Below are 243793 nucleotides of genomic sequence, written 5' to 3'. Positions count from 1 at the left end.
CAATCTTACAGGATGGTTTATTGCCAGCACAAAACTATAGACACTGTGCTGCTAGGTAGGAAGGAGGAATTAAAATCAGTGGTGTGCAGTGTGAGTTATTGAACACTGCTGCAGAACTCTGAATTAAATGCAAGCTGAATTCAACATTTGCTGCGCATTTAACATCATTCAAATGCGCAGCTGCATACTCAATTCAATAAAGCAAAACCCAGAATGTATCATAAATATTTTATAACTTTATTAAATTCAAGACATGACAATATTCAAAATACAAAGTGAATTTTTTTATTCAATACTGTACACAATGCAGAAATATCAGTGCATTTCTATAGCATGTATTTCACCTTCATTTAGTTTGTACTAAAACAAATAAAAATTAAGCTTTAAAATAGCTCAAACACCTCATTCAGCAGTTTAAACTGTAAACAGCTTGTTTATTTCTGTGGAGGAACACATTCATCTTCTGCACCTCCGTTAAGGAGCACCCTGTCTCTTGTGCTTATCTGCAAGAGGATAAAGGTAATCAAAATGAGCACGAGAAACTGCCAATGCACAAATGTGGCACCTCAAGGAACTATGGATTGCTGAGGCACGATGAGGAAAAACTGAACAGCAAGAAGCAGCATCTGAAGCAGCGAGAGATGGGACTGACACTGTTCATAAATGGAATCATGTTTTTCCCTCATACTCTCCTCCTCCCTTAAAATACTGAACAGAAAACAAACCACAAGACCAGCTTGTGCTGTGTTTCTGTAGTTAATACAGTCAGAATTCCAGACTCTAGGTAAGCATGTTGTTGTTGCTGCCTACCTAATAGCAGCTGTAGAGCTGCTCGTATCCTCTGCCACTTTCAGGCCACTTCCACACATTTTTAGGATCCAGCAGGAAAAGAGCAGCAGTAGAGGCTTAGCAATAGCTGGTCCAAGTCTCCTAGGAAAAACTGCAAAATTGAGCCAAGTGTTGCCTAGCAACTGAAAGAATCCACAAAACCTAACTCACTTTAAAAGTCTTAGTGTCAAATCAAGTTGTAAAATAGGTTAATCTTTCGAAATGCACTTCCAATATGCTTGCCAAGTCTTGAAGTGGATATCAGATCTTGCAGCTACCTTCTTACCAGGTTGGCGTATCCTAGTCAAAGAGGACAGAGTCTGTTCTCAGCAGAGTTAACTGTGTGAAAGAACTTTTGGAAATGCCTGGTACAAAACCTGTACTGCATTATCTGCCCTGTTGTAGCTTTGTAAGTGACTCATAAGAAAAGCTAGATTGATTTTTTTTTTTAATTCTTTAATACCATGACTACCAAATACGTTCATCTAGGTAGCATATAACTGGCCAACTGTGACTACTCCCCCTCCATATGTTTCTATGGAATCTCTGTAGATTTTCAGCTATACAGACCAAGACAAAAAACAGTCTTAAGAAACATATCAGAGATATGCAGCATAGGAGGACTTTACCATCCGCTTTCCAGTTCTCGGAGGACAAACTGGTCCTACTTCATTATCTGAGAACCCGAAGAACTTTGTAACATGATAAAGTTGAGCTCCATCCTGAACAACTGAGCTGAGACTGTGCTCCCAGAGGCTATGGAGAAACCACGTAAGACAGATGTTTTCGTTTCAGATGACCAGCTATGTCCACCCTAGGTTTTGAGTCCAGTTTTGCTGGGGCTGTAGTGGCTGTGCAGTCATCAGACCACGACTGAACCTCTGCGGTAGAACTACTTTCTTCTGCCTCTCTGAAGAATTTCTCATACTTGTCCAAATAGGGAGGCCTCTCAGGCAGCAGGTAGTAGTGCGTTGAACTGGCCTTCTTACCATTTTCAATGATCGGAAGAATGCAGGGGACCCTGTTGGAAGATCCTTCACTATTTTGTCTTTGTAGAGCTTTGCTGCTGACATACTTAGGATCAGGTGCAAAACTCTGGGTGGGGGGCATAACCCCATTGAGGTATGATGGCAAGCTTTTGGGACTTGGCGTACGGGAATTGCTGCGTGACAAAGGTTCTCTGGGGGGCACTTTTGGAGGCCTGTCTTCATCACTATATGCACTAGAAGCAACTTCTGCTGACCACCTTCTGTAATCCGGTTTGAGAGCCCTTGGAGGTATGGGAACCCTTGGTGGAATCTCTGGTTTATCTTCATCAGAGTTTGGAGAAGACCTGGTTAAGTGTCCAGATAGTCTTACTACTGGTTTATTAAGAGATCCAGCTGGCCCAGAATGGGACCTTCGCAAACGTCGATGCAGCTGCTGTGGAGGAGGATAAATACTGGATATATATCCACTTAGGCTTTGTGTGGGGTTGGCATCTTCTGGTTTTGGTCCCGTTGGAGTATCAAAGTATGCATAGTTGATTTGTCCGCAGCCCCTAAAGCTCCGCCGGCTTGGAGCACTGGATTTAAAAGGAGGAAGTTCATAATCTTCTAACAAAAAGTCAGTATCTGAGCTAGTGAGGAATTCCACCTCCTTGTCAACCTCATCTGGAGTAAGGTCTTCAGAAATAGGCAGAGGGGGCAGTGGCCTGGAGCTCCGGTCGTTGGAAGATGCAGACAGAAATTGAATTGGCCCATTTTTTATTGGCATGTGAGGAGGTGTTTCTTCAGAAACACAGCCCATGGTTAATGACAGTTTACTAAAGCCAGGAACGAGATGGTCTTCGTATGTTGAAATGGGCTCTTCAGTTTTGGGACTTAAAGGAGGTGGGCTGCATTTCTGAGATGGGACTTGGGTGCAAGTTTCAGCAAAGCTGTGGTCATTTGCAGAAGAATGGTTGGAAGAGTGCCCTAAAAAAGTGAAAGAGTCTTTAGAAGCACTTTTCAAAGTAATACTCTAGCGCATGACTTTGCCACTGCATAGTTAACATATGATTCCTTCTAATGCAACAATAAGTAATGTCTGCTTAATGCTCCGGTAGTAAAAAGTAGCTATTATGGATCTTTTCTGGTTGTGGATCTGTGTATTTAGTTAAGAGAGCAGCTGATTACCTTATTTTAAGCCAGTCCTCCAGTTAAATGACGTAGTTCAAGAGGCCCCAAACATAAGCAATAGTACAGTTACAGCTACAAAGATCCCAGCAAAGGACTACAACAGAACAACTGCTATTTTACTGAATGGCTTTTCTGTCAGAAGTGTAACAGCAACTCGGAGGCCTCTAAGGACAAGGAAAAGGGTGGTTTTGTTTCTTTTAACTTGACCATGTTATTTAAAACGTTTGGGGTTTTTTGCTGGGCTTGAATAGCAACATTTTCTTGCATCCTGTCACCAGAGGGCAGCCTTATATCCAGAATGAGAAAGCATTTAGTGTCTTGGTGAAGACTTGAGGATTTACCTTCTTTGTTCCAAGACAAATCCAGTAGACTAAGTAAATACAAATGTGTTAAGTCTTTATACTTACCAATGGATGGTAAATGTTGCTCTGTTGATGGATTCAAGTTATACGCCACTGCTATAGGGTCCACATTAAAGAAAGTACTGAAAAGAAAAAAAAGCCTTCACTGTAAATAAACCATTGGTCAGCACTGGTACAAGTACTCTTAATGCTCATCGCATCTATTTGAAGATGCAATAGATCAAGTTTTAGCCTCACTCACTTTTCAAATCCACTGTGGCTACCCCAGCAGGTCTTCAGACTCCCCATGCCTTGACTAGTGTGAAGAAATCCTGTTTTTAACGGGACTCTCATCTCCTGAGCAGCAACTCCTGCAGTTGACATTGTGCACTACTCTCTGGTGAGGTCTCACAACCCTAGAAATTCAGTCCTTGACAGGTTTCCTGAAGTTTTCCTTCCCTTCAAAAGAGAGGAGGACATAAATATCAGAAACGTAAACTTGATGAGTTCATCTCTCAACTGAAATTCAGTGTTTTGAGGAATTAAATAGCTCTCTGGAAAGGCCTTGTGTCCTAGGACTTGCCAATAGGAAAACTTTGCCAAACTACTAAAGTACAAAACAGGTAACTTCTCTTACAGAATTCAACTGCATAGAAAAAAGAAAACCATGTTCAGTAAAGCTATTGATATGACAACTGTGCATCAACAACTTCGGTTCTTGTACATACACTGCTAGTTATTTAGGCAAAATCTGCCTTCCAGAAAAATCTCTTGAACTTTCTAGTAGCCATCTGTCTTTAGTTGTGTCTTCTTGCTAGTGTGAGTTTATGGTTTCCAGTGTAGCCACCATCTAACAGCCTAGGCTGGCTTTAAGTATTACCTTCAATAGCCTAACAAATGGCCTTTGTTCCAATAAACAGAATTACTGACTACTTAAATCAGAATCCAAAACTTCTTTTATATAAAGCAGTCACTATTAATAAACTTTAGCACCGAGATCCTTTAGATCATCCCCACGCCTTCTAGCCATTTCAAACAAACTGGAAATCTATTTTCTATTCTAATCTATCTATTATTTGAAAGAATCTCATCTTAAACTCTCCTGCTGTATTCACATTTATCTGGCCCATTTATGACAGAAAATGTGTGGGCAATTGCTTTATATTGAACAAGTAATCATAGTCTAAGGAACAAGTTGACTCACAGGGCTTGCTTTGGGAAATTCAGAATGAATTAGGAGAAGGGGGGAGTGTAAAAGTAGTCAACATGCTTAAGACAGGGGACATTAAGGCCGAGACTATAAGCAAAGATGTTCTCTGGGCCTGTGCTTCATCTACCCAAATATCCTAAATTCAGCAAGTACAATACAGTGTTACATGGCTGCTTAAAAAACCCAAAACACCACACAAAACCCCAACCCACCCAAACCAGTTTAATTTTTATCTGTCGAGAATCATTTTCTTTTTAACATGAGCTTCCTTCCACCTACCCCCTGAAAGAAGAAATTCCACCTAAACAGAAGTCAGTCAAAAACTGAGGCCTACGTCAGTGCAGTATTTGTGTCAAGAAAACCCCTTCAAAGTGTGGTACTGCCTGAAAATGGGGTGCAGAAAATAAATAGCTTATGGTAAATCTGTTCAATACCAGGCATTCTGTGGTGGATGTGTAATCTTCCTTTCCTTTAAGAGGAAGGATCCATTATACTTATTTGCAACATGAGGGATAGGCAGACTCCTAAGCAGGGCTGTAAACCAGGTGCCCCAGGATTTAATTTGCAGTCTGACACCACTATTTGCCTTTTATAAACAATTGTTTGAGAAAGAACAATTCTGCTGTGCTTTCCCAAGTGTGAACTGTGCCCGGGATTGATCATTCAAGCAAACCAGCTTCTGACTCTAAGAATGGCATAATGTGCAAGAACTAACCACATTCTGTGAGTCTGATGGTTTTCTTGATCCTGGCTTGATCCTGTGATTGCTCTTGTGTCAATGGAAGTGGGATTATACAGAGTATTTTAGCCAGGCATTTAAGAACTCTAGACAGGAGGCTGTTAACTTTAATAGAAGCGAACAAAGGCCAAACCAGTGTTCTGTCTGCTACAGCAGACTATGAGAGTTTTAGTCCTACTTACTTCAGCCTTCCTGATTTTAGGAAAGACTATGTTCTTCCTTTTCAGACAATCTCCTTAGAAGCTAGCTTAGCCTTGGAAATTTTCATGTTACCCAGTCAAGTTGGACCCTTCCCAGAAACAGGAATTGCAGATTTTCATAGTAAAATGAAATACAAACATACAGCCCCAATAAGCAATACCATAGTTCTGATTAGCAAAGAAGATCAAAATCTCTAGCAGTCCTCTAACAGCAGTACTCCCTTCCCATTCTGTAAGGGCAAGCAGAAGCCTTGTCGGGGGGGGCACCAATTTTAAAATGACTTCCTATCAGGTTAACACAGCTCACAAATAAAACATCCCTCACATCAGCTCACACTGCACTGAGCAGTGATTTTTTTGTGCCTCACAGATCCCACCCTATTAGCAATGAATCTGCAAAAGAAATGAAGGAGAATGAATTAGTGAACTTCAGGCTAGTGCCTGTGAAGGAGTTTGTGCTTCCATTTCAGTGTATTTTTTCATGTCAAATGCAAGTCACAAGTTGAAAAATCACCGATACAGAACACTGATCAGTCAGCAAATGATAGCACCTCACATCAATATCTTGTAAGATATTGAAATCAGCAAGACATTGATTATGATATTAAAAAATGAGATGGGGGGGTGGTGTGGTGGCACTGCCACACTCTCTCAGTTTAAGAGCACATGTAATGTGCTTGCTATGATAACATACAACCTTTGCAGGGCATGTCCTCCATCAGATCCCACACCAAAACCACTGCTAGTAATTACTGTGTCAGCTTTCTGAATGCTTTCTAAATCTCAGCTCTCGAGACCGACAGTTGCACAATTGTGCCTCTGAAATCCGTCTGGAATGCTAAGCTCGACTTCTGAAATGGACTTAAATATTGACTTACTCCAGGAAAAGGTCATTTTCACTTGTTTCAGTCAACTCTGTATTTTTTAAAAATAGTGCAAATTTTGCAGCCATAAAACTTGCTGCCTTCTAACAATACCCTCTTTGTGAATCCACAGAAGGTGACTTGCCTCCTGAGTGGACAGTTATGAAACTGTCCTCCATGCCTTAAGCTAGGAGTATCAGAGAGGTAAGGCACGTGCTCTTTCACTAAATCATCTAGTTACTTTTGCAGTGGGGTCTAGAGAGTTGGTGCTTATATTTTAAAACATGCATAAGCTTGTTTGAAGAAGCAGTATCTTACGAGGGAGCCATGAGGACATGTAATCAAGGAGTACAAACGCTATTTTATAGTGTGCTCTTGCTAAAGCTAAGCAGTACATCCTTCAGAAGCTGCTGTTTTCTAGTAATTGGCTTAAAATTTTTTCTACAGGCAGTCATGAAGATAAAGACCAACAGTTTTCACTCTAACTGTTGGTCCAGCCCTGCCTCCTTAAAGACTTAAGGATCTAAGCTTAACCAGAACTCAAATCAAACCATGTTTGCTAAAGAAAGGACACTGTGCAGTAATTGAAGGATTCAGGATCTCACGCTTGTTTGCCACTCATTTGCACAAAATGGGTTTCCGGTTCCTCTGCCTGTTGGCCCAGCTATGCACAGAGTGTGGCACTTAGAAAGATCGAAGCACTTGGAGCGCTTTTGAAGATGTTACAGCTCAGTGTTATTCAAGAGAAACTGAGTTAGTTCAATCTATAGTTAGTAATTACTACAGGGCAGCTACAAGCCAGGGCAATTCAAAGGTTTGTCGGTGCGTTAGGAAGCTATCAACACCATCCACTGTGAGGCAAGGTATGTGCAAAGGAGACTCTTCTTAATCATTCATGCCTGTTCACATTAACACATATGAATTATATTCTAAATACTGGAGATGAGATTGATCTCTTTAATAAGGCCAAATACATCTTCAGACTTGAACTGATGAGTGACGAATAATAGGATGGATATGTCTAAGCTGAAAATGGTCGAATGTATCCATAAACAGTAGGGTATCTACATAGTGAGGAATGTATATGGGAATATATGGGAAAATATTTGTGAGACAAAATTTAGTTATAAAACATCACAAATATAGAGTTTTCATATGGATATGTATCACTAAGTACCTGTGTTATAGCAACAGTAACCCTCTGTTTAGAACCTCAGAAGCATTTAATATATTTTAGCTCAATGCCTATCACTGATCACACAGAGACTCTTACTCTGTTCCCTGCTCTTCCAGCCCCAGTGCAACCAAATATTTGAGGTGAGTCAGGTTTGTAATAAAGAAAACCTTTCTGGTATGCACAGTAGACCAAAGCATGCTCTAGAATGTTTCACTTAATGGCTATAGAACACAGCAATTTGCTGTACAGAATTCTGAATGCCTGCACAAGTTTTGGACAGCTTTTAGACCTCTTGTAAGAAATGGGAAAGAGAAAAGGGGGGGGAAGTAAGACCCACGTACCATTTTTGGGAGGGGAAGAAACATGGCTATCTTAAATCCACCACCTATTTTTGCTCACCTTGCCACCACATATCTTTAACAAATCTCAGAAGCAATTCACAGGAGGAGGGGCACATTTTTGCACTACAAGTCATCCACTCCAGCTAGCTGTTCCTTATTTGACAATGTGATGTAATTTCCTTTTTTCTTTTGACTTTCTATTTAACGTAAGCACCTGAGATAGAGCCACCTCTTTTAATATTGAAGTATTTCAGACTTCTAATTGGACTTTACAAAGCCTAAGAGCTGTTAGTGTAACTTTCAGGAACTCCATATGCTTAAAATACATCTTATTTACTGCGCACCAAACCTCCACAGTGCAGTTCAGTATCCATCAGAGTCACTAAACTAATCATGTTCAAATACAGACCTTGGGAGATTTTCTCATGTATAGGAAATATAGTTGTTATAAATAAGGCATAATCTTAGCTTTGAGAGATTTTTCTACATGTTCTGCCAACCAGAAATGGACCACTCTGTGGTGTAAAGTTTAAGACTATGATCGCTTAGTAAAGATGGATAAAAATGCTTCTCAAATCATAGGAGGTTGCAAATAAAATTAATTCTACAGGTATACCCCAGGTGATGATGGGCATAAATTTAAACAGACAAATGAACTGAACAGCAGACAATTTATTTAGATTACAATAGCTATTCTTGAATATATTCGAAGAACTGCAGTTTATCAGGGAGTTTAACTTCAGTTAATATTTGGGCTGCCATTTCACGGTCCTACACAGCAACTGGGAGGAACCTGTAAATTGCCAGTAGAAAACTAATAATTAAATAGCAAGACAATTGCCTTGCCTCTGCTTGTCAGATTTCAGATGCATGCTTAAGGTATGGTACTTCACCCTCCTGAAAATTTTAATGTGAATATATCCAGCTTACATTCAGGAAATAAAAATTCCTGTATAGCTGACTCAGTCATAACCATAGCGTTAGCCACGCTGTGATAAGTTTTAATTCTGTTTTCCACTACAGAGAAGTGGAATTGTTTTCCTCTGAAATAATTCCTGTATTTCAGAGGATGGCAGACAAGAACATATGCCCCCTCAAAAGATGGGTTTCTATTAACAAAACCCAACCAAAAGACTGTCCCGTATAGGTACAGTGCTAAGGAAAGAAAACTAGCTCTCTAGGGCTGAATATGAGCAGTTAAGTTTCTTCCTCTTAAAAGTGTGACCAGCTTATAAATGCAATTCACAACTGTTTGTGAGGTAGAAGCATCATTCACCTGTCATTCTAGTATGACAAAGATTCAGGTATCCCCAAACTGAACAAAGAGACCTTGCCCCCAGAGCCTTTCCCACCCAGTTTATCAAGGTATAGTTAAGTATTGTTTATCTTTAGATCAAGCCTAGCAAGTGTTTTGCTTATTGCTTCAACACAGGGTCCTTAGTTTGTGCACTAGTGGCATGAGGCCACCAAAGCCTCGGAGTCGCTCTGGAGTGCTCTGTGTAACCAACATGGGGACTGTCTGCATCAGGCACACATGCTCAAGAGATGCACTGTAAATACTTGAAGGGTACAGTGCTGTCTCCAGATTTAAACACCACAGACTGGCTATTTTAGAAAATCGAGTATATGTACGTACTGTGGGGTATTAGGTCATGAAGAAATGTTTATTCTAAATTAAGCCATCCTAAATTAGAGTGCAAAGCACAGAGCCTGAGCCCGCAATGCGGTCTCTGTTTACTCACAGGAGCAGGAGGAGCAGCTCCGAGGCGAGAGAGACGGAACAGTGATACTGTTTCGGGTCTGGCAGAAAACGCGTGGCATGCCACGTTGATTTCCAGGAATGTGGCTCCGGGCGCCCCTGACCGCGGGTCCCACCCGAAGGGGCTTCTGCCGTGCAGGCGCGCTCCCCGCCGCGGCGACCGGAGACGCGACCCCGCAGGTAAGCGGCGCAGCGGCGGGTCTGGGGGCCCGGTGCTTCCCTTCCCCAACCCTCTCGACAGCGCAAGGGCACAAACCGCGCTCCCGCTCCTTCTCAGCGCTCCTCCCGGGCCGCGGCCCGTCGCCATCCCCTGCGCCCGCTGGCGTGGGCCGCGCCGGGACCGCGGCTCCGTGCCAGGGGGCCGGCCAGCCCTGGCGCTGCGGCCCGGGCGACCCCCAGGTGCTGCCGGGGGTCGCCCGCTCCGTCGCCTTCGGCACCCGCTCCTCTCCCCGGTGGCGGGAGCCCGGCGCGGCAGGTACGGGGCGGCCCCGGGCCGCGGCCGAGCGATACCGGGCGGCTCAGGTGTGCGGCGGGCGGGAGAGGGCTCGGCAGGTCGCGATAGCGAGGGGGCACCGCGCCGCCATGGCAACGAGCGGTGCGGCGGGAGGCGCCGCCGCGGGGGCCATCACTTACCGGGACAGTGTCGCGCAGCTCCGCATGTCCCTGCGCGGCCGCCGGCGCGACACGCATGCGCCGAGCCCCGACAGCGCCCGGTCACTGCCGCGGCGCGCGCGGACCGCGGCTCTTATACCGGGGGGCGGAGCCGCGGCGGAGCCCCGCCCCGCCCGGCCGCGCCCACCGAGCGCCGAGCTCCTGTCGCGGGCAGCCCTTAAAGGGGCGATGGCCGCGCGTGGGCGGTCGAGGTGCGGTGCCGGGAGGGTGCGGGACTCGCCGGACACGGGCGGGGAGCGGGGGCTGCACCGGGCCCTGGCGGCGCTATCCACTCCTCCGGGCCCGGCTGTGGGAACGGCCGCCGGTGCGCCTTCCGGGCAGCGCTGCCGGCGCGGTACCACCCCCGCCTCGGCGCCCTCCGCCCCGGCCTGCGGGGCCGCCAGCCTCCGGGCTGAGCGCGTTCGCCCAGTGGGGGTGACCAGGGTGAGGGGCAGGCCTGGGAGCTGTCGCCCGTGGCTTGGCCCAGCGGGGCGAGTGAGGAGCCGCTGGGGGCTGCGGGCAGCGCGGAGGCGGCGCGGCACTGCGGGAAATTGCGCGGGCCGGCCCGGCAGAGGCTGCGGGGCAGCGCTGGTGAAGCCCTGCCGGCGCCCAGCTTTTCCCGCGGTGGCCGGCTTCACCGAGCACACGCCCGGTTCCCCAGCGCTCGGCGTCTTTTCTTGCCCCGGCCATCTGCCTGTCTTTGCGCGGCCGGTGCGCTAAGCGTTCCGCGGAGCTGCCCGCCGCCCCTCGCTTCCGTGTCCCGGTGGCGGTTACTCGCTCCGCTGCTCCCTTCCCTCAGCTCAGGAGCCGCTCCACGCCGCCCGCCAGGGGGCGCTCGTTCTCCCGCCCCGCGGGCCCCGGGGCGGTGGGGAAATGGCGGCGGGGGCGCCTGTGGTAAGAGCGGCCTCGTCCCTCGCGTTCGGTTGTCCGGGTGTGTTAGAGACACAAATACTCACAAATAGTGTTTTGTCCTTCGACATTTCTAGAAGGAAAACACCACCAACGCTTTTCACCCTTCGCTACTATGAATGTGCTTTTTCCTGAACTTTGAGTTGAAATAAATCCCTCTTCAATTGTATGTGGGTTATCAAAGATTTGCAGTGAATCTTGTGTCTAGACTTAACATTCGTGATGGTAAAACACAGTGGTAAAGCAGTAGATTCTCAGCGAAAGCTGCTGTGTAAAGGCTTGTGAGCATTTGCAGATGATACTGTTTATTTACAGCATAAGCAATGTGAATTGATTCTGGTCAGTTTTGCTGTAGAATATAATAACTTCTTTGTTGGACAAAGGAATGTTAATTGGGGCTTTAAAACTCCCAGCACTGGGAGTTGCTAACAATAGGATTGACAAAATGTGTCTGCTATGTACACTTTGAGCTGGAATAGTTAATACTGCTAAGGAAGAATGCTTGATTTCATTGAGTGATGTCCTGCAGGTGACTTCTGCTTTCCCTTTTGGGGTTTCTATTGACCTCTGGTGAAAGTCCCCCATCTGCCCTGGTTCTTGGGGACTGTAAGCTCTCCTACTGCATGTTTGTCTCATAAGAACTGCTGTATTGCTGTAAAAACAAAGGTGATGTGAGAAGAAAGGGAAGGACCACAAACTAGGAGAGATTTTTAGTGTGTTTTTTCCTTGGATGTGGGAAATGATGAAGGGGTCTTCTAAAGTTGACTGAACATGTTACGCATGAGAGATGAGAGAAAGTAAAAAGAATATAAGAGAGGGTAGAAGCTGCCAAAAGAAGGGCAGAGAGCAGGCAAGTGAGGCTCGTGGGCTGGATGAATTCGGGCACATCATCTTAATGGTAACACTGAACTAGTGGCGATGGCTTGAACTGTACGTGTGCAGACTCATTCCAAATGCTTTGCTGTATTTCTGTTGCTCTGGACCTGAAGACTGCAGCTGATTGTTTCTGTGGACGCCCTGCACGTGCAGCATGAGTTACTTCAAGTTAAGATTTTCCTGGTTGCATATATGTGTTGAGGAGAAAGTAGCATGTTGGGGTTTTTGGTGGTGGTTTGGTTTGGGGGGGGTCTTCTGTTTGCTTTAAATTCTGGTGTGTTGATGTGCTCGCTGATGGTGCAAATACCCTGAATGTTGTTAAGAATGGATACAAAGGACAAACTTTTGTTTTCAGAGTGTTGACATGACTTCAGTAGGATAAACTCCTGCTGTGCCTCCACAGTGGAACGTGAGCAAGAATAGATTTTTGGGTTTGACTTATCTGTGTCTGAGAATCTTTGGTCCAGGAAAAGGCCATTCCGGCTTTCCCCGCAGTTGTTACCCTATGGCCTCTCTATTTCCATCAGCAGGCCTGGTTTTACTCAATTAGAGAACTTAGGAGTTGGTTCACGTGCATGTAATGCTATGGAATTTTTGTCTTTTACTGTTAAATGACTTTACCTATGGCTTTTGGTCACTAAAACCCCACTGCCTTAAATTTCTGATTGTTCTACTGAATAAAAATCTTTAGTAATTGTGTCACTTGTAATAATTTCTGTATTGACTAGTGCACAGAGGCAGCTGAATTCTGTACCAACAGTTACATTCTCATTTCTCTCCCTTCTTTGCAATGTGAAGTTATTTCAGGACTCTTAAACCAACTCACAGTTCTGTAGGCATGTGTAAACCACTCTGCTAATTGCCCTAAAGACTAACTCCTAAGTAATCTTGGACATCCAGGTTGGTTAATACTAGTTAATAACAAGTCTGCTGGAATAAAAAGCACAACAGCTCAAGTAGTATTACAGTATCTTTTGTACCCTCTTTTGTCTGTATTTAATAAATGAAACATCTGAATTTCTTGAAAAAAAAAATACAATTATGGATTTTCATTCATGATATTCCTTTTCAGTCAAAGATTCCCTTTGCAGAGGAAATCCTTGTGATAATGGATATCCTTTGATCAGAGCTGTCCTATTTCTAGGTTGTTTTGCAGCATATGCCTTTCAATGATCCCAGTTCCCTTGATACTTCCCATTTTTAACACTTAAAGTTTTCAGTTGCTATTTCTGCTTGCCTTGAGAGAGACCAGGCACAAGTGTCAGCAGCAGTTGGAGAAGTGAAAGGCAAAATCTCTTCAGGAAGCTAGAAATTTATTAAAGTAAAATTTCATACTGAAAGACTAACATGGAAAGTACTAGATACATATTTTTAATACACAATGTCAGATACTGCTCTTGCACAGTCCTTCTTTAGAGTGTCATGATTGTTTTGGTGAGCCAGCTTCTATAAATATTAACTTTGTTTTACAGTAGCTGTTGCTGTATTATTGCTTAATCCTGTTTATCTGCAGCAGCTGCTCTTGAGCAGCAAGCTTGGGGTTTTTCCATGTTTTCTGGTAAGCGTGCCTCCGCTCTGGTTACCTGAAAGAGAGGGAGTGAGTAGCTTAGATACTCTTCTGCCTTGTTAATGACTAAAAAAGGTAATTGTGGTAAGTCATTAGAGAGGAAAAGCTTTTCTGAAGAGAGGTAAAAGTGTAAGTTGGATGCTGTGGTGGTAGTTTTTGCATGACTAGTTATGTGAATGAGGGTGGTGTAGATAACGCTTCTGCAGCACCTCCAGAGGTGCTTCTGCAGAGCAGTGGCCATCTGTTACATTAGTTATTTCAGATGTAGCCTTTATGAACCCTTGAGTAAGGGGTTGCTTGGGAAAAGCAAACCTAGCAAAAAGCAATGCAGAGAGTGGTCTATGAATAGATCTTTCCATCATGAGAATTCCTGAATTCTATAATTATTCGATAGCTTAAAATTCCACGCGTTGGCCTTGGCTTGGATACTGACTTCCAAAATGAATGAGTTGGCATGACCCTCTTCCCTCTTTCTTAAAAATCACAGCCTTTACCTCAAGCAGAATCGAGATGCACACAGCAGAAGTTAAACGGTGAGTGAGTGTTAAAGTAGTTGCGTTTCATAGGTTTTATAGAGGTTCTTATCTTCTGTTTTGTGGTAGTCTGGCAGTGGCTCTACATCTGGATATTGAGGTTAAGGAGGCTCTGTGGTACTCTCACTCTGGTACTTGCGTGCTTTGTGACAATGTACACAAAGTACACAGATAATGAAATTCTTGGTTACCTGAGTTTTGAACATCTCTTGCCCTGAAGTGAGGGAAAGCAACTTGATTCAAGGGAGAAAACAATACATACAAGACACAAAGGAATTGCTATAGTTTCACTGAACTGATAGCAAATCAGAGACTGTGGTGCAGTGATGTCAAACTCATGTGCTTGTACATGAATGGAGAAAGCATGTTGCCCAAATTACAAACAGTTAAACTTTGTCCTTCTATTCTTACTATACAGCGGATGTTGTATGCTGTACTGTGGCACGTATTGTGGGATAGAGAAAGATGTGTAGGTGTGCAAGGAAGGGGCAGAGACAATGAGTCTGAATGTAAGGCGTAGCCATAGATTAGCAGTGCAGACTCTCATTGCAAGGGTAACAATATACTACTGCGCAGATCGGTTGCTGAAATTCAGCCTTGTACGAGGGCCATTACTCAGGCTTTGTGCAAATTCACTGTATACAAGACTTTAAAGCAATTGGATAACACTAAATTGCCTCTTAAGTCATCATAGAAACTGACACAGATAGCAAATCTTTTATGCTTCAGGCATATGGAAGTGGTTTGTGATGCAAACATACTATCTAAACGGAAGTACAGCATGGCTTTTGGGAGCTCTCATCTGTGTACCTTGATTACATCTCTGTCTGAATGCTGCAAATGCCCAGAACTTCTGCACAGCTTCAAAAACCAGGTGTAGAGAACCTGGTGAAAGAAAAACCCATTCAGGCTGTAGAGAAAGCGCCTTGTATCAGACTGCTGGGAATCGGAAGGACATTGCCCACTGCCCTAAGCATTTCACTTCCTCTTTCCCACATGCTAAAGCAGTATTGGGTTAAGTGGACCTTGGGATTTGAGGCAGTACAACTGCAGTTAGGATACACATGTATTTTGCTCTCCCTTTCATATTTCAATCATACTCTTCCATTGTTTCTTGTCTGTGTAATTCGGTACACAGTGATTCAGTTCTACTTACAAGATTCAGCTCGGGTCTTGTGTCCTGAATCCTTCTAGGAAAGGACTCCACTGTTCTTTGAATTTGGAGGCAGCAAAGAAGGGAACAGGATTAGGAGAATGCCACAGAACTTTTTCAGTGTAAGGATTCATTGTTGCTGTGAATGAGGAACATGTGCTCGCTTCACTGGTCAGATTTGTATGAATGCAGTTACACCAGGCAGGTATAGGGCAGAATGAGTGTGTTGCATTTCCAGTTTAGCCAGAAGACCCACAAAAGGGAGGAAACTCATGGGTCAGTAAAGGAGGGCTAAATTAGAGGTTAGCATATTCAAGTGTCTAGACAGCAAATACAGACATACTGCAAAAGTCAGTCTGTCAGGGAGTGGAGAGTCTAGATTAAAAAGCCATTTCAAAGGCATGTTGCCTGCATGGGGTAATCATGTGTTCAGACTTTTTCAGTACATAAGCATAAGTTGAGTGAGGGAAGAGATCAAAAAAGGACACAAAGATTGACACAGATTCTGTGGCAGCTTAGACAGGAATGGAACTTGATAAATTAAAAATAGCTGGTTGTTCACACTTGTGTTTCCCAGAAATGGCCACAGCCACATCTGTTTCTTACCATCCATTCTGTAATAGTTGAATGCCTCACACAAGTATTACATCCATCCTCCTGCTGTAGGGACATTGTTATACAGTCCTCCCAGGCTGAGTTCATTCTTGCTCTCAGGCGATGTAACCTGGTCATCAGGAAGCTGAGCTCTGGTCTGGTGAAATACCCAGAGCTCACTTAATCCGTTATATTGGATGCTTTTAGAGCAGTGTTGGGAGCCGTTCCACTGCAGGATGCTGGGCTGGTCGATAGAAACAGAGGAGCTGACTCAAATCCCAGTCTAACTGCCCTGTTGCATCCCATCTCCTTCCGTACAGAGCCAGAGGGCTTGCTGTCAGCTGACTGGCTCCCCTGTTTTTATGCCCTTTAGGCACAGTGTTTCTAGCAAGTGCAGTGTTGTGCATAATGACAGTTTGGGGGAAGTTCCTGGAATCTCCCTACATGCAGCGTTAGGGTCTGCAGCACTGCTTAAGTTCCTTCTCACCCTCCCCGAGAACAGGTCATACTCGGTTACCTTTGTCTGTTATGCTGTTTCTTTCTCAGTATGCTTTTTCTGCATCTCACTGATGAGATGCAGAAATGGTCATCTCACTACACAGATGTTGTCCTTGTGGTGAAGCTAAATGACCAGAGAATGGTAGGATGTACTCACACAATATTTTGCAGGTGTCTGTGGTGTCTGTTCTTCAAAGCAACTAGAAGCTATGCGAGTAGTGGCACAGTGCTCAGCTTGAGCTGTTATACCCTACCTGGTAAGCTGGCTTTGATAAACAGCCAAAGTGTTCTTGCATCTGAAAGCTGCAAAACACCCTCTGTGTGTGTAGTGTTTGTTATCTCTGCCAGGGAAGGATTTATGTCTCTTTGCTTCATGAAATCTCAAAGGGTTTGCTCACTGCAAGGAGCTTATCTGATGCAGGGGCCTCTGAACTGGTCCTTGCAGGAGGTGAAGGTTATATATTACTCTGTCAAAGACACCAAGGTAAGGGACATGAATGAGATCAGGTAGTTTGTCTGTGGAAGGAGCCAGTCCCGGGTGATGTGGGGCACTGCAGCCACTGAGATGATCTCAGCCACGTTGTATTGCTCAGTGTGAGACTCATCAATTGCTGTGGCCAGACCCTTGTTTGTCCGGACCAACCAGGAACTCTTGAAAAATAACTAAGTATTATCAGCACCTATAGCTGTTGGGTATTTTATATTGGCAGATCTAGAAGTCATCAATATTTTACAGTCATAATTGGGCAGTGTAGGCTCCACTGAATTTAGAAAGAATGGTAGCAGTCAGCTCTTCGCTTTCTTTGTGCCTTTTTCTGTGGCTTGTTCTACCCTTTTTACCTATTAAAAGCAATGCCATAATTCTTTTGATAAAATAGTTTATGTATAGAGTATCATCAATTGTTGTGGCTTATGATCCCTACAAAATAAATAGTAAGCAAACTGACAGCCTAGAAATATAGCATGCCACTAAAAACATAACCCAGGGAAGCTTGGGATGCCTTATGTATCAGGTGAGTATTTGCAAGACCTGAAAGCAGGGGAAGGAGATTTCACACACTTTACAAGATTTGCAAGTGGAACAGTGTGTAGCTTCAGTGAGCTGGGGAGGTAAGAGCAGATTGAACAGGAGGGACAGTGAGGGTAAAGCTCAGCTGGTTCTCACTCTGAACCAGTAATTTCAGTTGAAAGGCTTTATATATAGAAATGGTATTTGGAAACAGTTGTAAGTGTATCATTGTAGAAATTAATAGTTTGGTAACTTGATTCCCAAATCGTATAAAGTTAATTTTATTCATATTTGAGATTCTGCCTGTATAGGGCATGTGGAAGGGGACACAACAGTCTGCTGAGCATTTATATTTTGAGATGTGTACTTGTATTTGCGCTACTAATGCCTCGCTACAGACATCCCCAGCAAAGTGACACTGTGCTGCTGAACTTGCTTCTGGTTTTTTTGTCATGTCCAAATCTGACATGTGTTTTTAATGTCTATTTATGAATGACATCTTTAATCCAGGCCTAATGCTTACATACCTGAGTGCATCTTTGTGCCTACTAATAAACCACAGGTTTTCTGAGAAGCTGAGCAGGACAGGACCTAATGATTTTGCTGGAAAAAAGATTAGTCAACATCTCTACATTTCAGCTCTTCCTTGTGTCTACACATGGAACTAAACAGCTGATATTTAGAAGTGGTTTTAAATTTTGCTGTCTCTGGTGCCCTGTCTCTAGTTCAGGTTATTATATGTGTGTTCTAAATAACCTTTGTAAGGTTCAGAGAAAAAAGCCAAGGTCATGCCTTTAAGATCAGCTTCCTAAAAACATTTTAAATTGGCCATCTCAAAAAATGAGGCGTGAGAGTAGCTGTTTCTCTTAAACATATATGTCATATGAATGTGTACATATATATACACACAGACGTGTGTACAAGACAGGTTTTAACTGCACTTGTGCATAGCAGCATTGGCTGAAAACAGATAAGAAGGGGGAAAAGCTGGTGTGATTGTATTAAATTAAGCTACTTGATTACTTACATTCTTATAAAAGCACATTTCTACGTGATGTGCAGGTGGTATTTTTTGTGTATTGGCTCTACTGTGAAGTCGAGGAGGGGAAGAAAGGATTCCAAGGTGAGACAGAATTTATTACTGCTGTAGGAGTAATAATCTGCTTTAGGAGTGAGAAACATGAGCTTTCGAGGGTCTTGTTCTGCCATTCACTCTCTTCATACATCACATCAACTTGGATAGATTTATAAAAGTACAAATTAAGGGAATAATGTGATTCTGTGTTTCCAGCCCCCCAAAAAACCCAACCGCCCTAAAAAACTGTTTTGTCCTCCTTTAATATACAGCACTGAAATATATGGAGCACTGTTTCAAATGCTCAATTGAATTCCCTTCTGTGTTCAAATCTAAGAAATTCACAAGGAATAATGAATTTAATCAATTTCTTGGACTTACATTGCAGAAAATTGATGTGACATATTTCACACTTGATTTGAGAGATGAATCTAAGTGATGGTGGAGGTTTTTTGAGCAGCTAAATAGCTTGATTTTAGCACATCTTCGATTTGAGCTACTTAAGTTATATCATGTTTGTGCTGTTATAAGCATCACCTAACTGTTAATCAAAACCACAGCCAAATATGTAACCTTTGGTCAGTTCGGAGGCATGTGAGTTTTACATTTTTAGTGTAGATTTGTGGTAGTGAGATGGAGCTGTTGAAAGTAGATGTGAAGAGTAAAGTATGATCAAACTGAATTTGCTGTTGAGCTTAAAATATGAGGAGGAAAAAAGTATTCCCATTGCATGGCTCGAAGTGGCTTTGCAGCGAGAGCAGTGGGGCTGCACCTGCATGGCCTGTGGCATGGCCAAAACCAGCATCCACGAGTCCAGAAGTCCCTGTCATCTTGAGACCAGACTTTGCTGGGCAGGGGCTGGGAGGTGGAGGTGGCCTTGTAATGGCAACTCCTCTGCTGCCCTGTTTTGTTCTCCCTCTGTTGCCTGGGCTTCCTCCTTTTCTGTTCCTACGTGCTCATGAACATAGGAAGAACAATTTTCTTTGTAATTCAGGAGCTGGGAATCCTATCCCAGATAAACTTTAACATTTCCAGGAAGTCATAGATGCTTCTCTTTAAAACGTAATGAGTTTGTCTTTGTTTTCTCCTTCTCTAATTGGCACTTTCCATTCTAATAAACCAACACCCACAAACTGTGCAGCCACATGATCTTTTCAGTTAATACAAATCGTCATTTCCAGTCCAATAGACTCAGTTAATTGTGTAAACCTGCAACACACCCATAAAGTGGCTATCTAGTTTGTTATGCAATGATGAATCATGAAGGAAATGTGCAGTGTAATTAAATACAGTGATGCAAAGATAGTAGTATGAAGCCAAAATCAAAGTATAAGTGATAATCATCTGTATTAAATGTTTGTTTCTGCATATTGTTTTTAGAAATTACTTAAATTATAAGTTATCTGCCTGCTGCACACATGCCTGGCCTATGTTTTGACAAGTTAAAAAATTACCTGCAAACCTGTAAATAAGCTGAACCAAGTCTGCTATCAAAATAGTCTTTTGAGGAAGGAAAGGTACGTGGTTCCATCTCAGACTTGGCACGAAGGCGCTTTCTAATTCTGGTGTGATCTCCTGAGTTTTCTGGTCTCACTGGAAGCAGTAGTTTCAAAGTAAAGATTTCATGAAGTTCCTGCTGAGAAATGTTTTCTAGTGATACAGGCCTTATCTCCAGGTTACTTTAGTGCAGGGAAAGATGCTGTCTGATATTGATGGACAGCTTGGGCTTACACAGAGGACGTGGTGATGGGTTAATAATTTACCTTTTTATAACTTTGAAAATAAGCTTTCCATACAGCAATGTACACATGCAGAGGAGTGGCTGCACAACACTCTGCAAATCATGGTATTTTGCCCTTTCCTAAGCTGCTCACTCTATATGAACACATTTGCTTATTTGCTTGTCTTCCACACAGAGCAAACACTGGTGATAACCTCTGGCACATTGGTGGTAAACACCTTAAGAACTGTTTTCCTTGTCTGTCTTCCAGGGCAGCAGCTGACAGCAGCAGTTCAGCAGCGTTGTCTCCTGAAGTCAGCTGGCTGGCTCTCAAAAGATAGCTCCTATTCGAATGGAAAAGAGATAATCCAGAAGTATGTGTAATGAAAGCAACATCCGTTCAGGATCTCGTGTGTGTGAGTATCGAGACAGTACACAAACTGAAGTTCTGAATTTGGATCTTCTGTTTGGGCTGTGGATCCAACTAAAGCTGGCAGATTTGTGTGTGGGAATAAGAATAACATGAGAATTCACGTAATGGGTCAGACCAGAAGTCTATTTAGGTGGTCAGACTCCTATGGGAGCAATAGGAAAGGCTACTTTGGGGAAAGCTTGCAAGCCTAGACACTTGCAGTCCGGTCCTCCCGCACTCCTTCAGAAGCCACAGCTGTTGTAGCCGGGTTCATCCCTGCCTGCTCCTGTATTTTCTGGTTACAGATCAGTTTTTCCATGCATTTTATCTGGTCTCATTTTGAACCTGCTGAGTGTGAGTGCCTCCACAGGAATTCCTCTGAGAAATGGCACCAGCCATTGCTTGTTGTGATTATTGTGTTACTGGTTGGAGGGAAGGAAGATTAGCTTATTTACTTTTTTATTCAGCTCCTTCAAGCATTTTCAGAGTGAAAAGAGATTGCTGAGGGATCAAAGTGTAGTGGGAGCAGCCAGGTAGTTAGTTTGGAGTACAGTAGGTCTGCATGCTGTGCAGTACCACCGCTATTCGAGTGCTAAGTGGGAACACGGCTGGCAGATGGCATGGCAGCTGCTTTCAGGCTTTTTAGTTTACTTTCTGGGTGTTTGTTCAGGGTTGTTGGAGGATATGTGTTACGTTTTAAGGCTTGGAGGTGTTTAAATCAGTCTATAGCATGAGTTGGTTATGGGTTAATTTAAAACAAACACACAGTGTAAGGAACGGGTGGCTTTAAGGAGCCTGTGTTCCAGTATAGTCACTAGTAAAGGTGCCACATTGACTGAGGTGGTATGTGTCATGTAAAACAAATTTACAGTAGAGCATTAGAACACATTGCCCGGTTGTGATAAAATGGTTCTTGACTAAGTAACTCCACCATAGGGTGCTCAAGGAGAAGGGTATTAGCAAATACCCCAGAGACAGTGCCTTTCTGCTTGCTGAGTAATTGGTGTGTGATACCTGACACACTGCCTAGTGCCCTTCAATACATGCTTTGAGATTGCCATTGATTGTAGGATAGATTAGGCTCATCTTAGATAAGAGAGGTTATTTTAAGCTTTCTCTTTCCTTTTGAGGTTGCATGAATTGCCAAAGTCTCCATCTGTATCTGTAAGGCTGGACTGGTCTGTAATTCACTTCAGCACCAGATGGCTGGGCCAGACTAGGTAGCAGGGCTTTGTTATCCCACCTCAAAGCTCCAGGATACTTTTGCTATATGGCCTTTTCAGAGGCCACTTTGCTTCTTTTACAATGGAGATGTCTAAGAATATTCTATGCCATAAAAAGTTATGTTAAGTGTATTTAATCACTTGGATTTACAGTTTCTAGGAAATTACTTCAATGTGCCACTGCTATCTGTACCTGATAGCAGCTGGAGCAGTTGCTTGTACATCAGGTTCGAGTAGCTGGTGTTTATTTTGTCAAGAAGTTATCAACAATGTTCTTTGGCAAGCAAGTGAACAGGAAGAAATGTCACGAGAGTCATTATTTCTTGGTGTCAAAGTGAAAGGGTTGGCTTGATAATTTGTCCTGATAGCTGAGTAACCCTGAGTCACCTCAAGTAAGGCTTGCTGGCTGAAGTCACATTGAAGGTGGCTGGGATATCCCAGTCTGTAATGGCTTTGTTGTTGTTGTAAAGTTGAAATCCTTTTCCCCTTGGGTGGGGGTGGGGAAGCAGTCTGTCAGCATTTTCCATCTATTACTGTGAATTCACCTGGAATTCCTTCAGGGGTGGCTTGCACAGCTGGGCTCCATCTCTCATCTGCCCCACGGTCTGTAGAAGTTAGCACATTCCTTGGGAGTCACGATAGCATTGGCCCACTGGAGAAGTTGTGGCTTCACCTGCGCTGCCCTGTCCAGTAGTCTCTAGGGCAGGAGCTGAAAACAAGGTAGTTGCTGTTCACATTGTCTGCTTATGAGAGACTTTTTGTGACACCCTGAGGAGTGCTGTGGAGGAGAGGAAGGAGAGACTCCAGTGCTGCTTTGGAGTGCAGTTACCTGCAGAGTGGAAAAGTCCTGGGCATCCTTCGTCTTGCACAGGGGAATTGAAGCAGAAGAGGTGACATGGGTTCTTCCTTTGCAGGGACCTGCAGAAGTTAGACCTGAGGAATTAAATGTGTTAATTTAAGGGATTTTTCTGTGGTGAGTAAAGCCCTCTTGCAATTTCATAACAAATCATCTTTCCCAATGAGGAGCTAAGGTCAGAAACTCCTGAACAGCTTCTGTGTGTAAAGACAATGAGTTTCACAACTGCCAGATCCAGCTGATGATGATATGTCCCAGGAATTTGCTTGAACGCTTAATTTAACTGGGTTTTTTTGTCAGCTAGCTGTGGCATGGCTAAAGAAATGTTTATAAACATTTCCCATGGAGTTGCAGGGTTCTCTGTCGGAAAGTAAGACTGTGCAAAGAACCTGGGTTTTGTGTGTGTTTGAGCCTGCAGACCCTTACTTGGACCAAATAGTAAGACGGAAAAGGACGTTGCCCACTTGGCTGTTCATTGAGGTTGAGTCAGGAGGGGTGGAAGAGAGTTGGGGATGCTGCCGAGCCCGCCCCCCCAGACACCGATTGGAGGCACTTGGTGCAGCAGCCTCTGGCCCTGGGGACACTGGAGAGGCCAAATGCATTCTAGATGCAGCCTGGCACTTGACGCAGTTTGAAAGGGTCTGTGCAGATTGCAGTGCTGCACAGCAGTGCATTAGGCATGCTCGATTGGAAAGAGAAATAAAAAGCTGTGTTGGAAATAGTCTTTGTTGCTAAGATGCTAAAATATCTGAAATGCATTCTGGCAATGTGGGAGGGAAAAGGTTAAGCAAAGGTACTGCAGGTAGTGTCACAGTTGCAGCCTCACCTGGGCCTCTGGCCAACAAAGCCAGTATTTCAGGTTGGATAGGATTCGGAAGAGGCTAGCCCTCCTCTTAAGTATGTTAGATCTGGCTGCTGTCTCTGAAGAAACTAGACTGGAAGACAGAAGGGAGAGAAAAGCTGAGTCTAAGTGTCACCTTCAGTGCTGCTTTTCTGTGGAAACAGGGAAAATGTAGTTGTTCTTCATCTGTGTATAACCCAGTGACAAAGATCACGCTACACACATTCCTCAAGGCTGCTGCAGACTTGGCTGGAGTGGATTCCAGGGCACTGCCACCCTCACTGGCTCCTGGGAGCCACCAGTTGTGTTGGAGGGACAGTCCAGGAGGGCTTTGTGTTGTTAGCAGCACTGAGTAGTCTGCCCACAGCCCTCTGCAGAGGGTGGCTTCAGCCCCAGAAAGGCTACCTGTGACCAGCAATTCTTGCTTTTGTTTGGCTAGGCTCTTGCAGTGCTGTGTGTTTAAAGCACCATTATAACTAGTCAGCAGAGTTCCCAGAGAAATTGCCTTGTGTATAGGAGGGCAGCTTGCTGAGCCTTATTCAGTCCCACTGTATCTTACCTGCAATTGAGAGGCTGTTGTCTAAAGTACTGTTTCTTCCATCTATGATCAATCCTGTCTCACTGGTGTTCCCCTCTTCTGGTCACCTGCTGATTGTCCTTGCTGAAGGATTAATTTTCCTCAATTGTGAAACTACCAGCTCAGACGTTAGCCAAGGTTATGAAGTGGGAACTGGTGTAAGTCTGTTGGTGGTGATTTTCCACATCAGAGAGAGGCGTTGGAGCCAGAAGGATCACTTGGAGTGCAGTGGGTATTGTAGGCCTTTTGGCTCAAAGTGATGGGGCATGGCACAAAGCAAACTCGATAACCAGGTTAGCTCTTTGTGAGGAAAGCTCTTACCTGTAGGGCTTTTTTTACATCCTGCTTTAAGGAAGTTGGTATTGGCACCTCCCTTAGGCAAAACACAGAATTAGATGAATCCTTTTTTTCTGTCCAGAATATCTACTCCTTTATTGCTACTAGCAATGGAGAGAGTACCTCATTCTATGCTTATGCAATGACTGCAATTACTCATTGTGGTGCTGTTAGGAAGTTAGAGCAGTTATTTGCGTTGGGCTCCACACACAACTCCAGAGCAGGCAGCTCAAGCTGCTTTGCAGCTTCCCCTTGCTCTGACAAATGCCTTAACTTCGGAAATGTCCTCGCCTCGTGGCCTCTGCTGTAGTTAAGTCTTTCATAGAACCAGGAAAGCGATTTCCATCGCTCCAGCCTCTGCTCACCTAACCCAGCTGTTTCTTAAGCAATACCAATATGTGCAGTCTTTGCCGTATGTAAACTTACGTATGTGTGTATACATATGTATGTAAGTATGTATACATACTTACATATGTATGTGTGTGTGAATCAGAGGAAAATGAAAAAACCCTTTGTGGTAGATTCCTCTGCTTGGAATGCTGAGAGGGAAAGCTGGAATGCTTCCTGAGCCACCAGTGGTTCTGGGGACAAACCATTTCTACTTCCTACTGACCAAAGAGACTAAAGGAATGGAGAAGTTCTGTAAGGAATAGTTAGTGTGAGGTTAATGTCATCGTTGTTTTCTTGGAAGTTGGCAAGGCAAGGTGTGTTTTTAATATTTGCCTCCTCCAGCCCTCTCTAAAATGCTCTCATGCCCATGAAGGACCCGCAGTGCAAAAGTCCTGATCAGATTTGTATGAAGATGAAACACTGTCAGTTGTAGTAATTAGAAGTTAAAATCTCTTCATATTTTGTATGGAGAAGAAAAGCGAAGTGGAGCATTCTTGGGACCAGAGAAGGCTTTTCTGGTTTTGTCAGACTTACCATGACTTGCAGCAGCAAAATGATGATTCCCAGTTTTAAAGTGCAAGGGGGAATTCACTGGCCCTTTGCAACATCCCTTGGATTCCTACATTCAGTGTGGAGCTGGGCCTGGGTGGGAAGAATAGTTGGAAAGAAAGAAGACAGGGACAGAATTAACAGTTCTTTTCTAACTTGGTGTGTTTCTGAAGGAGTGGTAGAAGCAGCTTCAGCTTCTGCTTTCACAGTAAAGGTTCTCTAAATATCCTTTAGGAAATGGCATTTCAGTTCTTTTATTCCTGCATGGAATAACACATTGTCCATTTCTGCTTTCACTGTCCTATGCCTCTTCCATGAATGATTACAAGGCAATGCATGAACCCAGTTACTGTAAATAAAGTACAGTTAGTATTGTTGGTGCAAGAGAGCAGCTGTAGTTTCTAGACACAGGGATGGACGTTCCCTCTGCAGTGCATCCAGGTACATTGCAATGTCACAAAGTGTAATGGGAAATTCTTTCAGAATGCCAACAGCTACCATGGATTTGGGAGAAAACAGGGGAGTTTGTTCTGCAAAGAACCAGCTGTTTGAATTGCAGATCACACAGCCAAGGCTTCTGCTGGCCTCGATGACACACTTCATGTTCTTTTCTGTTCTGCTTTTTTCACAAGAGCTTTTTGCACAGTTACCTTGCATAAACTTGCCTGCTGAGAGTGTTGTGGGGATCACTGCAGGCTCAGTCTTCTTGTTGGTATGGTGATCTATGCAGAGTAACACAGCATCCGAAAACCAGGAAGGGTGGTAAACTTTTGCCTTTGTGTTTTGTATATAGAGAGGAAGTTTTCTTTAATTAATTGTCATTTTAAAAGCTGTAAATTCTTATGTGTGTTCATTGAGTACTGCTATCTGTAGTGACTAAGACAAATAACCAACTTGAAGAATGCTGCATTGGCAGGAAGTGAGCATCTGTCCTAGCTGCCATTCTTTGTCTGGTTTGGAGATGCTCATGCTCAACTCCTGAACCAGTCACCAGACAAACTGACCCCACGTTTTCAGACCTTACTACCAGGGATACAGTCATCTAAACACTGACTGAAGCTATTTTAGTCTGCAGTTAAATACAACGGGTGATCCTGCCTTTGTTTCTTAAAACTATTCATGTTGTGTAACTGTAGCATACATCCTGCATTTCTAGAGGCCTTGCCTTCCTAGACACTGGCACATGTCTCTAGCTGTATTTAGTGCTTAAGTGAATTACAAACTTTCAAACAGTTTTAGTTGGCAATTCCTGCAGGGAAAGACCTGTAGGAGACAATTTGGTGGATGTTTGGCCTTGACAAATATCCAGACACTTTGAGTAGGCCTGGTGTTAATCTGTGGTGCATACTGCTTCAAAGAGAAGCTTTCCACAACATCTCCCAAGATGCTAGGGTTTGAATTTTGCTTTGAACTTAAAGACTGAAAAAGCCAGTGAAGGCTGCATCATTGGGAAAGTGCTGTTTGTAATTGGGCAGATCTATTGAGAGGCTGGAAGTGAATTCTATTGATGCAGAACACCTACAGGAAGCATAAGACTAGACTGCTTAACTTAGGCACTCAAATTGAGACACTCAGATTAGCTGAATAAAGATCCAATGCAGAAATGCATCTATTCTACTGGATGGATGGATGTAAACAGAGGAGCAGAGATGATGGAGCACTGGTTGATGGGGCACACTTGGATGAGTCACTGACAGGATGTAGTGGGGATGTAGCCAGCATCACAGATGTGCTCATACTATGTGCCCAGTTTGGGAAACATTGGCTTGGAGTGGAAGAACATGAGGAGGAGGGTTACACAAAGCTGTAAAGAGGTGCCAAGTCTCCTGTGTCCATGACTCACAAAGGCAGTGGCAGCTTGTACTTGCTGCTCCCTGACTAATGCAGGGGTCATTCCCGAGTGTTCAAAGAATATTGGAGGTTACTAGTTCAGAATTTTTATGCATTGCATCATTTAGCTGCAATAACTCACACATTGTGTCAGTTTATTTAGCAAGTAAACAGTGGTGAGGGAACAGTGTATACCTGCATTGGCTCAGCTGTCAGTACAGGTTGATCCCTGTTCTAATGAATTCTTGGTAGGATTTAACTCTTTCCCTGAAAGCAGAGCACAGCAGTCCCTGGAGGCTGTCTGAGTCTTAAACAGAAACCCAGTTGGTGTGTGTGTGTGGGTTTTTTTTTTTTTTTTTGTGGATTTAAACAAAAAAACCCCCACCATTATTTCCTGAAATCTCTTTTTACATGGCTTTGTGTGCAGGAAGCAGCATCTTTTATCTGTAAAGCAGCATGCTGTAGGCTGTGTAGAAAAGGAAAAGGCCAACCTCAAAGAACCAGGCTTAGGTGTAACACACACACTCTGAGGCATATTTGTCCTTAAATAGCTCAGGTTTTTTTCTGAGGGCATTGCCTAACAACAGTTAAAGCAGTTCTAAAGTTGTCTTTCCCCCTCGCTGCTTAAGTCTTTCATGAGTCTGTCAGTCACTAGCATCAGGAGCAGAACATTGCCTGTAGTAGCTCGGAACACTTGAATCATCAGGAAAACAATAACCAGGATGTATATTTGCTAAGAGATAGGATTCTCATATGGGAAGGCATGCCTGAGAAAGTATGAGAATGATACTCAGTTGTATTCCTCCAAATCTTTTAATTTATAAGAATATTCACTTGTTGCATATTCTAGTTAGGTACCATCCGAGTTCTACAGATTTTCAGTAAGACTTTGAAAGAAATATTATACAATGCAGAGTGCTTTTCTTGCCTTGGCCAGAACTCTTCATGTAGCATATCGGCCCCAGGTTGTGTGAGTTTGTCCTGCATCAACACATAGGTGACAGCAGATTCTAGACACAGTTAAAACCTTGTTAAAAGGATATTTATCTATTTAAAAGCTTGCCCATGACGATACTACCAGCACTTGAGTTTGCTGATGCAAGCTGGCAGATCTCAAAGGGTTCAAGACTCAGGACAGATAAAGGTCTTCCATACACCATAATGTGTTAAATCATGAGGAATACTGCTATTCTAAAGCAAAAAGAAACTACCTTCCTTTTAGTTTCACCAGGACATAATTGAGTTTGATCTCAGCATGTAAAAATGTTCCATGTTCTCATGTCACTTTTGTTGTCATCTTGTCATGAGGTTATGGATGCTTTCAGCATCATGCAGCAGAAAGTTGCAATCTAGAAGGATTTGCAAATAGAGAACCATGGATCCGTCACCTGGAGGAATAATGCCAGTGGAGTTAGGCCTTTGTGAAAAGAAAGGGTAGAGAGAAGATTGACAATGTGGGGTATGTCTGTGGGTTGCCTGTACTAGTGAAAAATGAGGCAAGGTAAGCTTCCTCCAGAAGGAATGTGATGTTAGAACTATTTTAGCATGGACTAGAGGAACTGATTTGGTTGGAATTGGTGCTACCAAGATGCTGTTAAGGAGCTGAAAGATCATGGGCTTTTAGAGGGCTCATCTCTTCCTGCCCCAGGACCCACCATGCCTTTTGTTGTGTGAGCTAAGAAGACTAAGTTATGGACTTAGTCTTGATTTGCAGTCCCTCAGTTGAGAAAGTGATTTAAGAAGCTAGTTCCCTGCCTGATTCTAGCTCTTGTCAGGCACAGGATCTTTCTCCTGATGTGGAGAGAAATACTGTTACAACTGGAGCCCAAGGCACTGCTGATTCATGTACGTTATCTGTCTCTTGCAGTCTGAAATCACTCAGCACAAGCAAGATTCTCCTGCAGCCTCCTGCCCCACCCCAGCAAGGCCTTCTAGAAAATATCCTCTTGTAAAGAAAAAAGTAGCCTTTGCCTTCTGATTCCTGTAGTGGTACAGAGGAGCCGACAGCTTATTGCTGAAGGATTTGAACATAGGTAGTGTTTCCTTCGGGAGAGCCCTCCCAGCAGCAGGACTTGTGACAAAATGACTACCATGTTTTGAGGGAGGAATATTGAAGCTTCTGCAGACAATATTGAACAACTGAAAGCTAGCAGAAACATACAAATCCTGCCTCCCTGGTAGCAACCAACTTTTAATACTCCATGTTTACCTAAAGAGAAAAGCTGTGTGCTGTTTTTTCAATATGATGTGAGAACATCTTAAAGTCTTCACTGAAACCTCTTCCAAATGAATGGAAGCTTTCTCTGAGTCCAGTGGTGGTGGGGTGTTGGTGTTTGTTGTCCTGTCCCCCCCTTCCTTTGTGAGTTGTGTGAATACTTATGCCATAACCTTTATGGTTAAGAACACTAAATCTTGGCTTTCTAGTTTTCTCTTGTTCAAGATTGTCAGGAACTGTGGGGAACAGTAGAAACGTGCTGATTACTTAGGTTGTAGAGATGTCAGTGAGAGTAGGCAAACACAAATCGTAGGGAGGAAGGGAGCAGTGCAGAGAAGCATCCCTGTTTGATGATCATCAGAGATCAGATGCTGTGTTCAGATTAAGGAGCAGACACTTCAAGATCCAGCTTCCGCAGTCATCCAGGTCAGCTACCTAGAGTGTGCTCTGTCTACCTCCTAGTGTGTGTATTCCTTTGCTGTCTGTGGAAACAAAGCAGGGATGGAAAATGAATTGCTAGCACATGCCCAACTCTTACTTCAGTGTAGAGTCAAACCGTGGCTGGACCAAACACACATTGAGACTTAGAATCATAGAATCAATCGTAGAATCAACGAGGTCGGAAAAGACCTTTAAGATCATCAAGTCCAACCATTCCCAGCACTGCCAAGGCCACCACTAACCCATGGCACTAAGGGCCTTGTCTACATGGTGTGTGAACACTTCCAGGGATGGTGACTCCAGCATTGCCCTGGGCAGCCTGTTCCAATGCCTGAGCACCCTTTGGGAAAGAAATTATTCCTAGTATCCAACCTTGAAAAAGTTTTTGTGAATGTTTTTATATCTATTCTTGCTTTTATTGCCTAAAAGTCTGTGCAGGAAGAGAGAACTCACTGTTACCTGTCATTATGATAGGGGATAGTGCATAGCTGTGGCGATCAGGGAACAATTTGTGACCTTTTCAGTTGTTTGTAGTGTCTGGTTTTAACATGTAATGCCTGTATCATCTGCTTTCTCCTTTAAGGGACCATTGAGCTTTTTCTTCCATCAGCTAAGTGATTACTAGTGAAGAGGAGTGTAGGTAATTCCCTTTCAGCAAAGGATGGCCTAATAGATTAAGTGACTGTTAAGCACCCACTCAGCTTGAAGAGTGGGAAGCAAAAATTAAGAGCTTGGTTTTCATTTTATTCATTCTCTGAGTTTACTCCCAAGCTTGTTTTGTGGAGCCATGCTCCCAGCAGCTCTGCGCCTGGCCAGACACCGTGACGTGGACGTGGGCACTGCTGCTTCCACACTGCGAGGTTTGATGAACAAATACTTCTTCTGAGAATAAAAAAGCATAACCTAAACATGAAGCATTTTGTTACCAATTTTGCAGTAGGCTTTTGTCCCTAGTACAGGAAGTGCCTGAGGGGTAGACAAGGCTTCTCCTGGACTTTCCTGTTTGTGCTTCCTGTGGTCAACTTAAAATACAGTGCTAAGTGATGTTTAGAAGGTTTTTAAAGAGGCAAGATTAGCAAGAAATTACTTTGAACTTCACGTAGATAATTGAGAATCAGCCTCTACATTTTTGTGTTACTGCTGCTTCAGTGAAGCTCCTGGCTTCAGTGTAAAGAGCAAACTGATAACCATTACTAGTGGGCAGAGCCTAAAAGCTTTGATTCAAGGCTGTAGCTAGGTAGGCACGAGCTGTACTCTCTAAACTAGATAAAACAGGCAGTACTCCCACCCCTTCTGCCAATGTGGTGTTAGTGTGGCATGGCTGTGACCTGGTGGCTTGGAGAGCTGTGTGAGTGCATGGGAGAAGAGCAGTGATACGGCAGAGTTTGTGTCATCGTGTACCACGTCCTCATGGTTCTTTCCCTTGGATTTCTGCAGATGGCCTGAGGCTGTTTATTGCACTTACGTAGGGGTGCAGAGTTTGCAAGATGGGCAGCACAGAGCAAAGCATCGTATGTGTTCCTTGAGTAAAGGAGAAGGCGGTGTGGGTGAATAGGCACTGCTCTAGTCTTGACTGCAAGTGCTGCACAGTCATCTGGAAGGGAAGGGCAAGCCAGTCTCGGTCTCTAGCACCGCACAGTGGTGTGCAGAACTCGCTAAGCACTGTCTTTCCTGCTCGTTCATTGTGAGCCTGATGCTTTGGGCTATTGGTTGCTGCAAACCACAAATGCTAAGACAGCTTTTCTAGAATCTGTGTCTGAGGAGCTGATCGACAACCTGGTCGGTATTTTCTATGTCACAATTTGTACTCTAACTCACATTGCTGGTTTCCAGTTCGGTTTGCCTTCAGCTGCAAACATGCCTATGAGGATATGAAGCTATGTTTCAAAGGCATTGCTTATCTCTCGTATGTAGCTGTAATTTTAGCAACTACTTTTCAAAACAGTCATTCTCTGGCAATTCATGCCAAAAAGTGTAACCAGACTTGGCTGATATTGTTAAACACGGAGTTTTATTAAGAGCATGACAGTTTACTGCCATCATGCTGTGGTTACTAAAGATGAGTAAAAGTGTGCTATGTGAGTATTAGTGTTGCCACATGAACCTAGATCCCACAAACATCAGAATTTGGAGCATTACATTCTTCCTCTGTGGTTCATAACCATCTTTTTACAATCTGAAAAATTCATTCATGAGTAGTTTTGCTCTGATTTCATTGTAACAGGAGCCAATACCCATTGGTGGTTTCTGACAGATGGATAAAGCTTCCTCTTCCTGATGATAAGGAATAATCCCCACATGAAAACTACTAGAAAGTCTGTTTTGTAGTTGTGCCCATGTCCATGTGGCCTCCTGTGGGAATGCATGAATAATGTGATGAACTCAGCACACAGCATAGCCATGACTGAGGAAGAGCCTTTCGTCTCCAGATTCCACCTACATACTATCATGAAACACTTACTGTAAAGAACATGCAGTAAGAGACTGAACAGGAATAAAGCTCTGGGAAACATGAGGTTTACTTTTAGCTTGCTAGAGTGTGCATTGCAGAAAATGACTGTAGCATATGTCTATGAATTATATACCATTTGGATGATGTTTGATCTATAGCAGTACTCCAGTACTTCCAGAAGGAAGTTTAATACTGATATGCCTTTATTAGTACTCAGCTAAGTTTCTGAGGGGAGAAAAGAACCCAAATGAAAAACCCAAGCAGTACCAAGTAGTGTTTTAAAATATTTTGCAATATTCATTCCTTGGTGTTACCAACTGGTAGATAATGTTAATCATTGTAATCAATAATTGTCAGTGTTTATGCTTATAAGCATAACTGTGAGGGGTTTATTTACTATCATAACATCAGCAAACTGATATTTGCAGTCAGTTGTGTGGTAATAAATTCATAATGTATGCATAGAAGAAATATGGGCAGTGGAACAGCATGTGTGTTTGTCCTCAGTACCCTGAGCCTTACCTCTCTCCTCCTTACAGTGTCCCTTTAATCAGCTGACCACAGAGCTTGTGTCACAAAGCAGTCAGTCTTGTGGGAATCCTGCTGAAAGACTGTGAGGGCCACAGAGATGGTCTGGAATACGAGTCACTTCCTAGTGACTCACCCCCCCCAGATGAACAATTTTATGACTTCTAAATAACTGCCTATGAATCATCTGGAGGGCTGTAAAGGAAGATGTGTGGCACTTTTCTCTGCCACAGGTTAGTAGTGAATCATAGTCAAGGGAGAAGAGCACTTCCATGAACAACTGAGACCTCACAGAGAGTAGAAGGGGCACAAAATGTGAAATTTCTTTGCCTTATTGTTAAAATTTTTAGCTTTGTGGTTACCTTTTCACATAAGTATTTCTTTTCTTGACTCGTTGGCCTGTTACGTATGTCTTGATGATTACATTCTGTCCATGATTTTACTTTTTCTTACCTTTCATAGCTTTAAGCTTGTACACATCTTAACAGCAGTCTTCTCAGCACAGCAGAGACAAGGTTACACACGTGTGCTGGATTAAATTAGGCTTTGGATCACAGCCTGAAGTGCTACGCTGAGAGTTACAGAGGGCAAGAAGGAAGTTTCCACGCTACACTCTGTTTTAATGTGATCTGCACCATAAGATGAGCACGAGATCTCTGTGCTCTACAGAGGTGGGGTTTCTTCAGGCTCTTCACAAAGTATATTTGGTATCTGTGCTGTTCTGCTGCTGCTCATGCTCTCCAATTTCCCTTCTGAGAAGGTTCAAAAGATGAGGGGCAGTGTCCTAATGAAGCACAGCTCACTTCTATCACTGACTTTTGCTCTCGTTTGCATGAGAGCACGAGTCATTAGAGTTTACTTGGTGTCATAGAGCTGTAATGATTCAGCTCTGAAAAGCTGTATTTACAGTCAGCCGAATGAAACCCACAAGTACACCTAAGTATCTAAAGCAGAAGGCTTGTCCTGGTTCTTAGAACAAAATACAGTAGTATGTTCTAAAAACCACTGTGGATGTTCTTATTCAAATTCTGTGTTAGCTGAGAGCCTGAGATACATGTAATTCTTGAGTAACGTGGCAGATGTCCAGTGTTCCAAGAAATCTTGCTGACAAATATTTTACTGTGTCACGGTCTTTTCTGAGTCATTTTGAAGAAAAAGGAAATACCTTTCATGTTGTACGTGAGCTTAGCTGACATGAGCAAAATGTAGATTTAAACCCACTTGCATTATTTCTATGACAAGAGGTCAGTACTTATGCACTACGAAATTACAAATGCAGTGCAGTGACAGTGGTTTTGCATCTCAGTTTCCTATTCTATAAAAGGGAGTGGCTTGGTAGAGGTAGAATAGAATACAGTTATGTTGTTAAAGCACTGTATTGTATTACCCATTTGTGAGTGGTGTGTTGGTCTCCAAACATAGCTTAAAATGCTACTTGAATAGCATAGTGTGGGATATAAGGTTGTAAAGGGAAATGTTTTCTTTGCTCATGTAATAGTATTGACTTGGGAATGAAAATCCTGCTGACTTGTCAGAATATACCCAAGGTCATATGGGAACTTGAAGATTATTTGAAGACTTCTGACCGTTTTGAAGCGAAGAGCCTGGTCTGGCTGATCAGGTCTGATCTGTAAAGAACCGATCCTTGCCTCCTGACCTAGGGGAGTCAGGAGTCTATTGGCATAGGTTGCTGTGAATGACCAAGCTCATATCCAGTGATGGGAAGAGTACTTGTGGCCAGAATAGCTGGCCCGGGAATGTTCCCGTCAGCTTTGTGAGGAAGAGTTTTGAGTCGTGTCCAGGGATTTTCTGTGCGTCACCGAGTTATGTGGCTGACTGTTTATAGACTGGACAGTCCTCAAGAAATCTGCGCTTTTCCAGGCAGATGCGTAATCCTGCTGCCGCCTTGAGTCAGTGCTGGAATTTTCAGCCTGTTTAATGAGGCCGGGAGTTGGATACATGCTCGCTCTTTCAGAAGAGCGCACAGATTGCTTTCCAGTTTGAATGGGGCTCCCATGCTTTTAACCGGCTGCAGAACAAGTACACACTTTATGTGTAATCAGCTTAGAAGGGGGAAGGTTAATACATGTCTGCTCAGTCAGCCACGGTGGGGATTTCCTGTTTAGTGGGGTGGTTTTAGGTTTTTACTTCCCCCTTCCCCTCCAGATTTGGGATTCCCCTTGGAAAAAGTCTGACTTTGTGGTTTTGAGGTTATGGTCTTTGAGGAAGATGAAATTTCCCAGACTCTGCAAGCACACCAGCCTCTTCAGGTCCTAGAGTTAATCCATGAACTGCTTGCTGTGTTCCAGGAAGAGACAGAGCAGGAAGGATATTCCTGTCCAAATAGAGAGTCCTGCTTTGGAGCTGGTTTCCTCGGCAGGCGCTGGGGAGAAGCAGGTGTTGCTGGCTGTGACTCACCCCATCCAGGGCCGTGTCCCAGTGGCTGTCTGGCCGCTCAGACCATCAGAAGCAATGCGGTCAGAGTTTCAACAGAGCAGGACTCATTCATGCCAGGACTAAATATTCCACGTTTTCTTCGCAAGCTCAGAGCATGTCAGCAATTAGCTGAAAATTGCATGATGTTTATTTGACCCATGTATATTCCTCTTGAAAATAATGGCTTGATTACTACTGTGATAGGTTGTCATTGGCTAAACTCAGTGGGGTTTTCCCCTCATGTTAATTGCGCAGAGGAAGAAAACACGTACAGGTTAAGAAAGTTTTTGGCTATTTTTAAGGGAGTACACGGGTAAGCGGCTCTATGAGTGAATTCACTGACTGAGAGGAAACCTGCAGGTTATCCATTCACAACAAGCCAAGAATAACAGTCTCATTCCTATTAAATGGTTGTTCTTATTTTACTGTCATGCTGCCAAATGTAACTTCTGAAGGGCTCTGAATTTGAGTCGGGTCTTCACCGTTGCAAGGGGAGAGAAGTTTTGTGTCGCAGGAAGCTTTGCACACTTAGGGCTCTATCTTTGCTATAGCTCTCATTGTTTAAGTGTGCCAAAAAGGCTGGTCTTCAAGGGTAGTCTCAAGAGATTAATCTTTCTCCATTAACCAGTCTTGGTGAACAAATCCTGGCAATATTCCTCGTTCGGGATCTTAGTAGAATACTCTGAGACTTCTAATGTTTCTTCTAGGGTTTGTAACTAGACAGAAGAATTGCTGGAGTGTTAATTTACTACCTGGTGTCGGTCTCCTGGAGGAAGAGGAAAAAAACTGGAAAGCAGTAGTCTCCCACTGGAATCTTGGCTTGAGGTGAATAGATGAATGACAACATCTCTGCTCTGCAGTGGGGCCTCTCTGACCTTTTGCTTCCTGTTGAGTTGTGAAACAACAAAGTAAATATTTAACTGAATGTGGCAGCCTGAGACAATTGGCCCTATTGTAGAAGGAACACAAGTCCCTTCTCTCTCTGCATAAATTCTCTTTGCTGGCAATGCTAATAGAGCTGCAGTGGAGCCAAGCCAGGCCTTTCATTGGGCAAGACCCAAGTTTAAAGCAGCAGTGTGTGGTTTGGTCCCTGAAGTGTCCTGGATGCAGCAGAGCTGCTGAGGATTGCCCACAGGCAGAGCCCTTTTAAAGCTATTTTTGTTTATAGCATAGGAAGTAGATTTGAGATACCAACGTCTTCAAACATCTGCCATGGAGGGAGCTGGGAGTGGTTGGATGTGGCATGATTTTTGTTACTGATATAACCATTCCAGAATGGAATTGCTGAGATGTGTTCCTTGTACAAAGAGGAGTCATTCTTCAAACACGTTTCCTTGCTCTCACAGCACTGCCATCACTCTGTGTTCCTAGTGGAGGTAGGCTTCTCAGTGGGAATGCAACCACGAGTCCTAAAACACTATAAATGTACCTGAACTTCTTGTTCATTCAGCTCAGATGTAAGTAGTCCATTCCCTTCTTCCAGGCTCACCAGTTCATGCCAGTCTTCAGCTGTGCTTTGTGATGATCTGTCATAATGTTGGTGCCTGCATAACTGACTGACTTCCTGTAATTAATTTGATAGTTAGACTGAATCAAATCTACATTTGGAATACTGCTGCATTCAAAGAATATTGGTCTTGTGCAAAAAAAGCAGTGTATCACCTGCATGAAGGTCTGCCTTATATCCATCCCTGGGTCCCCAGAGAGCTTTTCTTCTCTATGGCACCTGTATATTCTCAGTCTGTTCAGTCTTGTGGGTATTTTAGTTTGCTTTTATTAGTGTTTTCATATCAAGCGGAAAAATGATACTTGAAATGGTGTTCATATAGGTGAGGGGCACTTAAGTATTATCTGCAGGTTTTCTGCTTGCTTTAGTTCTCAATTCATTTTGTGCACATATCTAAAATTAGATGCTGGTAATCTCTCTGCAGATGTTTCTGCCAGTGTATCTTTGCAATAACATTTCTTAGTGAAATAAATCTGTACAGACAATCTTTATCTTAAAAGTTAAGGGGGTTGGAAACCAGTGGTGCGTATTGTGCCATCTCTCCCATTGAGCTCTAGCTACAGACAAGCTGGTCTTTGAAATTCATTACTTCCGTCATGTTTGCAGGGTTAGAATATTTCAGGGAAGATGTCAAAAAATCAACAAATAGGTGGTATATACACAGCTGACCACTGAGACCTGCCAGTTTGTGAATGGGAAAGCATTAGTCGTTTTGGACTCCTTGTATCTCTGAGACTGTGTTCCTGATGGTTTTCACAAGCATGTCTGTCCCAAGCTGTTTTCTAGGGGAACTTTTCAATGTCATGCACTTCTATCTGCCAGGTCCTCAGCCTGGCCAGGCAAGCCTGCCACTTCTCTCTGAGAAAAAGGAAGGGCTTCAAAACTGCCACTTCCTCAGTTTTTCAAGCATATTGCTCCTCTCTTTATCCTTCCAGCACCACCCAATGTAAATGAGTTGCCGTTAGTCACAAAAGAATTTATAAGCCAGTATGCAGTGATTTATTCTCAGTCCGGTGTTCATTAAATGGTTGTACCTCCATCTTCGTATCATTGTACATCAGTTCTTTGTCAAATGGGCACCTATAAGCTCCTAGGACATGTCTTGTACATCTCTTCAAATTCTTGTGACTTAGACCTACCAAAGTTCTCACGTCTTCTGTTTTGTGAGGCTCCATTTGAATGAGGATGAACTTCAAGAGCTGCAGTTCAGACAGTAGCCTGAAATTACTAAGCTCTCATGGAAATTCATTATTTTCAAGGTTCATTGCTTTCTCACACTCTCCACGACGATCGCTGCTGTGCTGAGCACTCCTAGTAATTTATTGCTGCCTGCTAGTGAATCTTTTAGATGGGCTTGTTGGATTGTAGCTCGGTGGGGTTTTGATAGGTATGTTACAAGTGGACTGTGCAAATATAGTGTAGTGTGCACAGATCATACTACCTGTTACTTCTGCTCTGTGACTTAAAATGGATCACTATGTTGTTTAAAGAGGAAAGGAGTTTAAACAGCTGAACTGCTTGAGCCATCCGACTCAAAGCAGTGAATGTTACAGCCTAAGGCTGGCTTCGCTGGAAGCTCAGACAGGACAAAGCCATTCCTGCATGTTTTTCTTCTTTGTAGCAAACAGATTAATTCCTGAAGTAGAATTCAGGCTGGGCATGGAATTCCTATCTTGTCTTTGCTTGTGTGGAAGAAGGATCATGAGAGGAGCTGGTAGTGCCAATAGAATGCCACATCCTGATTGATGCTTCTTCCATTCTAGTCACTTAAAATTTTTCAGGTTTATGCAAATGAGCTGCTGTGCCCTCTTGGTTTTACCACATGTGAAATAAAGAGTGAATGGACTTCAGGGGCTAGAATGTAAGAGAGGAGTTGTCTCACATGGAGATAGTGAAAAAAGTGGTGCCTTTTTGTGCCTTCAGGAACACAGGCGCTTTGCTGCTCATACTAAGTGTTACCCGAATGCTGTGTGGGATTGTCCATCAGCATGTGGTGACCCTTCTGTGTGTGTGCAGTCATGTTGAGTGGGTCTGCTCACGTGTTCTTTCCCTGTTTGTTCCAGAGAGACACTCTGTGCTTTAGTTTTTCATCTCCAAAAGATTATTTAACTTCTCAAAAAGAGGTTAAAAAAACTATTGTTCAGCTCCTTCCCTCTTGGGAAGGTTTATTGGTGTTCTCTTGGCAAGCAAACACAGCTCTTTTTTCCACAAGCAAAATTTATGATTCTTCCTGTCTGTTTAAATTCACTCAGTCCTTCTGGAGTTCAGCCAGCCCGAAGTTTTCAGGCTTGAAACAAAACGCCAGCACTGGTTTGTTTAGACCTATCTCAAGCAGGAGAGTTTTAAAGCTGATACTCTAACAGCAATTTTCTGTTTCTTTATTTAAAGAGCTTCGTGGGACTGACTCCAGGTACTTTTTTGGATACACCACAGCGTTCCTGCTGAACTTTTGCATTGTCTTCTCCAGGAAAACTACATGTAAACTGTCAGGATCAAAGATGAAAATACATATATATTTTTATATATATGTATACACACACACACAAAAATGAAAAACCAACAAAAAACCTATAAGCCTTTCCTTGAAGAAAAGTATACGATTTGCTAGTTCTAGGTATTTGAAAAGTGAAGAGGATTTGTCACTAGTGCTTCTTATTCTGTCATTTGAAATTTCTGAACACTGTCTGGGCTTCTCCCTGAGGATTTCATCCAGCTCACACTCACTCTTTGCCTTCAGAATTGACTGTGTAAAGCTTTAGGTCTCTGTGGTGTCAGATCACTGCCGAGTATCACACTGGTCTTCTCCAGATTTAAATTCTAAGAAATTTCCTTTTCAAGATCCACCTGTCAGACAAGTTTTGTTACTCACAGAAGTCAGCTCTGTGGAAGTTTGGAGCATGTGTTGCTTTTAAAGTGAAATTGCAGAAACCTTTTGGAATCTAAAGGCATTAAGGCAGGTCAAGAGACAGGTAAAAGTCTTGGCTGCACAAGAACCTCCCAGGAGTACAGAGCTGCTGGAGAGAAAGGGTGGGTATTAGGACACGGGAGGGGGTTTGGATGGTAGGACTGTGGAGAGGAGGGGAGGCAATGAAAGACAGGGACTGTCCTCTCCTGCAGCTCTTCCCCTGGAGAGGAGAGAGGGTATGCTTTTCAGCTTGAGAAGTTTAATGCTTATTTTTACTCCTGCCTTTTCCCCAGTCTCAGCAATGCAGTCGTCTGTATGTATATCCTGCTCCTCACCAGAAACAGCTGCTCTGTGCTGCCCCAAGGATCTCTACTTTGCTTTTTGTGGAAGTTCTGTGTCCCGCAGCTCTAGAAAAGCAGTTTAAACGTGCTACAGAAGGTTTTGTGCAAGCCTAAAATATGCCTTATGGACAAGAGTGTTGTGCTGTTATTTCTTCAGATGTCTTTACTGTTGTGAACTTTTCACAGCAGCTGCAGGCATATAGGCTTAGGATGGATGGTATCTCTCATACAGGCTGTAAAAGACTTAAAACTGAGATATAGACTGCCAGATCCAAAACTGTAACTTAGGCTTTAAGAGTAACATTGAATTTTGGGGAGTGGGCTTTTACACAAGTCTTTTACCCTCCAAAGGTAGAGGGTAGGTAGTACTCTCCAAAGGCGGAGGACAGGAAGAGATGTCAATGCTTCCTGAGTTTTCATGAAATGAAATGATAATATACCAAGGGAGGAAGAGGAGTATGTTAGTTTCTATTTTCTGTTGCTAACAGGGAGATTATTTTTGCTGGAAATGAGAACTCGGGTTGTGTGAGGTAAATTTCTTCTTTTCTCAATAAATAGTATTCCTTTGAATTCAAAGTCCTGAGTTTTCAGATCACCTATTTAATATTTTTATATGTCCTAATATTTGCCTTCAATTAAATTGAAATATTAGCAATTAGGGAGTAATGCTTTAGTTGTATTTCATTTCTGCATTGTGAGCATTACTTGGGAAATAGAATTAATGACAAAGCAAGAGATACTGAACATCAGAATTTCAGGTTTCTTGCTCCTTAAAATTGCTTTTTAGGTGGGCATTTGAGGAGGTGAGGATGAGTACAGTCCCACTTATGACAATTTCTAGCAAATTGAGAAGAAATGTAGTCTAAGATAGAATTATTTTCATACACATTTTGGAAACAGGGAGCTCTTCTGCAGCTACTCTGATTTAAACATTGTCAAGTTTGTCTTTCCACGCTTCTTGTCAGCTGTTTTCACCGTGCAAGTGCAGCAGCTGGTGTGTTATTTCACAGGAGCCTTGTGACAGGAAGAAGAAGAGAATTTTATCAGCATGAGTTGAGGACAGCAGAGAACTGTAAATCAAGCAGGAGCTGCAAAATCCATTTAAACCTGGCTTCTGCTACTTCTGCTGCTCACAGAGCTGCTTGCTTTGATAGGGCAGTAAACTCTGTTCTCCACTAAAATAGCGACATAACAAGCTGCACAGTATGTGTTCGATATTTCCTTGGTGGTCAAAAGAACATCCTTTACCTGTGAGGGCAGGCCAGGTAGAAGTCAGTTAACAAAATCAAACTGACACAAGTGCAGCATCAGCAGAACAAAACTGGGTGGTCAGGAGAGATGCCCAATCTTAACAGCCAGTTCTAGTACATGCCTCTCTGCAGCAAACCGTATGTGTTGGAAATGCCTTGCACTTAATGTGCTTTAGGAGCTCAGTTTGCAAATACACACATGCACAGAGGTAATAGGATTTTGTCTCAAAGTCACTTCCAGTTGTGTCAGTTGGAATGTCATTCATTCACAGTGATTCCAATGGCTCCAAATAATACCACTTCATTCATATCCATCCTAAATGAGAAATTTTGGGACATACAAAATACCCACATTACTTCCATATTAAGTGACACAAATGTCCTTAAGAGTGCTGCACTGCAGTTAGCAGATCACTTCTCATTGCTGCCCCAGCATTCCAGCGTCAGCATTCTTACTGGCTATACTGTGTGTCTTAATCAGCATTAGCTTTTTGAAATATGTACAAGAAATAGTGTCCCCGACCAGAAGAAACACAACTTGTTGCTCAGAAAATCAGTAATCAAATATGTAATTATTTTTGTGTAGGATAAATAGTCTGTTACTAGGATTATATGCTCATGCTTCTACAAAGGTACAGATTTAATCTACTTTATGATGAAAGATTAAAAAACAAATCCTGTTTATTAGTGGATCTCCAGCAATAAGTAGCTGTGTCGTTTTATGGCTAATATCCAACATGAGAGTTAATAGTAAGGACACTTTTGTACGTGTTCCACAGTGAAGACTAACTTGAGTATTGCCTGTAAGACAGGAATCAAACACTTGCTTATATGTGGAGAACATGGCTAAACGTTCCAATGACAGCACTTAGTCTTGGAATGGATAAATTATTTTACACTAATTTTGCTAATTATTATCTGCTTAATTTCAGAAGAGATCTCTTCAGACAAATTAAAATGTCCCTGTAAAATGTTTTATTGTCAGTTCCCGACGATCAATCCTGGTTCCTTTACGCTCCAGTATTTGTTTGTTACAAATAAGATGTGCATTTGAAAAGCATTTGTCCATTTGTCCAGTACATTTATTTACTGGCTGACACAGTTTCGGTAATCTATCTGTTGGGTATTACACAAATGGGGCAGAGGGAGAAGCATGGAGGTGCTCTAAACTTTTAAGCAACATGGTAGAAATCAAAGTGACTGAATAAAAACCCTGTTATCCAACTTGTGAAAGCATGAATTAGATGGGGCTTGAAAGAGGATTTGTTGCTGTTGGAATATTCTCTTCTCCAGTGAGCATCATGCATTCTCTCCAGGTTGTTCATAGTTTAGGAGGCAGCAGTGGTAGAGCCTGGAATTTTTGTGAGAGTTTTCCATGAATTTGTAGTGTTAGCAGTAAGTTTATTTATAATATGTTCTGCTCATAACAGTGTCACTGATTTGGAGCCATATTTGATGGTTTTCTAATACTTGGAAGTAGAAACACAATATTAGTTTAACATGCCCCAAAACACAAAACCTTCTGCACAAAACCAGAAAAACCACTTTAGTATGAAACATTAATGCTATGATCTTAGCATGAAAATACAACAAAATAGTTTCCACATTTGCTGATATATAAGAAAGATAGCAATAGCAATAGATGAATAGCTTCTTATGAAGCTATTAGGAGTTAGTCTTAAATTTATCAGTTGCTAGCCTTTCCCCTTCAGTTTTTTCTTGTGGGTTTCCTCTGGGAAGGGTGGGAAGGGGGGCACAGGGCTGTCTGTCTGTATGTCTTACAAGCAGGTTCATAGAATCATGGAATGGTTTGTGTTGGAAAGGACCTTAAAGCTCATCCATTTCCAACCCCTGCCACGGGCAGGGACATCTTCCACTAGAGCAGGTTGCTCCAAGCCCCTGTGTCCAACCTGGCCTTGAACACTTCCTTTTATTCTTCTAGAAAATTCAGTAATACAAACTCTACTGATTGGGTTTAAGTTGACATAGGGTTTTCAGAGCAAGAGAAAAATACACGTGTAGTCTGGATTCAGTCCAAAGCATCTTTACCTCCGAACTGGTTTAGGCCAGAGAGACAGGATGTTCCACAGAGCAAAAAACCAGGTGATTAAAGAGCATGAACAAACACAGAGTATATTATTAACAAAACATCAGACTGCATTTCATGTTGGGTTTTCTGGCTGGTGACCCAGGGAGTTGACTCAAAACGTTAACAGACAAAGGTCCAGTCTGTTCTAACTAATAATCACAAAAGCCTCCCTGAAGCTGTTCACAGTGGTACAAATACACCACAGGGAGACTCTGTGCTCAGGACCATGTGCTGAGAGAATGTTATGGTATCTGCTGTGGAGGGGTTTTATCTTGATTCACCATTCTGTACGTGTCTAGCAATTAGGCTCCCTATTACCTCCAGGCTCCTCATGCTGTTGACAACATCTTTCATTTCTCCCTTGTGTTCTGACTCACAGGTCTGTCAGTGCCATTCTGTCTGTCCCACCTTGTAGCTCCATCCATTTTCAGGATGTGGCTGATACCTCCACATCCTCATCAGCAGCTGTCTTGGCCATGATCTCTATGGGCAGACTATGAATCACTCTGCTTTGTGGCGAGGATCCATGAAGTTGAGGCAGGAGGTGAAGTGTATATGATGTTTGGAGACTTGTGGAGTACTTGACTAGCAGCTGACAAGAAATTCTGGTCATAAGCAGGTATCATCATAAGATGAAGTAGCCTTGGCTGGGCTTGTGCAAGAAAGAGAATTGGGGGAAAAAATGAACCTTTTTGTGGCATTAGGAGATTTTGCTTCTGGGAATTTGCATGCCTTTGACTCCAAAAAGCCTGATGAGATCCGTGAACCTTCACCATGTAAAAGCTTCTTCAGGAAATTCAATCAAAAAGTGTTAGAACTGCTGTGTCCCATCTTGTCCATGTGTGTGTCTTTTCCTGCACTTCTGCTCTCCTCCTCTGTTAGCAGAGGGCTGAGGTGCCAGTGAACATGTGAGAGTCCTGGCGTCTTACAGAAAGTGCTTCCTGCTCTGTGGGCAGTGTGTGGGGATCTCTGGAATCAGGCATATTTGCGTTTAGTTTTTACTGAAGGTTGCTTTGTTACAAATGGACTTACAAATTCTGGGTTTTCCTTCTAAGGGCTTCAAAAATGCCATCAGTTTTACCATTTGTGCGTGACACTTTCAGCTGTAGTTTAACTCCTCTTTAGCATTGCAGGCTCATCGTATTTAACATGCGTTTTAGCCAGGAGGGAGCAGAGCGTTTGGTGCTGTGGAAGCAGTGGGTGTCCATCCCTGGCAGGAAACGTGTTGCTCTTGAAGATGACAGATTTTCCTGTACTGCCCACAGCATCACTCAGGAACATGTCTCCTCCCTCACAGAGATGCTAGCTGCCTTCCCTTCCTGTCCCGTTCCTGCTGTTAGTCAGCAGATACACTCCACTCCTCCGGATCCAAAGTAGAAGCTGCTTTTGCTAACGCTTCCTCTTCCTCGCTCTTCTTTGTTAACAAACTCTCCTTTGTTATTGCCGAACCTGAGATTTCCCGAGGCGCCGGGCACGGGGCTGCTCCGAATGCAGAGGGAGGTGCTGTGGAGCAGCACGTACCGGCGCTGCCAGCGGGGGCCCTGGGGCGCTGCCCGGAGCCGGGGGCGCAGCGTGAGTCACAGCCCGCGGAACCGGGCGGGCCGGGGCGGCAGCGCCCTTGGCCTGCGCCACTCCCCGCAGCGGGCGCACGGCTGCGGCCTGGGGAACGCTCCGGCTCGCCAGCCCGTTCCAAAAGCGAACATCTGCATTTCATCAGCATCTTGCATTGTCTCTCTGAGAAATGGCATTCAGTTGCAGGTAATTGGTAGTGCTTCGGTTTCCTGTGGCTTTTCACCTATTCATTTGTGTTGGGTCAGCTCAGCTGCTTTATAAACATGGAAATGTGCTTGAAATCTGATGAGCTGGCAGCACAAAAGCAAACCTACAGTGCAATTAGATCTCAAACGCCAGAACTGGTGGGCTTTCTAGCAAGCTCCAGTTCAGGTTTGCGTGTAATGGTGAGATTAAAATGACACTTCTTTCAGGCTCAGTTGGAGAAATCATTCCTAGGTACTGCAGACAGTTAAAACACCACATTATTCACTGCTTGGGTTGTTCAAAAGAGACAAATACATGGGAATCCTGTAGTAGTTGAGAGGAAACTGTGGTACCAATGAAGTCAGCTGGCCTAGAAACTGTTTGGTTGTGTCCTTGGTGTGAAAAGGCACTGAAGTTTCGCAACAAAATGGCAAACAAGGTAGTACTGTGACCTGTTTTCTAACCCAGGGACAAGATTAAGTTTGAACTGGTGATGGGTATCAGAATATTTGCCTAAGCAAACACGGTAAAAGTTGTGTTAAGCCTTTTGGAATGTTCACCCACTTCTGCATGATTTGCATGATAAAATCTCAAAGAATGGAATAGAAACACTTTTCATATGTAAAGTAACAATCATCAGGTTCTTCCAGATGGTTCTATCTTCATACTGAAATTTTCTGCAGATTTTTTCTCTAAGTTAGGTGGAGTAATAAGGCAAACTTACCATCTCAAATGTGGTTTTCTGATTGTGTCCCAAATGCATTAAGCTACGATTATGTTTCCTTAATCCAAAAGTTTTGAAATTAAAATTGCTTTTACGTGGGGTTCTGTCACTATTGATGTCACAGCTTTTTATTTACTAGCAGAGAAGTTGTAATCAAAGGCCGTAAGTCACAGGGTTTTGTCTCTTCATGTGCCCTTGCAAGATCTCCCAAGTTCTTCATGACACTTACTTCTATTTTTTAGTAAACAGTTTTCCGTGGGCAGACTTAGAGGTATTTTAGCTGTTTCCTGGCTATTGTCTCCAAATACTTGAGAGATTATTTTGTCCCAGTACCCTACTGCACTGTTTTATAGCCCAGCCTTGTTTTATAGCCTTGTTTTATAGCCCAGCGTCCTCCAGCTCCGTGTTCATCCGTGAACAAAACTCTGCCACCTTTGACATAGGTGCTCTGTGGAGCATCTTTGACCCAATGCAGAACCCTGAGCAGTTCTTACTAAGGCATTCAGTGAAAACGTTGGTGCCTGAGGCTTCCCGAGCAGCTGAGCAGTGTGGTGAGGGTGTGATGGGTGGTCTGCCAGGTCGTGCCTACGTGGCAGCTGCTTGCTTTTGGAATGCCCTCCTCCCACAAAAAGGCAGTTCCTTCTCCCACTGTTGGGCTGGTAGTGAGCTCTTACTCCTGGATTATCCCGTTTATACTTCTAGAGATCAGCTTTCTCTCTGACCTACAGAGCTTACTTATTTTTCCATGACTTGCAGAAACTTGGTGTCAGCCATCAGATCTTCAGACATCGTGTAGGGCTCTAGGGTGCTATTTAAATATCAGTCTAAGTTGTTTGGTTTAAGCTATGATATGATATGCATTGTCTTGCAGTCCAGAGCAGAAATAGCTATGAGAAATACCTACCTTTTCTGTATTACTGTTGGCAGATTTTACCCTATGAATGCAGTAATAATCCGATTATTACAGATGTTTTATATTTGTTTTTATCCTAATGGATTTAAACACTTCTGATTGTCTTTCTGGAAGGTGGTTTTTGGTTTGGGGGTTTTTTTCCCCCCTTCCTCACTGCCTCTTCCTTCCGTTATCTGTTTCCCAAGCTGGTTATGTACAGTTGCTGCTATTTTTAGCTCCTTTCTGGCTTCCATTAATCTTGAATTTTCAAGATTGGCGATACCACATTTTGGCCAAGTGTTTTCTAATGAAATTCCCCTGTTTTGAACTGCCCTGATTTATAGGATTCAACCAAGAACTTCTGATTGCCAGAGATGCACCTTTTCCTGCCACAAGTAGAGTTGGCAGCCCAAGGTTTCGCTACAAACCTACTTTGTTTCTTGTTTTTCAGGTCAAAGTAACATCCAGTCAGACTTTGCATGGCATGAGGCAGAAACAGGATTTTCTAGCATGGTGAGTACTTGCAGAATCAAGAGGCTGATGATTTATAATGACCAAGAATTCAGGAGACACTGCATCCTAAATAAAAGCAAAAAGGGGTCAGTAATCGCTGACCAGATTCTGTTCCACCTCTGTTTTATAGGTGGCTTCAGGGAGGAATTTAGGAAAGGAGCATGACTTAATGTGAGAGCTCATGATGGTCACAAGGAGCACTACCATGGGGAAGTTCATAAATGGAGTTTTGAAGGAACTGTTTAAAATTCTAATATAGGTAAGGACTTAAAGATGGCATTCATGAGAAGATCTTAAATAGAGATCACATAGCAAAGGATGTCTTTTCCTTTAACACTCATTGTCTTTGACTTCAACTGGAAACTCTTTTGTCACTTTGCTAGATGTAGACTTTTCAAACCTTCCTTGTCTTTTTTTGCTTCCACAGCTGTACACAGACCAGAAGTGTCTCCTCTACCAGTTTTTAGTTTGCTGCTTTTCCAGGCCATTTGTATTGCATGGTTCCAGGAAAAGCTAGGAAAGACCTTGCAAGGTCACAGATTTCCTCTATTTCATCTCCTTGGCCCAAGGCAGGATCTAACAACCCTAACCTGCTCTCAAGCATCCCAGCAGATGATCTTAAAAGCCTCCAATGATAGAGACTCTCCCTAAGCAATTAAAAATTCTTTTTAATAATTTTTTTTGCCTTCTGTCTAACTTGTAAACAAGAAATAAATAAAATAACACAATTTAATTAATTGTACAGGAGCACTCAAGCTTTGACATGGGCAGCAGACGGAGAGTGCTGTGAACTTGACTGGAGCTTCATTTTGAGTTCGATGCACCCCACCAGATGAAAGAGGGCACGGTTAAGGTATGTGTAGTTTGCTGCAGTAATGCCCCCACCCCTGCTCACCTCTTGGCCTCTTGATTTGCTTTAAGGTTCTGTACCCTGAAGAGTTCTCATTTATTCTGACATGTTTTTCTGATCTTTGCTCGCGTTGGCTTAATGAATGAAAATGTATTTCCTGTCTCCAGTCAGGATTGTTGGTAAAACTGGTGTTACAAAAATACAGATGGGAAGAGACAGGAAAGGAGCTAAATTAGACCCAGACAATACACAGATATGTGATGTGCAGATTAGGGTCATATTTCACAGCACGGTTACCATACAGTAATGATGTGCCTTGGAAGGAATAATGCCTTAAAAGACACACAGAGAAAGTGTATTTACTAATATTGTTTAAGCCCCAAAGGCAGCAACTTGAGTTGGAAGCCCTTGGTTGGATCAGCTGTTTCAGCAGCCCTTGCTGTGTATCTTATTCAGGAATTCAACAGTGAAAGCCAATTATTTTGTCCAAATTCTGAGTATCTGTCCATTTGGTGCTTTTTCTTTCAGTGTAGCCTGGGATCAGTGTGATCCAAAAATAGGAGTCTGGGAAAGCCACTGTCCAGAAAAAGCTTTAAGTCACTTTCAAGCTGTGAGGGAAAGAAGGCAAGTGCCAGTACCCATGTGGAGGAAGGGATGAGTGAATCAGGTTTTCTGGTCATGGACTGGATCAGTGGTGGTGAATTTGTGGGTGGGCAGAGGCAGGCACTCTGGTGTAGAGTGCAGGGCAAGAACCATTTAGAACTGAACTGCGTCTCTCACATTCATTCAGGGCCAGGCCCTTCCTACATGGTAGCCAGCCTCTTACAAATACAGATTTCTCTGGTAGCCACATGTTCTTTGATTTCTTTGAATGCTATGATACAACTAGTTTCGTGTGATGTAGGTGCCTGAAGTACACTCAAGAGTTGCTTCTGCAGCAGAAGTAATTACTTTCTCATTAAGTCTAAACAATTAGTTATAAAGTCCATCAAGTTGTGCCTACCTACAGGTGATGTTCATTGCAACTGAACCCCTCTGTGCTATGGTCTATTGATGCACAAGAGTCACATCCACAGGCTCACAGTCAACCGCACTTTCCCCCAGGATGATCAGCAAATGCCACTTTAATAGCATCTTTTCCACTTGCTTCTTGGCTAAAGGAAAGCAATACTATAATGTTCAGTGATGCAGCAGATACTTCAGAGTCCTTATCAATGAGGAGATTATCCTGTTACCTAAATTAGGCATACTGTGGAACTTTAGAATTACAAAAAGAAATGTATGAGGTGAGTTTGAATGGGCTAAGAAAGTTTTGGGATTAAACCATGTAGGGGAGGCCTCCTATGATACTGGCTTTTGACCAGAGTTTTATGGTCTTTTATCTATCTGATTCCTGTTCTGTTCCTAAAAGACTAGTGCAAGGAGCAGATCAGAAGAGAAAATACAATTGGACGATGTATTTGATTTGCTGTAGAGGCATCATTTACCTTTGCATCGCCTGCTTGCCTCCTGCCTTCTGATTTACCGTGACCTGCAAGGGAACATTCTTCTACCACAGCCAAGGCATTCAGGTGGAGCTAATTGAGCAATTAAATTATCAGGTGATGGAAGTAAAAATCTCATCCACACAGTGGAGGGATTTAGCAATCGGACTCCTTTTAGTTATGACTTACTGTTATGTAATGTGTGTGTTGCTACATAGATGCACACTGTGCAAAACAAAGGTAAGCAGCTCTTCTGATGTACGCTTTGGTTGATGTGGGGGTCACGACTCCTGTCAACTGACCACAGAAGAAGGGGACAGTTGGGGTTTATGAGAACAAACTGTAAATGTGGACAGTCCATGTAATAGAACTTCCCAATTCCTCCTTTCTTGGAAGTCTCCTGTCAGGAGTTTTTAGCTCTGGCTGAGCTGAAAAACACATGAAAACCCCTTTGTTTCGAGTCAGGTGCGTTTCACCTCTAAGTATCCATGAAGCAGTGTGCAAAGCTGGGGAGTGTCTCAAGTGCTGGTGTGTAGGATCCTTTCTGGAAGAAAACGGACATGTTTGTATGGAAACGGAGTAGGCCTGGTGCAAGTCTGACGATAGTCACATATCAACACTGGTGGGTTTACACAGAGTTGCAAAGGGAAGCAGATTCCATTTTGGTGAAGAACAACAAACATGGCAGTGATCTGGCTGAAGATCCATTTGGTGTGGTAGGTGTTTTCTGAGAATATCCTGGAGATGTGACTTTTCTCTATGCCAGTGGTCCAACGGCAATTCTGGGAATGATGGATGTAGTAAAAGCACATCAGAATTCTAGCTCCCTCTTCCTGTGCAGAACTACTACTACACAAATTGTTGGTTTAGCTGCAAGGTCAGTAATGATAAAAAACACACCTGTCCACAGCAATGCTGTCATCACTGAACAGGTAGAGGACGGGGCATCAGAAATGCTATTGCAACACAAAATACAGGGAAAACTGAAACCCTAGAATGGAGACTGAAAAGGAGGCAGCATGATCACCAGGACAAACTTACACAGTGAAGTTAGACCAGGGTGTAATGGATAAAATGCTGCTGCTGGCTCTGTCTGCTTTGCTCCCATGGCAGGAGTTGTGTGTGTTGGTCTGATCACATAACCTCAGACCGTATTAGAACAGAAGAGTGGAAAGAGAAAGGGTGTGTCTCCTTTGGCTTGGTAGAAAGGTGTGATTTTAAATTAAAGGGACATTGCAAAAGGTCATGAACATTGACACTGCAGGTTAAAATAGGCTCTTCCCTTCCCTTTTATTGGCAATACAGAATCTTAAAGGAGTGTACATCTTTCTGCCCTATTGAAATCCTCAAGGGAAGGTAATTCTGGGGGGATGTCCAGGCTGAGTGTGGTCCAGTATTCCTTAAAGCTGAGGGAGAGACTAGCCCTGGTCATCAGTTCTGTTGGGAAGAATGTATAGTATGTATGAAGTTCCCAGGATCAGTATTATAATAAGACTATGTGCTCCTGTATCTGTGAGTTGGATGTCCAGGCTTTGTTGTTACTATTATTCATGGAAAGTAAAGGGCAAGGCCTGTCTGAGGTTCATGGATTAGATTTGGTGGCAGGAGAATATGGTCTGTTTGAATAAATTGGTTCGAGGTTATCATGTCCTTCTCTTTGACCATAAGACTTAAGAAGGAGGCTTTTTTGACTTTGCAAGAGATGGTAAATTGATTTAGTGTGGAGCGGATGTGATCTAGCTCTATCTCTACTGTCTTTGAGAAGAGATGGGTTAGGTGCAAAACTCTCTTCCTTATGGCTGTGAAGGCCCATTAATCTTGTGGAGTGAGCTCTCATATAGCAAAACCACCTTCCACCCATGTCCTCTCTTCCTTCAGTGATCTCTCGTTGACTAATGCATGTGTTCCACAGGACCATGCATGCCTGCTGATTCCCTTGGTACTTTATTGCAATTGTTGATCTCTTCTGACTCTGAAAAACATCTATTGTACTTGTAATTTGAGTTTGTTTAACTTCAGTTTGCAGCCCTTGGTTGGACCAGCTACTTTAGAAGCCTTTGCTCTGTGTCTTATTCAGGAATTCATCAGCTATCATTCTTTAATTAGGTTATTGCAAAATGTTTCCCAGCTTGTAAATAATTTCTGCTATTCTTCACCCCAAGTTTTTCAACACTACCTTTCAGTTGGGAACCCCAGAGCTACACTCAAGCTCCAGTGTCATTTTCATCTGTACCAGACCTAGAAGGAAAAATACTCCCCGTTGCTTTAGGTATTCCAGGGCTGTGGTCAGACCTCTGTGTGCCTCAGCCTCAGCAGACAGGAACCAGTTACTCATTTTCTGATTCCTACATGTTTGGTCTTCAGACCTAAAGCTGACCTAGAAGTTGCACTCAACTTTCACATAGAATCAAATCTATGGATTCTTGGCAAGCTTTGCTAGTCCTACACCTGGAGAGCTGATAACATTACTGAGAAACTGACTGTTGTACTTGCAGAAATTACTTATTTCCCATGGGACTAAAACATAGAGAAGTCAAACTAACAGCAAGTCTGGTTTATTTCTACCAGGCAGGAGATAGATTAGATTATTTTGAGGCCTGACCTCCAATTTTGTATCCAAAGGTCATGGCTGCTCTTGGAGAGATCAATTAATATATCAGTGTATTGGGCTCAATGCAGAAATGCCATCCAGTGTACAGGGAATCTTTGCGTACTGTGTATTTGCCCTAGCAGATAGTTAATCTGAGTTACTGTTTACTACCTGTTCCATTCCTCTTGCTCAAGAGCATTAGCAAATGTTTATTTGACAGAATGTTCTGTTCCTCTCCCCCCTTCCCTCCCTCTTTTTTAACTTTTTTTCCCTCCTCTCCCCTGAGAAAATGCAGGCTAATCCCAGAGCAACTCCAGGCTGCAAACATCATGGTGCAGGCTGGACTCTGCTCACAGGAGTTTCTTTACTGCTGGTGGGGGAGAGTAGAAAACGTCTTGAGAATGATCTGCCAAAAAGGGAAAAGGCCTTTAATCAGAGAGTAATAAATCAGAAGAAAGGAGATTCTTACAGCACTTCGACTTACCTGAAAACACTCAACAGACTGAGTACCAAGGCAAATGCTCTATTTAGAAATGTAGAAGCAAAAAGCAGGCTTGTGAATAGCAACAACCAAGTGTCCATGAATAGCCCCTGTTGGAAGCAGGACTGCTATCTGATCTGGTATGGCTGCCTTCCTGTTGGTTTAGTGGGAGGCTGTGTTTGAAAGATGCCACTAAAAGATCTCCAAAGACCTTCATGCTAGTCCCGCAGGCATTGCTTTCCAGTATAACAGTTAATCAATTTTCTTCAAATGCTATTCAGACACTGCATTGAAAGTGTAGAGCACTATACAAGTCAGGATACACAGCCCCTGCTTGTTCCAGCACTCTGTGGAAGGCTTATTATGGCTGTATTCTGGTGCTTTGGGGGTTGCTTTGGTGTTTTAGGTCCTGAAAGAGACTGCCAAGCTCCGAGAGTGGCTTCGGGTGTCCTTTTACTTCATCTCTGCCCTTTCCTCTGCTTCAGTGGATGCAAGAGGCAAGCAAGGCTGTCAGAGTGGCTTTGGGGCCATCCAGGAATATTAAAGCACTTGTCTGTATCTGTGTACCAAGTGGCTGTACCACACCCCAGCATCTGTCTGTCTCCAGAAGGTAACTGATTGTTTGGGGTGGCACGTAGACATGCCTATAGTCTCTGCCTTGTTGCTAGACACTTTCAGGCAGAAAGGGGATGACAGCCCCTGCCTCTCCTGTCTGACAGGCACTCTGTATGGATGGAAGAGGCTAAATTAAAAACAGCAGAAGCAGACTTTCTGGTTTTTCTTGGTAACTGATATAAAGGAGAGAAGGGAGCAGTCTGTGCCATGCAATTAACATCGAGTGCTATTGCAACTCATTCTGTAATGCGATATAGATACAATCTCAGCAGAAAATTGAATGCTGCACTGAGTCAGAAACATAGAGCAATGCTGGATTTTGAAGAAAGTAATTAGCCCCAGGGACCTGGTGGTTTCTCATTTCCCCTGTGGTAAACACAGGGAAGTGGAGCAGTACTTCCCATAGGCTTCCAAAGTCAATTTAGACAAGGTACGGAGCCAATTAATAAACCAAAGTTTTAATGAATGCTTAGCAAGAGGCAGGTGCACCTCCAGTCTTCCTGTCAGTGCCCACCATGCACCACTCAGTGCCATGCTGCTTTTCTTTCCTGAGCTCCAAGTACCCTGTCTCTGACCACTGCTGAGCCAGCCTGAGCCCCTGCCAGTGCAGCACCTCTTTGGTACCCTTCACCACCTCTCCCGCCAAGGGTGATGCTATGTGACAGCCCTCACCATCACCATGCTTGCAGGGTACCTCACCCAACCTCCTCTTCATCAGCCCTTGGTACAGCAGTTGCCTGGCCCTTCCTTGTGCTGCCCTGCACTTGGCCTTCACAAAAGTAGTGATTTGAGGTTTCCCAGCTCTCACTAATCACTCGTTCTGCTTTCCTTCCCCAGTAGAAGATCAGAAGTATACTGAATCACATCAAAAAAGACACCTGGTAGACAAGAAAACTTTGATCTTACTAATGACAGGACCTACTGGCTGGAATCTGCAGCTCACAGTTATTATGAGAAGCAAGGAATTGAGCTATTCAGGTAACACAGCAGGGATGACAGTAGTGTCTATTTATGCTCTATCTTTAAATGAAAATTGACTTCAGTTCTAAAATATACATAGCCCGTGCCTGCTCTGGGTGACCACAAGTTCCTGCACCCAGGATTCTCGCTCCTGCTTGCCCGATATGCCACTTGTCATCTTTCTGTGGCTTGTCAGATCCAGAAAAAGCCCTGCAGGGTCTTTGGGGCATAATCATGTCCTTGTCTCTTGTGAAATGCATAGTCCACTTGAGGCATCACAGTGAACTGAAATACTGTACTTCAGTGAGTTTGACATGCTGCTTTGTGTGTTCCTGCACCAGTATCTTGCATGGTAAATATCACATGTCTGCAGTTAACATCTTTGTTCAGCATTTGTCCAGAAGTGCATGATCAATGTACCTTAGCACACATGTTGTCTCAGAGGAGAGATTTTCCTCAGCCTTCTTTCATTCAGTTACTGGAAAATAGAAGATTATAAAGATCTTCTGAAATATAATTATTTCACTGGTTCTGTACCCTAAAGTGCTGATTGCAGGAGCTGGTTAGGAAATAAATGCAAAACTTGCCATTTAGACTCTTTTAAACTGTTTGTAGGACTGTAGCATTCCGATTCCAAGTGCGTTCTGTCTGCTGGATTGTGTCAGTGCCCTCTAGTGACTAATTCCCTGAACTGTGTTGGGTTTTCACTGGAGAGAGACATCGAAGGGGTGGTTGTCTGCTGAGAGCCGGAGACAGGTAAATCTCCTCATATTATTTTTAGGGCAGCACTAGTTTGTCCTGCAGAAGCAAAAAGAAACGCTCACTGAGCATTTCTGAATGCATGCACACTGCTACTGTGGAAATAGCACGTCTGAAACAAAGCACGAGTCAAATCAAGTGCAAACCAGTGGAACTAAAACTACTGGGCTGTCGCTGCGCAACACTTGAATGGTTTCAGTGAAGTGTGGAATTAGTGACATTTTGCTGAATAATTATCCTCTGAGGCTTGAGAAGGGGTCACAGGATTCTGGTTTTCATCTGATACAGCAGCTGTAGGCTGGGCTGATAGATTACTGACATTTCTTCTGTATGGTGACAGCATGCCAGGTTTTAGAAAACCAAATTGGTTCTTTCCTAAAGACTTTTCTTGTTTAGTAGTGGGAGCATTTCTGTCTTTTCCTATTATTAGAGCTTTACACACAGTGTTGTGCACTGTAGTTGCTGGCACACTTGTCAGGGGGCATCCTGAAGATAACTCTTGATGGATTGTTTCAGGAGCATGGCCTCACCTTTACCTGAAAGGAATACGGTAGATTTGCTCTGTTCCTGGAAAGGATGGGAGCAGAGACAAACTCCTTTTGTACTTTTCGTTACAATCACACAAGTGCAGAGTTAGGAAGTGCAGAGGCAGTTGTCAGTTGTCAGTTGTCAGTTCTTAAAAGGAACGTACTTGTTCCTTTTAAAATTCATGTTCTTGTATAGTAGTTCACTATATTAAATTTCTCAATGAATTGACAACTCAATGCAAATAGATCAGTGCTGTTACCATTGCTGTTCATTCTGCTGCAAAATACTGTGGTTTGTTTCTGCTGGTGGTTTTGGGGGGAAGAGGGTGTTTGCCTGTGTTTTTCCTTCTTTCAAGTAAAAATTCAAGTGCCCTTTTAAATGTTTAATTGCATCCATTAATATAGCCAGCGTAGGAGTTTGGTGAATCCAGGCTCAGGAACTGATTTATCTGGACTATTAAAATCGTATGACAGGTATGCTAAGGGCCAGATACGGAGGTGGTGTGCAAACTGGCATATATGAGACTTCTTTATGTTCTTACATTGTATTAGCTTCCCACCGGCTTCCCTGCACCTACTCAGTTGGCATATAAGGGATGCTAGGGCGGTGTAATTTACGCGGTAAGCTCTTCTTACCATATAAGCATTAAGAACGTATAATTGAAATGCATATCACCTTGTTTGAACTCACTTCCTTTTTTCTGTCTTACTTTGTATTTGCACTGACAATACCATAGGACATAGACCTTACTGGCATGAATAGCATTTACAGAAATATAAATGTACTTCTTCAACTGATATCTGTCCTGGTTTTGGCTAGGATAGAGTTGATTTTCTTCCTAGTAGCTGGTGCAGTGCTGTGTTTTGGCTTTAGTCTGAGAATGTTGATTACACACCAGTGTTTCAGTTATTGCTGAATAGTGCTTACCCCAATTAAGGACTTTTCAGCCTCTCACGCTCTGCCAGTGAGGAGGGGCACAAGAAGCCAGGAGGCAGCACAGCCAGGATAGCTGACCCGAGCTAGCCAAAGGGGTATTCCATACCACAGAACATCACTGAGCGTATATTAATCTTTGCTGCAGGATTCATGTGGCCTTTGCAGCAGCCTCTGAGCACAAAACAACTTTCACAGCGTGTCTGTCTGGTACAGACTTTGATTCTCCCCCAGAAAGAATTAAGTCATGCTTGGAAAAAAAAGCTGCCAGTTCCAGGTGGATCAGTGAAGGACATTGCAGAGCCACTGAACCAAACTGAGAGATGTTTACATTGATTTCAAGATGAAAAAAGAAAAAGGAATACCCAGCATCACACAAACGAAACCCTGTTCAAGAGACAGAACAACATCCTCTCTGTTGGTAGCTTGCACAGAGTTTCACTCAACTGGAGCTAATGTTTACCTCAGAGAAAAGGATTATAAGGGGATAGAAGAGAGGTTTCCAAGAAACAGAATGGTCCTGACCTGAGTGAGGCGAATAATAAGTTCTGCTGGCAAATGAAACAGTGAGCCTAACACGAAGCTGTAAACAAGCAGAGAGATAAATATGCTGTCAGAAGCTGCTGCGTGGAACGACTTAACAAGAGAGTTCAATGAATGAAAAACCTCTGCAGCCAGAGCAGCTAGTAGGGAACAGTGCAGATTCATAGCAGTAGGTATTCATCACCAAAACTTGCTCTTTTGAATGCTCTTGAGTTAAATTAGTGCCAAGTAAATTAGTATCTTTACATTTCAACTGCAATTTATGTGTAAGCTCACAGGGGAGAGGAGATTTTTGATTTCTGTTTTGTCTAAAGCCCAAAGGATGCTGATAGATGAATGCACAGCAGGAATTGCTTCCGTTCTCTACTTTGCTGTCACCCTGGGAAGGAGTGCCTTGTCCCACTGTCCCAAGTGGGCAAACTGTGCTAAAACGTGTACGAGTTAATCTTTGTAAATTCTAAGCAGACAATTTTATTTAATTGAATATCGAGTAAACATGAGTTTAATGTCTCAAACATGTTCACAGGAAAAATCATTGTATATGATGGCTACAACTGCCTGACAGCATTAATAATGTAACCCACTGTCCATGCCCAGGTGGAGCACAAAGTCATCCTCAATGACAAGGAATGGGACTCTTCGATGTTCATCTGCTCAGTGTTTGCAGAACTCTCTTAACACATGGATGGTGGGTGAGACCGAGGCTGCTACAATAAATTCTACAAGAGCTAAATAAAAGAACTAAGGATTCATGCAGTGTTACAACCTCTGGAGATAAAGTTAAGCATCCTTAATGCTTAATGCCCAAAGTCTGAAGTTTTGAAAGAATATACAGAGCAGACTGCACTACATAATGACATCTATCTTTGCAAACCATGAGGAAATTTGGCACACGAGCACAAACTATGGCACCATAAACCAAAATTGCCAAATCACTTTACCTAAGGAACGGGAAAACTGTTAAGTGGAAGAGAGAAAAGTGCAGTGTCATCTACAGCATCTACTCCACTAGTGTACCAAAAATATCGCCGCTCCAGCCAAAAACCCTCCTACCCCAATCCGCTTCCCCTGCAATTCCAGTGCCAATATGGGATACGTCTTTGGAAAAGAGGGAATGGTGACCTGCACCTTCCTGGGGCGAGCGTCGCTACCGCAGGCAGGCGCTTTGCGGTAAGAGCGGCTCCTAACGTCGCCTCGGCCGTGCGGGCTGCCCCGGGGCCCGGCCGCGCTCCGCTGAGCGGGGGGCGGTGCGGGGGGCGGCCGCTTCCGCCGCTCCGGGTCCGACCGCCGCCGTGCGGGACGACGTCACCGGGGCTGGGCCGGCGCGGCGCAGTGCGGGGCCGGGCCGGGCGCCGCTGTGGTGAGGCCGCCGGGCGGGGCAGGGCCTGCGGTAGGTGCCGGTGGCGACGGGCGTGAGGGTCGCTCCGTGCGCGCCGAACGGGGGCCTGGGCGGGGGGCGGCGGCGGCGCGTTCTCGGCTGACAGGAGCGTTTGGGAGGCGCGGCCGTCGCCCCGGTCCGGTCCCGCTGAGGGCCGACCCTTCCCCGCATCGCTGGTGGCTGCGGCGTGTTTGGTACCACCGCAGGAAAACCGGGACCAGGTTCTGCCACAGGAGAAACTCCTTCCCGGTGTAGGAGGTGCCCCGGAGGAGCAGTGATGGCCGGGCCCTGTCTGCCACGTACGTTTGGCTGCAGATACCAGGCGGCAGAGCCAGTGTCACCAAGGCCCTGCAGATTGGGATGCGCAGTTGTTGGTGTAACAAGCATCAAGTGCCAAAAATCACAGATAACAGCCACATAATCGCTTTCCACACTGCGGGAGAGGTTTCCTGCTTTGAAGCTGTTGCGATCACTGGGTAATTGCATCTGAGGACAGGCTTGAGTCCTTTGAAGATGTCCCCTGGTGAACAGTTCCTAAGCTGAGAGGAATGGGCAGTCAGGAATATTAGGGTCAGCTCATAGTTTTAGGCTGACTTGCTGCTGGATTGGTGATGTGATATGCTGTCAATAGTAACCTTTTGTTCAAGGTAGTTGCAGATCACCATGTGTATTTTTGAACCATTCTTCTGTCACTAAAACGTTGCCGCTTACAACTTGTGATGCAGTCTCTTTGCAATGAGACAGGAAAATAAAGGCGGATCCAATAGGAAGTGAAACTGATAGGTGATTGTAGGGAGATCAACACCCTGGGTGCAAATGGCAAGGTGAAGGGGGGTGCTGGCACAGCTGTCTGTGTCTCTGTGCAAGTGTCGTTAGAGCATCCGTCATGACTCTGATTGGGTTTTCATTATGTTTCAGGTATCTCTCTCCTAATTTTTAACAAATTCTCATTGTGAGCGAATTACTTTGACCTGAAAGCTGATAAAAATACTCCTGCAAAGTAAGTACTCTGCTTATGAAAGACATGGGTCATGTGAAATTCTCAGTAATTTGTGAAATCAGTAAGGGTAAGCTTTGGTTACTCTGTTCCTATATTTAAAAACTAGCAAAAGAGGATCAGTGTATCCATTTATGTCCCTATGAAAAAAAGGGGACCACCAGTGCGGGCATCTTTACTGTCTGCATCCACTTCTCCTTCTGGTCGCCTCTCTGGGGGACTTTGTGTCTAATGAGCTTTCCCAAGAAAATGCCTTGTGAGATGGGCATTGTCGAGGCGTGTAGTTAGAGTTATGAATTGCTTGTTCTTCTCTCTTACATGGTATGCATCTTGGTCTGAAGAGGAGCAGTCTTGAGGAAACCTGTGGTACAATGTTAGCAATACTTCAGTAGATGTCTTCTCACTCCCACCCTTCCTTCTTCCAGTCAGGCCTCAAATACAGTTAAAGTTACCCCAACTGCAGTCTCTGTGAGGTGCTTGGCATTCAGTTTTTCATTGTGCATTTACTCTCTTTGGACACTTGCATGGAGCTGGGGTTTGTTCTGTGTAGGGCATCATCCCACAGCTGTGCTGAAGCACACTGAAATGTGATGGTAAACACAGGTTTATGGAATTCTGCTTTTGATCACAGTGGGAGACATGCAGTGAAGAATGGCATTGCATGGACTAAGTGGTACAGGAAGACTGGTGCATGAAATGTGCTGGAGAAAGTGGCAGAAAATGAGAAATTTGGGGATTCTGTACAGCCAAAGTAGCAGGACAGCTAGGAGCTTTTTCCCCAGGGGAAAAAAAGTAAGACATTTGTTTTGTTTACTAGTGTGTAGCTGTGAGGGTTTTCCTGAAGAGGTATGGGGTGATGTGGAGCCATTCTCGTGCAGCAGCAGCCTTTGGTCCGAGGGCAAGAAAGAGTAAAGAAAACATTAGACTTCACTTACGAGCTATTTCTATTTCTGGCAACGAGAGGCAGGACATCACATGTGGTCCATTAATTCAGCAGATCTCTTGGGATCTATCCTGCTATTTGGAGCATTTGGCTGGTTTACTTACCACAGTATGCGTACCTTGGCTACAGGATTGATTCCAGTGAGACCCAAGGAGGCTGTTCAGCACTTGAATGGCATCAATCTCTGAGAGGGGAGTAGTCATGCAGAGGGCAGCTTGTGGGGTATGTATCTTCTTCTCTGGAATTACTTGGAAACTTCAATTCCTGCATTGAAATGGTATCAGCTTCTGGTTCCAAGCACATTTGTCATCAGCTGACCTCATCCAAGTGTTCAGCTTGTGTAGTCTGAACTTCAAAACCACATTCTGTGGGTGCTTCAGTAAAGTCTTGTGGAAATAGAACCGCAAGAAGCAGAGGATGAGACCCTGTCCTTGCAACATAGTGTCTCTGCTGGATTCAGGAATGTGAATAGGAAGAAAATCAAATTCAGTCATTGCGAAAAAAGTTTTGCATTAAGCCTTGGCCTCAAGCAGAGGCAGCAGGAATGGTAGAATCAGTACCGGAAGGTGATTTCACATCGCAGCGGGGGTCTGGATCTGCAGCCAAGCCACAGCTTTGCTTTATTGTCAACTTAGACTGAGGTCATGATTCATCTTGATTTAGCTCGAGTGAATTGCAGATAAATGTAAACCCACTGCTCTTCTGGGAACTCCTGGGAAGTGTGACATGACTGACTGCTAATTATGTTGAATATTTCAGTCTCAAACCCCAGCGATGGTAGGCAATGCCCAGGTAACCAAGGTAGGCTCTCTGGTGTCTCATTTGTGCAAAGACAGAGGAGATGTACCCATAAAACATATACGCCTCGTGTCAAGAGATGCAGAAAAAAGGTTGTAACTAATACGAAGGCCGCACTCGGTATGTGAAATGTTGACAAATGGCTTGAACTTCAGTAAATGGAATTAAGCAAAGTTTTTCTTACTCGACCATGTTATTCTGAGCTATTTTTCTTCCAGACGCCTACCTGTGATGATTCCACCATCTGCAACAACCCCTGTCAGTGATGCTGCACTCTTGCCAAATGTGGCTTCTCAGGAAATCTGGAGGTCACAAGTTCCAGGCTATTCTGGATCGGTCACACGGCACATAAGTCATCGGGCCAACAACTTCAAGAGACATCCAAAGAGGAGAAAATACATCCGCCCTTCGCCGCCACCACCACCAAATACTCCATGTCCTATTGATTTGATTGACTTTGGGGATCTTCAGCCTCAGAGGTCTTTCCTAGAACTCCTCTTTAATGGGTGCATTCTCTTTGGGCTCGAGTTCAGCTATGCCATAGAAACAGCCTATGTGACTCCTGTGCTGCTTCAGATGGGGCTTCCAGACCAACTGTATGGAATGGTGTGGTTCATCAGCCCTATATTAGGTAACTTTTCACTATTTCTTCCCTCTTGTTTTTTTCCACTACACAAGGTATATGTTCTTGTTTTCTCCACTTCAACTGTTCATACAGTATATTCTGTGTGCTCTCAAGGTTAAGAAGCACTAGCCATAATTTTAGACAACCAAATGGAGAATAATTCTTGCTGTGTCTTGCCTGAAATGGGCCCGGTGTGATCAAAAGGTCAGTTCTTTTAATGGCTTGTGAACCTCTTACATTTTGTGAGAGAGTAAGCTTTGGTTACTCTGTTCCTATATTTAAAAACTAGCAAAAGAGGATCAGTGTATCCATTTATGTCCCTATGAAAAAAAGCATACAGAGACACTTCCCTGGGATGTGTGAAAAAAGCAGGGTGGTATTGCCTTCTGCTGTTCAACTCTCTGTAGCAAAGCGTTCTGATTATGGAAGGCCAGTAGCCACTACCGTTACAGGCCTTAGCATGGAGGCAGGGGTGGGAGCATATCTGTTACTACGGGAAGAACCATAGAATGGGCTTTTACCACTTGGAAACTTTGTTTTGCCTGTTGCTGTGCTTGTGGGATGTGCTTCAGAAGAAGAAAGTAGATAGGCCCCTATCCACAGGCTGGCCCAGAGTAATGCAGGCACCTTTCTGACTTGCCTGTTTGCTTCCTGCTATCTTCCAAGCTAATTCTTCAGAGGATCTCCCATCTAAGACAGGGTAGATGAAATAGTGTGTAAGGAACTGCCATGGCAATGAGCAGTGGCACATTGTGTTATTCAGTCCCTGACCTGGGCAGTGCCTGTGTGTACACCTGGGTGACTACTACTGGCTGGGGATATTGCTGTGCCATGGTGTCCTTGCCTTAACTGCCTTTTAAGCTACTTAGCTTAACTCCCCTGTGAAACAGGCTCATAGAAAAATGCTACTTATTGGTGATTCCTTTTTACTAGGGTTCTTGCTACAGCCTTTGCTGGGAGCCTGGAGTGACAGATGCACATCAAGATTCGGGAGGAGGCGACCTTTCATTCTGGTCTTAGCAATAGGTGCGTCTTTTAGAAACGATGGGCATAACACTTGGAATGTAGAAACATCACACATCTCTCTTTGGGACATCCCCTGTGGCACTGAACAAAATGTCTTTGAAACATTGGATATTGTGGATCTGAAGAAGGTGGCGAGTGGCAGGAAGGTGGTGCTTTGGCAGCTGGAGATCCACACATAAAACCTGCTCTTGTCAGAGTCTGAAGAGGTGGTGTTTTGAGGGTCAAGGATGTTTTTCTTTAACCAAAACCAACCTCAGACATTTGTTAAGCTTGAACAGTGGAAAAGGGTTATGTATATCCTATAAGCCACGCTCATTCCCCAGACTGTGCTGGTCTGAACAAGGGCAATTGTGCTTGCTGCAAGGCTGTGCAGGTAGTGTAATGCTTTTAGAGCGTGGAGCGGTGCAGGTTTCTTTACTTACAAGCAGTCAATTGATTGATTTTGATTTGGTTTTATTCCCAGGAGCGTTGCTTGGGCTCTCGCTTATGCTCAATGGCAAAGATATAGGGAGCACCTTGTCTGACACTGCGAGTAACCACAAATGGGGTATCATTCTTACGGTCTGTGGTGTTGTCCTCATGGACTTCAGCGCAGATTCAGCAGACAATCCCAGTCATGCCTACATGATGGATGTATGCAGCCCAGTGGATCAAGACAGGGGCCTCAACATGCACGCTTTGTTAGCAGGTATGCTTTCTTGGTGCTTCCTGGGTGATGTGAGACCTAAGTAAACAAGCCCTCTGTGAGAAAGCAGAGTGTAAATCACTGGTCTTTTCCTGTATAAGCCTAATAACCAAATACGTGGAGAGGTCGCACTAATTAACTTTGAAAACAAACTTATGCTTACTGTAAAAGGCTTTTGTAACTACCAGAAGTCACACAAAGCACAGCCTTGGGTTGTTCATCTGAAGGTCCCTCAGCATCATTTATAGCACCTATGGAAACAAAATTATCCCTTGAGGGAGGAGGTTCAGCTTCCTGCAGGTGTGGAAAATGCCTTTTTCAGTTGCTGTATTGGAGGGGAAAGCACGTACTGGGCACTGTGATCCCTCACGGCTGTCATCTTCAGTTGCTGTGCTGTCCTAGTCTAGTTTTCCGCACCATCAGGAGACTGTTTCACACTTCAATGTGGTCTTAAGAAAGAAAGGATAGTGTCATAGGGCTTTCTCCATCTTAATGGAGTGAGAGTGGTATCCGGTACCCTCAGAACTTCCATGTTCATTGGTAGTAAATGCAGTGGCGGTTTTGTACGCTGTCAACATGTTGAGTAATGAGCTTGCTACACTTCTGAAGTGATTCAGTCTGTCTTGGACACAGTTAGATCTGTGTTCCTCTAACTGAGTGAGGAAAATGGATTTTCACTTACTTTCAGGAAAACAGTCTTAGCTGACTGGTTGCAGAGCCTTGCCACGAGGCTGGTGGACACTTCTGTTTTACGGACTGAAATAGCTGAAGGTAAAGTGGTTTGTTCATGGCAAAGAAAGAACTATAATTTTTAATTATTTGTATCATCACTTTTACAGCACTGACCTTCTCCCTCTTTCTGTACTGTGTTTGTACATCAGACTGTCCTTGTGGCGTGGATAACTGTGTTTATTGCTGCATTTGAATTGAAAAGGGGTTGAATAGTAAACCAGAAGTAACACGATGGATTCTACTCACGAATCATTAGACAAATGGTGCTGTTACTGACATCCAGGATTGGCTAGGGAAGATAATCTTGGCTCTGTTTTTCCACCAGGTCTTGGAGGTGGCTTTGGTTATGTTGTTGGAGGAATACACTGGGATAAAACCAGTTTTGGAAAAGCTGTGGGAGGGCAACTTCGTGTCATCTATGTCTTCACCTCAGTTACACTGACTATCACTACTGTGCTGACTCTAATTAGCATTCCAGAAAGACCCTTAAGGTCCTTTGTCAGGAAGAAAAAGGTGATGAAGAGTCCAAGTCTTCCTCTCCCTCCTTCTCCACCTTTCTTCTTTGAGGAGGGTGTAAATGAAAACTTTGCTTCTCATAACTCAGCTCACTTACATGCAAGTTTTTCGAGTCCCGTTTCCCCCCTCAGCCCACTCACACCCAAATATGGCAGTTTTATCAGCAGAGACAATTCCTTGACAGGAATTAATGAGTTTGCATCATCATTTGGGACTTCAAATATTGACAGTGTGCTTATAGACTGTTTTACAGGCGGGCACAATAGTTACGTAGCACTTCCAGCTAGCCTGCCCAGGCAGCCTGTCAGCGTCAGCTTTCCTCGGGTGCCTGATGGCTGTTACCAAGGACAAAATGGAGTTCTGGAGCAAGGGGAGAGCAGCGTAACACCGGGGCCTGACAGCGAGGTGCTGAGGGTGGGCTCACTGGATACGATAAAGCCACGGTCGTCAGGGATCCTGAAAAGGCCTCAGACCTTGGCCATTCCAGATATCGTAACAGAACACTGTCCAGAAAATAGCAGAAGAAGAAATGTAACCTTCAGCCAACAGGTAAGGGCAGAAAATCAATGATATGACCATGTAAACCTGAGCATTCGTTTAATCTTTTCTGTAGTTTTAAGTGTGTGATGCACAAATTCATCGTTTCAGACTGCTCATGACAGTTTGCTCATGCAAGTCATGGGAGCAGCATACCTGCTATGACCTTATCGGTAAAAGAGGGGGTAGGATGTGAGTTCTGGCTGGCAGTCTGTCAGCTGCCTTTGTTAAGACAGCAGAAATGAGAGCATTCCGCTCTCACTGCTCCATGTGTGAAAGTTAGGTTGGTATATTTAGCCCTGGTTCATCACCCAGGGAGCTACCACACAAGAGCAGAAAAAGACACATCTTTATTGAGCCTGTATCTTCCCTTTTCACAGAAATACCTGCAAGATAGGGCCAGGGATAGGATTCTCCCATGAGCTTCTCCTTATGGCAGTCATGCCATCTGATTCCAGCAGGGAGGTGAGGTTTCCCTTGCCCAGGCATAAGACTCTGACCTCACCTCCCACTGTTGGTGATAACTTGGAATGTCTGAGACCTCTGTATGCTGGCCCATTTTTTTATGATCCAGGATGAGGTAAATTGTCCTCTGTTGGGTTTGGGGTTGGTTTTTTTTGGGGGGGTTGGGTGTGGGTTTGTTTGTTTGTTGCTGTTACTGTCCTTAGACCAAGTTTGTGAGAGCAGACTTCCTTAGGGCCAGGATTCTACACACTGTGCACATAGAGATTGGGCATCAAGGTTAGCAAGCAATGTGTTTCAGTTAAAACCAGCTTCTTCCTTGATGTCTCCAAAATTCAGGAACCAAATTCACCTGACTGTGGGTACAGCCTTCCCTACGCTAGCATCTGGAAGCGGTTGCCAAATACCCTAGGGAGGTGAAGAGTACTGTTTGAAGTATACCGAACGCTGTAGTGCAGTGCTGCCATTTAAGACTTGTTCCAAGGCTGAATTTACAGTTTAGCTAAATACACTGTTCTTAATCTCCAAGTCAATGTACTGCAGCAGCAGAGTTTAACTTTCAGATGATCAGATAGGTGTGTAATATTGCATAAGTTTGCTCAAAGGATGTTTGTGTTTTTCTTACTGTGTGTGTTGACCTGGGAGTTCTTATGGTGCAGGTTGCTAATATCTTGCTGAATGGTGTAAAGTATGAGAGCGAGCTGAATGGATCAGGCGAGACCACCGAGCAGCCACTCTCCATGAAACTTCTATGTTCAACCATCTGCCAGATGCCCAAGGCTCTCCGCAACCTCTGCATCAACCACTTCCTAGGTATTCAGAAAGGGCCATCTCGCTTTCCCTGTGAAGTGCTCTACCTCGGGTGAATGTTTTTAAATGTTTTATTTATTGCTGCAGTGGCTGCTAACTTGAGGGGACATGATTTGTTCCGTCTACACTCACCAGTAAGGTACTTCCTGGTATTCAGTTCCTTAGAGAGAAAGAAAAGAAAAAACCCAAACTGAGAAGGAAAGAAAAAACCCAAACAACAAATCAGTAAAGCCTACATTCCTGTATTTATGGGGGTTTTAAACTACTCTGAAGCTGGCACTACCAAGCAGAAAGATGAGATTAGTTCTATTTCCCTGCTTACACTTCCCTCCCTTTGACAGCATGTGTATAGGCGTCCTAGAACAGGCCATGAGGGGGTGCAGGAGTGCTCGTAACCTGTGCACTGTTCCCTTTACTCTTACCAGTGTGTGACTGATGCCTACGAAGGGCTTGCAAGCAATCCAGTTTACACAAAATTGGGCAAAAGGTAACAGGTAGTTAACACATGTTGGCTGTGGAAGGAATCAAGAGATTGCCTGCATCACTGGATGTGATGCTTGTTTGCTCTAGACACTGCAACCATGACATATGAAGCACTCCTTCCAGTTCTGTGTGGGAGGACAACAGCAACCTGAAACAACTACACGATGAGCCACTCTGTGAAACTGAGCGTTGTCCTGTCAAAACCTGAAGGCAGCTCAGACTGCTGTCATCTAGTTTTCTGTCTTGCTAAACCAGTATTCCGTGGCCTTCAGTCAGCCTCTAGGATTCTGCTTAGGAATTCAAAGGATAAACTTTGGTCTTTAAAATCCTGATTGTCTTTGACAAACATTGTGGCATAATGCACAGGGAACAGCAGTCTCAGATCAGTGTGGTTGAACCTTAGGTAATACTCGCGTTGCACAACCTATCTTCAGTTGTGATTTGTAATATAGCCAATAGCATCCATGTGAGCTTACAAGGGGAAACATACTCTGCAATCCTAACAGGTTACTTCTGGCTTCTTTCAGGATGGCTTTCATTTGAGGGGATGTTACTCTTCTACACTGACTTCATGGGAGAAGTAGTGTTTCAAGGGAATCCAAAAGCACCTCACAACTCAGATGAGTATCAGAAGTACAACGCTGGGGTCACCATGGGCTGCTGGGGAATGTGCATCTATGCATTCAGTGCTGCTTTCTATTCAGGTACTTGGTACAGCCATCTTAGCCACTGCTGCGAGAAGGGTGCCCCCACTCCCTTAGTAGTGTTTCTGCAACAAGTAGTCTGGCATTTACGTTGCACATAGCCTATCACATGGCATGAGTGCTGAAGCAGACTGTTCTTGTTCACCGTGTATCTCAGCTAGTTAGCTTGGCCTGCACTGACAGCAAATGAGGTCAGCAGTCCAGTGAAGACACCTCTCTGTTAGTGTATAGTTCCTTTCACAAGTGGCATTTTAAATGTACATTGAATCCAGAAATACATGCAGCCACCACAGGCACAGTTCTGGCACAGCAGCACTCAGTGCCTATGTGCCCCTGGCAGAGCACCCCAGTGTCATGCACCACTGGAGTACCGTGTTGTGTGTGTCATGCATCTGCCTGCCCTGCCCCCTGCCTTGGGAGGGAGTTCCCATTTACTCCTCTGGGACAGAGGCACTGCCAGGCTTCAGCTCTGCCATGTCCTCCACACAGGTAGGGCAGCAAGGCTGCATCATTGCAGTGGGATTTGGAAGGGGTCCTTAGTGTTCACATGCAAGCCACTAGTTACTCAAAGACATAACAGTTCCTGCTGAGACGTGGCTATCTAACAGCTCTGCTGGGGGGCCCAAAGGTGCACCCTTTGGGTTCACTGACAGGCTAGTGGCAGGGAGGGCTGCAGTTCACCCCAAATGCCATGCCATTGTCTTGCAGCTGCGCTGGAGAAGCTGGAGGAGCGGTTCAGCACAAGGACACTGTACTTTGTGGCATATTTGTCCTTTGGGCTCGGCACGGGTCTGGCCACGCTCTCCAGAAACGTCTATGTGGTGCTGTCACTGTGTGCTACCTACGGCATCCTCTTTGCCACGCTCTGCACGCTGCCCTACTCCCTGCTCTGCGACTACTACCAGAGCCATGAGGTGAGCCCTGGGCCAGGTAGGGGAGAGGGGCTCTTGCAGCACCGCCAGCCCCCTTATAGCGTGTCCCTCACAGTTTGTAGGCTCGCAGGCGGAGGGCACGCGGCGTGGGATGGGCGTTGACATCTCCCTGCTGAGCTGCCAGTACTTCCTGGCACAGATCCTCGTGTCCCTGGCCATGGGACCACTGACAGCAGCTGTGGGCAGCGCCAGCGGCGCCATGTATTTCGCCAGCCTGATGTCCTTCCTAGGCTGTCTCTTCTCCTCCCTCTGTGTCACCTACGAGCTGCCGCCCTCTGAGGAGCTGCCTCCCGCTGAAGAGCAGCGCCCGCTCTTGCCCCGTGCGCGGAACGAATAAATGGGAGAAGCCGCCACAGCCTCTGCTGCCTCTTTGTGTCACCCTCAGCCTCCCCACCGTGCCGTGTTAGGCTCTTGTGCCCCCATTCCGGCAGCAGTGGGCATGGCAAACAGCAAGAAGGTCTGCACTGGCTTTGCCAAGCTTTCCCATGCTCGTGGGAGGGCAAAGGGCAAGTCGGCAGCACGTGGCACCGCTCGTCCTTCCCTTGAGGTGGCAAAGGCCTGTCTGTGCCCCCATTCCCTCCAGCTGTGCCATGGTGCCATCATTCCAGGGGGACAAGTGGCGGTGTCCAGCCTGAGGGAGGGGATCTGGAGGTCTAGTGCCCAGGCAGGGTGACCACGATGCCTCAGGCAGCAGCAAGCTGCAGGGCCACATGTGCCACTGAGGGCACCGCCACTGCAGGAGCGCTGGGGCCACGGCGCTCTGCCAGCTTCATGGGCAGAAGGTGCCATCACACGGCCAGGCAGAGCAGCCCAGTCCTCGGTCACTGAGGGCAGCAGTGGCTCCGTGAGGCCTTAGGGAGCGATGCAGCCAACCTGTGGGTCCTGGCCTCTGCCCGTGGTAGGCCTGGCTCTGGAAGATGCTTTTCAAAACTTTGGAAAGGCTGAGAGTGACTGGTCCTGCCCGGGTGGTGTGAGCACCGCCAAGTGCTGTGTGCTCCTGAGTGCGCAGAGCTCGCACCAGCAGAACTGCTCCAAGAAGCTGCTGTGGGGTGAAACTTCAGCAGCCTGACTCCCAAACCCTGCTCTGTAAGTTCTGGCTGCGGCCCATGGTGATGGTTGCATATTTCTTTCCACGTTAGACTTTTTAACTAAGACTACAAGGGCTTGTGATGACTTAGCAGGAAGATGGGCAGTTGTTTGTAACCCAGCTTTGGGGAGAAGAGTTTTTGCATCAATTTCCCCTGGGTAGAAGCTTACTCTCAAAGTTAAGTTGATAATTTAAGAAAAATTATTTGTGTGAAAGCCTGCAAAACACCATCCTTGTTTTTTCGTACAGTTGTACCTTGTGACATTCTAAAATCTGCATGGGGATCGGTGATCAAGTACTTGTCAGCTAGAGCTGCATCTTCTGTATGTCCTTGAAACTAGTAAAATGGCTTTGGGTTCCAGTATCTGTGAAAATTCTTCATTATTCTGATTTTGGTGGTAAATGCGTGAGATCTCTTACCAGTTAAGCCCAAGAGTCTGTTAAGTCTTGAGAGCAAAGGTGAAAATGGAAATAAAGTTAAAATTATTTTTAGGGTCCCAGTCAGCCTGCCTCTCTATTTGGGTAGGCAGCCAAAGGTTACCAAGGCTCATGGGCATTTTGGTACTACATGTGCTGTGCATGGCTCCCTGTAGAGGTTATTTTAGGTCCAGAAGAGGGTTTTCTCTGGAGTTCTACTTGACTGTTCACTTAAGTTCATTCTGATGCTTGATCTATGATGCTAAAATGAAATAACTTGTATAATCTGTAGCTATTGTGGCTTACTACACTCCAGTGCTGACAGCATAATGCACAACTCCTAAGAACCTCTCGATTGTATCATCTGCCCCTGGGCATTACTTTTCTTATTTTAGAAGCAAGTTTCATGCTACTCAGCATTTACTTAAATGGAGGAACACCACTGAAGTTACAAAGTCAAGAACTCGGAGGTAAAGGACGGTCAGATTGATGAGTCTATTCATCTTCCTTTTTTCTTTCTTTGGGCTTATGTATTGTCATATCTACAGGCATATCTGTGACGTGCCATTTCCTTGATTATGGGACAGCTGTATCCAAGACTGTTCAGGATGAAGCTGGAAAAAACTAGCATAAGAAACTGCACATTTGGCACTTCTGATTTCTGACTATCTAAAGACTTGACTTTGGAAAATTGCTTTCTCGTTGCTGTGCCCTGTAACCTTAATTTCTCTTCCTTATCTTACTGAACTTTTAAACTAAAAAATGTATTTTTCTTTTGGTCCAGTGTTAAAATGTGTTAAGTTTTGTAGCCAGCATTATTGCACTAAATGGATCATGAGCACTTTCCTTTTCCAGGCAGCTCAAGTTGCAGATCATTTTGTTGCAAGCGAGGATCTTCGAAAGATTCATAGAATTGATGAAATCAATGTCTTTGATGGTAACGTTTGTCTTTGCTTCCATCTATAAATAATATTATGAAATACTTTTATATAGTGACATAACTATTGCTATGCCCATATGCATTGCCCAATAGAATACACATTACATTTTCTATTTTATGTGATACAGACTTTATTTAGCATATGTATTTATGTCGTGTTTATATACATACTACTTTTAGGTCATCAACATCAGTGTGTGCTAATTTGGGACTTCGGGCAATATTGGTGATGCCTGGGAAAAAATCCAGAGCCTGCCACCATCATGCAGATGTGGAAATCCAAATCCAATCCAGTTCTATGGTACCAAATCCATAGAACTAACTTTAATAAGAGGCACTGCTTATTTACTTGATTATTTTCTTCCCTTTAATACTTTGTGTTTTACAGACATGACTGTGTGTGGTCACTGTTGAGCTGTGAGTGCAAAGTGATATTTACTTTTGGGAATGAAAATGCTTCAAATGCTCTGTCTAAATCTGTGAGCTGCTGTTTGAGAAGACAGACACATGAGTTGAGGCAGGAAAGTGATTTTATGCTGTGCTGTAGTTGAATCTCTTCAGCAGTGCCTAAAGGTTAATTTTGATGAAGTCCTTATCATTAAAGATTGCTTGATGGCAATTATTTGTGGATGTTCATAAATGGATGTAGAACACATGTATAGAAGTAAACAGGGAAACAGGGAGAGGAACAGAGAAAGCATGTAATCAGTTGTCTCATGTTTGTAATGAAGCAGCATGTGTCTGCAGTTCACTTGGCCTCTGCCATGTCTCTCAAAAAAGACAACCTAATGATGTTGGAACTTCTGCTCTATCTTTGAATGGAAGAAAATGAGTCTTTTCAAGAACCAAATCAAAATTGCATGACTGTATATATATAGAAAGAAAAGCTATATTGGGAACTAGTTGTAGAGAGTTGTCTAGACAATTTATTTTCTACTAAGGAGTAGTCACTCATCTTGTACTCTATAGGAGATGCATTTTATTTACTGAAAAAAGAACTTGTCTTCTGGTAAAAGGTGGCTTTCTTAATGTCTCTTGTCCGTCCCTCAGACTGGAAGACAGGGAGAGACGTTTAGATGCCATTAACATAACACCCAATGGGTTGTATTAAGTACAATAAACATCTTGTGAATTCAGTGACTACTGGAGCACTTGCTCTCTCCCCGTGCAGAAATGGCAAACGTGGAATAATCAGTATTTTTAGTGTATGCAGCTTGGCTAATTCCAGTGTTTTATGTGAGATCTGACAGGCAACAGCATAGTCCAATATTCTGGGAGCAGGCAGAAAGGCAATGAGTAATGTTAATCAGGTGAATTCAAGTGCAAAATATGCAGGGAGTAGCAGGCTACAGACAGAGAAGTCTGCAATGGGGATGATGCAGTATTTGCCATGTACATAAGCTCTTGCTTGTTTGTTTTGCCATTTGTAGGATCCAGCAATACCTTTCTTGAACAAAGAATACCAAATCTTGTTGCAATAGCCATGGATTGGCCAGCAGAGGAAATCACAGCATCAGAGCAGAAATGAGGATTTTTGGATTCCAGTGCTAACCAAGCTTATGAGAACTACTTAAGAAATGGGGAATTTAACAGTATTGCTGTCAACTGCTATGAAGAATTACTACACTAGAGGTTCAGTTTTCATCTGTAGCTTTCTTCAAGCCCAGCTTTTGCTCTGCATCAGTGATGCTCCTCATCAGTGATAACTCTACTCTGCTTCTGGCTTATGCTCACTCCTTGTGTGCAGTTGTTGGGTTTTTTAGCCCACACATCATCTGGGGGAACAGGGGAAGGTGACAATCTAGCTGAGTAAGTTCAATAGCTTCTTCCTACCAGGGAAGTTAAGTTCTTGCTCCTTTTGCACTAGCCCTTGCTCTAGGGAGAGTATTTAGTGCAGTGTCTACAGTAACACATGCACCCTTGAACCTGGCAGGGGACTTAACAGGCAGGGCAAGAAAAAATATGAGAAGACCCACTGTGGAAAGCACAACTCAGCACCAGCAGACTCTCCTCTTGGTATTTCTTTCATTTACCTGGTGTTATTACTGTGTCTTGGAACAGTACTGTCTGATGCTAATAGTCACTCACCCTATTGCATTCCAGAGCACCCCCATAGCACTTCAGGATTCAAAAGGACATGAAAGCAACTCCTTTACTGCCTTGTGTATGATTGTGGGATGCTTTATTTAATAACAAATTCTTTTCCTTTTTTTTAACAGGAAGAAAAGCCAGACCTCCAAAACTGTCACAAAAGAAACCTCGCACATCTACCTTCTTGTGTTGGAAGCAGAAAGCTCCTTTTCTGGAAAGCTGTGTGGTACCTTTAGATTATGATAGAAGGAATAGTGCAGATGCAGACTTTACCTTTGAAGAAAGGAAATCTAGAGTAAGCTAGAGAGGAACTTCCTAGAACCCCTGTACCAGAGTGTAGTCACTGTTTTATAGAAAATGTGACTCTTTAACATCAACTATATGGAAGAAGGGGGGAGAGAGTATTAGAAAAGCAATACCACCTCTCACAGCCTTACCCAACGAATAGTTTTTAAATCATCATATCTTTCATCCATAAGTAGAAATAAAGCCATTCTCAGAATTGTGATGTTGTTGAAAGCAAGCCAGCCCCTTTCTTTAGAGTGTTTTTTCTACTCTGCCTCTCTCAGGGCAGTTACACTGCAAACCTCATTGGGATGCAAAACTGAAAACTTGTCTTTGCCTGACCTTTGTAGTCGTGTAAATTACACCAAAGGAAACTCCAAAAACCAAGAGGTGCATCTAAGGTGAGAGAGGCTACAGTGTTTTTCAGGTAGGATCAAATATGTGATGCAAGTAGTAAGTCTTTATATCTTGCTTCATGCAAACCTAGCTCCCTCTATACCCAAGATGGAAATCTTTCCCTTTTGCTTGCAAATGAAGAAATAGGCCCAGAAACTCTCTGGAGAAACTAAACAGAAATGCAGCTACAGCACCATCTGCATGTGTGTCAGGCCTCTCCTGGACCACTGGACTGTCATGTAATAGTAAGTCACAGCCAGGAGTCAAAACACTTGATGAGTGCAGCAGGCAAATGGAAGTAATTGTGCCATTGCTGCAGAAAGTGAGATGTTAGAACTAATAATGTGCCTTTAGGAAAAGCCATCAATGTTCTGGAATGGTTCTGTACCTACATGGTAGTAGGAAAACCCCTTTTATGCTGCACCAAGTTCTGCAACAACAGTGAACTTTTCAGAGCAGAGTCTGGAGAGAGCAGTACAGGCAGTACAGAGCGTGCAAATGACACTTTAATGCAGCCGGAGGTGCTGACGGGGCAGGACACATTCCCGCTCGGCAGAGCCCTCAGCCGGGGCGCCTCTCACTGTGCATCGCCGGGCCCAGGCGAGCCATCGGCAGGCTGCGCGGCAGCCTCCTGCGCTCGCCGTCGCCGCAGCCTCTCGGCGCCGGTCACCGTCATGGGGTGGAGCGGCAGGAACCCCGCCAGACCTGCAAGGAGAGGCGGTGAGCCGCGGCGACCCGCAGCGGGCCCGCACCCCGGGCCCCCCCCGGGCTTACCCAGGAGCTTCTCAGCGGGCCGGGAGAGCTGCGCGCCGCAGCCCAGCCAGTGCCGCAGCCGCTCCAGGTTGAGCCCCGCCACCTTCTCGCCGTGGGAGTTGGGCAGCGGGTCAAGGCAGCCGAGCTGCTCCAGGTACTTCCCATCGCGGGCGCGCCGGCTGTGCGCCGCCACGATGCGGTAGAAGGGGCGGTTGGTGCAGCCGCCGAGGGCGAAGCGGATCACGACGTGGCCGCCGCGGTAGCCCTTCAGGAGGCGGCTACCTGCGGAGAGAGCGCGGCGGTGACGGGCCGGGCCGCGCCGGGCCCCGCGGGCCGCGCCCCGGGCACTTACCGAGCTGCACCATGGCGGCGGCAGGGCCCTCTCTGCGGCGCGGAGTGATGACGTCCGGCAGGCCGGGCGCTGATTGGCTGGAGGGGGACCGCCCGGCGCTGGAAACCGGCGGGACCGGGGAGGTTCCCGCCTGTGCCGGGGGAAGCGGGCAGCGGGGGCACCGCGATGGGCTCTGCCCGTCCCTGAGTGAGCCGGGGCCTGCCGGGGAGCAGGAGGAGCTGGGCTGGGGGCGGGCTGCGTCTGCCCCGTGTCGTTCTGCTGCCGGAGATGAGCTGCGAGGGACCCTGAGCAGCAGGGTTAAAAGGTCTGGACTGCTTGGACGAATGACCTGGAAAAGTAACTCATTTTATTGGTGAGAAGGCAGTTAAAAGGGCGGATGGGTGTCTTTACTCTTTAACAAAATACTCCACTTGGAACATACAGGGTGGGGAAATCTTGGCTATAATTAGGCTTGATAAAATATAGGCAGCTATCTCCGTTGTCTGCATGTATATAGGCCAGTGAGTTCCTTTTTCCTAAGGTACTTGTAGTATGAACTTTAATATAAAGAATGTGTCCAATCTCTTTGTCTTGTTTCTTTTGTGTTAATAAATATTTAAACATAATACTCAAAATAATGTCTGTTGTGGAGAATGTGAAGCCCATGATGGGGGGGGGGGAGGGTTGCCCCGAAAAAAATGGGGGTGGGGTGGGGGGTGTAACAGCTTAATTTGGGGCCAATTCTCCCAAAAAAGGACTTTTCATGACAGAATGCTGCCATCCAGTGGCCAAAACTAGGTACTGCATCGGGGAGGAGGAGGGTCTGCTGTGTGTCGACATTTACCTTTAAATGCTGCCATCCAGTGGCCAAAACTCGGTACTGCATGGGGGGGGGGTTCTGTGTGTCGACATTTTTCCTATAAATGCTGCCATCCAGTGGCCAAAACTCGGTACTGCAGGTGGGGGGCGCTCTTGTTCGATATTTACCTTTAAATGGTGCCATCCAGTGGCCAAAACTCGGTACTGCAGGTGGGGGGCGCTGTGTGTGTCGACATTTACCTTTAAATGGTGCCATCCAGTGGCCAAAACTTGGTACTGCATGGGGGCGCTGTGTGTCGACATTTTCCTATAAATGCTGCCATTCAGTGGCCAAAACTCGGTACTGCAGGTGAGGGGGCGCTGTGTGTCGACATTTACCTTTAAATGCTGCCATCCAGTGGTCAAAACTCGGTACTGCAGGTGGGGGGGGCGCTGTTTGTGTCCATATTTGCCCTTTAAATGGTGCCATCCAGTGGCCAAAACTTGGTACTGCATGGGGGGCGCTGTGTGTCGACATTTACCTTTAAATGCTGCCATCCAGTGGCCAAAACTCGGTACTGCAGGTGAGGGGGCGCTGTGTGTCGACATTTACCTTTAAATGCTGCCATCCAGTGGGCAAAACTCGGTACTGCAGGGGGGGGTTGCTGTGTGTGTCAACATTTGCTTTAAATGCTGTCATCTAGTGGCCAAAACTCGGTACTGCGGGGGGGGGTTGCTCTGTGTGTGTCAACATTTGCTTTAAATGCTGTCATCTAGTGGCCAAAACTCGGTACTGCAGGGGGGGCGCTGTTGTTCGATATTTGCCTTTAAATGCTGCCATCCAGTGGCCAAAACTAGGTACTGCAGGTGGGGGGGAGCTGTGTGTCGGCATTTACCTTTAAATGGTGCCATCCAGTGGCCAAAACTTGGTACTGCAGGTGGGGGGCGCTGTGTGTGTCGATATTTGCCTTTAAATGCTGCCATCCAGTGGCCAAAACTTGGTACTGCATGGGGGGGCGCTGTGTGTCGACATTTTCCTATAAATGCTGCCATCCAGTGGCCAAAACTTGGTACTGCATGAGGGGGGCCCGCTGTGTGGCGCCCGGCACTGCTCTCTTCTGCCATCCTGTGTCCAGACTCTGGTACTGCAGCCCAAGCTCTGCGCATGCGCGATGGCGCTCTTATGGTCCGCTCTGCGGTTCTCCGGAAGCGGAAACGCGATCCTGCGGTGCTACCGGGCCGGTGCCGAGAGCTAGCTGCCTCTTCCCGGTAAGGGAACGCCGCTGCTGCCGCCGCCGCTCCACGTTCGCGGTGCCGGCCGGCGCGCCGGGTGCTCGCGGGCGTTGCTGTCCCATGGCTTCAGCCCGGCGTTCGCGCTCCGGCTTTTTGGCCCTTCTGGCGCGCCGTAGTCATGCCGCGCATGCGCAGTGCCCGGAAGCAGCATGGCGGCGCCCATGGCGTGGGTTCCGGCAGCGGCGGCCGCGGCAGGCGAGGGCCGGGGCCCGCGGGGAGGCGAGGCCGGGGCGAGCGCGCCCGTTCGCGGGTGCAGGGGTGTCTCCTGCCCGCTGGCTCCCGGCGGTGCGGGCACGGGAAGTTTCAAACCGCCTCGTGCAGCAGCAGCTCCCGGTCAGTTGGAGGCGAGGCAGGGCAGCCCCGGGGAGTACCCCCGAGCTGGCGGGAGGGAAGAGGGGAAGGAGGCGGGCACCCCCCAGGGCTCCCCCTGAGCCTGCCCTGGCCCTGCTCACCCCGCGCTGCTCCCCCCCCCCCCCCCGCCCCGGGAGCCTTTTATGCCCCAGGCCTCCCCCAGTCCCTGCGGTGACAGCAGCGAGCTGGACCTCGAATGTGTCTCCAGAGGCCCCAGAGGTAGGAGGGTCTCGGGGCAGGGGTGATCTACGCTAATAATGGTCACTGCTGCTTTCCCTCTCCCAGAGGCCACGCTGAGGATGTGGGTGTCCGTTCTGGGATGTTGCTGGCTGCACCCGCCACAGGCTCATGTGGGCAATCACTTCCCGGCCTTGCTCTGCTCGTGGTGTGGGGGCAGAGGGAGCACTCGCTGGCTGTGGACGGGAGCTGTTGGGGCTGAAGCTGGAGAGACCAAAAAAAGGTAAAGAAACCAGACACCATCAATCCAGCAGCACCTTCCTGCTGCAGGCAGGGGAGAACCTGCGTCTCCGGGTGTGGAAGGATCCCTCTTCATAGTTCAAAGCAGGCCAAAGCGCTGAAGTGCACTGAGGGGTGTGTATGTGTTACCTACGGCCATGCAGGACATGTGCAAGCAAGGCTGCGTGTCTGGAAGCCTCATCTTGCAAGAGCTGTGAGACACCCGTGCACCCTCTTAGGTGGAGGACAGCCCAGCGACACGAGCTATAGAAGAGCTTTGAGAGCTGCTGCTAAAAGCTCACCCTTTAGAAACACGCTCCATTGGTGAAACAGTCTGCAAGTGATTCTGATTTGTTTCCCACCCTTTCCAGAATGGCTCCCTACACTATTGCTGACTGAAATCAAGAGACTTGTGATCCTGACAGGAAGCATGTGCAGTAAGAACTCATTCAGGAGTGCCATGCATTATTTAGGAACTTTGCTTGTGTGAATGATGAGGTGCAGACTCTTCAGCTGCTGGGAATCAAAGATTATGCCATATGTGAACACAAAATATCCCTTTTCCTAGGCTTCTATGACACTTGGGGTCTGATTTCTGACCTTGTAATCATAACTATATAATTAATTACCATGTTAACTCAGTAGTTTGATTTCTGGTGACATGTTGAAGTTTGCAATTTTCAGTGTGTGATGTTTGACAGAATGTGCACAAATTTCCTGCTGTATTTTATGAAAGGAAACAAATATAAGAGATGGAAGGTCACAATCCCCTGAGGTTCATCAGAAGCTTTTTAGCTATGAATTTTGATGACGTAAAATACTACTTACAGGGAACTGTCTGGGAGGAACACCAAATGAGTTCCTTCTGGCTGATGGCCAGTCTGCTGCCATAGGCTGTGTAAGTAGCGCTGCTGACCTTGGTTAGAAAGTTCACCTTTTGTGCTTGAACCTTTTGAGCTCAATTAAAAAGTTCAATGAAGGACTTTGCAGCACCCCATAGACGCTAGAGGGCACTTCTGCAGCTTTTACAGCAGCTGTTCCCTGCATTCTGGGATTTAGTGCTCCCTGCTCCCTTCTGTGCAGGCTTTGGAACAGGGTGTGTAGGAGCAGCACCAAATGCACCTCCTGCCACTACCTGTGTCACAGGCTTGCTTGGATACCCCTGGGGGCAGAGGGACAGCTGCTTCTGTCCTCAAGTGACACACCACAGTGTATGAAATCCCAGAATGGTTTGTGTTGGAAGGGACCTTAAAGCTCCTCCAGTTCCAACCCCCTGCCACGGGCAGGGACACCTTCCACTAGAGCAGGTTGCTCCAAGCCCCTGTGTCCAACCTGGCCTTGAACACTGCCAGGGATGGGGCAGCCAAGTTCTCTGGGCACCCTGTTGTTGTGAACATATCTGATGGATAGTGGAAAAAGTAATGGGAGTGCAGAATGTATCAAGGAAGTTTTGCACTAGAAATAGTTTATTAATGTAAAAGTTAGGAGTAGCACTGAAATATGTAGCCTCAGGTTGCTGTAGTGTTTCTACCATTAGCGAACCTAAAGAACTGTTTTGGTAGAGGTCTGATAGATGTGACATGGATAAAATTGATCCTGCCTTGGGGCAGAGGAATGTATGACTTGTTGAGGTATCACCAAATCCTATTTTCCTGTGGTTAGGAGTTGTTTAGTAGTAGACTTAAAAGCATTCTGTTGCTGACCTGGTTGCTGAGATGTTTTCTGGGTAACTAACATGCTGTTTCACAACAGGTGAATACTTAAGAGACAAAACAGGAAATGAAGGAGTTATTTGGGATCAGCCATGCTTATGGGGAGTCTTTGAAGGCTAGTGGGGAACACTGCCAGAACTGGAGATGCTGGAAGGTTTGTCCTCCAGCAGTAAAGCAAGAAATCAGCAAACAGGAAACTAAGATGTGTCTTAAAGAAGAAAAGAAAACACAGTCTTTAAAAAGAAAACATTATCTTTAAGGAAAAGATAGTTACCTGATGGAAGGAGGTGGAGACATAGGGCTGGTAGGAGATGGCAATATGCATGGATGTTATTTTGGTTGATATTTTGATATTATTTTATATATATATATATAGCTGCCTGACCGCAGAATTGGGAAAATCTGTGAATGAAGAGGGAAGGTAAATTGGCGCCTAAGTGTAGCTGGTTAGTAATCATGAGACATGAACATGCTTCTTTCTGGTACTTTTTCTAGAGCAAATGTCTCAAGGAAAGGATGGGTTTCACTGGGGTCCACAGTCACTCTAAGCCTCTGCCTGAGGTGGTAGGACCAGTAATTTCACTCTGTAAAGCTATTGTAAGCAGGTGCTTACAATAGTGCAAGCTATTGTAAATGCAGGTGCAGATCTCTTGAGTGTGCTATTCTTTGATCTGAAAAATTACCTTCCTTTTTTCTATGAAGAAAAGGATCATTTAACTCTAGTGCAGGCTGTTCTTTTAATACAAGCTGTTTGGTAGGTATGTTTCCTTTTGTGCAAAGGAAAAGGATATCTTCATCACCCTTCTGTGGCTTTCTATGAACTAGAACAAAGGTTCTGAATGGGAAGGTTTTCAAATGCATCTGTGATCTGAGCATCTGCAAAATACAAGGGAGCTGAATACATGAAAGGGAGAATGTTAATAATGGGTATAGAGAATTCTGATGCAAATGAAGCAGCAGTTGGCACAGACAAGTGTCTCTTCATTTCTGTTTTTGACAGTTAGAAGGGTGTGATGTAAGGCTTATATTCAGAATTAATGCTATCATACATTGAAGCTTTTGGACTCCAGAGTGGTTTCCTCTGCATTTGTGTTGTACTGATCACGTGAGCTGTTTTTATGAGTTTCTGCATTCAGGAATATACTTAAGTTTTCCTTTTGCATAGATTTTTTCAAGCATTAATTCTGTCTCTTCGAGTCCAGGTTGTGTTGGCATCAGCCTTAGTCTGGCTCACCTCTGGTGACATGACCTTCATCAGCAAATCAGCATCCAGACATTTTGTTTTGAAGCTCTTCTATCAAGATTTTAGGTTTATCAACACACAAAAAACCCCCTCAAAAATCCCAAATAACCCAACAACCAAAAAACAAGTGTCATGGTCATGGTGATACCAAGTCACTTCCTTGTGCTATTAGATAATTCCTAGGACAGCACAAACCTAAAGGTCAGAGGAACCAAGAGCCTCAATTACAAGAAAAAAATAACAGAGGAAGAGTAACTTTTTAATCCAGGGAGTGATTTCTGTTGTTTTGGTTTTAAGTGTTTAATACAAGAGTACACTGTCTGATAAGCCAACCATTGCAAAGGAGTGCTGACTTCCAGGGACTTTAGAACCACATAGTAAGACGATGTCAGTGACTTTGCTGATGGTGGACAAGAAAGCTCTTGGACTTAGAACTGGGCTGGAAAGACATTTTTTCTTCATGACCAAGCTGCACATTGCCTCCCTCCTGATTTTCAGAGCAGAAATGTGGTAACTCATGATGAGTTAATAAGCAGCATCTGCATTGCAGTCATGATTATGTGTGTTTGCACACATATCATCATATGACTACTTGGTGCTTACTGCAGTCACCTGGGATGTGATAAGGTTTTGTTGTGGTAACCTAGGTAGAAGAATGAGTTTTCCATCTACGTTGGAACAAGAGCGTGGTATATTTCATACCTGTACAGCACTTAAGCAAGAAAAGCCTGCAGTGATAATTCTTTCACTTGCTAACTCTTGCTAGTGAAAAGAACAGGGTTTGGCCATTTTGCTTTTCATGTCATTTGCTGAACTTGTGCTTCTTGCTATTTAAAATCATTCTATGGCTGCATAACAGTCTCTAGATGTCAATGTGATTGATAACACATGATAACAAACAGGAATCAAATGTAAAGGAACCATCTTACTGTTTCTTTGCTGCTGCTCATCAGGCTGCTTCCAAAGTTTGGGCAGTTCTGAAAGCTTGTGACCCAACTTCCCCCTTTATTGCAAGAGGGTGTTCATGTTACTCGTTTGACTTGGGTGGCTTCTGGTAAGTAAAGGACTAGGAACAACCAGCTCCCCCACTCTCAAGAGCCAACTAGCAGCTAAAGTTGCAATTTCAGTATCTTTTAACTGTTTGTTATGGTGATGGGGTGTGTTCCTATGTTAGTCTAGGGGATACAAATAAGCCAGATTCCTTGAAACACTGAGAGAACTAGAATTCCATAAGGCTGGATTCTGACATCTTTCCTATATTCCTGTCATAAATCATAGAATCGTAGAATAGTTAGGGTTGGAAAGGACCTCAAGATCATCTAGTTCCAACCCCCCTGCCATGGGCAGGGAACCCCGCATATGTTCCAGTGTTGGAACATAAATGATGGACAGTGCTGCAGCAGCGTGCTTGCCTAGCAAACACCTTATTCTGTTTCCTCTGGATTAACTAGAAGCTTTTAAATGTTCCAATTCATCAAGCTGCTTTCTTAAAAAGAATCAACATCCCCTGTCAATCAAGGTCTTCCCTAAAAAGAATCACCAGGTTTCCTGTGAACAGTAAAATGGTGTAATAAGTAGACCTGGTTTTTAATTCTTATTTGTATTAGAGTAGCAACTGGAAATCCATAAAGTAAGGACTAAGTGCTCCTCAGGTGTGTGCAAAGAGGCATTTCCTGTTGTCAGTCAGATCACAGTATTGACAAGATTGATACAGAGGGAAGTAATTAATTTTATCTGTTTTGAAGGCAGATAAACAGAATCCATTAGTCATGCAAGGAGAGACAGCAATACCTCCCAAAACACGCCGAGGTGTATCCCAAGCTATTCTCCATAGGTCTGTCTCTTCTCTGAATTCTGCTATGGGATACGAGGTAAGTCCTGGCTGCTACTCCTTGATACAAACCCTTGGTACTACTCTTCACATGTTAGATTTCTCCAGAATCTTCCCACTCCCTATTACCTAAGTTTTCTTTACTGGCTTCCAACAGCTTTCAATCCTCTTCTGACATTATCAAAGATCTATATTGTCAAGTGGATTGAGTGTGGGGCTACATGCCAACATTCCTGATGGCTTATCTCAGCTGTGCCCAGCACAGATTCCTTAACCCTTGTGCAAGTCAATTAATCCGGTTCAGTCTTTAAAATTGGGATAATGATATTTATGTAACGATTGGAGGTGTTTGTAATCAGCCTGAATAATGAATGCAATGCTGCAGCATACATTTCTCTGCCTTTATGTCAGTGGCTTTGTAGTTTGTGGCCACTGATAAATAACTCATTTGTCACACTCATGTGCCACCATTTTTACCAGAACTTAACCTTTGTGGTCCATTTTTACTTCTTGTGATTCCTTGGGAATTCTGAGTCAGCAGAGACTGAAAGGAAGTTTGAGAGGTAAGAACTATGTTCTTCAACCTTCTTAGGTGTTAATAGAGACAATTTGTTAATTGTTTCCTGTTCAATGGAAATACCTCCTGCTGAATAGGCAACAGCATTTTTTATAATTATCTTTTTTAATTAATCTAAAGCCAGTCAAATTATATTTCACAGAACTGAGAGCCTTAGTAGAAAAAAGCAGTGTGTTTTTATGCTTATTTCTCAATGTTTCTGCCAACATTTCTTTTTATTTTCCCCCAGTGTCTCCCCTGCAAGAAAGGAAGCACAACCTGGGATAGAGTGCTGAGCTACACTGTTCTGATCATGCTGTTAGGGAGGACATGCTCAAAAGCAATGGAAGACTCCTCTCTTTCTCATGGCACTTCAGTTTGTGGAGGAGAGAAGAGGTGTTATCAGTCTGCCTGTGATATTCATCCAGACCAGCAAACAGAACTTCCAAGGTCGCTGCTGAACCTGGACAGTTCTGATCTGCTAACTGTAGCTCTTTTATAAATAGGGTAGGCTCAGCTGATTAGTAGCCTTATCTCCACCGATTAATGAGGATAAGTGTTCATTATGTCACAGTTCATGCCTCTTGCAAAAATGTTGAGCGACTGCATGAAGTTTCTGTGCATGGGAGAAAACCCTCCCATCTGGAAATGTTAATATTTTAACAGCCAATATATATTCTTCAGGAAAATGGCCCTAGTGGTGATTTATCACTTTCATCTTAATGAATTTGGAAAAATCCATCCCAAGAGCCAACTCAAATGAAAATTTACTCTTTGGTTAGCTTTTGTAGTCAGTAATTGGGTGTGGAGAGTTAACAAAGGCACTGTGTTCCTCTTTGCTGGAACATGTTGTTTTACTGCAGCTCTTAACATACGTGCTTTGATTCTGTAGACTTTACTGCTATAGTCCTTCCTCATGTCATGTTGTCCCTTTATGGTGTGAATATCACTTTCAGCACCTGAAAGACACTTGAGTCTCCAGGATATCATTAACTGCAAAAACGTGTATTGTTTCCTTAATTCCTTGCAGACTGGGCTTTTACCATTGTCTGGAAGGAGGATTAAAGATGAATTGTGACTCAAGATACTGCACTTTTTAGAAAGTGATGTAGCATTGCCTGTGGTATTTCCCCACATGTAGCAACTGCTTCCTCTTTTTCAAGTTTGTCTCATCATTTATTGACTGTCACTTCTTGGCAGCTGCCCAGTTTCCTGAAAACATGAATTTCTGCATAAAGAAGGAAAAAAAATCCCACATTGCCACATTCTCAAATGGTGTAACTTATTCTCGCTTTGTGGGTTTATCTTGATCTACAATCCAGTGAGCTACATACATATGATCTCTTTCAAGTAATATTGGTTGAAAATGCAATTGAGAAATTAGAAAAGCTGACTGGATTTGATACCTGTGCAGGATGGTTTTCCTGTTGGCATCTATATAGGGCCCTCAACCTACCTCTGTTGAAGTTTGTGACAAAGTTCTTGATGATCTCGAGATCCAGCGCACACTTGGCCTTGGGTGTGTTTGAGGCAGATGTAGCCGCTTCTCCTCAGCGGGACCACCGTGTTATGGTGCATTTTGTGGTGGATATTGAGGGGTTTTGCCCTTTTCTTCGCGTTTCTTGCTCCTTTATTGCGACTTTCTGTTGGGCTCCAATTCTAGCCCCAGATAATTTATAATTAAAAGCAAAAAGAGAGAGGAAAGGAGAAATCACCACACACAAACCGCCTCTCCAGACGCATGCGCACCGGCGGCCCGCCAGCTCGGGAGCGGCGCTGTGGCGCATGCGCACTGCCCCGCCCGCGGCACCGACGCTGCCGAGGAGGCGGGGAGAGGACGATGGAGGCGCGCAGGGTCCGCCGGCCCCGCTCACTGCCCGCGAGCCGCCGCGGCCGCCGCCACAACCACGGTCGGGGCCGACTCGCCGGCCTCTGAGGGGGCAGCGGGCGGGACGCTCCGCCGGGCCGGGCAGCAGCCGAGGGCGCGGTGAGTCCGAAGCGCTGGGCAGGGTGTTGCGCTGAAGGGGAAGCCCCCGAAGAAGCTCGGCCGGGCCAAGCGGCCTCCAGCAGGGGGTTGGCCGCTGCGTGTCCCCAGTGCGTGTCCCCGGTTCGTGTCCCCGCGGGGGGCGGCGCGGCAGCGGCCGGTCCCTGGAGTCAGCGCGGGGCGGGAGGGAGCTGTGGCGGGTCCTGTGGCCGGCGACGACCGGCGGTAGCCGGAGAACTGCGGCTGTCGGTGCCTCGCTTGCAACCTCGGGAGGAGGCTGCAACGGGAGTGCACCCTCGGTGCCCCGGTACCGTGAGCGGCGAGCAGCCCTGAGCTGGGACACCTTCCCGAAAGGGTAAGGAGTCAAACCGCGTAATCTGCCCCGCGGTCTGTGGTCGCACATGAGGTGTGCGCGGTCCGGCTCCTCGCCTGTTTAACACACACGTTGCTGACTAAAGGGTGAGATTTGGGTTATTAATATTTGTTCTTTAGTATTGTAGGTGCGTGTGTTGGTGTTTGAAGCAGTAGGGTTAACAAATGGGCTTGTTTTCCCTGGGTATTGAACATGTGATGGTCATACTGCCCGGTTTTTGGTAGAAATAGCACTGGAGTATGTCATCAAAAACCACGCTGCTGAATTTCAGCTGCTTTCAGACCGCTACATTTCAATAGGGAGCGTTAGTTTGCTGTTTTTCCTACAGGCACACTAAAATACGAAGTTCTAAACTACATCGAAAAGGAAGTTTTGCCTACCCGCTGCAGTTGTTTCTTCTTTTGGGGGGAAAAGGGGGGGGTTAGGGCCTTAGGGGTGGAGTTATGGGCGTGTAACCTCTATTGGAGTTCTTTCTGCAGCAGAATACAATAATAAAAAAACCTCTCCACGGGATTAAGCAAACAGGGATCTGTAGCAATGGGGCAAGTGGTTTCATTTCTGGATATAACAGTGTTCTCTTATGCCCTAACACAAGGTTGATAATAATTTACGAAAGGAGGGATTCTGAATGGTTGATATAATTTTTAAGAAATTAGTAGAAATGCTGCAGTCCTGAAGATGTGTAAGAAGTGGTGTGAGTATCAAACAGCAGAGAAGATGGGGTTTTGAGGTGGGAGCACACATACCTCTTACCACCTGCATGTGGATTATGTGTACATGGAAGCTTAGCAGAATTGTTTCAGACTTCCTTTGTACTTAACACTCTTGCAGTCGACCTGGAGAGTGATTCCTTAATGACAGTTGAACAGTGAAGTAAAGCTTGGGGGATGGTACAGTGTCGTATCCTTCTACATAAAGATGGTTTGATGAAACCTCTGTGAAGTTCTGGTTCATTTGTAATGACAGAGAAGTTGAAGGTGGGACACTGCAGTGAAAGGTTGGATATCTGGCTACTTTGTGTCACCATCACAGGCATTTAATATTAAATATTAACAGTTTCTCAATTATCCTTTGTCCTGTAATGCTGAATGTCTAAATACTTTTATTTTTTTCTTTAGATTTTGGACATGATTTAGACCAGAGCAGCCTTTTTGCTAGTTTGTTGACACGTGCTTAAAGTTTTTGGATCCAATCCTGGAAGCTGTTCAGTAATAGCTTTGTCCTTATGTCAAGTCTGCTTATTTAATAAAGGTCTTTTGAGGGAATGTTAATTAAACAATTGTAGTTAAAACATCCTGAATTGGAAAGTATTACATAGAAGGAATATCAAGTTCTTAGGCTGTATTTAGTAGGTCTGTACACCTCCTTACTTCCAGTTTTCTGCTAATCTGATTTTCTTTACTGGCAGCATGTGTCAGATGAAGATACTTCAAAGTCACCTGGAAACACACCTTATTTATTGCTAACTATATAAATTATTGTTCTCTGCACCTGTTAGTTAAGGGTGATGCTGTGGAATACGACACACATGTATCAACTGTGAAGTTACTGAGAACCAATTCTGCATAAACTGCATTCACAGATGTTGTAGTTCCATGCACTTGGTTAATGGTGGTTGTAATTTTTATTTTCCTAGGCCCAGATCAAGCTCTCAGTGTTTGGATAAAAAGGAATGGGGAGTTTATAAGCTGTGTGGTGGGAAAGCAAAGGAAAATTATGTAGTATTAATTACCTGGACTTGCAAATTTTTGTGTGTGCCTATTTTGCAGCGCAGATTTTAAAGAAATAATTACTTGTAATTCTGACTTTAGTGAGTGGATGCATAGTGTGGACATGTGTATGTGAATATATGAATGTCTTTGAGAAACGTGCAGTTTGGGATAGGTGTGAGAAGATGAGAGACTGCTCACTACTGATTGTCACCCTTGATACTTCTGAAATACTTCAGCAGCAGTCTGTCTTTAGAGCTGAGTCAATAGATAAACCCAACTGTTCCGTACAATTTCCTAGGATAGTTCTGTGAGGACAGGGTTTCTTTTGGAAATACCTGGTTTCTAAGTCTCGTTCAAGTCTGTTTGGGATCTGTGAAGTAAAAACAGTGGGCTAATTTAGATTATGATTTAAAGAACAAACAAGGTAAGAACTTTCTTCATAAGCACACAGATGCTGAAAGACCCTCTCCCTTCAGAGATACTGAGTATCTCATTTTAAAGTGACTTCTTTTCTGAAGCTCAGTTATCTAAACAACTTGCGTTCTGTAGCTGGTTCAGAAACAACCAGCCAGAGATGCATTCCTGAAGCTTGAGGAGGTTGTGATAAAATGTAATTTGCATTAAAATCTATTAAAAATAACTTATGTTGTTTGAGAAAACAGAGTTAAGTCTGTTTTACATATGTGCTTCCATCATTAGGGTAATTATGTGCATAAATCAACTAACTGGCACAAAATTCAGATTGAGCTTAAAGTTGTCTAAAAATGGATTACATTTTTCGAATTTTAGTTATTAAAAAAATTATCAATGTGTTGAAACTGCTGTTTCCCAAATAATGAGCACAAGTGATACTAAGCAATGAGTAACCAACAACTACACATTGATATTATTACAAGTGCAGGATCTTACAAATTATTAATGGCTGCTGGTAATTGTACCTCTTTGTAGTGATGGTCTCTTAGGGTAAATGTAATCGACAGCAGGAGCAAAAGTATTTTCTAATTTGGTTAGGTGGAGGTTCTGTCTGATTTAGTAATGAGTCAGTGCTCATTCTGAAATTACAGCTTCACTTCATTGATGCTTTTGTTATCTGGAAGTTGGGATGCTGTGAAACATAATACTGGTAAAATTGAGGACATTATCATCCTCTGGTACTTTACAGCCAAATATCTTTTGGGGGATGGTTAGTTAAAGTTTGGGGTTTGGGGTTTTTGTATGTTGCAAAATTGCTGCCTAGCCAGCTGTTTATCTTTTATTTGTGCTGCTTATTCATGGAAGTGAAATACTTCACATTTGTCCTTCTTTCACTTTATTTGTTTTGGACCATCTCCCCAGTTTGTCCCAAATGATGTCAGAACTTTGGTGTCATTCTCCAACTTGTTTTTTTTCTCTTCTCAGCATGGAAATAACTAATTTTTCTGAAGAACTAAAGTTTATTAAGGTTATCTCTATTGCATTATTTTTTGCTTACTTTGACAGGGGGTTTTCTGCTATAGCTTAGGGTATTGTAGTTTTATTTGTTCAAGATAGATGTCATGTAATAGGAGACTTTAGCTTTTCCTGAGTCTTAATTCCTTGGCTAATATTTAAAATCGCTTTTCTTCCTCTTCAGTATCTAAAAGTAAATATATATTATCCCATTTATAACTGGAGATGTGAATCTGTGCTGGTCTTGAAACAACTTTGTCTTGAGCCTCTTATAAATCTGAGAACATTGTTTTAATTCTGGTTGCTTCAGATTACCTTGAAGAACTTCTTAATTGCCCAGATCCTTTCAAGAAGTTTTTATCAAAGTGTGTAAACTCAGTGTTTAATACTTACTCTATTAGTTTTGCTAATACTGAGGTTTTTCTTCTCTTTTCTCCCTATCCCCTCTCTCCTGGTGTTTTTCCACAGGAATTGAATTTGTCTCTCACTGAGGTTCTTTCACTTCCAGTATGGAGAGGAATCGAGAAAAACTGTGTACCAGTAAGGCTGATGTGAGCTCAGAGTCTGCTTATCATTGCTCAACGTGTCACGATGATGAGGAGTGGAGCAACATGAGCAGGGGACGAGCTAAGTCACGAAGTTTGTCTGCTTCACCAGCCCTAGGAAGCACCAAAGAATTCCGGTATGGCTCTTGGCTCTTTCTCGTTGCTACCTTTAAGAAAAATGGCAAAACAGCTCTAGTCTGGCAGCTGTAACAAGTGATAATGAAATAAAAATAGTGTTTTGTTGTAATAAATAAAGAGGGAGATGATCAGTGAACTGTCCCATTGTGGGCCTTGCTGTGAAAAGAACTTGATTTTCTGTAGTAGTAGCCATGTAGGTGCTCAGCTCTAAACTGATATTCATGTAAATAGGGTCTGGCTGGTTCTGGCCTGTTTTCTGTTACAGTGTTTCTTGGGAGATCTTAAATTGCTTTTCCTAAATATTTCAGCTACATTCTCCATGTGCATATACAGCTTCAGCAAGACAGCGCGTTACTGATTTGCTTTGTATATGCCATTTAAATGTTGTCTGAGCCTGGATTCAATAAAGTGTTTGCATTTAGAAATGGTTATGTGAAATGTAATAGATCTTTTTGTTTTGAAGACAAACTGTACATAAAACTGTTATTTGTAGTGTCAGGTATTGAAAGCATTTCTTAGTAAGAAGGTTAGTTAAGAAAGTATGGGTATATGCTAGGGGAAGTTCTTAAAGTTTAAAAGCTTAGAAAGTTACTGTTTATAAGCAGATAAACACAAAATACTAATTTTCAAATTTGAGGAACCCACTGTGCCCAAGTACTTCCGGGGTTTGGGTGTAGATTTGAACTTTAAATACCATGATATTTGTCATATTTCAACCTTGCTTCAGAAGTTTTAAGTACCTTCCAGAAAGAAAATACAAATGCATCTGTATTGAGCTATGTTAACTCATAGGTTGATAGTAGCTCAGGTCACAAGAAAGGAACAGTTTTGTCCTTTGTTCCAGATCTTTAATTAGTAGGCAGCACTTTACCACTTGCTCAACAAGTTGCTTTTAAGGGATTCTTAAAATGCACTTCAGAAGGTTGTTAGTCCAAAATGAAGGCAGGAAATTAATGGTGGGGGGGTAGACGAAGAGCAGACCTGTAATCAAAATGCCATGGCTGTCAAAAGAGGTATCTGTGGAGTTCATAGCCTCAAAAAAGAATCAGTCAACAGGAGAGATGCTTCTGCAGACTTTTAGTAATGCTCTAGCAACGTGTATTAAAAACCTATATGAGTATTTGGGTTATATGATAACGTGAGGCAGCACAAAGTAAGTTTGAGCTCGCAGATTGTTTCACAGCAGAGAGAAATGTCCTTTTTTACTTTGAGCCAAATTTCTAATCTATTTGCAAGGCTGTTGTCATGTGGACAGCTTGGATGGAACTCCTGATTTTGTGGTCTTTGGACCTATTGCAAATATTGAATAACATGCTGTGGTAGCAGCCTGTTGTGATCTGTTGGGAAGTGTTAGCAGAATTTTACCTTACTTACAGTAAGGTCAGAATTTACGGACAAAATCATGGAGAAGTTACTCAACAGATGAAATTCCCGTCCAGAGTTACTGCTTTGCCGGTAGGAATGCTCTTGCAAGGCAGAGCATACATGGGGGAGGCTGAAGATCCCAGGAGAAAGCTTTATGGTGAAGGAGGCGTTAAAAAAGCCTATATCTGAAGAGGCTAAAAGGTTAGGAAAATACTTGCATTGCATATGAGGTTCAGAAAGTCAGTGTGCTCGAATGCTTTTGGAAATGTTCATAGAGGACTGTGCTCTGACTGTATTGTTCTAGCTACTACTATGTTGTGTGCCATAGTCAATATGTAAAGCTTTAGGTTGAAAGTGTGCTGTAAAACTAGTGATTTTTTTCCTAATCAAACCTTTAAGAATGTAGACTTCAGTCAACCTGTGTAAAAAATTTAGCCCACATGGCCTTTGATGTATTATTATCTTCTACCTAAATAGCTGCTTTTTCTTTTTTCACACTAGAAGTGATCTTTGTAGATCATACCCATTGTGGGTTTCAATAAGGGTTATTGTTTACAAGGTTATTTTCTTTTTCCGTTAAGATGCTGTGCATTCATTCACTGGCTGCCTTCAATTTAGTGCAGAATTCTCACAAGACATTTTGCAGAATGTCAGAAAATGCGCTCAGGCTGGCTGGGTAGTATTCAGATTGAAGTAGTTGCCTGTCTGCTTTCAACTGACATATATATTTACCTAAAAGATGTGTAAGTTCCAGTGCATTGCTGCTTATTCTGAGCAAAGGCAGTCTTATAACAAATAACTTTAAATCCTGTTCGCTCAAACATTTTGCCTTCTGTTGATTGAATAGTGCATAAATTGAGTACTAATAAAACCAGCTAAAATCTCAATGAAAATATATGCCACTTATTAATTAGAGCTTGCAGAGAAAGCTTTGTTTGAATGTCATGACTGTCATATGTGCATTTTTAATGCCTCTTGTTGGAACAGAGTTTAGCCACTTACTGGGAGTGGCATGGAATTACAAACTGTTGGAAGAAGAGAAAAAGACAGTTGTCTGGGAGACGTTTGAGTGGAGCAAGAGGTGGGAGGTGATGTTGCCAAGGTGTTTAACTATCCTGATTTCAGTGTAGTTGTTCACAAGCAGATAGAGACTTACTATTCCTTTACACATACTGGTACACACATTAATCTCTAATTATGTCAGTCTTTGCTTATTTTTCTGTTGAAATATCAATAAGGTAAACATCAAAAAACACTTAGTAACAATCTGACCTGACTGGATTAGTCAGGATTGGACTTAAAAATGGAAAAAAAAATATATGTGAAAAATATCCCTTCTATGTGTTAGATATAGGAAATTAGATACTTATTTTCATTACTAGAATTCAAATTGTATGCATATTTTGTTAGACATGGAACAAATAAGATGTTGCTGTTGTTAATTATATTTTTTTAATCTGTCATCTGGTTTTGATGTTTATTAGATTTCTGAGGGTTTTTTTAGTACTAAGAGTGAATCATCAGGCTGGTCTGAGCTACTTTATAATATACACAATAGAAGGCAGTGGAGGAATGATTTGTTACTGCCAAGCAATAGGTTAGTTACCAGTTCCTGTGTTAATTGAATTAAGCACAGGAAAGGCATATTTCCTCCTTCCTTTTAATGGAATAATTCTAATAGCATTTACATAATGTTTCAACAGTTCCATGACTTGAGTAAGTTTTACTCCCGTTTACGGATTTGCTGGAGGAGGTGGGAGGAAAGTAAGGCAGAACAGTTCTGACTTGCTCCAGATAATCTCATCCTAGGGCTCAGAGTAATCCTGTGTTCTGGCTGGGATTTAAGTTTGAGGATAGACGACATTTCAGAGCTCCTGTTTATTTGAAGACAAAGATGGTGTTAGATAAATGAAAAAAGTTAGCATTTTTTTTCTACCTATTCAAAACTAAGTCCTGGTACCACAGATACATATCTCCATATATCTTAGAATTGAAGGATTTGCATTTTATTAAGTGCAAAGATTTAAACAACCCAAAAAAGCATTTAGATGATCGGGACATCATTACTGTGACTTGACTGTGGCGAAATTATCTGAAGGAGTTGTTTTGCTTTTGGAGATTGTAAATGCTTGGCAAGACTTACACTGGGAAACCTCATGTATCTACACATTTTTGTGGTCTCTGAGAGATGCATGTACTGTTCTGTACTGAGTCTCCAGAAGAGTTGAGACTAAATAGAACCTTGACATGAATTTGCAGAATCAACTTGAGAAAATTTAACCATATCTTCTGAAGCTATGAAGCTTCCTTTGTGCTAAATGAAGATGAAGTGAATACAAGAATATGCCTGGCACTAATATTTAGGAAGTGATTACTCACTCTGTGGAGGGGATATAAACTGTGGGGCTTCAATTAAATTTGCTCTCAAGGAGTAGGTATGGGAAGTAAATGTTAGATTTGAAATGTGTGAGTTATTATGTGTAAAAGTACCTTGGCTGGTCGACCACAAATGTAGTTTTAAGACATGTTCTTAGCCCTATATTGCTTAGTGTGGCTTTTCTTAAAGAGGTTGGTGATTTGGGGATTTGGTTTGGTGATTGGTAAGGTAATTATACCCAGTTTGTCATCACATTTCTTTTACTTATTGATTATCTTTTTACATATGTATCTTTAGGAGAACACGTTCCTTGCACGGACCATGCCCAGTGACCACATTTGGACCAAAGGCCTGTATGCTGCAAAATCCTAAAACGATTATGTAAGTAATCAAATGAATGGCATTGTGCTTATTCTGTGCGAAAGAGAAAAGCTTGCTTTTCTGCTGTTCACCCCCTAACCAGGACTGTTTGTATTTTACCTGATATTTAGAGATTTTCATGTTGCTTGATTGCCAGCTGGAGTTCTGCATTGCCAAAATTGGCAATTTATCACACATTGACCCTCTAATGAATCAGTCTGAGAGCAGAATGGATAGCACTGCTAACTGTACTCTCAAGTAAAACCCTGTTAGATGTGCATTAGCTTGATCTGCAGGCTGAAAAGTATAATACAGGTTTGAATGTCATGGGGTATTTTTCCTCCCAAGGGATGACAGGACATAAGCAGTGTTTCTCTGTATTGATTTGTAGTGGTTTTGCCAGCTGGAATATTTCCTGCAGGGTAACAGACATAAAAGGAAATGAATTTTGCTGGTTTTACATTATTAATTCATGTGGTGTTCTTATGCCTACTGTTCTACCTGAACAGTATATCTATTCAGTATATCTATTTTGGAAGAAAAAATAATAACCATTTCACATATAAGCTCTGCAGGGCATGTGAATAGTGCCGGTAGTTTGAATTTGTGTATTTGATCTATGGCACTTTTGCCATATGAATATCATCCAGGTAAGTTTGCTTTTAGACTGCTGATAAATTTAATGTGACAATAAGGGTTGCTTTCTGCTTAGCAGGCATAGAAACATTTTAATCTTGTAGGTAGGTGGTATAAAAGTGTTGCTTTTTACACCATGTATTTATACTTAATAAATGGTGTATTGGTCAGACGAGGGATGTCGGGGTTCTACAGATTAACCAAGTTGGTGGTTCTTGCTAGAGGGATGTATTTCATTGTTCTTCCAGTTAAATATAAGGTATTTAAGTATCTATTTGCCTAAGTCTTTACCTAAATAGTAGCAGTCTTCCTCCAAACAGGTTAGTGGTAGCCCAACTTTTCCTCCAAAGGTGTGGCAGAAATCATGCAGTGTGCAGTAACTCTGGGCTTCCTCGTTCTTTCCGTCTGTTCTGAAGTCAGGGCTTGGAGAGCTGCAGTTCATCTGAAACCCCAGCTTGCCTCACGTGTTTACCCATCTGATTCCATGCGAGTGCTCCTCCCCACAGGGTGGGTCAGTGTGGTACAATAAAATGATAGTGTTAAGATCAGTTGAGCAAAGAGGCTGCGGGCAGTACTCATGCACACTACCTGCCAAGGAAAGGACTACTTAAGCAGCGTTCAGAAGCTTAAGCTGGGCAGTAGAGGATGATCTCCTGTCGCCGAAGGAAAGAACTGCTTGAAGTCCAAGCTGTGAATTATTCTTACTACAGCTAAGGGCTCTTTTTTTTTTGTGGCTTCTGAAAGGAAGCCAAAGCTTTTTGTTTGGGTTTTTATTCTCTACAGATAGTAATGTTATTAAACTCTCTTCACTGGAGAGATTTTTTTAATGGAAGGTTTTAGGTTTTATGTACAGGCATAAGTTAGTAAAGGTCTTGGTGTTTCTTTTAAGGTCTTGATGATTGTAGTGAAAAACCTGCTTTCAGAAGACTGTTCTGTAGGATGATCAGGTGAATTGAATGACTAAGCAGCAGAAACAGAATCAAGTGCTTGTGTTGTTGAGGAGGGGAGAGGTCAAATACCTGTTTTCAAATTCTTCCTGGAAACGGAATTTTTCTTATGAAATCTTGCCTCTGAAGATCTGTGATAAACATTTTATACAGGATTTTCCTGTAAAGCCTCACAACTTTTTATTGGGAATGATTGAAATATTTAACTGGGAAGAAGAAAGACTTTCAGAGAAAATTGTTTCCTTCTGAGGTAGCACTTTATTAATAAGTGATAAAAGCCTCGACCCTTTATCTTTTTTTTCTTGGAGCTGTTACATTTGCCTGACTCCTGGAAGGAAGCATGAAGATCTTAAAGCATGTTATGAATAATCTTTCATTTAGTAGAACTAGAGGGAATTGGTGAGTACAGTTGAAGTAGGCAGTGTGTTCTGTTTGAACAGAGAGATAGCGTTGTTTGATACTAAACGTTATTGGTAATAACTACTTCATTAACCTACAGTTTCTGCTGTATTTCTATAGGAGTTTTGGAAAGTAAAATAAACTGGTTATTCCATCTCTGGCATCATCATCTGTTTTATTTTAACCCTTGCAGTGCAAAATCCAAATCTCTTTGTAAATTTGGCTTGTTCAGCGTTTATACTAATGTGCTTTGCTTTTATGGGCTATATCTGCACTGTGTGGAAAAGGGTGGGATGTTTGTTATATGCGAGATACAACTGTGAAATTTTGTAGCTTAGAAGTAGATACAAAAAAAAAATAAAATAAGGATAATACAGCTGGATGTTCCTGAAGCAACTAAGTGTGTTATAGAGCAACATGAGGGTGCTGTTACTGAACTCTCTTGAAAGCTGCAAAATTACTTGTTTAGCTCTTGAGGTTCTCAAGCCTTAGAATGCTGTCCTGCAATAGGCAGACAGTAGCATTAAAATACTTTTTAAAGTTAATTATTTATTTTTTAAAACATTTAAAGTAGTTGTATGACTTTAAGCAGATAAACTCCTTCTGGGAGCAGTACTAAAATCTTATTTGCCCTTCTGTGATAGTGGTGTTTAGTGTTAGTAGAAAAACTGTAGAATTTGTGTCTACATGTACAGGCTTCAAAATGTATTGAGAAAACTGTGAAGATGTCGGCTCAAGAACTTGATCCAAGAGCTTTTGTAGTGCTTCTGTTAACAGCCCTCTTTGCATGTGTCATTAATATGGCAGCAGTTACCAGAATGGACACCTTAATATTGTGTTACCGTCTTGATATAATAAAGCATTGATTGGTTTCATGGGGGAAGAAGCAACATTACAATACAAACTATTGCATTCTTCTTCCTGTCCTAGGACTGCAATTAGACTGAAGGACGTATTTTTAACAGACCAGAATGTTGTCAGAGCAAACTGTAGTAACATTGTCTTTATTTTTCTGTTCTCTAGGCACATTCAGGATCCAGCAAGCCAGCGGTTGACATGGAACAAACCTCCCAAGAGTGTCCTTGTTATTAAAAAGATCCGTGATGCCAGTCTGCTTCAGCCTTTTAAAGAGCTTTGTGTGTATCTTACTGAGGTAATGAAATGTAAATTCCATTTTTTTGTTGTTCTTTAAGCTGGTTTCAGTTACTGATTTTGTTGAATATGGAATGAACAGAATTGCATAGCTCAAACAAATCTTTATACTCATTCCCCCTGGATGTAGTAAAACTTGTTTCAGAGCTTACTTAAAGTACCTAAGTACTTTAAGTAAAGAGCTTAAAAGAAAAAAAAAAGTAAAGTAAAAACTTTCCTTCATTCTATTTTCAGTTCTGAATTGCAGGGAATGAGATATAAAAAGCTTAATCCTTTAAGCCCTGAACAAACATAGCAACGTTACTGTATTGTGTAATCTGTGTTCCAAAGTTTAGTTTAATTAGATGATCTGTGTGCTACAAAACTCTCATCAGAATTGACCACACATTAAAAATAAACCCCTCAACCAGCAGGTGCAGACCACATCTGTAAAATATTATTTATATGTTTGAAACTAATGCAAATTATGGAGCAAGTCAAAATATTTTGTCATTTTAAGAGGTTATTAACACACTTATTTTACTTCTATTAAGGAGAACAATATGATAGTGTATGTAGAAAAAAAAGTATTGGAAGACCCCGCTATAGCTAATGATGAGAATTTTGGACCAGTGAAGAAGAAATTTTGCACCTTCAGAGAAGGTATAGTAATGACTTCTTGAAAGTAAAGCTGAAGTATACTGCTTATTTGTCTTTATTTCCTTAGTGGTTGGGTTAAGTTAGTTAAACTAAAGTGTCTTCGCAAACAGCTGTTACTAGTTTCAATTGTGTGTTTTTTATACTTGAGTGAATGTTGGTATGCTGCACTTAATTTACGATAGGAAATTAAGACTGTTGATAAAATGTAATTAAGAACTTGGATTTCAATGTTGCTTCTAGATTATGATGATATCTCCAATCAGATAGACTTTATCATATGCCTGGGAGGAGATGGGACCTTGCTTTATGCTTCTTCGCTTTTCCAGGTTGGTCTTTATGGGAAATAGACTTAAAGATCTCTTTTCTTCTTCAAGCATTTGAAAGTTGTTGGGGTTTTTTGAGGTTTTTTTTGAGTTCAGCATTTGTTCCTTGCTGTTCATTTTTTATTTTAACCAAGCCTGTTTTACCCTATACCTTCTGAAAATTATGTATGTACTGTGTTGTTTTTATTATGCACAGTTGAAGTTGCATCAATAGTCAAAATATTAACAGGCAATTAGTTGAAGTATGAAATGCTTTTATTCAGTAGCTTTTAAATTCTTTTCTTTATTGATAGGGTAGTGTACCTCCAGTTATGGCTTTTCATCTGGGATCCCTTGGATTTCTTACTCCATTTAATTTTGAGAATTTTCAGTCCCAAGTCACTCAGGTTATAGAAGGTAAATTCAAGGGGACAAGTTGTGGTGTGTGTTTGTTACATTTTCTGTAGCTTTTTCCAAGAGTAGTAAATTTTCTTAACCCACTCATTTAGGTTGTCCCATAAGACTGAATTTCAAGAAATATATATTAAACTAACAGAAATATTGCATTGCATTGACCCATCCAGTGCTGCTTTCCATACTATTTTGTAAAGGAAAATGGCTAAGAAATAACTTTGTGGAATGAATTAGTATAAGATGATGCAGAACTTACGTTAAATGGCAGTTAAACATACAAATAGAGAATAACTATGAAGTCTGTGATAGTCTTTTTCTCTAAAGAGGGCACTGATTAAATATTGAGAACTGGGGCAAATAAGATAGTTGAGAAAAAAAAAAATCCTTTATTGCTTCAGTACGGAGTTGAATCCGAACTAGATTCCTGAAAATATGTATAAAATTCTCACGTTGCTAGAATGCCGTCTTTTAATAGGTATTGCTAATGCATTTTCTTTAAGCTTTGCTTTTGTCTTAGTGAATATCATGTGAGCTTAAGTGTTTCCCATTCTTGGGTCGTGCCACATAAAACTTACATGAGGAAAGGGAAGAAAGACTGGGTTCAAATTTGACTTTAATTCTGTTCATTAATACTAAAAATTAGTTTTGAGCTTCAACCAAGTGTAGACAATTATCTTGTGAATGAAATCGGGAATATTGGGCAATAGATGAAGGCATTTCGTACAGTTTGCTAGTCATTACAGGGTTATATTTACTCTACCAGCATATTATTTTTGTGTATTTTCTCCTCTATTTCACTTCTAGGCAATGCAGCCCTTGTTCTACGAAGCAGGCTGAAAGTGAAAGTAGTTAAAGAGCACAGAGAGAAAATGACAGTACAAAATGGTATAGAAGAAAATGGAGTAGTGTCTACAAATATAGAGAAAGAAGTGGGCAAGCAAGTTATGCAATATCAGGTCAGAGGGGAAAATAAGCAAAAGAACTAATGAAGTGTTTGTAAATTGCTTTGTACTTGTTTTATTACGACTTTCCCCCTTCCTTTAGTTTACTTACATTAGCTCAGTGGTGTAGGACTGATCCATAATGCTCCGGTTCAAAATATGGGCACTAAATAATGAGGAAGTGGTGTACATTGCTACTTTCTGCAATCCTAAGTTCTAATATTGTATTTTCCTTCTATTTTGAAAATGAAGTAGTAGTTCTAAAATGGGATATCCCAAAGATTTGTATAAGTGAAAAGAAAAAACCTGCGCATTGTTAGTAAACAGCTTCTGGAAATAAATCTTAACATCTCAAAACTTCAGCTGGCACTTGATAAGGCAGAAGTGTAAAGAGAGTGTAATTTGGCAAGTACTAAATCAGCATGACTCTTTCAAAGATTTGGAAAGTGTGTTTCAGCTTGTAATTTATTATATTGCCAAGTCAGCAATAGTGGACTGGTGTAATGTTTGATGTCATGGCAGGTCCTAAATGAAGTTGTAGTGGATCGTGGTCCTTCTTCTTACCTTTCCAACGTAGATGTCTTTCTAGATGGACACCTGATAACAACAGTGCAAGGAGATGGTGAGTCTGCTTCTTGAGTTAAATTGCTTATTGGTTCATGTGTATTGTTGGTATTTTACTAGAGGATTTTCTCACATGGAAACAAAATCTCAACCTTCAGTTCTCTAGTGACAGAAAACATCAGTGTGCAAAGAATAGGTGTGTGTATTCACTGGTAGCACTCCACAGTGAAGTATGAAAGTGTTGTAAGCTTTTTTTTATGGACTTGTGAAGGCAAGCAGCAGTTTCATGAAATACAAAAGCTGATCTTTTAAAGCTCTTACCCTTAAAAAAAAATGAGTGCCACTGATACAAAGTTACGTAACCTGAGATCTAGAAGTTTGTGCAACTTACATGAAGCCATAGAACCAACCTGCTGTGTCAGGATTAGAGGGGAGCTGCTGACTTCTTGTGTATTAGACTGCAATTCTCCTGTGGAATACAAGTTGATATATTTTCTGCTTCGTTTTCATAACAGTGCTATTTCTTAGTTGTCTTCCAAAATAACACATTGATTGTAATGCTAATGTAAGTGAATTTTTTGCTCCTTTCACAGGAGTCATTGTCTCCACGCCGACTGGTAGCACTGCCTATGCAGCTGCAGCAGGAGCTTCTATGATTCATCCCAATGTTCCTGCAATAATGATCACCCCAATCTGCCCTCACTCATTGTCTTTCAGACCTATTGTTGTTCCTGCTGGAGTGGAACTCAAGGTTAGCTTCTGTTATGTTATGTCTCTTTCTAAGTTAAAAACTTCTGTAACAACCATGTGAACCAGACCAAAGCAGAAGAGGTCAGGAAATACCATGTATCTCCCGCATTCTTTCATTTGTAGGAGGATCAGATCAAGTCTGGTTGAAGAATGCATCTTTGTTTAAAATAATATACCCACTAGCAGAATACTTCACACTGCTTCCTACTGGATTGTAGTTGTGTAACATTCTGCAAAATGGGAATGCATACATTTGCATTCTGACTTAAAATTTTATGTCATTTCAGCTAAAGTGCATGTAAATCAGTGTTTAAGGGAATGAAGAATTCTACTTTTGTGGCTAAAACAACAAATATTGCAGATTTTGAGTATATTGGTAGAGTTACCTGTAATTCACTAATTATATTTAATGCTGTCTTGCAGAAAAAAAGGCATGTAATACCTGAATATGAAATGGACTTAGTTAATGTGTGTTTTTTAACAAATACCCATGCGTAAGGAAGAAACCTTTTCTGCTGCTTGTATCTGTTACAAGCCTTCAGTCTATTTAAGTTGGAAGAGAGTTAGTGTGCTTAAAAGCGCTCCTCTAGGGATGTTAGAAGATTAGCATTAAGAAATAAGTGTGCACTGGGGTTTTTACAACATAAATCGATTGTTTATTCATGGCACTGCTCTCAGTCTGCAGTTACTTTCTTGTCAGTGGGTGTTACTGGCCAATACTAATCAATTCTTTCTCTTGCTAGGAGGGTATATTAAATATGAGCAAAACTTCCTAAATTTGGCAGCTTTGAGTTCACTATGTATTAAAATGTATTTTTCTGGATTAACTTTATTATTTTTCTTGAAAGAGATGCGAAGTCAGTTCATGTAACTGAATTAAAGTGTGCACTGGCTGTAACTGGAAGGTTTTTTCTGGTTATGACCTTGTGCTTGTAAAAGGGTGTTTATCGCATGTGGAAAATTTATGTATGTATATACACCAAACACAAAATGAAGATTTGAAACTTGTGTGGCATGTTACTGTACTGTTGTTATGGACAGATTACAAATATCAGTGCAGCTGTAATGTTATGGAGAGTCAATTCTCCACTCAAGAAGGAGGATGGAGGAGCTGTTTGTTCCTTGCTCTTGAAAAATAGGGTTTGGATCTGAAGTTTAGTTCTTTTCTCGTTTTCAGATTATGCTCTCCCCAGATGCCAGGAATACAGCATGGGTTTCATTTGATGGAAGGAAGAGACAGGAAATATGCCATGGAGACAGGTCAAGCCTTTTTTTTTTTTGATTGTAGCATTTCTCTATAAGTATAGAAAATACTGATTCATGCACTTTCTTTAACATCTGTCAAAAGGGTTGCTGACAGTGAAGAAATAAGCTTTTATAAACCCTAATACCTCTTACAGCACAAACTGCACTAAAAGTATTTAATTTCTAACAAGTTTTTTAGATCTCCCTATGAAAGCAAGTGAAATGTTAAGACAAAACCCTGTAAACATCACATGCTTGGCAAGAAAGATGACATGTCTTTAGAAAATTCTGTGAATTTAACTTAAAGAAGGTGTAAACCAACCCGAGTTGCATGTAAGCAGTGGCTCTGAATAATGCCACACGGCTTAAACTGTGTGAACTTAGTGAATGGTTGTGGTCACTTGTGGTGCTATTGCCTTGAGTGAGCAGAATGCAGTGTGTGAAGTTTCCTCAGTTTTTATGTGCAGAATGTGGTGGCTTATCCAAATAGGAGGTGATGTGAGGCAACTCTGAGATATACGAGCAGTAGACTTGCTGTTCAGGATGACTTTTTATTCTTGGCCCATGTAAGTTGCTATTCCTAGCAAAACGTATAGCCAGCATGACACTCCATCTTGAACTGTTTGTATTTCCTCTGAGGTCTATAAATCGGGAGACTAGAAAGGATTTAAACACAAGCTCTGTCCCTTCGTTAGGTGTTAAGACTTAGTGCTGTTGCTTGTAGTTGAAACTTAAAGGCCAAGGTCGTGACAAACGTTTTCCTTTGTGCCTGTGTTGTTTGTGTGAAGACCAGCAAGAGACTGCAGGATGTCATGGAGTGGGTTAAGTAATCACTGTCCACAGTGCATCTGTTAACCATTTTAAGCCCTGTGTTCACTCTTCAGATGAGGCTGCAGGCTTAGTTATTGCTTGATTTTGGAAACTTGCTGCTTTACCAAGTTGGCTGAGCCTAGCACTGTGTTAGCTAGTGACTTGAAGATTATTTTTTGAACAAATGCTGTTGATTGCCCTTGACTGACTGGGGTATTCCTGTGTTGTTGCAGTATTAGCATCACTACCTCTTGCTATCCCCTTCCTTCGATCTGTTTCCGAGATCCTGTGAGCGACTGGTTTGAAAGCTTGGCTGAGTGTTTACACTGGAATGTTCGGAAGAAGCAAAATAACTTTGCTGTTGAAGAAGAAGAATTTTAAGTGTCTACATCTAACAAGACTCATGGGAATGGAAAGTGGCAGTATCCCTTCTATATGCTTGGATTTTAAAGTTTTTGGCTAACAAGTGTGGTCACCATCTCAGACATATATAGTGATTATAGTTTTTATCTGTCTGATCTGCTGATGGCTGGAAATTATTGTGCTACTCCTGTCCACCAAGAGTAGGAATGGAAGAAATTAGGCTCTGGTTGTTGTAATCCAGTGTGAATTTCCTTCAAATGAGCAATCTGAAGACTGATTCTTTCTGGTTGATATTGACAACTGCATCTGTAGATTTGATTGTAACCTATAACTTACCAGTAACATGGTAGGCTGAATGTAGATACATAATAGAAAAGTGGCAGTAGAAAAGTGGCATTAAAATATTATGTTTCATTTGGTACATTTGTAATTCCATTTAAAACTGCTATGCATATAAAGGCTCTAAGAAATTTTCTTGAAGAGAAAAAGAAGCTCCTCTTTGTTAGCTTAAATACATCTTGCCCAGAACAGCTCCCCATCAAGACAGCGCTTAAAATACTTTCTCCTTACCTGCAAATGTGACACACTGTGAAGAAACACCCTTGAAGAATGTTTTTTTTATTGATAGATGAATAAGTTAAGTAAAAAAAAGTATATTTTTTTTTAATATATATACATATATGTTTCTTATGCCCATTTGAACAGTGTTTGACCCTGGGCTGCCCACAAATAGCATGGAAGAGCATTAGCGTGGACTGAGTTCATTATTACAATGGTTTCCATTTTCGTAGCTGAGCTAGCTTATAGCTCTGCAGTTCCTGTTGGTGGGAATCATCAATGTGTTGGTTTTTCTTACTATTGTTGTTCAATTCTCTGGAATACATAGTAGCATTAGAGACTATAAAGTCACAAAAACCCAATTCTCCGAATGTTCAAGAAGAATCTGAACTTCAATTACTACAATATTGTCTAGTTCCACTACTCTCTTGAAGAGTATCCTATACTAGGCCCCGAATGCCCTCAACTTCCATAGGTACCTTCCAGCTCTTGGTGCTGAGTAATACAGAAAGGGATGCTGCATTGGTAGGCAGGTAGATAAATGAGAGGACACATTCCCAGTAGAGTAGCAACGGTGCCTTCAGCACACTCAAGATATTCTAAGTCTCGTATTTACTTTTTTAAGATGCTTTCAAATGTTTCTAACTTCTCTATGTACATATTTTATTGTATGTGCTTTTATGAAAGAAAAAACCCAACAGAAAATCTAGTTGGGAATAAAGGGTTTGTACTGTACTGTAGCTGAAAAACATCAAACCCAACTATAATGTTTACATTTATGTTCTCTGTGGTGCAGTCTTATGATCATACTATTCAAACTTCAGCATTTTCAAAGTCTTGCTGCATTGGTCATTAAAGGAATGGACATTATCTGTTAAATCTAAGCTTATGGCATAATACTGTGGAGGAATTAATTTCTGATTAAGGTGGGATTTCCTTGAGAGTGGAGTGAGAACCTTTCATGATTGTCTTACGTTGTTTATGTGGTCCAAAGTGGTAATGGGAAATGTATTCATTTCCAAACTCTGCCTAACCTGCTGTCCTCTGATGGTTTAAGTAATGTCTCTTCCATTTTGGATACTGCCCCAGTCTGTCTGATTTTACTAAATCCAGGTGAGAGCACTTTTCCATAAAAGAGAAGCAAACTCTTCATTAATGATACGAATCACAATGAAAAACATGTTAATATAAATTAATACTCAGTTTGTAAATTTTGTAAAATAGAATTTTGGTTTGATTTGGTCTAAATAGATGAATTTTGTGCTATCTTGGAGAATATCCAGATAGCTTTTGGGATTTCTCTTTCACTTGAATCTGCAGTAATTGTTTTATCACTGTTTTGAAGCTGCTTACGGGTTTCCTAGGTGGAGTATTCAGTTATTTAATAACTGTTTACTTTTTGAACTATAGAAGTGTCAGACTTTTTGCTTTGAAACTATTTTATTTAAACACGCAATAATTGAGAAAAGGAACAGGGTATGGTGGCTAGGTAAAGTTATTGTTAAGTGGAAAACAAGTGGGATAGCAGGCACGCTAGGAAGTGGAAATCATTTTGCGGAGGTGAGGCGAAATGGTTAATGAGCCTTATCTAGTATTTTTTTAAAGATTAAACTATATTCAGCACTTTTTATTTATGCTTTTTATAATAGTAAAGCTATTATTGACTAAATTGCCGAACTTTGATTTTCAGAGTGCATAGTTCATGAAATCTGTAATCACAATTTACCTAACTACTTTCTCTAGATTAGATCTAGATTAGGAGTTGTCTTTAAATTTATCACATACTGCAATTGCATCACTGGCTTTGAGGCTTCTGCAGTTTTGCTTGTACAACTATTCCTGCTTGATAACAACGTTATTTGGATCACTGATCCGCCAAGTAGAGAGCTACAGTTGCCCATTAAAGGAAAGAAAGTCACACGATGACTTTTGTCTTTGCTTTTTCTTCAAAAAGCTGTGTTGATTATAATTGTACTAGCTGCTTTATATCAAAACACAATCCAAATTGTGTTAATACATTACGAATTTATCTAACTAACTGTACAAAGTCCCTTTTTGAGGCCTTTAATCTGCAAACCAGCAGCTCACAAGCAGGCTAGTGGGGTTTAAACAGCACCCAAGTTTTGCATATTTAACTGCTTCATGTGTGAGTAATGTCTGTGCAAACCACAGCTGAACATGAAAAAAAAGCTGTAATGCGGACTTGGTTATATTGGCAATAAAAACTCATTTTGCAGATGTAGCTTACTCAAAATAACTTGTTTAAACTGTACTGGTAACGTAGGGGTTTGCTGATTAAGAGCTGTGTTTCTAAGGGTTTGTAAATGTCACTGTACCTGCAAATCCTTTCCAGTCTACAAAGGGTCAAAATAGAAGCTTGGAAATTAATTTGGGGTTTTTTCCCTTTAAAAAGTTATTCTCTATTAGAGAGTTTCAGAAGTTATTAACAACTGATGTAGTGTGGAATAAAGCAGTGTACTGAATTTTTAAAAGAGGTAAAAATCCTGTTACATATTGTTAATGCTTTGAAAACTTGTTTTAAATATTGTTGAAAACAAATATTTTTCAATCCTTTCAATAAAATCTTTTTGTAAAGTTGGATTTGTAAAGCAGCACTTTGACTGTTGGGAATATAAAATGAGGTAATTACTTGTTTGGAAGGGAAATGTCCAGCGTGGGGGTTTGATACGTTGTCTCATGGGACAGTAGCTTCTGTTTTCTAGGAATTACACCTAAGGCTTTTTGAACGTACGTGTCCGATACCAGTCTTTTCTCCAAAGTTTCAAAATAAAAGCTGGATTTGCTGTGCAAGCTGAAACAAATCATCTGTACAACCAGCTGGGCTATGCTAACTGCTCGTTTGAACACCAAAGAGTAGAAAAAAGAGGAAAGAGGTAAGGGCAATAATCTGTAATTATCTTGGATAATTTGGATGCCCAGTATTTTAAGATTGAAAACATAGTTTAAATGCCTGTTGTATCCTTGCCTTTGCACGCTGTGACCAAGTTCTAGACACTTCTTCCACGAAACTTCTGGCTAATGATTATGATTGAGTCTTCTGATTGTCTTAATAGAAAATGTGAAGTTGGTTGTCTGAACCAGTTGGTTTAATGACAGTCTACATCCAGGATTAGAGTGGCTGAACAAAAAACAAAGTGCTTTAATTTAGAGTAGGCCAAAGATACTTTCTGCAGGTTATGACAGGGTTGTGTATTAGGAAGCTTTCACAGATTGAGCCTAGCAGCTCTTATCTACAGAAGCGTTAACTTAAGGACCTTGTGAAAAGAATAGGCAGATTTCCACAGGAACTTAATAAAACTTTAGTCAGGAATAAGAACACTTTTCTGTGAAAATATAAAGGTTAATTCTTCAGGATGTAACAATCCATTTCTGCTTTTGGGGAGATAAGTGTTTGAACATAATCACAACCTTTTTCCTTCTAATGATACAATTGTTTCTGCCATCTCTTTACTATGAAGATAAAAAGCCTAGCACAGCCTTGCTTTCTTCAGCTCATTTTGGCCAAGTACAAGTCTGCTGCAAGATCAGAGTGTTCCCTTACTGGTCCTGCTCTAGGCAAGACATGTTTGCTTGTTTTGGAAAAGGACTGAATATACTTTTAATTGTGTTCCTTCGTTTCAGTAACAATTCATAGTCACATTTTGACTTGTGGAATGAAGTCACAGTCATCAGCTGGTGCTCTGGTGCTTTCTCTTGAGGTCAGCAGTGTGCAGCCTAATCACAGACATTTAACCTCTTCACACCTCCACTGTGCTATCTATAAAGTAGATCTGTTTCAGGTCTAGAAGACTAGGATGAGAAAAATACTTTTTTAATAGAAGTTTTGAGATCATCCTTGTAAATTTCCCTTATAAACTGCAATCAACTATTTGAACTACTTTTTGCAGTGTACAGATATCTGCAAATTACACATGTATCCGAAGAGGAATGTGATGGCAATGTTCAATGTGAATCGGTATTCCAGCCTCTTCCACACCCAGTTTGTAAACAGGCTTCCCACTGATCTCATGCTGTTGATATGAGAAATAATTATCCATGTGCAAACTGTGCTTATACTTTATTAAAAAATAGCCAGTAAGTAGCTAAAGGTTCAAATCAATAGAATACCAAACTTTTAAATTACAATATTAAAGGCTTATATTAACAGTCACAGTGGTGAATGAAATGGCACGTTGGTTAGATACACTGTAGGGTGGCATGAGATTACATTGTGTAGTTTTCAGGTGTAGCTGGGATTTCAGAAAATAAATAAGTGAAATATTCTGAAGTCAGATGAGGAAGAAGAGCCTCAGCCATTCTGTTGGGGTTAAGCCATCACACAACTGTGGAGTCAGGGAATACAGCTGCCAGCAAAGCAGCTTTGGGGCTTGACCTCTGCTCAGCAACAGATCTGACATGAGAAATGATGGTAGGGCAATCCACTTCTAGACTCAGGTCTGTAAGATGGTGTACAAATTATTTTCATTATGTTTGTATATACCCAGAAAATGGCATTTATATTAACAACATTCTCTACTCACATGCATGTTGTGAACCTCCTGTGGTTACAAAGCAACATCAGGAAAACAAGGAGTGAAAGATGCATTGTCCTGTCAGCAAAACTCGCTGAATTGAGAGGATTACTGTTAATTTCCCGAGAGCACTTTGCTTTTTAAACTTAAGTTACCAGCTGCACTGTTAAAGTTCCCTAGCACAATATGAACCAAGAAATGTATAGTCATTTTTCTGGGCAACTTCCTCTATCTCTGTGAAAGAGACCCATTGTCTTACATCCCAAATGCAAGTACTTGATCAGACCTTCCCCTGCGATTTCACTCTGTAAGAGCTGCAGATAGGACACAAGGTGGGTGGCTCAGGAGTCGATCCTTCCATAGGAAGAAAACACTGTGGGAAGAAAGAAGATCAATCAACAACCAGTGCCTAGCAGTATATATGTCCTTCATGTAAAAGGAGGTTTGTGTAGTTTAAGATTAGTGGCTCTCTAGGTCCCTTTACTATCTCTCTTTTCATTAGTATAAAGCAGTTAATTTTACAGCGTGATAAAGAAGAAAAATTACATATATCTTGTATAGAAGAGATTTTTCCACACAGGTTGTCTTTCCTGGTTATCAGCAATTCTTGCAAAGGTTGACTAATACCTGTTTTCTTCAGGAAGAAATCACATATATTCTATCTAAGCTTCTGAACTTTGTCACACCAGTAAATTTTAAGGCTGCACTAGTGACTGATATTATTAGGGATCTGCCTTGTACCGTGATTATCCCTATTTTCTTGGCTCAACAAGCTCTACTTAATCTTCATAGTGAAGTTAAACTTCTTAAGTACTTACTTCTTTCTCTCAGCCCCTGCCCAAAGCTGCGGTAGACATGAATCAGTGCCCAAAACAAAACAGATTTTATTGCAATAGAAATGAAAGAGCCGGTAATGAAAGCAGCTTCTAGGGTGTAAGAATTCCCTTTGCCCCACTCTCTTATCACCTGCAGGAAAACAGACATACAGCAATCAACACCTAATGCCACAAAACCCTGAAGCCATAAAATGCAATCAACCACTAAATCTGTGAAAGGAGTCACTAGATAGTATGTGGGGGGGGGGAAACCCGTTCACTTTCAAACCATCTTACTTTCCTGATGACATGTTTCCCTGGCTGCAAACCGACAAGCTAAATACCTTCTGATTTCTGCATCACTGAAGTGATATAAAACAGTATTGTGCCCAGATTGAACAAGCAATTAAGCTGGAGGTAAGGAAACCAGACTCCATCTTACATCTCAGTTTGTTTCTGCTGTAAAATACAGAATGAAGTTATGTTCCCTGACTGTCATTGTACTGTTATTGTCATGTGTGTCTGGGGGACAGCTTCATGATCCCATTTTCATTCCTGGCTGGCCTGCTCACTGTGCTTATGACATTAGTAATTGCCTCACCTGTGCTCTTTTGAGGGATCTGACACAGAGAAAATGGCAAATTTTAATTAAAAGCAACAATATTTATATCCTGCGGCTATCTACTGCATTGAAGAAGAATCACTGCCCCAACAGGGTTAGTGTGATTATCAGGATGAGATTTTAAAAAAGCCCAGTTCTGACTCCTTTGATTTGTTAGCAAACCCCCAATGGTGTGTATCCCAAATCAAGATGCTAAAATAACTGGTTTTGGAGAAGTGACTATATTACAGATCTAGCACAGAGAAGTATTGCATTGTATGTCCATGTCCTCATTTGCTGGTCACTCTTGTGTGTTCATTGTTACCATGCAAAAAAGGAAGGAGACTGAGCTACTTTCAAGTTGTTATGTTACTCATGTCAGAAGCACCCCCTGTACTTTTCTTCCTAACTGCAGTATAACTATAGCCACCAAAGACTGCGTGTCTGCTTTGCCAGATCAAATAGGCCTGTGAGTAATTGGAAGAGCATCCTTTAATAAATAAAACCCCAAGGACTTGGATGGACTTTTATCAGTATCTGGAGATTATTCATGTGAAATATGAAAAACACTGGCTGCTCTCAGCATTCAAGCCCTTGCCATGATGGCTTTTGCCCTCATAAATATCAAAATAATCTGCTTTGCCCTTGCCCTTCTTCCTTTCCTCCTTTCATATGTGCTGTGGGAGGTGCTGGGGTGTCCTAGTGATAAGTGCTTTATCACTATTACAATGCCAAAAAAATGCCTAACGCTCGAGTTTGTTGGAGCTTTACACTGTCTCTTGTTTTGGCTGCAATCAGGATTGAGAGCTGGAGGTGCTGCCTAAGACATTCTTTCAAATATAATGACTTGAGGCCATTCAGATGGTCTGGCACCACTTCAGACCTCTTGTGAAGGAGAGGAGGCATTTTTGAGGAGCTATGTATCTTGTACTGGAAGATTTTGTGGTGATTTCCCTTATAATTCTGAACACTTTGCCAGTTGCAGAGACTTCCAGAGAGAGCCTCTCCCTCTGACTAATCAGTTCAACAGCACTTTGACCTGGTTCCTGTCTTGAAAAGTTGATCCTGAAGAGGTAGAACATGCAATAATGAAGAGGCCTCCAGCCTCGCTCCCCATTATTGAGTAAGTAAGTTGGATGAATTACCGTGTAAAGCAGGTAGATGAGAAAAGCTACTTCAGGTATGTTCTGAGTCAGAAAAATCCACACTAGAGGCTTCAGTTCTTTTAAAATCTGTAAAATAAGATGAGATATGTACAGGTTTATAACTTGCTGTATACTCTATAAAGGCTATATATAGTTGATTTTTCATTGGTGTTTGAAGTGTTGGTGTAGCTGAGCTCTCAGTTACAACTTTGCTCTCCACTTGCCTTCTCTACCCACATTTTTAGCAGGAAATGTGGTCTCTGTTTTCCACTGATGTACTTTTTATTTGGGTACACTCAGACTTTAACAAATTAACATTTTCATAGCTAACAGACTGAGAGTGCTCTATGACTTTTTTCTCCACCTTTGTTTCTACTACAGAGAAGTTACTGAGAACTAAATGTGGGAGAAGCAAGAGGATTTAACTGTCAGAAAAACTGTTTCACAACAAACCTTGGGACTTTCCTGCAGGTAGCAACTTGCAGCTCTCCTAAACTGGAAGGGCAGGTCTGAGCAAAGGAAAAAAAACCAGCTGAGTCACTGGGAATGAAAGCAGTGACTGCACTACTGCTATGATAAGATTTGATGCATCTAATCTCATCTGATGCACAGATTCCCCCCCCAAAACCAATATTGATCCTTCTGCAATGGTCAAGATATGAACTACAAAAGCACCTAAGGGAATTTGTTCTCTGCCACCTCTACTATTGTCTCCCATTTTCTGTGGTACGGCATAGCGCTCCTCTTAGGATAAAACCAAAAGGGAAAGGAAAAAAAAGGCTGAGAAACAAGAGGAGAAGGAAAGAAAGAATTAGTAACTAATGGGAGAAGAAAGAGAAATAATGGAAATAGGAATATCTACTAAAGTAAATGGGAGAGCATGTATACAAGTAGAAGAAAAATAATGAATAATCTCCTTGTGAAATGGCATCAACCCAGAAATAAGGGCGCATGAAGTTTAGCTGTGCTTTCAGGTACTGCAGTTACCAGAAACGACTGGGTATGAGGCGTTTCCAAGTTTTCCCTTCTGTTATGCTTATACTTTCTGGTGGATTATGCATATCTCTGTAACTTTCTTACCTAACAACCTCACAGCAGGTGCAGCTTCCAAGAGCACCAAACAAGAGCACGATGTGTGTTTCTCTACTGCTGCATCATCTGCAAGAAGCTGATTGTGGCAAACTTGTCTAAACAAGGTAAGGAAAAGGAGTTCCTATTGTCACCCCTCTGTCAAGCTGTCTGTATGCTCTAGCCTGAGACAGAATCATTTTTACCTTGGATGCAAAGCTACTAGACTCTCATGAAATGTATCCACCTTTCAGTTGCTGTTGCCGTGCAGTGCTGACACTTACTGAAAAATAATGCTGTATTTAATAATTAGGCATTTCCTATTTCTAGTTAACATGAAGCTGTTAACTTCTTCCAGTAGATAAGTCAGTAATGTACCTAGACAGGGTAAAAAGTAGCTTTCAAGTGGTTCTAACGTGGGCAGTTTTGAGCAAAGGGCAAGAATATGTACTTATCTCTAGGACATTTATTACTTGAACTGTTAAGAAATATGTTTGCTATTGCATTAGGAATATCACATATGTTAAATCAGGAGACCATCTAACTAAAGCACCTCTTAAAAGAAATAGTATCTCTTTTAATGCCTAAAGGCAAATCAAGGCAAAGCAAAGAATCTGTGAATAGCAACTGGTCAGATCAACTTTGTTTCTGATAGTGGAGGAAAAGTAGCTGAAAGGTTTACATTTTAATCCTTGCAGGAAAAGAGACCTGGTTCTGATTCATCCCTTCTTTCCATACATGCTACAATTTAACTGAAAGCAAAGATGAAGTGCTTCACAAAAGTATACAAGAAGCTCCTCTTCACCTTACTGACATATTTTAAAAGCGCAGTGCTTGGTGCTACCTCCATTTTTAGCAAGGAAAGCCATCAAAGTCAGGAATTTACCTTAACGGTTAAAGCAAATACCCCAGGAGCCTAAAAAAACCCAAGCCCCAAATTCCCCTAAACTCCTTCCTGGTAATAAAAGACTGACATATCTGATGTACTTTGGTCCTGCTTCTGCAATCGTTCTTGGAACGGAGCTCTCAAGATATCAGGAGAAGTGGTGTGACTGACATGAAAAATGACATTTCAAGTTCAAAAATCCTTATGTTAACCTGAAAACTGTCACTGACCTTGAAAGAAGCTGCCCCAGTAAGACCACTCATCTTTTTGGTAGGGTTTCCTAAGGATGTAAGGCCTGTGCAGTCTCACTGTGTCTGTATATCCATCTTCATAACAATTTGGAGGAGTGTTGGTAGTTTCACCTAACCTTGTCAGAGAGGTAGAAATATTGAAGTTACTGTGATCCTACAGGTTTTATTAAAGTAGGTGATCAAGGGAATAAAACAATGTCCCTGAGAAAGGAATGATGATAGTGTGATGTTTCAGCCTGTATGCTTGGTTGAGAGACACAGATTTATAAGAAACCTGACTTCATTATTGCTGGTGCTCTTGTTTTCTGCTGGGATCCATTCTGGAGCCCTTCCAGTTAGCAGTGTGATGTAGAATGGGATGGCTGTGACTTCCCAGCCTATGACAATTGCTCAGGGTGTAGTAGACTCAGAAATTGACTATCCTTGCTAGTGTTGCTGTTAGCTTAACACTTACTGCGATGATGCTGATGGTCACTTTCAAGCAGGCCCAAAGAACCCCTGTTGCTGAGATAATGTTGTGTAGAAGGGTGATCTCATGCAGGCTTATCAGCAGAACACACAAGCAGAGCTGAAGGAGAAGAGGCAAAGATTTGGTAAACTTACTGGTTTGAGACCATACAGCCCACCTAAAAATATCTGACACAAACTCCCAGCAGTCTAAGATATTCTCAACAGGAGGGGAAAAAAGGGAACCCAGGGGGAAAGAGATCTATACCTGTGCCTGAAGATCAAAGGTCAACATGGAAAAGCAGAGGTTCATCATGAAGTATTGTGACTGTAGGCTTTCTAGAGCACCCCCCACTCGAAAGGCCATCATGCTTTGACTCTGGATGAGGATGATGGCACAGATCACATCAAAGGAGCCTACCAGGAGGATCAGAATGAAACGGGCCTGATGGGAGAGAGAAGTAAGGATGTGACTGGCCATGCAGTGAGTAAATTATTTAACATTTCTGCTGCTTTCAGATACTGCCACAAAGAAACCCATAGAGTAGCTCAGAGACACAGTGTTGCAATTGTGGGGGTGCACATTTTGTTACTCAATGATAGCAATAATTCAGCCTGGTTTTTATGTTATCTTGCCTTTCTAAGATTTTCAAATCCAGAAAGTGAAGAAAAGTTAATTTAAACCAGGAGACTAACCAGGAGTTTTGGCTTTTGCTCAGCAGAGAGAACTGTGAAGTTGACAATGGACCGAAACATCACTAGCAAGATGGAAAGAACAAAGACGATGAGCTCCTGGCGATTCTCCTGCAGGATTCCTCTGGTCACATAGTATACGCAGAACACTGGGAAGAAGAAGAAAGGGCAGTTATCAGGTGAACACAGGCAGCACGTGGTACAATTTTTCAATGTGCTTGATCCAGATATCAAAACTCTGTAACTTGGGCTCCTCAGTCAAGAGCGTCTTTATTCTTACCAAGGAGCCTGAATCACATATTTAAAAAGAATACTCCCCTGTGTTTAGCATGCCATCTTTGCTATCCAAATTGGCAGCTGTGGTGTGTTACTCTTAATACTCTATTGAACATTATGTTGAATAGTGTATTTGAATTAAGTGAAGCAACACCATTTTTATTAAAGAACTGTAATTTCATAATCCTCCCAGTGAGAGTAATTCAAGTGACTAACAAGCAATTTACTACTCATACACATACGTTTACAGCATTGTTTGTGTGGTTCTGACCACTGCAAAAGTATGTTGAATTGAACTTAGTCTGGATTCCTAATAGTTTATTTTTATTGTGGAAGTTTTGAAACATCCCACCCTGCAAACTATGCTTCAGAAAAGAACTGGTTCAGGAAAGTTCTGAGTTATGTTTTTGTAAAATACATTGCTATCGCTGTTGAAGTCTGTGCGGTTTTGAGAAAGCTTAAAGAAGGAAAAGGCTTTCCTTTCATAAAAGCAGAAATCAGTTCTTTGTTCTTATCTAGGATGCTCCTGCAAACACTAGTTAATTCTTACCATAGACAAAGTAACAATAGATTTATTTTTCCACAGGGCTACTTCCTGGATTCTGCACATCAATTTCCTTTTGCTAGGTTGGGACAAAGTATTGTAGAGGTTTTCAAGGTAACATAATAACTTCAGTCTCTTTAAACAAACTTTCTAGTGAAAGAACTTCCTTTTTTTCACTTTTATTAGCAGTGACTGAGAAAACTGCAAATGATTGGGAAATCACAAAGTGAATCATGGGATTTTTGGCATGCTTATGACCTCAGAAAGTCCTGAAAGATTTAAGACAGTATTTCCTTGTTTTGCAAATTGAGCTGCTAGATCAGAGGAAGACTGTACAAATAATTTGAAAATTAAACTTTTTTCTGAACATGAAGATTTTTGTAAAGATAGCAAATGCACATTTCTGAAGTCAAGGACATTCCCTTGGTTTTGGTAAGTGAACAGTTTTCAACAACCTAAATCCCAAGTCCTCTTTAAAGTAAATATCTCAAGTGGTAAATCCAAGAAACTGTTACAGCCAGGGTCTCTATTTTTCTTTAAAGAGCTGTCATCAGTTCTGTCAGTCTTTGTCTGCCCCATAGAAAACATGGTTTTGGCATGTTTATGGAGGTTAACTTACACATCTTAAAATCTCGAGGTAAGCCAATCATAGTTTTAATGTGTTCCTCAAATGATCTTATCTTCACTAATGTGTTGAAACAACTTCTATTTACATTAAAGCTTTGAAATTTGAAGCAATGTGTTAAAAATACACATTAAATCTTTTTCCTGATTTAAACCAGAGGTTTGTGAGAGGTCTGCATGTCCTCCTGCCTGTGTGTTGCAGCATAGAATATTAATCAATGGAAGGTAGGACGGGGAAAAACAGACTAGCAAGCATGCTTTCAACTTGCCCATTTATAACATCATGGGATTCATCTGGTTTATTATGAAAGTTCCTCATTTTTCTTTGAAGTACAAAACAGTGGTTGCTAACAAAACCAGTGTGTCAGAGGGGAGGCACCAATGGTCTGTTCTAACGTGGCAATTTGTGTTGGTAGGCTGAGTCCTGTGTGAAAAGCTGCTAATCAAAACAGAGTTTTGGGATAAAAGTATTGTTTGGATGTGTCTAATTATAGAATCTGGAACAAATCTATTGTCTTTGTTCCCTCTGGATGAAAGCTGGGAAGCAATGACTGATTATGATGAGTGTGCCCTGCTCCTTCCTACACACTGTGTACTCCCAAAGTCCATTCTTTTCTACACTGTTTTGGCCAGCAAGCTAACAGCCAAGACCTGCTAAAGCCATTGAAAAGGACTTTCTAAAATATCTATAGATGTACTTAATGTTAAGTTTCATTTCTACTTAATGCAAATGGACCCAGGAATATGAACATCAGTTTCTGTTGAAGCTCTAATTGGAAATATCCAAGGAAGTTTGGATTTTGTTTCAAGTAGGACAGTAATGATCAGACAAAAAGAGCGCTTTAAAAAACCAAGGTCCTTATTCTCTTTTATTAAAATACTTCAGGTGAAGCAACATCCTTGCAGGAACTTAACACAGAGAGATGACTTAACATTTTCTTTTTCAGATCAAGCTATGTATGTTTAGTTTCTTTCCACGTAAGAAGGTGCCTTGAAGCGAACTACAACTCAGTATAAGCATGGCTCATGTCAGGAGATATATGTTCTATGGCAAGCCTTGGAGCATGGACACGTCTGAATTCCCCAGCATACTATGGTAAGCTCTGAACATTCAGTATGTCTTACATGAATGACAGCTGTCTGAAAGCAAAATCATTGCCACATCTGCCTGAGGAAAGGCCAGTAAAAAGGCCAATTATAGCAGGACTTCCTAAAACCTGAGTATTTTTTCACACTATTCACACATGAATCTATTGTGGATGACACCACATCTATTAATGGTCCTTTCCCTAAAATACCATTAGGAAAAACCACAGTGGTGAAAGCATCTAACTTCTTTGTGCTGAGCTTTAGAAGATTCTATGTGTAATATATCAGGCCAAATGGATTGAAATAAGAAATTTCAGTTGCTGGTTAATTACTACCTTGGGGAAAAATGTATTTATTTTAAAATACAAGCGGTATGTTTCTTACCAACTCCAATTAACTGAATAAGAGAAATGGTGAAATCTTCCTCAGTCTGTCGAACAAGTGTCTCTATGGTTAGCCCTATGACACTTAGCAGAGACAAGATAGTGACACAGAAGTAGATCTTCACAGGAAATGAGAGCTCTGAACAAGGCTTTATCTGTAAAGGAAGAACATTCTTAAACATGTAATGCAGTACAAAGTAGGTGCTGTTCCTAAAAAAAAAATGCATTAAAGCAAGTCAGCTAAATGACACAACTGCAGGGTTTTCCTTGGGGAAAGGAAGAGAAACTCTCTGCAACTGAATTGAAACTCCAAAACTGCTGAGGAAGGGGAAAATTAACTTTATTTTGTAATTCATCTCAGCCTGGATGTTTCCAGTTTATACCTACAAATCGCCTTCTACTTTCCTCAGTGCCTCGTAAGGGCAATGGTGTTGAAATGATAACTCTAAATCTCCTGAAATGGAGACCGCCAATGCCCAGATCTATGCCTATCAAAACCTAGCGATGCTCAGCAATTAACTTCTTCCCTGTATCCCATATCAAGACTTCTAGTTTTAGAAAACTGGGGGGGAAAAGTTCACTTTTGAGTAACGTGCAAAGGATTTGAGAGCTGTTTTTTGCATTCATCTCAGGCACTCTCAATTGTGGACACAGATGAACTGCACCACGCCAGCAAAGCCTGCTTCACTTCCATGTGAGGTTGGCAGTGATGGGAAAAAGGAACTGGATTTGCTGGGACCTCGGGCTCTATGAGGATCATGCAGCATTGGATTGCCATACTTTTCATGGACATCAGGAATGCTGCTTTCTGCATGTGCAGGAGCTTTTGATGACTTACGTGTTGGCTATTGGAAAACACAGGTTTATTATCATTATTAAACAGGTTTATTTAAGACAAACCAGCTGGTTTTGAGAACGGGGCAGCGCTCGAATTGCTGCACGGTTGGACCAAGGCACCAACAGCCCCGCGGCTGTTGGATGACACGGTTTCAACGGGCACAAACCCTGTTTGCTCTCGCATCCCTAACTTCTTCCGGACTCTCAGGGCGGCTTTACCGGAGGGGAAGCAAACAGTCACCCCGGGACGGTGTACTCACTGGGCCACAGGGCGTGGGGATGAGCTGCCGGTGCCGGGGGGTGAGGTTCGGCTGGGGGGGTGCTGCGCCGCCGCTGCAGGGGAGAGAAAGTGGGAATGGGAATGGGAATGGGAATGGGAATGGGAACCATCACTAGCACCGCCCACCCCGCCGGCAGGGACCACTCCCCGCCCTCCCGCGTGGGCCGTACCAACCGGAGGAGGGGGCGGGGGAGCAGCCGAGGCCCCTCCCCTCTCGGGCCCACGCCCTCCCGAGTAACGGGGCGAGGGAGCGTCCAGAGCCACCCCTCGCCCAGCGCTTGGTTCCGCCCAGCCTCCCCTCCCTCCGTCGCCGATGGCGCTCCGCGGGCTCCCAGCGCTACCTGTCCTCGGTGCCCTCCATGGCCGCTCCGGTAACGGTAACGGGACCTACATGGCTGCGGCGGCCAAGCGCGGGTTCCGGGCAGCGCCCGCACTTCCGGGGCAGGCCCGGCGGGCGCGGGACGTCACTTCCCCGTCCCGGGCAGCGGGATGCGCCGCTCCGCTTCTGCCCACCCCACGGTGCTCTCCTCAGGCGGAGCGGTCGCGCCAGGGGCGGCCGGTCCGGTGCTTCTCGTCTGGCTCGGTGCGAGGCGCCGGCCTCGAGTGAAGCGCCTGGCGGGGCGGTGTGTGGGCTCAGCCGGCTGCACCCGGAGCTGCGCCCCCTGTAGCCCCCCTTCCTTTGTGCTTATTGTTCTTTTGTGGTGGTTTTCTCCCCAAAATGGCGCCCCGTTGTCCGCCCGTCGCGACAGGGCAGCAAACGGCTGCTGTGACAAAGCGGCCCAGGCCCCAGCCCCGTTCCCGGCGGCCGCGGGCGAGGCGCTTTGCCCGCCGGGGCTGTCGCCTCCCGGGAGCGGCGGGAGGGCGCCCGCTGCATCCATCACCTGTCCCCGCAGCTCGGCCCGGGGGGCGGTGCGCGGCGAGGGCGCTGCCTGAGGCGGCGGGAGCTCCGCCCGGTTGGACCGCGAGCGCCGGAGCTTTGGCAGCGGGACTCCCGGGAGGGAGAACAGGGGCCGGGCTGTGCTGCAGGGGGAGATCCGGAGCCCGGGTGCTGGCTCGGCGGCCGCCCGCCCGGAGCCGGGGTGCCGGTGCTCCCTCCTGCAAAGGAGGTGCGCTCTGCAGAGTCCTTGAGCCGGAAAGTCGGGTGTGAAGGACGAGGTACAGCACCGCTCCCGCGAAGGGATCTGAACCGCAGTGAAGCCGCTGCTCCCGTTCGGGATGCTCGGCCGGCCCCGAGGGCACGGGATACGGAACACCCGCGGGTGTTACCCGGTCCGATCAGGGTAGGGAAGGGTTTAGGACTGAGTAACTGGAAGTACAGCTGGACTGCAAGAAAGTACTAAGCTATTTCAATCCTTTTGCATTTTTTTAATTTTATTTTTCATTTTAAGATCTGTTTTAGTGACAAGGGGGAATGGCTTTAACCTGCCAGAGGGGAGGCTGAGATGAGCTCTTAGGCAGAAGCTCTTCCCTGTGAGGGTGCTGAGGCGCTGGCACAGGGTGCCCAGAGAAGCTGTGGCTGCCCCATCCCTGGCAGTGTTCAAGGCCAGGTTGGACACAGGGGCTTGGAGCAACCTGCTCTAGTGGAAGGTCTCCCTGTTCATGGCAGAGGGTTGGAACTGGAGGAGCTGCTTAATTTTTGTCAATTTCGTTAAAAATAGGGTTAAAATTGCAGTTACTTACGAAAAGGAAGTTTAAGTATATACCATTATGAGGATTTTTGACGTGTTAGTGATAATCGCATTGAAACGATTCAATATTGAGTTGGGTTTATCTCTTGCCAAGCTTGTTCTCCATATTTTTCCACCTTTAATACAACATTCTTATTGCTAACATAGTTAAAAGTTGGAGAAGACACAAGGAAGAGTGCAAAACACGCTGCACGCTGCTGTTCTTTTGAGCTGCAAGACTGATTCTGTGTGTGTCAGCCAAGAACCAACTACTGCCACGTTTTCATCTGTTGGTAAACATCAGCTGCGGGTTGGTCTTAAGGGAGAATGACTGAATTACTTCCAGATGGAGAACTCTTTCAGCTCATTTAAGATCTTCCAGTTGATTTCAGACAGCAGGTCAGTAATTTAAGCGTGTAATTTAGTTCTTTTTTGCTGTTTTGCTTCCTGCCATGTGTGGTATGAGTGCTGTCAAATATGATATCACAGTGCTGCTGAGGGTGGGAGTTTCATTGTGCTTAAGTGCTTTTGGTTTTAATTGAGTCGTAGAAACAGAAAAAGTATTACAAAGTTGTGGTACCTGTTTTGAATGTGGAGGGGTTTTAACACAAGTATGTGGTTTTAACATGAGTGTGTCAGAGGATCTTGTACCTCGGCATGCTGCTGGCATGATTTCCTGGTAAAATGGCAAGAGATAAGGGGATAGGGATGGAAAGCTTCTGTGTATGTCTGTAATACCAGAAACAGAACCTGAGGAATGGAAAATTTCAGTGTAAAGTAGCTGCTGTTTAGGAAATCAAAACCAACACCATATGTTTAAACTCTTTAGTACATATTTATGATTTATTTTGAGATGCTACATTGGACATTAAAAAGATGTGAAGAAAATTGTGTATGTCCTGTTTACATGCTAACAAAATCAGGGCGGGTGCAGCAGCTCTTGTTTTAGCTCTTGTATTTTTGCTCACCATTGATTATTTCTCATGCTGCCACTGTATGATCCACTGTAGTACTATGATCTCACTTCAGGCAGCTTTTCCAAGATGTCCAGTGATTAACTTCCCCCCCAGTAATTACTTTTTAACTGTATAACATCCTCCATTGTGTCTATCCAGCAAATGTCCTTCTGGATAAAAGTATAATCCAAGTGTAATTTCTCCTAGTGTGTGTTTGTTGAGGAGCAGAAGAGGTCCTGTCCATCCATTCTCATCTGTCTCATCCTATTTTGTTTCTAAAACACAGACTGCAAAACAGAAAGCAGTAAATCCAGTGGTGTGTTTTAGCATTGCAGATAAGCTGCTCAGGTGCAATTTCCTTCTTTCTTAACATGGACTTTGAATCTGTTAACATTATGATGCTAACTAATGTTACATGACCTGAGAAGAATGAAGGTCACGGTGTGGTTTTGTTAGTCTCTGTACTTTTCTACTGTAACTTCTCATATTTCATGTGATTTGCAAAAGGAGAAACCTCTGGTTGCAAATGATTTGATGCCTCTTCCTATTGGATCTTTTAAAAAGGCTTTAAGAACTATTGCAACCTACTAAAGCCCTTTTTATCTTACATAAACTGCAGGTGAAATGTGGTATCTTTGCTGCATCAGGGATTTCAAATGTCACTATGTTCAGAGCTACATGCTTTTTTTCCTTCTTTCTCTATTTTTTTCATGCTAGGCAGAAAAAATGGAATAGACCACACAAAGCAGCATGTGAAGTTCATGTTTATGCAAGATGTAATTTGGAGGACCAAGTACACTTCTCCAGGCCATGGGAGATGAAACTCTAAGCACATGATATTTTTGTTTCATCCAAGTGCTGTTCTGTGCTAAGTCAATGTTGGTTTGTATTAAGGACAAATACTGATTTCTTCAGGTCAGCATGTCGACTGTGACGAGTGCTCAGACACCAGAGGAACCTAATCTTCCCCCCCTCGAAGAAAAGCCAAAGGGAAAATCACTATTTCATTTGGGTTCACTCTTTGCTAACAGGAGTGAGAAGTTCGTAATTGCCAGGAGTGACAGTGTGCCAGAGGAGAATGTGCTTAAAATTACCATCACAGAGACCACGGTCATTGAGTCGGACTTGGGCATCTGGAATTCTCATGCTCTCATCTACCTCACTTTGTGGTTTTTCTTCAGCTTTTGCACTCTTTTTCTTAACAAATACATTCTTTCATTACTGGAAGGAGAGCCCAGCATGCTAGGTAACCCTGCCTCTCTGGTACACTTTAATTCCAGTCAGATATTTGACAATACCACTGTCTCCAATGTAAAGTTGAGGGACAAAATGGTTCAACTGAAGTGAAAAAGACCTAGTTAGGAGGTGTGGGGGTGGATCTTAGGGATGGGAACTCAAGAGTTGTGATCTTAGCTTGTGAAGGGGAATCTGACACTGTCCTTTCCTCCACTTCCTGAAAGATGGTGTCTGAGAGCTAAGACCTGTAAAGAAAAATGCGCTTTTTTCTATGTGTTGGAGGGCACTGTGGGTTTTTACAGAAAATAAAATCTTGTGATTTATGTGTTTTTCACTCTCATCTTTCTTTAGGTGCTGTTCAGATGCTTTCAACCACCTTCATCGGCTGTATCAAAATGTTTGTTCCGTGCTGCTTGTATCAACACAAAACACGCATCTCTTATCCACCCAATTTCATCATGATAATGCTGTTTGTTGGATTAATGAGGTAAGTGGTTAAATAATTCCTGGAGATCTATCTGGCTCCTTCATCACATTCTTCTGAATGGAAGCTATATTTTCATGGTTCTCTTCCTTTTCATTCTTGATTGGAAAGTGTTTGGACTATTGACCTTCCCCCCCCCCCCAAAAAAAATCACAGGATATGTTGCTAAATGCTAAATTCCTTTTCTAGATGTGAACTTTTTGGCTGTCTTGCCTTCCCGTCACATTTAGCTTCTTTCAGAAAACACTTCTCTTTCCATTTACTTTCCTCCTGTTCTCTTTTGAGGCTGATGTTTTAGTGTACCAGTATTTATTATGATGTTACTTTGTTCCCTCACCTTCCAGCAGTTTGCCTCAAAAGGGACAAAGGCTGTTAACATTTATCTCTTAAAAAGTAAATATTTGCCGTGTGCTGCGATAGGATCAGTTTGTGGTCTAGGAGAGAATATTATGGTTTGGTTTCTTCTAGACTGCGAAAGTGATAAAGGATAACATGATTCAAATTAATTCAGAGTGGCCTTATCATAACTGTGCCACCCTGTTTAATTTCATGGTTTAAACTCTGATAGATGTAGTGTACCTAATTTACACTAAAGATGGATAACTGCAAATGATAAATTTTTCTTGATTAATTAGTATTCATCAGCAGAATTTAATACTAACTTTTTCAACTGAAAACTTTAGCTTAAAACACTTATCTGAATCTTGAATACATTAAAAAGTGAACTTGGATGTTATCAGGAAGTCCACTGTACATCCATAGAAACTGCACTGTTGCCCAAGGATGCCTTCACTCGTGCTAAATAAATAATAATGTTTAAGCCAGACTGGTAAGAAATAATCTGACCCATTCCACCTTGCAGGGGCTGAGGAGTAAAGATGTGCAGCTGACCAGTTACTGCAGCTCCGTCAAGCTACTATGATTTGATAACTTGATTGCCAGCAAGACCTGTCCGTATTCTGCAGCTCAAATTTATAAACCTAAATAAATTATAATGCAATTCTTTTATATGCTCGCTGTCTAAGAGTAGCTCTTAAAGCATTATTTTATTTACTGCTTCATTTCATGTATTTTTCTACTCCAGATTTGCAACAGTTGTCTTGGGTCTTGTCAGCTTGAAGAATGTGGCAGTGTCATTTGCAGAAACTGTTAAAAGCTCTGCACCTATTTTTACTGTTATCATGTCTCGGATGATACTGGGGGAATACACTGGTGAGTACTTCACATTGAAATGTGATTTCCACTTGCAATCTCATGCTCTTTGCTTGAAGAGGTTTTGCTTGTTACAAGTTGTAAGTCATCAGGGTAATACAGAAGCCATGTACAGATTGCTTTGTGATGCAAATGGCAAAAGGCTGGAATGAGGGAGAGGAAGAAGAGTTAATTCAGTCACAGAATAAACAGGGAGAGTATAATTTTTTCCTGTTATTTGGTGAAAAAGATCCATTTTCTTTCTCGAAGGGAGATTTATCAGTGAGCACATGTCCATATTGTTTTCAAGAGCACTCTGCTCTTGTCCAAGATCTCTGTATTTTAAAACCTCTGTACTTTAAAATACAGTCACACGAGTTGCTCTTTCTTTCAACTAAAGAAATAAAGGTGGAATTTAAACTTTCAAAAACTACAGTATCAGATACCTGTAACTAGAAGTACACAAATTTAAACTCAGATTTCAATTTTTCTTTTCATTTGCAGGATTGCTGGTTAATCTCTCCCTAATTCCTGTTATGGGTGGGCTAGCTCTGTGTACAGCTACTGAAATCAGTTTCAACATTCTAGGTTTCTCGGCAGCTTTATCTACTAATATCATGGACTGGTAAGGCATAGTGATAGTTTCATATTGTAGAATAAAAGATGGGTTTTTTTATTGGTAGATAGAAGACTATTGTTGCTTGTAGTTGGGTTTGTACACTGCATTAATGTGTTGCTATTTAAAATGTATTTTTAACAAAGATAGAGTTCCTCTATCATATCTGCTAGCATTAATGAGATTAAAAAATAGCACAACTGCCTTAGTTTAAAGGAGTTAGACCAAACTCCTTTCTGTAGTTGTATAAAGTGTAGAAAACTTATCTACCCATCTATGGGAAACAACTTTCTGATTATTTGTCCTAACTAAAATACAGGTAAATGGTGTGTGTTTGTTTTTTCCAGTTTGCAAAACGTCTTTTCCAAAAAACTACTCAGTGGAGATAAATACAGATTTTCGTAAGTATTAAAAACATTTCAGGGTTGCTTATAGATGGAATCTGGGCTCCATAAGAAACCATATCTTTATGATTATATTGCACCAAGATATTACTTCTCTGACTTTTACAGACAGCTTTAACCTAATCATTTTATCAGAGAAAGAAAACTCTCCTATCCTCAGATCCCGCTGCAGTAGGTCAGAGTTTCATAGCTGACTAAAACTCTCAGCATATCCACAATGAGTTATTTTTGCACAGAAATGATTTGGTACTCTGTTATCATAAAACATCCCTTAATGTTATTAGGCATGCAGAAGTGAACTTCAGAACTCACTTCGTGTTTCAACTATGAAACATGAGCCAGGAATCAAATCTTGTGGTAAAATACACCTATAGCTGTGTGTATGTATTTTACCACAGGATAAAGTGCTAGTTTTGGTCTTGAAGGCACATGCCTTTCATCCTCAGTCCATGTCAGCCAACACAAAGCAAAACACTATCTTTGCAAGAGAGTGCTAAATTTATTGTTCCCAACACTTGGTAAATAGCATTTATTACTTTTGATACCTGTAAATACGATAATGATGCAGCTTTCTTCAGCTCTAAGAAAGAGGAAGCTTTTAATCATTTTAATCATTGTTTCTTCCCCTTTGTAGAGCCCCAGAGCTTCAGTTCTACACAAGTGCTGCTGCAGTGGTTATGCTTATTCCAGCCTGGATATTTTTCATGGTAATTTGAATTCACTAACGTGCATTTATGTTTTCTTTTTGACTTGTGAGCAGAATGTGCAACTAGGCTTAGGTTTTGTTTTGCTGATATTTAACTGTAAAACTATCTGCTTATAACAGTAATGAGTTGAATGGGAAGTCACTTTTAGATTTGCTTATAAATTAAACTCTTGAATTCCTCTTTTTTTGTTTTCTAGGATGTGCCTGTGATTGGGAAAAGTGGGAGGAGTTTCAGCTATAACCAAGATATTGTCATACTTCTCTTAATAGATGGAGTCTTGTTCCACCTACAAAGTGTTACAGCCTATGCCCTGATGGGAAAAATTTCTCCTGTGACTTTCAGGTAAACCTGTTTCTTTGCATCAGGAACACTGTTTTATTTCCTCTTTTTCTTGTTTAGTATTTCTGCTTGAGAACTTGGCAGTAAAGGTATTGTGCAAACAAAGAAATAATGTAAACGCATAAATGCATCAAGTGAAGAAGAAAACTTTTCGCATCTGGATGACCAACAGTTTGTGATTTGCTCTCTTGCTGTGAGGAGAGCAGCATTTGAGCCATGCTGTTCTATTATGGAACAGGGGTACTCTGTTCAGGTTTAACAGCCATTCCTTAAAGCTGGTTAATGAGGAACCCTAGATCCAATGTTGAAGCTGCCATTTGCTTCAGTGATAAGACAATACCCATGTACATCTCAGTGCAGTACAGAATATGAGCAATCACGTCTGTCTTCCTTTTTTCTGAAGCATGACACAACGTCTCAAGCTGTATTTATTGAATTATGTGTTACTTAAAGGCAGCTTCCACCTACATTGTCAGTTATCAGCAGCTTTGTTAGGCTGTTGCACAATTCTGATTCAATAATTGCTATTTTTATGATCAGCTTTAGGGGCTATGCAGTAATCCTGGTCCTAAACTCTGAAGGTTTTAAACTTGTATGTGGGATATGAGAGCTTTCTTTGGCCTTAATCTTTCTATTCCTTTTCCAGTGTTGCCAGTACTGTGAAGCATGCACTGTCGATCTGGCTAAGTATTATTGTGTTTGGTAACAAAATCACAAGCCTCTCAGCCATTGGGACTGTTCTAGTGATAATTGGAGTTCTACTCTATAACAAGGCAAAGCAGCATCAGCAAGAGACTATACACAACCTGGCAGCTGCAGCCCCACAATCTGCACAAAGTACAGCTGAAGACACTGAGCCACTAATTTCCAAGGATTTGGAACCATATGATTAATGTGGCCATTTATTCTTCCAACCTAGCATAACTCAAAGGAAGGAACTCTTCCTGAAAGTGGTTGTTTCTTCAACTGTGGATGTTGATTCACTTCCTTCGAGTTCATGGCAGGTCAAGCCTGGGACTTGAAACAGAGAGAAAACAACGGGAAGAATCCAGTAAGCCTTGATTTACTGAGAAACTGGTCTACCAAACAGAGGACCTAATGTCATGTAATGTGGTAAATGTGGGCTTTATTGTCTGTCTGTGACTGCAAATAACATACAAGCCTGTATTAGAGAAAGAACTTCAGTGTCTTGTGGGAAAACCATTCCTTTCTCCCTACCCATCAAAATACTGCGAAAACATAGACCCATCACTGTCTTTTACTTACTTGCAGTGGAATGAGGTCGGTACATAACTGATATGCCTAGCTGGGTGTCACTCTACATTGCATCCTCTATCATTTGTGTGCATCGTAGAGCTGGAAGAAGGAACCCACTCATCTCCCAACAAGTGACTTAATCTGGTATATGTTTAGTTGAAGGGAACTCCAGCAATGAGTCCATGCCCCAAAGCAGTGACGAGCAGCTATTTCTGACCACAAAGCTAGGAATGAAAAGCAATATTTCTACTGAACTTCAACATGGAAATACTGCGTCCTGGTTGCATTGGCCATATTGAAATGCAGGTGTACCCACGTAAACCTACACTGTATAAATGGAGTGTTGAATTAAATATCTGCAGTTGCTTAGAGGTAAAAAACACTAAAAAATTCTGGTGACAAAGGAAGCAGGATGTCTCTATAAGAAACCATTTTAATATTTTAATTTCTTGCATTTTATTGTATATTTCTGTTATGAGGAAATGTTTTGGTATTATTTCTAAGAGTGCAACAAAATGCTGCCTTTTAGAAACTCAGGGTTATAATTCTAACCTATGTGCAAAGTGTTTCTGTCCTTTGTGTTTATGTAAAGGACCTCAGAGGTATCTGTGACACAAATGGAAGAGAGGTCACTAAAGGGAGGAACATTAACCAGAAACTGAGGCTAATCTTAATTTCTACTGCTCTTAAGTTTTCTTTTTGAAGGAAATTCTGCTTTGTGGTAAAGGGAAGATTAAAAGTTAACTTTTCTTTAAAAAAACCCTTAAGTATTAGTAATTAGTTTTGGCAAAAGAAGCACAAAACCATTTAAATGGACTTTTTGGTAACAAAACTAACAACTAAACTGACCTGGGTTTTAGTAATTACCACTCTTCTGAATTCAACATGGTGTTAGAAACATGGATAAAGTGGTCTTTATGGTAAAAATAATTTCTAATAGGAAGTTACCACTGGAGTTCCTGCAAAGTTGAAGCTCAAGCTTGACATTTCCACATGTGACACATTGTTAGCTGTAGCAGACTGTTCCTGCAGGAGCAGAAATGTGTTCCTAGAGTCTCTCTGAAGAAGCCTGTCTTCTGTTTCACTAGTGTGTGCTTGTTTTGTCTTAGCCTACTTCAGGTCACATTCCTACAGGTGACTGGTTGCCTGGGCTTATCCCTGGAGATCTGAGCGGGAGTGAGATGTCAGATGTTTTTCATCATTGTGTATGTGATGTCTGTGTATATTTTGTTTCTTTCTATTTTTTTGTAAAAGCTGTGGACTGTGAGGTGGAGCTCTGTGGGTTTTGGGGGGACTTGTTGTTTGTCTTGTAGTTATGCTTTAAAAAATCTCAGTGTATTTGGCAGAAAACAAAGTGGTTTCCATCAGATTCTTCCTCTTGCTGAAAGAGAAATAGAAGTGGCTTCCGGGTTGCCTCGCTCCGTTCTCATGTAAACCCCTTCACTAGCTGATGGAGCTTCATTTCAAAAGTTCACAGGCTTTTGCCTTTCCTATTGCTGGAAAACTTTGTGTGACCCTAACAGCTGGGAGGATTTTAACTTGTTATTTCTAACACGTGTCTAAGCTATTAGTGACTGGTTGAGCCTCACCTGTTCTGTGGCAGCACAATAATCCTGTTTTACATGGGGTTTGTTTGCACGGGGTTGATCTTATGTACTTTTCTATGCAGCACTGTTGGTCTTTATTTTTATTAGATTAAACAAACCAACCTCTTTATTGTCTGTCCGCTTGTCAGACCTTTTCTTGCTCCAGTCATATGAGTAATTCTTTGCTGTTGTTTCTGTTAACGAGGACTGTTTTGTTCTTTACAGTATTACACCCCAGGTACCTGCCTTCCCATTGCTTTGTACGATGGCAGCAGTGCTGCCCGATTTCTTCTGGAAAACAGTCTCTTGGAATGCTGTTGGGATTCTTTCAATGGCATTTCTTGCAGCCTCACCCTGACACTCGAGCACTGAGCCAGGCGAGCACCAGGAGCTGCAGCTATGCAGGTTATTTGGTTTACATTTGCCAAGTGCATTCTCATAGGACCAGCACCTCTTCCTCAAACTGTGAATTCCTGAAGAATTCCTCGCTGAGCAACAGCCTTGCAAACGTCCAGCGACTTGCAGCAGTCAATGCTTCTAAAATGACATTATCTCCCAGCTAAAACGATGGCTGGATAATAAAGCTCTGTGTGATGATCTTTTCTATGGCATATTGTGTTGTAACCTCTACTCATCAAGTCCCTCACCCCATTAACGATAAGTATGTTCATTAAGTTAATTCAGTTCTATCTTCATACTCTCAACTACTTGGCCTTTACAAGAATTGCCCTTTTCGCACTGAACTTAAGTTCTTCGTGGCCCCTCGGTTGTGTTGTAGTTCCGTGACGCGTTTAAACGACCGTTGGAATCCTGCGTTATTCAGATGAGCAATAAATGTTAACTTTGGTTTTTCCATGTAATTACACGGGTGATCCTGCGGGGTGACGCGTGTGGCGCCGGTTCCTCGCTCCCCGCCGCCCAGGTGCGTGTGTGCGGCGCTGGGCGCCTCACGTCCCGCAGCGTGGGCGGGCCGCGGCCGTTGGCTCATTAATTACGGCTGCGGCTCATTAGCGATGTCGCCCACAGCCCAACCCGCAGGGCGCCTGCGCTGCACGTCATCAGCCCGCTCCGGCGGGCGGAGGTGACGTGTTTGCCCGGCGCTGCCCGTCGCAGTCTCCGGTGGCGGTGAGTGGGGCCGGCGGGACGCGGCGGCCTCTCCCTCCCCTCAGCGCGGCGGGGCCCGGCCGGTCCCTGCGCGGCGCCGGCCGTGGGGCTGGGCGGGGCGGGGGGGGCCCGCAGGTGAAATCGCGAAAGCGGCTGCGGGCCCTAAGGCTGCGTTATCCCCGCGGCCGCTGACTGTGGGCGGGCTCCGCACCGGGCGGAGCGGGGTCTGTTTGGGGGTGTTGGTGTCCGCCGTTCCGTACCGCAGCCGTACGGAGAGCGGCGGGCCGGCGCTGCGTCCTCCTCGGCGGAGAAGCGCCAGACCCCGCTTGTGAACGGCGGTTACTTGAGCAGGCCCCTAAGTTCATAGCGAGGGTGGTGTGAGCTACCGGGGTGAAACGGCTTCTCTGGTTCAGGCCGAGTCCCGCTCGACTTTACTTGAATTATTAAGTATATTAATAATTACTAAGTGTATCTTTGTATGTAAAAAGCCAGTGTAAAATAGGCATAGTTGTGTTGGACTGTGTAGTTTGTGTAAGGTTTATTAACGTTATTTTCTTTTTCAGAGGTTTTTTTTGTTTTAAACTCAAATGGGTGATGAAAAGGATTCTTGGAAAGTGAAAACTTTAGATGAAATTCTTCAGGAAAAAAAACGAAGGAAGGAGCAAGAGGAGAAGGCAGAGATAAAGCGCATGAAAAATGTAAGCTGCCCTTTGGTGTGTTTTAATGAACCCTGAGTTCCATTCAGCATCTGTATCATCATTTCCTGATGAGAACAGAGGTGCTTACTCTGTCAGTGGGATTCCTCTGTGCTCTTGTGCATGTTTTGTGTGTGATCTCTAATTCCAAAGTCGGACAAAATACTTTGCTGAGGTCTTATTAGTCTTACATTGTCCACTGGGCTTTGGTTTATAGTTACTGGTTAAAACAGGTGAATACGCTTACGTGATTACCTGGATGGTGCAGTTCAAGCAAGAGCTTTTTGAAGTATTTATGGAAAAATGGGTTTAAATAATTGTTTTTTAATAACTTCTATGTTACTCTTTGGGTTTGTATAACTGTGTACAGAGTAACTTTCTTTTGGAGAATGAACCCCACAGTGGTTAATGCTGAATTGTTTAATTTGTGTAATTACATGAATCTACAACAGTTGAGCTGTAACTGCAATCAAACTGCATTCAGCTGCTTACAACTATGAAGTCTCTGCTTTATAACTTACTGTCTGTTACTGGTGTCCCCAGTTGAGGGTGGCTTTTGAGCCAGGAATGGAAGAGCTATTTGAATCTTTTTCGTTGTGTGACATAACAATTAACTTTGGTTTCTCCCTTTCCTGTGTTCCTGTCGCAGTCAGATGATAGGGATTCGAAGCGGGATTCTCTCGAAGAGGGGGAGTTGAGGGATCACCGCATGGAAATAACGATCAGAAACTCACCTTACAGGAGGGAAGACTCTATGGAAGACAGGTAAGAGTAAGAAAATAACCTTGTTACCTTAGGAAGAGTTACTCAACATTTAGAAATACTGAGAAGAGGGTTTAAAAATATCTGAAGGGGACAAGTTTAAGTTCTTTATCATGCAGATATGCCATCTCCTGCTTATAGAACATGCCAGGATATCTTTTTGAGGTACTGATTAAGGTTTAATGGTGTATTGTATTCCAGTTTTGGCCACTATGTAGTAATATTTCACTTAAGTATAAGTTAAGTTAAAGCAGGCCTCCTGAGTTCTCTTTAGTGCTTAATTCATCTCCAGTTGTTTGTGTATTCAAAAGTGTGCTTATACTAACAGCTTAACTTCTCATCTATGTGACTATGATTCTCTGTAACATACTGTTAGTGCCTTGGTTCAGGGGTATTGTGGAAGTTAACTTTAATATAAATTAATAAAAGAGGGAAAAATGCATTCTTTTCAAAATGGAGAAAAGAGGAACTGACACACAGTGTGTTTGAGAGTCCGTGAAACCGTCCTGAGTTTGTTACTTTGGCTTGTGTTTTAGAGGAGAGGAAGATGATTCCTTGGCTATAAAACCACCGCAGCAAATGTCACGGAAAGAAAAAGCGCATCATAGAAAAGATGAGAAGAGGAAAGAGAAACGCAGACATCGCAGTCACTCAGCAGAAGGTTGTTATTCCTACTTTTGGATAACGTTCCTGGTAGCTTCCCTGAAGCCAAACAGGGGCTCTGTAGGGAGTAAATAACAGTGACTACAAACTAAAGAAAACCTGACAGTGGATAGGACAAAGGAATTGTATTATTTCCTTGGTTCTGTTTAATGCCCTTATGGGAGTGGCAGGGGTTTGTGTGTATTTGAGAGGACAGAAATAATTTTGGGACAGGGACGTAGAGTCTACTTTTACTCTTTGAAGTCTGTTAAGCTCCTTTCTGGTTTCACTGAGCCAGTGGGCTGAGCTATGATCTTTCTCCCTGACTGTAACAGAAAAAAAACACCCTTTCTGGAAACATTCCTGTTGTATTCCTGTTATTAACAACCTTTTTCTATTTTAAAGCCAGTATTTGTGCAAGATCTTCCAATCTTTTAATTATCCAACACACTTTCAGATTAGGGCTTTTCCATGAAGAAAATAACAGAGAACATGAAAATAGGTTACCAGGAATTTCATCCTTTCTAGTTTTCCTTTCTAAAAATAGGAGCATTCAATATTTTGAATAGTAACACTCCAAAATTCATTTTTGTTTGTTTAGGGAAACATGCCAGAGTGAAAGAGAAAGAACGGGAACATGAGCGTAGGAAGAGACATAGAGAAGAGCAGGATAAAGCCCGTCGTGAATGGGAAAGACAGAAACGGAGAGAAATGGCAAGGGAGCATTCCAGGAGGGAGAGGTACATCCATCCCTCCCTGCCCTGTGACAAAGCAGCAGAGATGAACAGCTTCCTCCTCTCAGTCTGTCTCTAACCTTTCATTGTTCTGAAATGACAAGTTCAGAGCAAAAACCTGTAAGCTTTGGTGCCAGTGCCATGTTCTTGTGAATGTGTTGCCTAATGAAAATGTGTTCTTGACTTTAATGACCTTTGTAAGTGGCTTCATTACAACAGGTATTTGTAGGTGAATTCATTGCCAGTGTTCTACTATAATGAAAAAAGTGTGAACCAGGGGATTTATTAACAGAACTTGCTGAATTTCTGTGTAAATCCTGGGAAGGTGCAGAAGCTCTTGTGTTGTAGAGTCCATGGGCTTTGTCTTTGAAACACTGTGTTCAAAGGATCAGCTGAAAAGCTCTGTCTGATTTTGACTGATGTGCAGTCAGTGGTGGTGTTGCTAATGAAATCAAACGGCCCTGTAGTTTCTTATAGCAAGAAAGATTTCCTTCATAAGCTGAATTTGTAGTGAACTGTAATGTAACAGCAAATAATTCTGTTCTAGAGATCGTCTGGAGCAACTTGAGAGGGAACGAGAGAGAAAAATCCGAGAGCAGCAGAAAGAACAGAGGGAGCAGAAGGAACGGGAAAGACGAGCTGAAGAGAGACGTAAGGAACGGGAAGCCAGGAGAGAAGGTAAGTGTCTCTGTATAAATGTTGTTTGGGCTTAATATCTGCTGACACAGTGGGGGCTGGAGGTGTAGAAAACAACTTTTACTTAGGTGAGTGCCAGAGTATCTATGGGGGAGGGGAAAACCCCCCCAATCTATTAAGTTGTACAATATTGTATGCCTTAAATATCACAACATACTGATCAGTCAGTGAGTCTTTGCCACTCTGTTGGCCTGGTTTCCTATGGAAACAAGCTTTATGGAATTGACATTGTCTTCTGTGTGCGTGTGTGTGTGTGTATCCATCACGATCCCAGTTGCTTCTGAACTCTTTGGCCAAGTCTAACCCAATCTGACAGAGATTGAAGTCTCAAAATTAAGTGTTTTAAGGATTTGGGGAAATAAATTGCAAAGGGAGGGAGATCATGTAAGTACTCCAACCATGGAAAAGGCTGCAGTGGCAGTTAAGTGGGGAAGATCTGATAACTGAGCAATTTAAATCAACTTCTACACGAGTCTCACTTTGCATAGCACAGAGGATACTTGCAGTCTTAAATTCAGATCATTTTTGGTTAAAGGATCTCTGTTTGTCCCAGCTTTCAGAGGTGAAAATTGGAGCCCATTCCTGTGATCAAGCAACAGAGACTGTTCAAATGTAGTTGAAGAAGCCATATTTATTGCTGCTATTTCTTGTTCAGCTCATACCAAACAGCTCTTTTTTGTGCTTGGTATTTGCACTGATACTGCTCAATTTATCTGGCCTTTCATTTTAGTTATTTTTATGGCTCTAAATGTTCTGTCAGCTCCTTCTAAACCTGGTTTTATTCTTTTATGCATCTTCCTGGCCTGTCAACTTCTCTCTCTGGCATTAATGGCTTAGTTTCAGGGTGTTTACTGTGCAATATGTAGGGCATCTTGCTTCTGTTTCCCAAGTATGGCAGCACCTTTCTCTAAGTAGTACAAACCCATGGGTTTTGTGCATGAGGTAAATCATAGTCCTTTACTTCCCCAGATATAGTTAGGTTCCACTTCCACACCTCCCCATTACCCTTTAGTTGTAAGGAAGAACCAAAAGGGTGCAAAGCAGGAGGTTGTGGCAGACAGAATCTTCTGCTTAGGGCAGGGAGATGTAACAATTTCTTCCGGTTTTGTTTTCACTAGTTTCTGCACACCATAGAACAGTGAGGGAAGAATATGGAGACAAAGTAAAAATGAGACCCTGGAGTCGCAGCCCATTACGACAGCAGAGAGACAAGCTTGAGCAAGGAGATAGCAGGAAACCAGGTAGCATTTGCCACTTTATAATGTCTTTGCCTGGGGGCTAGGAGGAGCTGTTCTCGTCTAGTGTTTAATTCTTAGTAGTAAACACCTATCCCTGGTACTCTGCTAAAGTGTCCACTGCAGCTGTGGTGGCAAAATCCTGGAATATTCATAAACATGTACTGTCTTCTAAAGCAATGTTGGGTTTGCAGGTAATTATTCAGGTGACAAATGGAATGAATTTTTCCTTAAGTAATAGAAGTAGTAATGTAAAAAGTTTCCAAGTGAGTTACTTCATTCAGTGATGAAAGAAGCAGCTGACTGAATTTCTAAATGTTGTAGTTGGATTCCCTTGCAGGTTAAAGGGATTTACACAGCTCCAGTTGGGTTGTTAGGAACTAAGCTACCTGAAAAAGTTACCTTACTGGGATCAATAGAGTTTAAGCATCACTGATATTGTCATCTTGTAGAAGACAATAAATGCTTAGGGCAGTATTCTGGTGAGATGGTGAATTTTGCTTTCTAAGCCAGAAAATGGTCCTTCCCATGCCTAGGAGGTCCTACCTGTGAGGAGAGAACTTGCACAGTTGGCATTAAAGTGTCTTTGGTTAAAGAGGAAAAGCTCCATGTCTGCCCTCTTCATGTGTGTAGCTGCAAAACTAAGTGTAACTGTTTCAGTGCAGCTGATTGCAGGATGTGATCAGCTGCAATCCCAGGTGGAGGCAGAGGCAGTAAGTCCTTGGAAGCTGTTGTCTAATCAATCAAGTTATTCACATGTGCTATTTTATGGTGATCCAGAGGGACTGCATTAGAGTAGTAAGCACTGGTAAGAAGGGCTGTATGTACACATTAGTGAGACTGTGTTGTGGTGATACTTGTTACCATGTTACTTTAATTTACTTTTTATTTTTTAATCAGTCCTATTGGAGCTTAGGCATATATCCTATTTAAAACCCCCAAAGGGCAATACTCCACATTTTTGGCCATTGGTTCTGCACTAAGAAAAGCTGTTTGTCTTTGAGCAGAGTGTGAAACTGTTTTAGCACTCTATATTTCCAATACAGCACCTTCAGCACCACAGAAAGTAAAGCAGTTATCTGGATGTTCTTGTAAGTAGAAGTGATACTCAGTCAGCATCCTGTTCTTAATTTTTATGGTCTCAGCAGTAAAAGAAGAGAAACCAGAAGAGAGAGATCCTCTTTCAGACTTGCAAGACATCAGTGACAGTGAGAGAAAAACCAGCTCTGCAGAGTCTTCATCAGGTGATGAAATGCAGCTTAGTAGATGTAATTCATCAACAGACAATGGTACAATTAAGCACTGTTGCTAGAGCGTGTGTCTACTTAGTTATGTGTTTGATCATTCCCAAACAGAATCTGGATCAGGCTCAGAAGAAGAGGAGGAAGAGTCCAGCAGTGAAGGCTCTGAGGAAGAGGGAGAGGAAGAGGAGGAGGAGGAAGAGACAGGAAGCAATTCTGAGGAAGTATCTGAGCAGTCAGCTGGTGAGTTAATATAAAGCAGGTCTTAGAATGGTGTGTTATGATTTTGTTTCTTGTGCTGTATTGTTTTATTTGAATATTTCCCTTCTCTCTTAGTCTAGGATAGGCTGAGACCTCACAGGTCAAGATAACTAAAAAGAAAAAAAAACAAGTACAAGTCATATTCTATCCTTTTATATAGAGGTAATACCAATTACTTGATTAGAGAACTGAAAGCCATTCTTGTCTTCCTCAGTGGTGTAAGGCTACGGTTTATAACATAACAATTACTCTGTAGAGCATAAGTCTGCACTTACTTGGGGGGTGGTGAAATACAAATGTCTCAAATTTCACTTTGTTTTCCTGTCAGTACCAGTAAATGAACATAATTCTAAAAGGTTTAGTAACAAAGTCTATTTACAGCCATTCTTGTAATTGATTAGTAAAGAAAAGGCACAGAATCATGCTCTGGTGGCTGGTATTTTTCTTTAAAATCAATTACAGTTAATAAGCAAATACTCCTCAGTTTCCTGAGTTAATTTATTCACCTGCCCCCTCCCAGAATTCCCAGATAGTTGGTAAGAATTGTATTCCTTGTTGGAAGCTAAGAGGTGTAGTTTTTTCAGTAAGGGGAAGCATTTAAGTTAAGGGAAACAGAAGTAGATAGTGAACTAGATAGCAAAGAAAGTGAAGGCCTGGTGAGTTAGAAAAGCATTTCAGTAGTGATCTGCCTTACAAGGAACCTCAGAAGTGTTGAGTTTTCAGTTGAACTTGATTCTGTTTTGCAGAAGAGGTGAGCGAAGAAGAAATGAGCGAAGAGGAGGAACGGGAGAATGGAAACCACATCCCAGTTGGTACAATGCAAATACTGAATATTTAAAGATGGGGTGGGCTGAATTTTTGCAGCCATAGAAATCTTTCTACAAGTATTGAAAAATGTTTTGAATTTATTTCTTGTTGCAGTTTTGCCATCCTTCCAAAGCAGAATCAGAAACTCCCTGCAATCTGTTCCAAGGTCTTTGTTAGGAGGAGATCAGATCTTAGTCTAATGGACTAATGTTTCCTCCTTTTTCATTTTGGGTCTCTTATCCTGTCTTCTCATCAAAAAAGCTTTTCAATCAGAATGAGAGATGCTGGTTCAGTTTTCTCTTTCATTCTGTAGTTAAAGCGTAAAGATTTATTCTGCTGACTGCTGTATTTAACACTGGAAATTGTATGTACATGATTGTAAATGAGTTCTTAAAAGCATCACCTTTGCAAAGAGAAATTTGGCTTCTCATTGATCTTTATTATTACAGGAGCGCTTAAGTTGCATAAGTTGCACATCTGTACCTTGTTATCAGAGTTTCACTATCCTTAATTGTCTAAGGCTGAGCTTAATTGTCCCAAGGGCTCCCTCTTTCCACAATTGATTCTGACCTTTAAAGTTACAGAGTCGAGATTTGACCGAGATTCAGCAGGAAGCGAAGTAGAAGAGGAGGAAGTAGGGGAGGGAACCCCCCAGTCCAATGCAATGACAGAAGGAGACTATATTCCTGACTCGCCAGCTTCCTCCCCCATTGAACTGAAACAAGAGCTACCCAAGTATCTTCCTGCACTTCAGGTAGAGGATCACTTAAAGGATGCTTGAGAATATCATAGGCAAATGGGTTTCTCTAGCTGCTTTGTTAACAGCATAAACACCTTTGTGCCTAAGACAGTTTATGGGCAGAATGTGCCTTACTGATGGAATATCACAAAATACACATTTCTGTGTGAAATATTGCTCTTTTTTGACAAGGTAAAAATGTGATTACTCGTCTAGATATTGCTAAGAAAGTGATAATACATTTGATACTCTGGAATCTTGGTATCTCTGAAAATAGATACTTGTGAGAGAAAGGTTCTGTTAACCTGAACAGAAGTTGATTGGTGGTGGTTCTTTTTGTAGATAACAATCAAGTGTAGAAATAGGAAGAGCAAGCATGTTTTTGTTAATTGAATTAATGTGAAAGGTGTCAGGCTGAGGTGCTGAGCTGCTGCCTTTGCCATTGTGGCAGATGTTTCAGTTTAGTCTCTGCAGAAGGGAATGAGTGATGAGTTAATGAAATGATTTCATTAATCTACTAAAACACAGACTCTGTCTGGGATTCCTTAAGAGATCCAAGTAAAAATGAACCCCAACGATACCTTTCTCACATGGCCACATTGTTGAGTTGTTGAATTCTCTTGGTAAATGTTAACTGTTCCTGTGAAGGTGCTGAAGTTTACTATATGTCTTCTTAAAACACCCAGGCAGATGCTGGAGGAGTAACTGGTGTCCATCTGTCTGTTTTCAGGGATGTCGTAGCGTGGAGGAATTTCAGTGTTTGAACAGGATCGAAGAAGGAACATACGGTGTAGTGTACAGAGCAAAAGACAAGAAGACTGGTTAGTACAAGTGGTCTCCAGTTATTATCTTCTTGGTATTTAGGGCTGCAAGTTAGTTCCTCATTTCTCGCTGATGAACAAAATCTGTCTGAAAGACTTTCTTTTTATCAAGAATAATCTAGGCCTCTTAATCGCATGTGGACTTTGACATACAGGCTTCACTTGCAGTTCTTTCAGTTCAGAAGTGATCTCTGTGGCCATGGTGGTGTAGGACAATTTCTGGCTCCAGAGGCAGTTATTTCTGGATTGGGATCTGCTCTAGACAGTCACCAGGTTGGAATCTTTCATAATTTGGTTTTAGCGTTCCACCAGGTGTCACTGTGAGCGCAGCTGTGGATTAGAGAAGTTGTGAAAGCAGTGAGGATACACTGCAGCGTTTTGTTGTAGAAAGAAATTTCACTCTTTTCAGTTTTAAAGCTGCTTCTCAAATAACCATTTCTTGTATATACAAGTGGATTTATATTGTGAAAACTCAATCTCTTTGCTGATCAGGTTTGTAAAGGCAAGTGTCTTGAATATATCTGCAGTTTTAAATAGAGTTGGCAGATGGTAAAGAGAGTTGTGCAAACAACTATGTTCCAAAGCAGACCTAGACAGTAATTAGGGTTATTGTCAGGTTCCAACTGACAAGCTGTGATTTTGGTGGGAGGTTTAATTGAATTCTGGCTGCCTTGGTTTTCAGTTTGTTTTAGAATAACAGGACCATTTGGTCTCCTCTGGGGAGTGGAAGCACACAGCTGGCACTGTGGTTTCTTTGGGTTCACTTGTTTACTGGACAACTGCCATGAGCTTGTTTTCCTTTTCCTTCTCTGTCTTGAGGCCTGCTCCAAGACTAACACAGCCATTATTCTCCACAATATCATGCAAAAGCCAGATTAAATAATGCACTTCAGTAACGTTTTGAGTAGCACCTTTCAAGTTGGGTCTTTAAACAGAGTTAAACTGCATTTGAGGCATTTCTGTCTGCTCTTACCTTCCCAACTATGATGAGGAGTTTAAATACACTTTTAGTTCCTTTCCTGGTGAATTATATTGGAATACACTAAAGCCATTGGTTGTGTTGTTGGTTTGGATTTTATTCTTTAAACTTGGCAATGTTTTGGTGGTGGTGGTGTGGGGTTTTTTTGCTTTTACTCTGCTAATGTGAGACCAACTCCGCTTCTTGGTTCAGCACAATGTCTTGACTTAATGGTTTTCATTCACATCAACTAAATTAGTGACAGAGCACTGGGGGACCTCTTAACATGTATTTTATTAGCTATGGGATGGGAGATCTGCAGTTAATTCTGTTTCCTTTGCAGATGAGATTGTGGCTCTGAAGCGACTGAAGATGGAAAAGGAGAAGGAAGGCTTTCCCATTACTTCTCTGAGAGAAATAAACACTATCCTGAAAGCACAGCATCTAAATATTGTCACTGTCAGAGTAAGGCTCAAACCTATTTCAAAAGTATTTTTCTTCTTGGCTTTTAAAATGCCCTATAAAAAAGGTGGCATCCATAGCAGAACTTTTTTCTGTCAACAGCTGTATACTACCCATGAAACTATATAGACATAACTTGTCTCTACATAATCTGAGGTTTAGCAAAAACGAGTTGGGTTTTTATTGATTTTTCTCTGGATTTCACCAATGGCAGCTCCATTTATCCTCCTGCCAGTAAATCTCTACCACTCATTTTTGCATGCTTTGAAAATCCTGTCTGCTTGTTTTCATCATTTGTTTCTGTGTTTCAGGAAATTGTTGTAGGCAGCAATATGGATAAAATCTACATTGTAATGAACTACGTAGAGCACGATCTCAAGAGTCTGATGGAAACAATGAAGCAACCATTCCTACCAGGTACTGTTTGCCATAGTCTCCTGTAATTCTCAGAGCTGGAAAACAGGCCAGTGCAAACCTCCGTGTCCTTGGGCTGTACTGACATCAGTGAACTAGCTTTGCACAGTGACGTGTATTGCCTTGGAATGTCCTATGAGTGCTCTTTGGAACAGAGATTTCGTTGCTTTTTCTCTGTTCAGTCTGATTTTACCAACACAAGGTAGGGTTGTAGGTGGAGAGTGCTGATATTAATAGTGACACTGGGCTGATGAATCCAGTTTGCTTAGGGTGGAGGTTCAGATGTGAAATCAAGGGAGTTTCCCCTGCGCTAAACTGGAAAAGAACACTGGGGTTTAACTTTGGCCACTTCCTGCGTTTTTGAGGCATTGATTTCTGAGCATTGTTTGGAGCACTGCAGCTATCCAGATTAATTCTGCTTTATTGGCAGCTCTGTGGGTTTAACTGCTCTTGTTCTGTGACATATTTTTATGGTGCAGTTTATACTGTGCTTTTAAATGCATTTGGCTTCATTTCATCATTTCAGGTGAAGTGAAAACCTTGATGATTCAGTTGCTGCGAGGAGTCAAGCATCTGCACGACAACTGGATACTACACCGAGACCTGAAAACTTCCAACCTGTTGCTCAGTCATTCGGGCATTTTAAAAGTAAGAATTACATGAGAGATCCCACACTTGTATTGCAGAATTACGCTGTCTTAGAGCTAGATCAAGAGCTGGGTAGGATGTTTTGCATTAATCTTTAAGAGGTTTGAGGTGTAAAACATACAGTTGTGAAGAAGTGAACTTCACTACTGAAGTAAAGAGACTGCCTTGCCACAGCTGTAAGATCTATGCTGGGATGTCACCAATAAGCATGGCCTAGAATACTGAATTCTATATAGTGTGATCTATAAAGATCTATAGTGTTTCTCCCTGATGCAGCACAACGTATGTGTGACAGTGTCATCTACTTTTTCTGTATCAGTATCAGTGTTTGAACTGGGGTTGCTCTTTTCACCTTGAGAACTTGTGAGGCTTAAAAAAGAATGTAAGTCTCTGTAGTAGTGCTGAGTTGTGCAGTTACTAGTGGAGATGGAGATTTTAACCTCTCACAGACTCTCAAAAATCTAAGAGAAAAGCAGTACTAAGATCAGGACATTTCAATTCTTATATCTAAGTTCTAGACGCCAGTTGTGTATTGTCATTATTTACATCTTAGAGCTGCTGTTAAGCCTTTCCTTTTCTCAGGAAAACTGGACTTTGACTTTGACTTTTTCCCTTGCTTGCAAAGTTGAAGTCAGCATCTGTTGTTGGTTTTGGCTTTGTTTTCCCCCTCCCATACAAGCTTTCTGTTGAGGTGATCAATAACAGGAACTCTTACTTGGCCTCAGGCAGGGAAATATGTTTTCTCCCCAGCAGTGGAAAAAGACAAGGAAGGGCCATAAGAAACAGCATATTCTGTGTGGCTGTTTCTGGAGGCTGGAAGCTCTGCAGGAGCCAGCATGGCCAGCACATGCTGGCACTGGTATGTTGGAAATGTTACTGATCACCAGTTTTCATTTAGGTTGGAGATTTTGGACTAGCCCGAGAATATGGATCTCCACTGAAGCCTTACACACCAGTGGTTGTGACACTTTGGTACAGGGCTCCGGAGTTGTTGCTTGGAGCAAAGGTATGTTTCTCCTTGTGTTCCTCTGGCTGTTAAAGGAGTGACTCTTCAGACTATGTAATTTATGAACAAAATATAAGTATGCTCAATATTTTATATTGATTTAGAGGTGGAAATTCTCTATCTTCAGTATTATTTTTCCTAGTAACACAGCTAAAAAGCTTCCATCTTCCACAGGCAGAAGGTGGGTGGGTGACAGATGGAGTTTTCTCTGTTAGAGTGCCCATGTGGTGGTGCTGGACTGGTGCAAACTGTCACTGTTACCTTCGGCAGCTGGATTTGTATTTATTTTTAACCTTAGGCTATAATTTGTGACACAGGGGAGCAGAACAAGGTACTGGCACCATTCTGGCAATGTTCCCTACCGATTACCTGTTCCATAGTGGAAATCCAGATGAAATCTGTAGGGCTTCAGTGACATTTAAGAGAAGAGATGTACCATGGAGAACCAGGCTTTGTCCCATAACCTGAGATTGCTGTTGTGGCAAAATAAGGGCTAAGGATCTCTGCAAGAGAGTGCAAGTTAGAATGCTTTGTTGGTTGTGATGCTTTGTGTGTGAGCGAAAAGGAAAGGCAGCATTGTGGAGACTTGTGTTTCATCCTGAAGTGTTTGTGTACGTGGGTATTACTTGTGTTATAATTCACAGTAATTTTAACTTTTTAATAAATACATTTGAGATCTGTGTCTTGGGTATTAGAATATCATCTATATCCCTTCTTTTCAGGAGTACTCAACAGCGATAGACATGTGGTCGGTGGGGTGTATATTTGGAGAGCTGTTAACACAGAAACCCCTGTTTCCGGGGAAGTCAGAAATCGACCAGATCAACAAAGTTTTTAAGGTAAGGTTTTTAACACCAGTGGATTCTGACTGACTGTGTTAGAGACAGGTACATGAGAGTAGTAAGATATAAAAAGTGCTCGTTGCTCTTGTTAGATTCAACATTAATGAAAGACTCATTACTCTGATTCTTGTTTTACAATACTCATGCTAAGACCATGGTTTTTGGTTTGCTTTGTTTTCTCTGGATACATAACCAACTCCGATAACTAATAAGTAAGCAGAAGGGTTGCCCTCTAGAATGAGTTTATTAAGGAGGTGTTTTATTTGCAGGATCTGGGTACTCCAAGTGAAAAAATCTGGCCTGGTTACAACGAGCTGCCGGCAGTCAAGAAGATGACGTTCACTGAGTATCCCTACAACAACCTGCGCAAGAGGTTTGGAGCCCTCCTCTCTGATCAGGGGTTTGATCTGATGAATAAGTAAGTGCTTCATTGCATCATTGGGAATCATGCTCACATGCTATGACAGTGATAGAAAATGATTCATAGTGAAACATGGTATTTCAGTGCATCTGACCTTGTCAAAACATGCTGATGCAGCTGAAGTTTGTCTGAGACATCCCTTGCAATGCTGTTCCTCACTGTCTCTCACAGCAGCTTTATTCAGTGTACTATGCTCTTAACAGCTGCTGTTAAACCTCAAGCCAAGATTCTTCTTGCACATCTATACCCTAGAAGAACAGAAAAATGTTTTAGTAGTAGTTCATTCATGGCATGTTTAATTACGTGGTGAGTAGGCTCCCATGGATCTTGTTAAAACAATTACAATTGGAAAAGGGAGGAAAGAAACCCAGTACATTCTGGAGATCATATTAAAGAATTAAGAAATAGCAATCTACGTTTCCAATATTCATGAGTTCCATCACATTTGATGTTCTCGCACTTCTTTAACTCTGATTGCATTCCAATTAATTTTTCATTACAAGGTTGACAATGGCTTGAGAGATTTTTATTCTCCTCTAATATTCCCTTTAATTTTCATGACATGAAGTAAATGATTTGGTTTTAGATCTTACAATTTTATTAAAAAAATTAAATTTTAAGAAAAGGGATTTTCACTCTTCCCAATATGTAAGACTGAGGCTCCAGGTTTTTGACTGAGTTGTGAATAATTTAGTGGAAGTTTAGATTTCCTTTGAAAAGGTCCAAGTCTTTATTAAAGATAAATGTCACATCAGTGTCATCTACTTCTTAATTGCTTTGGCTGTGACAGGGTTATGTCTTCATTATTTTGGGTGAGAATAGTACCCAATAATACTGTAGTACTGATGTGGGTCTGGAACTTGCAGAAACACATAAGTGTAAAACACACTGCTGTGGGGGATTAACAGTAGAGTAGAACGTGTTTCTGTATTGCAGGTGGTTTAACTGGTTGAGCATTTTAAGTTACACTGTGTTTCAGTATTTCTCTTCCCTATTTTAATTGTCTTCCTGATTTTTTTTCCTCAGCTTTCTGACATACTATCCAGCCCGAAGAATTACTGCTGAGGATGGGCTGAAGCATGAGTATTTCCGGGAGACTCCTCTTCCCATTGACCCCTCCATGTTTCCTACGTGGCCAGCAAAAAGTGAACAGCAAAGGGTGAAACGTGGCACCAGCCCTCGACCACCGGAGGGAGGCCTTGGATACAGTCAGTTGGTGAGTACAGCACATTCAGGCAGCTGACACAGACCTAGAATCACAGATTGGTTTGGGTTGGAAGGAACATTAAAGATCATCAACCCCCTGCCATGGACTTGTGATGTCCTTGGACACGTCCAAACCCTGATTTAGGAACAGTTCACAGGGGGCTGCACTGGGCTGTGATGCCACTGAATCAAACATTTACTTCTCATCTCCTAAAGGTACTTTGATGGGGTTTTTTTTGTCATTGTTTAGATTTTGGGGTTGGAAAGGTCACAGACACTTATTGATAAATGAATTGTGCTTGGTTTTCACAGGGTGATGATGATCTGAAAGACACAGGTTTTCATCTGACCACCACCACTCAAGGAGCATCTGCTGCAGGACCTGGTTTCAGCCTCAAGTTTTAAACTCAGTGTGAAAGAGGATTAAAAAACAAAGAGAACCATTCATGTGAGTGGATTTCTGAGTGCCCTGGTTCTGTTCTTCACGTCAGGGAGACTAGATCGTTTTCACAGGGGAAAAGTCAAATGTCATCACAGATGCAAAGGCTCTTGCTGGGTGTGGAGTATGACTGCTGCATTCCATTAGAGGACTGGAATTAACCTGAAAAGCCCAAGGATCATTACAAAATTTGACAAAGCAAAACTTGAAGTACAATCCTGGAACAGTCTCTGGTTTATTTTTAGGTTTTGTTGGGTTTATTTTGTTGGGGTTTTGGTTTGGTTTTTTTTCCTTGTAAATTTGTAGAATTAAAATACATTTTTAATTGTTTAACAGTGGGAAGGATTTCATTTCTTCACATGCAGCAAAACTGGATGTTGGTGGCATTAAGACTTCTAGAATGGAAACTTATCTGTGCTGACACTATTACAGCATATTGTCAGCCTGGGCAAACACCCCTTTCTTTTTTTGTCTGGTTTAAGTAAATTGGAGGTGTCTGAATATAGTTCAGGACAAAAACTCCATACCAGTCCTGAGGTTTCTTTCTTGTTGGGCTTTTGATACCCCTCCCTGGCGATATTTTTGGGTGCTCTGCTGAGCTGACTGTGGTTTGTTGTGCTGTATACATGTATTTACAGTGGCACTGGTGCAAAAGAAATACTCTATTGTTTTGTAAATCAAAAAGATTTAATATGGAGACTTTGAAACTTTATTTTCTATAGAAAGTTCTTTTAAATCCAGCCTTTTTTTTTTTTTTTCTCCTAAAAAGAAGAGCTCAGCTTTACTGACTGTATAATGCCATATTCCAGTCCTTTCTCCTGAGGAATCACATTGGAATATCACAGCCTTTTGAGTGTCTGATTTACAATGCTGCTGTTCTTTTCTGGGAACAGGAAGATTTGGAAAATACTGAGGTATTTGTGCAATCAGAGCTGGGCACCAGTCCAATAAAAGGATTAATTTAAAATGTACTGAAACCGATAGAATGTTTATAATTTAAGAGGTTTTTCCTGGGTAAGGGCCTTGGAAGTAGAATTTGGATGTACTAAAATTGCGGTAAATTTTGGAACCAGTTGCCTTTGTTTGGTTTGGGGTTTTTCTGTGGAAGAATGCAAAACTATTTTCTCTTTAGGCCTAAGTGGTTGTCTGGTGCTGAAGGAAGAACCAGTTTATTACTGGTCTGTTAACTGAAATGTGAATGATTTTAGCAAGATTCCTCTTAGGTGGAGATCGAAAACCTACTGAGAAGCAGAGCTTTTTTTGCAACATCTCCCAGAGTCCAGGAAAAGAGAACCATGGCCTGTGCTAAACCCTAAAGGATTAGAATGTGCATGTTTTGTATTTCAGGCTGTGCTGTGCATTTTCCATTCTGGGAAGTTATTTCCTTCCTAGCTTCCTTGGTATAGCTGCAGCCAGTGAAAAGGCTAAACCTAAGGCAAGAGCAATGTAGGTGCTTTAATCCTGGGTTAATAGTAGGATTTTGCTAAATGTCATGACTGTCAGGGATTCATAACTGTGAGGGAATGCTCCACCACTGTGGACATTGGAGTGCACTGGGTTTTGCCAGCCAATACTAACACAATTTTCCTGTTGGCTGTGGCACATTTAGTTCATGGCTTGGTGACTGGGGGAGGATAGTGATGGAAATTCCTTATGGAAATTACCTCATCTCTGTTGAAGGTGGCAAGAGGCTTATTGATCAGACACCTAAGGATATGTTAGAGCTGCTGACAGAGGTAAACAACCTCAGGGATGAGATTACATGAGTAATAAATACAAACCACAGGAAAGTGAGTGAAGGAACAAAAGGTGTTCTGTGGATGCTGGAACTGAGCATGTCAAAATGTGGAATGGCATCATTAGAGAGGGTTTTGTGACAACTAAAAGGTAATATTAGATCTTACGCTTTTTCACAAGTTCTGCTATTGCTATGATGTACCAGGATCTAAAAAAAAGGTCAGCAAAACACTTACAGAGCGTAACTGGTCCTTTTCCTTCCACAATACCTCTGCCTCCATTGCAGCAGCTGGGCCAACGATCCATCCATCTGTTCGTTTGATGAAGTGATGTTCCTGTTTTCCAGCACTCTGTGGAATTCCACACTGTTTAACTGCAAAATCTGACACTTTATAAAAACCAACTCTTTTAATTCTCTGTACAGCACATACTTGATAAATTCTTTATCATTAAAAGTAATTTGGGAAAGTTTTACATTCCAGTACTTCAGTCTCAGAGTCTCTGTTGCCCAAGGGGTGGAAGCAGCTGATGTAGAAGTTCAGTTGCACAACTGGAGATTAAATATAAAATGCCAAAGAAACGTTTTGAATTTGAAACAGAAGGAGCAGAATTGAAGCTCTACAGTCCAGGGCCAGGGTTAGTGCTTCAGTCTGATCCTCCAGGAATAAGTAGTCAAGATTCTTTCTTTTTTCTTCACTATACAAGTGTAAGTTCCTTCATTAATTGCATTTGCAATGATGCTCATGTGATCTTCATTTAAGGATAAGTAACCTGGATATGAGTATTCCAGAAGCTCCTTATCTTTATACCAGCTGTTGTTGTAAGGAAAAGAACAGAAATTAAACTCCAGAATGACTAGTTCAATGCAATATGGGGGAGTGGTTCTTCTAGAATGTTTTGCTGAGTAACTGTACAGCAAGGATGGGACTTTAACCAAACAAGGTCAAGTTGTACTATGTATTTCACATGGCAGTTAGAACAGGGCACCCAACTGGGTATTTCAGGAGCTTGAATCTTACTGAATGTTAATGGGAATTTGGGTCCTCAGTCTAAACTAACCAATGGACCTGGGCATATCATCTCAATTTTAGACACATCCAGAAATAACACACTTCATCAGTAACGGCTAACAAATTATTAACTGAAAGGGCAAATTTAAGACTCTCTGTTGCCGAATAGGGACTAGGGAATCTGAATTAATGGTAAGAATTACCTTTGTGCTATAGGTGAATTGGATTTTATCCCTTTTGAACTCAGCTTTGCTTTCAGACTTAATGCTTTGCAACACTGTGATGGTATTTGCAGGCTCCCTTCTCACAGTGATCCTCTCTACTCTGGTGCCAGATGCCAGTGACATGCTCCAGAAGATAAACTGTGTTCTTATTTACTTGGTTTTGCCATTCTTCCTCATCATTTTTGGTACGTAAGCTGCAAAGCTTCCTAAAGGACTAGAGGAAATGATAGAGTACTTACTAAACTTTGCCTTTTTTATGAATGATCTTCTGTCCGCAGCGGAAGGTGACATTCCTGCCTTCAGAAACAGTCTTGGTTTTTGTCCTTGGTGGGGGCAGAGTGGGAGGGACAGTTGGAAATGGGAATTCTGTCCACCAGAGATGAAAAAAATGGCAAAAGTCAGCATGTCTCATGGTTGAGCTCTGGGCATTCCAAAACACTCACAGAATTATGTTCTTACCTAAGGAACCCTAAAAGTATTAATTTATATTTTTATATATACACACACACAAATATAACATACCTATTTTTTTTATATATATATACACATACACACAAAACATATATGTGTGCATATATACATATGCGTTATATGTGTGTATATATACATATATAAATTATACACGTGTATACACACACATAACACATAACGTGTGTATATATACACACATATACACATGTATATAATGTTATATGTGTATATATAAATATAAATACTTTAATACTCTATATATACTATATATATAAAGATATATATACACACATATATAAAAATACTCCTACTGAGCAGTTCTTAGGCAGACATGTAATACATGCGCAAAGATAACAGTTTTGTGGCATGTAAAGTGACAGAGGTGGATAAAAATCAACTTGCCCATTTCATAAATAGGGAAGAGTATATGTTCAGTGTATGAACAGTCCCCTAGAATATATGGGCTTGTAATTATATGACTGCATCTTTAGCATTAATCTGGTCTAAAATACCTCTGTCATGGAGAAAGCAGTGCTAGTTACATGGTCCATCTTCTTAAGGTGTGTAGGTATTATCTGAAGCTGAATTGCTCAGCTGCACTCCGAGGTCTAGTGTGGAATTAAGATCCTGCCTATCCCTGCAGCAGACACCACTTAACTGCTACCTCCTCCCTCTGTGCAAACCCCACCAAGAAAGCCAGAAGACAAGTGCCATACCATAGCAGAAGTCACAAGTAGATGGACAGTGCTTTTTCATCAACTTCCTGCGCTTCTCACAGAATCCTTTTTGTGCCCATGATGGGCACATAAATAACCTGTCTTTACATCCTGAAACAGGAGGAGACAAGGCATTAGAGGGACTGGGGTAGACTCTTCCTTCTGAGAAACAAATGGACATTTCACCTAAATTAGATTGTTCATGTATATACACATTGTTGAATGGTAGAGCTGGGACAGGAAAGGATCTAAACCAGAAGTACAATAATATACAATATTATTATATATTAATAATATAGAATACAATAACTAGATAGAGCAGGGTGCCCGTATGGTAAGAGCTGTGGTCTCAATACTGGGCAGTAGCATCAGTGGTTCAAGAGTAGCTGTTTCTAATCCTATACCAGGTAATGTTTGAAGAGTAACACGTAAATGTGTCAGAGCTTGAGAGAACCTTGCCACAGCCAGTTTGGTTTACAGAGTTTTATCATCTTGTATTAATACATCTAAGTCCAACCAAAAGAGGACACAGAGTGGACTGAACCCTCTGAAACCTTTCCTCAGAACTGGGAGGTGGGAGCAGGACAGCAGTAAGAGTTCCAGCCTCCTGTCCATCACATTTGGAGTGAGCAGTGCTGGAAATACATAATGCTACATCTCCTTTTAGCTCTACTTTGCATAAAAAGGAGTAGGATTGCTCCTGCTTGCTGGCTTACAGACTAGTCCTGCCAAATGCTGAGGGTCTAATGCCACAAGAGCTCCACAGGATGCAACTGACATCAGACAAGACCTTTACAGAGCACAGCCCAATGCAGAACCTTGCTTTCCTTACCGTAAAGCCTGTGAATTCCCCAGACTTCATCCTGAGAGATGGTCTTTTTCCCAGTCAACGTGGCGTTGATGTGCATGAGGGCATTGGGGTTCAGGGAGTGCATGAGCCCCAAGGCATGTCCTATTTCATGTGCTGCTACGTGCACCAGATCTGTAAGCCAAACACCTGGAAGAGAAATGGAAAACCAGCTGTCAGTATGTGGTGAAGTACATTTACCAATCCTGGCGTAAAAGCAGAGGAAATAGTTTAGCACTAGAACAATACAGTCTTATCAAAGGTCGCCCAGTTTCATCATCTCTGTAGCTGTTTGGGTGCAACCAGACGAGCCAATTACTTCCACATGCTTCTCATTTCAAACAGCAGGACGTGGAGCAGCGCTGCCAGACTACAGGAAAACTGCTCTGAACAAGCAATGTCTGAAATGAAGGCGAGTGCCCTGTGTAACACTTAACTCTTGTCAGCTTTCTGCTAACTTTGCTGTAACTGGAAATGGCTGTTAAGGAATACAATTCTTAGCTGGAATATTCCAGTCTGAAGGAGCCTCCAATTGACCTCTGCATGCCCCAGAGCTTGTAGATCAAACTCGAGTTTCTCAGTAGCAGCTTGAAGCCTGTATCCAGCAGAGAGGGCTCTTAACTGAAGGATGACTCACAAGAGGTGCTATTACTGACATCTGTCTTGGTATCTTGCACAATTACAGGCCATGAGAATCTCACATGATTCCAATGTTAAATCCAACTGCTTATGGAAAGAAATCATCTGAAAGGGGCAGCTTGCCACATGTGTGTAAGTTATCAGTACATTAAATAGGAATCCCCCAGTGAGTGCAGCTAAAATCTCTCCGACGTGACTTGGAAGAGCAATGATTTTGTTCTGCTTTGTTCCCATCCTCCTTTATGCCAATAAGAGAGGCTAATTCAGTTTGGAGAGAGAATCAGTCATTGTAAACAAGTAGCAAGGCCTCACACTGGTCTTCTGAAGTCAGGAGCATTGTTACTATTTCACAGAGGTGACTAAATTGTAGGTGAATCAACTGCATGACCATCTCTATGCAAAATGAATGGAGTTACACTGCCACAAGAGAGAGGCAGGGGCAGGCCTGGTACTCAGGACTCTGATTTATTTCATAACCTTAGTAAAACTTCCCTAAGTTTTGCATGGATCTGTGCTTGTTTCAATAGCTGCTGGCAGAGCAACACAGCCTAGGAAAATACACTGGCCCCTGATAACTCTGTAGCTTTGAGGCACAGGTTTGTTACCAAACTCCCGATTTTTATTATCTCTGACAAACACTGATTGCTACTTGACATAATGAGCAGACTTCAGGAGTTTGATGGAGAAGGGCATCTTTTCAAAGGTGAGTATTTATAATATGTGATCTAATCAGTTCTTTTCTTAATAGATACTGACATTTCCTGCTTTAAAAATCATCTCTCCTAGGTCTTTGTCCCTAGATCTTACCTGTTGCTGTGCTTTGGAAAACAAGGATAAGAGAAGTCCCTCTATGTCACCTAAAATTGCCTCCCTTTTTATTTGTTGAAAAGCAGACTATCTTCCTTTCAAAGTACTGAATTAGTTGTACAGTATGAACTTCATTTGCTAGTTAGCCAGGACCATCTGCTTTTCATTTAGAATTAGTTTTGATATTGCTTAAAAAAAATAATCAAGAAGAGACAACGCACCAAGCTGTGACACAGACTCCAAGATGTCTACAGACCCAGAACTACAATGCAAACAGCCATGCCAGCCAGCTGAAGTAATAGAACATGGGGCTTTCTCAGAGACGAGCAGAAGCCAGATGTCATGATTAAGTCCACTAACCTACTCAGAAATGACACTGCCACCAGACATGGTCCCCTACAGCAGTTCAATCGCAGAGACAGCTTCCAAAACTACAGAAAATCACAGCCCTTTCTGTTGCGTCTTTCCCAGACCAGGTAGATCCCAGAACAAGAACTGATCTAAATCCTACAGGCATTCATTATGTGCTCCTAAAATGTGTGTGACCTTTTTTCCAGCTGAAGCGGGTGTTCCCCAATATCCAGTATTCGTGGTCATCAAAGTGGATTTCTCCGTTGGGTGGGAAGAAGGCATGGGCAAGCTCCCCTGTTGTTCCATCAAAGCAATGGTGAATGAGAGACTCCAGACAGTCTGTGTGGTTGATAGAGTAGAAACCTGTGAAAAGAGAAGATTTAGTGGATTTAGCAGGGTAAGCCCAGCCAGGATACATCATCTGAAAACTTGTGGTTTACTAAAAATCCTCTGCTGATATCCCATATGTTTTCCAACCTACAGAGCCACAAAGGGAAAAATAAATGCAAGCCATTGTCATTGCTGTGTGATGCAAACTCTACTCAGTCCTGTGAGACCCTGGATTTAGAGCTGTTTCAAGTGGTCACAAATGAATCCATTTTTCCAAAAGGAACGTTGAGCTCTTTTTGCAACATCACTTGGAATTATTTTTCATTTGGAGAGGAGTTGGACAGCAAGATGACAAGCCCAGGGTGGAACTGTTCCCTCTTAAATGTAGATAAATAGATTAGCCATAGAGGCATAGCTGCTTGCCATCTTTCTGCTAGCATCGTGACAGTATCACCATGTACCCTGCATCCACTAGGATTGGGCCACCTGGACTCACACGTGGCAACAGGACAGGCCCTTGGGAAGGCGAATCACATGTCTGAGGAGCATCACACAACACGAGTGAAGAACGTGTTGCGAAACAACGGTAGATGTGCTGCTTCTGTCAGTGCTGCTGCCATCTGCACAGGAAATCATCATTTCACACAGACCATAAATCCCAGCAAGAATTTACATCTGGGGTTGAAACTGAGCAGATAATGTTTCAGCACTAACATTTTCCTAGGCCTGAGAAACTTAGAAGTAACTACCGGATACCAACACAGGGGCAGAAGGAAGGGTTTAGATTAGATTTAGATTAGGTATTAGCTAAAAATTCTGTGAGGGTGCTGAGGCGCTGGCACAGGGTGCCCAGAGAAGCTGTGGCTGCCCCATCCCTGGCAGTGTTCAAGGCCAGGTTGGACACGGGGGCTTGGAGCAACCTGCTCTAGTGGAAGGTGTCCCTGCATGTGGCAGGGGGTTGGAACTGGAGGAGCCTTAGGGTTCCTTCAACCCAAACCAGGCTGGGATTCTATAACACAAAACAAAAGGTGCTTCATCAGGAGTAACAAAAGGGAGACTGAAGCCATAAACAAGCTGGAATCCATCACCTGCTCTTTGGCTCTGTGTGACCCTGCATATGTCATTTCACCTTTCAATATTCCATTTCCCCATCTGTGGAATACAGATAATCCTGTCCCAGTGGCAGATTTGAGGATTTTTTAAATTCTTGAAAAATACCTAAAGCTTCCTGACTGCAAATGGTAATTATGATCCTAACGTTTCCTCGGAGCAACTAAAAGTAGTTTCTCTACCTGACTGAGGGCAAATGATGCCCCAAATCTTATCCAAGCAGCCCTGCCAAGTCCATACAGCAAAGGACTATCTCCTGCCTCCGAACTCCCAGTTTACATACTGAAACTCTACAATCCCTCATGGAATTAACACACACGGTGTCCCCACCCAGCCTTACCTATTTTCAAGTCACTTTCCATGTGGCGTGGCACTTCTCTGAAGCTGAAGGGTGAAACTTCACTCCACATTCGGAAGGCAGCCGCCAGCCCCCTGCGCGTGTCCCTGGCGTTTATGAGGTTTCTGGGGAAGGACAGGATTCTGTGGGGACATAGAACAGCTTCAGGAAAATGCTCTTCCCTTCTCAAACATCAGCACATGGCTCTCAAGGCTCCATGAGAGCCTTTCTGTTCACTCTAACAGGCTCAAAACAGGAGTAGGTTGACCTTGGTATTAAGAGGATTTAATAAAACCCCCACAGGGACTAATATATTACTGTTAGCCTTTAAAATCACATGTTCTGGGCTACAGCTTTTGTCTCTCCTCAAGAACATCATTTTAGACAAGATTCTTCTGGAAAACTATCCTACCATCTCCCAGTCTGTTGTGCAGTGCTGCTAGAAGAAGAAACACAACTGCCTGTCAGCAGTAGGTACCTCCTGTTCATAACACTCAGCCTACAATGAGTGCAATGTATGTGCACACGCCGAATTGTAACACGCTCAGGCAGAATATCAAAGGTTTGGTAGTAAACCAAGTTACTTCCTTTGAGAAAAATTGGGAGAAAGACTCAAGAGAAGTTTTGCTCAGGCCACAAGTATAGATACAGCTGAACTCTAAGACTACTACTGGTGCAGGTTGGCAGAACCCCTGTTCTGTACCATGGAAACATACAGATGCTCCTAGAAACTTACCTTGTCCCCAAAGAAGATCTGCATTCAGGAAACTGCCTGAAGTGTAGCAATTGGAAAAAGCTGTGTGTATTCTGCTATTCCCTCTGGTTGTTTTTTAGCTATGCTCTTTATGTTCTCCCTTCGTCCCAGCACATCCTAAAGGGAGCAAAGGTTTCGTATCAAGCCAGGCTGTTAATGAGTGTAAACCTGGACAATTCAGACTATCAGGAGGCTTCCCCTGTTAGGATGAATGTAAAGGGAGATACGTTCTCTGCTCAGTGTGAAGGGTTGGGTTCATGCCACCCACTTGTTCTTTGTCTTACAGGCAAAACTAACCCCTGACTGTCCACAGGAAGATCAGCACTGCAGCATAGAATCACAGAACGATTCTAGCTTCTAACACAGTGACAATGCTTCACGTGATCCACAGCTGAGGTGAGAGGTGCAGCATTTGAAATACTTCCTACTTTAGAGTGGCTTTAGCAGCTACCCATTCAGTAGCAAATGGATTAGCAATACTCATCTGGTTAATATCTACTCCAGTGGCAGGAATAACTCAAGATCCCAGCATCATTTAGAAAGTGCTACCTCTTAGTGCTAATACAAGCCCATACTTGTATGTCAAGTTGAAGTGGTCCCATTTCAAGCGTCCTGGGGTGATTGTGTATCGTTTTCTCCTTGCTGGAGGCCGAGGAGGGAAAGCTGGACTGTGCAAAGCAGAGGCACTCACTCCATGAAGCCCAGGTGATGTGGCATCTTCCTTAAAAGACAGAACAGGAGGTTTAAAGAGATGGGAGGATTGAACAGTGTAAAAGAAAAACTACCAGGTATGGGGCATTTGGAGGCAGGGGAGAACAACTGGTATTCCTTTAGGGGCGTCCAGGGGACAAGACTAGTGCATCAGCTGGTAGTGCTGTGCAAAGGGTGCCTGTTCCAAATGTGCTGAACAAAACCAAGACAGTAGAGACAGACAGAAACGAGGCCTCAGTAGGTTTCTGGCCACAGTCAGTGCAGCAGCTCTTCCTGGAAAGTTTTCATTTCCTCTTCACTTTGCTATTGCTCTCCAGCCTCACCACAGGAAAAAATGAAATACTGGACAAATGAGTAAAACAGGCAACTCTTTGTGCAGAGAGCTCTTTATAGAGCTGCACTGGGGATCTGAAATGCTTTCAAAGTAAATAGGAAACCTGGAAACCCTGGAGTGCATTTAAAGCCATCCTACAGTAAAAGACATCAAATTTCATGACACGTCTGACTCAAGCTATGAAAGCCTTTTTGCCCTGAGTAATGGAGGTAAAAGAATGGGACCAACACGGTTCTCTGGAAGCCTACCTGCTCTGCCTCCCCTCTTCAGGTCTAACTGAGTATCTCTGGCCCATCTTTGCTCCAGAGGCACCAAGACACTTACTAAGTGATATGTACAGTGGCAACATCACAAAAGCTGCAGCAGTTAGAGTTTGTTCAGCCTCACAGCACATTCTATAGAAAGCAAGAGCTGTCTTCATGTTACTCATGGAAGAGCTGAGGCTCTGAGAGTCAAAATAGCGTCTCCCTGGCCTCACAGCAAACTGGTGGCAAGAAAAGGAGCCCAAAACAGCAGCTGCTAGGTACTGCCCAAATCACCAGCACCTCACCATGACTACAGCTAGACTACAGCTAGTCATCACTGGCAACAGGCTGAGGGACTCTATCAGGCTCCTTTGTCCACATCACTAGCTTCTACCTTCTTCTCATCTCAGTATCTTTCTTTCCTAGAAGGACAGTCTCAGTTTTTCTTCCAGCTCAGCTGTGGTTCTGACTCACAGTCTGAAGTCAGCAGAACCCTTGAACATGAGGAATGCAAACACCATAGAGCATCACCTACGAGACAGAGAGATGTTAATTAATACTCTGACTTCTAAGCTGCAAGCCTTTGGCACAGTATTTGATCACATTTCTGGGAGTCTTCAGATGCCAATTTGCTCTTGAAAGAACACACAGGATCACTTTTCCCTTTTAACCTTTACCACTTTGCTGCATTAAGAGATCTGGCTAAGGAACCCATGCTTGGTTTGCTTAGCTCAAGGCCCAGCCCCTTCTTCACCAAGGCACACATACATGAAGATACACTGGCTGTTGCCCCTCTCCCTTCACTCCAGTGGCTTTTACCTCTGATTCTACTCTGAGAATGTAATTTTGCCTTGATATGAAAGGAAAACTGTGCATCCTTTTGAGCAGCACAGACAAGGTGGTGAAGGATCAGCTGGTCTGTGTATCAATGATCTGTTGGAGCTGTAAGAGAAGCCTGGAGAAGATTAGCTCATAAGTACAGGATAGTAAGACGCTTTCCCTTTGTTTTTTGCAGTTCTTTGAAGTAGGGTAGAATTAGGCAAACCCTTTGTGCCTTTGTTGTTTTCTCTATGATCCCTTCCCAGTATTGGTGCTGATTACACATTCATTCTGGCATCCATCCGTCAGGAATAGCCCAGGATTGCTAGTACTGACTCCTCAATCATTTTATGGGCTCTAACTCAGGAGATCTAATAACTCACGACGGGATGAGGCAAGGTTTTAATGCTCTTCAGTAGCTGCCTATCCTTGTAATGGATGCTCCTGCTCCTTAGCAAAGCCAGAAGAGCACGCAGGGCGTTTGTTTTCCAGCTTCCATAAGTTAAAGCCCAACTGGTGCCATTTCCAGTTTCTGATAACACAGCAAGCTGCATAAACTGAGCAATGAACACTGCTCATTCGGCCTCCTCGACTAAATTACACCAGCACAGGGTGAAGTCCTGAGGCTATTCTTAAAGCCCCCGGTGCATGAGCAGAGCAAAACAGAGAAAAATCAGTCAGAAAGAGTTTGCTGGCTTCTCCTTCTACAAAGAAAACTCCTTCAGTCCCAAGGGAGGAAAATTATCATCTTTTCTATAGCTATTGAGCTTAAAACCCTGAGGCCATAAGTGCTGAACAAGCAAGGGAGAGAAAAAAAGTCATCTGTGTCCCTCAAATACAAACCAAAGTAAGGGTGACTCGGGGCCAACAGCAAGCACTGCAACCTGTATCAGACCCAGTCACCAGATCAAGAAAGGTGCAGAGGGTTGAGTTCTCTTGCTCAAACATTCTGTTGTTCTCTAGTCTTTGTTCTACCTCCCACTGGTGCAAAAGGATGCTTTTAACTAAGGACGTGTTGCAAACTGAATTGGGAAGGAGGGGGGTACCACACATGCTGCAGCTCAGATGTAGTATTCAGACAGAAATGGGATGACCTGGTTAAAAATTTCACAGTGTAATTTGGATCAAAGGATCTGCCTGGATGCCAAAGAACCAAGACTATGGGAATACTGGAGAAAAGGTTGGCTGCTCCCAGTTGGAAACCCATGTGACTGCAGGTTAAGGTCTCAAACATTCATGAAGCTTAGAAGGTATTAAAGGATGTTTCAATTTTCTCTCTCTACTACTGCAGCAGACCCCAACATACGTAAAGCCTGACACTGGCCAACATCCCTACACTATTCACCCTGTGCACTCAGACCTCCCTTACAGACAACCTTACAGTTCTGATGAATGCAATTCATTCCCCTCTCACCCCCAGTCATGCAGTTCCTCTCTCAATCTCAACAGGAACATAACTCTGTGACTCAGCACCAGTTACTAAGAGTCCTGAGCATAGAGCGCAAACCAGGGGTGCTATTGCCAGGATCTTCATAAACACCAACAGCAGAAGAGGATGTGAGCACCTAAAGATTGGGTTGTCTTGGGGGCTTATAAATTAAAGGTAAAATTAAGCTAAAAGCAAAAGTTAAGATCGGCTTCTGAGGGTCCCAGAGCCTTGCTGCAGTTCCTCCTGAATCCCAACCAGTCTGTCCTAGAACATCTTGCTAAAAGATGGACCTTGAAAGAGAGTTAATATCAGCTAATGGTCTCTGTAGGTTCAGTGTTAACTCCCAGTTTAGATCTTACACCATAAGCCCAGCCTCTGGGGTTCCTAGGAACTGCTACTGCAGATATCAGAATATGTGCATGCCACATCACACTAGGCTGGGGAAGCAGAGGTACTCAGAAAAATAGCCAAAGCTCTCAGGGAAAACAACCCAAATCTTTTGTGCATTCACTGTTTGGCTGCGTGCAAGCCGCACACACACCTCTAATGATCTGGTTCTACTTGGATGCATAATTGCCTTTTAGGATCCTTAGCAAAAAGGGACTCAAACAGCCATAAACAGATCTTGTTGCCTTTAGAACTATTTATATACTGTTTAGATTGCTTCCTGAATGTATCAGTCTTGTAAAAAGAATACACATGCACATACATTTGATATCCCCACTCCCCTTTCAAGCATTTGAGAATCAGATCCTTTCTCCTACCTGACTTTCCTGAAGTGCAGCTCCAGCTGGATCTCCCACAATAGCCAGCAAAGCCACCACAGGGAATATGCATAAAAATCCCACCATGGTTCTACAGCCATTACTCTTTTTCTTGTCAACCAAGAGGAAGCTCTTCCTTCTGTTTGCGGAAAGCTCTTCTACTTGATCCATGTCTTTCCTGAATGTTTTTTAGAGGGAGATGCAACAGACACTAAGACATTCTCTTCACAGAATGCATTGGTAATCCTTTTGCATTTGAAGCATTTGTGAGCAGCCCTGCAGTGGCTGTCAAAGCTGTGCAGAACCACTGGAGTTTCAATAAGCTCTAAAAAAATTAAGAAAGAAGAGAGTAGACTTTACATTAAGCCTCTTTCCAATGTGCCAAAGATTCTCTCAGCCTCTGCCAAGTGGAATCATGTTACTGCAGCTGAAAGTTGGGCTGGAGGAGGAGAAGCAGCAAAGTGAAACAAGCTGGGATGGACATGAACTCTTTTCTTTAACTGACTGTAATCAACAGAGGACAAATGTGCAGTTGTCAGCTTTATGTAATGAAAAAAATTGGGGGAGGGGGCAGAAAAAGGAATCCAGAAGCCAGCATCATGCCCCTGGAATGTTGCATTAGGGATGCTTAACGCTAGAAGAGCTGTCATTTGTCAAGGGCTGTCTTCTGGAGGGAAATGAAAAATGAAATGTTGTGAGGGAGCAGGGAGGGCTTCTCTGCTTAGGACATTCTGCTCAGGGAGTTTACAAACTCAGATAAAAGTAAACATCAACTCCAGCTTCCATGAAACCAGGCAAGTTCACAGGCTGGGAGAGTTGTACTTGTTCAGCCTGGAGAAGAGAAGGCTCCAGGGAGACCTTGTAACAGCGTTCCAATACCTAAAGGGGCTGACAAGAAATCTGGAGAGGGACTTTGTACAAGAACATGTAGTGACAAGGGGGAATGGCTTTAAACTGAATGATTAAAGAGATTCGCTCAATTCAGGACTTCTTACAAAGCTTACTCAGAACTTGTCAGGTTTTCAGAAACAGCATCACTTTTCTGTCTTCCGTGCTCCTGAGAGGGGGGTGTCCTCAGCTGAGCGTTCAGACAGAGGAAAACGAACTGTGTGATCTCCTGATTTCACAAGCAAGTGGCAGGAAGGGGTTGTTGCCAGCCACTGTAAAACATTCCTGGGGGTATCTGAAGCATTTGGAAGGTTTCAGAAAATTCTTGCACTGTTAATAATGAAAAATGGGTTAATTTGATTTTTCCCCCCCTAGTACATAACCAAGATTGCAACATTTTGTTGAGAAACTGGTAACAACACAATCCTAAATTTATCAATGTCTCAAGCCCCCTGAACAAGTTTGTCAGTCTCTGATGAATACTTATTCACGCAGCTACTAAAGGTTAGCACACCAAGCTCTTTCCCATGAGTTCCTGAAGTATTCTGAATGCGGAGAGACCATACTGTACATTATCTACTTATCTTCTTGTGCCATGTGGTGGGTGAATGGGAATCTTCAGCTGCAGAAATGATTTATGGCCTTTGTGACACATTTAGGATGCTGCTTCCCAATCAAGGCAGCAAGCAGAGCAAGCAGGTTATACCTCGATGGATCAGAGTGCTGGGTTTCTTGGAAAGCACATAGTTTGCTTTGCCCCCATAAGCTGGGAATGCACTGTGCCCATCCGCATAGAAATTCAGTGCCTCTGCATGCAACTTCACCAAACCCCTGGCTGTAGGAATGCCTTTAAAACCTTAAAAACTGAAGCCAAATATTTGCTCAGAAACCAGCTCAGCAGCAAGGCCAAGACAAACCTCAGTTATCGTGGCAATGAGAGTCAGATGAGGAGAGCTCTTAGGCTGAGGTATTCAGAACTTAGAGATGCAACTTGGGGAGCTAAGGGAGACACATGAACTCAGTGCTGTGCACACTAACAATGCTCCTGGTAAAAAGTCACCTTGCATATGGATTCCTTGGTGCACAAGCTCTGGCCAGAAGCCTCAGTGACATACTGCTGATAAAAAGCAGAATTTCAGGTTTATACCTAGTTCATTAATACTGTGGCTGCTACATTTCAAGCACAGCTCTTGCTGTTGATATTTTAAGGATTACTAGGACCACAGTGCACATCTGTTGACACTTCACCCTTTTTCTCTGCCCTGGGTTAAGAATATCATGGCTTTCCCAAGAGATACTTGAGCTTAAAGGACTCTCAGATGCAGCCATCAGTGGCCTCAAATCTAGAGCACTTGTCAGAATTTAAGCCTCTCTCAGATGCTTCAGACAACTCTCAGGACACTGTTGACCTGTGCCAAGGGCAGGTAGGTAGTCAGAACTCTAAATTAGTTTTATCTCTGTCTTTTCCAAGAGCTGAAAATACTCTCCATGAGGCCCTGAAGGCACTGCTTTTATACAAGGGCAGAGAACTGCTGCTGTGACTTCAGAGTTCTGATGAATTTTAGAGGTCTCAGGTTCTCAAGTGCGGATATTTGGTTTGGACTCCAGGCGAGAACTGTCATCCTGACTATATTTGGACAGAAAAACATTCCTGGCTTGGGTTTCTGCACAGTGTCTAAAAGCAATGGAACACATTACACTTTGAGGGAATCCATATGGTGTAATGGGGAACAGGAAAGGAAGGCAGGGTGCAGAACTGACTTTGCTTTGTCTTCATGCTGTTAGCAGCAGTGACCAGGACCTGGACATCATTTGTAGGGAGCTGGGATTTTCTAAGCAGTCAGGGATGCATATCCAGAGATCTCTCTGCATGCAATAAATGTCACATGAAAAAACAGGCTTTAACCAGCTGTCAGAAGGGAATGAATGCTACATAATGCTGCATAAAACCTACAATGGTCAACTAGAGACTATGGAGAACATAAAGGATTGGATCATTTGCACAACACAATACACTTTCCTTGGTAAATCACCTCAGTCTTGTTTTGCTCCTTTCAATCTTAGTTGCTGAAATGTTTAAAGGGGGGCTGCTGTGTAACACACAACATATGGCTCCATTCCCAAGAGTAAGCTTTAGCTCAAAAATAAATACTTTCTGCCTTCCATGGATTATTCTTAGCATTTCTCTCCTTCCCTATATTCAGCATTGCTAACAGTAAATGTTATTTTCAGCACTGTTTCTAAATGTCTCCCTGCTGTGTTTGCCAGATTTAAGAGCAGAGTTAGCCCTGGTGCAGGCCAGGAAGCACATGGGCACTGCATTGCTCAAGTCCCCCAAACACCACAAGAACAATCTATTACAAGATATATAGTCATGCTAAGAGGTGCTACACAGAGAACAGCCATTAGCGCTACAACTGCAGCTGTCTGACTATCCAAAATTAATCTCACCTCTCATGAAACCTCTTTATTCATGGATTAAGTGTGTTATTGTTCAGCACTGGAACAAACTGCTCCCATTAGCTTCCCCTGTTGTGAAGTGGGAGTTCTCCACGGAGGTGGGAAGACAGGGAAAGAAGAAGGACCTAACATCTGATGGCTCAAGGCATGAACATCAGCATTTCATCTCGAGGGCACCAGTCCAAATGCAGGCCACAAGCAGGGAAGAGGGAGCGCAAGCAGCTGAATGTGATTTACCACATATTGGCTCCTTGGTGGCCCATGTGAAAAGAATTAGCAAATCCTCATATAGCTCTTCATTTTAAAAAGCACTTACACATTTATCCTTCATCTCACAACTCGGGGGAAAACAAAACCCCCACAACAACCCAACATTCCTGCATGGTTCCTGTGGGAACAGCGGTTAAAGCTTGTACTTTTTTCAGTGGGTCATGGACTAAAAAGGATTATATCTGCTGTAGCAGGGAGCAGCATTCCCCAGGGAGAGACAGAAGAAGAATGTTCTTTAGCCCCCAAGCATTCTCCCACTTTCTATCATGCAGCCCCTCGTGATCAGTGTCTGCTGGTGTTCCTAGAAAAATCTATGGTCTGCTGAATAGCAAAGGAGCTGCAAACAAGGGCTGGCTCCAGCTGGCAAAGAAAATGGAATATTTTGCTTAACTGTCAGTTTGGAGCTGCAGCTCACACAAGTGCATGTACTGGCCTGACCCTGTGTTACCAAAGACATGGGCTTGACCCTACTCTGAAGCTCAGTCATGTCCACGTAGTGAGTAGAATTTCAGGAATTAAATGAGGGAGAATTTTTCCTCAGTACACAGGGAGTAACAATTGCTTCCCCGGGTGGGAATCTCTTTGTTGTTGCTCTTTGGGGGGCTATCTTAATACTCTGCAATTCATTTGTGGATGGACCAATCATCCTGAAACCCTGGGAGCAGCATGGACTCTTGGGAACACAATCAAAGGAGAGATGGGTTCTTTTCCTGGCTCTGCCTTTCAACAAGCCATCTCCCTCTCTCTACTCCCTCAGTCTCATGCTGACAGTAAAACACCGAGTTTTGGCCACGCTTCCAAAGGAAGTGCTTTAGAAACCCTGGTTCCGAGCATGAGATGGGCTGTTGTCTCAAAGTTTTACACCAGAAAGACTCAGCAAGAGCTTCCCCTTCCAAAACCATTGCTGTACATTGCTGCAAGGAACAGAGCTGCATTTCAGGAGATGGGAGAAGCCCCAGTGAGAACAAGGAGCTCCCCAGCTCATTTGCAGAAGACCTGTCAGTCTCATTTGTGGAAGACCAACTGATAAATATCAGGCAGAAAGTTACTGGCTATCCACACTCAGTAACTAATGACAATATTTGTCTTTAAAGGAGCATTGCCTACTGCTCTGACATCTTGCCTCTCTTGAGCCCCTTGCTGTTCCTATAGCCAGCAAGAATACCAACTGGTAGCACAAGGAGAAAAGTGAGGAACATCTTCCCCCCCTCTTCCCCTTCCTTTCTTCTCTCATAATCTCCAGCTAAATATAATGCAGCTCAATCTCAGCTGAGGCTCTTGGCTCTTTTCCTGCTTACTACAGGTATCTTTTTTTTCACATACTTCAGATTCAAGCAGAGAAACTCTTCTACAGGTTGAGAGTCCAGCCCAGATTACACGTGAACTAGATGAACTAGGAAGTAGGCAAAGCTAATTACTTCACCCACTGTGGCACTTCATCAGCCACAAGTCACCCTCTCATCCTGGCCCTCCACATTAACAGGCTTACCAGGAAAGACAAACCAGCAGATCCTTCTTCACTTCTCCAAAGCCTCAGACTCCCACAGAACTGAGCCTAGCATGGGGGACAAAGTTTGCCAAAAACATACCTGGCACATATGGGCACCTGCTTGCCTTCCAATATCCCTTGTTCCTGTGGCTCCCCTGACCATCTTGTTTCTTCTCTGTTGTGGTGCAGCAATTCCTTTCTTCTTACTATGAAAATGAAAGGGTCAGAATGATGCTTAACAGCTCAACTCTTGCTCCTCAAAAGCAATTACGCCAGGAACAAGGAAAAGAAAGAGCATATGCCCAACCCACATTGTATGTTTATGAGCCATTTGGTAGTTCTTCAGCAGGTATGTTACACTGAAAAATCCCATCTCGATTTTGGCCATACAATGAATTTCAAAGACGAAAATAAGATCAGGAGATATCAAAATGGAACTTGCCTTTTAAAAGAACTACAACATAAAACTGAGGTGACCTCTTGGCTCCCTACAAGAATCTCTTCGTTAGCCAGAGGGGAAAAAAATAGTCTCCATTTTCTGCAACAGCTGCACAGTTTGGAAGTTGAAAGTTGGTCTTCCTACAACTTCTTTCCTCTAGGGAGAATAATCACTTGGAAGCCTCTCTTCACTCAGTAGCCAAAGAAATCATTAAAAACAAATGAATCAGATGCTCCCTGTTGGTTTTTCCTGAATAAACTGACACCTTAGGCATATCTAAAGAGATGAGAATAACACAACAGGTACTGAACAGTTTGTCACCTCTGTTCCCTCTTCCCCAAGTGCCAACACACATATACATTTAACACACATGATGAAGCATTGATCCATTTTACCTTTAGTAAACTGCTTCTGGATTTGATGTAGAGCCTTGGGAGAAAACTGTATTTCAAAAATAATGCTTAGCATTAACATATTAGTTGGTAATATATAGTCTGAAAAACTACTGACTTGCACCAAATAGTGGTTAAAGCAGCTCTTACAGTACTTGTCTATTGCTGCCCTACAACAAACATTTTGGGTGTCTGGTTTAGAGCAATTTACACTAACATGAACTTCTAGGAAGTAAGTATCTGTCCCTCTGATAAAGGATTAGATGCCTCAGCCTTGTACCTTTTGAAAACAGCCTTTGCTCAGTACAGTTAAATACTTGGTTGGGTTATATTTAACACCCAAATAACCTAAAGCTGATTTCAGAATCAGCTTTGGTAACAATCAGAGGTGCAGATAAAGACTTAAATCTGACCTATTTTCATAGCTCAGAAAATCCACTGAAAACAAACAGTCTCAGGTGAGTATTTTGACAAAGATTATCTACAGGAGTCAAGGGCTGTGACACAAAACTACACCAAGGGACTATGAAGAAGTAATAAATACTTCTGTAATTCCCATATATTCCACAGAGTTAAAAACTTCTTTAAAAGATTTGCCACCTCATTGCTAAGGAACAAAGATAGTAGAGAAATACAGTGGTTTGTTTTAAACATTGCTTGCAATATGTAACAAACAGTACGCTTGTGTATAACTGTGTCATTAAAGATGTACACCACACACAAACATGTATGTACATACACACACACGACACACTAGCCCTACAGGTTGCCACTTTCACCAACAGTTACTTTACAGGATGGACTCAGCGGATAATATTCCTCCAGGCACACAGTTGGAAAACACAATACAGCTGGATCCACATTTCAGCTACTGTTTGTATATTCGTTTTAATGCTCAGGAAAATATAGATTTTATTTTATTAAGTTCTGCTGCAAAACCAAGAAACAAAAATGAAATCCTTTTTTCTCATGTCTTAATTATTACTATTTATTTTCTTTACACTTTGATTGGAGTATTTAACACCTGCCTTTGGCATTATGGATAGAAAGCTCAGGAGTCTCTGAACACATGGCTGTGCCAAAACAAAAACTAAAAATGGAAGAGTGTCACTTAGAGGTTAGAAATATTTGTTGTAACAACATTTTCTCCAATCAGTGTTCACTACTTTATCTCTAAGGCACACACTCTGTCTTTAGGACCTCATTACATCCAAGTCCCTTGTGGAGCCCGTACGTACTAGTGCAGAGAGTACGCTGTCTCAGGACATTACTCCCCTACCACTGACAGGCATCTGGCAGAACTGATGCCATGACTATCTCTGATATCTCCTCAAGTGAAGTGCAAGCGTATGCTTTGCCATTGCCTGCCAAGGTATAAGGTATATCCTCCTACAGCATCTCCTTTTGGAGCAATGCAAGGCTGCAAATCTGACACTGCAGGGCACTCAACATGATGCAGTCACTGGTGCTGGATGCCATTGGAAAGATCTGCATATGGAAGTCTATTTGCATCCAGTCTGGAAGTCTCTTACACCTTCAGTAGACAGGTCAGTGTTCTTTACTTCAGGTCTCTGTGATGGATCAGCAGCACAGGGTGAGAGGGCTGCCTGCCCTCAAGCACCGCTCCTTGGCCTTTTGACACTGCAAGTAGAGGGGATTCCTTCCACCTCCACCCAAGTAACATCACTTCTTGGCTTCCTTCTCTTTCAGGATGGCTTTGCAGGTAGCCAAACACATCAGCCTGACTAGCACTTCTCATCTAAAATGCAAACAAAAAGGAAGGAAAGGAGGGAGGTGGGGATGGGAAGGGAAGCAAGCGTATCCTTAGACGAAGATCTGAATCCTCTCCCGGATCGCCTGCCTGCAGATGGGGCAGACAGTGAGGGCTGTGCTGCAGTCTGGGCAAGAGCCATGTCCACACTGGAAGACCAGTTTGATTTGGTCATCGATGCAAATGGGGCAGGTGATGCGCTCCTCCATCTGTCGGTAGCGGTTCTGCAGCTCCTCCATGAGCTTTCTCTGATCTGTGGATTCAGAGCTTGGGCTGCACTCCACCTCGGTGCTGTCTGCAGGGGTGGAGAGCAGGAAGAGAGTTAGTCCCTGTGTGCTCTGCCTCATGCAGTGTCTCTTTAATTAGACTCTGCCTCTCAAAAGCAGCAAGTAGTGCAGACTAAACTCTCTTCACTGAGCCTTATCCGGGGATTCCTCAAGTAATAAGCCTGAGATCATGCTTTTTACACACTGGCCAGTGTTGCTTTCCTCCATTTTGGTGCTCAGCTGGTTTGTATGTGTGTGTGTGTGCTTTAGTTTGAGTGAGTTTGTTTCTTAAAGGAAACAAAACGCCATCTGAAGTGTCCTGCCTTCCAGAATATGCTGTGCTACCTGCAAGTAAAAACATTCAAAGCTGGTTGAACTGCTGTGCCATACTAGTCTGGGAATCCTGACAGTGCTGTGAGCACTATGTGTTCTCAACCTCCTCTTCACATTTAGAATTCAAATTTCTGGTTAAGTCTTTCGGGACATACATGCTAAAACAAGAAGAAACCATTTGACATCACTTACACTGACTTTTGTGTGCATGAAGCTACACAAATAGAATCATTTGGTCAACTCTGTGAAAAGAGAGAATCCCAAATCCTGGACAACTGCCAGCTTAGGTAAATGGACTCCTCCTGCTTTCAGTTTAATACTGTTCATCTTCTGCTTCTCAATCTCTGATTAGGTAGTTTTACACTTCAATATTGATGCCCCTTTCTCCAACATTCTGGAATTAGTTGCACTGCAGTGGTGCAAGAAGTGATTTCAAACCCATAAAGGTGAGGCAAGTCTGGGGACAATGACCTTGCTAAAGGCAAACACTGAAGACATCACTGACAGTCCTGCTGATACTTTCAGAGATCTTGATGTTCCTCCTCCAGTGGAAATTTTCATGCAAACGTCTCATTTGGAACTCTCGTCATTACCTTGTTGCCAGTCTGTAGCCAAGACAAATACTTCTGCCTACTGTCAGGTAAACTTCCTATTTTTTTGCATTATGGAGTTCCAAAGAGGATTTCTGTCTTTGTCAGCTGTATATGTTCAATGCCATGTGACAGATCCTTGCTTCCCCTATGCTTCTGTACAGGCATCAGGTCACAAGACTGTAGCCTGACTCCAACAAAGGAGTCCACAATACTAAGCCATGAGCAGCAGGACATGTAATTCATTTTCACGTGCACTTAACCCAAGAGTGATCTCAACTAGAAAGAGATCAGCTCTCACAGCTGCTATAGAAAAACCTTCAGTGGGCAAGTGCAAACCTGCCTCTACCTCCTGACACGCATAACATTGTTCATTCTGGACACTGACTAATGTGGGTAGAAGACAATCCGTTTAAAACCATGCTAAAGAGCTTTATCAAAACAATCCAGCCTATGATTCCTGGCTAGCTGGCTATTGCCAGCCCTGCACAGGCACTGCAATTTCAGCCAAGGGAGAAGCAAGGCTTTCACAAGATGTAATTTTTCCTTTCTCATAAATTTTCACTGTTAAATCACCAGCTGTGAAAACGGTTACACTGACACATGGAGAACCTCATATTTGCTTTCAATACACAAAATAAGCCAGGCACAGGACAAGCTTCCTCAAATGCCTTGTCTACACAGCTTGAGCTTGGCCCATGACACCTTTTCCTCTCTAAAGGTGGTCAATGCAACAGACAAAAAAAAAACCCAAACCAAAACCAACCAAACTCCCTCCTTATGCTTATTTCACTGAGAACACTGATGCTGCTCAAACTAACACTGTACAACAGGACCCTTCCCACAGCACTTAACGGTAGGAACAGCAAACATACCTTGTTTCAATTTTTTGGTTATTGTCACTTGACATTTGATGCACTTCTTCATTCTCCTGGAGCATTCTACCACAAATGATACAAGAAGAGATTACAATTAAGCCAACTGATGCCAGAATCAAGAGAAAGACAACAGACTCAAGAACACCAGCTTTGAACAACCTGAGACCTCCCTGGATGATTAAGAGATTGTTTCTGCACGGAAGTGAGGACACTACCTTCTTTTTGAGCTATGTCCTAGTCTCTTGGTTTAGTCTTTCCTGCACCAGTAGCAAATGCAACACTTTTAAGTCCTCGATGCTCTGTGCTACTGCAACTGCTGCACTGTGGATCAAAAGAGCCCTTTGCTCTGAGGGAAAAGGATGCAGCTTTGGCACAGAGTCCTTATCAAATTCCCTGTGGTTAGACTGTGAGTGCCTTGCAAGATAACAAACCTGCTGACACGTTTGAGCAGGCTGCCATTAAAACAATCGAAATGCAAACCAGTAATAAAAGCCAGAGAAGAGGGAAATCCTTCTCAGGAGGCTTTTGATGGATAAAGCACTGCCAGCTACAACTAAAACACCTGGCCTTCCATCTGAATTATCCAGGGCATCTGTAAGCACAAGCAAAGCTGCCTGAGGTCTCCATCAGCAGGTAGTCAGAACACTGTGCTTTTCATAGATAGCTTTGGGCATCTTAGAGAAGATGGTGGTGCCGAAATCATGCTGGGGTTGTTTCAGGACACAAACAGCACAGTAGCTTTGTGTCTAAACAGAGCTTGATTTATGAGAGCCCACCTAGAGAAGCTAGATGATGGACCTACCTTCACACACAATACTGTGCTGGCACGGGAAGAAATGGATGAGCAAGGCCAGCTCTGAGCAGACCAGGCACTCTGTGGGGACCGCCACACTCGAGACACTAAGGTTGGTCATTGTGTTGGGGGTGGTGTGCACACGGCGAAGGCTGCAGGTGATGGCTGAGCTTTCTGAAGAAACCTGCTGTTCCCTGCAACCATGAACATGGAATAAGATTTGAGCCACATACTCCAGGTCCTCCTTCAGCAACCACGTAACACTGTATTGATCTCTGGAAAACATTACATGGAGACAGAGCAGGAGATGCTCAGGTAGCAAAGACTTATGAACCTTCACTGCTCTGGTGGGACCAACTCAGCCGCTAGTAGCCAGGATTCTGACTAGATCTATCTAAAAAGAAAGGAAAGCGCAGGAATGACTGATATTTACACAAGTTGAAACTGCCCATTTGGAGGGGTCGTTTTGGGTCTTTTGATACAAAGTCAGTAAGTCTGGCGGGGGGGAACCTGCTATCCAGCTCCTACCAAAGTGGCAGCAGCCTACGGCACGGTTCCTCCTCCAGCAGTAACATGACTGTGGGTCTGAGCCCCCAGATCAAACAGAACTCTGCTTTCATGTTTGCAAAGTCAGAATCCAAACAAATGTTTCTCAGAACCAGAGATAAAGCCATCTCTGACTTGCTGCCCTCCTTTTAGCATTTTCTCAGCCACCTTTAATCAGTTGAAAAACAAGCATTTATCTAGCTCTGAAATGAACTCTGTGGATTTTGGTGCCACTCTTTTGTCACACTTCCTCTCTGTTTAGACTTTAAATATCTGTAACTGCAGCATCCAATGAAAGTAAAACAGAACCCAGAATTACTCTGCAAGAGAGAAGTTGCTCTTGGCTTCAGTGGCCAGCCTTCTCAGGGCTCTCTGTAAGTTAAGCGGCCAAGCCTGCACTGAGCAGTATTAATCTGCTTTTCCCAACTCTTTCAAATGGCAGTATGCAGCCTTAAATAACCCCTGGTCAGCAACCAGCTCCAGATGACACAGGAGGTGCCCAGACTGGCATCCAAAGTGTTTCAAAGATGCTTCATCCCTCCTGGAACAACAGCTGTATGAGTGACACCACAGTGCTGTGGGAGCACTCTGTATTTGCAAGGAACTATCTGTAGCCAGTTTCCAGAGGACGTGATTTACCTGAATTTCTGTGAGAAGTCTTTGACAATCTGGACAATCCTTCCATCTGTGATGAGGTCTAACGGAGCCTTTCCCCTATGGTTTGCATAATTGATATCTGCTCCTTCTTGTGCTAAGTAACACGCAATTGCAGTTCCAACATTCAGCTCTACATTTCCAAGGAAGCCAGAAGCCTGCAGCTAAAAGATGTGGAGAACCATTCTCTGTTAATAGAAGTTTCTGTTATGGGCTTTGATCTGGATCAAATTCTAAACAAAGTCTTAATCCTGGTACTTACAATTTGAAGGTGCACATTAGCATTGTTTTTTAAAACACAAAAAGATCCTTCAGAACATAAATAGCAGATTAAAATCTTGCATTCAGGACCAAAAGTGCCTAAGACTGGCCCTAACTTGTGCCAATCATTACTAATCATAGTCATAGGTATTCACTTCTTCAGGTAGTGAAAAGGAAGCACACTGAAGACACCACAGTACTTCCTAATTGACGAACAGCCGTTGTATGGAGCCCTAAGGGACAGCTAGTTAGAAAGCCAAGTTTGTGTGTATTATCCAAACTACTTTGAAGTCAACAAACATCTTCCACTGACTTAAAAGACCAAAGCAGGTAGATCAGGGCAAGTAAAATCAGACTGGAATGAACAGAATGGAAGAGCTTTTCAAGCACCAACAGGTACTAAGTAGGACTGGGTGGTTTGGCACACAGCATGCAGCCCTTCAGTAGGGGGGTTTAATTTATTCTGATCATTTCAAAATGCAATAAAACCTATGCCAGATTTTCCAGTGTACTAAATCATCTCTACATGGAATCATTCTCACTCCATCCATAAAGTATAACCAGTGTTTGCATTCTTGGTTTGTGCTGGTGTGTGCACATGTTGGTATTTACATGGATGGCAGAGTCCACTTTGAGTGTTTAATTTCTTTGCCAAAAAGCCAGACTAAGCTTCCAGTCCTTGGCATATCATGCACTGATTTCTATATCTAAAGCATTTCCTGAAAGGCCATATGTATCCCACAAATATAGAGCAACATAGTGAAATCCCCTTCAGGCTTTATAGCAACGTTCAGCCTGATGTGTCTCACCTCTCTCATTCTGCTCTACATCTGCAGATAACTGGGGTGTTCGTGGTTAGCTCTCCTCATATTTTCCATACCATCAGATAGAAATGAATTGCTGTGGTTCTGGGGCATGAATTAAACCCAAGACTCTTGGCTCTGCAACTGGATTCATGACCTTTCCCATGTCAAGAAAGAAGCACACAATGCTAATAAAACATATCAGGGGAGACAGTATGAATTGTTGTCTGACTATGTGAAGTTTCATGCTATAAATTCAAGCATACCCCCAGAGGCCTCAGAGGATCTGTTCTTGCTTTCCCACAAGCAAAAATGCTTGTTTCCATTCTCCCCATCTGGATTGGCTTTACACAATTTCCCTGCCTTCCTCTGCCCCCTTAGATCTGCTGTCATTGTAACATAAAGCGTTTTCCTGCCGCTGGTGCTGGAATTTCTCCTACTCCCAGCTCACCTTGGAAAGGAGAGTCAGCCCCATCTCCCCTTCCTGCTTCTCCATCATGACGGACATAAGCTGCTGCCGTTCCAAGGCAATGTGCATAGCTGTGTCCCCATCCTCATCTTCAGCATTGACATCACTGCCTGCACTGACCAGCAGCTGCACCATCCCTACGTGTCCCTGGATGACAGCCAAGTGCAGCGGGGTCTGGTTACGGTTGTTCTTGAGGTTGACATCACAGCGACCCTTGAAGAGAAGAATTGCATCAGAGTGAGCTGTTGCTGCCGAGTTTGGCTGAAGAGGAGCCTCGTTATAGTGGTTTGGATCCCCTCATGGTGGTGGTTTAGGTTTTTACCTCTTTGATGAGAATTTCTGCCACTTCTTTGTGATTATTGAGAGCAGCAAGGTGCAGGGCAGTGAAGCCATCTTCCTTCTTGGAGTCAACCAGCTGCCGAGCTCTTGCTAGAATCTTCTTTATGGCTCTAGAGTGTTGGAGGTTAACAGAGATAAAAGAGTTACTTTATCAGGAAGGAAGACAATGCAGAAGAGACAGGCCTGCCTTCTTCTCAGTAGTTATGAATGGTCATGTTTTAACAGGCAGCACCATGAGCTGGCACATGTGATACAGAGCACTCCCTCTATCTCTCAGATTGAATTACAAGAATAAAACAAAAGTCCTCAGTTATAATTTAATAAAGTAGACTAAACTCAAACTGCTGTGAAAATAATGAGCAGATTTATTCTTGGAAGAATTCCCCAAGGCTCTCAGACAGTCTTTTCAAGTACTGTTTACTACAGACCTTATCCTGTTCTCCCATGTGTGAACCCAGTCATCTAAGAAGACTATCCAGAAGCAGACAGATTTCTTAGCCAAGCTAGGGAGGTATGAGAAAGGTGGGATGGGGAAAACAGGCAGGAGTTTCCTGTGAATTCATGAAGGAGGGCAACAGCTGTACATAACCATATCTAAACCAAGGAAAGTATAACCAACCATTTCCTTTCTAGCTATCTAGAACTGTATCTGCTCCCTTCTTGCTCTTCAGACAGCAAACAGGAGTTAACATCTGTAAAAGCAGTGGAAATGAAAAAAGGTCACTTACAGCTTGTTGCCCTTCAAAGCAGAATAGTGGAGCAGGTTGAAGCCTTGACAATTCTGGACAGTGAAGTCTATGTTGGGTACTTCAGTGAGAATCTCAATAACAACTTTGTAATCTGCAGTGATAGCATAATGCAGGGGGGTGTCTCCCTGGGAATCCTATACAAGGATACCGAAGCAGAACATACGTTACCTACCTCAGAATATCAAATCAATCAGCTCACCCTGACAGTTCAAGACAAGAAAATCTATAGTGTCACCAGGTCACATCAACTCCAGGCCAAACATCCAGACACCACTGGCATCCATAGTAGTTGCACAGCCTTTTGAAATCATTTCCCCCAGGGCTTGAAACCAGCTGCTGAGTTGCTAACATTCCTAACTAGCTTTGAGAGACTGAGCCAGCACAGTCCAGTCCCACTATTATACAAGAACACCCTAAAAAATGGCTCCAATTCTTCATCACTGCCCTTTAAGTTCCTAAATGCCAGTCTTAAAAATCTCACCACTCTTTACTGAACTGAAGTGTTTCAACAACACACGTTGGCAGCAGGTCAGCTCTCACTGGAAGCCTGAGTCCAGTACAACAGAGAGAGTGCTACTGGACTGAACTGAGCAGACTGATGAGGATAAAGGAGCAGACCCAAACCTGGAATTTCAGAGTACTGAAGTTAGAGGAATACCTCCTCTGTGCAATGCACAGTAGTGCATTTTAAGGGAATGACTTTCAAATTATATGAAGCACCAAATGGTGTTAAGACATAAAAAAGCACCTCCCAGCCTCAAAAAAAACCCCAAACAACCCCAAACACACACACATCCCAAATCTCACAAAACCCAAAACTTACTGGGAGGTTGACATCACAGTTGAGCTCACAGAGGGTCCGTACCACCTCTATGAATCCCTGACTGACAGCAACATACAACGCTGTGCACTTTGCATTGTTCAACAGGTCTGGACTGGCTCCTTTACCAATAAGCACACGGGCAACCTCAGCTTGGTTTCTGAGTTAAAAGCAAGGAATAAAGCAGATTAGATTCAAGCCTATGCAGACATTAAGTTCTTCCTTCTCGCAAGGCAACAGAACTTCTTGCATTTTGTATCCTTTTTGACCTCATCTCACTTCCGCTTAGCAATAAAAAAAAAACCCTAAACCACACACCAAAACCTTCCTAAATTTGTACTCTAGAATCTGCTCTCTCTTCACTCTAAATCTACAAGAACCTCCTTCTCTTACCGATGAATTCTTCCCTGGTAACTGACAACACAATTCATCTTGCTTTGGAAGACATACGCACCTTCTATAACTGCAATCCCAACCAACCAACACACCCGCCCATCCCCTTGGAAAAGTCTGATCACCAAAACCTTATCATTTGTTCTGATTCCCCCCAGAATTCCTACCATGGAAACCAACCCAGCTGTGGAGGTTAAATTAGTGCACTAAGAAACATACCTGTGGCCCTAAAGCTCCAAGGTCAATTTCTAACATAAGGGAAAACCAGAGAAAAGCCTCCATCAGCCACACATCCTTCACACAGACTGCCCATTTATATCTAGATAATGTCCTTTTACAACCTTTAGGTCTTGTATCAGACAGCAAGAAGAAAGATATCCTACCCAAAAGCTGCGTAGTGCAGTGCTGTATCACCCTCTTCATCCCTTAGGTTGACAGTGGCATGTGCCTGCAGCAAAATCTTCACAACATCCAGATGCCCCTGATAAGAGGCAATCTGCAGGGCAGTTCTACCCTGGTTCTTTGCATCCACCTACAGGAAGGGCAGAGACACAGCAAACAGCTTGGTTAGGAAAGACCTGGCCTTATGTTCAGGCCTTAGCTCTGTTCTAGAGCAGGCCTAGCACGATGGAAGTTGCTACCTGCAGAACAGTTGCAGGCTCAGAAGCACTTAACAGAATCTGTGCCCTGTTGGCTCCACTTTATGTCCATCAACAACAAGGCTGACCTTGTCCCAGAATATTTCTAAAGGAGGACAGCACATACAGCCAAGAAGGGAGAAGCAAGCAAACAGAGCTGGAAGCCAGGGCTCTAATTGCAGCTCTGATGCCAATCCCTGTATGCCTGCAAGCAGAATACTCTTGACATCTCTGCCAACAATTCCTTTCAATAGGAAAATGTGTGAGGAGATCAAATTAGCTTTGCATAAGGCTCTTAAGATGCCAAGTCCCCATTGTTTATGTTACTCCAGGTACTTTACTGAGCACAATGGCTGGAGGGTATATCACAGCACTGAAGTGCTGCAATGAGTTTTTGAAAATTAAAAGGACTGAAGAACAAAAGAGAGGCTGCATGAAAGGCAAGGTGGGGGGAAAGGAAAAGAAGCTACAGAAATCAGTGGGAGGTTAAGGAGAAGAGATGAAGGAGGTAGCAAAACCTCAGCAAACTGGCAAGAACAATGGTTTTTTTCCCTTGCAGCTGGTTCTGTGCAGCAGCCAGAATTGCAGAAGAGGCAAGACTTTCCTTGCTTCACCCCAAATGACGGGAGAGTCATTTAGGCAAGGAAGCATTAGAGGACACTGTGTCACTCTGCCATTTACATGAGACAGACAATGCTGATAAGCTGGAAAGACCTTGGCAAGCATCTCCAGCTAAGTGAGCCTCAAATCCAGGCTCCTGATGCTGTAGATAACACTCTAATAGAAATAATTCATCAATAGAAGTACTAGAACAGAAATAGAACAGAAATCTAATAAAAATAACTAATAACATAATTGGTTTCTGACTCCTGGCGCTCTTATCTGGGATACATCTGGCAGTTGCAGGTATTTGTCTATTCCTCCTGTCTCCAGAGGCCCCATTAACTTTGTAAATGAAGGACTATAATAAACACCAGATAACTAAGGACTAAATCAGCTTCACAAGGGTCCCTTCAGAATTGATTCTGCTTTTCCTGGTTTATACATCCAGCTGCTCCTGCCAGCCATGCAGACATAACCTCAACAAAACTTATGTTTTGTAACCAATGCTGAAATACTTTGTTCTCTGGTTCTCCTTTTTTAACCTGTTTATAAACCTTCGCTGAAGGAGCCTGAACCTTCAAAGAGGCAGCTTGAAAGAGCAGTGATCTCAGTAGATGTGATCCTAACAGTTTGGCACTCTGCAAGCACATAAATTGTTCAGCAACAAGTCAAGCCCAGTTCCCTGCTCCAGTCAGACATGAGATAAGACACTGCACAGACATGCACAGCATCAGGATCTGGGCAGCTTTTCTCTTTCCTGACTCCAACATACCATTCTGCAAGGTCACCTAAGGACAGACACATTCAGCCAAACACAATCCGTGGCTTTCTCTTCAAACCGGCTGGATACTTGGACATCTTGCTACTGGTTTCATACAGATCAATACCTCTCCTCCCCATTCTACAGGTGCAGTGTCCATACAGGAAATCTGGGAAAAGTCAGCTTTGGAAATGTGCTGTAAGGACTTTACTCTAGTTAAGATTTAATGCTACAAACTGGTGCCACAAAATAGGCACATTTAACACACATTTTATCTTAAATTGCAGCAAAATAATTTTCCAGCTGTAAGTAGCCAATAGGTCTGAAAAATCTATTCTTTTTCTCCCATTCTTTTCCCCACTTGACTACAAATTCTTACGACAGCATTTTAAAGAGGAGCAACAAAAAGTAACCATTCAGGGTGGCTTCAAAACTTGCCTTGTCTGGGTATTTCTGCAGGAGCTCCCGAACTTTAGCTGCATTGTTGAGTGCTGCACAAATGACCAGGCAGCCTGCATGCTCTGACTCTGTCTTCTGGGACAACAGCTTCTCCAGTACAGTAATCAAAGTACCTGGTAGGAATGAGAAACAGCCACAGGTTAAGAGGGCCAAAGAGCATCTGTATACATGTGTACAGCTGGCATAGCACAGCTGAATAACCACAGCATTGGCCTGCTTTACCTGTAATACCTAGCTCACACAAAGAGCTTTACAGATCTGAGGCTTATACAGAACTTCTGCTTCACAAGTCTCGATGTTTTGAGAACATGAGACCATGCTACAGCAGATCAACACAGAAAAAACGCTTCTAAAAGGCAAATAATTTGAAGAGGAATGAATGGGTTTGGAAAGGATGCTGTAAAGGGCCCATCTGAAAAGACCCTCATTATAGACTTCAAGTGCTTGAGAGGACAAACGTATTACAGTCCTCCAGACACAGCAAAGTTTAAAAGCTTGGGCTCATATGAAGTTCTCCCTGAAATCTAACTTAAGCAAACAGTTTCAGATCGTGTTTTATGAGCAGATGTACAAAATCCCCTCAATACATCTTATGTCCCAGATTCAATTTTGAAGTAGACTGGGCAAAGTAATTGTTGGTTTGACAACATTTCCACACAAGGACCTGGGAATAATTCACAAGCATTCAAGAATTGGTAGATTCCTACGGGAAATGTAGCAGGATGGAAGAGGAAATTGGGACAGATCAAGGCAGAAGCTAACACTGAACCTAGGGCCATGCTAGAATTAGAATTCCTGAGTCTTAAGTTCTGTATTTTGCTGCTGAGGCCAGCTTTGCTTTCCCAGTAAGGTACAGCTTGGTTCTGGAGCATTGTCTGAAGAAGAACAAGCAGCTGGAGTTTAACACAGTCCAAAGAGTTGCTGCTGTTACACTAGAGCAACCATTTCACAATCCCAGGAAGATCAGACATCTCTGTTCTCACTATCTCACTTTTTGACTCCTTTGCATTCTCCGTTGTCATGAGGTTTGCCTCCTCATCTCTCTGATAGGCAGTCAGGCAAGCCGGGTTAAACGTCCAGGACTGCCCTCCAACCGACACTCGCAGATCTCCATCCCCATAGACTTTGATCACTTTGCCAATGTGCCCAAGGGTCTGCAATGGAAAGAGAGAAATGATTTTTAGAGAGTAAGATGCAATAAGCTTTGCATCTCAGAGCCAATGCAATGCCTCTAAGAGTGGTTTCGCAGGCGGCACTCCTGCTGTGTGAAAAGAAGCACTGAACAGTGACACACTCGCAGACAGCTCCCAATTCAAGGACACCAGAGGGTTCTCAGGAGTTTCTCTGTTACTGGTTTTACAAAGGAAGGGTTTTCCAGACTCATTACAAATGTCTGGAGAAGGTGGTGAAACAACATAACGTGGTCTGAGGAACACTGAAAGAACTGATAAAATTGGGACTAGGAAAGGGTTCCTGTGTGCATTTAACTGCACCAGAGGACACCTGTATTCCACTTTTTAGACATATTGGTCTGATCAGACCATTTCTCCACTTGAACACTTTCCTGCCTCATTCTAGAGAATTAGGGATGGTGTAAGAGGAGTTGTTTAGTGGTTAGTGAAACTTCTTATCTGACTTAGTGGTAGCCAAATCCTTTGTCAGATTCCCCATTTCTCCGCTTTGCTTTGGGTGCTGAATAGGATTGCATTATTGCAGCAATAGCACTAGGCAACGTTTATTTTGCACAGCCTCAGCAGTCCTGGAAAGGTTTGTGTGCTCACTGACCACCAGGAACGCTGGAGAACAATGCAAGCCCAGTCACTGTTACTAATTGCTTGGGAAAACTCAGGAAGTTACTGGACTGTCCTGGAACTGGCGCGCACTCACAGGTGCCATTTCATCTGTCCACTCCCCATGACCAGGTTGGAATCGCTTCACTGTTTCCATATCATCTATCACTCGGACAACATCACCAACCCAAAAGGTGTTGAGCTACAAGAAAAAGAAAGTCATAAGCTTTTGGGGGATGAAGCCAGAAAAAAAAGTAGCCATCAGCCCCTCCACATCACCCCCACCCCTCAGAAACCCAACCAAACAAGAAGCCCATTGACTCAAACACCAAGACATTACAAAACTTTAGTACAAGTACCAAGAAATCTGTAACCACTGCCCTGTAAAACAAATGTAGCCCCAGGACTGGGTATTTCTGTTTAAAGCCAAGTGCACATTTAAGTAGGGAAATAATTTGGGACAGAACTTTATTGTTCTTTTCTTTCTTCTTCAAACCATTTATAATGAATACCAGTATCAAGTGCATAGAGAACTTTCCCCACTATACCTGACTTGGCACTGGAGACTTTAATTCACTTTAATAAGGAAGTTAAATCTGCTTGTTATTTAAGACAGAAAAGGGAAAAAGGAGTTTATCTGTACTGGTAATTTGGCAGATGCTCCCTCTGCTCACTGAGCTAAGAAGGGAGCACCATCAAAACATACTTTTCAGAGCAGACTAATTCTGCACAAAACAGTCTGACACTGCATTTTCCATTGGTGTTGGAGCTTTCAACATTGTGATCTTGTTCAGGTCTTTCTGAACTCTGTCTTCCAGCAGCTGCTTCTATAACTATTAGCCCTGTTTCTAATCATCCATATCTCAAGTCCTGAAATCTCTGGGGAAGGCCTGAACTACAAGCTTTAGAAATGCAGACACAAAATTAGAAGAGCTGGATTAAAGACTCAGTTCATCCAGAAGAATCAGAGAGAAGTGAGACAAAGAAAGATGCAAACAGGAGAATAACATGAAGACACAAAAACAAGGAAGAAAATCAAATGGAAATGATGCAGAAGTAGGTTCATCGCAGATGAAAGGTAGCTGCAGAAGGATGAGCTACTGTAGGTCTGCTATTACCATTCTTATCAAAGAAGCTGAAATTAAAAAATGGAATTTACCTTAAGAACTTACAACATTTGAAATGCAAAGGTTCATAAAACTGGACAGCCCAATAGTCCAACTCCACTGTCTGCAACCATCTGTCTTAGCTCTGATGGCTTGCAGGAAATTCTGCCTAGAACTATCGCTTTAGAACACCAGTTTATTTCTTCAGCACTTGCTAGGACACAATGTGTCTCAAACACAGCAGCTTAGCTTGACAGCTACTCCCTGCAGCATTTCCAGTTGTGGCCAAGCTCACCTATCAGCACCTACCTTAGTCAGAGCTCCAGGATGGAAAGTCCAGCGGGTTTCACTGTTGAACTGGACCCTCACGTCCCCTCTGTCCGTGATTCTGTGCACAGTCCCTGTCTGGCCAATGAACTTTTGATAGGGGGAAAAAAAAAGTAGGGGAAACCCCCTAAATAAATCACATTGCTTAATAGTGGGGAAAGCAGGCATAGATGGCTAAATTACCCATCATTTCCAATTCACAGACTAACAGTTCTCCCAAACCTGCTGAAAATGAGATGCAGTCATTGTTTTCCTGCAAAAGGAGGGAAAAGCTGCTTAAGAAGCCCCTCTAAAATAGCAGCATACTGGGGGAGGAGAGTGATAGGAATACAAAGTGTGAAAACCCTTGAAAACGCAGCACAAATTGTCCTCCTCTTTCCAAGTGACAAAGATGGGCAGAGATTACAACATTGTTCTGCAGTATAATACCAGCAAGGCATGCTTTGAGAGGAAAAAAAAGGGGGCATGGTAGAGAAGACTACAGAAAACAAGGTATAGTTGTGTAGTGCAGTGTTCTATAGCTGTGATTCTGGCAGGTCCTGACAGTACTGAAGGAGACAAAAAGTACCTGGTGAGTCCCTGCCTGTCAGACTAAAAGAGGCTGATGCTCAGTTAACAGATTTCCACATTGAAACTGAAATAATAGAGTTTGTCTTGATATTTTAAAGTCTGATTTCAAAGAGACTGCTCACCTACAGGGTGAGTTTGGCTAGAATATATATAGAATGTGTCTTTATCATTTTATAGCAGTGCTTCATATAGCAAAGCTTCAGACAACTGCCTCAGAATCAGAGCTGCAGGTTATTCATTTACTGACTCAAGTGCAGCAGGCATTTGGGTCACTTGTGGCTACGTGCTTCCCTCTCTCTCCAAAAAGCCACTTTTATACAAGTTACTAATACAAGCTCAGAGATAGGTCTTAATATTGGACTGGTGAGCATCAAAATGTGGTTTTGTCTTGCAAATCTACTGTGTAACAGCAATACTGCCTTCTTCAATACGTGAAGGTAATTTAATCTATTTGGGGCAGTATCTGTAGACTATGAAAAGCCAAGAAAGTTGACTTAGGGAGAAACAAAAAGCACAAACCTTTTAAATGGCAAATTTATTCATTTAGCTGTTATCATTTCGTCTGGATGTAAGCACACCCTCAGTGTTGACAACCCCCTGAGATGCTCTACTACAGTAGTAGGCATCATTTCTGTCTTTACTTCCTCTACTATCAGAGGGCTTTTTAGATAACGGGTGACAACAGACTGATGGCTCTTCAAACTAAAGCCAAGATAACAGGCCAAGCACCAAGAACATTGTATGGGCAGAGAACTTTTAGCCCTGGCCAGGGATAGAGCCCACTATTGACAAACCACATAACTTCCATTAGTAGTAATGCCAAACTGGAAATGGATCCAGAACTCCAAATAAAAGATCCATGGCTCATTGAAAAACCAACAAACCAGTAGTTGTTTTTTTTTTTACGCTGGCTTCCAAGACTTTTTGAGCAACTCTTCTGACCCATCGTAGACTCTTAGGAATTATGCAGGGCTCCCCAAGGCAATTCTCACACAACACAGGTTTATCTGAGCCTAAAAATAAAACCAGCTCCAGTGTCCTATCACTAAAGAATTTCTATTTGTGATTCAGTCAACACAATATATAGATGTAGAAGGTAACAAGTTACTCAAAGATGGTCTGCTAACTTCCTAGCCAGTGCCTGCTTACGTAGGCTGAGATAGTGACTGCTACATGACTGAGAGAACAGGAGCAAGCAGAAGCATACCTCAGCCATTTTAGGATTCCAGCCACCATGGCCCTCCTGCATCTCCCGCAAGATGTCAATGTCCAGCAGGCATTTCACTTTGTCCCCATGCTGGAAGGGATGCCTGTCTGTGCTCTCCTTCCGCTGCAGTTCAGCTGGCTTTCCTAAAGAGAAGGACACCACCACCCATAGACATGCAGGATGCAATAACACGCTGCATGTCTCATTTGGCTTTGTAACAAGGGTTGCAAACTAAGAGGCTTAACTGGGGCAGAATGGTTGTGGAGTATGCCCTACACACTCCATGGGGCAACCTGTGTAGACAGCTCGAGAGGATTTAGCTCTCATTGCATATCAACAGGGTTAAGCATGGGGTAGTTCTTACAAGACACAAATTTGTCCCTTCCCAGAGAGGGGAATGCCTTTGAATGATGCCTCTCATGTCATGTCAGACATCAGTATCTGTTCTTAGCAATCCAGTCACCCACACCAGTTGTTGAGCAGGCACACCCACACAGGACTTAAATAAGTTCTCTTCCATAGGCAGCCACATAGCTTGCTTCATCCTCCCCTAGCCTTCCTGTGTAGCAAGAGGCCATTCCCTTGCAAATAAGCCCCACATCCAACCCCGCCCTTCCCTCATACTCTTGCCAAGCTGCTCAGGGAGACAAAAGGATGAGAAAGACCTCATTCTGCTGCTGCAAACTCAAGAACAGACCTCCCTGTTTTCCCAGGGGAGCAAAAGATGATCCCTGCACCTCATTACAAAAAATTACAACTAAATTACACCTTAGTAAAAAAAGTCCAAAACCACAAGCAGTTTCCTTGGTGTCATTAGAGAAAGGCGAATTGCAACAAGTTGCCCACACAGACACCACCTTTTCTCATTTCTTTTCCTAACATCCCTGCTGGACAAGTATTTGGGAGCTCCTTTCTCAGACATTGCCCTTTTGTCACCATTTCTCAACAGAAGACTTGTCTCTACGTACCTAATTTTGGGAGATGCTCTTTGTAGTAAAAGCCACCAGATGCCTCCACAGTACATTTCAGGTCCACTTTTCCCTTGTGTCCAACTCTGTAGACATTGGTGGTACCATCAGACCACGTTACACTGGCCACACTCCGTCCAGTCTCTACATCCCAGCCACGAATATCAACCACACGTCCAATTTTCCCTTCACCACCTGATGGAAAAAGAGGGGGGGAAAGTGTCCAGTTTATATTTTCACTGACACCAATACATAGAAACTCACCTGACATTGGGATTATTTACTGAGATACAATTTAATGACATTTTTACCTTAACTAACTAAAAAACAAGGAAAAAACTTGTCAGTTCTCCAGCTATTCACCACAGAGGAATAGGCAGAAAGCCAAAAGTCAATAGTTGGGCACAAGAAATTCTGACATAGAGAATGCCACCAGGAAGGATTTCTATGGGGCCCTATCTTGGGCCAGCTTCACATGTTGAACAGCAGCACACAGATCTGCTTCACTGACAGCACACTGCTGCCTGAAGCAATGCCCTCCAGTCAAGTGTTCTTCAAATACATAAAAGAAGGAAATCACACCAAAAATACCCTCAAATTATTCAGCAACTTATACAACTTCCTCAAAGCTTGCATGATTCACCTTGATCTGCAGAAGGCAGAGATCTTAGTCACCTTTTTAACTAGGGAAATTACACCATGAGACAACTGAGTTTGACCAACAAGGACAGAATCTCTGCATTAAACTCACTGAAAGCCAGCCAGCCATTTACTTTGGAATACAAATATGGAAAAGATGAATTCTGTGTAGGAACAGCCATCCCTCAGTGTACAGAAACACTGCCTAGCTAGGCAACGCACAGAGTCATGGCACCACGCTGTGGCAAGATAAAAACACAGCAGTGTTGTAAAATCCACCCAAAACCTTTAATCTCTCCCCCAACAGTGGCCAGGTGGAGGAACACCAAGTAAAGTTTGTTCTGGTTCTTCTCTTCACCTGCCCAAGCAAGGAAGTGTACTACTGAACCATCCAGAGCAGCAGGATATATTTGTGAGAAGGTAAATGTGGCTGGGCACGTGGGGAATTCATCCAATATGCAGTTACTGACCAGGGGAAGGGAGAGCCTCTGGACAGTGCCAAGGTTCAAGTATGGGAAATCACTGATCTTGCATAAACACTGTGTTCCTTCGACCATAACGTGGACAGGTTGTAGCAGATGGCTGTCCGCTCCCCACTCTTTCAGTCTGTAAGAAACCTGGTAGGTATCACTGGCCTCAAATTAGTGCTGACAGAAACTTAGCACCAAAAGAACTTAATGACAAAAGCAACAGAAGAACTTAAATGTTTGTCTGTTGCAGCAGGGATTTAGGTTGAACAACAACAAAAAGTAATATGCCCCCCTCATCCTGTTCAGATGCTTTTCTTTGAGAAGGGCACTAGCTTCCACTTCCACAGTATTTGGACTTTGAGAACTGGTAGTAAGGAAAAATATGTATTCAGTGAAAAGGTTGAAGTGGATGAAAAGCAACATCATTGATCAGATTTCTCAACTAGCTACTACTGTCCTTACCAAACACACAGACCACACAATCAGTACACAAACTTACGAGGACCCTATCACAGAGTTTGCAAGGTTATTTATTACCACTCCTACATGTTACCTCCTTAAATGGAAACAGAGTTGATGTGCTAGTGCTACCAGGAAGCTAAGTTCAGAAGAGCAAATGGCTGTGGACGTGGGCAGCTCCATCAAAGACAAGGCAGTGCTCATTAGAGACTAGCTGAGTGGCTGATCTTATGCTTCCTTACTTGTCCTGCACATATAACTGCTTTCAGGTCACAATCATTGTAAGCAACGCAAGTCTCAGACATGCAAATGTTGATCTGATCTCAAAAGGACGGATAAGCTGTACTGAGCATAAGCTTCTTTTGCTCTCAGATCCTGCAAGTATCCACATGCCCTGCACTAAACCCAGAGCTGCAATAAATGGTGGAGTCAACACTGGAAACCCTTGGACTTACAGTGTAATTATCAAAGGGAAAAAGAAGCTGTAAAGGGCTCTGGAATGGACAGCGAAGTCTCCTTAACCCTGCAGCGCTACACAGAAATTGTTATCAGTGAGTTCAACTCAGTCATTATACCCCAACAGCAGCCCTAGAAAAGGCTTTTTTCCCCCCTTGCATTTTCAGCCTGAAGTTACAATTCATACAGAAAGCAGAAACCATTCTCCAGCAACCACAGCAAACAGTTCTTCATTAAAGCTCCAGGCGAAACACTCCTTCTAGATCATTTCTCTTAACTGTTCTTAAAAGTGTGCAATTAAGGATACTCCAAAGAACTCCACGGGAAAACGGAGTACTGTACACGAAGTCAGACAAACCCTGCTCCTACTGTGAATGGGAGCTTTTTCAGGAAAAGATGGGATGCATACAGTTTATGTCACAAGTATGTTTTATAGGACATCTCAAAAGCAGCTTACCATCCTGGTTACCCCATTCCCAGTCAGGGCCACGCACTACTTTAGCCCCCTGGAAAGTCCCTTTTAGTGTGATGCGAGTCAAATTCTGTCGAGGGCTCACAAGGACTCTGGAAAAACAAAGAGAAAACAAATGAATTTATTGTTACTATTCCCACTTTATAAAGCTCTGTTCCAACCGAGGTCTGTCATGTGAGGATCAAGCGTACCATGCTTACATACAGAAAAACATGGCTTGAGTTGTGAAGACCATGTAAGAAGTGAAATAAAACCATAAAATAGTTAAACAGGGTCTTTGATCCTAAAAACTGGTCCCCTGAGGAAGGTCAGAACGTTTAGGCACTGGTTCCACTGATGCCAGAAAAACAATTAGTGAATAATACACTGGGCTAAAGACAACCCAGGTTTATCTTCAAATGTTACCAAAAATTGTGAGATCCATGTTAGGCAACTTAAAAAAGCTCTGTGGTTCTCTCAACTGTGAGATGCAGGTATCTGGGGATAGAGGCTGCCATGAGAGCATGAGGAATAGGCACACTTCAGTGATAGTCTGTGGAGACAAACACAATCTACACACAAGCAGCAGGGCTATGGTGGGGTCTCATGTTGTTAGCCATCAGAATGGCATCTTGCTGACTCAGGAAGTTGAACGTATACACCCAAGTCAATTAATATGTCTCACCCAATTAAAAACCAGAGCCTCTGAGAGGATGAGGAAAATCAAAGAAGCAAGGAGAAAGTCATTTCTCCAGGAAGTCTGACATCACTTCATTGGAAGAGTAAAACTGGCATTCAGCTGCCCCTGTATCCCATTGTTAAGTTTAAGGCAACACATTTGGACATTACTAAGATGTACACAGCATGGAAGCATTAATGGCTCAGGCAGCCTCCTACTCGATAAGGAGTTCAACACATTTCATAATCTAAGCTGCAGACTGCACAGCCCAGTTCACTGGCTGAAAAGCAGAGCAGATTAGAGCAGCAGTGTTGTGGCTAGACTGTTTCCAGGATAACAGAGACCTTTCTGTCTGCATCACAGACACACACACTGACCCAGCTTAAGAACAAAGAAGAAAAAATACCTACGTGATAGTAAACGGGGGGTCTGATGTCCTGTTAAAGCAGCTTCCAATTCCCATACTGTTACAGCAGCTCCTCTGCTGGTTTTGTGCGTGCTGCTCCTAGTCCCTGTTCCCTACCACAAAGCTGTCTCACAAGACACCGAACCACCAAATTCCTTATGGACCTCTTTGTGTTGCTCGCCAGGTACAATCCACTTTGCCAGGTGACTGCAAAGGTGCCACAATCCATACCCATAACCATGCACCTCCTCCTGACAGGCTCTTGGCAGTGCCCAGAGCAGACAGAGCAAACCCAAGCTCAGCAGCTGCTCCAGCCCAGAGAAAGGGGGGGGAAGCCTGACCTCAGAATGCTGTATTTATTTTCCATCTAATACCTAGAGAGGGAAGGTGGAGACTCAGAAGGATAAAAAGCTTATGCTTGAACTTACTGTTTGCTTATCCATCAAATGCTTAAGTCTTTTACCTTCCTTAACTTGGGAACAGATCTCCCACCTGTGCTTTACAACCTAATGTGTTTAAAAAGAGGGAGAGATTATTTACACATGTTCCTGTAATAGCTGAATGTTTGTTACCCAGACTGTAGCTCAACAAGAGGAAGATGAAGACCATTTTCTGAACGACTGAGATTTTGTCTGTTTTAAACACCATCAAGGCTGGCAGTTGTTCTGAAAGAAGATAATGAAAGAGGGCCAGGAAAAAGCTCAGCTAAAAAGAAACACTGATCAGCATTCATTTTATCACAGTGTCATCCCCTATAAACTAGCTACAAAACCCAGCATGGATTTGTGTGCTACCTCTGAAGCAACTCAGCTAAAACATGCTATTTTCACTGTATTCTGTTGAATGCTTTTCTAACAATTTATCAAAGATGTCTTAGTGGAGCCCTGAGACAAAGTGATAAAAATACACTTCTCTCCTCCAAACCCCACTCTCACAAGGGGTTTCAATGCACAGATTCTCAGTGACAGTAAAAGAAAGCAGCAAGATGTTTAAACTGCAAAATAACCACCACTCCTTATATTCTAGCATAATTTCCCTTTGTGTATGAATCATAAAACAGCAGCAATCTCCCATCTCAACAGCTCTCACATTAACTTGTCACTTGGAGTGAAATTTGTGGCTAGAACCCAGGAAAGCAAAGGTGACCAGTTCAGAAAGCTGATCCTTAAAGAAGAAAAAGGCAACTCCATCTCCCATTCTACCTCAATGCTGGAGGCAACACACTGTAAGTGCCTTCTTTCCCCAGCCTGACAAAAACCCTGACCTTGCGTTGAACCACACACTGCTGACCAGCAACACCAAAGACTGATGAGAGAACCAGATGTCCTCAGCCAACACATCTTCGGTTTTCATCTAATTCAACATGTTTTGCTCCAAATACTGGCTAACAACCAAAGTCACCCGCGTGTTGCAAAAATACCCTAGGGATAAATTTAATCATTGCAGTGTTGCCTTGAATAACAATTTTAATTATGACAGCCAAAGTCTGCAGCCATTTCTGCCCTACAAATTCCAATGATATTAAATTACTACAGAGTGCAGAAAACACTTGGGAGCATGTGCTGGACAGAATGAAGCTGTATCTCTCCTCAGCATGCTGGGAACCACCCCCTAGGGACAGTCTGCCTGTGTTCAGATTTCACTGAGGTGCTCACATAGCCTTTCACATCACTGAGACCTATGCTCCAGCCAGCTAGAAAAATAGCATCATCCATACTTTACAGATATTGAGACCCAAAACAACTGATTTGGAGTATAAAGAGAGACTTCTTTTAGTGTGCAGCAATGATCTGAGGCACTGCAAAAGGCACAGCCCCTTCCTACCACACACACCTAACATTTTATGAGACAGAGACTTCTTCACTGCAGAAGAAACAAGCACAACAACCAGGACTAGAAAGCTGAAGGGATGGCCACCCTGCAAGGTAGCAGCCTGTAAATACTGCGTTAATGTCTCCAGAAAGGCACTGCTGTAAACTAGAATCGCAGCTCACAGGGGGTACAAACTCCTGGAATACATAAAGATCTACACAGGCTACCTCAAGAAAAGCCAACACAAGTATCTTGCAGCAACTAGAGGTATAACCAACCTCAACACTGCGAGAGATTCTAGATTCTCTAATCCTCCCTAGCAAAGCTTTTACTGAAGCACTTCCAGCAAAGGATAAAGGAAGGAAATTCTGACAGATGGCAGGCGGATGCTGATTGCTCAAGTGTGAACCAGACTAAGACAAGGATGCTGGTAAGCGAGGGATCAGGATCACAGGAACCTATTTCAGGAACTGGCTTTACCAAGAATTTCCATTGTCAATCCTATCCTTCCTTGCCCAGGCACAGTTCTTTGCAAAACCAGTTGCATGTTTATAGCTTAACACTGCAAGGTCTGAGCTGGGCTAAATGTTTGTTGTCTTTTTCGCTAACCTCCAAAGCTAACTCAGTTTTGGAAAGCCACAGGGCAAGATTTCCGACCAAGGCTACTAATTGTGAACTAAAATGTGTGTGTGTGTACCAAAGACTCAACACCCTACTGCAGACAGAAGGTTTTCTCAACTATGCTCTCAGGGATTTCTCTTGCTTACAGTTTTGATCATGAAATTCCAGAAAAGATAAAAATACATCACTGAAATTTAATCTCTAATTCCACAAATCAAACAGAATACTCCAAGCTAAATAAGGGAAGCCTAGTGTGGGGATATGCCCTAGTGTTCTCCTATCTATGTGGGTTCTTAAGGAAGCAAATTAAGTAACTTCACCAGCAAATCACGGTGGCTTTTTTAAGAATTATACTCATTCATTAATAGAATAAATTAATAAATAAACTCATATTGATAAATTCATTAATACTGTGCTTTTTTTTTTCCTCTCCAAAAAGTTAGGAAACAAACACATCATCACACAAGACAGATTTGGTTCAAAATGTTACTCACCAACATTTCTTAGTCTAGCAGCTTAAATGACATTGCATAAATAACACATATTGAAGAGGCTACTACAGTACATAAACCTGCATCCTCTTTACTGCCTAGTAGTAAAACACCAGCAGTTGTCACTCAGCTACTGTATTAGTTCAGGCTTATAGTAGAAGCCGTCACAGATGGAACGCTGGATTACCAAAGCTGCCTTGAATGGATCTGCATTGTACATGCATACCTACACGATATCATGCACTTGTTTTTGTATCTGATTTAGAAATCCAACTGGTAACTAGACTAGGCAGAGCTGGTTTAAGAATTATGGCTGAAAATAACTGCAAACTTTTTGACTCCAGTATAAAACACATCATGTACTGAGAAAATACTTGTGTTTCTTATGCTTGATTACACAGAACATTTCCGTGTGTGTTTTGCTGGCTCCTCCAACTCCATTGTTCTCCAGAAACAAAACAGGACCTTTTCAAGTGTTAAGGTTGTGATTTATTGGTGAGAGAAGTCTAGAAAAGAGCCTGGTAAAATGCACCACATCCCCTACCGAAATTCAGCTTAGCATCATCCCCAACAAGGGGATGCATGCGAAATGCTATTGCTATTTTTGCACTTGAATATAATACTGCTAATATTTTGTATGAGAGGAAGATTACCCCAGACCTGATTGATTGTGCCTGGCTATTCCTGCCCTAACATAACCCTGACAAGTTTTGCTTTGCAATCTGCTTACAGACGCTGATTTACCTTCCAATTACTAAGAATATATTTAGCAAATGGATACACAACTGCAAAGAAAGGTCTTCAGTGAAATTGAGCTATCCATTCTTTTAAATTAAGGATGGGAGCCTCTCCCAAAACAGCCATTAAATTCAAACAAAACCAGACCAATAAAAAACACCAGCAATTGGCAGATGTCAGGAAGAGATGACTTCAAATGGCACAATACAAAAACCTCAGTACTTCCTGCCACCAGAGGTTCCAACTCAGGTCACTGAAGACCTGAAATAGCCTTTAGGTAAAGGTGTCTTCAAAGCCTCTTTAGAAAACTGATTGGGAACCCTCTGCAGTAGCTGTCTGGGCTTAAGGCCACCTAAATCCTAGGATTAGTGAGCAGCCTTGAAACGAACACACTGCGGCACTTGAGGATCATTGTGAACAAGATACCCATTCCCTGTGAGAGGAAGAGATGAGAGAATCTAGAGACTCATCCTGTGCCACAGCCATTCAAACAACAGCAGGTAGCAACAAAATCTCAAGCAAACCCAAATCCACACAGCAGTTACCATGTCTTTTTAAACACACAGCTTTTTTTTGGTCCTTGGGGAACTGCCAAAGGTTTTCTCTTCTCTTTTATTAAGCAAAAAAATTGAGATGGGTGATTTAAGTAATAGTCCTAGTGAGTCATAAGTATGCAATTTTTGTTCTCCAAAAAAGATGCTGCATTGCCTAAGGCAATGTGTCTTTACAGTTCAGACCTCAGTTATGCCAACAAAATCCTCTCTGTGGCATTGTTCAAAGGTGATCTCCTTCCATGCCCCTTGTTTCACTATTTTTTTAAATCAGAACATTTATATATGTATTATTTTTATATCTATTATTTTTATACCTAGATATGAAATCACAAAGCTCATTTCACAATAGGATCTGGCTGGCTTGTCATATTAACACAAGCTCAAGAAACATCTTAATCTGGTGGATAAACACAAGCCTCGAAGCTCAGAGGGGGCATTCTCCGGGCAGCAACATCTATCCCTTTGCTAGCACCAAGAATTCTGGCTCAACCACACTGGCAAAACTGTTGTAATTAACTTCACTGTGAGCTTCCCATATGGGAGGAAAAGCAGCTGCAAATCCAACACCACTGTCTTTAGCAAAGTAATTACACTTTTCATTCTGCAGATGGATGCAATGCACAGTGATGTTCTCAAGGGGAGGGGTGGGAGGGAAGCAAAATATAAGAGACAGTGACAAGAGCTGATTTCCTGTTACTTTTCCTAAAGGCAAGAGGATTACAAGACTCATCTTCATGTCTACCTTAGGAGGTGGAAATTAAACTACTGTTTGAGACTGCTTTTCAGTTCTTCCTCAGGACAGGAGAACAGATCATTATTTTGGCAGATCATCAACCCCTGGGGCATACACACCCCATTTTGGAGACCAGTATAATAGAATGGTGACCTACAGATCCCGTCAGGATTCACTGGACTTCCCCTGCAGCATCACTTACGGTTGTGAGTGCGCTGTCTCGTAGCGCTCGAAGGAGTGGGACAGATCATGCTTGTTGTTCATGTAACACTGTGTGCATAAGTCATAGTCAAAACACATTTTGCATTTCCACCGCATTCCCCGTATCCCATGCTTCTTGCAACAGTCACAGATGATGTTAGGGTGACGGACACCTAGGAGAACAAAAGCAAAGGAATAGAAGATCCAGAGAAACCAGGCTGACTAGGATCTTAAGAACTACATCAGCATGTTTTAAAGAAATAAAATCATGCACTGTGTGAGTACTGAAGATGATGCAGTAATATAATATCAAGTGATGTGCAATATGAATTATCCATTTCCCAGCTTAATGGACTCTGATCCTAAAAGCCATGCCAGAATCCAACAGAATGTCAGTCAGCAAAACTGTTAGGCTTACAGATAAAAAAGAAAGAGGAAAGAAAAGCCTTTGCATAGAGGCAAACAGGAATTTCATTGCATGAATTGGCTGAATGTACACTGCTGCTCAGCACCAATTCACAAGGCAGCTGCCAAAGGCTTAACATTCCAGCTAGCATGTGAGGCAGGCATATGCTAGAGGAGATAGGTTTACAGCACTAGTTTTGTGGTTCTTGTCCACCCTATACTCACCTATTTGTGCGTTATCATACAGAAGAAGGTCGTAAGCCCCTTGGAATCCAGTCCGATAGTTGGTTCTGTTGCCTTGATCCCACTGCACAACCACAGTCTTGTCTGGAGTGGTTGGGCTGCCTGTCCGACCAATCTCAACCACAGTCCCAACATTCCCTTCTCCGCTGTCCTGGTTGCCCCACTTCCAGTCCACTCCACGAACTACCCGCATCCCAACCTGCATGCTGGCATAGGGGTCCACGTCCATTGATCTGCACAGTGAGCCCTACAATTCTTCCACGTAGAGGGTCCTGGAGACAGGCAGTATCATCAGCAACACAGTCAGCATCGGCAGCAGCATGGTCAGCACACCTAAGAAGACAACATACAACTAAGTGATGCCACCCAGCACATCACATTTGACCCAGAATGACCTGCCTACAGAAGAGGCCTGACCCGCTGAGTAGATAAATCTGTACTTTATTGAAACAGGGATCCTCACAGCTTTTGCACAGATACACAAACTTCCAAGGCACAGAAACATCTGTGTAATAGCCAAAAGACTTATTCCAGAGCACTGGGTATGAAGAAAAGAATTGGGCAAGAAATCTATACAAAACTCCAGCCCTTGGTTTCAAATTCAGGAATATGTGCCCAGAGCAGCTGTGGCTGCCCCATCCCTGGCAGTGTTCAAGGCCAGGCTGGACACAGGGGCTTGGAGCAACCTTGTCTAGAGGAAGGTGTCCCTGCCCGTGGCAGGGGGTTAGAACTGGATGAGCTTTAAGGTCCCTTCCAACATAAACCAGTCTGGGATTCTGTGTGCAACAGCTACCAGAGACACAATGGCAACAGAAACAAAGGAGCACAGTAAATAGAGTTGAAAGAAATGACCAGGAAAACACCAGCAGCATGATTTTAGCACTGAAAAGTCTATTTTTCAGGAAGACTCTTCATATGCATCATACCACATGATACTGCAGTGCTGAATTTCACTCGACCAGAAAGTTAGTTCTGGGTTTGATTTTGGGATACAGGAAGTTTTAAAGATGCATATGAAAGAAATGTTTGTTTTCCAAAAGTAATAGCAGTTAAAGTGCCAATGTCAGAGAAATGTCAATTTTTGCTGCTATTTATCAATGACAGGAGCAGGGAAGGGGGATTGCTTACCTGCAATAAGCCCTGCAGATTTTGTGCTGGGATCATTAAAAGCTTGGAACAGCCTTTACAGCTGTTGCCATGACAAGTGATAAATGAAGTGAATACCACATGGACGCAGCATGTCCACAGCTTTGAGTTAAATCAAGAGTTTCAAAGCCTGGCTTACCTCTGTACCAGAAAAAGACAAAGTGTGGCTTTCAATATTTAGGGTCAAGATGCTGCTTTGACTTCTGGAAAAATCTACTGCAGCATCTACAGAGCAGGTTCAAACCAGGCTGCCCAACCTGGTTTTAGGTGAGAAGCTAATAGGATGTGTACTCAGACCCAGCAACAAAAGAAGCTCTGTGCCACGTGATGTGTTTTTAGCACCACCACCTACCAATAAAGCAACTGAACCCACCAAGGCCTAAAATAAGCTCTTCCTCCAGCCAAACATTCTCTTTTAAACGTATGGAGGAGTAGCTTGATGCAAAATCAAGTTTCCAGCATGCAGAAAGAGCCTGATTTCTGTCCTGCTTTAGCATGTCGCTAGCTTCAGACTTTTCCTGCTACTCATCACTGCGACATCCAAACACCAGCCACATGAATGCAACATCAAAACCAAATGTCCTTGTGAATTTCATGTCAGCTTCGTTCTCATCATCACTAAAGATGCCTCAGGCAACACTTTAATTTAAGCTTCCTTTGTGGAGGTGGATGTGAGATTGCCAAGTTTAAGGTGCACTGGTGTTTACTGTCTTTATGAAAGCAAAAGAAAGAATATCCTTCTTAGAAAGCATTGCAGAGCCTAATGAGTTGTACAATCCCCTCTTTCTCCACATCAGAAATGAATAAAATGGACAATTTATTGCTTCAACTAAGAGGCAGAACTGCTTTTTTAAAAGGCTGCTATCACCCAGTCAAGACAAACCCACTGCAGATAAAGCAAATGGAAACATCCAGCAATACAAAAGTACATTTTCCACACAAGAAGGCACCAAATGCATCCTGCATTTCCATCTAATATGCAGGGGTGATGCGTAACAAGAATAAAGAACCATTCAAAACCCTCTACAAGATGAATTACAATGCTCATGCAGCCTGAACCTTGCCACAGATCAGCATTATTTACTTCCTAAGTGGAAATGTTTCACTCATTGAAGCAATAACTCCTCCCTTCATGTTGTCTGGGTCACAATTATTCTGGGGAAGGATAGGTACAGCTGCCAGAAATGATTCACAGAGAAAATATCAGTTTCCCATGGGATTTTAAAGTAACTAGGAACAAATAAACCACTATGACACAAGCATATTTCTGAATCCTGACCTAATATTCTGACCCCATCTACTTTGACAAAGGAAAGAACAGCCCAAGTGTAACCTAGGAGTCCATTCTTAGGAAATGCCAGTAATAGTTAACTGGAACAAAGGGAAAATACTTTAGTGCCTTCAGTTCGCATGTTAGTTGCAATAACTACTGCCATTTTCTGCGAATATTCAAACTGCTGCTGGTAGAAGGTGTTCTAGAGGCAACCTGGCATCTGTCTGGCAAGAGGCAAAGGTTGCTGCTGTACTGGATACACAGTAAACAGAACCAACCAGTGCTGCAAGCAGTGACAAAATCAGTGCATGTCATTTAGTTATCACATTATTTGAACAGTTCAGTAAACAGAGGAAGATGCAGGTGATTTTGTTTTCCCTCCCTTTTTTTAAGCAATGTTTCTTTTTTGTATCTCTGAAAACAAGATCTGCAACATCCAACAACTACCAAAGAGCTCACACTGTCTACTTACAGAATCCCAGACTGGTTTGAGTTGGAAGGGACCTTAAAGCTCATCCAGCTGCAACCCCCTGCCATGGGCAGGGACACCTTCCACTAGAGCAGGTTGCTCCAAGCCCCTGTGTCCATCCTGGCCTTGAACACTGCCAGGGATTACTTCTTTCTTTCATCCTATTGCTCTTAGATGGTTTTCCAAGGAAAACAAAGCACACAAAGGCTATAAACCCCTAAAACCCATACAATTCAACCCTCTGGATGAAGCCCCAGCACGCACCCAGATTTACCCTTCATCTTTCTTCTCAGCAAACAGCCCCCAGGACAGCACAGCAGCAGACACACAAGTACTCTCACTAATAGGAGGCAATGTAATTTCTCACAAGGATACACACAATTCCCACAAATACAGCCACTATTAAATGAAAACAGACCAAAAAGCCAGCAAAACTCACAATAATTAATCCTTTTTGACTCACCACCACACCAAGACCACCTCGTAGCTTTTGTACCCTCCTGACTCCCAGGTGAGGCCAGGAGCCATCATCAGCTTTTACTGCTGCCAGCTGCCTGTGGTGCCTTCTGGAACTGCAATCCCAGGGGAAGCCCTGGCTGCATTCACATCTGAACTTGATGTACTCAACCTCCAGCTCCTGGTAGAGGCCCCATCTGGAGACTTTTGCCTATCCCACGGCATTTTATCAACTCCAGTTCACACCAGTTCAATGCCCAGCTCTACCACTTGCAAATCTCTCTCCTTTGCCTTTCTATGCAGCCCATAAGTCCTCCCATGGAAGTTCATATTCTAACTCTCTCCCATTTCTTCTGAACCAAGTTTATCTACTCCTCAACTCAGTCTCTTGCTTTCAATTAGCTCCTCCACCACTCAAAACCCTTGCCATCTTAGCAGGCCTCTTTTAAGAAGCTCTCTGGTAATAGTACCTTCTATCACCTATACATAAAACCCTTCTAAATGAGAAAAAATTAACACATGATAAAGGGGTTTTTTGCCTTCAGAGTAGTTGTTTCATTAAACTATCAATTCACAAACACGGGGCTTTCATATTACCTCATAACACAGCACCAGTACAAGGCCTGCTTCTTGATGTGAAAAAACACGCAGCCAGGCCCATCTTGTTGTTCATTGTTTTCCAGACCTCATTCCACAGCCCTTGCTCATAAAAAGAGCAGCACAAGTCAGATCAGCCACTGAGACTGAAAGTCTAGTAAGGCCCCACTCTCCATTTTGGAGAAGGCAGTTTCCAAGGCTCAATCTTTCATGGCTAAAACAAAGATGGCTTGAGAGCCCAGTCACACTGCAAAGCCACAGTGCTGAATGACAGCACAGAAGATATAAGGTCCTCATTCCCAGCGCTAGCAGATCCTCTAAGGTAGAGGATTGATGCTATCTCAGCCACTCTGTGCCAAACTCTAACCACTAGAAATTAGGCTAAACCCATGAAATCCCTGCTCCTCTCAGCCCACCAAAAGGATTTGCAGCACTGACTGTATAGTTTAATATTCCACTGCAAAGCCACAAGGTCTCAATGATCCTCTGCTTCACTTTTTCTTGGGCTGTCAGGATTTCTGCTTACTCTAAATTTTACAAGATGGCATCATTGGCACAGAGGAGGAAAGAGCAGATGATGTTTCTGGGGCTTAAATATTGATAGCAGATAAATGAAGCCATTCTGCTGACAAATCACTCTCAGCAGCAAAAAAAAAAAAAAAAAATAGAAATGGGGCAGCTGCCACTGTTAAAATCAATCAAGAAAAAGCCTGCATGAGGTTAAATCATTCCCATGCCCCAAACCTCACCTGCTCTCAAAATATATTTAACTGTATTACATAAACAGAATAAAGCAGGTGATTAATATGCCTTTGCTCAGGGATTAATATCTTGTCATCTCAGCTTTGCTGTGTTAAGCGCAGGCACACATCCTGAAACACTGGGACAGAGTGAGGAAGTGCTAAAAATAACTAGCCAGGCACTAGGTGCCACTGAGTGCATTTTACCTCTACAATCAACACTTGTCCTTTACAAATGCCAGCCCATTGATCTGTTTTGCCTGAACTGAATTTTACATTCAATCCACACTGATTGTATTCTAGCACTGAGTTGTTATGGTGAGAGGGGAAAGCTGCCTTCCCTTTCAAGTTGCAGACTTTCAGTGGTTATCATGCTGGCTTACTATTTATTCTTTCACCTTGTTAAAGGATGCAGGCCTAAGAGAAGCTCCAGCAAATGTATTAATATTCAATAACAGCAGTTCTGTGCAAACCCTTCTGAGAAGCTTGACCCCCAGCATTCTGGTTCCCTAAAAAATGGCAAACAATCTCAGCATAGACCCTAAAGATGGAAGAAGTTATAGAGAAGTTACACACCTTACATTTTTGGGTTCATTATGTGCAAGCAATCATCTGGACTGCAAGGAGGATGCACTAGGAAAAAAATGGCTCCACAGCCCGAGAAGGTCAGCACCCCATAATGCTGCCAAAGGGTGAGATGGTATTTAAAAAACTCTGCACGTTTATCTTCTATCTTCCATGTTACAAGATTTAAATGTCTTGGGTTTAAGTACAGACACTGGGGCTGAGTGTTCTTTGTGCTTATACTTGAACACTGTGAAGTCCTCTACTTCTGAGGCTAAACAGACAAAAAGTACTGCCTACCTCTAGATGCAGGAGCACAACTGAAACCTCAGCTAGAAGCCACCTCTCCTTATTTTGGATCACAGATAGGATCCAAACAACCCCACAGCTTCAATATAGCTGAAGTCTCAAGAATAATACTAAACACAGAACTTCGTCCAGTTGGGTATGAAGGCATGTACGAAAAGCTTGTAGTCTTCTAAAGCTATCAAACCAGAGCTGAGTTGGCCTTGAACCTTCAATTCTCACTTTACTCAAACTTCAACCCACCTGTGATGACGACAGACACAGAAGAACAAATCTGTTCCAAAAACCAAGCACTCATGTGCATAGCCTCAATCCAAACTGGTTTTGTCACCAAGTTCTACGGACCAAAAACGGATTTTTGTCAGCAATGAGTAACAAATTAAGTTAAATAGAAAGTGACAGTATCAGGCACATGATCTACCAGGAGCAAAGATGTAGCACAGTACTTTTAATGAATCAGCTCCATGCTAACTAATGGACTAACCCCGTGAAATAAATTGGATTGCAGAGTAGGTCAATATTTGCTTTAAATCATACAAATGTAAACACAACCTTTGGGAAACACCATCAGTAAGCCAAAAATAAACTGCTGTCACAGGCTTTCAACACCACAGTATGATATGTGGTATACCACAGTGTGCTGGGTTTGGCTGGGATAGAGTTAATTTTCTTCATAGTAGCTTGTATGGTGCTCTGATTTGGATTTGACACCAAAGCAGTCTTGACTGTTGATAACATACTGATGTTCTAGCTACTGCTGAGCAGTGCTTTTTCTGCTTCTCACAATGCCCTGCCAGTGAACAGACTGGTGGTACACAGGAATTTGGGAGGGAACACAGCCAGGACAGCTGACCCCAACTAACCAAAGAAATATCTGATATGACAATGTGCTCAGTAATAAAAGCTGGTGAGAGAAGTAGGACAGGGGACATTTGGAGTAGAGGTGTTTGCCTTCTAAGCAATCATTATACCTGATGAAGTCCCGCTTTCTCAATTTTACCCTTCCAGTTCTCCTCCCTATGCCATGGGGTGGAAGTGAGCAAGCAGCTGTGTGGTGCTTAGCTGCCCACCAGGGTTAACCCACAACACACAGAAAGGTGCGATAATTTCTGCCAGGTCAGAGATGTTTTAAATTCAGATTTAAAAGTCAACATCAGTCAAGCCCTACAAAAGAACAAGTTCCTTCTACCACCTTCTACTGGATACAAAAGCTCCAGGCTTTAAATTGGTGAGATCAGCACTCACGTGCCCACTGGAGAATTAAGAGTGATTATAAGTGAAAGTTCACACTGGACATGTGGTGGATCTTTCTCATTACATCCCACAAGATAATTGCTCATGATCCCGATGATATTTCCTTCTGGCTCTTGATGAACTGTGCTCTCTCCAGGAGGGAGAAAAACAGCTCTAGCTGTTTGCTTTAATTGGACCTGACAGCTTGCAGATTGCTGCCTCAAGCCTTGAGAAGCTCAGTAGCTGGGGCTGATGAGAATCCACTTTTTCCTCAACAGAGATTTCAGAGTTAAATTTACATTGCATTACAGTAAAAACACGCACACACCCCCTGCCCCAAATCCCACATAACCACCAGGTGATGGTTTAAAACAACCCAAACAATTATTTGCCAAGACTGAATTAAGGTCTTTTTCACTTTACATGGAAAAAATGGTATTTTAACTTTCCCATACCCTCCATGGAAGATCCCCGTGGCATAAGGAAAACAAACAAAAACTCACTAGCATTGTATTCAGTTGTGCTCTTAGACAATGCTCTAATATATCTCAGAGGCCAGATCAGAGTTGGTAGTGGTGAGCCCTAGGTAAAGCTCAGGTCCACATCTCTCACACCAGCTTTCAAATCCTATTTACCATGAAAATCGGGGGTAAATCACTTAAAAGTTTATAATCCTCCAATCTATTTACACAATTGTCTTGTCTATACAGAAAGGTAGTAAGTTTCCTCACAAGACATCAAAATCAGAAGACTAACATCACTGCAGAAATGAAAAAAAAAAATCAAGAGGAATTAACACTAATGTCCTGCTGATAGACATGTGGTTGAATAGTGGGTTGGAGAAAACACAGTACTGTGGTTCTGTGATAGGCTGTTCATATGAATTCAGACAATAGGACTATAAATCATCTGAGTTAGGAACACAACTTCCTTCAACTTTTCAAAATGAAAAGTAGCTACTTCGGACTCCGGCATAAGGCAAGCTAGAGCATAAAACCTGCAGAATCTCCTTGATAGGTCATCCTACCAACTTTCAGACTCCCCTTCAGGCTTTCAGAACGGTCAGCACCGCACTCCTGTCAGTTTTCAGCATGAAACTTGCCTTTTCTGTGCTCTGAAAGCAGATCAAAAGGTTTAAGTCTAATCGAACCTGACATGCCTTTGGCTAGAGAGATATCAGCTGTGTTGGAGCAGAATGAATCGAGTTCTGCTGTTGCTTTCCTCCCTGGTACTCAACAAAGGTTTGAGGGTCAGCACGCGCACCAATTCATTTACAAGTTTGTACATTTTAGAAGTCCAGATGTTATCTTTCAGCTCTGGATAGCCGAGTAGTTTAAAGAATGAGAGAACACTTTACAGATGGGAAATGGAGCCATAGTTACATATGGAACTGGTGGCAGAGCCAGGAACAAACCTCACATACCCTAGCTCCAAGTTCTGTTCTCCACAGCCTGGTCCACACTAGTCACAGGGTGGGGTGGGGGAACAGAAAGTATCAACCCGTGATTCAAAATGCATCCTTGCCTTTGCCTCCCTCCAAGCACACCGTATTACAACACCCTGGCCCCTCCATCACTGCCCTTGATAAGCCATGAATCCGAATCCTTGAAAAACAATTAGGATTCAAACAGTCTGCTCATAGGACTTTGCATTCTATTCCTGAATGCCTGGAAAACAGCAACTCAGAATGAAAGGGCATGATCAGTACTGTCACAAGTGGTATGGTCACATTCAGCATGACCCTGAATTCTGCCAGAGCCCAGGAGCAGTTCCGCATCAGAGATGATGAGCAAGGAGAACAGATTTGATGGGAATAGGCAGGCAGGGTTAATATGACCTAGGAGAGCTTAATTACCAAGTTGGAGAAGCCTTCAACTTCAGGGAAACCATATGCAACCAATACCAGTCTGTGTGAGCAGCCAATGCTAATGCTACCTGAACACAAGGCAAGAGATGAGCTCTGAATAGCCCATGGTGGTCATGTAGCCACACACTTGTTGATCAAAGTAGCCATGAGCATACTCCTTTCCAAGTAAAAATGGAAGGAGACAGTTTCCACCTCCACACTTGTAGTATTTCCACAGTTTTTGCAACTTCCAAGACATTTGTCAAAGTTTTAGTGGTAAGAGGCTATGCATGGCCTCCCAATTCTCCCAAACAATCCCAGCAGTGGATTTGCTGCCACTGCAGACCAAAGCAGGAAAATAACAGGTTCTTTATAAACTACTTTAGCACAGGGTAGTCACAGAGCTTTAAACATGCATTCAAAATAAACATCAAAACATATGAAGCTACAAGCACTATCATAATAAGCAGAGAATTAACCCAAATATCATACATGTACAAAGATTCTTCTCATGTCAGTGACTCACACAGGTATGCCGTGCAAAGAGAAAGGGATGGGAAACATCTTTACCTTTCTGAAGCCTAAAAAGAGAATAATGATTCAAGAAAACAGAACCAGTGATGACGCTGTTAAACAGCAACTAGGTAACTGTTTGCTAATACGTTGCAGGCATTAAATGAACTTGTGTCCTTCCACCACAGGAATAGAAAAGAAAAACATGAAAAACAGGCATAAGGTACTGAAGATACATCAGTGGTAGAGCTGGGACTACAGCATGAGTTACCTGACACTCAATCTACTGCCCTGTTAGTTGGTTGCCTTAAGGAAGAACTTCTTGAAGGGAACTATCATCCACCAAATGGAAGTTAGCTGCTCCAGACACAAACCTAGACACCTATAACTCATTTTGAGCTTTGCTTTCTGCCGTAGGGCAAGAGCTTCTCCAGCTCTGCCAAGGCTGTTGAAGCTTTCTTTTTCTGCTTTCCATTATCAACATGATACACAACATCATTCCAGTCATAACAATGTGGGTAAGTTACAGTAACTGCATCCCTTGAGAATTCACTCATCTTTATCCTGAAACCACAGATGAAAAATTCAACAGGTAATCAAGTATGGAGAAAGGACCTAGAAGGATGAACAACTGCGTTGTTCTTCATAGGAAGCAGTTTTAGGAAACCAAGGACCTGTTAAACAGAGGATAAATAAGAATCGTATCCCATTTGAGCCAAATAAACTCTTCCTATAGCAACAGAGAAGCGCAGAGGATGTAATGAGGCTCTTAGCCAAAAAAAGAGAAGGTTGAGCAATAAAGCCAAGCCCAAGTGACCTCCATGAAGGTGAGCCAGAGCTCACTTGTTTCTAACTGCGTCAGAAATTAGAATTTGTTAGATTCAGAAAGTAAGTTCTGGAGCTGAGTGTCTGCAGGGAAATCAGAACAAGCACACTGACTGCTTCAGTGCGGCTGTACCATCTTCTCTAGGTTTAAGTCTGCCCCTTGTTTGACTGTTTCTCAGTTCACGAAGACTGCAAATACCACAGAAACACAGGAGAGAAAAAGCCACATGTGCTTCAGTACCTAAGCACATGCTCCAGTGATACAAAATGCCCAGCGGGAATCACTGCCAACATTTCAGCACTCAGCTCTCACCTTAGCAAGCAAGGACTGACCTGCAGTACCTGTTTGAGAACAGGAAGACAGGATGTATGCTTACATCCTCCTGGGCACCCAGCACTCCCCATCCAGAAGAAAAAAAACAAAACTGGAGCAGGACCAAGCAGACGTGCCCTACTACAGTCTGAACCACGGCTAACCGTGGCAGCAAGAAAACCAGCCACTTTGAGCAGACCTACTCCCAGCTTAGCCAAAGCAAGGCAAAGGATAAAAACCAGCCACTTACCTGACAGATATGAGAGAGAACAGGTTTCGGACAACCCTTCAGAAAGCCACTGTCCTTAGCCAAGGGCTCTGTTTGCTTCCTCCCCTCATTCATCCTCAATACAGACCCGGTACAGTGGCCTAGGGAGAAAGGAGAAAAGACAAGAAGCGGCCCAGGTGAGCACCGCGGCTGCAGCCCACGGCCACCGGCTCCTTCCCCACTCAAACCCTCCGCCGTACGAGACACGAACCCAGCACCGGCCCCCACAGTCGCGGCTGCTCCGGCCCGGCCGCAGCCTCCCCCGGGCGGAGGCGCTTCCCCACCGCCGCCGGCGGCAGCAGCAGCAGCACCGCGGCCGCCCTTCTCCTTCCCCCTACGGGCCCGGGGGAACCGCGACGCCCAGAGACCCACCAAATTGGCCGAGAGACCGCCCGACGCCGCCCGAGCCCTGAGGCAGCCCCGCGCCCGCTGAGGCGACCCCGCGCGCTGAGGCGGCCCGGCCCGCGACGACGCTGCGCTGCGCTGCCCCGGCCCTGCCCCGCTCCGCTCCGTCCAAGGCGCTCCCGCTTACCCCCGGGGAAGCGGCCGAGGAGCCGGGCCGCAACCGCCCGGCGCCCCGCGGGTGTTGCAGCGGCGCCGCTCGACCCCGCTCCCCCGGGGCCGCCCGTGCGCCCCGCCCAGGCCTCCCGCAGCCCGGTGACAGCGGCGGGGCACGCTGGGAGACGTAGTTCTGGGCCTGCCCCGCTCCCCGCCCGTGGGGCGCCGCCGACTACAACTCCCGGGAGGCCCCAGCGGTGCGGCCCCGGCCCTGGGCCTGTCCCGGCTCCGGCCCGGCTGTGCTCCGTGTGTCGGCTGCGCCTGGCGCGCTTGTGGTGTCGAGGATAATAAATGTTTGGGAACGATGGTCAATGTGAGGATATCGAGGCGCTGGAATAGGCTGCCCAAGGAAGCTGTGGCTGCCCCATCCCTGGCAGTGTTCAAGGCCAGGTTGGACACAGGGGCTTGGAGCAACCTGCTCTAGAGGAAGGTGTCCCTGCCCGTGGCAGGGGGTTGGAACTGGATGAGCTTTAAGGTCCTTTCCAACACAAACCATTCGATGATTGATTTCTGTTTCCTTTGCGCCATTGAAACCTGCTGGAATGGCTGACAGGATGCAAGATCCATGCCAGGACACTCTTTTTTAAAGTGTTAGGTTTTTGGGGTGATCTTAAGATAATTTAGGGAGTTTTGGGAATGCAGTGTAACTCCTTGCAAAGTGCTGTGTGTCTTTGTTCAGCAGGTAGCCAGGAGGGCTTTGAAAGCCTCTGCAGGGTAAGATCTCAGCTCAGGTACTGCCTGCATGGGATCATTGGTGGCTTAAGTACCACCATGTGTGAAGCAGAATGCGCAAATCTAAAAGCATAAGGTATTACTACTTTTATAATGACTTTCTCTTCAAAGGGGCAGAGGCAGCTTAGGAATTTGTGTCATCTTTCTGCTGGTGATACCGATGACACTGTTCACGTGGATCTATTGTGTCTGGAAGGACGCACTCTACCGACTTTACCCCTGCTGAGGTCAGAGACACCTTAAAACACTCTATTTAAGCTTGCCTGTCCGGTTCTGTTGCTCAGTGGCATGTGAAGCACAGCTCTGTAGAAGCTAATGGATTGGAATTTTGGTTTACATTTAGTCTTTGCTAATGTAGACTGGCAGAGCAGAACAAGGGTTAAAAGAGTGGCCTGTATTGATAGCAAAGAACAGCGTTCATAGCAGGGAAATTGAGTAATGTGTTTGTGGCAAGCCCAGGTGGCCTCAGACTGATAAGACCACAAGATAGGACTTGCCAGTGTAAGACCCTGCGCTTCCAACAGGAATATGGCAGCAAGGTCATAAAAAGATCATGTGTCGTTCCTGTTCCCACTAGCCGTTCAGGAATACTATCTAGAGCCCTAAAACTCAGAAGGAAGAAACAAAGGAACCAGGCAGCAGAATTGCTGAGGGCTTATGAAGGCTGAAGAGAGCAAAATTCTGGTTGCACTTGCCATAACTTTATACCTATAGGGTACAAAGGATGTACCCGAAACCAAGCCTGTCATTGCCATTTGATAAAAGCCAAATAGAAAGACTCAGTGTCCCTTATCCTCTGTGTTGCACAAAAGTGATGTTGGCCAAACCACTCAAACACACACATCAGAGGGATTGTGAAAATGTGAATGTGAAATGAGTGAATTAAATCCACCCTGGTCCTGAGCAGACCTGCAGTGCGTTTTACCCTTTGGCCAGAAGATGGAGAATGAGTACTGTTAAGTATTTGGGAATGTGGTAAGTGGATCTAAGCAGGCACTGATGCTTCCTCCCTCTGCTCGCTTTTAACTAGGCAGATTTATATGTTGGCATAAACAGAGAAATACATTAGAGCCAGGGGAGTACAGCCAACAGCAACTGTCTGAAAAGATCCATTCACATTTAAAGTAGCTTCTTTTGTGCTCACTCAATAAATATCAAGATAACTTAGGCCTTACTTTTGCCAGTGCTTGTAAACATGTGAACTTGCATGCCCAGACAGAGTCATACAGCATCAGCAGCTTAGTCCATGGCCAACATAAAAACTTCACTGTAATTATTTTGATGGGATTTTGCCTTTGTTTGTATATAACCGCTTTGGAGAGGTGGTATTTTGGTTGTACTTAACACCAAAGGTACTGCAAATGGCAAAACTCTCTGGTGTATAAAAACCTGTGAGCTCCAATGAATCTTTTCTTGTGGGGCAACGTTTGTGAAAAGAAATGAGCCATGCAGGGATGTATAACGCAAAGGCAGCCTGCAAGACGTAAGGAGTTTTCCTTTTGAGGCTTACGACTGCAAGGCAGATGTAGGAAGTGCTGTATCTTAGAGAAGGGAGGACTTGAGAGTACAAGATAACTGCTCTCATGCACAAGGCTGATACTGAGCAGAAAGAAATAACCTGTTTTGTGTGCTTAGGAGGTAGACCAAGACGTAATGGGTCAAAATGCAGCAGTGAAAACTCAGTTTGGATGCGAGGGGAAACAGCATGCAAAATGTGTCTAAAGACACATTTTGCATGCTGTTTCTTAATACAGGAATTTGTGTGTGGAAAGGCTGTTTCAGAGGATTCTTTCCCTAAAAGCAAAGCCTGGAAGTGGCAGCTTTCCCTGGCTCACACGCTGCAGATGTGCACTGATTTTACAGTTACACCTTGTGGCACTGCCTTCAGAGGCAGTGACCTGGATAGAACAGAAAGGATACGTGCGGCTTCCACCTTTTAGAGAAAACTGAACAGTATTTCTAGCTCAGCTGAGTCTCAGAACAAGCAGAAAGTGACCTACATCCAATACCCAGCTTTCCTCAAAGGAATTACCTTTGAAGAAGTTCAGTTCCGTATCTAGGTCTCCTCTGGAACAAATGGAATCACAGCCTGATAGAATCCAAACCCAAGAGAATTCCTTTTTCTTCCTTTCCAACAATTTTTAGCCCTGAAAAACAACTATCCTGGTTTTTAAATCCACATTTCTTGTTGGAAAACTATATGATTCCAAGTTAAAGCAAACCTTTGGGTTTGAATCCTTTGGATTCTAACAACTGAACTGTCTCCTGATGTCTTGAGCCTTTGGCCTTTCAGGAGCTGCTCTGAACAACAGGAGATTTGAAACAAGCCAGGAGTTGTGGCAAAGCTGCTATGACAGTTATCTAACAGAGGTATACGTTAAAAGGCCTGTGTCTGGGGACACCATCTGCATCCAATAAACCTAAAAGCAAATATTTAACTGATAAATAATAGGCAAAGCATGAGTCCAGCTTTGTGTGGCCCATAGTGGTGTGAACCTGATCACTTTTGAGCTCAGTGGAGTTTTTCCCCTCAGCCATTTACATGTGTCTCCACAGGCCTCTGAGTCACTCAGCTGACAATCCCTTGCCATCTTGCTCTTTGCAGTGTGATAAAAAGTACTGGAGACAGCTTGGATCTTCATCCATCAATTTGAAATCTCAAAGGGAACTTTAAAACACTTGTTAACAAATTTTGGCAAAGCATCTGCTGAATGGAGCCTGCCATCAATAAGGCAAATGGCAAATAATTATACTGGTGGCATGAATTCGGCCTGGGGGCTGCCAGAGGTGTCCAGAGGAGCACTGCTCTCTGGTTCTGAATTTCATCCAGTTTCCTGGAGACCTGTAAGAAGCAGCTTCTGTCTTGGTTTCATCTGCAAAATGAGCTGAGTGGGATCTACCCTCTTACCCCATTCACTTCTGAGTGGCTGAATAGACTGAGTGGAGGAGACTAATAGGGAAACTCTTAGTGAATTGCCAAACAGTGAGTTCTTCTCCTGCCTGCTGTCCCACTTAAGCACAAGCACAAGAGGAAAAAAGATAGATATAAATAGATATAGAGATATATATACCTATAGATATATGTATAAGGCAAATTTCCATTCATTTATTTAATCTATTTCTAACTTTAGGGTTAGGAGATTTCTAAATCAGAAATGTCTTCTCAGCCTTCCCTCTTTAATATGGTTTATTTATTGTGCTGGATGAATATGGCATATGGAATTCTGCAAGGGAAGTCTGTCCGTGCTGCTATAAGTAGCAGCAGTGGTGACAGCAGGCATCTTTGCTTCATTATTACTTTAAAATTCTCAGTGCTGTATTATGGGATGAATTTCTACCCCATCAGAATGTTAATGCTTGGGAAAGCCTGTATCCTGCTGCATTAATGTAGCCTTTAAAATCCCAAAGTGATCCCAAGTGTGACTGCAGTGAAATCAGTGGGATTACAGCAGTGATGAATCTGGTCCCAGTCAGAGAGTAGACATGGAAACTAATCCTCCTTTTTTCTGCTGCTGCAGTTATTTAAGCAACTTACTCATGTACCTGAGGTCAAGTTCTTTGTGGCTGTAAATGAATGTTTGGCATTGTAGCTCCCTGCACCAAGGGGGAATTAGGTCCTTATGCCTGTCTGGCTGTACTGGATACACAATCTTTTTATGAAATAGTTCTCTTGCTGTAAATGTTGCCAGATCCTGTCTTAAAACTGTTTTAATCTTTAAAAGTAAACAGGCACAAAGCAACCCCACCCTTTCAGTCCTCAAACAAAGGCCCTTTGGAAGTCCAGGTTTAGAGATCTTTGCAAACACTGGCCCATGCAGCAACTGGAAACTCAGGGCATGAAACCCCAGTGCTAGTGCAGGCACAGGGAGGTTGATCAGAAGGGACAGTACATCTTTGCTATAGGACTGCCTGAGTTTTCAAGGCTGTTGAGGAAGGAGACCTTGTAATGCTGAACATTTGCCACTTCTCTCTTTTTCCTACCAGAAGAGTCCTTTCTCCTAACTGTCCTTGGGGAGCAGCTGGGTTGCCATTCCCTTACAGGTCTCTCTCTTCCCTATCCATATGCCAGATATGAAGCCTGGTGGGAGAAAATTGCGTTCAGGAGTGTGAGATGCTGCAAGTGAACCTTTGTGCTAAACTGGAGGTAGGGAGGCCATGCCAGTGGGAGCCAGAGCAGGCAAATAAACAGGAAAAAGGGGAGTAACTGGCAGAGTTGCAGAGATAAGAGGTTGGATATCAGCATAATTGCCCTGTGCTATGCTCCTTGAGGTGTTTGACAATGCACTGTAGAATTAAGTCTAACAGGCAGTGCACTAACCATCATTCACTCATCATCTGGAGAAGAGAGGCTTGAATTAGTTTGCCCTAAAGGGGCTTTTTCTTATCTAAATCGTATAAAGAGGGCCAGGAGAGTCACTTTCTATGAGGCTTGTTGTTTAGTGTTATGTAAGAAACAGAGTTTATGCTCCTTGAGGTTGGGTTTGCAGGCAGTGCTGGCTGGAACATGCATTTTTGTGCAAGAGCTGAGTGCCTGTGTGCCAAATTGGCTGTTTGTGCTCACAGCCACAGGAGCTATGAGAGTAACAGGCACTTCTGCAGGTTTTCTCTCCAAACATGGGCTCTGGTATGTGTGTAGAGAGGCAAATGAGCAATAGTACTTTTAGACTTCTGAGCAGGTCAAACATGGAGCTGGAAATGGAGGCAGGTAGCAATTTTTTGTGTTTAAAGGTCTTTCTGTAATTAGCTTAGTGTCAACTTGATCGTTGGCCATGCAGAGGATTTTTGACAGGTTAATATAGAACAGGAGCTGATTTCCATTTTTATAGCTCTGTGTTGTTCTCCCTTTGGAATTCTTACTATTAAACATACCCATTCCATGCTAGCTGGAATACCTGGAAGGAGGCTGCTGAGGGCAACCGCTTCAGAAGGATTCCCAGGTAGCCAATCTGTGTGGTAGATGAGATACTCATGTCACTGTGCTGCAAACAGATATGGACCTCAGAATCAATAGAGCATCTCTCTGGCAAAACCATTTAGATTATGTTCCCATTATCTGTGTGCAGGAATAGTGGGACATTGAATGAAATTTGCAAAAACAAATACATGATTCAGGAAAATCTTTTGTATTTTAAATCAACAATTTAGAAAATCTCAGCCGAAATCCGTATCCTGTCTGCCAGTGGTCATAGTTAAAAGATAGTGGCAAAGCAGAGATGATTTAAGCTCTTGGCTTATGGGGGTATTAAAAACCAGATTGAAATCTCCCTGGCTGATACCCAGTGTGCAGGGATGCCAGCTTAAGTTCCTCATAAATGATCTTTCCAGCTTGATGCTCAAAATGTAGCAAGGACATCTGGATAGCATAAAACCAAGCTTAAAATAAAACAAAAAAGCCCCATGTCCCAGTTGATTCCAAGAGAATGCTTGTGCAGGCATAAAGCTTCCCTTGGAAAAACACTGCAGTGTGGAAGAAGTAGAAGAATTCACATCTTTGTCATTCCAAGATGCTGCATGGGGCAGATAACCCCTGTGGCACAAAGCATTTGGAGTTGGAATTGAAGAGAGCTGCCACCTATGGCCAATTTGTTCAGCTCAGGGCACTTCTCTCCTCCTGTGTATCCTCCTGGAGGTACTTGTGCCTAGTGGCTGTAAACCTTTGGAGATGTGGGATGTAATTTGCTCAAGGAAGTACCCTCTGAGCTGGCTGATGCGACAACCCCTTTTCAGAAAGAATGCATGGTTAAAAGAGAAACTTGCACAAGTGAATAGCAGGGAAATAACCAAACCAGGCCTTGCCAAATCAGCAGGATGCCCCCTTTTCATCTGGCACGTAGAAATCCTTGGCAAAGAGAACTTCTGATCTGTCCCAGTCAGGAACAGAGCTTAAAGATATGGGCATGAAGTATTAATACTGAAGTATTAAATACAAATTAGGCATAACACACATGAAGCCTCTGAAGATGGGGGTTTGTGCCATGGGTCTTAGAACAAAGACTTCAGTGGTGGGGCCCTCATATTGTTTCGATGTGGAAGAGCAGGACCGAAGTGGAGGATTTTATCCCTGACTGCAGGGGAAGTGGGATCAGCTCTGTTTCCTGGGATTTCACTAGCAGGCCACATAACAGAAATCCTGGCAAAGCACGAGCAAGAAGCAAACCCTTTGGCTCTTCGCTGGGGCTGTACTATTCACCTGGCCCTAGATCTGGAGCAGAAATAAGGAGCTAAAGCTATAAGTGAGTTTATTACAGCGTAGAAAAGTGCTAGATTGCAGAATCTTTGTCAATCAAATCTTTCTCGGATAGATATTCCCTAATTCAGGATTTTAACCTTTTCCAGAGTCAAAACCACAGAAATTCCCAGCGTTTCTCAGGCAGGAACCAGCACATGAGGAAGTAATTAATGAGAGCAGGAGGGGAAAAAAGAATGTTCTGAATAGAGGCAAAACAGACTCAAAATCCTCATCCCACAGGCTGCCTCCTCAGTCCTCGAGATGCAGACAAAAGACATTCCAGCTCCTGACAAACAGCCTGGAGAGATGCTGAAGCATCCAGCAACACCCCCCAGGACATTTAGGTAAAGAAACAGTCGGACAGTGAGGCTGATGCACAGTGTCTGTGCAGTGTAGGTGGAGTTCTCTTGAGCTGAGGATATGTGAATCAGCAACAAGATTATCCCTGTCCTACACGCAAAGGATCCACGGCAGACACAGGCTGCATGAAGCATCACTTTAGTGCTATTCTGGTTTTCAGAAAGAGCTAAGCAGGGAGTCTGGAATAATCAGTTAATTCATTAAGGAAAACCTATAATGATTTCTGGAAGCTGTACTCGGAGCCAAGACCGGTCGCCAAATCACCCGGTTTCCAGTAGGCTGAGTCTCTCCCTTGTTCTGGCAGAGACCTCAACATACCCAATCTGCTTAAAACGCTTGGGGGAAAAAACCCACCATAAAAAACTGAGTTCCTTTGGGTAGATTGTGTCCTTACAGGAATGCTGTGCCTCAGTTTTCCCATCAGAAAACGAGGGAGACAGGAACGCCATTCAGCTGTTTCCCAGCAGTACTGTACAGCTCATTTGATTAACATTTATAAAGCCATGCATGATTCTTGGAGGGGAATTGCTGCTGAAGAATTAATTGTTATGATTTTTGCTTGTTCCCCAGATGCTTGAAATACAGAACTTGGCAGAATTCCGGAGGAAGTATCTCTGTGAGCACAGATAAGAGATGAGCCAACCTGACAGTCAGGCTGCTGGTGCAGGCAAGATTCATTATAAATCTGGGGGCCTTGAATAGTAGGTCTGAGCTTAGAGCATGAGCAGGGCTCCAGAAAGCTTTGTCTGTCCCATGGAGTATAGAATGGCAAAATGGTTTGGGTGGGAAGTGACTTTTAAAGGTCATCTAGTCCAACCCCCCTGCAACAAGCAGGGACATCTTCCACTAGACCAGGTTGCTCAGAGCCTTGTCCAACCTGACCTTGAACACTGTCAGGGATGGGGACGCAGGACAAATGGCTTTAAACTGACAGAGGGTAGATTTAGATTGGATGTTAGGACGAAAATCTTCACTGTGAGGGTGCTGAGGTGCTGGCACGGGGTGCCCAGAGAAGCTGTGGCTGCCCCATCCCTGGCAGTGTTCAAGGCCAGGTTGGACACAGGGGCTTGGAGCAACCTGCTCTAGTGGAAGGTGTCCCTGCCTGTGGCAGGGAGTTGGAACTGGTTGAGCCTGAAGGTCCCTTGAGGATGTCCTTATTAATGTCCCCATTAGTTATCGCAGGTGTCCCCAGCAGCAGCAGGTGCCAGCAGCGGGTTTGTCCGCTGCTTGGGAGAAGGGAGGGGAAAACAAACACGTGGGAGAGGTTGGGGGGGGGCTCCGATCTACCGGCGGGGACAGTGGCCGGTGCGGCGGGGGCAGCGCAGGGCGATGGGTCCGACATCCCTCTCCGCTTCCCGGGGCACTGTGGGTTGGGTGGCCCGGGCACTGCTCCCCATCCGCCGGTAGCGGGTCTCCTCGGGGGCTCCCCCCCGGTCCCGCCGGATGCCGCCGCCGCCGGTTTCCTGGCCCGTCTCTCGGCCCCCGGTGCCGCCGTTTCCTCCCGGAGCTGCCGGCGGGGGGAAGCCGCGGGGAGGGGGCCGAAGGGCTCCTCGTCCCGACGGGTTATTTTTTCCGGTCGGTGCTGCGGAGAGGGAGGTGGGAAGAGCCAAAGGCGGCGGTACCCCCTCCCCGCCCCCCCTGCGCTGCAGCACATGGGAAGCAAAAGTTTTCCTCCTCCTTCTCCTCCTCCTCCTCTCTCCCCTCCGCCCAGGCGGCCCTGGGCCGGTCCCCCGGAGCGGTTCGGAGATGAAGGATGCGCCTGCCTGCTCCTCGGCGGCTGCTGTCGGGTACCGGCGCTGTGCTGCGCTTCTCTCCGCTGGGCGATGAGGAATAAACCGCTGCTGGAGCGCCTGAGCCTCCCTGAGGGCTGGGAAGGAGCGAAGAGGAGACTTTGATCGCGCCTTGCCGAGGGTTCTGCGGATCTGCGGAGGAAAAGGGCTGTTGGGCAAACCCGAGCAGATGCTTTAGCAACGCCGGAGAGGCAACGCTACAGCATCGCTGTGCCCCGGCCCCATCATGGGCACTGGCATGTGTTCGAGGAGGCAGAAGGGGCTCCTGCAGACCGGGTTTTGCCTGGTGACCGTGGCGTGCTTGGGCTCGGGAGTTTTCATCTACAACCACTTGCAGCAAAAGGTGCAGAACGCTGAAGCCCTGGCCCAGAAATACAAACAGCAGCAGGAAGCGCTGTCTGCCCAGCTCCAAGGTGAGTAGTGACCTGCTCTGTGTGTCCACACGCTGCCTGAACTTCCCTCTTCTTCCCTCTCTCCCAACATAGCCTGCTGTCAGGTTTGCTGCACAGCCTGGTGACAAGCAGGGTGCCTTTGTGGTTCAGTTTTTGGCTTTAAAAAGCTCTAAAAAGATTCTGTCATGTATTTTCTTTCACCCTTTGCTGTGTAGAATTGGAATAGCCTTGAATCCAACTTGCTGCTCACAGCAGTAAGGGAAACAGAGGGTGCTGGATTGGTAAGTTCAGCTGCGTCACGTCTATTCTGTTTCTTCTCCCTGTACTTCTCTTTGGCTTTAAGGATTAGTCCTGTGTCATTCTAAATGTGAAGCAGTACAGATGCAAGAAGGACTTGGGGAGGCTGCTTGGGCAGGCTCTGGGATGTGGCTCTGCTCTCTGGCCTGCAGGAGTGTCAGGAAAGTGAAGAGAGGGGCAAGGGATCCTTTCATAAAGTTTGTCATCATGCTGCCTACTGCCTTTGCAAGGGAACAACCCTAAACAACCCATCTTCTTCTCAAGAGATTGATCTGCTACTAGAAAAGTCTTGCCTGCTTGTTTGGGGCTGATAGATGCTGGCACATAGCTCCCTAAAAAGGGGGAGGAGGAAGAGGAATTGGCTTTTCTGAGCCTGTTGACTAGCACTTAGTTCCTCTGGCAAGAGCTGCCAGAAGGCAAGCATAATGTGTATATTCCCCTTTCCTTTTCTCCCCTCATTTGTCCTCCTTACATAAATGTCTAACTGTGGGAGAACGGCATTTAGCCCATGGAGAGATCCCAGCAGGGAAGGCTGAGGACATGTTACTCCCTTGCTGAACTCTTCTTTGTCTTGTCTATCATCCCAGCCTTAGTGCATCTGCCAAAGTTTCCAGCATCTGTCACTAGATTTGGAGTCTCCAGAGGGGTTTGCTGAGGTCCTTGTAGGGAGGTTTGGTGGGAATCCACTCTTTGGTAGCCAGTGGTTGTGCTGAAAGTTCTGGAGTGCCCACAGAATGGATTTTGTGTGGACAAAGTATGTTTGCCTGTGGTTCTAGTGACGCAAGGTCAAGAGATTCTTCTAAAAAGTGGGTTTAGATCACTGTGTTTCAGTGCAGAGCTCTTCTTTGTGCTCAGGGCTGTGTATATCTGCCTGTAAACTGGGAAAGCAGAGTGTGGTGTATGTGTTTGGTTTGTCTCCCAAGGAAACATGCTTTGAAAAAGCCAAACAATCTTGTGGATCGATCCAGTGTGTGTATAGGTTCACTGGTATGATCTTATGTCTTGTTTCCATTTCTTTTTGCTCTACCACAGGACAATCAAACAGCTACAGCTCCTAATGTGTTGCACAGTCCCAGCCACAGCAATTCCCACCTGCATCCTGTGTTTCTGAGATGCGAAGATCAGCAGGGTAGAAGTTAGCTCACATTCCTTTCTGGTGTGTCAGCATCTCTTGCTCCTCTTGGAAAGAGGGGCTGGTTCTTCAGAGAATAAGCTGTCAGTGGTAGCCTCAGGGTACCCCAGTTTTGGGAACAGCAGGCTCAAGCAAATAACTGAGACAGGCTCGTGTGTTTTTCCACCCAAATATGTTGGAATGGCAGAGCTGTAGCCTGTTGCTGGGATTTCTAACCCTCTCTCAGTCCTCCCATTCCTAAATACAGTTGTTGCCATAGCTACCCTTTTTATTTTGAGAAGACACTTACTTGTCCAACAGTTTTAACAAAAGCAAAGCTTCCTTTTGGATTTGGCTCGTGGGAGAAGCCTGGCGACTGGCAGATAGGAGCCACTTCATGGAAGTCTCACGGTGCAGTGGCATCTTGCACATATGGCCACAGCTCTTGTGCTGTTGGTGCTTTGGTGCTGCACGCAGGAAAGTGGGGAGTTGGGGCTCTGGGCTCTATCCCTGCCCCTGTGCTGACTTGTGGCTTGATTTGTTGCTGTGTCTTCTGTAGCCCGTTTCTGTCGTTCCAGCTCTACAAAAGGAGGATGTGCTGTTCCAAGGTGGAACTCAGTGCTGTTTAACTAGTGCTTCAGTTGTCTCCTTTCACCTATCAACTATTTCCTACCTATCAAATATTTCCTACCCGTCAAATATTTCCTACCCTTCTTATATCTGACTACAATATTTGATTAATGCTTCTGTTTGTTAGCCTCTGTAAATAAAGCTTCAAAGTGGAGGCCAAGGGTTCAGTGAAAGGGAAAAGGAAAGCAAGTGGAGGAGGGAGTGAGGCTGTCTTCAAACAAGCACTGCCCATCCCGTGTGTTGCCTTGTGGCTGTATGCAGGGAAATGGATCTCAGAGACTCTTCTAAAGTAAGAGCAAAGCAGGTGTGGGCTTCGCTGTAGGGTAAACACATGGTGTGAGAAGAAGAAAGGGAGGTAGTATCATGGTTGTGACCCTGTCCAGCTCTTACCTGGCTTGCCCTTCAGATGAATCTGTTCTGCTTGGGTTATGTAGCAGGTGGCTTAAAGCAAAGCGTTGCTTCCCACCTCCCACTTGCTGTAGGTGTGTGCCTGTGTATGAACCAGCCTGCTGCTGCCTGGAGGTTCTGAGTGAAATTAAAGAGATTTTATTTTGGTCAGTTCACTAACAAACAGCACTCCTTGAACAGATGGGAAGGAAGGTGCAGTTATAGTGCCATCCACTTCCATCTGACATTCCTGATGGGGCTTGATAGCATCAAACTGCTGTCTGGACAGGGCTTGAAGCAACCTGCTCTAGTGGAAGGTGTCCCTGCCCGTGGCAGGGAGTTGGAGCTAGATGAGCTTTAAGGTCCTTTCTAACTTAAACCAGTCTGTGATTGATTCCATGATTCTTTCTCACAAGAGGCTGCCATTGCACTGTGGCTGAGCCTGAGAATGCAGCACTCCTGTCCTCACCAGCGGGTGTCTTTTACCCTGTCTCTCTCCTTTGCCATCTCTCTGGATCAGAGAGGGAGGTGTGATGAGTCTGGCTTTCGTTCTGCTCCCCTTGTCCCTTGCTCTGGATGATTCTTAAGCCTGAGTGACTGGTGCCATGGGTGCTTAGTTGTGATGTGACTGGATGGAGACTGGCAGGAGTATCTGATGCCTCTAACAAAGAGAGTGACAGAGAAGAAAGCTTTCCCTGGGTGATGAGCTAGGAGAGGGGAAGGAGCACTGTGCAGTCTGGGGGTTGGTGTTGATCTCTGTGTGCTGAGAGCTGCTTGGAGCTGTGAGCCATGGGCAGTATGGGGACTCTTCCCACAGCATGCGCTATTGGCATGGAAGTGGCCTAATGAACTATGCTCTGTGCATGGTTTTAGCAGAACCAGAGCAACAAATCTGATGCCTCTGCTGCCCTGCTCCATGAAAGCAGAGAGCTAGCATGTGCTCATGGCTTTCCAAGGCAGGGGTGAAATGAAACCACTTGAACACGAGAGTAAAACCTGAGACTGGTGGCAAGACTAGAATTGCCCTCTCTTTATGGATCTCTTAAACATCTGCCAGGGAGAGTTTATCTTAGTGCTCTGGGGGTTATGAGGCAACCCCTTCACACAATCACCCTGTTCTCTGTGGTCTTTTAAAACGAGAACAAGTTGGTGCAAGACCTGACTTGTTGTACTTTCCCAAAGGCAAGGCCCTGCAGGGGATTTCATTGTCTCAGCAGACCCAGTTCTGCATTTCAGCTCATTTGGCAGCAGGTGACAGGGCATTAGTGCTGAGTTCTGGCTGAATTCCAGCCTGGATTTAGACACTGACCACCCTCCATTCTCTCTTGTAATTGAAAATTGTTAAAGACTTCCTGCTTTCCTGTCCTCTGAAGCTATACTGGGCCATTTTGGTCTGCTGAGTTGTTGCTGTATTCTACCACAGACATGAGCAGAGAGAGCACTTTACTGCTTTGTGTAAAGCTGAACCCACCTTTTCTAGTCTCTGCCAACCTGGAGGAATGGCAGGAGAGTACAACTTTATTATTCCTAGTTGCTGGAGGTTACTTCAGCTTCTCTTAGTAAAAAATAGAAGTGTCAGGAGAGACAGATTTGTCCTAAATTTCAGAATCAACAGTTTATGGGATGAAGCTGTTCCTGAAGACTCATCTGTGTTGTGATGCTTGCATTAGGATTTGTGGTTATGGGTGTGTTAGCATCTACAGCAATAGGCTTGTGCTTTCCCATTTACTATGTGAGATCAATAGCACCTTGTAGCTTGGGGGCATCTGAGCAGACTTTTTCTGCATTAAATAGTTATTGCCTTGCCTGGTCCTGTGTTGGGAGTGAGGCTTGAGTGAGGCTGTAGGTGTCGAACTTGCCTCCTGTGGTACACTGGGCACTTTGTGACAGAGCACAACCATGCTGTCTGTGAGGTGTCACTGCCTTGGTTGTTCTGGGACCTGGAGAGGTGGATAACCTGCTCCTGTGGGGTGAGTTTCTAACCCTGGTCTTACATCAAAAGAAAACAGTCTACTCGGGTGACTAGAAAACAACATGAAGTGCCTGCAGGAGGGATTCCTCCAAGCCCAGAACTGCTGAGGCAAATGCAGATTGGAAGCTCGGAGTACATGGAAGGGCATGGTAAAGCCTGGGAATTCCTGGGCATCCCCAACAGTCCCAACAGCTGTGACTTTTCGTTGCTGGTGTGAGGTCCCCATTGCATCAAAGCTTGTCCTCAGGTGCTCTGCTAGATAAGACTGCAAGAAAGTGAGACGCTTGTGGCAGAAACGAGAGTGCCCAGAGCTCACAAGTCTTTGGGGAAGTGGCTGATGTTCTGAAGATGACAATTTAATTGAATAAAGCTTTTTATCATGTAATGAAGAAGCACCCGCAGTCTTGTGTGCTTTGCTGGGCTGGGGAAGCCCTCAGGGTGACGTCTGAGTAGTCTGATGGGAATAGTGGTTCTAAAAATGAAGCTGTCATGAAGCAGACACTTGGGCAGCTGCAGTGATGGGCTTGCTGCTTACCAGTGTGCTCAGCAGGGGAAAAAGTCCTTCCTGATGGAAAACAACTATTTCTGCTGTAATGGATTGGAAAATATGGTAGTTTCCTCATTATATAGTAAGAGCAGCATCTGCTCTATCAGAGGCTTGGTGCTACTGATGATCAACACTGCGAATATTAGATATACATAAGGATGTCTTGTGTCTCTTATTCCTCCAGATTGGAGTATCTGCTCTCAGGGAGCAAACCACCTGATAATGCAGGACATGCACTGGCTTTGCTGCTCCCATATGACCTGAGTGGAGCTGGCAGCCTCTATAGATTCACTTGTGAGAGCACAAGCCACTTGGGGCTCTTGGAATGGGTTAGCACTTGTTTTATGCATGCAAATATCATCCTGCTTTGTTCCTTTTCCTGGAGACTGCATCAAGGCATAGCTTGACCCCAAAGATCTTGGCTCTGGAGGCAAGTTTCTTCCATTGCTCCTCCCCTCTGAACTGCTGCCCGCTGACATTCCGGCGTGGTGGCAGCCTGTGGAGGGGATGGAGGAGCCTGTTGCAGCTGATTGCTGTGACTCTGGGAAAGCTCTTGGGTAGCATTCAGACATCAGACTGGATTAACATCACCATCCATCAGGGAGCTTCTCTGGCACTTTTATTTGTCATGTGGCTGCTGTACGGTGCAGCCTCATTGCTCTCCCCTCCCAGCTCCTGTGCAGAGTACAGATGCTCTTTTGTGTGTAATGGGAGAGGGAGCTGCTTGGCTCACTTTTCCTTAGTGGCCTGAGGACCACTTAATGGCTGGGTTGTGGAAGGGGAGAAGATGTCTCTCCTGCATGCCCCATCCCTGGCAGTGTTCAAGGCCAGGTTGGATGGGTCTCGGAGCAACCTGCTCTAGTGGAAGGTGTCTCTGCCCATGACAGGGGGTTGGAACTAGATGAGCCTTAAAGTCCCCTCCAACCCAAGCCATTCTATGGTTCATTCTATGGTTCATCTGCAGAACAGATGACCTGGAAGGCTCTGGCTGTCTCGAGCCTGGTAGTGGATTTGTCCCACAAATACACAGTTTAGCACTGGCCACTAAAGCCAGGTCTCATGCTTTGCAGCTTAGGCTCCAAAGCAAAACCTGAGTGCAGGTGCTCAGAGGATGAGTGGTGTGTTATACCAGGAATATCCATTCCCTCTAGTCCAGCTGTCTCTGCCCTGCTCCACACCTTATGTGTTTGTAGTTGATAGGAAGTGCAAACAGCTTGTAGCTGCACCTGACCCTTTCATTGTTTAGAACATCGAGTATCTGCATGTATTTCAGGACTGTTGCTTTCTTGGTCTGGATTTTCCATGTGAGCTACTGTGTGCTCAAGCCTGGAAACCCAAAGTAATGCAGGCCATTCAAAACAGGAAAGGCTCTTTTGTAGTCCAGGGCAGGATCTGAGGTCCACATGTGCCCCTTTTGGGGAAGATGTGGGAAGAAATTTCAGGGTTTATCTCATGCTCTGCCTCTTTCTGCTTCCCTAGTTGTGTATGAGCACAGATCCCGGCTGGAACGATCCTTGCAGAAGGAGCGAGGGGAACACAAGAAGACAAAGGAAGGTGAGTCTCTTGCATGGGTGGCAGAGAGGTGGCCAGCCAACCCCCAGCTCTTCTGTGGGGGGATGTGTGTTGTACACAAAGTGTTTTCTGAGCTGCACCTTTTTGCTCAGCAAGGGGCTGATTTCCTTCTTCCCTCCCCCCTCCCCAAAATACAAACCAGCTCCTTGTTAAATTCCAGCTCATTGAACTGTCTTCTCTTCTTCCATTTCTAGATTTTTTAGTGTATAAGTTAGAAGCTCAGGAAGCTCTCAACAAGGAGAAGGTAGGTTTGGTTTATTCCTCAGAGTGTGTGTGTGTGATAATGGTAAAGATCTTTCTAGTACCACCACAATCATGAGGCCAGTGGTGTCTGGAATGTGTGAGACTGTGTATGTATGGTACAGGATGAACTTTGGCTGACTCCACTTTGCAAGGCTGTTGGTGTGTGAGGATTTACTTCATCTTAGGGCAAGGCTGTGTTGTGCTAGAGCTGTTCTGCCTATTCTCCCATGTGTGACAGCACAGTAGCTCCTAGTGTAGCAGAGAGTCCTGTGCTGCAGTCTGGAAAGAGAATTGCTGTTCCATGGTACAGAAGAGTCCTGGGGAACTTGAATGCAAGGCACACCACAGGGAACATGGAGGCGAAAGGCCATGGTGGTGTTGGGGAGCGTATCCATTGTTTTCTGTATCCAGGGATTGTCAAATTATTTCCACTAGCCTGCGGACTTCTCATTCAGCAGGGAAGAGGAGGCCTCTCCAGTGAGGGTTAGGAAGAAATGCATCTCTGGGTGACAGCCTGTCCCATTCACTTGAAGTTATACAGCTGGTTATATTCCTTTCTCAGAGCATCTGTTGAGGAGATGCTGGAGAAGAGGAATTCTTTTAGCCTGCTCATCTGTGAGTGAATGTCATCCTGTTAACAGAAACTCATGGATGAATACCTGAATGCTGTCATGGCTGGGCAGCTCCCTTGCAGTTTGTGCTCATTTGCTGGTAATATTTCATGCCATATCGAGTATTTATCATGTAAGTTAAATTGTGGGTTATAGTGGAAATCTCTGCATGGCGGTTAGTTTGCACTTCCACTGTGCTGTTTAGAGTCTCAGCCCTGTTGCTTTAAGCTACTCAACCACAGATCCCAGCAGATGGTTGTGAAACTGTGTGTAATGGGGAGAGCTGCAGCGTGTTCCCTCTGAGGTGGGTGCCACTGCTGCTGTGGGGACTTGGACTGTGAGTGCTGGTGGCTTTCACACCTCCTGTGTTGAGATGCTACAGTGAAGAATGGTACCCTGGGCACAGAGGGGATGAACATGACCCCTAGCAAGGCATAAGCAGATCCATTAAACTAGTACAGACCCATCTGTGGACATGTGTAAATCCTTCCCATTGCTGGTTTGTGTTAGTTGAGCTCAGTTTAGCTGTACCTGGCTACAGGAGCTTGCTTTAGGCTTACTCAAGTGCTTAGTGATGATTTTTGGTTAAGTGGTGCAGGTTGTGTGTGTGGGTGAAAGCCTCAGCTCTGGTGCTGGCTGCCTCCTCCTCCTCAGCTGCTGTAGAGATTGCTCAGCCTGCTTTGTGGGGGGGTTACTGTGCAGGGCTCTTTCAGCACTGGGCCTGTCCTAGATAAAGGACTGGGGAGAACAGAATGTGAATCAAGAGAGTGCAATTAATTAGCTCATTGTTAATTAATTGGCTGAGTTGTTTTGAAAGTGTTCCTTTCCAGCTGTGCCCAGCTGCGTGTTCTGCTGGTCACCCTGGTAGGCCTGTTCCCTGTCGCTGTGTGTGTGTGAAGGATCAGCAGGAAGCTGCTGCTGGTGCAGTGGCTGGGCAGGTGCTGGTGTGTGTTATTTCCTGCCTTAGCTTTTCCTGGGATTTAATGAGACTGTTGAATCTTTTTCTTTCCAGCAAGATTCTATGAACAGATACGGGGCCCTCAGTTCCCAGCACAAGATACTGAAGGTAAGGGAGGAGTCTGGTTACCCGTCTGCTGTGCATTCAGGAATGTTCCCTGGAAGGAGAGTTGATGCTTTTGCTGACCAGAGATGCCTAGGAGTGACCAAGGGTTTCCTGCAGCTAGTGCCAGCACAGAGGGAGGAGACCACACCATGGTGTTGATCTACATTCCTTCCTGGCTATTCAGGTTCATGGGAGTTTCCTATTTATTCTGTTGGGCTTTGTATCGGATTACAGCCTTCACCTATACCTCATTTCAATGGAAGTCTTTGTGCAGTTTATCTCACAGGACTTCTGTTGTTCAGAGTGTTCTTTTCTGGGTCTCTTTGTGTGAAAATAGGTCTATTCATTGTAACTTGCCCTTTTGGGCTAATACAATGTATTCCAGTCCTTGTAAGAGGCTCAGAGGGAGGCAGCCTATAGCATTTGATAGCTTATCACATGCTATATCTTCATGTTCTAAAGCATATCTTGATGTTAAAGTTTGCTTTTGTTAGAGCAGTGCAAGTGTGGCTGGTGATGGTGGGGTTGAAATGTTTTTAGTTAGAGCATTGGCAGTGAAATGGTAATTTAATTCTGGGATGGAGAAAGAGGGCTATGTTCCAGCAGCCCTTAGCACCACTGGGTTGTATTTCCTGAGCAGAGTTGGACCTCCAGCTGCCTGGCTTTTGGATTCAAACGTCGGGAAAAGGGAAGTACAGTTCTGTCTCTTGGGTATTATCCAGCACTGCGGATTCTGGGAACGCTTTGCAATAGTAATGTTCCTCTTCATAGCAACTGCAGTCTGAGCAGAATGCTCTGGCTTGCTTGTCTCAAGGGGACAGTGAGAGCAGTTTGTCCTGGCTCCCCTTCTCTTGCTTCCTTTTATTTTTGGGGGGAGAAATCTGGTTTTTTAACTATATTTACAGCTGCTGAAAGACAGACCAGCCCTTGGGACTGCAGTGTGGAAGATTTCAGCCTCCTCCCCAAGGCCTCCCCCCCAAAAAAGCAGTATTCAGCTCAACTTCTAGCTAGTTCTGAGTCTGAGTAACACTTCTGTTATTGGAGCATAGGCGAAAAATGCTTCCCGCTGGTGCTAGCTTCCTCAGGAGGAAGATTGCTGCCAGCAGTATCATCACCTAGGAAGCAGACTTGTCGTGCTGAACAGAAGCATCTGACTCTCTTAAGCTGCAGGTCCCAAATATGACCTAAGACTTCCATGAAGCCACATCAGCATAGCTGACTTTGGTGTTTCTGGCCACTGCTGTCACTCTGATCTATACTGAAGTCACCTATATCTGATGAACATCTGTGCTATCTACAAAGCTGCTTCTAAATCATGGCAGAAATACATGGTTTTGAGATACTCTTCTACCCTTCTACCTCTTCGCCTGCCCCTTTCCCCAGAGACCTCAGTGAGATCGAGCTACTGCACAGCTCGTGCATCCTGGGCACTGCATGTTGTCTGAACAGCAAAGGGAAGATGGGATGAGAGGACAAGCTGGCCTGAATTCATACAGCTCAGTTGAAGGACTCCTGATTTTTGGAAGATGAGTTGGCATCCTGAATGAGATGCTTCTCTGAAGAAAACCCAACACAGAGCATGTTCCAGACCTGTCCTGCAACTACAAACTCATCCTCTTTAGATTCCTCCTAAATCTTGCATACATTGGTCACAGCCATCCCTAGAAAATAGCTGAGAGTGAGGATGTTCTGTGTGCTTAATGAGCTGGCTGGGCCTCAAGTGCTTTATGTGACCTTGGTCAAGGCGCTTCAGCTTCCTGCTGCTATCAAAAGATGAATATTCCCTCCCTTCTTCCTGGCTGTGAGCAATCTGGGGACAGGCATTATGCACATCCCCTGCCAGGCAGAATATGGGCTAGAAATTAATTGACCTGAGCTGATGAGGACTAAAAATGCCTTCAATTGCTTAGTTTCTTTTAAAAAAATCAATTCTCACTTGCTAATGCTGGTGGCTTCTGAGGTGTTCAGTATCAGAATGATTTTAGGGATGTGGTTCCTCTGCAGTGCTTTCTGCCAGTGGCTCTGATGAGAACAGTAAGTACCTAATGTCTCTGAAAGCCAAAGCAGGAATCTTTTATTCTCTCTTTTCCCTCCTGATCTTGAGATGCGATTAACCTGACATCCTTGTCTCACTTCTTTGTTCTGTCTCTGGGACCCCTCCATACCAATAGCTTTTTCCTCTGCATTGCATGTATTTTTGGAGTACAGTTATTTCTCTTCTTTTAGTGGAGGATAATTGCTTCAGGGGAGAATGCCTGGGCCACAGATGCTTTGTTTTACTGGGGATAAATGCAATCACTGACAGCATTTAGAGGTTTGGGGCTTCTAAAAAAGAAGATGAGGTGTTTTTTTTACAGGAAGGCTGCTGGAAACTGCAGCCTGGTCCTGAGGAGCTGTTGTGTGGAAGGGCCAGGGTTCACCTGCAGCCAGTCCATCTGCATACATGATTGATGTTGACAAACTGAATGTGGAAGGACTCTCTGGATTACCATGGGAACAAAAAGGGAGGTGAATTCTGGTTCAGTGGGTCTGAGCAAAAGGATGTCTCAGCATGTTTTGTTCTAGGGCTCTGCAAGAGAGAAAGGGAGAAGAGAACAGCCCTTCAGCCCACTTCTGTCTGGTGAATTCTTGGCCTGCTTGAAAGAGTTTGTGGTCTTGTAAGAGTCTTGTTATCGTGGCATTTTATGCCCGTGAGCCCCATGTTACTGGGTGGGATGTGGGCTCTCTCTAGTCTCATTATGTGAGAGGATGTGATATCCTTGCAAAAGGTTCCTCCCTCCTGTTCTAGCAGCTTGGAGTGGTGGGTGGGAGAACAGCCAGGCAATCAGGAAGCGAGCCAAGCAGGGAGAACAACCAGAGTGGCTGGGTGTCCAAAGGCAATGGCAGTTGGACCTTAGCCCTACTTAAAGGTGAACTGCTCCTGTAAAGAGGTGTGCAGATTGATGCTACATCCACCATGGAAACTCTCCTTGCAGGCAATCTTGTCCTTTAGTATGTCTGGAAGTGTGGAAAGGACCTTGGCTTTGTGCAGTATTGCACAGGCATTTGGTTTGATATCAGCAGCTATTATAGCCTGCATTGCTCTCACAGAGCAGGGTGTGCAGGGAAGTTGGGAAGGAGTAGGAGTAGTTCTTGGCTGTGTCCCAGAATCTCCATCTCTTTTTCAGGCAGGAGTGGACTTGCCACCACATTCTGCTTCCAGTTTAGTAGCTTTCAAGGACACCTCCCAAACTGCTGCTTCACGCAGCAGAGTTTAACTGGCATTTCACATCCCTCCTGAACCACTGAACACAAAGAATATCTTGCTGTATCTGGGATTTCTAGCTACCTTATTGGAGGAGAAACCATCTCCTCTGTCTCCCCAAGCAACTTATTAAACAGGCACTCAAGTAGCACTCGGCAATAGCTAAATTACTCTTCTTCTCCTTGTACTGACTTTGTCACTTTTTTTCATATTCAGAACCAGCATGAAGATGTCAAGAAGCAGCTGCTTGACCTGCAGCTGCAGCACAACAGCTTGAAACTGGAACATCGTAAGACACTGGAGACTCATAGCCAGAAATATGCCCAGCTGCAGCAGGAGAAGGACAGTGAAGTCGCAAACTTGCAGGGTGAGTGTGATGGAGAGCTGAGAAAACACCAAAGAACTGGGTTCAGGAGAGGACAGTGTTTCTTCTGCATGCCCCCAAAAGGTCTGTAAGTAGTGTAGGAACACTCTGTAAGACCATGAGTGTGCAGTGCCTTGGTCCTTCTCTACCTCAGTTGGAGTTCTCGGAGGTTCAGAGATGCCTGTACTATTACACTGCATGGGACACCCCTGGCTTCTGTCAACACCAGCTTTCGTGGCGTTATTTTAAAAGCCTAATTGACTTTTGCTGTCTGCTTACTCATACTGCATATTTATGCTACTCATCTTGTGTAGACTTTGTGTAGAATCAGGTAGGAGAACAAATCATTGTGCCAGATGTTGACGGTATTCATATGAAACAGTCCATGTCCCAAGGAAGTCACACTCAAGATAATCCAAAAGTAAAAGGCATGAGGCTAAGGTAGATGTGCATGCCTGTGGTTCCACAGTAGGCTGGGGCAGAAGCAAAGGTTCATCCATCAGATAATACTGCCTTACCCTATCCTTTCTCTGGAGTGTAACTAAGTTAGCAGACATGGTTTTCTGTGACAGAGAGAAAACATTGTGCCATTTAGGTATCCCATCTGTTTCAATATACATTTTCTTCTTCTCTGTACACTTTTGACAATAGACACCAGTTTCTACACTACTCGAATCCTGTAAATGCTAACATTTAAGCAAATTCAACATACTTTTTGTAATTAATGGTGTAGGTCTATAAAATGCATTTAATAGTGCAAATATTGCAGAGAATGCTGATCCCTGTAATTCCCAAAGAGCAGTTTCTATTTAGTCTGCTCTTTAATTAGATTGGGGGGGTTTAAGGTTCACATCTGTTTTTGCTTAGGTTAGGTCTGGGAGATGGAAATCTGCTGGTGTTTTGTTTGGGTTTTTATTCTGAGCGCTCCTGGGTTAGAGAAGGGAGGAATTGAGCACAAGCAAATGAAACCTAAATATTTGCTTGTCTCTTTCTTGCAACATGCAGCCTCCAGTGAAGCAGGAAAAGAAATTGTGCAGAGGAAGGAGAATAAGGATCAGAAAAGCAATTCCAAGAGGGAAGCTGGTCAGAAAGGCCAGCTTAAGGCTGAGATATTAACGTTCTCTGTCCATCTTCCCAGCTGTTCACAGCACCCAACCTCAATGGCAGAATGTCCAGCCCCAGGGATGAATAGTATATAAAAAGATATACCACTGTAATCAGAAGTATCTATAATCTAGAGATGGAATCTTGCATGGAATTCAGCCTATGGCAAAGTGACCACCCTTTCACAGAAAAATTCCCATCCCTGTCCATAGTGGCAGATGCAGCTATGTTTGCAGAGAAATCCCAGTGCATGCAGCAATACTGATACTGTGAGAGAGCTTCAGCATCCCAAATAAAGCTGGTATTTTTTGACAGTCTTTCTTTTTATTGGAGGATACACGATTATATTCCAGGCAGTGAAATGTAACTGCATTGTGTGTCTTGTCACTGGAGTACTTAGTGTGCAAAGAGCTTGAAAGGAGCCCAACCTCGGGGCTGCAAGGCAGAAGCTTGCTACTTTGACAGCATAGGAATAAATGTGCCTGAGGACCAAGCTGTCCTGTGACTGCTTTGTGTAAGTGTGTTGTGCGTCTTTGTAGCATCCTTTCAAGAGGCAGCTCCTCTGTGCAGTAGGAGGGAACCTCCCTGGATCTGCTGTGGGTTCAGAAGACACGACAGACCTCTCTTGTAGTTGTTTCTCAACCTCCCTGTTACCACAGGTAGTGGCAGGAGCGTTGCTCTCCTCTATTCAGCTGCAATGGGTAAGGGGAATAAAGAAACAAACGCTCTGATAGCAAGTACTGCTGGAGCCTGACCTGATGGTGATAGCAGAGACCCTCTGGAGAGGAGGAAGTTCCTTGGATGGGCGGGACTCCTGAGTGCTGAAAGGAAGGATGATCCAGGTTTGTCAGTGTGTTTGGCTAGTCCCTAGCTAGTGTAATCCCTGGGCTTGGAGACATCTGTGAGATCAAGAGGAATTTATCATAAGGAAGAGACAGAGTACACTTGCAAAAATAGCTCTCTTAAGCAAATACCTTGTTCTCTTGCAGATACAGTGTTTAAACTCAGAGAAGAGAGCAAGCTGCTTCGGAAGGCCCACCAGGAAGTTCACTCTCAGCTCCTTAATGCCCAGGTAACCAACAGAGGGGTTGTTTGTGGCCACGTGGGACAACCTTTCACTGGGGTCTGGGTGCATCATCGAATATTCTCTAAATACTAAATCCAGTTATCAACTGTATCCCAGTGTGGTGAGCTGCCTAAAATGGTGCTGGTTGTATAGATACATTCTGTACAAGCAAAATTCTCCAGCCTGGAATCTGTCCCAGTAGCTGAAAATACAGATATGCCACACAAGCCACTGATTCAAGTGAGCGTGAACCAGCATATTCCCAGCCCTGGAATGCCTCCTGCCACTTACCCATGTCTCAGATACTTCCATCCTGAATGATGATGAATTGCCTCTGTTTATGCCTATAACTAATTGCAGAGAGGATTAGCAATGCAGAGGTGCTTGCTGAGACTACAGACACTCAACAACCCTGGCAAAAAGATTCCCTTCTGCAACTCCATGTGAAGCCTTAGTAGAGGGAGATCTGTAAAGAATTTGGAAATTGGAAAGAGCTATGTAAAGAAGAAGGTGGTGTTCAGTTAGTAAGTGTTGGAGCAATACAAGTGGTGGTGGCTTAAGACTAGAGAGGCAGAAAACTGTTTTTCTGCAGGGGGAAGAGACAAACCTTTTGTTCATATGGTGCTGTGCTCGTGGTGTGAGGCTCTTCAGCACACTGCAAGTCCCGACCTCACAGAATTCTGCTCATCCAGCTGAAGTTGGGAGACTTGGGAAAGGGAGAAAGGGGGGTATGCTGGGAGAAGTAGGGGGATTTAATGTCTTACAGTGCCTGAGGCTCTCGTGCTGAGCCAAGACACAAGCAGCTTTGTAAATACACTTTACAAGTCACTTTGCAGTGTGAATTAGCCTTTTCTGTTGTTAATTAACAGCCTTCTGTCAAGCATTCCCTTGGATTATAGGATAAGCCCAGAAGCAAGGAGCTAGTTGTGGTTAGATGCTGTTGACAACTCATTCTGCCCCTGAACTGGATGCTGAACTTGAGTAGAGGTGGAGAGCGTAGTGGGCTTTGACTTCTACAAGATTGTTCTTGAGTTCTGGCTGGATCTGCCCTGCAAAATAGGAGAGATTTAAGTAGCTCTGTCATTTGGCAGCTTTTTGCCTCATGTCAGATGTGGTTTGAGGGGTCTCAGGTGGACCATCAGTGTGTGTGACTTGCCTGCCTCCATAGTCATGCCTTAGCGCTGAACTGCTTTTTTACCCTGCTCCTCCACATGGCTGCTCGGATTCTCTGCAGCGGTGCTGCCTCCAGTGTGCTTGTTGGAAACTAAACAAAGACTTCTAGGCTCTGTAGGGGTCAGTCCAGCGAGCCCAAACCAGGAACTGAAGCAGCATGAGATTACAAGCTTCTCCAATGCCCCTGGCAAGCCTACATTCACACCTCCTGAATTCCTCTTCAGCAGAGTACCCTTAAAATGCTGTTTGCCTGTGCTGTATTAGAGAAACCATCAGCAGTTCAGCTGTGCAAACTGGTGCACACTCTGACCAGCATTAAAACCCCTTGGGTAGGGGTGGTTGAGGCTACAAAGTCAAGCACTTCAGACTGGAAAATGTGGTGGCAGTTTTTGTGCTGCCAGTCTTAACTTTTAGGCCCTTCAGCGTTGAGACCAATGGGAAAAGTGGTTTTGTAAGGAGGATCCCTGTCATTTGTTGCCAAAGTTAAGAATGAGTAAAAGGATTTGCCCTGGGTGAGGGAGACAGGACTCAGTTGCCTGCTCTGGATGTACCAGACAGTTGTGTAATGAAGTGCTCCAGCCATCTGTCTGACTGCTATTTCTGGCTCCTACAGAAGAGGCAGTGGTTGATCCCAGTGATTTCAGAAAATTCCTTGGATCTTTGGACAATGAGCCTAGTGTTAAAGTGTTCTGTTTGGTTTTCTGATCAGTCCTTTGCAGCGTGTAATCAGTGATTCCTATCACAAAGATGAATGGAATCGTGGTTGCCGTCAGTGGGGTGAGGTGCCATGTGGAGGAGCAGACACCTAGAAAGGCTCCAGGCTTCTCATTGCCATGTCAATTTGCGCTGTATCCTGTCTTGCTTCCTTCTGGCAGGTGAAAGTTTAGAGGAGTAATTTGCATTCTAGACAACATGTTCCTTTTCCAAGGATTCTAACACGTTCCACAAGCCCAGCCTGCAGTAGCTGTCACATCAGTTGCTCTGCCAGGTAAAATGAGACATGGAGGCATCAAGTGATACATGCACAGCTTGCTGAGACGGGGTGCAAACAGCGTGTGGGAGTCTGTGCACTAAGACTAGTTTATAGCTTCTTTCCCTCTGGGCTGACCACCTTAACAGGCTTCTGATGGGTACAAGTTCTGCTTCCATCTGGCTTGTTCTGACTGGAAGCAGTCTCCTACTAGCTAGGGCTATATCCCGTGAACTTGGCTTCCTTTTCCTTTCCTCATTCCTTTTATGTTAGCTTTGCTGAGTGGTTTTGTTGGGGTTTGGTTTGTTTTCTTCACATTAAGGTCAAATTTCAGGGGGAAGATCACAAATCAACAGAGCCTGCTCAGGAATTCATTTCCTGCTAAACTTTCCTTGCTGCTTGGAAGCCTTCCTACTCTGCCCAGTCCCTAATTTGGTCCGTTTCCAGGTACCTTTGGCAAGCATATGAAAAGCTTTCCCCGTCACTTTCCTATAAATAACTAGGGTGGGAGTGGGGAGCTCTTCCTGAGTAGCTTTCTCAAGCCTTACTTTTCAGGGTTGGAGATGAAAGAAATAAGCTGCAGTAGAGAGAGAAGTGTTGCATTTGCTTAAGAGTCCCAAAGAATCAATTCTCATTTGTCTTGCAAAGTAAATTGAATTGTCCAGCACGATTATGCCAATTGTTGTCAGCCCTGCTGAGCTGAGCACATCCATGGGGAAATGCCTCCACAGGAAGGAAAAGAGGAAAGCTGACTTGGTGGTACGTGTGTGTGAGCACAGGAGGAGAGGGAGCCAAGCCTAACAGGACCTAGGATACAATTCTTGTGCAAAGGCTGGAGTTGTGTCAATGGCTCATGCACTAACCAGCACTGGGCAAAGAACTGGTGTCATGGGCCAGCACTTCCAGGGTAAAAGTATGCAATAAAGTAAGATACAAGACTGGCAAATGAGGAAATCTATGAAATCTGGATGGAAAGCTGAAGACTACCTTGGGCTTGTCATTAATGGTGTTATCTCCAGCCTTTTATATATATAAAATCATATCTTCTTTAGTAGTGTATCCATGCTGAACAACTGGCCATAAAAAAAGTGGCTGTTCTCAGCAAGGAGCGGTTTAACCCTGTTATTGTGTGAGGTTTCTCTGTACACTTCTCATCCCCTCAGGCCCAGATGGAAGAGTTCAGGCAGCTCAAGGAAGCTCTACAGAAGATGCCAAGTTTCAAAGGAGGAGGTGCTGGGAAGGGGCAGCAGCAGTTTCAGGTGCTGAAGGAGCAGCCCATGGTGCCAGCCAACAGCCAGTTGCAGCTTGTGAGGCAGAAGGTGTGGTATTCCCAGGAAACCCCAGCGAGAGGAGTTCTGCAGAGCTTCTCTGGGTTTTGAACTGGAGGGAACTGAGCTTGTTCCTTCAGAGGTTGTTGTCTTCCTTTCTTCCTTGCAGGCTTTCCCAGTCAACCAGGACAATCGCCCCTTTGGGAACCCGCTGGCTTCCCAAGTCTCTGGGGTTCAGAAGCAGGCGGATGGCCCTTTGCTGCAGGGCCAGAACTCGTACAGTAATGATGGCCCAAGGCCACAGGCCAACGTGCTCTTTACCCATCCAGCTCCAAGGCAAGATGCCAACTCGCTGCCGGATGCTCCGCCAGCCTGGCCGGCAAGACGCGGGGATGGGCACGTGGTCCGGTTCACCCGCACCATGAACAGTCTGCCAAATGGGAACCCAGTAAGTTCTGCACCCTTGTTTTGTTGTAGCCTTTGCTTTTGAAGCTCAAAGCTATGGTATTTGTAAGGATATGCGTATGTGCATTCCACCTTCCTGATGTGGAAAGTGTCCTGCCCTCAGGTCTCAGAATCCTGTGCACTCTTAAGGGTTTGTGGTTTAGTGGCTGGGCTCAGGTGAACGGGTTCTTGTTCTGGATCGTCCTGGATCTGCAAAGAGTAAATCATAAAAGCAGCTCCCCTGCCTCCTGGGGTGATAGAGAGGGAGCTTATGGAAAGCAGATATCTAAAAACCAGACAATTGCAGTGTGGTTACACTGGCATTACAGTAACTATTCTAATGGCAACCTGTGGGGTGTTTTTTAGAGGCAGTTTTGTTGTTCCTCCTCTTGGAGATTCACCTACCCAAGAAAAGCTTAGGTCAGATAAATTCCAGGTTTTTCCTCTTGGCTGTGTGGAAGGAGAAAGACTTCTCTTACTGCAGGCCAGCTGGGTAGCATTTCTGAATCTGTTGTTCTTTGATAAAGGCTTTCCCTGGCCCATAAACCTGCCCAAATGCAAGGGAGATGCTCAGGTATCACATTAGGAGCTTGTGTGTACCCTGAGCATGCGTCTTCTCTGCAGGATCTAAAGATGGTGATGCGCATTCATGTTCAAAGCAATGAGGAAAGCCGGCCTCCTGGATTGTCACCCTCTGATCTGAAACAACCCTCTGCAGCAGAAAAACCTCAGGCACCAGACAACCACCACTCTACAGGGAGCAAACAGGTCCAGATGCAAAGGTTGGTGAAGCAAAACTCCCTTCAACATGCAATACTCAGGCTGAGAGGTACCATATGGGCCCATCCCTGGCTTCTCTTCATGTGCTTATTGTGGTTTCTACTTGAAAGATGGTTGAAGAAAGTGTTTGTTATTGGTTCCACTGCCATCTAATGCTTGTAACCGAATGTTGCTGCCAGGTCTTGATCTCAGCTGAAGCAGAACACTAGTCATGTTGCAGGCAGTGTTGTGCGATTGAACGCACAGACTGCTGTGGGTGCTGTGCTGGAAAATAAAAGGCTCTTATGTTGTTGGTGCATGCTCTGTTGGCTGCGTTTGTATTTGAACTGTTTAGTGAAGTGTTTGTTTGGAGAGGAGGTAGAAAGGGGAGTTACTGCTGAGTGAGATCAGGTCAGCGTGGATTTCCTACTTGCTAGAGGAGAGAGTGGGATGGGAGTCTGAACTGACTGGAAGAAATCTCTTCTCTTTCATGGATGGTAACTGAAATACCCTCTTTTGTTTGGCAAACTGGAGTTACTCTGCACCATACGCAGCAGCAAGGGTGGCTAAAAATTCCCTCAGTTTCTATGAATGAGAGGCATAAGTTGTACATTAGAGCTGCAATTCATTTTTCTCACTAATTAATCAGTAATGTGCCAAGCTCTGCAGGAACAACCAGACCTTGAAGATCTGAGAGCTTCTCGTCTCCAAGGTTATTCAGTAGTCTAGAAGCAGCAGGCAACCAGCCCCAATTCAGGTATTAGAGTGTTTTCTTTGCTTCTAGGGCAAAGACATCCCAAACTCTGTATTCTCTCTCCTGCGTTTTCTTTCTTCCCAGAGAATGGAGCTTGGCTTCCTGTTGCCAGTGCACTTCTGAGGGATGCTAGGGATTCTCCTTCACAGAGCCTTATTAGAGCACGAAAAGTCACACAGGTCTGAGACCTCTGATCCTGAAACTATGGGGTTTATCCAGAATGGGGTAGAACAGTTTACAGCAGTAGTTTATGCCAGAAATGAGGACACAGCAGAATCCATCAGACAGCCCAGGCTTTCATCCTGTCTGTGTTCCTGCATACCTGCACTTGAGATGATGTAGTTAATATAAACTTCAGCTTCATCTAGACAAGTCAAACAAACCAGTTCAATCATATCAATACAAGGATCAGGGTTTACAGGAAGAAAAGACTTGGAACTGGTACAGTCTTCTGAGCTTAGCTGAAGCCTTGGCATTAAAATTCCATGCAACATGGCCCTGTTGCTCATACCTGGCATCCTCAGCCCAGGGTGTTCTCCAGACCTGCTCTTAGTGTAAGAACAGAGACAGCTCTGGGGAGGTGAGGCCCTTGCAAAGGGAAGAGGTTTACAGAACAGCATGAACCGTTCCACGCAGGTAACAGAGTGGATCATTCCTATAGTATGTTACTTGCTTGCTGTGGTACCTGGGAGCCTAGTCAGGGACCAGGATTGTGTTCTGGATGCTGTGCAGGCACAGCAGAAACTGTTTTGCAAAAGGAAGAACATGTCTGCAATTCATCAAAGCCTGGCCATGCTCCAAAACCTGCCTCTGAAAATAGAGCTTCCTTATTTAACTTATTTATCCCCTGTGTGTGTCCAGGTCATATCTGTCCAGTTCACTGGAGCAAATCAGATTCCAGTTCTGTTTTATCTATAAAGGAGACTTCTGGATTTAATTCTAAATTCAGCCTGATCCTTCCCATTCTTCTCTGCCACTTTTGTTTGTTCACTTAACCCGAAATGTTCCCAGGTCAGAGACTGTGCTTTGCATATTCCTTTAAAGGGTAACAACTGCGTGGAGACAAGAAGTAACAGCACAGAGAATATTCTGCCTTTTTACAGGGAGACTTGTGGGGGTGTAGCTGAAGGTGAGGGTTGAAGCTGTGATGGCAGAATGGCCTCTCCTCAGCTATGTAGAGCCTAGAGAGGATTCTGTCCCTACTTTGTGAAACAGAAAATGCAAGTATTGGATTTGTTTGGCAAGGACAGAGATCATGGTATGTTTGATGTGCTTTTCTTTGCCTGGATCTATCATACTGAGCAGCTGGAGGCTGTTACTTACACTGCATGAGATTGGTGATAAAGAGTGCATAAACCAACCTTCTCCAGAAGGTGTCAGTGCCAAGAACAACAACAAACCACAACAGAGCACAAAAGAGGCCATGCATCAAATGCCAAGAGCTGTGGCATTGGGTGGCTGAGACCAGCAGATTCCAGATGAGCTCTTGATGGCCAGTTGGCATGTTGATGGGTTTATAATGGGGAATTCTGGGTTGTGATTTTTCTTACTGAAAGTTTTGCATGGTAGTAATATTTTGCTGGCTTTAAAAAGCTGCTAAAGCGAAGGCCGCTTGTCCTGTCTCAGCACTTAAAAACTCAGATGTCTTAAGTAGACCTCTGAATCTCATCTGGCTCAGGCCAGGCCAAGCAGTAACCCTGCTTGAAACTGGTGGTAACTTATTCAGGTTAAAAGTTGTTGTTTCAGTCGCTTTTGAGAGTCCCTATCACCGATTTCATCACTTCCTTGTTTGTTTCTGAAGGTGTCCCTGAGTAAGGATATTTGGGAAAAAACATTCCTTGTGAGACAGTGTTCTGGGCTTTTCAGGGCTTCATTCAAACTAATATGAAAATATTCCATGTATTCTCTGACCTCCAATCCACTTCCATGCAGTGGAATGGTGCTAAGCTGCAGAGTCCTCTGCTGCTGAGCCTCTCGGTATCTGTGTGAGCTGTGCCATTGCTGCAGGCAGAGGCATTAATGAAAGATGTGCTGCACTTGGCAAGTATCTTGATATCAAGTACTTGTCCCTCTGAGGCACTCCTGCTATGAAGACAGCAGGCACAAACATTGATGTGGACAGCAGGAGAATGTATTTGAGGTGGAAGCATTACAGAGGAAGCAATTCCTGACTGTGGCTGCCTGAAAGGGGTTGCCTGAACTCTCGCAGATAGAGCTGTGTATGAATAATTGATTTTTCAGGTCAGTAGACGGATCAAAGCAGTTGAGCAGTGGCAGAAGGAGAAGCAGGAAATCACACTGGAACGTGGCTTCCCTCTGAATGAAGCAGTGAAACATTTTTCCCATGTAAATCAAAACAACATGCAGATGTTTTCAGCTGGTTCTGTTGTCACTGTTTGGGTTTGTACAGGGGACAGATGCTGTGGAAGAGTTTTATAAACATCTGCTGCTTAAATACCCATCCCAGTTGTGAAGCTTTGTGAGGAGATTGTACCTTTGAAACAAACGCCATCAGACAACGGAAACTGTCAGCTTTGTGTTGCAGCTTTCCTGGTTATTTCAAAAGGGTTTTCCTCCTTATAGGCCTAAATTCTACATTTTTACTTTAGCATCTTCATTTTAAATGAAGTCGGCACAATAAAGAGGACTTGTGTGTTTGATATTCTTCCAAAACCATCATTTCTGTATTTGAGTATGTGTAAAGCATGAGTAAGTATCTATTTGGAACTGGAGTTTATTGCTATGTGGATGTGTTATTGTATCATATGAGTTATATTAAAGCAGTTCTACAGTAAATCATGTTTATAAAGCATAACTTTGTACTTATGGCATATTAAATCCTCAGTCTCAAGCAGATATCACAGTAACTAATGCAATCCGCTACTTTTGCCAAAAACTTAAATTAAGACAAACTTTGCGTATGATGGAATTGTTTTTTTCCTCTGCCATAAAGAAATAGCAGCATTATGAAATAGCTCTTGCTATACTGAGGCAGAAGGGTTACGTTTTGTTTCATGCCCTCATTGCAGCTGGAAAGACATAGTTAACAAAGTGAATGCCCAGATGGATGAACAACAAGTGCACAGTTACCCCAAGAGCCTTCATTTTGAGCCCAAGCCTGGGCAAGAGATGCAGAAAGGCAGCTCACAGCCACCCGAGCACAAGAGAGGGGAAGAGCATCAGACAGCTGATGAGGAAGGCCAGAAGGAAAGGACAGATGATGAGGAGCTTGAAATGGGTATGGTTTCCCTAATCCTATGCTGTTCAGTACTAACTTATTGCTAATCAAGGTGGGTAGCTTGTGTTATGTATGTCTATGGGTGTAAGAGGGAAGCTGCAAACTTTCTTGGGAAGCAAATAAAGACATCAGAAATGTGTTACAGTAAGCCAGGCAGGCAGTGGAGAGCTAAAATGGGCTTTGAGCAGAGGCATCCAGTGTGAGAATCTGTGCAGAGATGCTCTGCTGTGCGCAAGGGGCAAGGATACAGTGTGAATGCATTGTAAACAGATTTCTTTGCTGCCAACAGACTCTACCATCAATTTCTCTGGCACATGTGGAAATAATCTGTAAGATCTGGAAGTCAGCTAGTTACCTCTATCAAAAAGACACTGGAACGTAGATGTGACTAATGCTAGTTCTGTGTGTTGCTAGGCTGAGGGAAAATGACTAAGTACGTGGCTTTTCATGTAGCTAACGATTTGCTGCAGTCCTGAAGGCAGTAAGACAGGGAAGCTGGGAGCTGAGACTCCTGTGAGGATCTCATTTGAAATGCTGACTTGCATCCTATTAAACATTATAAAGATGCTGTCAGCCTGGTTTCTTGGCAGTAGATTTTGGCTCTGGATTTGGAACTATTGGCTCTGTGCAGTGAAATTCTCCCCTCCAGAACAGTGACACTTAGGGGACAGCTAAGGTGCGTACAGATGCCTGCTTGGAGAGCAGGTTCTGTATCCCCATGCTTTCCCACAGCTGTGTTTAGCTGCTATTTCATGTTTTCCTGACCTGATTTTCAACAAGCCCCTTTAGAGGAACAGAACTAATTGGTTCACATCAAAGTGAATTCTACCCTGAGAAGAAAAGGCCTCATGGCAGGTATAAGAGAGGGTGAGGACCGATAGCCCTTGAACTCTGAGTCCTAATTGGAATGAACAACCACAGTAATGGCTCAAATTCCTTGGCTGTGCTGTGTCCCATTGGGAACACTGCTGTCACACAGGCTTCTTTAATGTTGTAGGGAGAAACACACAGCCCGTGGTGGCAGGCACATGAGTACCAGAGCTGGACATGTACCATTAAGTTATGGGAAGGCTTCAACACGTGCTTATGCCTCAGCCTTGGGGACAAGGGAGCAGCTTTGGCAGCTGTAGCAGGCAAATCCCTACTTGGCATGGAGTTACACAGCTGCTTCCCAACAGTGGGAATCCTGAGTGGTGACACTGGCTTTTGAGAGAGTACACTGGTAACTGTCTCTTTTCCTTGCAGATGCAGGAGTGATTGAGAGGGAGGAGAACTTGCATTCTCAGAAAGAGACTGTGGTCCAGGAACCAATGGTGAGTGATGCTGTCATCTGGATGCAGCCCTAGCTTGGAATAAGAATCCAGCTATCCCATTTAAGTTCATGCTTTCTATAACAAACCAAACTCCTTGGCTCTGGAGGGATTCAGAGAGATAAGGAAGACTGGGGGGGTTGTTTTTAGAACCACTAACATGCCTGAAGAGAGCTGTGACTGAAGTGTTACCAGCCAGCACTTTCTGCTTGCTGGTGAAGGCAGCAAGCCTTCTGTCTCCCAAGGGGCTAGATATGCTGCCTGATATTCACAAGAGGTTTTTCTTGTCCAGATGCCAGATGATGCTGCAGATCCTGCCCAGGATCCCAATAACCAAGGTGAGGATGAGTTTGAGGAAGCTGAGCTGGAGAGACCTGACTTTGAAGAGAAGGTGGGAGGTTTGGAGAAGTTCAAGGAGCCCAGCGTGAAAGAAGAGTCTAAGGAGAAGCCACTGAAGGTGACTGACATGAGGAAAACCAGCAGGGGCCAGGGAGAGATCCCAGCTATGAGTGAGGGGAGGCAGAGAGCTTAAGGACTCAGAGGGGAAACATGATGTTCCTGGATGGATCCATAATCCCACTGCAAGGATATGGCAGGCAGGAGAAACCTCTTTCTGAGTGAGACTTGGTGGGTTGCTCAGTACCAGAACTTGTTCTGGCCCTGTCCCCTCTGCTTGTTGAAGTCAACCCTCATATTTACAGCACCTGCATGGCTGGAGAGACATCGAATAGGAGATGGCTCACTCCACACCTCAGAGGTGCTGGGTCCCTTCAAGCACTTAAGAGACCAAAACCAGAGACAATAACATGGGCCTAAGCTCAGGGTCTGGTCAGTGCAGCCACAGCTGTTCCTGGGGTGGGTGTGCAGCAGTGACAACACGTGAGAGCTCTACCTCCTTGCTTGCTGCTTGCAGAGGGAATCCATTTAATCTGCTAAGTGCTGCTTGCTGTCTGAACTCAGCCTCTGCATCAGGGAGATGTTAGCTTGTTTTGACAAGCAGCTGAGTGTTGCTTGTTTTAAAAAGGAGTGTTTTATCTGTCAGGCTCTAAAAGCGTGATTAGTAGCGAGGTTTAAAAAGAACAAAAAGACACCCAGGCCAATGAAATCAAACAAGAGGGAGATGCTGGCACCAGCTGAGCAGCACTGCTTGAAGATTAGTGAAAATGGGGAAAGAATTAGAGAAATAAATACCTGACTTTCAGGGAGGGCTCTGCTGTGATCCCTAAAGCTTTACCCTAAGTAACTTGTATATTCCCTGCATATAACAGGGGCTTGATGCAGCAGCATGTGCAGGGGCCCTGAGACCCTCTCTCTTCACAGAGGAAGGAGCTGGGCAGTTGCTGCCAGCATGTGGGTAGAGAGACTGGAAGGAGAAAGCACAGATGGAGTTTGGTTGCCTCATTGTCCCTGCTGCCCCCTGATTCCAGATCCATTTCCCAGTCTTCCAGACCTGGGGCTCTAGTGCAAGAGAGCTGTATCCCTGGCAGGGGATGGGAGTGGGCTGGGGCACTGTCAGTGGTGTCTGACTTCCTGTATCTTTCAGGATGCTGGCGGACCTGCCAAGCCCAGGGAAGACCCAATGGATGACTATCAAGAAGATCAGGAGCAAGAAATTGTACGACACCAAGGTTCTTCCTCTTTCCCTCTCTGGTGTGATTGTTACCTGGGTATGTTGGTAGCCAGGAGCTGAGTGGGAATTGGCTTTTAGGAAAGCAGATGTGAGCACTGACTTCAGGTTTGTCTCTGTCTGCTCAATGATGTGGGTCACCAGAACAAACTTGGACTCACTCACCTCTGCTCCCTTTTCTTTATTGAACAAAGGTATTTGTGGCAGAAGAATGTGATGTCCCACTCCTGATGCGAGCATGGGAGGTGGTGTACAGGTTGGGCCACAGTTGTCAGATAGCAACTGCTCCTCTGTTTGACTGAAAACCAGGTATTGTTGCTGTGTCTCAGAGCTCCAGGACTACTGTAGTCAGTGTCAAGTTGACAATCCCTCTAGGAGAAAGACTGGAGGCCACCAAAGATTGAGAGCATGAGTACTAGAGAAGATCACCCTGGTGCCTTCTGGGCAGTAAGGGATGGTGCTCTGCCCATGCCTCCTTTGTGTTTTGGCTAAGTGGCTTGCCAATGACACCTAAAGGTCCCTGGCGGAGATGGATTCTTCCCTGTTTTCCTTCAATTCCCAAACTGAGCTGGTGTGGTAGAACAGCTACACTCAGAAGCAACATGGTGTGCTGCTTAGGGTCTCCATTTCCAGGCCTTGCTCATTTTTCCTTCCTGGCTGTTTGTCTGCATGCAGGAGGATCATGGAGGTGAGGTGGATGACAATGATGACCTGGAACTTGTCCAAGACCAGAAGGACCGGGCAAATATACAGGGAGCTGATGGCAAGAAGGACGACTACTACTGAAAGATGCTAAAGGAAAGTGGAATATGCTGGGAATGAGGGGTCAGGAACTCCTCCTGGGAACTGGCTCCTGTATTAAACACTGCCCAGACCAGACAGAGGCAGGAGGAGGTAACGGTCTTTGCAGGCACTGAGGAGGGTGCTTGCAGATGTGCATCACACCTGCATGCGGGGGGCCATTGCTGCCTCTCTGGTCAATAGCATGGAAGTGCTCTCAGACTGTAGGGATGGGTTTTATCCTGCTGCTTTTCTTAGAAGCACTTTTTGATTTATTGTGTTCTTCACCCTCTGTTTTCCCTCTCCCCTCCCAAGCTGGAGAGTTTTTCTTATGTTTTTTTTAACCCCTTGGGCAGCAGAGGGGCACCTGAACTGGTCCCTGGACTTACTCGACTGATTGCTAATACAAAGGAATCTGTCTTCATAACATACTTTGCTCAGTAGTGTTTCTTTAAAACATCCTTTGCTCCCCTCAGAGTAAGGTGGAGAGGAAGTTAGCTTGCTTTTTGTCTGGACTAATGCAAGGGTGACAGCTAACCATGAGCACCAACAATGACCATGTGCCAGCCTGTATGTGTCCATGTGTGTGTGTGCATGTATGTATATGAACGACTGGATCCTCTTCCTGGTGCAAAGATGCTTCCCAGTGACTTGGAGTAGAACCCTGTGGAGTTCTTTCCTCGGCTTTGAGCTGTCACTGTCCTGCTGGGCTGCTTCAAGTCTTCAAATGCAAGCAGCAGGGTGGGAGCAGACATCCATTTCTGTGATGGGTCTGTTTGCTCCAACCTTACTGCTATTTGTGGTGCAGCTGCAGCATCCCAGCAGAGCTGTCCCTCCTCAGGCTATCAGCAGAGTGTATCCGAACATACCCAGCCTGCATCTGCCTCTCGGCCCCATAACCTCCTCCCTCCCTATCTTTCTGACATGCACTCAGCTTTTGGGACCTCCCTAAGTTATTGAGGATTCCCAAGCAAGCATGAGAGCCTTGCTAAGGATGGAATTTGGTGCACAGGAGGGGGAAAAAAATAAGGAAGACTATCCATGATAGTATGGAGGAATATTTGGAGCCCAACTAATGCAATTCCATGCTGTTCAGCTTCTCTCCCGTCTCCCAACATTTGACAGGGAGCCAAGATAAATCTTGCTCCTTCTGGACAGGTCTGGTTTTTAATCAGGGTATTTCTAGTGTTCATTCAGTAGGCTGAAATCTGCAGTTGTTTGCTTAGACTCCAAAGCACATCTTGCCTGACCTCAGACAGAAAGAAGGAGGAATGAGTCAGCTGGAGTCTCTGGCATTTAAAATGGAGGCAGCTGAAAGGAGAATGGGCTTAATCATGATATCTCAAAGCCTGGAACTGGCTTAGTCATATGAACAGGGCAGAGCTGTCACATCTCCCACCTTGTGCAGGAGCCATGCATCTGAGCTGCCTCCTCCTTACTCATCACCATGGCCTCACTTATCAAACACAGCTTGTGGCTGAATGTTGTGACCCGATAAAGGATCAGAGGAGAGCTCTTTATTCTCTATCTGAATTAGTTATGTTGTTTCTAATCCCTTGCTTTGGGGCATATTTTGTAAGCACTTTTAGACACTTGGGAGAACAGTATCTCCCAATAAGCTGGTGTTTATTCACTCAGACAGTATTGATTTTCTTTCTTCCACTGGTTCTAATGGAGCTTGAAGTTAACATGCCATAGGATGTTTTTGTTGTTTTCACTCTGCTTGTGTTTCCTACCAGCACAGTTAACTGTGGGCCGAATAAGCAAAGGTGCCAGAGGCAGAGCAGTAGCCAGAGGCCATTCCAAGGGGTCTAGGAAAAGGTCTTATTAGCCAACTGCCATAGCTGCTCACATAACCCACTAAAGAGCTCACTGCAATACTGTAATGGCTTTAAGATAACCAAAGTGACTTGAAATGGTTAATGCTGTGTTAGTACTTTCTATTGCCAACCTCGCTGTATGATGCAATCCATCTCGGCCTCCACTGTCTGCTATAAATAGCACATTCAGGATGGATCAGCTGGAGTTGCAGTTATCATTTTGGATGCATCCTGATCAAAAATGCTGCCAGTTCTCAGCTGGGCTGGCAAGATGCTGTTGTTTCACAGCTCAGTGCAGGATCAATGACCAACAGAGTCTGTGGCATGAGCTTCAAACCTGCCTGCCCAAGCTGCCCTAGTGGGATATGTGGTACAGCTCTCGATCTGCTGAACTTCATTCACTCCTCTTCCGTGCTTCTCTTAGCCTTTGAGTGTCAGAGTACATAAGTTCAGACCTTACTGGAAGTGAATCAAGGGCTGGAAATAGAACCCCAGTGAGGGTGAGACTGCATGCTGACTCAGAGAGGCTGCAGGAGCTTGCTAAATTAGGAGGCAAATGCTCTGTTTTTGCATGTCTAGGATGAGTAATCCTCAAAGTTATGACTTGGAGGGAACTGTAGCAACTCGGTCCTAAATGTAAAGCTGCCTGCTAGGAGAATGCTTTAGCAACCATATGTCGTGTGCTGCCCTTAGCTGAGAGCTGAGCATCTGTGCTCTAGGGAGTCTCTGCCCTGGATGTATCCAAGACTAAAATTAGCATGGTGTTGCATAAATGGTTAGCTGTGGGTGGTCAGTGCTTCCTTGTCTGGCCTATAGCAAGTTGCCCCCATTTCAATACTAGTTCATGGTTTCCTCTAACAGGAGATGAAACAAGAGACAATAAAGCCAGTGGAGGAGTACCAGAAAAAGCAGAAAACCCGTGGTGTTGGCTCTGCAATGTGGGCTGTTTTGATATGCTGCCTGGGGGTTCACTGCTTAAAGCAAATAATAGTGTTTTGCCTGAGCAGTGAACTGTTGAAGCAATATATGTGAGAAGTCCAAGCTGAGTTTTATTGCAGGCTGGGGCACTGAAGAAGGTCTTAGGAAACAGCTGGATTACCAAGAGAGCAAACAGTGAGACAAAGTACTCCTCTGAAGCCAGGACTGGCAGACTGACCCAGCCAAAGCATATGTTTCTGCTTGGCTCTTGCATAAATAATTGGCTTTTGCTTAGAGACAAGGCCAGAGGACACAGTGTAAGTTAACCTGTAGTGGTCTTACAAAGGTTTTGATGGCTTGCTCTTTATTTTCCTTTGGGTTCCAGCAAGATGCTATAGATGAGAGTTCTGCAAACAGATATGTTTCCAGGGTTCACACGATGTCAAAGTATGAAGTGATTTGGCCACATCTTTAGCTGGATAATTAGAATTAATAAATAGTACATGCTGTGCCCTCACAAATAAAGGCATGGATGAGGAAAACATATGCCCATTGATTAGTTAAACGAAATCTGTGTTTAATGAAGCCTACTTCTTTGTAATCCACTTCTTGGAAGCCTGTTTAGGATTATTAAGCCTATTCACTTACATGGCATTTTTAGGGGTTAAAATGTGACAATCTAATAGGAGTTTAAGGAGCTGTTTTCTCTAAAACATCTGAAAATAGATGGAGGACAAAATGCCCTGAACCTGTGTGAACTCTCTGCATATCCCCTGGAGTGAACTGTTCTTCTGAGCTCTGTGCTACTTTAGTGTTAGCGAATATCAATATCCATGGAAAAGATGAGGTAGGTGTAAGTATCCCTGACAGGGGTTGGGGTATTCTGTATCCTTACATTCATGTGCCTGAAGAAAATCTGGAAATCAAAGGAATGTGTGTTTATCCAGATGTCTTGTTACAAAGAAGACTGTGGTCTCCATTACGAGGGTACGTCTGTAAGCCAAAAGGTCTGAGGATGACAGTGGTGGCACAAGGATCTACTCAACAGCTTTGGTGATCATTTAGGTCAGTTCACTGTTCTGCTCAACAACAAACCTGCTCCAGCCTGTAATCACAGAAGCAGTTATTCTGACCATATGTAAATGGCTAAATGGAAATGAGTGCACAGGTATACTACTGCCTTGGAGTCAGAGGTTCAGGATGTGAACCCAAAGGGAACAATGTGATTATTCCAATTCCTGGTAATTTTGGCAGTCATTCTGGGAAAGAGGAGGCTCCCACAGTTTTCCATGAAAGGAGGTAGCTCTGGTGAGCTTGTCTTTCCCTCTTCTACAACTTCAAATGCAAGTTTGGAATTAAGTCTAGAGCCAGGTGATGTGGCACGTGCCATCAGGTGCCTTCACGGCTGTGCCAACCATTTCTCTTTCCTGTACCAAGTGCCAGACCCTGCTGGTGGGTCTCTCAACAGAACTCAAAGCAAATCATAAACAGCATCAGAGGCTGGTATCAGATCATGTCCCTGATCACTGAGACAATGACAGCTCTTGAGTGCAACTTGCTCTCAATAGAAGATAGGAGAACTGCACAAAGTTCAAGGATGGAAACTTGCTTGGTTTGCCTCCATCATCTCCTCAACACCCACATGGTTCTTGGGAAGGGCTGTCAATATTCAGTTTTGCCTCCTGGCTGGAACTTCCACAGGTAAGTTTGCCTCAGCGACCAAGAAGTGCCTTCAGCAGCACAGCACCTCCTTTGTTGTGTGATAACCCAGTGTTTTCCAAGGAAAGCAGCCATTACTACAGCTTCAGCATCCTTTTCTATGCTGATCCTGGTTTTCCACTGATTCCTATTGATGCCTCCTGGTATCAACAGAGATTTCTAGCAACTTTATACAGGCTAGTAGACAACCTCCTCCCCAACACTAAACCTGGTTTAAAAACTAGATGTGGAAATAACTTCTAATACTTGGTATTGTTAAACTATGCTTAAAGATTTCCTTAAGGAAACCATATACTTTTAAAAGGCAACTCTTTCATACAGGGAAAGGTGTCTTGACATGAGACTATCGGGTCATCTTGATGTTCAGTGCATCAGAAAACAAAACTTAAGTAAAATCCCTATTGCTGCTAATTATACTTTCTATATATTAAAGTAACATCTTCAGTGAAGTGCAAGGCGTATGGTTTGGGTTTGGGTTTTTTGTTTAGGCTATGAAATAAAAACCAGGCTTCAGAATCTTATTTTTGTTATATCAAGGTTAAAATGTAAGCCAATAAACACTTTTGAAGAAAACTTACAGAGTCATCTGTAGATCTTGTGTTTCTAAATAGGTAACCCAGTAAAGAAACACTACACCAATGTGTTCGGGCACGTTTCTGCGGGTGGTAATCATGTAATGTGATAATTGTTCTGCTTTAGAAGTTAAATATAGACAAATGCTTATGTTCTGCTATAAAACCTGGAACAGGACACTACGTAAAACCTGATCAAAAGATAAACCAGAAAGAAACAACCAGAAAGGGTAGGACTTAAGGCAGCTTTTGCCAATTTAACTGTTCAAACACTCTTCAAACATTGCTTAAGTATGTGTTTTTATTATTTCATTAGAGATCTCTTGTTGCCACATTTAGACAAGTCTAGTGTAAATCTTTCAAGGGCTG

General features: G+C 43.5%; 10 protein-coding genes and 2 long non-coding RNA genes across 43 annotated transcripts; 7 read left to right on the top strand and 5 right to left on the bottom strand.

Annotated features, from left to right (window-relative positions):
- Positions 1 to 216: 216 nt before the first annotated feature.
- Positions 217 to 10336, bottom strand: ERRFI1 (ERBB receptor feedback inhibitor 1). Of its 2 annotated transcripts, none has more exons than XM_030508071.1 (4): positions 10251 to 10336; positions 3591 to 3787; positions 3395 to 3471; positions 217 to 2783 (listed from the first exon to the last, which is right to left on the bottom strand). In XM_030508071.1, the coding sequence occupies exons 2-4, from the start codon at positions 3710 to 3712 to the stop codon at positions 1585 to 1587; spliced, it is 1398 nt and encodes a 465-aa protein (XP_030363931.1). In that variant the 5' UTR covers positions 3713 to 3787; positions 10251 to 10336; the 3' UTR covers positions 217 to 1584. The 2 variants fall into 2 exon arrangements, with proteins under 2 accessions (XP_030363931.1, XP_030363930.1); XM_030508070.1 differs by lacking the exon at positions 10251 to 10336 and adding an exon at positions 9601 to 9688.
- Positions 9716 to 70898, top strand: SLC45A1 (solute carrier family 45 member 1). 7 transcript variants are annotated; one of them, XM_030508061.1, is made up of 13 exons: positions 9716 to 9797; positions 20474 to 20618; positions 47206 to 47267; positions 47398 to 47526; positions 48013 to 48120; positions 61345 to 61757; positions 62685 to 62777; positions 63241 to 63465; positions 64520 to 65259; positions 66369 to 66522; positions 67530 to 67706; positions 68415 to 68620; positions 68694 to 70089. In XM_030508061.1, the coding sequence occupies exons 6-13, from the start codon at positions 61358 to 61360 to the stop codon at positions 68973 to 68975; spliced, it is 2277 nt and encodes a 758-aa protein (XP_030363921.1). In that variant the 5' UTR covers positions 9716 to 9797; positions 20474 to 20618; positions 47206 to 47267; positions 47398 to 47526; positions 48013 to 48120; positions 61345 to 61357; the 3' UTR covers positions 68976 to 70089. The 7 variants fall into 7 exon arrangements, with proteins under 7 accessions (XP_030363921.1, XP_030363920.1, XP_030363923.1 ...); XM_030508060.1 differs by lacking the exons at positions 9716 to 9797; positions 20474 to 20618; positions 47206 to 47267; positions 47398 to 47526; positions 48013 to 48120 and adding exons at positions 53079 to 53282; positions 54125 to 54265 and having other exon boundaries at positions 68694 to 70898; XM_030508063.1 differs by lacking the exons at positions 9716 to 9797; positions 20474 to 20618; positions 47206 to 47267; positions 47398 to 47526; positions 48013 to 48120 and adding exons at positions 58162 to 58180; positions 59307 to 59388 and having other exon boundaries at positions 68694 to 70898.
- Positions 70899 to 71090: 192 nt separating this feature from the next.
- Positions 71091 to 73692, top strand: LOC115617504. The gene is made up of 2 exons (XR_003994613.1): positions 71091 to 72714; positions 73302 to 73692. It is a non-coding gene; the product is annotated as an uncharacterized LOC115617504 (long non-coding RNA).
- On the bottom strand, positions 73248 to 75515 carry MRPS16 (mitochondrial ribosomal protein S16). Its single transcript, XM_030508083.1, has 3 exons — positions 74960 to 75515; positions 74629 to 74889; positions 73248 to 74559 (listed from the first exon to the last, which is right to left on the bottom strand). The coding sequence occupies exons 1-3, from the start codon at positions 74970 to 74972 to the stop codon at positions 74432 to 74434; spliced, it is 402 nt and encodes a 133-aa protein (XP_030363943.1). The 5' UTR covers positions 74973 to 75515; the 3' UTR covers positions 73248 to 74431.
- A 9459-nt stretch (positions 75516 to 84974) lies between these two features.
- NADK (NAD kinase) lies at positions 84975 to 105510 on the top strand. 6 transcript variants are annotated; one of them, XM_030508009.1, is made up of 13 exons: positions 85015 to 85165; positions 87699 to 87747; positions 89144 to 89357; positions 93398 to 93481; positions 96466 to 96595; positions 97128 to 97236; positions 97474 to 97559; positions 97850 to 97952; positions 98754 to 98905; positions 99413 to 99512; positions 100048 to 100205; positions 101382 to 101464; positions 102493 to 105510. In XM_030508009.1, exons 3-13 carry the CDS (start codon positions 89185 to 89187, stop codon positions 102638 to 102640), a joined length of 1326 nt encoding a protein of 441 aa, XP_030363869.1. In that variant the 5' UTR covers positions 85015 to 85165; positions 87699 to 87747; positions 89144 to 89184; the 3' UTR covers positions 102641 to 105510. The 6 variants fall into 6 exon arrangements, with proteins under 6 accessions (XP_030363870.1, XP_030363869.1, XP_030363873.1 ...); XM_030508010.1 differs by lacking the exon at positions 87699 to 87747 and having other exon boundaries at positions 84975 to 85165; XM_030508013.1 differs by lacking the exons at positions 85015 to 85165; positions 87699 to 87747; positions 89144 to 89357 and adding an exon at positions 89549 to 90813.
- A 1731-nt stretch (positions 105511 to 107241) lies between these two features.
- LOC115617487 lies at positions 107242 to 118537 on the bottom strand. 2 transcript variants are annotated; one of them, XM_030508024.1, is made up of 9 exons: positions 117993 to 118537; positions 117632 to 117704; positions 116536 to 116689; positions 113622 to 113767; positions 113194 to 113370; positions 112933 to 113046; positions 110274 to 110360; positions 108531 to 108678; positions 107242 to 108085 (listed from the first exon to the last, which is right to left on the bottom strand). In XM_030508024.1, exons 1-9 carry the CDS (start codon positions 118010 to 118012, stop codon positions 108054 to 108056), a joined length of 951 nt encoding a protein of 316 aa, XP_030363884.1. In that variant the 5' UTR covers positions 118013 to 118537; the 3' UTR covers positions 107242 to 108053. The 2 variants fall into 2 exon arrangements, with proteins under 2 accessions (XP_030363884.1, XP_030363883.1); XM_030508023.1 differs by lacking the exons at positions 117632 to 117704; positions 117993 to 118537 and having other exon boundaries at positions 107242 to 110360; positions 116536 to 117212.
- On the top strand, positions 110172 to 117433 carry LOC115617488. The gene is made up of 6 exons (XR_003994611.1): positions 110172 to 110255; positions 110655 to 113409; positions 113645 to 113797; positions 114625 to 115075; positions 116010 to 116158; positions 117167 to 117433. It is a non-coding gene; the product is annotated as an uncharacterized LOC115617488 (long non-coding RNA).
- Positions 117821 to 128693, top strand: LOC115617485 (solute carrier family 35 member E2A-like). 7 transcript variants are annotated; one of them, XM_030508015.1, is made up of 10 exons: positions 117821 to 118022; positions 119487 to 119717; positions 120992 to 121520; positions 121862 to 121997; positions 123079 to 123206; positions 123690 to 123810; positions 124149 to 124202; positions 124840 to 124912; positions 125109 to 125254; positions 125898 to 128693. In XM_030508015.1, exons 3-10 carry the CDS (start codon positions 121196 to 121198, stop codon positions 126142 to 126144), a joined length of 1230 nt encoding a protein of 409 aa, XP_030363875.1. In that variant the 5' UTR covers positions 117821 to 118022; positions 119487 to 119717; positions 120992 to 121195; the 3' UTR covers positions 126145 to 128693. The 7 variants fall into 7 exon arrangements, with proteins under 7 accessions (XP_030363875.1, XP_030363877.1, XP_030363879.1 ...); XM_030508017.1 differs by having other exon boundaries at positions 117916 to 118028; positions 125898 to 127775; XM_030508019.1 differs by lacking the exon at positions 117821 to 118022 and adding an exon at positions 118490 to 118806 and having other exon boundaries at positions 125898 to 127775.
- A 450-nt stretch (positions 128694 to 129143) lies between these two features.
- LOC115617480 (cyclin-dependent kinase 11B) lies at positions 129144 to 146448 on the top strand. Of its 9 annotated transcripts, none has more exons than XM_030508001.1 (20): positions 129144 to 129219; positions 129762 to 129896; positions 130543 to 130658; positions 131192 to 131316; positions 131899 to 132037; positions 132579 to 132709; positions 133846 to 133968; positions 135111 to 135206; positions 135318 to 135446; positions 136211 to 136276; positions 136856 to 137025; positions 137741 to 137831; positions 139133 to 139254; positions 139563 to 139668; positions 140192 to 140313; positions 141212 to 141319; positions 142042 to 142158; positions 142431 to 142579; positions 143609 to 143798; positions 144101 to 146448. In XM_030508001.1, the coding sequence occupies exons 2-20, from the start codon at positions 129786 to 129788 to the stop codon at positions 144191 to 144193; spliced, it is 2304 nt and encodes a 767-aa protein (XP_030363861.1). In that variant the 5' UTR covers positions 129144 to 129219; positions 129762 to 129785; the 3' UTR covers positions 144194 to 146448. The 9 variants fall into 9 exon arrangements, with proteins under 9 accessions (XP_030363861.1, XP_030363859.1, XP_030363860.1 ...); XM_030507999.1 differs by having other exon boundaries at positions 136850 to 137025; XM_030508000.1 differs by having other exon boundaries at positions 135108 to 135206.
- On the bottom strand, positions 146354 to 164167 carry MMP23B (matrix metallopeptidase 23B). Of its 3 annotated transcripts, none has more exons than XR_003994607.1 (10): positions 163070 to 164167; positions 158867 to 159080; positions 157863 to 158187; positions 154136 to 154281; positions 152810 to 152949; positions 151225 to 151392; positions 149218 to 149382; positions 148386 to 148496; positions 147178 to 147564; positions 146358 to 146776 (listed from the first exon to the last, which is right to left on the bottom strand). XR_003994607.1 is itself a non-coding variant. In XM_030508007.1 (10 exons), the coding sequence occupies exons 3-10, from the start codon at positions 158031 to 158033 to the stop codon at positions 146602 to 146604; spliced, it is 1203 nt and encodes a 400-aa protein (XP_030363867.1). In that variant the 5' UTR covers positions 158034 to 158187; positions 158867 to 159080; positions 163070 to 164167; the 3' UTR covers positions 146358 to 146601. The 3 variants fall into 3 exon arrangements, 2 of the variants coding, with proteins under 2 accessions (XP_030363868.1, XP_030363867.1); XM_030508007.1 differs by having other exon boundaries at positions 147438 to 147564; XM_030508008.1 differs by lacking the exons at positions 158867 to 159080; positions 163070 to 164167 and having other exon boundaries at positions 146354 to 146776; positions 147438 to 147564; positions 154136 to 154277; positions 157863 to 158029.
- Positions 164168 to 164662: 495 nt separating this feature from the next.
- On the bottom strand, positions 164663 to 202437 carry MIB2 (mindbomb E3 ubiquitin protein ligase 2). 2 transcript variants are annotated; one of them, XM_030507996.1, is made up of 20 exons: positions 202333 to 202437; positions 201783 to 201901; positions 191234 to 191584; positions 190605 to 190776; positions 184375 to 184481; positions 181894 to 182088; positions 180926 to 181068; positions 179131 to 179238; positions 177813 to 177917; positions 176917 to 177079; positions 175905 to 176038; positions 173849 to 173997; positions 173076 to 173232; positions 172232 to 172386; positions 171487 to 171613; positions 171147 to 171377; positions 169617 to 169795; positions 168441 to 168625; positions 167636 to 167701; positions 164663 to 165866 (listed from the first exon to the last, which is right to left on the bottom strand). In XM_030507996.1, the coding sequence occupies exons 3-20, from the start codon at positions 191478 to 191480 to the stop codon at positions 165625 to 165627; spliced, it is 2865 nt and encodes a 954-aa protein (XP_030363856.1). In that variant the 5' UTR covers positions 191481 to 191584; positions 201783 to 201901; positions 202333 to 202437; the 3' UTR covers positions 164663 to 165624. The 2 variants fall into 2 exon arrangements, with proteins under 2 accessions (XP_030363856.1, XP_030363857.1); XM_030507997.1 differs by lacking the exon at positions 177813 to 177917.
- An 8908-nt stretch (positions 202438 to 211345) lies between these two features.
- On the top strand, positions 211346 to 238826 carry LOC115617478 (Golgi integral membrane protein 4-like). Of its 2 annotated transcripts, none has more exons than XM_030507994.1 (14): positions 211346 to 211882; positions 218285 to 218359; positions 218572 to 218621; positions 220244 to 220297; positions 223755 to 223905; positions 225996 to 226078; positions 229379 to 229534; positions 229653 to 229931; positions 230552 to 230709; positions 234470 to 234678; positions 235924 to 235991; positions 236281 to 236445; positions 237532 to 237603; positions 238291 to 238826. In XM_030507994.1, exons 1-14 carry the CDS (start codon positions 211696 to 211698, stop codon positions 238399 to 238401), a joined length of 1818 nt encoding a protein of 605 aa, XP_030363854.1. In that variant the 5' UTR covers positions 211346 to 211695; the 3' UTR covers positions 238402 to 238826. The 2 variants fall into 2 exon arrangements, with proteins under 2 accessions (XP_030363854.1, XP_030363855.1); XM_030507995.1 differs by having other exon boundaries at positions 237532 to 237616.
- Positions 238827 to 243793: the final 4967 nt, after the last annotated feature.

The sequence above is a fragment of the Strigops habroptila genome, chromosome 16 (assembly GCF_004027225.2).
Source record: "Strigops habroptila isolate Jane chromosome 16, bStrHab1.2.pri, whole genome shotgun sequence".
Lineage (NCBI taxonomy): Eukaryota > Metazoa > Chordata > Aves > Psittaciformes > Psittacidae > Strigops > Strigops habroptila.
This window is presented reverse-complemented; position numbering and strand designations above follow the sequence as displayed.

Excerpts from the sequence above, each read along its gene's own strand:
- MIB2 (XM_030507996.1), bottom strand. The coding sequence starts at position 191,480 with ATGGACGTGGACCCCTATGCCAGCATGCAGGTTGGGATGCGGGTAGTT. Across the intron at positions 176,039-176,916 it reads GAATGCAAAGGAGTCAAAAA|GTACTTTGATTACTGTACTG; the intron begins GTGAGATAGTGA and ends CATTCCTACCAG. Across the intron at positions 171,378-171,486 it reads CAGAAATTCTCATCAAAGAG|GGTCGCTGTGATGTCAACCT; the intron begins GTAAAAACCTAA and ends CTTCTCTTCAAG.
- SLC45A1 (XM_030508060.1), top strand. The coding sequence starts at position 61,358 with ATGATTCCACCATCTGCAACAACCCCTGTCAGTGATGCTGCACTCTTG. Across the intron at positions 61,758-62,684 it reads GTTCATCAGCCCTATATTAG|GGTTCTTGCTACAGCCTTTG; the intron begins GTAACTTTTCAC and ends CCTTTTTACTAG. Across the intron at positions 62,778-63,240 it reads CATTCTGGTCTTAGCAATAG|GAGCGTTGCTTGGGCTCTCG; the intron begins GTGCGTCTTTTA and ends TTTTATTCCCAG.
- MRPS16 (XM_030508083.1), bottom strand. Across the intron at positions 74,560-74,628 it reads GCCCGCTGAGAAGCTCCTGG|GTCTGGCGGGGTTCCTGCCG; the intron begins GTAAGCCCGGGG and ends CTCTCCTTGCAG.
- MMP23B (XM_030508007.1), bottom strand. The coding sequence starts at position 158,033 with ATGGATCAAGTAGAAGAGCTTTCCGCAAACAGAAGGAAGAGCTTCCTC. Across the intron at positions 149,383-151,224 it reads CCGCTTCAGCTGGAAAAAAG|GTGTTTGGCTTACAGATCTG; the intron begins GTCACACACATT and ends TTTCTCTTCCAG. Across the intron at positions 147,565-148,385 it reads TACTTGTGACTTCTGCTATG|AATTCCCATTTCCAACTGTC; the intron begins GTATGGCACTTG and ends TCTGGTGGACAG.
- LOC115617478 (XM_030507994.1), top strand. The coding sequence starts at position 211,696 with ATGGGCACTGGCATGTGTTCGAGGAGGCAGAAGGGGCTCCTGCAGACC. Across the intron at positions 223,906-225,995 it reads TGAAGTCGCAAACTTGCAGG|ATACAGTGTTTAAACTCAGA; the intron begins GTGAGTGTGATG and ends GTTCTCTTGCAG. Across the intron at positions 226,079-229,378 it reads CTCAGCTCCTTAATGCCCAG|GCCCAGATGGAAGAGTTCAG; the intron begins GTAACCAACAGA and ends TCATCCCCTCAG.
- LOC115617487 (XM_030508023.1), bottom strand. The coding sequence starts at position 116,761 with ATGCATTTTTTTTTTAGGAACAGCACCTACTTTGTACTGCATTACATG. Across the intron at positions 113,047-113,193 it reads CCTTTGATCTTCAGGCACAG|CTCTGCTTGTGTGTTCTGCT; the intron begins GTATAGATCTCT and ends CTTCTCCTTCAG. Across the intron at positions 110,361-112,932 it reads TGACCATCAGCATCATCGCA|ATTTTAAAAGAACTGAAGCC; the intron begins GTAAGTGTTAAG and ends CTTATTTTACAG.
- ERRFI1 (XM_030508071.1), bottom strand. The coding sequence starts at position 3,712 with ATGTCAACTGCAGGAGTTGCTGCTCAGGAGATGAGAGTCCCGTTAAAA. Across the intron at positions 3,472-3,590 it reads AGCCACAGTGGATTTGAAAA|TACTTTCTTTAATGTGGACC; the intron begins GTGAGTGAGGCT and ends TTTTCTTTTCAG. Across the intron at positions 2,784-3,394 it reads GCAACATTTACCATCCATTG|GGCACTCTTCCAACCATTCT; the intron begins GTAAGTATAAAG and ends TCACTTTTTTAG.
- LOC115617480 (XM_030507998.1), top strand. The coding sequence starts at position 129,786 with ATGGGTGATGAAAAGGATTCTTGGAAAGTGAAAACTTTAGATGAAATT. Across the intron at positions 135,447-136,210 it reads AGTATCTGAGCAGTCAGCTG|AAGAGGTGAGCGAAGAAGAA; the intron begins GTGAGTTAATAT and ends TCTGTTTTGCAG. Across the intron at positions 139,255-139,562 it reads TAAATATTGTCACTGTCAGA|GAAATTGTTGTAGGCAGCAA; the intron begins GTAAGGCTCAAA and ends TCTGTGTTTCAG.
- LOC115617485 (XM_030508015.1), top strand. The coding sequence starts at position 121,196 with ATGTCGACTGTGACGAGTGCTCAGACACCAGAGGAACCTAATCTTCCC. Across the intron at positions 121,521-121,861 it reads AGGAGAGCCCAGCATGCTAG|GTGCTGTTCAGATGCTTTCA; the intron begins GTAACCCTGCCT and ends ATCTTTCTTTAG. Across the intron at positions 124,913-125,108 it reads CAGCCTGGATATTTTTCATG|GATGTGCCTGTGATTGGGAA; the intron begins GTAATTTGAATT and ends TTTGTTTTCTAG.
- NADK (XM_030508010.1), top strand. The coding sequence starts at position 89,185 with ATGGAGAGGAATCGAGAAAAACTGTGTACCAGTAAGGCTGATGTGAGC. Across the intron at positions 93,482-96,465 it reads CAAAATCCTAAAACGATTAT|GCACATTCAGGATCCAGCAA; the intron begins GTAAGTAATCAA and ends TCTGTTCTCTAG. Across the intron at positions 97,953-98,753 it reads AGTCACTCAGGTTATAGAAG|GCAATGCAGCCCTTGTTCTA; the intron begins GTAAATTCAAGG and ends TTTCACTTCTAG.